Source organism: Sorex fumeus, unplaced genomic scaffold (genome assembly GCF_029834395.1).
Source record: "Sorex fumeus unplaced genomic scaffold, SorFum_2.1 ptg000094l, whole genome shotgun sequence".
In the NCBI taxonomy this organism is placed as follows: domain Eukaryota; kingdom Metazoa; phylum Chordata; class Mammalia; order Eulipotyphla; family Soricidae; genus Sorex; species Sorex fumeus.
Genome location: NW_026606151.1, coordinates 20,043,150 through 20,331,507, shown reverse-complemented (window position 1 = coordinate 20,331,507; position 288,358 = coordinate 20,043,150). Strand labels below are relative to the sequence as shown.

The 288,358-nt window shown below is 42.0% G+C and overlaps 4 protein-coding genes across 4 annotated transcripts; all 4 read right to left on the bottom strand.

The window, feature by feature from the left end:
* Positions 1–77,596: 77,596 nt before the first annotated feature.
* LOC130040143 (E3 ubiquitin-protein ligase TRIM38-like) lies at positions 77,597–196,205 on the bottom strand. Its single transcript, XM_056132159.1, has 14 exons — positions 195,795–196,205; positions 139,551–139,646; positions 137,091–137,321; positions 132,956–132,978; positions 132,741–132,853; positions 128,988–129,500; positions 123,333–123,384; positions 116,914–117,340; positions 101,558–101,653; positions 96,210–96,440; positions 85,662–85,684; positions 85,434–85,543; positions 82,304–82,527; positions 77,597–77,698 (listed from the first exon to the last, which is right to left on the bottom strand). Exons 1-14 carry the CDS (start codon positions 196,203–196,205, stop codon positions 77,597–77,599), a joined length of 2,652 nt encoding a protein of 883 aa, XP_055988134.1.
* Positions 194,470–194,838, bottom strand: LOC130040094 (dynein light chain 1, cytoplasmic-like). The gene has a single exon (XM_056132117.1). The coding sequence runs from the start codon at positions 194,836–194,838 to the stop codon at positions 194,470–194,472; it is 369 nt and encodes a 122-aa protein (XP_055988092.1).
* A 15,575-nt stretch (positions 196,206–211,780) lies between the features above and the next one.
* LOC130040142 (E3 ubiquitin-protein ligase TRIM38-like) lies at positions 211,781–238,225 on the bottom strand. The gene is made up of 6 exons (XM_056132158.1): positions 237,815–238,225; positions 224,335–224,430; positions 220,216–220,446; positions 215,520–215,542; positions 215,305–215,417; positions 211,781–212,307 (listed from the first exon to the last, which is right to left on the bottom strand). Exons 1-6 carry the CDS (start codon positions 238,223–238,225, stop codon positions 211,781–211,783), a joined length of 1,401 nt encoding a protein of 466 aa, XP_055988133.1.
* Positions 238,226–263,545: 25,320 nt separating this feature from the next.
* Positions 263,546–286,468, bottom strand: LOC130040359 (E3 ubiquitin-protein ligase TRIM38-like). The gene is made up of 7 exons (XM_056132409.1): positions 286,362–286,468; positions 281,127–281,553; positions 275,240–275,335; positions 272,715–272,945; positions 268,076–268,098; positions 267,862–267,974; positions 263,546–264,809 (listed from the first exon to the last, which is right to left on the bottom strand). The coding sequence occupies exons 2-7, from the start codon at positions 281,535–281,537 to the stop codon at positions 264,289–264,291; spliced, it is 1,395 nt and encodes a 464-aa protein (XP_055988384.1). The 5' UTR covers positions 281,538–281,553; positions 286,362–286,468; the 3' UTR covers positions 263,546–264,288.
* Between the last annotated feature and the right edge of the window lie 1,890 nt (positions 286,469–288,358).

Here is a 288,358-nt window from a genome sequence, read left to right as displayed (position 1 = left end):
GAGGATAATTATATTAATTTTACAATATATTTGTTTTTCTGTGTTTATTATTGTGCTAATAACAATGGCCAAGACCTAGAACCATCCCAAATAGCCAAGAACACATAGTGGATAAAGCACTGTTGTACACATATAATAAGAAAAGGTGAAATCCAACAGTTCATGCAACTCAACTAGAACTCCACGGTGTCATGCTGAACAAGGTGAGTTAAAGGAAAAACAAGACTGAACTGAGGAAGTAGGCCTTGTTAATATTCCATATTGTTCACCATTCTGCTCTGACTTGCATGAGAATAAGACATCTCTGTTTCCTCCAAGTGCTCAGACTCACCTGCAGCAAATTCTGTGCTGAGCCCTGATATTTCTGTTCCAGTTCCAGGGTTCTGCTCTTGAGTTCCTGTAGCTTGTCTTCCAGATATGCTACATTGTTCTGCAGTCCGCTCAGCTTCTGCTCTTTTTCTTTCTCCAGTCGACACATATATGTCTCCTCCTCCTGAAGCAGGAATGTGTGAAGATTCATAAATTCTAAGTGGATTCTTTCTTTCTCATGCTTGATTTTCTCCTATAAGGAAGAAAAGTGCTCAGAAAGTGAATACAGACTAAATATTCATGATGATTCATCCGTACACCATATGAGTCACACAGAAATAAGTGACATATACTCAGTAGAAATAAGGAAGGAACATTTGATGCAATGTGCAACATGGATGAGCCAGCTAGGTAGTGAGCAAAGTTAAGTCAGAAACAGAGGGACAGTGTCATAGAACTCTATTTATATGAGGTAAGTCATATTTATAGAAACAGTGAATACCAGAAAGTGGGAGGAAGAAGTTTGAGAACTAGGAAGAGAATTTCAGTTTGAATTATGAATGAGTTTTGCAGGTGGAGAGAGACAACAGCTACACATGAGTATGTAGAAACTTAACTGCCACAGAGTTGTCTACTCAAAAGTATAAGAAGAGTGACCTTTATGTTATGCTCTCTCTCTCTCACACACACACATATGCACATAGTTTCTCAGTTAGTGTGTCACAGACCAAAGAGTTCTCCATATTTCCCATACCAGAGTTATGCCCGGGTAGCAGATATTCAAAGGTCATCACCATTTATACATAGTTATCTGGATAAATTCCTTCTGCTTCACCAAGAAGGTGGTGTGAGGAGTATGAATAAAGTGCAGAATGGAGCTTGGCCAAGGTAAATAAAATTTGAATTATAAAAATAAATATGAGCTTTTATTTTGATATAAAGATGTGTTCCTGTGTTTCAGATAAACTTTCTGTTTAAGGAAATTCTGAAGTTACTTCTCAAATCTTATTGGAATTTGTAACTGACATATCACAACTGGATTAAGATGACCTCCTTGGCAAGTTCAAGAATCTTACCAGGGAGAGGCCCAGTTGTCAGATTCTGATCATAAATGCTAGAAATACCAACCCAGTTCAATTAACTACCCTAATGTGTGATTATGGTTAACATGAACGATCTGTCCTGTAGGACACAAGTTTTATCTGATGGGGTAGGGACCAGAATTTTAATTTCCCATTTAATTTTCTTATTTCAGAAAGTGTTCCAATGCCTCTGAAATTAATAAAAGAGTAACCTATTACTTTTTAAGTGTGAATCAAGCGTAGCTTCAATCTATATATCTATGAAATGGTTTTTTTGAACTGTGAAGATCTTCCCACCACTCAAGATGCCAGAAATGAATGCAAAAGACTTTCTTTTGAAAGATCATATGAATGCAAGTCTTTCTTTTGAAAGATCATATTGTATATTTAACAAAAAGAATAAGGATTGAGGTTTAAGACACCATGAAAGAGGCAGAAATGGTTTATTGTTCTGTGTGATTATATTCCAGACTAATACACTATATCAATATATCCATAAAAATTTTGTTTCCAATTATAGGGAGTCTTGTTAATCACTGTACTAGAGACCCAAATTCTGTAATTGTCCTTTGTATGTTCTTGTGGTAGTTCTAGTTCTCCATATGAACAGCCCCATTAAGTTGAGCTCAATGCATCTCATCAGAATGAATCTCTCTCGAAGTGTCCAGAAATACTTGGTCTCTTCTGAAAAGCTTTATATCAGGTATTGCATTGTGGAAAATGCACCAAAATGGTGCAGTTGAGATTTCAAAACACATAGATGCTTTCAAAGTTTAAGAACTTGAATCCCGTCAAGAATCTTTCCAGGTCAGATGTAATATTTCTACTACTCCAACTCAGATATTGGGAATCCTACACCATTACTATCACATGGTTGAAGTATTTGTAGTAAAAATATAAAGATGCATATAAATAAAGGAGTAAAAGGGAATGGTGCTTTCTACATTACCTTTGACAATCTAGACTATTTATTGAGTAATAAATCCTCATAGTGCTTTCACTGTGTTTTCACAAACAATACTACTAGACAAGGTCATGGAATATAGTTTGACCACAAGGAACTTCAAACTCTCACCTCCCAAATACTGATTTTCTGAGTTGTGTCTAGCTTCAGCTGCACATATTTGGATGCTGTGACTTTCAGTTTTGTCAATGTTTTCTGGATCTCTTCCTGTGGGAAAAATTGGGTGTTAGTTCATTCAGTTGGATAACTCTTCACAACATCCAACAGAAATCACAGGCTTTCAAACAATGAGAATAATGTTGAGTATTTGGTGGGTCCTTACATGCTGAGAGAAAGAATAATCAGTTCAGTAACACAGTTGATCTCCATGGCAATTTCAAAAACTAGTACGATTCTTAACATAATTTCTGTGTTTGTAGAAAACAATTCCTCATATGGGGTTCAGAAACTTGTTCAAGGGGACAACATATTCCTCAATTCCATATAGGATTAAGGAATGAAGCAGCAAGACAGTGCCCACTCTGTTAGTCCACAAAAGTTCAAGGGAGCCTTCATGCATGCCTTTACATACATGTTAATATAAACTTCTCACTGGATTTCATTCACATACATTCATTTCTAAATAGTTCACCACACCGTTAAGGCTTTATTTACTAAGTCCCCACTCAATACTTTTGGGGATAATGTGAATTTTAAAAAGTGGTGGCGCTCTTTTATTTTGAGACAGAATGATTTTCTCATGCCAACATTTGTTCACAGTAAACTAACAAAAACATTCAATTTCCAGTATTCCTTTGAGGTATGATTATATCCTCAACTATGATCATGGTCGAAGGTCTAAATTCTACTCTTGTGTCCTCATGGATCTTTTCCTCCACTCAAAACATGGCCTAGGCATTGTGTCAAGGAACCTTTCTTATCTGTGCCCTTGTCATCAGTCTTGTGTATAAGAGTCCCTTTGTTTTCTTCTCCTTTGGGGACTTTTCCACCATTAAAGGTTGCCAGGTATATGTCAATTGTTTGTTATTTTTGGCTTTTGGGGTCACACCTGGTGATGCTCCGGGGTTATCCCTGATTCTTCTCTCAGGGATAAGTCCTTGGCAGTGCATCAGGCATCTATGGCATGCTGGGGATCAAACTCCAGTTTGCCATGTGCAAGGCAAGTGCCCTAGAGTCTGTACTACAGCTCTAGCCCCCTCATTATTTTCAAATGAGGGTGAGCCTCTACCCTGAATGTTCTGGAATGATCCTGGTAGATAGCACTAACTTGAATGTAATTGGCGTGGGGGTGTGCTCTGTGTTTGGTCCCTTACTGAGGGTACTTTTTCAGGGGCGATGCTACATACTTTATTTTTTTATTTTTTAAAATTGTTTTATGTAGGAGTATTGCTATTTAATCAGCCATTGATGCATACTTTATTTTTAAAAAGGAAATGTAATTTCAAATAAATTTGGAAGACCAGACGTGAGGCCATTTCTTTTGTAAGCAAATGAACCTGGTTTGATCTTGGCTCTGCATATGGTGCAGTCAGGAGTGGTGCCGTAGCACAGTCAGGAACAAGCCCTGAACATTTTAGGTGTGGATCAAAAAAGGAAGTAAATGTTCCTTTTCAAGAAAAATTCCATGACCTGAACTTTCACCGTGAGATCTAGAAGAGATTCAATGATATCCTCTATACTCTGATATTCTACCAACACAGGAAAGGAAATAATGAGCATCCATGAACAATTTCTGAGTGCAACATACATAATACCAAAAGGAGACAAAGATGAAACCTAAAGATAATATTATAGACCAATATTATTATACATAAACCTAAAAATCCTCAACATTACCCTTGCAAAACAAATTCAATACAGTACACTGTTAGCATCAGATGTCATGACTTGAAAATATGATTTTGAACTCTAAGGACTGTTAAATATATGAAAGTGAAGAAACATACTATATCACAGCAACAAAAAGGTAAGAATCATACAACCTTTTTTTCAGTAGAAATAAAGAAATCAAATGTCAAGGGTCAACATACATTTATGAAAATAATGCTCAATTAAACAAGAATGGAAAAATTACTAGAGACTATTCCTGAACTACTGGCATTGCCACCATTCCAGATGAGACCAGTTTCTTGCTTATATCCTTGGGCCTACTATGGAAAGGGAGGCTGAACCTTCCTTTCTGCTTAGGTCCCAGTAACTGCCACATCCACCAAGTTCACTGAGTGAAAACAATATCACTGAAGGCACAAACAATACCAACTAGCTCAGGAAATCCTCAGACAGTGACTTCAGTGACACATGATGAAGATGTTTATTGAGCTCAAAGAAATGATGGCAAACATAATCAACAAAGCACAAGAAAGACTTGAAATGAGAAGACTACTGCAATCAGAAGAAATGGCAGAAATAAAGAGCATAGTAAATTAAATATATATTACTCAATAGAAGCTTTGAATAGCAGGATGACTATAGCCAGTAAAAGATAAAGAGGCTCCAAGATGAGAAGGAGGAAGTGACTAGGTTGAAAATGTTAGAAAAGAAATGAACCATACCAGTGAAGAATAGGATGAATTCAAGAAGAACAATAGAAGAATTACCAGTGTTCATAAAGAATAGGAAAGCAAATTTCATGAAAAAAAAAAGAAATTATTTATAGGAATTTCCCGGAGTTGAGGACTATAGGCACTGATTTCCCAAGGCATAAAGGTTCCCAGTGAAAATAGACTCAACTAGAAAATTACAAGAAAAATTATACTCAAAAGGATCAAATCCAAAGATAGAGAGAGAATATTGAAATCAGCAAGATCAAAACAGCAACTTTCATACATAACAAAGCCCTTATGATGTACAACAGAGTTTTCAAATGTGATGAAGAGACAGAAGAGAATGGAGGTATACAGTACAAAAACTCAATGAAATAAAAACTTCCCCAATATTACTCTATACAGCTAGATCATCATTCTGATTAGAAAGGACCATACAGAGCTTCATGGACAGGCAAGAGCTTAGGGAATTTACAACCTTGAAACCAGTTTTGTGAGAAGGTTTAAAAGAATTCTTCAGGGGTTGGAGGAATTACAGCTGGTAGGGGCTGACCTGACTTTGATCTCTGGCATTCCATAAGGTCCCCCTGAGAACTGCCAGGAGAAATTCTGAATGCAGAAACAGGAGTTACCCCTGAGCATCACCAGCTGTTGTCTCAAACTCAAGTACTTCAAAAAGATAAAAACAAGGAGCAAACATAACAAATGAGTTTAAAGACCTCCAAAAGGTATATTAATACATTGGTCTAAGAAATAATAAAAGATAAACACATAAAAATGCAAAGATGTTTCTATATACCTATAGGAAAATTTAACAAATTAACATTGATTAAGTGGACATCTTGCTCAAAGTAATTGAAAGATTCTATGCAATCTCTATTAAATTCCAATAGTGTTATTTCAAAGGTATAAAATAGCAACTGAATATTTGTAGGCATCACAAACGATCCTGAAGACCATGCTTGCGTGCGTGTGCACGCACACACACACACACACACGCACGCACACACAAACAGAAATTGAATAAATCGAAAAACCCGGAGACAAACACACACATATTGAAACCAAGCAGCTTGCTGCAGAGATGCCTCTGGGCTTTGTAATAGGCCATTTTTGCCGGGCCATTCCAGACGCGAGCAGATGCTGTCCCTCTGCCTTCCCCCTAGAAATCCCAGTGGCCACCATCTTCTAGCACTCAAAGAAGCTCTAAGTACGTGGTGGCAGTGGTGGAAAATGCCAGGCCTCATGAAACAGGGGAGGAGCTGGCCCTTCTCTTTCCTCCAACACTGATGGGACCCTGAGATAATGCCCACAAATGGCCACCTGGTACTTAAACTCCCACACAGCCATGATCTAGAGAACACACACAGAATCTTGAAACCAAGCAACTTTGTGCAGAGATCTCTCCAGACCTTAATTATTAAAATTTTAGAATTCCTAAATTATTAAAATTTTAGAATTCCTAGAGTGCGTGGCCACAGGAGCAGCCACCCAACATTATATTCTACCCGTAAGGAGCAATACGAAACAAATTGTATAGCATTGCCTTTGTTGGCAGATTCGAGTGGTGGTGGGACTGGCGTAGACATATTGAATGTAAAACAAAGTAGAGAGTATTGTGCAAATTGTCTGCCACACATTCAGGTGAAGGGTTGGAACTGGGGAGGATATTGGGGATTTTGTTGGAAAATGTGCACTGCTGAAGAGATGGATGTTTGATGATTGTGTGACCAAAGCTCAAACATGAAAGCTTTGTAACTGTATCTGATAATGAATAAATAAAAAGGGGGAATAAATAAATAAAACCAAAAACCCAGAAATAAGGCCATACATTTCTGGTTACTTGTGATAAAGGATAATACAGGCATATATAATATAGAAAGAAAAGTCTATTAAACACATACTTCTTGGGAAACTGAAGAGATTGGTCCCCAGTGTGATATGGTCATAGACAATGCTGGGGAAACTGAGTATCATTGACAAAAATGTGAAATCAGTGCTCCTCACACCATCACAAAAATTAGCTGAAAATAAGATAAAAGATCAGACATAAGACTAAAAGCCATGAAATACAAAGAGGAAGGTACATGAAGAAAATTGGAGCATGGCTTCAGCAATAATTTTGAAGAATTGATTCAATAACAAGGGAAACAAACAAACAAAACTTACATGGGAGTATATGGAAGTAAAAAACAAGTTTTACAAGGTAGAGAAAATATCAGTGAAACAAAAAGTTATCATATGTAGAGGGGAAAACTATTTATATCTCATATATCTAACAAGAAGTTAATAACCTAGCTTTGTAAAAAATCATAAAAACCCCCAAATACATTTACAAAAATAACAAAATAAGCCAAAGAAGGGAATACACATTTATCTTTCATTCTCTGTCTCATTCTCAGTCTCTCTATCTCCCTCTCTCTCTTTTTACAGAGGGCACTCATAACTTCTCAGGGCTTTCAATTGGCTCTGTGTTACATAAAGTTTCCCAAGTACGCTTTGTTTCAAATACCAAACACTTATATGGTCCCCCAAGTGTTTGGTATTTGAAACAAAGTTAGAAAGGCAAATAGATTTCTTTCTGTACTATCTATCTCTACTCCCTAAATGCAGATTACTCTAAAGAAAATATATAGATTGTCAACAGGGATAGAAAAATGCTCATTATCACTTATCATATGACTGAAAAATGCCACTCAGAACTACAGTGAGATACCTCTCAGTGATATGAGAACAGTTTATATCACATACACCAGGAACAACAATTTTGGCGATTTTCTGCAGAACATGAAGCATTCATACATTTTTTTGTCAGAGTAAAAACTGGTTTGGTCCTATGAAAATCATTACAAAGGGTCTGAAAATGCTTACATGGCCAACTAAGGCCTATGCTTACAAAATGTCACTGTTACAATATGATTTAGAATTAATTCTAGCCAAAAAATACAAAACCCTAACCCAAAGGATAAAGCCACATCTATTCAATACATTGATATTTTAAAATACGAAGATAAGAAAAAAATCAAAAGTACCCAATGATCCAATGGTTAATAAGGAAGATATAGTATATTCACACAATAGGATTCTACTCAGCTATACAGCTGAAAAGTTGAAAACATAAAATATTCCCATTTGTGGCAACTTGGATGGAGTGGAGTTTTAATTATAGACAAAATAATTCAGAAAGAAATACAAATCCCAGAGGATCTCACTCATAAATTCAATATAAAGACATTGAGTAAGAGAAAGGAAACACCAGCACTTGGATTCTGACCAAGCAGGAAGCCTTGAGGAGCTAGAGAGTGAGTTGATCAATGGACGAAGGCAGATGGATTCAGCAGTTTTTACTAAGGATACATAAAAACTCACCTTTGCAGAGAGTGAAAGAGCACACCTGAAGCATATGGTACAAGGAAAATAATTTCTTTAAAATAAATAAGTAAAAGAGGTTTCAGAGCAACATGAAACATGGTTAGGAGGCTTTCTGATCCACATACTCACCTTGTAGCCTTCGCAAACATCTTCAACAAGAGCCGTGACATGTCCTTTGTGCTGTGGTGAGTGCTCACAGAGGCAGCAGATGAGCTGACCATCATTCTCACAGAATAGGTGGAGATACTCTCCATGTTTCTCACACACACTTTCATTCTCTGTCTCTTTGATGGTTTCAGTGATATTTGCCAGGTGCTTGTTGGGCCGGATGCTATCTCTTGTAAAAGGTTCCCGACACTGGGGACAATGAAATGTCCCCAGAGATGATGTTTCAGAGGCTTGGTTCCCAATAAGACCCACTATGCACACGCGGCAGTAGCTGTGCCCACAGTCGATGCTCACAGGCTCAGTCATCAGCTCCAGGCAGATGGGGCAGGTAGCTTCCTCCCTCAACTTCTTGGCAACTGTGGCTGAGGCCATGGTTTTTTGGGAAATGCTGCAATATTGAATCAAGAGGCAGAGATGAAGCAACCAGAATTTTCCAGTGTGTCAGAAATGCACCTCACTTGAGAGAGAGCAAAAGGGAATACCCTGCCACAGAGGTGGGGTGAGGTGGAGAGGATGGGGTGGGGGTAGTGGGAGGAATGCTGGGACCATTGGTGATAGGAAATGGGCACTGGTGGAGGGATAGGTACTTGATCATTGTATGACTGAAATGCAAGCATGTCAGTTTGTAAGTCTGTAACTGTACCTCACATGATTCACTAAAATTTTTAAAAAAAAATTTGATTGAATATTGAAGAGAATATTTAGTTATATGAAAAAAGAAATGCACTTTGAGTTTCTGTGCCACTTCTGAACCTGAAATTCTTCTGAGAGAGATATGGATTAGAATTGAGAAGATTCATTTCATGTAGTTGTGTTGTAAAAGATGGTGCTCACAATCACACAGGTTCCCTTAAATGGAGTATTCTGCAGTTGACTGTCACTTTCATTGTCCTCCCATTGTTCATCGATTTGCTCTAGGGGGTCCAATAATGTCTCCATTTTGAGACTTGTTGTTACTGTGTTTGGCATATCGAATACGTCACAGGGAGCTTGCCAGGCTTTGCCGTGCGGGCAAGATAGTCTCGGTAGAGGGGCGGAGAAATTGAACCCGGGTTGGTCGGGTTGGCCACGTGCAAGGCAAACACCCTACCACTGTGCTATCGAAATGGAGTACAACTGAAATAAAAAATTTAATGTTTAGTGCCTTTATTTCATCCACATAATTGGATTTCAATTTATTATTTATTTGAGTCTGTGGTGAAACTAAAGACAGGAGAAAATATTCCTTTTAATTCTAGAGAAATTTTGCACCTGGGACTCAGAGTGAGAGGAGAGGCTTCCTCACAAAAGCTGAAGCAAAGAAGAGAAACTCACTAAGGGAGGGAGATACTCCCACTTTGTGAAAAGTTACTTCATCAGTACTGGGTTGATTTCTTTGTAATTGGTGTTGTATTGTGGTATATGAAGGATTCCTTGAGAAAAATCACATTTGTCTTTACCGGATCATTATTTCCTGGTTCCTGCTACCTTACTCCACTCTCAAAGAATAGGATGCAGATAAAAAGACTCAGGCTCAGTGGGGTTTCCTCCAGGATGACAATAAGGTCAACAGGCAACCTGAATAGCTGTGTGCCCTTCCATCAGCCTCTCTGACCTGAGGACAGAGAATTGAAAGATTTTGGAGGAGAGGGTTTCTCCTGAGAACAGAGCTCCTTGGAGACCCAGAGATGTGACTGTCTCTTCTCAGGCCAACCTGGTCTCCCAGAAGGTCAGAGGGACTGGAGCCCACACACTTACCAGAAACCTGTGTGTGGGGCAGAGAGAACAGATTGGGATGACAGTGCTCTGTGGATCCTGGTGGTTTATCCCTTTGAGTCCACCAGCGAGGATCTGAGACGGGAACCACAGGAAACAACAACGAACACAGGACTTTGCCCTTCATCCATATCATTACAGCTTTGGGGAGCTCTTTCCCCTATTCTCACTGCCCAGTGTTTGTGGGGAGGGTGTAGAAGCAGCACGAGGTAGAAAACAAATGTTTCTGTGACCTGAGACTGATGAGCTATCCCAACAACTAATGTTGCCTTTGGAACTAAAGTTACTGCCAAGGCATTTCCTTCTACTTGTGAGAATTATTTCTTTAGAGACATACATAGAGAATATCCTCACGCATCATCTACTCTCCTTTGGGCTGTGTCTGAGCCCCCTCAGACTGCCCCTCCTGGGCCTTACTCACCTCAGACACTGGAACTACTGAGATAGGGCTTGGAGTCTGGTGAGAGAGCAAACAGACAGAGGGCAGATTAAGAAAGCGAAATGCAGAAAACTCTGAACTTTGTAGCTCTCCCAACACTGAAACTTTCTCTTTCTCTCTCTCTCTCTCTCACACACACACACACACACACACACACACACACACACACACACACACACTTCCCCTCCCCCTAGTAACTCACAGACTGTACAAACTCATTTACACTTCCCAAAATCATACAATTCCCACACAAACTCTGACTCTTTAATACACACACGCACACACACACACACACACACACTCCCCCTCCCCCAATAACTCACAGACCTTACAAACTCATTTACACTTCCCAAAATCATACAATTCCCACACAAACTCTGACTCTTTAATACACACACACACACACACACACACACACACACCCTGCATACCCACGTGCATGCATCTTACTCCTGCTGTCTCCCATAGACAATGATCTGGTATTTCACTACCTTATTCACACAGTGGAGTGTTCTTATTCCTGACAGTCTCCAGGTAGCTGACAGTACCTGACTCCTCAAGAAAGAAAGTCACTCTGACTGGACTAAACTCCAAAGTGAAAGTATGTGGGGTGGAGCCTGTCTTATCAGGGTAGGGAATGTGGGAAGTTTCTGATATTTTGCCCTGAGTTTGTTCTATGAAGAGGGGACAAGGTAGGAATAATACCCTCTTTAACTGTTGAAAAGCAGGAACAGAAATTTCCCAGGAAGCAGTTTTGTATACCCGGCACAAAATCCAATCAGGAAGTCAGCTCAGACACTCACTGACTTCATATGTTTCTACCTTTGCCAATAAGCCTGTGGGGAACCTGGAAGCCTTCTTGGATCACCATATCTCTAGTCTCTCAGGTACTTAATTGTTTTCCACAGCATAGGAGGATTTGGAGAAAATGGGTGAGAGAGGGCGGGGCTCTTGGTCATGAGAACATAGTCCTACACCAGCCCCCATTCTCCCTGTCTCTGCTGTCTCTTTCCTCCTCACTGTCAGGAGCAGGACATGACTCAGCACAGGAACAGCAGAGTCAGCATCAAGACAGCTCAGGAGTTGTGTTTATTGACCCTGGACACTGACCATTGGCAGGTGTGTTAGATTGCTACAATACATTCAGCTGGATAGGTACCTTTGACCTCTGTCCAGCAGTTTGGTTCCAAAGAATGAGACACACAAGATTGCAAGATTGTTCAGGTAGCAATCTAGCCTTGACAGTCCTGAACAAAGGGCTCCTTGGCCTTTTCATTAGGTCCAGCCTCCATTTCCTTCCTCCCTCTCATCACGTACACTGTTCATGAGTTAGCATACAGTACAAAGGATAAACTGTAAGTGGAACTGTGGGCAGGGGACATGCGGAAGATAAGCAACAGCTTTGAGACTCTGGGGATGCTTGTTCCTGCTGGCAGGGCTCTCTTGCCAAGATGTCTGTGCTATGGCTCCCCCTAAATCTGTTCAAGCCTCTCCCTAGCAGGATTATCCTGCTGGGTTCCATACTTTCCCTAGAAGAACATTTCCTGCATAGACCAAAGACTTTTCCTGATTGACTTAAGCAGGAAATGTCCTGCGAGGGCCAGTGCTTTTCCTTAGTCTTGCTTAGCCCAAGATAAGGCCCATACCTTAGGATCTATGTTCATAGTGTGATTTCTCACAGGGAAGTGCTATACTTTGAGCTGCCTGGAGGCTTCCCTGGGAAATAAGAACTGGGGCCCGAGGGGTAGAAGCTGAAGGTACAGCCTATGACTGTCTGCTGGTCCAGCATCTCAGGAATGAGGCAAAACTGGGAATCAGGTTCTTTCTCTCCTACCCACCTGGTACAGAATCTTTGGTCAACTCTGCATTATTCTGGCACTCAAAGATTTTCCAGCATTTTGTTTCCCAGTTTCCCATTGTGCCAAGGCTTATCCTGGAGTAGAAGGCCACATTCAGGACAGACACCTCACAGCCTGCATAGACAAGAGGAGAGAATGAGTATTGGATTCCTCATCTGATGAAGACTCCTGGCATATGCTATCCATTTATCTGTGTAGATGTGGCTTTGGGTCCAGACCAAGTGATTCTCAGGTGTGGTCCTGTCTAAGGATCAATATAGGATATATTACATATGAATGTTCAAAAGAAAAGAAATTTCAACTCTAAGAAATAAGAATAGATTGGGGGTGGGAGTGGAGGTTTGAAAGAAAACTGAGGACATTGGTGGAGGGTAGGGGGCACTGGTGAAGGTACTGGTGCAGGAAAAATATACACCTGAAACCCAATCATCAACAACTTTGTAACTTTTTACGTCATGATGATTCAATAAAAAAATTTAAAAAAGAAAAATATAAAGAAATAACAACAAGGCTTTGTTCTGAGGTAGGTCATCTAGTTCCCTGAGCACCAAAAGGAGTGATTTCTGAGTGTTGAGTCAGGAGTAAGCGGGGCATCACCAGGTATGGCCTAATTACCCCCCTCTTCCCAAAGAAATAACAATAGCCAGAGATAAACAACAACCGCATGAATGAAGACATTCACCTATGAGTCTGGGGTGCAGGAAGCCAGACCTAGAATGAGAAGTGCCAGTCTCTGTGTCTTACAAATTTTTGCACTCAGCGCTCTTTCTGTGGGGAAAAGTCAGCCCAGAAATCCTCGGACACTATTCCTTTACAGAATCCTTCTCAACAACTGGAGTACTCTGACCCCAGTTTACAGATGAACATTCAGAACTTGCACACACTTGCAGGGTATTATTTGCATTTTCATGGATTTATTTCTAAATACTTTACTTATATTTATTAAATTTGACTTCCATCACGGCAATGTAATATTCAGAAGGTAGGAGCGATAGCACAGCGGGTAGGGCGTCTGCCTTGCACGCAGCCAACATGGCCGACCCAAGTTCGATTCCTCCGCCCCTCTCGGAGAGCCCGGCAAGCTACCGAGAGTATTCGATATGCCAGACACAGTAACAACAGAGTCTCCAATGGAGATGTTACTGGGCCCGCTCGAGCAAATCGATGATCAACGGGAGGGCCTTTACTTTACTTACTTAGAGATTGAGCTACATCTTCACTTACATAGCATATAGATAGTACATTTATGTGGGAGGAAGTTTGCAGTATGTGTTGAGAATACCGGAAGGTTTCTTTGTAGGCTATGTATGGGTTTTGATACATATTTGTGAGTACATGATGTACATGATGCACATGAGTACATGGCATGTCATCCAGTTATGTTTTCAGATGCATGCTGAGATGGATGTGTGTATGTGTCTGTGCAATGCATGCTGTGGGGTGTGAATTGCATATGGCATATTACAGTGAGAGATGTGTGATGTGAGGAGATGCAGAGGCTGTGTGTGTTGTGTATGTATAACGCATAATACACAACATGTATGGAGGTGAAGGCATGTTGATATGCAATGGTACTAGAAAGCCCAGGGGTCCATGGAAGCTCCAGTTTCCAAAGACTGTTTCTTTAGTTAAAATAAAATTGGAGGTGAAAAGCTAGACATCTGGGGTAGGGATCAGGGACATTGGATAATAGCACATTGCAATAGGGCTAGGACAAATATTTCAGATACTAAGGGAAAGAGCTCGTTACTGGGCCCGCTCGAGCTCCACAGCGGGTAGGGCGTTCGCCTTACAAGCGGCCAACATGGCCGACCCGAGTTCGATTCCTCCGCCCCTCTCGGAGAGCCCGGCAAGCTACCGAGAGTATTCGATATGCCAGACACAGTAACAACAAAGTCTCCAATGGAGACGTTACTGGGCCCGCTCGAGCAAATCGACGATCAACGGGAGGGCCTTTACTTTACTCGAGCAAGGGAAAGAGAAGAGTCAGCTCTCAGAGGCTAGAAGAAAGGACATAGGGTACTGGGCTTGAAATAAACAGCCTGGGAAAGGAGTGACCCAATACCTTCAGAAGGATGATGTGGCCAAGAATTTCTCTGAAGGAAGTCTTGATAACCTTGCAAATAGTTTGTGCCTACATCTCTCATGACACAGATAATCAAATACCTGTAATATGTCCTAATGGACTTGAGACCGAAAGAGAGAAAAATTTCTTTATTGATCCTAGAAACAGCTGGCCATAAGTCACTTAAATATTTATTTTAAAAAATCTGCTATGTGTCAAACTCTGCAACTAGCCTCCATGTAGTCATATATGCTCTCCAATCAAAAATATGTTATTTCAAGTTCAGTAAATAAAATGAATTATTTATTATGATGATACCAAAGAACATTTGACAGACAAAAGAAACAAAGAGAAGTCAGTTGAAAGCACCTGAGTTGAGGGAAAGAAAGAAGAAAAAGTGAAGATAAATAAACAGAGCTTCAAAAAGCCACGTGGGACACCGTATACAATGTGTGCTTTAGAATGGAACTCCAGGAAGTAGAAGGAGAGTGGGATCAAATGGTATCTTCCTAAACAGTCAATGGATCAGAGAATAAATCACAAATGGAAATTACTAAGACCTTGAGAGAAATGAAAATGAACCAAAACTTATGGGACTCATAACAAGCAATGCTTAGAGAGAAATGTATTGAGGCTACACAGCTTGTCCAGTCCCTTCATGAACTACCAATGTAAATAAATAGTAAATCAAGCTACCAATAGTAAATAAAGTGTTAAGTAGATTATCCATGACTCATCTATAAATAAGGCCCACTAGAATATGCTGAATTACTTTTGGGTATAGAACTCAATTTGAGTATAGAACTCAAATCGGATTTCCCCCAAAAGGCATTGCTGACAATTGTGTCTGTACTTCCACTTTTAATTTACCTAATGGAGTATCACATTTCACTCAAATGAGAGAAAGAATCTGGAGTTCTGACCTCCATCGACGGTCAAAAATCAGGGACGCTGTCTCTTTTGCCAAGGTGTCAAAAATCAGATGGGCTGGTTACGTAATGAGATTTAAAGACGACCGCTGGACTAGAGCTGTTACCCACTGGATTCCACGAGATGTCAAAAGACCGCGTGGCTGCCCACCTCCCAGATGGTCAGACTTCTTCATCAAGATCATGAATGATCGGTTTGAGGCTCTTCATGTTCCCAGAGCGAACAGATGCATAATACAATTTTCAAAATTAAATGTATCAATAGAATGTTCTGTTTCATGTTTATTGGGGGTCATTCCCTGCAATGCTCAGGGGTTACTCCTGGCTCTGCACTCAGGAATTACTCCTGATTGTGCTCAGGTGATCATATGGGGTGCCTGATCAAACCTGGGTCTTCTGCGTCTAAGACAAATGTCTGATCCACTATAGAATCGCTCCTGTCCCTAGAATTTTAACCACTGTAAGAACTGCCAGAAAGAGTCAACCACCCACTGGGTTAGCAAATTAAGTCCAAGGAGTTGGACTGATTTCCCAGAAACTTCAATCTCCATGAGAATTACTTTCTGTGCTGGATGTTCTCAGTGTTCCTTCAAATCCCTGCTGGTCTTTACCCACGTTTCCCATCTTGCTGTTACCCCGAAAGACTGACCATTGTGGACACATCACCCAGCCCCTCTTCCTTATCTCTCTCTGCTTATTTCAATTACTGGGAAGCAGAGGAGAAGGCTCTAACATTCTGGGTTGAGTGGTGTGTAGATAGCTCAGCTGCCTGTGTACTATGACTACAAAGCAACAAAGACCATATTCCCACCCATTCCATTCCCCCACCTCCACCCCAGTGCATCTGAATCAAGGATTCAGTCAGAGTCAGAACAGGTTTTATGCAAGAAATAGGGAAGTCTGGCTAGAGGTGCTCAAGTGCCTAACCTCAAGGCTTGAGGCAATGACGTCAGGGTGAGGCCCTGGAATTGTGAAGGGCAAGAGGCATTGCCTCTGAGTACATCATGATCTTGGCAGAAGCTGGTTGCAACAAAAACTTTGCTCTACATGTTCACTGTGGAAATGGTGACCATAAGTCAACCTTAGACTTGCTAAAGGCCCTCCCGTTGATCATCGATTTGCTCGAACGGGCCCAGTAACGTCTCCATTGGAGACTTTGTTGTTACTGTGTCTGGCATATCTGACTTGCTATTCTAGACAGCAAAAAACCAAAACCTCACCCCTAAATCTCAAAGCATGGTGGCACAAATTTAATGATTGAGAGGTCACCCATGTTATTGGGTGAAGATAAAAGTCCAGAAAGTTACCAAGCAAGCAGGAGCGATTTCGCTCATTTTCTCTGAGTTGAAAATTATAAACAGTGACAATTTTTACAAAGTAACAATTGTAAGCTTCAATGAATTGAGGGAAACAAAACTAAAGATCTCCAATAAAGCAAGATAACCTGTTAGACAGGGTGGGAAGTATATTGAAATTAGTGAACTTAAAAGTTCTTTGTAAGGTTCCAGCAGATGAGTGACAGATGCCAAGGAATAAATCGATGTCCTGGAAAATAAGATACAGGAACCTATCAATATAATAGAGATGAAACAAAGAATAGAAATTATGAAAGGGATATCAGAGAATTGTGGGATAATTTTAACAAGAATAAACAATTAAATAAGTCTTTGATGGGACTGGAGGGATCATACATGTGCTGGCATCACACACCACCACCTGGAGTTGATCAGGTAACCCATTTGGCTCCCCTCGAGCTCCCCAGGACTGATCCCTGAGTGCAGAGTGAGGATAAGTCCTGTGAACTGCCAAAGAAAAAAAGGAGACCTTGAGTAAAAGAAAGGCGAGGATGAGAAACATCCCACAAAATTATAGCTATACTTGTTCATCAAGCCCATATTTTCCCTTCAACACATTTACCCTCTTTCTTTCTTTCACACATCTTTTTAGTAAGTTTCAACAAAAACTACTTTGCTTCACTGAAAAGAAGAAAGAAGAAAAGAAATTATAGATGAGATGTTTCTTCTTCTGAGGACTGACTGTCCTGTCCAAATCCAATAAACTCAAAGAATTGAAAACAAATTATTTCTCTACAGAAGCTTTATAAGTTTTCCTATTCATCCATTGCTATTTAACAAATACAGATATTAAAACCATTTGTGTCAAAAGTTCTAGGACTAAACATGAAAATGTAAATTGTAGGTCTATTTAATAGAGATATTAAACATAAATGGAAAGGCAGTAATTCACATCTCAAAATTCATAGATTCAATGGCCTAGAGGCTAGTGACTGAGTGGAAATTAGATCTATTTTCAATAAAGAGTGTAGAATGCTTCTTTGAAGGGGTTCTAAGACATGAAGAACAAATGAGACACCCATAGAGAGATATGGTGAGGGATGTATGTAAGTGACAAAGACTAAGCAGGGCCAGAGATATGGGTCACGGTGGAGTACATGCCTGAAAAGTGTGGGGTCCTGAACTGAAATTTCAGCCCTGGATAGAAAGGGACAGAGAAGACCCAGATAATCCAGATCAGTGCATAAAAGTTTGAGAAGCAATAAATGTTTTCTCATGGATCTTATTCTCTATTGATGATCAAGTCAGATCCCAACTACCAGCTTCATTTTTGGTATCTTTACCTCTGATGAATTATATCTGCGTTTCCTTCCAAAGACATATCTTGATCCTCTGGACATGAAAACAAAATTTTTATCTCCTCCTGGGATCTGAAACTCCAGACTGACGGACACAGGGACTGAAAAGTTCAAGCTCTGATTGGGAAATCTTTAGCAATGTCATTTTCCCTCTTGGGATCCCCATGACATCAGATTAAGATATAGTCTGAGATCCCAAAATATTGTCTAGAATCAGATAGGTTTGATCCCCTCCTTTCTCTTTATGTGCTTCTTTTATATCCTCACTGTCTTTTTCTGGGACACAATGTAATTGCATGACCTTCACTCAAGTCCTCGTTGTAAGATCAACTCCTGGAGAAGCAGCCCTGTATCCTCCTCCTTGCCATGTATTTAAATAAAATACATACTGTGGATTGTTTTGAGAGTGGAAGTTGAGTTTTGGGAATTGGTGATGAGCGTGAATTCTGGCTTCAGTTTTCTATCATACAATTAGGTGAACCTTGAAAATGGCACAACTCTGATTTCATTTTATCATCTGTATAATAGAAAGATTGAGCCTATCTTGAGCTCTAGAGAACTTCTTCTGCCATGGAAGTATAGACTACAAGGTTACAAGAAAAGGGATGACATATTGAGTATGTCAATATGTAGGCATCCTACTTCTAGAGAAATAACAGTACTTGCCCAACAGAACATAGAGTGATTAGGGGGCAAATTTTCCAGTTACTTGTCTTGTCTTGATCTACTGTTCTGTGCAATAATGAAGAATAACTGGCTACAGCCAAGGGCAATGACCAAGGGAGTTTTTTTGAAAGTCAGGAAGTTTGTGGTACTTGTGGTGGTTTTACTTTAAAATTGAGGAAGATTGAAACGTAAAATAACCTAAGTAATAAATGGAAATAGAGAGCCAAATGAGAATGTGCAAGGAATATTGTTTAGGTAGGAGAGCTACTGTAAAGGGCTGAAGTCATGCTTTGCATGGGAGAGGCCCAGGTTCAATGTTACTCCAAGGACCTTGAGAACTGCAGCCAAAGTTTCCCCTGAACACCATTCATAGTGGATAAAAACAACAGGAGAGAGGGGGGGGGACTGGGTAGGGAAAAGTGACAGAGAGAGAGAGAGAGAGAGAGAGAGAGAGAGAGAAGGATAGACAGAGTGACAGATGGGGGTGGGATAGAGGGAAAAGAAGGAGGGAGGGAGAGAGGGAAAGAGGGTGAGAGGGAGAGAGAGGTGTCTTTATCTGACTGGAAAAAGTGAAAATGAGTGGTTCCATGGCAAAAACTGCTAACTCATGACTGCCACTGAGTCAAAGGATCTGGACAGGCTCATGCATCCTTCCTATATCCCACGTATATCACAGCTGGAAAATATCTTTCAAAGAAGATTAAAGATGGTAGAGGTGGGGAATGACTGACAGCAAGTAAAAGAAAGCTCTACTTTGCATTGTGTAAGGAAAATAGCTGTATAAACAGATTTTCAGAATTTATTATTTAACATTCACTTAACAAAGGCCCTCCCGTTGATCGTCGATTTGCTCGAGCGGGCCCAGTAACGTCTCCATTGGAGACTTTGTTGTTACTGTGTCTGGCATATCGAATACTCTCGGTAGCTTGCCGGGCTCTCCGACAAATGTTACAGATGTTTTTAAAGGAATCAAAATTGGCAACATGATATCTATGGCATAGCTGACCCTTCATCTCCAACTCTAAGAAACAGAAAATATAATCATTTTAAAGGAATGCTGTGAATGGTTCCAATCTGGATCAAAGAGTTGAATCCTAGCTCCTTGTAATTTGCAAGCTGTGTGAACTCAGTAAAGTAGCCTGAATCCCATGTTCTCAACTGAATCATAAGACAATAATTATAGGCACTTCACAGACTTATTGAATTCAAAGGACTTTGACCTGATACTTAAGATATGGTCTCAATACAGATCTTAGACACATTTCCCAAGAAAACTTTTTAATAATCCGTAAAAAGTACCCACCAACACCCCATTTGACACCTAGTGGGCTATTTTCTCCATTATTTTATCTCTTTTCTGCTCTTACTCTTATGGTCACTCTGTCCTTACTACTTGCTTGGTGACGTTCATCTTGAAAAAAGACTAAGCTAGACAAAAGAACTCTAAGACGCACTGTAAAATGACAAAAGCCAAAGAGATAGAATCTTGAAAACACCCCAATAAAAATGAAAAGTAGATATATGAAAACCACCCTAGAAATGAAATTATCTAGGATAGTGAAGAATGGTTTGACACAGCAAAAAAGTTGCACGAAACAAGCACCCCATAAGAATACTCAATCCTCTAAGTCATAAGTCAAATTTGAATGTATGAAACAAAATTGTAGAAAAACTAATAGGTCTCCTTTAAAAGGCAAAGAAAACGTACTTGAAAGAAGTAGGCAATAAAAAAATTAATGGGGGAAAGTTGTGAGAAACAATTTTTTTTGGTAATACAATACAGGGCTTGCCTTGCTTGCTTTGAAATTAAAATGGTATACAATCTCACAATTGAAGAGGAGGCCTCCAAAAATTAAGAACTGAGCTTCCATAAAATCGAGTGTTTCCAGCTCTGGGAATCTTTCCAAAGAGCACAACTATATTAAAATTTAAATATATTTGCTTTTCTGTGTTTATTATGGTGTCAATCACAATGGCCAAGATCTAGAATCATCCCAAACACCCCAAAACATATAGTGGATGAAGAATTGTCATACACATACAATATAAAAAGATGAAGTCCAACAGTTCATGCATCTCAGCTAGAACTACAGGGTGTCATGCCAAACACGCTGAGTTAAAGGGAGAAAGAGTCTGAACTGAGGAAGTAGGCCTTGTTACTCCTCCATATTGCTCACCTTTCTGCTCTTATTACCATAGGAGTAAGAGATCTCCTCTCTTTCCTCCAAAGGCTCAGATTCACCTGCAGAAAATTCTGTGCTGAGACCTGACAGACCTGATATTTCTTTTATTTTTTTCCCCTTTTGGGTCACACCCAGCAATGCTCAGAGATTACTCCTAGCTTTGCACTCAGGAATTACTCCTAGCAGTGCTCAGGGGACAATATGGAATGCCAAGATTCGAACCACAGTTGGGCACATGCAAGGCAAATGCCCTACCAACTGTGCTATTGCTCCAGCCCCCAAACCTGATATTTCTTGTCCAGTTCCAGGTTATGGCTCTTGAGTTTCTGCAGTTTGTTGTCCTGATGTGCTACACTGTGTTGCAGTGTGCTCCAGTTTTTTCTTGTCTCCAGTTTAACCAAATATGATTTCTCCTCCTGGTACAGGAGTGTGTGAAGTTCCGTAAATCCAGAATGGATTCTTTCTTTCTCCTCCTTCATTTTGTCCTATAAGGAAGAAAAGTGCCCAGAAAATGAATACAGAACAAATATTCATTAATGGGTACGTCTATACACCATATGAGTCACACAGGAACAATGGAAACATATTTAGTAGTAATAAGGAAGGAACATTTGATGCAATGTGCAACATGGATGAGTCAGCTAGGCAGTGAGCAAACAAAAGTAAATAAGAAACAGAGGGACAATATTATAGAACTCTACTTCTATGAAGTAAGTCATTTTTCATAGACAGTGAATACCAGAAAATAGGAGGAAGATGTTTGAGAACTAGGGAGAGAGTCTGAGTTTGGATGATGAATGAGTTTTGCAAGTAGATAGAGGCAATTACTGCACAAGTGTATGTACAAACTTAACTGCCTGCCATGGAGCTGTCCACTCAAAAGGATAAGAATGTCGACTTCTTTTTTTTTTTTTTTTTTTTTTTTAAATTTATTTATTGAATCACTGTGGGAAAGGTTACAAAGCTTTCAGGTTTATGTCTCAGTCATGCAAATATCAAACACATTTCCCTTTACCAATACTTATTTTTTACCATGAAAAACCCCAATAAAACCCCACCCCCCACCCCTCCCCGTCCCTGTGAAGCAGATGAATTCTAGTTAACACTCTATCTGCTTTGATTAGATTCATTGTTTCAATAAAAGATTCACCACTATTATTTAGAGTTTACCCCCCCCCCCCCCAAATCAGACATGCTGAAAAAGCATTGTGAAGTGATTTGCTTTCTACGGCTGGGTTCAAGAATTAAATGTTGGTTTTGGATTTCTGCTCTTTTACCTATTGACCCTGGAAGTATTTCTACTGAAAGTCAGATAGTTAAGAAATTGGTTTCTGTGTTCTGGAGTCGTGGCCGTGCTGGAGAGCCGCTCGCGGGGGGCAACCGGTGGCCTTGGTAGGGCGTGAAGGGCGGACCGAAACGCCCCCCTTCCCATGAGGTTTTAGTCGCCCCCACACTCCCGGCTCATACCTGCTGTCCACAAGGCTCCCATGTGGCCGCCATCTTTCTTTCCAAAGAGGAGAGGGCGAATGGGGCAACACCCTTTCCCCTCCGGCAGACTTGATGGCCTGGATCAATGCAGAGTCCGTTCACTTTTCTGCTCCAAGCTGCTGGGTTCTGCATTAAGTCCTTGTGCTTCTGGGGCCGTGGCCGTGCCGGAGAGCCGCTCGCGGGGGGCAACTGGTGACCTCGGTAGGGCATGAAGGACGGACCAGAACGCCCCTCTTCCCATGAGGTTTTAGTCGCCCCCACACCCCCGGCTCATATCTGCTGTCCACAAGGCCCCCATGTGGCCGCCATCTTTCTTTCCAGAGGGAGGAGGGCGGAAGGGAGCAACACCCTTTCCCCTCTGGGCAGAAATGATTGCCTGGATTAACGCATAGTCCTTTCACTTTTCTGCTCCAAGCTGCTGGGTTCTGCATTAAGCCCTTGTGCTTCTGGGGCTGTGGCCGTGCTGGAGAGCCGTTCGTGGGGGGCAACTGGTGACCTTGGTAGGGCGTGAAGGACGGACCGGAACGCCCCCCTTCCCATGAGGTTTTAGTCGCCCCCACACTCCTGGCTCATACCTGCTGTCCACAAGGCTCCCATGTGGCCGCCATCTTTCTTTCCAGAGAGGAGAGGGCGAATGGGGCAACACCCTTTCCCCTCCAGCAGACTTGATGGGTTGGATCAACGCATAGTCCGTTCACTTTTCTGCTCCAAGCTGCTGGGTTCTGCATTAAGTCCTTGTGCTTCTGGGGCCCTGGCCGTGCTGGAGAGCCGCTCGTGAGGGGTGACTGGTGACCTCGGTAGGGCGTGAAGGACGGACTGGAACGCCCCCCTTCCCATGAGGTTTTAGTCGCCCCCACACCCCCGGCTCATACCTGCTGTCCACAAGGCTCCCATGCGGCCGCCATCCTTCTTTCCAGAGAAGAGAGGGCGAATGGGGCAACACCCTTTCCCCTCCGGCAGACTTGATGGCCTGGATTAACGCATAGTCCTTTCACTTTTCTGCTCCAAGCTGCTGGGTTCTGCATTAAGTCCTTGTGCTTCTGGGACTGTGGCCGTGCTGGGGAGCCGCTCGTGGGGGGCAACTGGTGACCTCGGTAGGGCGTGAAGGACGGACCAGAATGCCCCTCTTCCCATGAGGTTTTAGTCGCCCCCACACCCCCGGCTCATACCTGCTGTCCACAAGGCCCCCATGTGGCCGCCATCTTTCTTTCCAGAGGGAGGAGGGCGGAAGGGAGCAACACCCTTTCCCCTCTGGGCAGAAATGATTGCCTGGATTAACGCATAGTCCTTTCACTTTTCTGCTCCAAGCTGCTGGGTTCTGCATTAAGCCCTTGTGCTTCTGGGGCTGTGGCCGTGCTGGAGAGCCGCTCGTGGGGGGCAACTGGTGACCTCGGTAGGGCGTGAAGGACGGACCGGAACGCCCCCCTTCCCATGAGGTTTTAGTCGCCCCCACACCCCCGGCTCATACCTGCTGTCCACAAGGCTCCCATGCGGCCGCCATCCTTCTTTCCAGAGAAGAGAGGGCGAATGGGGCAACACCCTTTTCCCCTCTGGGCAGAAATGATGGCCTGGGTTAACGCATCGTCCGTTCACTTTTCTGCTCCAAGCTGCTGGTTTCTGCATTAAGTCCTTGTGTTTCTGGGGCTGTGGCCATGCTCCAAACTTAACTCTGATTTTCAGGGAGAAAGATTGGGTGGTTTACTTCTCATTGATCACTTTGTATATAGAGAGATGTCGTGCGGCCGCGTAAGCGGCCGCGCGGTTTTGAGAAAAAGTCCTCGTTCCCGCATACTCGAGCTGTGTTTGTAGAGGCTTCTGGTCACCAGGGTTCCATCTGGGGGAGGCGGGATGCGGCGCCTACTCCATCTGGAACTTCCCGGTGCTCTCGGCTCTTTTTGGAACCTGTTTTTTCTTTTTTCTTTTCCTCCGGGATCCCGCACCCTCCATGTGTTCCTTCTCTTATTCTGAACCAAGAATGTCGACTTCTATGTTATGTTTACACACACACACACACACACACACACTTGGTTCCTCAGTTAGTGTGATGAGCCTGAAGAGTTCTTCATATTTGCTGCACTAGAGTTATGCCTGGGGAAGCAAACATTCAAAGGTAGAAGAGATCATCACAATTATACGTAATTGTGTATGTATCACTGTATCACTGTATCACTGTCATCCCGTTGTTCATCGATTTGCTCAAGTGGGCACCAGTAACATCTCCAGTGGTCCCAGCACTGAGATTTTATTATCCTTTCCTTACTTGTCCTTCCCAACGATGCCTTATTGGAGGCTCTTTCAGGGTCAGGGGAATGCGATCCGTTATTGTTACTGTTTTTGGCATATTGAAGATGCCATAGGGAGCTTGTCAGGCTCTGCTGAATGGGCGGGATACTCTCGGTAGCTTTTTGGGCTCTCCAAGAAGGACGAAGAATGTATATGAGAGAATACAAGCATGTTAAAACCAAACAAACGTGTACTGCTTTACGTACATTAGTGGGCTAGACTAAAAGAGGTCAAATCTCCTGTCCCCACTCCAGGCTGTCTTCACTGTGGGCCCTCAGCGGGGGACAAGTTGAGTTTCACTCCCCACCCCAAGCAGAACCCTGGTAGCTGAGAACCTCCAGAACCCAGCCACAGCCATGCTCAAGGTCACACTCCATATGTTCTGACGAGTCTCACGCATGAAGGAATCAGCAGAGGAACCCAGGTTTGCGGGACCCGGGGCTGAGATCTCCAAGCCTGCTTGGATTGGGAGTGTGTATGTATAATTATTATTATACATTATCTCTGTATAATGTATACATTATATACATTGCATATATATGTATACAATATACAATATGTATTCCTTCCACTTCACCAAAAAGCTGGTGTTAGGAAAATGAATAAAGTGCAAAATAGAGTTGACCAAAATAAATAAAATGAGTTCTAGAAATAAATGTGAGTTTTTATTTTGATATAAAAAATGTATTCTTGTGTTTCAGATAAACTTTTGGTTCAAGAAATCCCTGAACTTTCTTCTTGAACCTTATTGAAGTTTCTGAGACATCACAACTAGAGGAAAGATGACCACCCTGGCAAGCATGAGTCTCACCAGAGAGAGGCCCAGTTCACATATTCTGATCATAAATACTAGAAATACCCGTCCCAGGTTCAATAAACCACTGTAATGTGCAATTATGACTAAAAAGAATGACCTATCCTGTAGGACACAGATTTTATCTGGTAAGGGTGGGGACTAGAATTTTTATTCCAATTTTAGCTTTCTAATTTCAGAAAATGTCATGGATGTCATGGATGTCTCCCTTCTTGAACAGTAGTATAGTCCTGCTGGTTTTCCATTGGGACAGAACCTTGCATTCAGACAGGTAGCGTGTGAAGAGCCGAGCCAGTGTACTGATGAGTACTGAATGCAGGTTCTTCAGGTGTTCAGGTCTGAACTTGTCTGGGCCGGGTGCTGTTAGCTTCTTTACTGACGAAATGGTATGCCGGATTTTGGAAGGGAGAACTTTGGGAACGACATATCCATCCTGTTGAATTTGGTATGTCAGCAAGTGGACATGGCTATCGAAGAGATTTGAGTAGAAGTCATGGATAATCTTCTCCATTGCCATTCTGGAGGATGTGATAGATCCATCAGGACGTCGGAGGGCAGTCATCTTGGTCTTGTAGTTGGTGAAGGACAGGCGGGCATTACGAATACTTTTCCGGCTTCTGCCGCATCTACCAACACTTCTGCTCTTCTCTCTTTGAGGTCTTCCTTGATAGCATCTCTGCACTGCTTTGCGAGCTCAGACGTTTGCTTGCGGTTGCCTGAGGCATGTGCCAAACCACATTGGCGAATAAGCTCAAGAGTTTTCGAAGACAGGTGTTTTTTTGTGGCTATCTCTCTCGGCATTCCTCGCACAATCATGGAGGTGCTGAACCAGTCGATCGTATTCCTTGTCAATGTTGTCAACAATGGCATCTTCCCATGTTGCCGCAATAGTGCCAAAGAGCTCCCAGTTGGTGGTCGTTCTGGGAGTTCTCTTTTTAAACTTTGCAGCCCTTTCTCCCCGTTCTGTGAAGTAGAATTTTGCACGAAGGAGACGGTGGTCCGATCCCATTCAGAATTTTGGGACAACAGCGACATCGGTCAGGCAAAACCGTCGATTGAATATGATGTGATCTATTTCATTGTGGAATCTTTCACCAGGAGACTCCCATGTCCAACATTTAGATTTAGCCTTCTGGAACTGTGAGTTACCATGGATGGTCTTGGTCGACATGATGAACTCAGACAGTCTCTCACCCTGTTCATTCCATTCTAGGCCATGGGTCCCTATGTGAAGTTCTTTAGCTGATCTTCTCGGTCCTATCTTGGCATTAAAATCACCCACAATGATCTTGTAGAAGGTGTGGTCTTCTTTATAGAACTTCTCCAGCTCCATGTAGAACTTCTCAATTTCTCCTTTATCATAATTAGATGTTGGTGTGTAGACAATGAAGATAGAAACTGCCGGCAGTGAGCCACATCTATTCAAATGTAAACGTCCGATTCGGGTTGTTAGGCATTCGAATGAATCAATGCTCATGGCCAAGTTTGTGTTGACAAGGACACAGATGCCTCTGACACCTCTTTTATCGCATGTTCTGAGGAACAATTCTTCTTCAGTGTTGAAAACGGCATGATGAGATTGGTGCCTTCTTGTCTTGGTCAGACCAATGATGTCGTACTTGATCTTTCGTGCTTGTACTATCAGGTCCTTGATGGATGCATCTGATGCTAGCGTACTTGCATTGAAAGTACAGACAATCACTTTTGTTTTCCTTCATTGTGGCAGCCTAGTTAGGCCTTGAGATTTTATCAGCCTCTCCTTTCTTATGACATTGGCAACTATCACCCAATCTGCCTATTGTCTGTCATCTACAAGTTGTTCACTCGAGTCATCCTAAATAGGATTGGCAGAACACTAGATGAAGGACAACCATGCGAGCAAGCCGGGTTCTGCAAAGGATTCAGCACCATCGACCATATCCACATGATAACCAAGCTCATTGAGGTTTCTCGGGAGTTCAAGGTGCCGCTCTGTCTAACGTTCATTGATTTAAAATAGGCCTTTGATTCTGTTGAGACAGAAGCGGTCATTGAAGCCCTAGCCAATCAGGGCATTCAAGCTCAATACATCAAGATCCTCTGTGACCTGTATTGCGGATTCACTACCAGGATCTCACCATTCTACAAAGAAGTGATCGTTGATGTCAAGAGAGGGGTTCGGCAGGGTGATACCATTTCACCGAAACTCTTCAGTGCCACCCTTAAGAATATCCTGTGACGACTGGAATGGGAAGGAATGGGAGTGAAGATAGATGGTCGGCAACTACACCACCTCCGTTTTGCTGATGACATAGTTTTAATAACACCAAACATCAGCCAAGTGGCACAAATGCTGGCCGACTTCGATCATGAGTGTGGAAAGGTCGGACTACAGCTGAATCTTACGAAGACAATGTTTATGAGAAACAGCCTCGTTCCTGACGCCCCATTCGCTCTCAACGGAACGACCATCTCCGAATGCAACATCTATATGTACTTAGGTCGAGAAGTCAACATGACAAATGACGTGGCACCCGAGCTACGCAGGAGGAAGAGAGTGGCTTGGAACACCTTCAAGAGCGTTGAAGAAGTAGCTAAGAGAACGAAGAACCTCCGGCTACGGGCACATCTCTTTGATTCCACTGTTCTTCCTGCATTAACATATGCCTCAGAGACCTGGGCCCTATGCAAACAGGATGAGAACGCTATTCGGGTCTCCCAAAGAGGAATTGAAAGAGCTATGCTTGGAATATCACGTGTCACTCAAATGAGAGAAAGAATCTGGAGTTCTGACCTCCATCAACGGTCAAAAATCAGGGACGCTGTCTCCTTTGCCAAGGTGTCAAAAATCAGATGGGTTGGTCACATAATGAGATTCAGACGACCGCTGGACTAGATCTGTTACCAAGTGGATTCCACGGGATGTCAAAAGACCGCGTGGCTGCCCACCTACCAGATGGTCAGACTTCTTCATCAAGATCATGAACGATCGGTTTGAGGCTCTTCATGTTCCTAGAGCGAACAGTCGCCATTGGGCTACACTAGCATGCGACAGGGACAAATGGAGACGTTACTGGCGCCCGCTCGAGCAAATCAATGATTAACGGGAAGTCAAGTGATCAAGTGATCAATTTCAGAAAATGTTTCAATGCCTCTGAAATTAGTATAAGAATAACTTACTTATTTTTAAGTGAGAGACAAGCGTAGCCACAATATGTGTATTCAAGAAAGTTTGTTTTTCTGAATTTTGAAGATCTACCCACCACTGAAGATCACTTATCACTTATCACTTAATCCCCGTTATTCATCGATTTATTCGAGCGGGTGCCAGTAACGTCTCCATTCATCCCGGTTGCGTGCTAGCGTAGCCCAATGATATCTGTTCGTTTTAGGAACATGTAGAGCCTCAAACCGATCATTTAGGGTCTTGACAAAGAAGTCTGACCATCTTATAGGTGGGCGTCCACGTGATCTTTTGATGTCTCGTGGAATCCAATCAGTAATGGCTCTAGTCCAGCGGTTGTCTGTAAACCTCATTACGTGTCCAGCCCATCTGATTTTTGATGTCTTGGCAAATGAGACAGCGTCCCTGATTCTTGAGCGTCGACGAAGATCAGAACTCCGGATTCTATCTCTCATTTGAGTGAATCGTGATATTCCAAGCATAGTTCTTTCGATTCCTCTTTGAGAGACCCGAATAGTGTTCTCATCCTGTTTTCGTAGGGTCCAGGTCTCTGAGGCATATGTTAATGCAGGAAGAATAGTGGAATCAAAGAGATGTGTTCGTAGCTGGAGGTTCTTTGTCCTTTTAGTTATTTCTTCAATGCTCTTGAAGGCATTCCAAGCCGCTCTCTTCCTCCTGCGCAACTCAGGTGCCAGGTCATTCATCATGTTGATTTCTCGACCTAGGTATATATAACTGTTGCATTCGGAGATGGTGGTTCCGTTGAGAGCGAATGGAGTGTCAGGAACAAGGCTGTTTCTCATAAACATTGTCTTCGCAAGATTCAGCTGTAGATGCAAGAAATAAAATCAAAAGCAAATGGCTTTTTCTTTTTGGAGAGAGATAATATTGGATATTTGCACATAAATAATAATGACTGAGATTCAAGATAATATTAAAGAGGCAAAAATGGCCCACTGGTCTGTATGATGATATTCCAGACTAATACATTGTATTTATATCCATAGAAATTATCTTTCCATTCAGAGGGAGACTGGTTAATCACTGAACAAGAAACCAAAATTCTGTAGCTGTCTTTTGTATGTTCTTGTGGTAGATCTGGTCCTCCGTATCAACAGTTTCATTAATTTGAGCATCTTATCAGAATGAATCTCTTTCTAAGAATGTATCTCTAAGTGTCTATAAATACTTGATCTTTGAAGCTGAAAAACTTGAGTGTCAGGTATTGCACTGTGGAAAATCAACAAAATGTGCAGTTGGGGTTTCAAAACAGGTAGATACTTTCAAAGTTTGAGAATTTGAATTCTGTCAAGGATCTTCCCAAGGCAGCAGTAATAATACTTACACTTCTCCAACTCAGATAATGGGAATCCTAAATAATTATTTTCATAAGGTTGAAGTAATTGCAGCAAAAATATAATAGATGCATATAACTAAAGGAGTAAAGGGAAATGGTTCTTTCTATATTACTTTTAACAATCTGGGCCATTTATTGAATAATAAACCTTTATAGTGCTTTCACCGAGCAATACCTAGTATACTACAGAAGATGATGGCATATAGCCTGACCACAAGAAGTTTAAAACTCTTACCTCCCAACTACTTATTTTCCAAGTTGTGTCTTGCTTCAACTGCATATATTTGGATTCTGTGACTTTCAGTTTTGTGATTGCTTTCTGGAGCTCTTCCTGTGGGAAAAATTGGGTGTTAGTTTATTCAATTGGATAGCTCTTTACAACATCAAAAAAAATCATAGGCTTTCAGATAATTAGAATAACATTGAGTATTTGTTGAGCCCTTACATGCTGAGAGAAAGAGTAATCAGTCCAGTAACAGAGTTGATCTCTGTGGCAATCTGCAAAGCTAGTAAGATGCTTAACATAATTTCTGTGGTGTAGAAATCAATTCTTCGTATGGGGTTCGGAAACTTGTTCAAGGGGACAACAAATTCCTCAATTGCATATAGGACTAAGGAATGAGACAGCAGGGCAATGCCCACTCTGTTATTCCAACAAAGTTCAAGGTAGCCTTAATACATGCCTTTGTATGTATGTTAATTTAAACCTCTCACTGGAGTTCATGCACAGGCATTCATTTCTAAATAGTTAACCACACTTCTAAGTCTTTGTTTAAGTATATCCCTACACTAAAGTTGTGTAAATGATTAAATTTTAGAAATTGGTGGCTCTAATTTATTTTGAGACTGAATGGTCTTCTCATGTCACCATTCGTCTTCAGTAAACTAACAAAAATATTCAGTTCCCAGTACTACATTGAAGTGGGATTAACACTCAACTATAATCAAGGTTGAAGGTATAAATTCTATCTTTGTGGCTTCACTTACCTTTCCTTCCACACACACTCTGATCTGGGCATGGTGCCAAGGAACCATTCTTATCTGTGCTCTTATCATCAGTCTTGAGTATAGGAGTCCCTATCTTTTCCCTTTGGGTACTTTCCCACCATCAAAGGATACCAGGCATATATTAATTGTTTGTTTTTCTCGCTTTTGGGGTTACACTTGGAAATGCTCCAGGGTTACTCCTGGTTTTTCACTAAGGAATAACTCCTGGCAGTGCATCAGGAACCATATGGCATGCCTGGGATCAAACCCTAGTTTGCCACGTGCGAGCCAAGTGCCCTATGAGCTGTACTATGGCTCCAGACCTCTCACTATTTTCAATTGAGGGTGATCCTCTACCCTGAATGATTTGGAATGATCCTGGTAGATAGTATTAACTTGAATGTAATTGGGATGGGGGAAGCTTTCTGTTTGATGACTTGTAGAAGGTAGTTTTCCAGGGCCGATACTCCATCCTTTCTTTTTTAAAAGGAGATAGAATTTCAAATAAGTTTGGAAGACTGGAAGTGAGGCCATTTCCTTTGCAAGCAACTGAACCTGGTTTGATCCTGACTCTGCATAAAGTGCATGAGTACAGTTATAGTGATAACTAAGCACAGAGTTAGGAGCAAACCCTGAATATTTTAGGTGTAGATCAAAAATGGATGTAAAAATTCCTTTCCATAAGGTCCTCTGAGAAATGCCAGAAAAATTCTGAATGCTCAGGAGTAACCCCTAAGCACCATCAGCTGTTGCCCCAAACTAAAATATTTCAAAAAGATAAAAACAAGGAGCAAACATAACAAAGGAATTTAAAAGACTTGTGAAAGGCCTATTAATAAATAGCTCTAAGAAATAAGAGAAGATAAACACACAAAAATTGCAAAGGTGTTTCTATATATCTGTAGAAAAAAATTAACATTGATTAACTGGACATCTTGCTCAAAATAATTGAAAGATTCTCTGAAATCTCTATTAAAATTCCAATCACATTTTTCAAAGATAGAAAATAACAAATAAATTTTGTAGGACTCATAAAAGATCCTGAAGGCCATGCACATGCAAGCATGAGCACACACCACACACACACACACACACACACACAGACACACACACACTGAATAAAATCAAAAACTGAGAAAAAAGGCCATACATATCTGGTTACTTTTGACAAAGGATAATACAGGCATGTATAATGTAGATAGGAAAGTCTCATCAATACCTACTGCTGGGGAAACTGATGAGATTGGGCTCCAGGTTGGTATGGTCATAGACAATTCTGGGGAAACTGAGTATCCATTTACAAAAATGTGAAGTGACTTCTCCTCGCACCATACACAAAAATTAGCTGAAACTGTACTATGAACTTAGATATAAGAGTAAAAGGAATGAAATACAAAGAGGACTTTCCTCTTTGCTTGTTGATGACAGACAACAGGCAGATCGGGCGATGGTTGCCAATGTTCTGGTTATCCCTTCTTGTACAGTAGGACAGTCCTGCTGGTTTTCCATTGGGACAAAACCTTGCATTCAGATAGGTAGCGTGTGAAGAGCCAAGCCAGTGTATTGATGAGTACTGAATGCAGGTTCTTCAGGTGTTCAGGTCTGACCTTGTCTGGGCTGGGTGCTGTTTGCTTCTTTACAAAATTATGGAAAAAATTGTAACATGGCCCCAGCAATAACTTTAAAGATTTGACTCAATAGCCACGGAAAAAAAGATAAACAAGCAAAAATTATGTGGGTGTATATGGAAACAAAAAGAAAGCTTTACAAAGTAGAGAAAATATCACTCAATCACTTGATCACTTGATATCCCGTTACTCATCGATTTGCTTGAGCAGGCGCCAGTAACGTCTTCATTCGTCCCTGTTGCGTGCTATTGTAGCCCAATGGTGTCTTCTCGTTCTAGGAGCATGAAGAGCCTCAAACCGATCACTCAGAGTCTTGAAGAAGAAGACAGACCACCTCGTAGGTGGGCAGCCATGCGATCTTTTGATGTCCCATGGAATCTAGTTGGTAATGGCTCAGTCCAGCGATCAACTCCAAATCTCATTACGAGTCAAGCCCATTTGATTTTCGATGCCTTGGCAAATGAGACAGTGTCCCTGATTCTTGATCGTCGATGGAGGTAGAAACTCCAGATTCTTTTTCTCATTTGAGTGAAGCATGATACTCCAAGCGTAGCACTTTCGATTCCTCTTTGGGAGACCTAAATAGCATTCTCATCCTGTTTTCGTAGGGCCCAGATCTCTGAGGCATATGTTAATGCAGGAAAAACAGTGGAATCGAAGAGATGTGCCCAGAGCCAGAGGTTCTTTGTCCTCTTAGCTATTTCTTTGATGCTCTTGAAGGCGTTCCATGGTGCTCTCTTCCTCCTGCTCAATTCAGATGCCAGGTGATTTGTCATGTTGACTTGTCTCGACCTAGGTACACATAACTGTTGCATTCGGAGATGTTCGTTCCATTGAGAGCGAATGGAACATCAGGAACGAGATTGTTTTTCATAAACACTGTCTTCGTGAGATTGAGCTGTAGTTCGACCTTTCCATACTCATGGTTGAAGTTGGCCAGCATTTGTGCCGCTTGGCTAATGTTTGGTGTTATTAGAACGATGTCATTAGTGAAGCAGAGGTGGTGTAGTTGCCAACCATCTATCTTCACTCCCATTTCTTCCCATTCCAGTCATCGCATGACATTCTTGAGGGTGGCACTGAAGAGTTTCAGTGAAATGATATCACTCTGCTGAAACCCCTCTCTACATAGATGATCACTTCCATGTAGAATGGTGAGATCCTGGTGGTGAATTCGTAATACAGCTCGCGGAGGATCCTGATGTACTGTGTTTGAACACCCTGTTTGACAAGGGCTATCATGACTGCTTCAGTCTCAACAGAATCAAAGGCATTTTTTCAAACTGATGAACGTTAGACCGAGCACCATCTTGAACTCTCATGAAACCTCAATAGTCTTGCTCACAGTGTTAATATGGTCGAACATGCTAAATCCTTTTCAGAACCCGGCATTCTCGCATGGTTGTCCTTCATCTAGTGTTCTGCCACTTCTATTCAGGATGACTCAGGCGAAGAGCTTGTAGATGACAGACTACAGGCAGATCGGGCGATAGTTGCCAATGTTGTGGTTGTCCCTTCTTGTACAGTAGTACAGTCCTGCTGGTTTTCCATTGGGACAAAACCTTGCATTCAGATAGGTAGCGTGTGAAGAGCTGAGCCAGAGTATTGATGAGTACTGAATGCAGGTTCTTCAGGTGTTCAGGTATGACCTTGTCTGGGCCGGGTGCTGTTCGTTTCTTTACTGACAAAATGGCAAAGAGCCCACAGAATGGGAAAGAATATTTACCCAATACCCATATGATAAGGGATTAATATCTAAAATATACAAGACACTAGTAGAATTGTACAAGAAAAAACCTCCAACCCCATCAAAAAATGGGGAGAAGAAATGAACAGAAGTTTCCTCAAAAAAGAAATACAAATGTCCACTGTTGATGATGATGTTCAACCACACCTATGTGTAATTGCTGCCCCCACAACTCTTCATGATTTCTCTATGATTAACACAGTAAGAATGGAATAAACAGCCATGATTACCAACCAGCCTGTGGTCCCTGTTCCTTTATTGGTATCAGCTGACCTAGGGTCCCCTCGTGCACCAGGGGACCTCCAGAACACCGCACATGGTGACCAGAACAATGACACTTTTGATGTTCTTTATGTAGATGACAGTTATGGTCACCTGAGCTCCCACCAGAATGAACCAGTCAACATGCAAATAGAGGGGCAGTGTGTCCTTTCCAGTCATCCTGCCTAACCCGAGGGGAAGAGAATTCAAAGAGCTGTGTGGGTGGTCCTGCAAGCAGAGCTCCTGAGAATCAGGAGGTGACTGTGGTTTCTCCAGGTTGAAGTGATCTTTGAAAGAGGTTCAGGGTGACCAGAAGCCAAGATGTTGGGAGCTCCAGAATGTAGGAATGTGTGAAGTAATGGGGATAAGCTGATCCGTGGGACACTGGCTTCTGGTTCCCTAGACTCTACCAGGGAGGACTTCACAGGTGGAAGGAGATGGAACAGAGACAGGGAGGAGGGACTGATGTGGCCCTATGCCTAATGCCCATGAGCCCTACTGCTATAGGCACACCCGTTTCCCACATCCTCTGTTTTAAAGAATAAGGGTCTTAGAAAAGCAAAGACAGGCTGGACCAGGAAAGGCTCCTGGATTCCCCTGGGACTTTGTGGCAAAAGTGCAAAGATCAGAAGTCCGAGTCTGGGAGCTAAGCTGTGATTTCTGCTTAGACTCTGTAGGACACATAATTGTTCCTGGTTGTGATTACCCCTCCTTCTGATTGTTCAAGAGGGTATTATCCTACTTGCCTCAAACTTCCAGGTAAGCTCAGTACAAAACACACTGTTGACTTCTCACAATTTTACAGGACCCATGCCACCACAGTACTTTCATTTTGGGTTTAATTCAGTGGGAGTGAATTTCCTTATCAGACCCGAGTGAATTGCAACTACAGAGGAGACATGAGGGAATAAGCTTGTGCTGTCTGCTGTGTGGAGAAAGTAGAAATTGGCCAGGGAATGGCGGGCTCTGTGAGGCTAAGTAACTACTGGTGTGTGTGCGCGTGTGTGTGCGTGTGTGTGTGTGTGTGTGTGTCTGTGTGTGTCTTAGGGTAAGCATGAGAAGTCTGGGCATAACCCACACTTCGCTTTCTTGTTGTCTTCACCTTTTGCTTTCACTTTCAGTAGACTCCATGTCTCCTCTCAGTAGCTCAGGGATGTGAGGCCAGTGAAGTCCCCACAGTCACCTTAGGGCTCTGAGGAGGGGAAAGTCTTCTCCCCAGCTACAGGGCCCTTACCTGGGAGGTGAAACTGGCCTTTGATGAGCGTTTCTATAGGATAGTCTCCTGTCTCCAAGGGAAGAGTCCTGATGATTAGAGAGAAATTGGCTTTCTAGTAACTTCAACTGAATCCTGCTTTTTCATCTCAGCCTATTTGTTGAAGGTAACATTTGTTGTAATGCTTTATCCTTCCTTTGGGGCTGGAGCGATAGTACAGCGGTAGGGCATTTGCCTTGGACGCAGCTGGCCTGGCCGAGCTGGGTTCAATTCCCCCACCCCTCTTGGAGAGCCCAGCAAGGTACCAAGAGTATCTTGCCCGCATGGCAAAGCCGGGCAAGCTACCCGTGATGTATTCAATACGCCAAACACAGTAACAACAAGTCTCACGTTGGAGACATTACTGGACCCGCTCGAGCAAATCGATGAAAAATGGGAGGACCGTGACCAATCTTTCCTTTACTCCCCTCCTCATAAACTCTTCAGAGTGGGAATTGGGGCTCACGCCCAGCTACCAAAAGCAGCTACAGCCCAGGGGTGGGACAGTAAAGCTTCTGACCACACTCTACCACTGTCTTCCTTTTCAAGAAGAGGTTTTAATAAAGAATTTGAACAAGGAACTTTTTAGAAATGATGGGTTCCAAAATGAGCCCTTTATGAACTGGTCCCATCATGCACACTCAATCAATTTGCTTCTAAATAAATTTTTACTACAATTTTTTATTTGTTAATGCAGATACTTAAGCATTCTAGAATATAATATTTTCTTTAAAAAAAGCAGGAGTGGAGTCAAAAAGCTGTGTTTGGAGCCGGAGGTTCTTCGTTCTCTTAACAACTTCCTTGATGCTCTTGAAGGCACTCCACACTCCACTTCCCCTTGCATAGCTCTGGTGCCAGATCATTCGTCATGTTGAGTTCTCAACCTAGGTACACATAACTCCCTGCATTCGTTCTTCCTGCATTAACATACACCTCAGAGACCTGGGCCTTATGAAAACAGAATAAGAACACTATTCAGATCTCCCAAAGAAGAATCTATAGAGCTATGCTTGGAATACCACGTTTCACCCAAGTGAGAGAAGGAATCCGGAGTTCCGACTTCCGTACACGATCAAGAATCAGGGATGCTGTGCTGGACATGTAATGAGATCTGGAGACAATTGCTGGACTAGAGCTATTACCGATTGGATTCCACAGGACATCAAAAGAACGCTTGGCCACCCACCTACAAGATGGTCAGAATTCTTCAACAAGACTGAACAAAAGGTTTGAGGCTCTTTGTGTTCCTGGAGTGAGCAGATGCCATTGGGCTACACTAGCATGAGGCAGGACGAATGGAGACATTACTGGTGCCTGCTTGAGCAAATGATGAGCAACTGGATGACAAGTGATATAAGTGAAAAATAAAAGCTGTTGGGTTGGCCCAGAGAAAGACACTTTAGATTCTATATATGCAGTTCTTCTGGAGCCCAGGGATGTCTCACCTTCGAATCCCTGGAACCCACAACAAAGACTTCCCTTAGTGCTAGCTAACCAACCCTAGCCCAGGCCCCTTTTACACCAATATAAACTGTCATGCCCCATGCGACCAACTTGAACCTTGGCCACACTGAGAGAATGAAAGCTAACCAAGGCTAGGGAGAAGTGCATGCAATATATGGCATACAGCATACAGCAACATTATTCCAAAGATCATTTTCTTTTATAGTATACAGTGGGTACTCCATGGGAAAGCCAAGGGTTACAGATTGAGCGAACTACATTATCTGTTACTTTGCTTTGAAGCTGCGCATGTGGACAGTTCCTTGAACTCTCTCAGGAATGAGAATGTGGTTCCTGGCCTGGCCAAGGTCGATCAGGTGCAGCCTTCCCTTTGGCCCCCCTTTACAGGGTCAGCAGCCAGGGAATGGTGCTCCTACAGGCCCAGTTCCCGCCCCCCCCCCCCCCCCCCCCCCGCTCATTCCCTTCTCAGGGAAAACAAGCAGGGGCAACCAAGGCCAGTCTCCAACAATAAATGCTCCCTAACACAGAGGCTGGCCTGATGGTCCTTAGTCATTTCTCTAGAGGCCTGAGAGACCCACCCAGGGAGTGCTCTTTCCAACAAACCCCACAGAGGCAGGGTGGAATGGGGGAGTGGGGGGTGGGAGGGATACTGGGACCCGTGGTGGTGGAAAATGGGCACTGGTGGAGGGATGGGTGTTTGATCATTTGTACAATTGAAACCCAAGCACAAAAATTTGTAAATCTACAACTGTACCTCATGGTGTTTCACTAACAAAAATTAAAAAAAAAAGTAAATGATGGAGAATGGGCACTGGTGGAGGGATGGGTACTGGATCATTGTATAACTGAAACCCAAGCACAAAAATTTCTAAGTCTACAACTGTACCTCATGGTGTTTCACTAATAATTCTTTTTTTAAAAAGAGTTTTCGGAGATAGATTTTATTTTTTTGTGTGGCTCTCTCGGTGTTCCTCTCACAATCATGGAGGTGCTGAACCAGTCAATTGTATTCCTCGTCGATGTTGTCAACGACGGCATCTACCCATTTTTGCCGCAATAGTGCCAAAAAGCTCCCAGTTGGTGGTCATTCTGGGAGTTCTCTTCTTAAGCTTTGCAGCCCTTTTTCCCCACTCTCTGAAGTAGAATTTTGCACGAAGGAGACGGTGGTCCGATCCCGTTCAGAATATTGGGACAACAGTGACATTGGTCAGACAAAACTGTCGAATGAATATGATGTGGTCAGTTTCATTGTGAACCATCCACCGGGAGACTCCTATGTCCAACGTTTAGATTCAGCCTTCTGGAACTGTAACTTACCATGGATGGTCTTGGTCGACATGATGAACTCAGACAGTTTCTCACCATGTTCGTTCCATTCTAAGCCATGGGTCCCGATGTGGAGTTCTTTGGCTGATTTTCTTGGTCCTATCTTGGCATTAAAATCACTGACAGTGATCTTGTAGAAGGTGTAGTCTTCTTTATAGAACTTCTCCAGCTCCACGTAGAACTTCTCAATTTCTCCATCATAATTGGATGTTGGTGCGTAGACAACGAAGATAGAAACTGCTGGCAGTGAGCCACATCTATTCAAGTGTAATTGTCTAATTTGGATTGTTAAGCATTCGAATAAATCAGTGCTCATGGCCAAGTGTGTGTTGACAAGGACACCGACACCACTGACATCTCTTTTGTCTCATGTTCTGAGGAACAGTTCTTCTCCAGTGTCGAAAATGGCGTGATGTGATTGATGCCTTTTCGTCTCAGTCAGACCAATGATGTCGTACTTGATCTTTTGTGCTTGTACCATCAGGTCTTCGATGAATGCATCTGATGCCAGCGTACGTGCATTGAAAGTACAGACAGTCATTTTTGTCTTCATTTTGGCAGCCTAGTTTGGCCTTGAGATTTTATCAGCCTCTCCTTCCACATCCTTCTCAACGCTGACATGTTGGTGGCTCCTTCCGGGTCAGGGGAAATGAGACCCATTGTATTTACTGGTTTTGGCATATCGAATATATATATATATATGCATATCGAATTTATATATTTTTGGAGATCTATTCAGATTTTTCATTAAACGTTTCTTAATTTTTCTCTCCTTGCAGTTACTAAATTCTCTATTTGTAGGATTTATCTATTTCATGTTAATTTAAAATGTGTTAGCAGAAAGTATCCATACCCAATCTCCATCATTTCAACAGGCTCAGCTACACATCTCCTCTGCTTAATTCCCCCCACCCAGCCCTTGAGGATAATGTCCCAACCGACATCTGCAATGTCCCAAGGGTCCCCTCTCAGCTGTCCCCAAACCCATGTAAACTTAGCTCTATCAGCAAAACCTCTAGTTTCATTTACTTTGACCATTTTCCATTCTTTTATTAGATTGCCTGAGAGACACAAGTATGAGAGACATTTTATTTTCATTTTTTCTTCCAAATTTTATTAAAACACCATAATTACAAAGTTATTTGAAGTTGGGTTTTTGAGAGATCTTTAAAAAATTAATTTTGAACTAGGTAACACCTGCATATATAGATGATTAAAACTAAAAACTCTAGAAATACCACAAAATTTAAAATCAATGATAAATAAAAAAATTTCTTTTCAAAAACTGTATCACTTTACTTTTTGTAATAAAGCAATGGTCAGGATTCTGCTAAGAGTTTGTCCAAGAAATGCTTGCTATGGAAATCCCTCTAGTGCTGTTTGGCAGCCTAGACGCTGTCAAGTCCTCTCTGGTAATTAAGTTCTTCTGTCCTTGCTGGTTGAGAGTGAATGAGGGCAAGAACTCATATATATCCTGAGTTCATATGGTATCAAACAAGCAGAGAGACCCCAAACCTCCTGAGCTCCTGTCATTCTGCTCACTGGCCTGTCAGGTTGCTTTGGAAATTAAAAATCTGAAATAACAGAGAGGGAAGGAGAGGAGACATGTTCAGAGCAATAAATATATCTTGCTTTATTGCACATTCATTATGGCAGACTCATTATCTTTTGCATTACACTATGAATAGACATTACTTAAATGCAGGCTTTATGCATTACAAATGTTTGAAATACTATTCTAGATATGGAGAAATATCCAGGAAGTAATTAGATCCAATTTCTGTTCCCACCTGGATTTACCAACTTCTTTCTATGCCGGTTTTATTAGGAGACTTTTTTTTTTCTTGCTCATTTGAGGAAATCAGGGACAATAAAGAAAATAGATGGATCTCAAAATAAGTTTAGAGAGCACGTGAGAAGGAGGCTTTTGGGAAGGTATAGATGTGGGAATCAGTAATGGCATTGTAGAAGTACACAAGCCCAACATCACAGTGTAGAATAATCCCTACAAGTTTAGGCTGGTAGCCCAGAAGAATGACGATTGGAGGAGATGTAAAGGCTAAATTGCTATTGTGCTTTCTCAGTCACATGACCCAGAATCCAGACTGATGCACAATGTCAGTTCCCTTTGGACATTTCTCAGACAAACTTCTGCACTCCACTCAAATCTTATTTGCACATCCACTTCAAAGTATTGTCTTCCTGAGGTGAAGTGCCCACAGCCCAGAATACATGGTAAGACACGAAATCCTCCAGGAGTTTGATACACCAGTATGCTTCCATTGTAGTCACTGTTCTCTGATTGTCAGACAACGTAAATCTAGATGAGCAATATCTGGATCCAGAGTCACATTTTCTGGAAAAAAAATAAAAGATGATTTGATTTCTTAAAATTACTTTTTCTTTTTTTTTATTTTTTTGTTTTTGAGGGGAGGCCACACTAAGCAGTGCTCAGGGCTTAATACTGTCTCTGTGCTTAGGAATCACTCCTGGAAGTGTACTATTTGGATGTTGGGAATTTGTTGGTGAGTCAGGCAAGCGCTCTACCTATTACACTATTCCTCAACTCCAAAAGACTTGCTTTTTTCCCTTTGTTTTTATTGGAGTCCACACTCTATGGTGCTCAGTGCTTACTCCTGGCTCTGTGCTTTAGGGATTACTCCTGGTGGGCTGGGGATGTTGAATGTTAACCCTATGTGCTTTAGGCTTCTTCAGTGAGTTGTACTTTTTCCTTCCCCCTGAATAGCTTACAATGCTTTTACAAGCACTGCTATCTTTAACCTTTCCTTTGTGTTTTTGTCTCTCATTGTCACAATTGTCCAAGTCAGTGTTAGTTATGTAGAAGCCAAAACTTTCTAGTAATTCTGGACTTCGTATTTATAGTGAATCACTTGCTTTTCTACTTCCCCTGTTGCTTTTTTCATATTTTACTATAGTGCAATGTTCTTCGCTTAAACACAGAAAGTCTGTTAATGCTATGATCCTAATATTTGGGAGTTTATTGACTTTGAACTATGTCTACACTTGGCATCCATTACAATTGCTTGACTCAGGCTTCAATTGCCATAATTCCTAACACTCCATGAAGGGCAGTCTCTCCGCAGTACTGTGATGAACAAAGGGGGCTTGGATGGAGTGGCTACTCCAGGAATGAAATGGGACAGTCTAGAAAGCATAGAAAAACACACCTGATGCAAACCATTGTGACTTAAGAGACAGGTTTCCCAGGGAAAGGAAAAGGTGAACCTGCCTGAGATTAGTCTAGGATTTACATACAGTAAAAGCACTGTTTACCCTCAGAGTCCAGAAAACTAAGTTTTGGAACCTATATCTCTTACTGTGCTTATCCAAAAAGCTGCAAGTATTAATAAGAAGTAAGTGTAATTGTTTAATACGTACAAGTAAAGGGCAAGAGAAAAGCAATATAGATTTCTCTGGGAGACAGAGTATCTCCTTGAGTTAATCAAAGGGAATTGCTCCCACCAAAAGGCTTTAACTCTGTAAATGATCAATCACACCTATGTGCAGTCCTACAGCTCAACCCTCTCAGATGTTCTATAAGTATGCTAGCCGCTCTGCATTAAGTGGGCCATTTTGACCATCTATCCTTGGTCCTCTGTTCTTTGTCTCTCTGCTGGGGATACTGAGGAGTGATGGGGAACAATTTTCCCCAATATGCCCAGACACTTTGCCCACCAGGTCCAGGCAGACGTGGGGCAAAGGATGACGGGTGCGTGGAGAAATCACTCCAGGAGACAGCTGATGACCACTCAGTTTATTGCCAAATACACACATATTTTATACAAGGTCTAGGCTTAACAGGATGATCCAATCACATACAATTTAGCATTACTGACCTATCACTTTTCCAACTCTGCTTTGCCCTGGCCTAATCCCAATTAAGGATAGATTGCAGTTAGGTGACAATTCTTGGGGTATGATACTCAACACTGCATACTGATGATTGTAAAATGCACCCAGACACTCCGTGCTGGGTCACTATGCAGGGACAGGTCTTATATGCTATGCAGGGACAGATCTTATCAGCTTTGGTGCCTGTTGACATGCTCCACAGGAAAGGTGGTTCTAGGCCACCAAATGCAGGCCTATTGTACCCCTACACTTTCTGACAGGTGCTCAACCCCCTGCCACTGCCTCATTGACTTGCACTGTAAAGGGAAAAATATTTTTATTTATTTATTGCGGTTTACCAAGCTATAGATAACAGTTTTTGACATTCAGTGTTTAACTCCAAACCCACTACCATGTCAGCAATCTTCCTGGCATACTTTGAGATTTAGGGTGTTTTCAAAAATAAAGGTAGCCTAGATTCAAACCTAAGTTCTGTTGAAATTATCAAATTGTGCCTCAGTGTGATGAAAACAGTCATCTCTCTGTATGTCTCAGAGACTGTTGGGGAAGCCTGAGTGAACAAAATAAGAATATTTATTAAAATATCTTGTTAATGGAAAGTATTTAAAAATTTCTAGGAATAATAAAGTCATCATCCTTATCTCTTGCTTATAAAAATGAGGACTAGGACTAAGCATGAGTTCTGTGATTTCTAAAGCCAATTTTCCTCTTGAGAAATCATAGAATATTGAGGCAGAAATAAGATGGTTTCATCTCTAATTTGCAAAGACAATTTCTGGATCAGAAAAAAATGACAACTAATATCACAGATTGTGATTAAACACCCAGAATTTTCCCAGGTCCTCAAAATATGCTAGTCTCATGGGTTTTACCCAGGCCACAAACACTTGATAGTTTCATAGATTTTAGAGCTTACTCTAATTTATTATGTTAGGCACTGGTATTTAGAGAAATTAGTGAAATGTAATAAACATAGGATAATCTTTATGAAAGCAACATGATAATAGTTGAAAAATAGAGGAAAATATATAATAAACTTAAGTGTGATCCAGACTATATAATTCAATTTTCAAATTAAATGTATCAGTAGAACATCTTGTTTTATGTTTATTGGGGCCATTCCCGGCAATTCTCAGGGCTTACTCTTGACTCTGCACTTAGGAATTACTCCTGATGATGTTCAGCAAACCATACAGGTTGTTGGTGATCAAAACTGGATCTGCTGCGTAAGAAAAATGCCTAAAGCACTGTAGTGTTGCTGAAGTCCCTAGAATGTCAAGCACTGTAAGAACCACTCAGAAAGACTCAACCAGTCATTGTGCTACCAAATTAAGGTGTTGGACTGATTTCCCAGAAACTTTAACCCCTTATTGCAGAAATTCTTCCTGTGCTGGAATTCTCAGGGTTCCTTCAAATCCTGCTGGTTTTTTCTTTCGTTTTGGTGTTTATTTTTTATTTTTATTTAATTTATTTATTTATTTATTTATTTTTTATTAGTGAAACACCATGAGGTACAGTTATAGACTTACAAATTTTTGTGCTTGGGTTTCAGTTATACAAAAATCCTGCTGATTTTTACCCACTCTTCCCATCTGACTCTCTCCCCGAAAGACTGACCGCTGTGGACACATCATCTGGGCCCTCTTCCCTATCTTTTTCTGCTTATTTCAACTAACGGGAAGCAGAGGAGAAGGCCCTGGGGCACAAAGCAGTGTGGAGTATTCATGATCCTCCCATGCTGACTGGCAGGCTCTGCATTCCTCTTTCCTGTCACACTCTCCCATCCTCACAGAGCCTTCTACCTGCCACTTGAGGCCCAGGCCAATGATGGTTATCTACCCATTCCTGCCTACTTCTCATCTTTATAAATAATCCCTTAATTAAATCTCTCCAACCAGTTCTTATCATGAATCTGAGTCACAAATGAGTAGGGGTTCAGTCTATATTACCTAAATGAGTGGGAAAAATCCAAAGTGTCTGTGTGAAGAAAGTTAAAAAGCTTAAATTTTGCCAGAGATATACAATAGTGAGTAAGATGCTTGCCTGGAACTGGGCTGTCCCAGGTTTGATTTTATGTATCACATATGGTTCACTGAGCACTACCAGGAGTGATCATTGAACATAATGTCAGGGAGAAACCAAAGATACAATTAGGTGTCACTTCGTAATTTATTTTTTAAAAAGTAAATTGAATACATATATTTTTTAATTAAATGAATTGTACTATACACACTGCTTTCTTTGACCCTAAGACAATGAGCTTAAGACAAATCATTGAGAGATAAATTGAAATGTTTATGTATTCAGAATGAGAAAAGTTTTTCAATCACAATATGAACATCTGAAAAACTGAATAACAATAAAATCATACACGTGAAAGTGCAAACCAGTACTAAGGCAGAAATTTGAGGGAGGGACTTCCGAGCAGGTGCAGGGGGCCTGGTCACTCCAGGCCAACTGGACCAGCTGATCAGGGCAAGGTCCCAGGATGCCATGCTGTCTTCCCCTCAGTGTTGGCACTACCAGGACATTCTGAACACGAGGCATGCTCTCAGCCCAGTGAGCTTTTTTTCTGGTCCTTAGATTAGTTCTCAATTTTTTAAAAAATTTCTCTTTCCATAACTTTTGGCTTTTATCAGAGATTAGAGAAACATAGAAAACAATGATTAAAGAGAATTATAGAAAGAGAAAAGTCAGCTTTGGGATTAGCAAAATGTGTCATTGTGTCAAGGGCCTTACATCACTTGCAGTACATCCCATAACAATCACCTACCTTTCTCGAGTTAACTGAGAGTTAAATAAAATATTAATAAGGGATTTTGAAATCAACATATGTACATAGCTCCTTAAAACTTTTTTTACACCAATATAAAGCTCACAGACGTGGCATTCAGTATCCACCTCCAGAGAAACATCCTCTGGTATTTCCATATTAATAGCTGAGTTCCTAGAATAAGCAGAGACCAGAGATTCCTTCAGTGGCTCCATCCATCCACTTTTCAATGCCCATGCTCCTCCCCTGCCCACACTGATATGATATGGTGGCACTAACCTGCTCAAGGTGTGTTTTATATGCTGTAGAGAAACAAAACCAAAGATGAGTGTAGGAACATCTGAACTTCATGGAGAATAGCATGTGGGGCAGTTCTCTAAAGACAGTCTTTCAGGGATGTAAGGTAAGGTAACCTAAGTGTGGGAATGGAACCAAGGTTTCAGGTACAGTGTAAATTCATTCTTGTTGATACACACCAATGAGCCCCTATCTTGTTGACTTAGAACGGATTTCAAATAGGATGATTCCCACCTAAGTCCCTTGATGATGCACATTACTGTCTCCTTATCAACCTCTCAGTCAGCTGTCTTCCTTAGAGGAGGATGTGGGGCACTTTGATGTCTGAAAACACATCAAACTATGGCATTTGACAAAGGGATCAGAATGATACCCAGGGTACCGCTTGCTTTCAATAATGTGATTTCCTTAGAGTGAGTCCATATTGGACACTGCTTATCATAAAGGGTCTGAGAATAAAAATTATGAAAGAAATATCAGAGAATTGTGCGGTAGGGCATTTGCCTTGCACGCAGCAAGCCCGGCCAAGCTGGGTTTGATTCCTCCGCCCCTCTCAGAGAGCCCGGCAAGCTACCGAGAGTATCTCGCCCTGGCAAGCTATCTGTGACGTATTCAATAACGCCAAACACGGTAACAACAAGTCTCAAAAAAAAAATGAAGACGTTATGGGTCTGCTCGAGCAAATCGATGAACAATGGGAGGACAGTTCTTACAGTGCTTAACCAATTAAATGAGTCCTTGATGAACTGGAGGTATAGTATATGGGCTTGCCTTGCATACCACCACCTGGGATAGATCCTGGCATCTCTTTTGGTCCCCCAAGCTCTCCAGGAGTGATCCCTGTGTGCAGAGTCAGGATAGGCACTGAGCACTGCCAGAAGTGGCTCCAAACATAAAAGGAGACCTTGAGGAAAAGAAAGATGAGTATGAGAAATATCCCAAGAAATTATAGCTATGCTTGCTCATCAAGCCGATGTTTTCCCTTCAACATATTTACTCTCTCTCTCTTTCTCTCTCTCTCTCTCTCTCACACACACATATTTCTAGTAAGTTTCAACAAAAACTACCCTGTTTCACTGAAAAGAAGAGAGAAGAAAAAAAATGTATAGCTGAGAAGTTTCCTCTTCTGAGGACTGACCCCCACGTCCAAATCCAATATGCTCAAAGAATTAAAAACAAATTATTTCTCTACAGAAGCTTTCTTTACAGAAGTTTTCCTCATCCATTCATTGCTATTCAACAAATGCAGATATTAAAACCACTTGTGTCAAAAGTTATAGGACTAAAAATAGAAATTTAAATTTTAGGTCTATTTAATAGAGTTATTAAACGTATAAATAGGCAGCAATCCACATCTCAAAATTCATAGATTCAATGGGCCAGAAGCTAGTGACTGAATGGGAATTAGATCTATTTTAAATAAAAAGAATGCTTCTTTGAAGAGGTTCTAAGACATGAATAACGAATGAGAGAGCCATAGAGATACATGGAGAGAGATGTATGTAGTGACAAAGACTAAGCAGGGCCATACATATGGGTCACGGTAGAGTACATGCCTGAAAAGTGTGGGGTCCTGAATTCACACTTCATCCCTGGAGAGAAAGGAACAGAGAAGACCCAGAAGATCCAGGTGAGTGCATAAAAGTTTGGGAAGCAATATATGCTGTCTCAAGGATCTTATCCTTTATTGATGACAGAATCAGATACCCACTATCAGCTTCGGTTTTGGCATCTTTACCTCTGGTGTTTTATATCTGCACCTTCCTTCCAAAGATTTTTCTTAATCCTCTGGACAGAAAAACAAAACTTGTATCTCCTCATGAGATCTGAAACTCCTGACTGACAAAGGGACTTAGCAATGTCATTTTTCTCTTGGGATTCCCATGAGGTCAGACTGAGATATAGTTTGAGACCCCAAAACATTTTGTGGAATCATAGATAGGCTTTTTTTTTTCTTTACGTGCTTCTTTTGTACCTCACTGCCTTTCCCTGGGAACATGTTAAGTGAATGGCCTTCAATCAATTACTCATGGTAGGATCAACTCCAGTGGAAGCAGCCCTAAAGCATCCTCCTCACCAATATGGATGACAGGAAATAAAACACCCACTGTGAATTATTTAGTAAATTTGGGGAATTGGTTGTGAGCATGAACTCTGATTCCAATTTTCGATCATGCAAATACATGACCCTCAAAAATGGAACAACTCTGATTCAATTTCCTCATAGGTAAAATACAATTCTGGGGGGCTGGAGCGATAGCACAATGGGTAGGGCTTTTGCTTTGCACACAGCCGACCCCGCCCGCATGGCAAAGCCTGGCAAGCTACCTGTGATGTATTCATTATGCCAAAAACAGTAACAACAGGTTTCACAATGGAGATGTTACTGGTGCCCGCTCGAGCAAATTGATGAACAACCAGAGAACAGGGACAGTGATAGTGATAGGTAAAATATATGGGTTAAGCCTATCAAAAGCTCCAGAGAACTTTCCTGATATTGAATAATAGACTACAAGTTTACAAGAGAAGGAATGACATATCGAGTACATATACATAGACTTCCTGCCTCTAGAGAAATAACAGTGCTTTGCTCAATAGATCATAGAGTAATTAGAGGACAAATTTTCCAGTTACTTGTCTTTCCTTGGTCTACTGTTATGTGCAATCATGAAGAATAACTGTCTATAGCCAAGGACAATGATCAAGGGAATTTTCCTGAGATTCAGGAAAGTTGTGGCACTTGTAGTTTTACCTTAAACTTGAGTAATATTAAAAGGTAAAATAACCTAAGAAATAAAGGATAAAAAGAGAGAGCCAAGTGAGAATGTGTAAGAAATATTGATTAAATAGGAGAGCTATTGTAAAGGGCTGAAATCATTCTTTGAATGGGGGAGGGCCAAGTTCAATCCTCACATGTTCCTCTAAGGACTCTGAGAACTGCAGCAATAATGTCCCCTGAACACCATTGATTGTGGTTGAAAAAACAACAGGAGAGAGAGACAGAGACAGACAGACAGACAGATATGTATTTAAGTGTTTGGGAAAAGTGAAACTGAGTGGTTCCATGGCAAAAATTGCTAACTCATGACTGCCACTGAGCCAAAGAATTTGGACAGGCTTATGCGTCCCTCCTATATTCCACTGATATTAAAGGTGGAAAATATTTTCCAAAGATTAAAGATGGTAGAGATGGGGAGTGACTGACAACAAGTGAAAGAAAGCTCTACTTCACATTGTGTAAGGAAAATAACTCTATATAACAGATTTTCAGAACTTATTATTTAACACTAACTAAACAACTATTACAGATGTTTTAAAGGGATTCAAAATTTAACAACATTATATCAATAGCATAAGGTATTCCACACACATGAAGGTACTGGCAGAGGAACAAAGGCATGCGGGTTCCGGGGCTGAGATCTCCCAAGCCTGCTCAGATCGGGGCTGAGCATCCTCCACCCAGATCCTCTATATTCCAGTAGGCAGGGGTCACACCCACCAACTGGCCCCCTGACGCCGTGTAATCCCATCAACGGCCAAGACCCAGAGACTATAAAACCCAGATTCTGGATGTGCCTGGCTGCATTCGCCGCCGTGCGACATCTTATTATCTCATTCTTACTTTGGACAAACTGGCAAGCTACTGAATATGACCTGCCCAAATGGCAGAGTCTGGCAAACTCCCCGTGCCGTACCCAATATGCCAAATACCAGTAATAATGATGGGTCTCATTATCCTAACCCTGAAAGAGCCTTGAATATGGCACATTTTAAAAAATCTCAGGGCTAGGATGAAGGAGACGTTACTGGGGCCTGCTCGAGGCAATCGGCGAACAACAGGTTGGTCGTGATCGTGATATCAATAGCATAGCTCACAGTTTCATCTACAACTCTAGGAAACAGAAAATATATTCATTTTAAAAGAATTCTGTGAATAGGTTCAATCCAGATCAAAGAGTTGAATCTTCTCTTGTAATATGCAAGCTGTGTGAACTTAGTAAAGTCACCTGAATCCCATTTTCTCAGCTGGATCATGAGACAATAATTATAGGCACTTCTTCACAGTCTTACTTAATTCAAAGCACTTTAACCTGTCTGACACTTAAGATATGGTCTCATTTCAGATCTTAGGCACATTTGCCAAGAAAATTTTTAGCAGTCCATGAAAAATACCCATCAACACCTCATTTGGCACTTACGAGGCTATTTTCCTCTCTAATTCATCTCTTTTCTGTTCTTCACATTATGTCCTCACTACTTGCGTGGTGACAATCATATCCTGGTAAACAAAACTAACCTAGATAAAAGAACTTTAAGATACACTGTAGATTGACAAAAGCCAAAGAGAAATAGAGTCTTGAGAGCACCACAATAAAAATGAAACACACACAATCACGCACACACACACAGACACAGACACACACACACACACACACACACACACACACACATATATATATATATATATCCGAACTGGTATAGGCATGAAATTATCTAGGCTACAAAAGAATGGTTTGACACAGCAAACAAGCTGGATGAAATGAAAACCCTGTAAGAATACTCAATCCAAGTAAGTCATCAGTCAAACTTGAAGGAATGAAACAAAATTGTAAAGAGAGCGAAGCTAAAGAAGTTCCTGAATAGGGAGCTGTCATGATAGAACAGCAGGTAGGACTTTTGCCTTGCACACCCAGCCGATGTGGGTTCGATTCCCAGCATCCCATATGGTCCCCTGAGCACCACCAGAAGTAATTCCAGAGTGAGGAACCAGAAGTAACCCTTGTGCATTGCCGGGTGTGACACTCCTCCCCCCCCAAAAAAAAAGAAAAGAAAAAAGAAGTTTCTATTAAACCCAATTTATTAGAAACACTAATAGGTCTCCTTTAAAAGGCCAAAACCCCGACTTGAAAGCAGTAGACAATAAAGACATAAAATGAGGGGAAGTTGTGAGAAACAATGGCTTCTTTTGTAATACACACAGTGCTTACTTGCTTTGAAGTTAAAATGGCATACAGACAAACAACTGTAGAGGAGGCCCCTCAAAATGAAGAACTGAGCTTTCATAAATCTAGAATTTCCAGCTCTGGGTATCATTCCAAAGAGCATAACTATATTAATTTTAATATATATCTGCATTTCTGTGTTTTTTTTATGGTGTCAATCACAATGGCCAACACCTAGAATCATCCCAAATACCCAAGAACACATAGTGGATAAAGAAGTGTTGTACACATACAATAAGAAAAGGTGAAATCCAACAGTTCATGCATCTCAGCTAGAACTCCAGCATGTCATGCCGACCAAAGTGAGTTAAAGGGAGAAAGAGTCTGAACTGAGAAAGTGGGCCTCGTTAACCTTTCATATTGCTCATCATTCTGCTCTTACTAGCATGTGAATAAGACATCTCCTGTGTTTCCTCCAAGTGCTCAGACTCACCTGAAGCAAATTCTGTGCTGAGCCCTGATATTTCTTGTCCAGTTCCAAGATGCTGTTCTTGATTTCCTGTAGTTTGTTGTCCAGATGGGCTACATTGTCCTGTAATCTTCTCAATTTCTGCTCTTTTTCTTTCTCCAGTTGACACATATAAAATTCCTCCTCCTCGTGCAGGAATGTGTGAAGTTTCATAAATTCAGAATGGATTCTTCCTCCTTCACTTATATATATCTTTTATAAAAAAGAAAGTACTCAGAAAGAGAATATAAACCAAATATTCACTAATGGGTACATCCATACACAATATGAAGTCTACTTATATGACGAAAGTAATATTCATAGAGACAGTGAATACCCAAAAATTGGAAGAAGATGTTGAGGACTAGGAAGAGAGTTTCAATTTGGATGATAAATGAGTTTTGCAGGAGTATAGAGGCAATGTCTGCACAAGTGTATGTACAAAATTAACTGTCACAGAGCTGTCCATTCAAAAGGATAAGAGTGACTTTTATTTTATGCTTACACACCCACCTCCACCCCCCCCACACACAAACACATAAAAAACGTTCCTCAGGTGGTATGTTGTAGCCTAAAGAGTTCTCCATATTTCCTAGACCAGAGTTATGCCCAGGCGGCAGATATTCATTCAAAGGTAGAAGAGTTCGTCACCATTATACATAGTTATTCGGATAAATTCTTTCCACTTCACCAAGAAGGTGAATTGGACGAATAAAGTGAAGAATAGAGCTTGGCCATGGTAAATAAAATGTATCACTGTATCACTGTTATCCCATTGTTCATCAATTTACTTCAGAGGGCGCAAGCAATGTCTCCATTTGTCCCAGCCCTGAGGTTTTAGCAGCCTCTCTTTACTCATCTTTCTCAATTATTGAGGCTCTTTCAAGGTCAGGGGAATGAGACAAGTTATAATTACTGGTTTTAGCATACCGAATATGACACACGTAGCTTGCCAGGCTCTGCCTGTGTGGGTGGGATACTTTTGGTAGCTTGCTGGGCACTCTGAGAGGCTTATATATAAATTATATATATCACAGTCCTCCCATTGTTCATCGATTTGCTTGAGCAGGCCCAGTAATGTCTCCATTTTGAGACTTGTTGTTACTGTGTTTGGCATAATGAATATGTCACCGGTAGCTTGCCAGGCTCTGCCTTGCAGGCAAGATACTCTCAGTAGCTTGCCGGGCTCTCCGAGAGGGGTGGAGGAATCGAACCCGGATTGGCTGGGTTGGCTGCATGCAAGGCAAACTATAATTATATATATATATATATATATATATATATATATAGGCTGGAGGAATACGATCGAATGATTCAGCACCTCCATGATTGTGCGAGGAATGCCAAGAGAGAGATAACCACAAAAAAACGCCTTTCTTCAAACACTCTTGAACTTATTTGCCAACGTGGGTTGGCACATGCCTCAGGCAATTGCAAGTGAATGTCTGAGCTGGCAAAACAATACAGAGAAGCCATCAAGGATGACCTCAAAGACAGGAAAACAGCAGTGCTGGTAGATGCGGCAGAAGCCGGGAAAAGCATTCGTAATGCCCACCTGTCCTTCACCAACTACAAGACCAAGATGAGTGCCCTCCGACATCCTGATGGATCTATCACATCTTCCAGAAGGGCAATGGAGAATATTATTCATGACTTCTACTCAGATCTCTTTAATAGTCACGTCCACTTGCCCACATACCACATTCCACATGATGGATATGTCATTCCCTTCCGAAATCCAACATGCCATCTCGTCGGTAAAGAAACAAAGAGCACCTGGCCCACACAAGATCAGACCTGAACACCTGAAGAACTTACCATCAGTACTCATCAATACACTGGCTCGGCTCTTCACACGCTACCTGTCTGAATGCAAGTTTCCATCCCAATGGAAAACCAGCAGGACTGTACTACTATACAGGAAGGAGACATCCACAACATTGGCAACTATCTCCCAATCTGCCTATTGTCTGCCATCTACAAACTGTTCACTCGAATCATCCTGAATAGGATTAGCAGAACACTAGATGAAGGACAACCATGTGAATAAGCCGGATTCTGAAAAGGATTCAGTGCCATTGACCATATTCACATGATTACTAAGCTCATTGAGGTTTCTCAGGAGATCAAGATGCTGCTCTGTCTAACATTCATTGATTTAAAGAAGGCCTTTGATTCTGTTGAGACAGAAGTGGTCATAGAAGCCCTAGCCAATCAGGGCGTACAAACTCAATACATCAGGATCCTTCGTGAGCTCTATTACGGATTCACTACCAGGATCTCACCATTCTACAAAGAAGTAATCATCCATGTCAAGAGAGGGGTTCAGCAGGGTGATATCATTTCACCAAAACTTTTCAGTGCCACCCTCGAGAACATCATGCGATGACTGGAATGGGAAGGAATGGGAGTGAAGATAGATGGTCGGCAACTACACCACCTTCGCTTTGCTGATGACATCGTTCTAATAACACCAAACATCAGCCAAGAAGCACAAATGCTGACTGACTTCGACCGTGTGTGTGGAAAGGTCGAACTACAGCTGAATCTTACGAAGACAATGTTTATGAGAAACAGCCTCGTTCCTGACGCTCCATTCACTCTCAACGGAACCACCATCTCCGAATGCAACAGTTATATATACCTCGGTCGAGAAATCAACATGATGAATGACCTGGCACCTGAGTTGCACAGGAGGAAGAGAGCGGCTTGGAATGCCTTCAAGAGCGTTGAAGAAATAACTAAGAGGACAAAGAACCTCCAGCTATGAGCACATCTCTTGATTCCACTGTTCTTCCTGCATTAACATATGCCTCAGAGACCTGAGCCCTACGAAAACAGGATGAGAACACTATTCAGGTCTCTCAAAGAGGAATTGAAAGAGCTATGCTTGGAATATCATGATTCACTCAAATGAGAGATAGAATCCGGAGTTCTGATCTCCGTCAATGCTCAAGAATCAGGGACGCTGTCTCATTTGCCAAGGCATCAAAAATCAGATGGGCTAGACACGTAATGAGGTTTACAGACAACCGCTGGACTAGAGCCATTACTGATTAGATTCCACCGGACGTCAAAAGATCGCGTGGACGACCACCTACAAGATGGTCAGACTTCTTTGTCAAGACCCTGAATGATCGGTTTGAGGCTCTGCATGTTCCTAGAACGAAAAGATGCCATTGGGCTACGCTGGCATGCAACAGGGATGAATGGAGAAGTTAATGGCACCTGCTCGAGTAAATTGATGAATAAGGGGGGATCAAGTGATCAAGTGATATATGTATATACATTTCTCTCTATGATTTGTTGCAAATCTTGTGTACTGTCTGAACTCCATCAAACATGGTGTGGTAATTATGAACAATGGGCAGGAAGTGTCCCATGATGTGTTACGCAGCCACAAAGAACCTGGGTTCTGTGGAACTTCACTCCTAAGTGAGGCTCGGCCCGAGTGTCTGGAAAGTGGTCTGGAGCATGGCGGCACATTGAAAAAAATTAAAAAAAAAAACAGAAAAAGAGACCATACATATCTGGTCAATTGTGGTAAAGGATAATACAGGCATGTATAATATATAAAGGAAAGTCTCTTCAAAATATAATGCTGGGGGAACTGGTGAGAATGGGTGCCAAAGTGGTATGGCCATAGAAAATGCTGGGGAAACTGGAACTGGTACCATTTACAAAACGTGAAATTTACAAGACACCATTTACAAAAACGGGAAATGACTGTTCCTCACACTATACACAAAAATTAGCTGAAAATGTACTAAAATCTTAGACAAATAATTAAACCATAAAATACAAAAAGTAGGTACATGAAAAAAATTGTAACATGGCTTCAGCAATAACTTTGAATAGTTGATTCAATAACCAGGGAAACAAAGATAAACAAGCAAAAATTACATGGGAGTATATGGAAATAAAGAGAAAGCTTTACAAGGTAGAGAAAACATCAGTGAAACAAAAAGTTATCATATATAGAGGAGAAACTATATCTCACATATCTAACAAGAAGTCAATATACAAGATTTGTAAAAAATCATAAAACCCCCCAAATACCATTACCAAAAGTAACCAAAAAAGCCAAAGAAGTGAATTCACATTTCTCTCTCTTTCTCTCTCCTTTTTTCTCTCTCTTTCTTTTCTATCTCTCTCTCTCTTTTTAGAAAGGGCACTCATACATGCTCAAAGCTTTCAATTGGCTCTGTGCCCTGATTAGCTGGGGCCTTGATGATTGCTTGAGTCTCAACAGAATCAAAGGCCTTTTTTATTTATTTTTTTAATTAATTAATTTATTTTGAATACCCATCCCTCCACCAGTAACCATTTCCCACCACCATGGATCCCAGTAACCCTCCCACCACCCATCCCTCATCCCACCCTGCCTCTGTGGCAGGGCATTTCCTTTTGTTGTCTCTTTCCTATTGGGTGTTGTGGTTTGTAAAAGAGTTAAGCCTGATTTTCAGAGAGAAACATAGGATAATTTACTTTCCATTGATCACTTTACATATAAGGAGATGTCGCGTGGCCGCGTAAGTGGCCGCGCGGTTTGGAGTAAAAGTCCTGGTTCCTGTATAACCTTTCTTCTCTGTGACTGTGTGCTGTAAAGATGGCGCTGGAGGGCAGGTTGTGGGTGTGACTTCCGGAATCAGAGGTTACCTGGGAGCCTGGGGCAGTCCCGGCAGTTTGGAGTGAGAGTCCTGTTCCTGCATGCTCGAGCTGTGATGAAGGCTTTTTTTAAAATCAATGAACGTTAGACAGAGCTGCATCTTGAACTCCCGAGAAACCTCAGTGAGCTTGGTTATCATGTGGATATGGTCGATTGTGCTAAATCCTTTTTGGAAACCGGCTTGCTCGCATGGTTGTTCTTCATCTAGTGTTCTACTAATCCTATTCAGGATGACTCCAGTGAACAGCTTATAGACGACAGACAACAGGCAGATCAGGCAATAGTTGCCAATGTTGTGGATTTCTCCCTTCTTGTACAGCAGTACAGTCCTGCTGGTTTTCCATTGGAATGGAACCTTGCATTCAGACAGGTAGCATGTAAAGAGTCGAGCCAGTGTACTGATGAGTACTGATAGCAGGTTCTTCAGGTGTTTGGGTCTGACCTTGTCTGGGCCAGGTGCTGTTTGATTCTTTTTTTTTGTCTTCTTTATTTTTTATTTTTTTATATTAAAAACTTTTTTAATAGTGAGACATCATGAGGTACAGTTGCAGACTTACACATTTTTTGTGCTTGGGTTTCAATTATACAATGATCAAATATCCATCCCTCCCACCACCACGAATTCCAGTATCCCTCCTACCCCTCAACCCCGCCCCCCATCCCACCCTGCCTCTGTGGCAGGGCATTCCCTTTTGTTCTCTCTCTCTTATTGGGTGTTGTGGTTTTCAAAAGAGGCAATGTGTGACAATCATGTTTAGTCTATAGTCTACTTCTTTACCAATGAGATAGCTTGTCAGATGCAGAAGGGAGAACGTTGGGAATGACATATCCATGCTGCGGAATTTGGTATGTGGGCAGTTGGACATGGCTATCAAAGAGATCCAAGTAGAAGTCATGGGTAATCTTCTCCATTGCCCTTCTGGAAGATGTGATAGATCCATCAGGACGTCGAAGGGCAGTCATCTTGGTCTTGTAGTTGGCAAAGGACAGGCGGGAGTTGCGAATGCTTTTCCCAGCTTCTGCCACATCTGCCAGCGCTGCTGCTCTTCTCTCTTTGAGGTCTTCCTTTATTGCTTCTCTGCACTGCTTTGCAAGCTTAGACGTTCGCTTGCAGTTGCCTGAGGCTTGCACCAAGCCACGTTGGCATATGAGCTCGAGAGTGTTTGAAGACAGTTGTCTTTTTGTGGCTATCTCTCTCTTGGTGTTCCTTGCACAATCATGGAGGTGCTGAACCAGTTGATCATATTCCTTGTCAATGTTGTCAACAACGGCATCTTCCCATGTTGCACCAAAGAGCTTCCAGTTGGTGGTCGTTCTGGGAGTTCTCTTCTTAAACTTGCAACCCTTTCTCACTGCTCTGTGAAGTAGAATTTTGCACGAAGGAGATGGTGGTCTGATCCTGTTTGGAATTTTGGGACAACAGCAACATCAATCAGGCAAAACCGTTGATTGAATATGATGTGGTCAATTTCGTTGTGAATCCATCCACCAGGAGACTCCCATGTCCAACATTTAGATTTGGCCTTCTGGAATTGTGAGTTACCATGGATGGTCTTGTTTGACATGATGAACTCAGACAGTCTCTCACCCTGTTCATTCCATTCTAGGCCATGGGTCCCAATGTAGAGTTCTTCGGCTGATCTTCTCGGTCCTATCTTGGCATTAAAATCACTGACAATGATCTTGTAGAAGGTGTGGTCTTCTTTATAGAACTTCTCCAGCTCCATGTAGAACTTCTCAATTTCTCCTTCATCATAATTGGATGTTGGTGCATAGACAACGAAGATAGAAACTGCCGACAGTGAGCCATATCTATTCAAGTGTAATCGTCCGATTTGGATTGTTAGACATTTGAATGAATCAATATTTATAGCCAAGTTCTTGTTGACAAGGACACTGACACCACCGACACCTCTTTTGCCACATGTTCCGAGGAACAGTTCTTCCCCAGTGTCAAAAACGGCATGACGTGATTGATGCCTTCTCATCTCAGTCAGACCAATGATGTGATACTTGATCTTTCGCACTTGCACCATCAGGTCCTCAATGGATTCATACGATGCCAGCGTACATGCATTGAAAGTACTGACAGTTATTTTTGTCCTTCTTCGTTTTGGCAGCCTACGTCGGCCCTGAGATTTTATGAGACCCCTCCTTCCTCATCTTTCTTAACGCTGCCATATTGGTGGCTCTTTCAGGGTCAGGAGAATGGGTCCCATTGTATGTACTGGTTTTGGAATATCAAATACACCACGGGTAGCTTGCCAGGCTCTGCCATGTGGGTGGAACACTCTCGGTAGCTTGCCAGGCTCTCCAAGAGGGCTAGAGGCTTTTAGGGCGGCCTCTAAACACCCTTACATTAGGAAGGGTGTACGTTATGAAAATCATTATGAAGGGTCTGAAAATGCTTACTTGGTCAACAAAGGTCTATGTTTACAATTTGATCTAGAATTAATTCTATGTATCTATCCAAAGAATACAAAGCCCTAACTTGAAGGATAAAGCCACACCTATTCAATACTAAAAGGTAAAGGCCCTCCCGTGGATCATCGATTTGCTCGAGCGGGCCCAGTAACGTCTCCATTGGAGACTTTGTTGTTACTGTGTTTGGCATATCAAATACATAACGGGGAGCTTGCCAGGCTCTGCCATGCGGGCGAGATACTCTTGGTAGCTTGCCGGGCTCTCCAAGAGGGGTGGAGGAATCAAACTCGGGTCGGCCATGTTGGCTGCGTGCAAGGCAAACGCCCTACCGCTGTGCTAAAATACCAAGTATAAGAAAAAAACAAAAGTATCCAAGGATCAAATAGTTCATAAGGAAGATATGGTATATTAACACAATAGCACAATAGCATCCTACTCAGCTATAAAGATCAAAAGTTGAAAAGATAAAATATTTCCATTACTGACAAATTGAATGGAGTGGAGTGTAATTATCACTTGTATCACTTGTCATCTCGTTGATCTTAGATTTGCTTGAGTAGGCACCAGTAATGTCTCCATTTGTCCCTGTTGCATGCTAGTGTAGCTCAATGGCATCTGCTCACTCCAGGAACATGAAGAGCCTTAAACCTTTTGTTCAGGGTTTTGAAAAAGAAGTCTGGTCATCTTGTAGGTGGGCAGCCACGAGTCCTTTTAACATCCTGTAGAATCCAGTCAGTAACAGTTCTAGTCCAGTGATCATCTCTAAATTGCATTACGTGTCCAGCCCATCTGATTTTTGACATCTTGGCAAACGAGACAGTGTCCCTGATTCTTGAATGTTGAAGGTCGGAACTCCAGATTCCTGGTCTAACTTGAGTGAAGCATATTACTCCAAGCATAGCTCTTTCTATTCCTCTTGGGGTGATCCAAATAGCATTTTCAGACTGTTTTTTCATAGTTCCTAGGTCTCTGGGGCATATGTTAGTTCAGGAAGAATGGTGGAGTCGAAAAGATGTGCCCAGATCCAGAGGTTTTTCATCCTCTTAACAACTTCTTCGACGCCCTTGAAGGCGTTGCATGCTCTCTTCCTCCTGAGCAGCTCTGGCTCCAAGTCGTTCCTCATGTTGAGTTCTCGACCCAGGTACACATAGTTGCTGCATTTGGAGATGTTTATTCCGTTGAGAGCAAATGAAAGGTCAGAAACTAGTTTGTTTCTCATGAACATTGTCTTCCTGAGATTCATCTGCAGTCCCACCTTTCCAAACTCATGGTCAAAGCCGGCCAGCATTTGTGCCCATTGGCTGATGTTTGGTGTTATTAGAACAATGTCATCAGTGAAGTAGAGGTGATGTAGTTACTGACCATCTATCTTCACTCCCATTTCCTCCCATTCCAGTTGTTGCATGACTTTTTGAGGGTGGAACTGAATAGTTTCAGTGAAATGGTATCACCTTGTTGAACCCCTCTCTTTACATAGATGATAACTTCCTTATAGAATGGTGAGATCCTGGTGGTGAATCTGTAATACAGCTTGCGGAGGATCCTGATGTACTGATTTTGAATGACCTGTTGGGCTAGGGCTTCTATGACCGCTTCAGTCTCAACAGAATCAAAGACCTTCTTTAAATTAATGAACGCTAGACAGAGAGGCATCTTGAACTCTCTCGAAATCTCAATGAGCTTAGTCACTGTGTGAATATGATCAATAGTGCTGAATCCTTTTCAGAATCCAGCTTGCTTGCAAGGTTGTCCTTCACCTAGTGTTCTGCCTCTTCTATTCAGGATGACTCAAGTGAACAACTTGTAGAGGACAGACAACAGGCAGATAAGGTGATAGTTGCTGATGTCGTGGATGTCTCCCTTCTTGTACAACAGAATGGACCTGCTGATTTTTCATTGGGATGGAATATTGCATTCAGACAGGTAGCCTGTGAAGAGCCAAGCCAGTGTATTGATGAGTACTGGCGGCAGATTCTTCAGGTGTTCGGGTCTGACCTTTTCTGGACTGGGTGCTGTATGCTTCTTTACCAAGAAAATGGCCTGTCAAATTTCGGTAGGGAGAACGTTTGGAAGGACATAGGCATCCTTTGGAATTTGGTATGTGGGCAAGTGGACATGACTATCAAAGAGACCCAAGTAGAAGTTGTAGATAATCTTCTCCATTGCCCTTCTGGAAGATGTGATAGATCCATCAGGATGACGGATGGCAGTCACCTTGGTCTTGAGGTTGACAAAAGGACAGGTGAGCACTGTGAATACTTTTTCTGGCTTATGCCGCATTGGCCAACACTGCTACTCTTCTCTCTTTGAGGTCTTTCTTTATCACTTTTCTGCACTGCTTTGCGAGCTTGGAAGTTAGCTTGTGATTGCCTGAGTCTCGCGCCAAACCACGTTGGTGAATGAGCTCAAGAGTTTCCAAAGAGAGGTGTCTGTTTGTGGCTTTCCCACTCGCGGCATTCCTTGCGCAGTTATGGAGGTGCTGAACCAGTCAATTGTACTCCTCATCAATGTTGTCAATGATGGCATCTTCCCATGTTGCTGCAATAGCGCCAAAGAGCTCCCAGTTGGTGGTCGTTCTGGGATTTCTCTTCTTAAACTTTGCAGCCCTTTCTCCCTGCTCTGTGAAGTAGAGTTTTGCACAAAGGACACGGTGGTCTAATCCTGTTTGTAATTTTGGGACAACAGCTACATCGGTCAGGCAAAACCTTAGATTGAATATGATGTGGTCAATTTCGTTGTGGAACTGTCCACTGGGAGACTCCCATGTCTAACATTTAGATTCGGCCTTCTGGAACTGTGATTTACAATGAATGGTCTTGGTCGATATGATGAACTCAGACAGTCTCTCACACTGTTTGTTCCATTTTAGGCCATGGGTACTGATGTGGAGTTCTTCTGGCGACCCTCTTGGTCATATCTTGGTGTTAAAATCACTGACAATGACTTTTTAGAAGGTGTGGTCTTCTTTATAAAACTTCTCCAGCTCCATGTAGAACTTCTCAATTTCTTCTTTGCTGTAGTTGGATGTTGGTGCATAGACAACGAAGATACAAACTTCTGGCAGTGTGGCACATCTTTTCAAGCATAAGCATCCAAATCGGGTTGTTCGGCATTCAAATGAATCAATGCTCATGGCCAAGTTCATGTCGATGAGGACACTGACACCACCAACGCCTCTATTGTCACTTGTTCCGAGGAACAGTTCTTCTCCAGTGTTGAAAATAGCGTGATGTGATGATGCCTCCTCATCTTGGTCAGACCAATGATGTCATTCTTGATATTTTGCGCTTGCACCATCAGGTCCTCGATGGATGCTTCCAATGCTAACATATTGCGTTGAAAGTACAAACAGTCATGTTAGTCCTTCTTTGTTTTGTCAGCTTAGTTCGGCTCTGAGATTTTAACAGCCTCTTCTTTCTCATCCTTCTTAATGCTGCCATATTGGGGGCTCTTTCAGGGTCAGGGGAAAGAGGCCCACTGTTTTTTACTGTTTTTGGCATATCAAATACGCCACAGATAGCTTGCCAGGCTCTCCCGTGTGGGCGGGATACTCTCGGTAGCTTGCTGGGCTCTCCGACAGGGATAGAGGCTTTTAGGGTGGCCTCTGATCACCCTTACAGGTGTTCCCAGGGTTCACACCATATTTGAACCCCATAAAATATGGTGTGGTAATTATGAAAAAAGGGGGTAGTAAGTGTCTTATGATGTGTCGAGAAAGCAGCCTGGAGTATCGCGGCAGGTGGGTAGTGGAGGTAATAGAGGTCGGCTGATGAGATGGCACCAGCAGGGTGCGTCTTCTGGGTGTATTCCCTGGGACGCCGGAGATTGGTGGGAGCAGGCAGAGGATCTGTTTCTGGGTCCCATTGAGCCTGGGGTCCAAGGCCACAAAGTTCTGCTTTACCTGATTCTGTGGGGATTTACTCATGTGTGAAGCTCGGCCCGAGCGGTCTGGAAAGTGGTCTGGAGCATGGCGGTGGCTGGGTAGTGGAGGTCGGAGGTGTAATTATAGACATAATAATTCAGAAGAGAAATACACACCCAGATGATGTCACTCATAAATTTAGTCTAAAGAAACTGAGGAAGAGAAAGGACACACCACACATGGAGTCGGACCATTGGGGAAACCTTGAAGAGCTGGGTGGGGTGGGGGGGTTGATTAATGGATGGAAGCAGATGGAGTTCAGCATGTTTTAGTGAGGATGCTGAGACAAATCACCTTTGCAGAGAGTAACAGAGAATATCTGAAGCATATACTACAATGAAAATTATTTTTGTCAAATAAATAAGTAAAACAGGTTTCAGAGCAACATCAGATGAGGTTTTGGGGAGACTTTCAGGTTCCAACACTCACCTTGTAGCCTTTATATGCGTCTTCAATAAAAGTAGAGACATATCCCTTGTGCTTTGGTGAGAGCCCGCCTGTGAATACTTTGTGAATACTTTTCCCGGCTTCTTCCACATTGGCTAACACTGCTGCTCTTTTCTCTTTGAGGTTTTCCTTTATCACTTCTCTGCACAGCTTTGCAAGCTTAGACATTAGCAGATGAACTGACCATCATCTTCACAGAACCGGTGGAGTTGCTGTCCATGCTCCTTACACAAATTTTTGTTGTCTGTCTCCTTGATGGTTTCAATAATATTTTCCAGTTGCTTGTTGGAGCGGATATTATCACTTTTAAAACTTTTCCCACATTGAGGACAATAAAATGTCCCTGGAGATCTTTTAGAAGGTCGGTTACAAATACAGACCAGTAAGCACACGCGGCATTAGCTGTGCCCACAGTCGATTCTCCTTGGCTCAGTCATCAGCTCCAGGCAGACGGGGCAGGTAGCTTCCTCCCTCAACTTCTTGGTAACTGTAGCTGAGGCCATGGCTTTTCTGGAAATGCTGCAATATTGGATTAAGTGGAAAAGATTAAGCAATCTGAATTTTCCAGTGTATCAGAAATACATCTCAGTTGAGTTTCTGTGCCTCCTCTGAACTTGAAAAATGGAACTGGAGCTATAGTACAGTGGGTAGGGCATTTACTTGCACGAGGCCAAACCTGGTTCGATTCCTAGCGTCCCATAGGGTCCCCTGAGCACCTTCAGGAGTAATTCCTGAGTGCAGAGTCAGGAGTAACCCTTGTGCATAGCCATGTGTAACACAAAAAGCAAAAAACATAACAAAAAACAAAAAAAATCACCATCACCACCAACAACAACAAAAAAAAAAGAAGAAAAAAAGAAAAAGAAAAACATCTGAGAGATATGGATTAAAATTGAGAAGATTCATTTCATATAACTGTTTGTCAAAGATAGTGCTCACAATTACACATATTCCCCTAAAAGGAGTATAATAAAAATTGAATAACCTGCAATATTTAGTTCCTTCACTCCACAAACAGCATTTCCATTGTTTATTACTTGCTGAGTCTATGGGGACATAATAGAACAGGCTTGAATTATTTGGACCTGGAATTCAGAGAGAATGAGAGGACAGGCTTCCTGACAAAACTAAAGCAAAGGAGAGAAACTCATGCTGGGGGTAAGAATCCATGAGAAGTCAGTATTGGGTTGATTTCCTTGTATATGCTGTTAGACAGAGTAAGGAGTGATTCCTCAAGAAAAATCACATCTGCCTGCAGTGGATAATCAATTTCAAGTTCCTGCTGCCTGTCATCCATTTTCAAAGAATGAAAGTTACAGGTAAAAAACCCGGGCTCAGTAGAGCTTCCTCCAGGAGGATAATGAGGCCAACAGTCAACCAGAAGAAGCTATGTGCGCTTCCCGTCATCCTCTCAGACTCAAGGACAGAGATTTGAAAGAGGTGTGAGGAGAAGAGTTTATCATGACAGTAGAGCTCCTGGAGACCCAGAGAGGTGACTGTCGCTTCTCCAGGCCAACCTGGTCTCCCAACCTGGTACTGGAGTCCACAAACTTACCAGAAACCTGGATGTGGAACAGATAGAACAGATTGGGGTGACAGGTTTCTGTTGATCCTGGCAGTTTATCTCCTGGTGTCCTCCTGAGACCTGAGATGTGAGCACAGGACTTTGTTCAAGGAAAACAGAACTTTGCTCTTCATCCACATACTTACAGCTTGGGGAACTATAGGATGACATTGGCTTGTCATTCCTCCCTTGCCACAAGGAACTCAGGTTTATTACAGTGCTCCTGAGGCACTTCCATTCCACTGTGTTTATCTTTAAACTCTTCCCTATGCTCTCTTTCACAACCAGCTAATCAGCTTTTCCCCCTAATCAGACTCTGTTAACATGTAAAGTAAGATTCCTCAGAAATCTATAATTTTATATGTATGAGTGAAATATTGTCTTTCTCTTCTCCTTATATCTTATGAATAGTTTACTTTAAAGCAATGTCCTTTTGGTATAGATACAGGAAGACAGTTAATATTATGCTTTTGTAGCTTAGGATTTAATTGGTTTTGAATATTATTCACTTCTGGGCATCTGCTTTCTTGACTTAAGCATCAGTTGCCCTTAGTTCCTAGAACCCCAAAAGCAGGGTCCCGATGAAGGACTGAATGGACCCAGGGCAAGCTGTGAGCTACCCTGGCATCGAAATGGGCCAGGCCAAAGTACCATGACTTTTAACTATAAGTTAAGAGCTTGATCATGGAGCAGTTTTATAAGAAGATAATTTATTCTAGAAGAGTGATTTTATAAGCTTAATGTATCTCTTACTGTGTCCATACAAAATGATTAATATTATGAATTCTTATATGTTTGTTGGCCAAGGAGAGGAGAAACACACCCATGGGATTACACTCTTGGGTGGCTCATCCTGCTGAGAGGGTATCTGTCCTAGAAGCAGCTTTCCCTGAGGGAAAGAACTTTACCCCTATTGATTGTGACCACACCTTTGTGTAAGCGCCAACCCCTCATGCGTTGGGGATTTAACTAGACTTTAAGAGTGGGCTGCTGGATCCAGATCCAGAATCCAGACTCCAGAAGGAGAAGAAGAAAGGGGATCAAGATTCAGATTTCAGAGCCAGAAGGAAAATGAAGGGGGATTGAGAAGGAGAATGAAGTAGCATGGGGGAGGAAGAAGTAGGAGGAGAATCAGAGGAGAATGGAGATGGAATGGAATAAACTGCAGCTAAGACCAACCAGGCTGGCCCTTGTTTCCTTCCTTTGCCTGCCCATCGTTATCGACCTCCCCTGGGTGGGGGAAATGGCCTGAGACTACCAAATGTGGGCAGCGAGAGAGATAGACTGCTGCTTTCTGTGTTTACACAGGGAACTTTTGTCTCCTCATTGCAGAGTGTTTGTGGGAAGGGAATAGAGGCAGGATGATGTAGAAACAAAAGCTTCTGTGACCTGAGACTGATGAATTATCCCAACAATTAATGCTGCCTTTTGAGCTAAAGTTACTGCGAAGTCATTTACCTCTAAATGAATTATGAGAATTATTTCTTTAGAAGCATAGATAATATCTTCCTGCACCATTTGTTTCCCTCTGTGCTGTGTTCCAAGCTCTCCAGTCTACCCATTCTTGGCCTTACTCACCTCAGACAATGGATTGGCTGAGATAAGGCTTGGAGTCTGGTGAGAGAGAAAACAGACAGAGGAGAGATTAAGAAAACATAAACCTGAAAACTCTGAAGTTTGTAAGACTCTCATCACTGACACATGAATACAGGCAGACACAAACCCACAGACAAAACCCACAAACACAAACCCACAGTGCAAAAGAATTGGGGTGTGTATGTGAGTGTGTGATACACACACTCACATACACACCCCAATTCTTTTGCACTTCACAAACTCACACAGTCCCCACACAAACTCTGATTCTTTTCTACACACACACACACACACACACACACACACACACACACACACACCAAACACACGTGCATGCTTCTTACACTCCCAGAGAAAATGATCTGGTATTTCACTACCTTATTCACACGGCAGACAGTCCTTATTCCTGACAGTCCAGGTAGCAGACACTACCTAAGTCCTCAATAAGGAAAGTCACCCTGACTAAACTAAACTCCAAAGTGAAACTACTGTGGGGTGGAGTCTAGTCGTATCAGGGAGGAAATTTGAAAAGCTGCTGATATTTTTGCCCTGATTTTGTTCTAAGAAGAGGGGACAAGGAGGAATAATTTGTACTTTAACTGCTGAATAGAAAGAACAGGAATTTCCCAGGAAGCTATTTTGTGTTCCAAGCACAAAATCAAATCAGGAAGCATGCCCGGGTCAGCTTAGACACTCACAACCCAGAAGCCTTCTTGAGTCACCTTCTCTTTGCTCTTCAGGTACCTTGTTGTTTTCCACAGCACACGAAGATGTGGGGAAATGTGTGAGAGAGGCAGGGCTCACATCACCCCCGTCCTCTGTCAGTGTTGTCTCCTTCCTTCTCACTGCCACGAGCAGGACATAGGACTCAGCACAGAAACAACAGAGTCAGCACCAGGACAGCTTCAGAGCTGTGTGTACTGACCTGGACACTGCCCATTGACAGGTGTGATAGGTTGCTACAATAAAGTCAGTTGGATTGGTACCTTTGAACTCTGTCCAGCGTGTTGATTCCAAAGAATGAGACAGACCGAGTTGCTTGTCCAGTCAGCAAGCTAGCCTTGACAGTCCTAAACAAAGGGCTCCTTGGCCTTTCATTAGCTCCAGCCTCTATCTCCCTCCTCCTCCTTGTCACATACACCATTTATGAATTAGTATGTGGAACAAAGGATAAACTCTAAGTTCAGTTGGGGACATGGAGACACACAAAAGATAAACAATAGCTTTGAAGACTATGTGGATGCTCGTTCCTGCTGGAGGACTCTCTTGCCAAGCTGTCTGTGCTATGGCTCCCCTAGCTCTGTTCAAGCCTCTCCCTAGCAGGATTTATCCTGCTTGGTTCCATGCTTTCCCTAGAAGAATATTTTCTGCATAGGTCAAAGACTTCCTGACTGGCGTAAGCAGGAAAAATCCTTTGAGGGCCAGTGCTTTCCCCTAGTCTTGCTTAACCAAAGATAAGGCCCGGTACCTTAGGGGCTGTGTTCTTCTGGTGATTTTCATAGTGAACTGTGGTCCATTGAGCTACATGGGGGCATCCCCTGCAAATAAGAATTCAGGCAAGAGGAGTAGAAGTTGAAAATATAGCCTAGGACTGTTTGCTGTTTCAGCATCTCACATATGAGGCAAATCTGGGAATCACGTTCTTTCTCTCCTACTCACCTGGTACAGAATCTTTCTTCAACTCTGCATGGCTCTGGCTCTCAAAGATTTTCCACCTTTTTGTTTCCTAGTGTCCCACTGAGCCCTGGCTTGCCCTGGAGTAGGAGATCGCACCAGGGCAGAGACTTTACAGTCTGAGACAACCAATGCATAGACAATAGGAGAGATTGAATCTTGGCTCCCTCATCTGATGACAATTTCTGTCATATTGGATGCATTTCTCTGTGTAGATGTGGCTCTGCTCCCAGACGAGTAATTCTAAATTTGAATCTGTTTAGGATCAATGGTTGGAGGGCAGGGCTTCTGGTGCAGGGACTGGTGTGGAAAAATAAACACCTGAAATTCAATCATCAATACCTTTGTAACATTTTACTTCATGATCATTCAATAAAATAAAATTTAAAAAGAAAGAAATAACAACAGGGCTTCTATCCGAGCACCTTGTATGGTTCCCTGAGAACCACAAGGACTAATTCCTGAGTGCAGAGCAAGAAGTAAGCTCTGTGTATTACCAAGTATGGCCTAATCCCATCCCAAAGAAATCCTAATCCCAAAGAAATAACAATAGCCAGAGATAAGCAACAACCAAGACTTGGATATTTCCTGTGACAACTAGCCAATCTTACACTGTTTCATGGTGTGTGAGGGAGGATTGCTTCTTGTAGAGGAGAGGAGGGTGAAAGAAACTTTAGGAGCAATGTTACAAAAGCAATGGAGAGATCATTGCTGTGCATATGCCCTGTGAGGTAGTGGATCAGTATGGAGGAGTCTAATGCCTAAACAATTGTTGTGTATCTCCCCAACGAATGAGTGCATTCACCTATGAGTCTGGGGTGCAGGAAGCCAGACCCCAGGAAGAGAAGTGCCAATCTGTGTGTCGTAAAAATCAGCCCCAGAAATCCCTGGACCCTATTCCTGTACAGGTCCTTTCTCAACAACTGGGTACTCTGACCCCAGTTTACAGGGGAACCTTCTGAACTTGACACATTTGTAGGGTATTATATTACATTTTCCTAGGATTTATTTCTGAATATTTTACTCATTTTATTAAATTTGACGTCCGTTATGGCAATGCAACATTCACAAGTAGAGATTGAGCTATTTCTTTACTTACATAGAATAGAGGTTGTAGATTCATGTGGGAGTAAGTTTTAGCATATGTTGAGAATACTGGAAGGTTTCTTTGTAGGCTGTGTATGGTTTTTGCTACATATTTGTGAGTACGTGATGCTCGGCATGTCATCCAGCTATGTTGACAGATGCATGCTGGGATGAATGTGTGTATGGGTCTGTGCAATACATGTTATGGGGTGTGAACTGCATATGGCATATAACAGTGAGAGATGCATGGTGTGAGGAGATGCAGTGCTGTGTGTATGTTGTCTGTGTTATATTGGAGGTGATGGCATGTTGATGTGCAATGGTATCAGAAAGTCCCAGGTTCCATGGAAGCTCCAGTTTCCATAAGACTGTTTCTGTCTTTAAAATAAAATTGGAGGTGAAAAGCTAGACATTTGGGGATAGAGGTCAGGGAGATTGGATAATAGCACTTTACAAAAGGGATAGGACAAATTTTTCAGATGCTATGGGAAAGAGAAGAGTCAGCTCTCAGAGGCTGGAAGAAAGGACATAGGGTACTGGGCTTGAAATAAACAGCCTGGGAAAGGAGTGGCTTATTCCCTTCTGAAGGATGATGTGGCCAAGAATTTCTCTGAAGGAAGTCTTGGCATCCTTGCAAATAGTGTGTGCCTACATCTCTCATGATATAGATGATCAAATACCTGTAATATGTCCTGACAGACTTGAGATTTAAAGAGATCAAAATTTTTTTATTGATCCTAGGAACTGCTGGCCAAAATTCATTTAAATATTTATTTTTTAAAAATCTGCTGTGTGTCAGACAATGCAACTACCTGCCATGTAGTCATATATCACTTCACTTGATCACTTGACATCTCTTGACATCGATTTGTTCTAGTGGGCGCCAGTAACATCTTAATTCATCCCTGTTGCATGCTAGTGTAGCCCAGTGGTGTCTGATCGTTCTAGGAACACAAAGAACCTCAAACCGATTGTTCAGGGTCTTAACGAAGAAGTCTGACCATCTCGTAGGTGGGCGGCCACAAGGTTTTTTGACGTCTCGTGGAATCCAGTCGTTAATGGCTCTAGTCCAGCGGTGATCTCCAAATCTCATTATATGTCCGGCCCACCTGATTTTCGATGCCTTGGCAAACGAGACAGTGTCTCTGATTTTTGACCATAGACAGAGGTCAGAACTCCGGATTCTTTCTCTCATTTGAGTGAAACGTGATACTGCAAGCATAGCTTTTTCGATTCCTCTTTGGGAGACCTGAATAGCGTTCTTAACTTGTTTTCATAGGGCCCAGGTCTCTGAGGCATATGTTAGTGTAGGAAGAATGGTGCAGTTGAAAAGATGTGCCCGGAGCTGGAGGTTCTTCATCCTCCTAACAACTTCTTCTATGCTCTTGAAGGCATTCCAAGCTGCTCTCTTTCTCCTGCACAGATCAGGTGCCAGGTCATTTGTCATGTTTACTTCTCGACCTAGGTACACATAACTGTGCATTCGGAGATGGTCATTCCATTGAGAGAGAATTTGAGCATCAGGAATGAGACTGTTTCCCATAAACATTGTCTTCGTGAGATTCAGCTGGAGTCCGGCCTTTCCACACTCACTGTTGTGGTTCGTTAACATTTTTATGTCTTGGCTAATCTTTGGTGTTATTAGAACGATGTCATCAGCAAAACAGAGATGGTGTAGTTGCCGACCATCTATCTTCACTCCCATTCCTTTCCATTGCAGTCATCTCATGACGTTCTTGAGGGTGGCACTGAAGAGTTTCGGTGAAATGGTATCACTCTGCTGAACCCCTCTCTTTACATTGATGATCACTTCCTTGTAGAATGGTGAGATCCTGATGGTGAATCCATGTTACAGCTCATGGAAGATCCTGATGTACTGAGTTTGAACGCCCTGTTTGGCTAGGGCTTTGATGACTGCTTCAGTCTCAAAAAAATCAAAGTCCTCTTTAAACCAATGAATGTTAGACAGAGTAGTATCTTGAACTCTCTTGAAACCTCAATGAGCTTGGTCACCATGTGCATATGGTTGATCATGCTGAATCCTTTTCGGAATCCAGCTTGCTCGCATGGTTGTCTCTTGTCTTGTGTTCTGCCAATTCTATTCAGGATGTCTTGAGTGAACAACTTGTAGACGACGGACAACAGGCAGATTGGGTGATAGTTGCTGATGTTGTGGATATCTCCCTTTTTGTACAACAGAATGATCCTGCTGGTTTTCCATTGGTAAAATTTTTCATTTCCAACCTTTCATTCAGACAAGTAGCATGTGAAGACCCGAGCCAGTGTATTGATGGGTACTGTTGGCAGATTCTTTAGGTGTTCAGATCTGACCTTGTCTGGACCAGGTGCTGTATGCTTCTTTACCGATGAAGTAGCATGTTGGATTTCAGAAGGGAGAACACTGGGAATGACATACCCATCCTGCGGAATTTGGTATGTGGGCAGGTGGAGGTGGTTATCAAGAGATCCCAGTAGGAGTTGTGGATTACCTTTTCCATTGTCCTTCTGGAAGATGTGATAGATCCATAAGGTGTTGGAGGGCAGTTATCTTGGTCTTATAGTTGGTAAAGGATGGGCTGCCCGCCTGTGAATACTTTGTGAATACTTTTCCCGGCTTCTTCCACATTGGCCAACTCTGCTGCTCTTCTCTCTTTGAGGTTTTCCTTTATCACTTCTCTGCACAGCTTCTGATTGCCTAAGGCTCGTGCCAAACTACGTTGGCAAATGAGTTTGATAGTTTTTGAAGACAGGCATTTTTTTGTGACTTTCTCTCTCTGTGTTTCTCGCACAAACATGGAGGTGCTGAACCAGTCAATTGTATTCCTCATCAATGTTGTCAATGAGGGCATCATCTCATATTGCTGCAACAGTGCCAAAGAGCTCCCAGTTGGTGGACATTCTGGGAGTTCTCTTGTTAGACTTTGCAGCCTTTTCTCCCCACTCTGTGAAGTAGAATTTCACATGGTGGTCTGATCCTGTTTGGAATTTTGGGACAACAGCGACATTGATCAGGCAAAACCGTCAATTGACTATGATGTGGTCAATTTCGTTGTGGAACTGTCCAGTGGGAGACTCCCATGACCAACGTTTAGATTCAACCTTCTGAACTGCGAGTCAGGCTGGATGGTCTTGGTCAATATGATGAACTCAGACAGTCTCTCACCCTGTTCATTCCATTCTAGCCCGTGGGTCCTGATGTGGAGTTCTACTGGAGACCTTCTTGCCCTCCAACATCTTATGGATCTATCACATCTTCCAGAAGGACAATGGAGGTAATCCACAACTTCTACTGGGATCTCTTCATAACCACCTCCACCTGCCCACATACCAAATTCCGCAGGATGGGTATGTCATTCCCAGTGTTCTCCCTTCTGAAATCCAACATGCTACTTCTTTGGTAAAGAAGCATACAGCACCTGGTCCAGACAAGGTCAGACCTGAACACCTAAAGAATCTGCCACTAATACCCATCAAATCACCAAAACTGAACCTGTAGAAAGTGTGATCTATATAGAATTTCTCCAGCTCCATATAGAACTTCTCAATTTCTTCTACACTGTAGTTGGATGTTGGTGCATAGACAACAAAGATAGACACTGCCAGCAATGAGGTACATCTATTCAAACATAAACATCCAATTCGGGTTGTTAGGCATTTGAATGAATCAATGCTCATGGCCAAGTTCATGTTGATGAGGACACTGACACCACCGATACCTCTATTGTCGCATGTTCCGAGGAACAGTTCTTCTCCAGTGTTGAAAATAGCGCAATGTGATCACTGCCTTCTTGTCTTAGTCAATCCAATGATGTCGTACTTGATCTTCTGTGCTTGCACCATCAGGTTCTCAATGGATGCTTCTGATGCCAGCATACATGCATTAAAAGTGCAGACAGTCATTTTAGTTCTTCTTCATTTTGGCAGCCTAGTTTGACCTGAGATTTTAGTAGCCTCTCCTTGTTCGTGCTTCTCAATGCTACCATATTGGGATCTCTTCCAGATTAAGGATAATGAGACCCATTTTTTCCCTGTTTTTGGCATGTCAAATAGGCCATGGGTAGCTTTCCAGGCTCTGCCATGTGGGTGGCATGTTGTAACAACCTGCATGCTGACAAACACGCCTCAGACGTTGTGCATGTACCTGCTGATCACGTACAGAAAGTATGGCCATATTGACAGAGTCAATGCAAGGAGTCCAGTTCTGCACCTGCCTGCATCTCTGCGCAGAACCTGTTGGTTTGCTCTTCACTGGTTGGCTCTGTTGCCACCCACTCGCCACAATGAAGCAGTCAACTATCGAGGTCAGTGAACCTTCCTACTCCTCACTTATCTACAATAGCTGACCCCCTCCCTACTCCCCACTTATCTACTATAGTTGACCCCCTCCCTATTCCTCACTTATCTACAATAGCTGGTTCCCTCCCAATTCCTCATTCCCCTATTCCTCCCTATTCCTTACTGGTGCCCACTCGAGAAAATTGATGAGCAACGGAATGACGATTGATATAAGTGATTATTTTTTATAAACAAAACCCCCCAATGGGGGACTGTCCAGACCATCTACACTTTGATCTTGACCAATACAGCTACAAGCTCCTCACCCTTCATTACACCGAAGTTATGGGAGTCTTATTATTTTGGTTTCCATGACGAGTAAGCCACACCAGGTCATGCTGGACACAAAGCTGCTTCTTCAGTCGTAATTTCCTTCCAGATCCCTTTATCTCCTCTATCACTGTAGTGGAGAGTATGAGGCTTAGTACAGGGAAAACAAACCCTGAAACAATGTGGAGGGCAGTGGACATTCTGATAATTAAAAGTTATTTTGGTCATCATTTCCTCTGAGATACAGAAGCTTCTGAGTTTGATGTAATCCCATTTGTTTTTCTACCCCCACTGCAGGACTACTCAAGGTGACCGGGAGAGGGTGCGCTAGCAGGGAAGAGACAGAAGAATGAGAGCAAGACAATACTCTGATCAAGCTCCAAATTTATTTCTGCCAAGCTATTTTTTTTATAATTGATTACATGAGGAAGCGGGCCCAGTAACGTCTCCATTGTGAGACTGGTTGTTACTGTGTTTGGCATATCGAATACATCACGGGTAGCTTGCCAGGCTCTGCCGTGCGGGTGAGATACTCTCGGTAGCTTGCCGGGCTCTCTGAGAGGGGTGGAGGAATCGATCTCAGGTGGGCCATGTTGGCTGTGCGCAAGGCAAACGCCTTACCACTGTGCTATCGGGAGTGATAATAATATTGGTCTATAATATTATCTTTGGGCTGGAGCAATAGCCCGGCAAGCTACCGAGAGTATTTCGCCCATGCGGCAGAGTCTGGCAAGCTACCCGTGACATACTCAATATGCCAAACACAGTAACAACAAGTCTCACGATGGAGATGTTACTGGGCCCGCTCGAGCAAATCAATGAACAACGGGAGGACTGTGACTGTGACATGAGGAAGGGAGCAAAATGGGAAATTGACAAAGCATGCATATTTTCAGTAAATCAGGGTGTGAGTCCTGACAGTGGGCTCATGGCAGTTATCTCGGGCATAGCTCAAAAACTTACACAACGTATTTTAACATTTTTCCAAGAAGAAATTAGTCCCTAGATTGCATGTCAGGCTGTACTGACCTTTTGGCTCCCGGCATCTCCCCCCCCCCATTTTTTTTTAAATAGGCCATTAAGTATCCTATAGAGAGCCTTAATTTTTATTTTTAAAATAGGCAATTAAGTATCGGTAGTATAGAGGGCTTGTTCTTGCAGCTCCAGAGATGGCTCAACCCGTATCAGAGAACACAAGCTCTCCTCCATGGAAAGAAGGACATTAACCAGCGAGGGAAGTAGGGACCTATTCCTCAGTCACTATTAAGGATCCTTTTAGTGGGGAGAGGAATATTTTTCAAATCCAACCTCTATGCAGATAAGCGTGCTTCTACGAGCTCAGGACGGCCTTTGAAGGCTCCTCGTCGGTGGATACCACCTGGTTCCGCCCCCTGGAGGTGCCCATAGCATCATCGCAACTGCCCTGAGATGCAGCTGCCCTAGTTTGGGTGCAAGGAGCAAGTAGCTGCAGAAGGAGTGGGTGTACAGATCCATTCAGGCACCTCTAGCCCTTGATAAGCAAGATCCAATCGATGGTAATGAATTTGGATGGGTTTTGATGCCAGGGAGTCAATCTGGCTTTTTATAAAAGCCATAACTCTATTAAACAAAAATGGAGCCAGGGATATTACAATCAAAATACCGAAAAGGAGACCAAGCAGGGAAGCACATAAGGTAATATTCCTCCCATTCCCCCACACCCAAGGGAGGTGTCAGTGGGTCGTCTCCGCTTCTTGAGGTCTTCTTGGAGCTGTCTTATTCGATCTGAACCATGCCACTCTGGTTGATGAAGAAGCAGCATTCTTCTTGCAAACAAACAAACAAACAAACAAACAAACACAAAGGCCGCCCTGTTTGGCAGTAAGGAGTTCCAGACCTCGTCGGTTCTGCAATACAACTTGGGCAAGAGAATTTAATTGCTTTTGAACAGTCAAAATTATTTGGGATACCTCTTGGATGTCCCCTATCAGCTGATTTTGCAAGGAGTTATGTAAGGAGACAGCAGTGGTGATGCCCGCTGTGCCTGTGGTAATCCCAGTTGCCACTCCCAGGCCAAGAAGAAAAGGGATGAAGGCAAGAGACTGGGTGTACGAGTATGTTCTTTCACAAATATTGGGATGGGTTCGGATGCTGGGAGTACACTAAGTTGTGGGAAAACAAAGATAATGGTACAAATTCCAGTGAAATTTCCATACAGAAAGGGGCAAATACCTGTGTCACAAAGAAACGAGGCATTATATGAAGAGAAATACTTAAGGGCAGCATGCATTACTGGGGATTCCAGGAATTTTTTACAATCAAGGGAAAGTTTCCCAGTAGGAATACCGTTTAAATTAGACTTATTAAAGCAAGTAAGATTCTCTGGAACTGTAGATGGCATATGATGGGGAAAAATAATACAAAGGTCTATTATCATGACAGGGCTTAATTACTTCAGAGAAATTAAGGATATTATTAATCAGCAAGCTGGAAGAATGAAGGGGGGTGTCATAGGAGTAGCGCATACACAACCAGCACCCTTGAGCGTACCCAACCTGAGCATTAAGCAATTGATAGGAGTATTTCAACAATTCAAGTAAAAGGGAAAAGGTTCAAGAATGTACTGGGTTAACTTGTACAAGAGCTTGTAAAGCCTGGGATGCTGAGTCAGCTGTTCGTGAACAATCTCTGCAGGTGTAGTGGTAGGTTCCTGAATCCAGACCTTCTGAACCGTAATTAAACTCATGAGGTTCGTCCCTCTTTCATCCACTCTGATCCCTGCATATGTCTTGGAGCTCCAATGGGAATTGGAGGGATCAGAGATTCTATATTTTACTGGATTACATTGGTCCAACTCAGGAGGGGAAAGAAGCATCAAAGCACTCCCCGTAGAGCCGGTATGGTCATGAGGACAAGACCAATATGGGCAATATCCATGCTGGGCATGCAAACAGGATGATGACTGCTGGTATTCCCAGAAAATATATTTCTGGTCAGTGGAATAAGTTTTCTCCCAAGAGCCGCAGGAATCAGCTCCCCTTGTAGGGTGGCAGGCATCAAAGTACAAACCTACATGGTTATCTGCTAAGGAATCATATAGGAATTTATTAAGAAGAAAGGGTGGGTCAAATACAACTGCAAGAATCTGAAATTCCCAGTGTGTGTCTTCTTTTTTACTGTAGATTGTCTGTGTCAGTGCCATCAGGTGGGAGAAGTATGATTTTCATCTCCATCTGTGGGAAAAGAAAGGAAGCTATTCTCAGGAATTTGAATCTCCCTGGATTCTTTGGTGTTAGGATTTGAATCTCCCTGGATTCACAGGCTTAATCAACTGTTCAGGGAGCCAGCGAGCTGCGCCCTCTTGGCTGTCAAAAATACAAGCGGACCCTTGTCCCCAGATAAGCATGGGGTCTGGGCCTTTCCATTGAAAGGTAAGAGGGTCTTTCCACATGGCAAGGGCATGTTTATTTTGAGTAGATGGGTACCAGAGGCGGTCTGCTGTCGAACATCCTTGTAAATCCAAGATTAAAAAATTTAGAACAAAAAGGGCATGGCTCAAAAGGTTTCTAGGAGTGCCCAAGGTTGGGTAAATAGTTCCTTGTTTCAGTTTTTGAAGGTAGGCCTTGAAGGTTTGGTGAGCACGCTCCATTATGCCTTGGCCTTGTGGGTTGTAGGGGATGCCTGTTATGTGTTTTATTTGGAACTGATGACAGAAGGTCTGGAAATTCTTACCTACATAACCTGGGCCATTGTCAGTTTTAATTATCCTGGGTTTCCCCATAAGGGCAAGGCAGGTTAAGATATGGGCGATAACATTCTTGGAAGCCTCCCCATATTGTAATGAGGCATGGATAAAGCCTCTGCAAGTATCAATAGTTACATGAATATATTTAAGTTTCCCAAACTGATGACAGTGAGTGACATCCATTTTCCAAATAGCATTAAGTACCAATCTTTGGGAGTTTACACCCAGATGTGGTGAGAGCAACATAGTTACGCATCCAGGACACTTTTTAAATGTAGGAGTACTGCTATTTATTCAGTCACTGATTAGGCTGATTGAATTGTGCACGAACTCTGCCAGGACAATTTTTAACTATCTGCCAGGCTTGCTCCCGAGTGAGTTTATAAAGAAGCCTAAGAGTATTGGTATTCAAATGATGAAGGGCATGAGCCTGCTGAGCTTGGGTAACTGAGCCAATGAGAACTGGGAAGGTCAACTGAGTGGTGGCATCAGCTAAGGCATTCCCTGCAGCCTAAGGGCTAAAGGTCTGGGAAGATCAGAGTGAGCGCGAAGATGACCTACATAAAATGGTTGGCAAATCAATTCTTGCAACTGAGCATAAAGAGAGGAGGCTTTTGTGGAAGGTTTTCCAAGAGAGGAAGGGCAAAGGCAACATAGGAGCTGTCTGTATATAAAGTAAAGGGTACGGTGGGTAACTGCTGAAAAACTTGAACAATGACAAACAATTCAACCAATTAGGCAGAGGTATAGGTGGATTTCTTATGCTGGGGGTTGCCATTAATCACATAGGCGGCCTGGCCATTAGAGGATCTATCTGTAAAAACTGTGAAGGTACCCTGTATGGGAGTAAAGGAGGTAACTTTTGGAAAAAAAAGAGTGCATCCTAGCAAACTGTAAAAGCTTATTAGCAGGGTAATGATTATCTATTGTGCCTGTAAAGGAAAGGCAGGCAATTGACCAGTCATCTGAGGCACGTAGAAGCCAGTTTAACTGTTCTTGAGTAAAGGGGATAATCAGGGTATCAGATTCCTTCCCAAAATACTGAAGACTGTGCTCTCTCCCCAGTAGTATAAGCTTTGCCACCAATAATGGATAAGAAGTCAGGACTTTTGTTGGAGCGGAGGCAAGGTGTACCCAAAAAATCAGGGCCCCTTGCCAAAACACCCTGGTAAGTGCATGAAAGGTGGCACAGATAACAAACAGAAGGGCCTTTTATAGGAGACAAAGGCAACATTTTGGTCCCGAATGACTGAAATGACCAACTACAAGGCAGCCAGGGCAGGGGGCATAAGAGTCCTAGGGGAAGTGGGGTCAGGGTCTCCTTTAAGGATCTCAAAGAGGGGCTTAAGATCCCCGATGGTCAAACGCAAATAAGGGTGAATCCAGTTTATGTTCCCCAGCAATTTCTGGAAATCATTAAGTGTCTTCAAGTGAGTAGTCTGAAGTTGCAATTTTTGTGTGAAAAATTTGGAACCCCTTAATTCAAAACCCAAAGAAAAATACGGGTCCTTTAGCTCAATTTTATCAGGTGCAACCTGAAGGTTGGATGCAGATAGATTCAGAACAAAGTCCTTGCAGCATGCAAGGAGTTGGGAGCCATCAGGGGCTGCAAAGAGTATATCATCCATATAGTGGAGGATGTAAATAGTGGGCCAATGGCACCTTATGGGATCAACATCTTGAGCCACAAATTTTTGGCACAAGGTGGGACTATTGGCCATTCCTTGTGGTAGGACCTTCCACTGAAATCTAGGCATGGGGCCTGCAAAGTTTACAATTGGTAAGCTAAATGCAAAGCATTCCTTATCCAAGGGATGAAGGGGTATGGTAAAAAAAGCCTTGTTCCTCAGGGTTGAATACACTGACATATCCCCTCAATCATATGATCATCTAATCTTTGATAAAGGTGCAAGTAATGTGAAGTGGAGTAAGGAAAGCCTCTTTAACAAAGTGTGCTGGCAGAACTGGACGGCTACATGCAAAAAAGTGGGCTCAGAACTCTGCCTAACACCATGTACAAAAGTAAGATCAAAATGGATTAAAGACCTCAACATCAGACCAGAAACCATAAGGTACATTGAAGACAAAGTTGGCAAAACCCTCCATGACATTGAAGCTAATGGTATCTTCAAAGATGCCACGCCACTGGCTGAACAAGTGAAAACAGAGATAGATAAATGGGACTATCTTAAACCACGAAGCTTCTGCACCTCCAAAGAAACAGTGACCAAAATACAAAGACAGTCTACAGAATGGGAAAGGATATTCGCCGAATACACATCTGACAAGGGGTTTATACAAAATACTGGTTGAACTCCACAAGCAGAAAATATCCAACCCCATCAAAAAATGGGGCAATGAAATGAACAGAAACTTTCTCAAAGAAGAAATCCAAATGGCAAAAAAACACATGAGAAAATGTTCTACATCATTAATTATCAGGGAGATGCAGATCAAAACCACAATGAGATACCATCTCACACCTCAGAGACTGGCCCACATCCAAAAGAACAAAAGCAACCGATGCTGGCGCGGATGTGGCGAGAAAGGGACACTGTTTCACTGTTGGTGGGAATGTCAACTGGTTCAGCCTTTCTGGAAAACAGTATGGACGATTCTCAAAAAATTAGAAATTGAGCTCCCATTTGACCCAGCAATACCACTCCTGGGAATATATCCCAGAGAGGCAAAAATGTATAGTCGAAGTGATATCTGCACTTGTTTGTTCATTGCAGCACTCTTTACAATAGCCAGAAACTGGAAGAAACCTGAATGCCCAAGAACAGATGACTGGTTAAAGAAACTTTGGTACATCTACACAATGGAGTACTATGTAGCTGTTAGAAAAGATGAAGTCATGAAATTTATATACAAGTGGTACAACATGGAAAGTATCATGCTAAGTGAAATGAGTCAGAAAGAGAGGGATAGACATAGAAAGAGTGCATTCATCTGGGGAATATAAAGAAACAAATGAGATTAATGAGATTAATGAGATTAATACCCAAGAATAGCTGAGATCAACACCAGGAGGATTACTCCATAGCTTATAGGCCAGCCAGGCATTCTAGGGGAAAGGGCAGCTCAGATAGAGAAGGGAGCACCAAATAAAGGGTGTTTTGAGGATCCTCCCAGGAGGGGAGATGCATGTTGAAAGTAGACTATGGAGTGAACATGTTTGCCACTCAAAGCCTCTTTTGAAGACCACAACATCCAAAAGGAGAGAGAGAACACAAGGGATTGCCCTGCCACAGAGGCAGGGTGAGATGGGAGGGATGGGGGTGCGAGGGATATTATCCATGGTGGTGGAAAATGGGCACTGGTAGAGGGATGAGTATTTGATCATTGTATAATCGAAACCCAAGCACAAAAAATTGTAAATCTACAACTGTACCTCATGGTGTTTCACTAAAAATAAAAAAAAAAATTAAAAAAAAGCCTTGTTCCTGACATTCCATTCACTCTCAACAGAACGACCATCTCCGAATGCAACAGTTATGTGTACCTAGGTCGAGAGGTCAACATGATGAATGACCTGGCACCTGAGTTGCACAGGAGGAAGAGAGCGGCTTGGAACACCTTCAATAGCATCGAAGAAATAGCTAAGAGGACAAAGAACCTCCGCCCCAGGCATATCTCTTTGATTCCACTGTTCTTTCTGCATTAACATATGCCTCAGAGACCTGGGTCCTACGAAAATAGGATGAGAACTCTATTCAGGTCTCCCAAAGAGGAATTGAAAGAGCTATGCTTGGAATCTCACGTTTCACTCAAAGGAGAGAAAGAATCCGGGGTTCGGACCTCCGTCGATGATCAAGAATCAGGAACGCTGTCTCGTTTGCCAAGGTGTCGAAAATCAGATGGGCTGGACACGTAATGAGATTTGGAGACGACTGCTGGACTAGAGCCGTTACCGACTGGGTTCCACGAAACGTCAAAAAACCTTGTGGCCGCTCACCTATAAGATGGTCAGACTTCTTCTTCAAGACCCTGAATGATCAGTTTTAAGCTCTTTCTGTTCCTAGAATGGACAGACACCATTGGGCTACACTAGCACGCCACAGGGATCAATGGAGATGTTACTGGTGCCAGCTCAAGGAAATTGATGATTAACAGGAAGTCAAGTGATCAAGTGATCATTATCTTTTGTGTTACAGTATGAATATACATTACTTAAATGCATTTTATTTGTTTATTTATTCATTTATTTTAATTGAATCACCACAAGATACAGTTACAAGGCTTTCCTGTTTGAGTTTTTGTCATACAATTATAAAATACCCATCCCTTCATCAGTGCACATTTTCCACTACCAAAATCCCCAGCATCCCTACATAACAACCCTTCCCCTTTATGTGTGGCAGACAATTTCCACAGTACTCTCGACTTTGATTACTTTCAATATTTCAACACCAGTCCCACCATTTTTATTTGAAATTTTTTCACCATCGCTTGAACCTGCCAAAATGGCAATGGTAGACAATTTGTTTTGTATACTTGTTATGATTTCTCGTGTCCATGCACTCCTGGAATTCTAAAATTTTAATAATTAGGATCTGGAAGATTTCTGCAGCAAGCTGCTCAGTTCTGAGATTTGTTTGTGTGTCTCTGGATCATGACCATTAAGGAGCTTTATAAGTAGCCCGGGGCAGTTCGTGGGTGTCATCTCATGATCCTATCAGGGTTGGGGGATTAGAGGGACTGGCTCCTCCCCTGTTCTGTGAGGCCTGGTGTTTGCTATTACTGCTCCCACATACATGGGCTTCTCATTGGATTCTGGAGGATGGCGGCCACTGGAATTCCTAGGGGACAAGTGGAGGGACCTCACCTGCTCCTGTCTGGAGTAGCACAGTGAAAACGGCCTGTTGCAAAGTCTGGAGGCATCTCTGCAGTGAGCTGCGCAGCTCTGAGATTTGTTTTTGAGTCTCCTTGAATGCAGTTATATTCATTACAAATATTTAAGGTAATATTTTAGGTACTGGAAAATACCCATGAAGAAATTAGGTCCAATTTCTGTTCCCACCTACATTTACCAACTACTTCCCAGGCCGGTCTAACTAAAATGAGACTTTTCTTTTCTTTTCTTTTCTTTTCTTTTTTTCTTTTCTCTTCTTTTCTTTCCTTCCTTTCTTTCTCTCTCTCTTTTTTTAGGAAATCAGGAACAAGGAAGAAAACATAGACACATGGAAAAAAGGTCTGAGAGGTTGAGAGAAGGAGGTCTTGGGGAAGGTATAAATGTGAGAACCAGTAGTGGCATTGTAAAAGGACAGACGGCCAGCATCGTAGTCTAGAAAAATTCCTAATACTTCAGGCCTCTCCCTCAGTGTAAAGGGAGTGGCATTAGACGTTAGGGCTAAGCCCATCTTGTTCCATTTCAGTTTGATAATCCAGAATCCAGACCCAGACTTCCTTGTGTTCCTTGGCACATTTTCCAGACAAACTCCTAGACCACACTCGTTTCCTTTTAGCACATCCACTTCAAAGTAATGTCTTCCTGAGGTGAAGCGCTCTTGGCCCAGGATCCAGGGTGCGACAATAAATTCTTTAGCAAATTGAGAAGTCATAAAAGAACCAAAGTCAAGTTTTTCAACATTACACATTCTTCTCTGGTTTTCAGAAAGATCTAATCCTGGATGAGCAGTATCTGGATCCAGAGTCACATTGACTGGTAAAAAGAAAAGAAAAAGACCTGTTTCTTTTAAATTTTTTCATTTGGAGGTGGGGGGATGTAGGGTGCACACCAGGCAGTGCCCAGGGCATACTACTATCCCTGTGCTCAGAAATCACTTCTGGAGGTGTACTATATGGGATGCTTGGGATTTGGTGGTAGTCTAGGAATTTTTCTAGACTATGATGCTGGCCATGTGTGCCAGGCAGGCATCCTACCTATTATAGTTTAGTTACAGCTTGATAAAAACTTGGTTTAATTTGTTTATTTTCTGTTTGTTTTGGGGTCACACCCAGCAATGTTCAGGGCTTACTCCTGGCTCTGCACTCAGGGATCTCTTATATGGGTTGGGGGGAGGGGCATATGACAGGATGATCTGTAGTTTACCAAGTTATTGATAACAGAGTTTCAGGCATTCAGTGTTCTAACTGCAAACTCACCACCACCGTTAGTATTCCTCCAGACATGTTTTGATACTTAGAGTCTTTTTAAAAAATAAAGCTAGCCTATATTCAAACTTAAGTTCTGTTCTTACTATTCATGAGTCATTTTGCAGAGACTTTGGGAAAGATGGAGTGAACTAAGGAATAATATTTATTAAAATGTCTGATTAATGGGAAGTGTCTGAGAATTCCTAGTAATAATATGATTATCATTCTTATCCCTAGGTTATAAAATTTCTATCTTCTAGAAATAACCACAATTTACATGGTTTCTATAGTATCCAAAGTTCATTTTCCTCCATGAGAAATCATAGAAAATTGAGGCAGAAATAAAACTATTTCTTCTCCGATTAACAATTATGAAATCTGTATCAGAAAGGTAAAAAAAGACAACTAATATCATAAAACGCGATTAAAGACCTAGAATTTTATTGTCACAAACTTATGCTAGTTCCATGGATTTATGAGCTCTAATTTCTTATATTAGATGATAGTATCACTGTATCACTGACACTGTATCATTGTCTTCCCATTGTTCATCGATTTGCTAGAGCGAACTACAGTTATGTCTCCATTCATCCCTGTTGCATGCTAGTGTAGCCCAATGGCATCTGCTCGCACCAGGAACATGAAGAGCCTGAGATTTTAGTAGCCTCTCTTTACTTGTCCTTCCCAACACTGCCGGTATTGGGGGCTCTTTCAGGGTCACGGGAATGAGACCCACTATTGTTACTGTTTTTGGCATATGGAATACGTCACGGGTAGCTTGCCACGCTCTCTGAGAAGAAAAACTGCCTAGATAATATTACTCTATAGAAATTAGTAAAGTGTGAAAGAACTAGGGTCAATATACATGAAAACTACCTGATCATAGTTGAATAAAACAGGAAAATAGGTGATAAACATAATTGGGATCCTGAATGTGTAATAAAATTTTCAAAACTAAATGTATCAATAGAATGTTTTGTTTTTTTGTTTCTGGGGGGCCACATCAGGGATGCTCAAGGGTTTCTCCTGACTCTGCACTAGGAATTAGTCAGGGCAGTGCTGAGGGGACCATATGTGTTACCGGGGACCAAACTCTATGCTAGGTCAAACACCTACTCCCTGTACTATTGCTCAGGCCCATAGAATGTTAACCATTTAGTAACCGCTCAGAAAGAGTCAGTCACTCACTGGGTGACCAAGTTAAGTAGTACAAGAAGTTGAACCGATTTCCAAGCAACTTCAATCCCCTATGCAGAAATACTTCTAGATGTTCTCAGTGTTCCTTCAAATCCCTGCTGGTTTTCCTCCACTTTTCCTATCTGGCTGTCTCTCTGAAAGACTGACTGCTGTGGACACATCACCCGGGCCCTCTTCCCTATCACTCTGTTTATTTCAACCAACAGGAAGCAGAGGAGAAGGCCCTGGGGCACAAAGCAACTGAGCAACAGTGTGAAGTACACATGGCCCTCCCATGCTGACTGGCAGGCTCTGCATTCCTCTCCTCTGTCACACTCCCACCCCCACAGCGCCCTCTACCTGCCATTTGAGGCCCAGGCCAATGATGGTTGTCTACCCGTTCCTGCCTTGGGTGCTGGACTATTCCTTGTTCTCTACCCTAGTTCTCGTATTTATAAATAATCCCTTAATTAAATCGTGACAGAGAGATACAATAAGGCACCTTCCTCAACTGGGATGTCCCAGGTTTGATTCCCTGTATTACGTATGGTTCGCTGAGCACTACCAGGTGTGGTCATTGAACATAAAACTAGGAATAAGTCAAAGGCGCAGTCAGGAGTGGCCCCCAAGATCCAAATAAACAAATATAATTTAAAAAATTCTAAATAAATCTGTATCACATACACTACTTTGTTTGGCCCTGGTACAATGAGCTTAGAAACAAATTCTTAAAAGAGTAATTTAAAAAAATCTTTTAAATATTCAGAAATAGAAGAGTTTTAATATTATAATGTGAACAGATGTAAAACTGAACAATACTAAAATCATACACGTAAAAGTGCACACCAGTACTAAGGCAGAATTTGGGGTGAGCGACCTGCAAGCAGGTGCAGGGGGCCCGTTCACTCCAGGCCAACTGGACCAGCTGATCAGGCCAAGGCCCCAGGATGCCATGAAGGGGAGCTTCAGTGTTGACACAATCTGGGCATTCTGAACATGGAGCATGCTCTCAGCACACTGAACTTTCTCTATGGTCCTTAGATTAGGTTTAATTGTACAGCCAAATTTTTGTTTACACTTTCTCTTTCCATAATTTTTGGGTTATATAAGAGATTACAGAAGCATAGAGAATAATGATTAAAGAGAAAGAGAAAACTCAGCTTTGGGATTAGTAAAACGTGTTGCAGGGCCAAGGTCCTTGCATCACTTACACCACATTTTATAATAATCACCTACCTTTCTCACATTACACTGAGTTATGTAAAATATTAACAAGGGATTCTTAAATCAACATACCTTGATAGCACTTTAATATTTTTCTCATGTTAAAGTAATCAGAGACATTACACACAGTATTCAGCTCCAAAGAAACGTCCTTTGGTGTTTCCATATTGATAGTTGAGTTCCTAGAATAAGTGGATACCTGAGAAGTTTTATACAGTAGTTTTCCTATTCATGTCTCTCTGCTCCCCACAACTCTCCCCACATGCCCCTCAGCCCAGAATGTCTGCCTGAGGCACTCACCTGCTCAAGGTGTCTTTTATATCCTGTAGAGAAACAAAGACCAGAAGTGAGTGCAGGTGTATATGAACTTCATGGCGAATAGAATGCAGAGAAATTCTTTATAGACACTCCTTCCAGGGATGTAAGGTAAGTGACTCCAAGGGTGGGAATGGAACCAAGGTTTCATCTGTACAGTGTAAGTTCATTACCGTTGAGGCACACCACTGGTGAACTAACCATGGACACTGATGAATTTTTTTAAAATGTAGAAATACTGCTATTTATTCAGCCATTGATTAAGCTGATTGAATTGGGTATAAACTCCACATTACTTTTTTAAATTAAAAAATTATTAATTGATTATCCGTGAGATAGACCATTACAAAACTGTTTATAATTGGGTTTCAATCATGCAATGATCCAACACCCATCCTTCCACCAGTGTATATTTCCCACCACCAACCCCAACACCCTACTCCCACAGCCCCAGTCTTCCTCTATGGGAGACACTTCTTTTCTTGCTCTCTATTTCCTTTTCCTTTTGTACATTATGATTTGCAATACAGGTGCTAAGAGGTCGTGGTGTTTGTTCAGGGCATTCAGTATTTTTATCAGACAGTAAGACTGGAGTAGCTTTTCAATTTGGTGGCCGTTTTGGGGTGTGGGTGTGACTGCCGAGGCTTCCAGAAGTAAAGTTAGGTGGGGGAAGGTAGTCCATCCTGACCCTGAGAAAGCCTGGAGATTTTAGCCACAAAACCCTCATACCGAATTTTCAGCAGATTATATCTTGTTGGGGTCCAGCCAAAGGCACAGCTGCAATTCTGGGTGTTGGGAAGCCTGAAGGCACCATCAGGCTGACAATGAAATTGTCCCTCAGATACCTGTGGTAGCATGATACCACCAACATTTTAATAGGATGATTTCAACCTGAGTTCCTTGGGGATGCACATGGCAACCTGTTTATCAATCTCTCAGTCACCTGTCTTCTTTACTGAGTCCTGTAGGGAACTTTGGTGTTTGAAAACACATCAACCTATGGCTATTGAGAAAGGGGTCAGAAAGATGTCCAGGGTACCGCTTCCCTTCGATAATGTGATTTCCTTAAAGTGAGTCTATATTGGACACTGCTTATCATAAAGGATCTGAATCCTGAGTCCATGTAGAGTCCCTGTGACTGAGATGCTTAGGTGTTGATAGCAGGCCCATCTCAATTCATTCTCTATCAGTAAGCAGAATAGTAGCAGTGAGTATGAAGGTCTAAACCACACAGGTCACAATGGTAAAGCAATGCAGAAGCCCAGCAAGCTTACTTTTTGAAGAGGCTAGTCCAGAAGACACCAACAGTATTGAAGTGCTAGACAACCTCTCTGACAAGGAACTTAGAACGAACCTACCGAAGATGCTTAGGGAGCTAAAAGAAACAACAGAAAACAATGCCAATAAAAGATAAGAGGATTTGAAGGTAGAAATGAGGAAAATACAAATAAAGTTAGAAACGGAAATGTCATACCTGAAAATCCAGGTAGGCGAATTGAAAAACTCAGTGGATGGCCTCAACAACAGAGTAACAGCTGCTGAGGACAGAATCAGTGAGCTTTAAGATGAAGTCCAGAGATTCTCCAGAAAAGAGTGAAAATGGAAAAGAGACTCACAATTCAGGAACAGATGGCAAGAGAAGATCGTGATAAAGTCAAGGAGTAACGTAAGAATTATTGGAGTCCCAGAGGAACAGGAAGAAAACCCTGATGAAGAAGAAACCGTCAAAGACATCATTGCGACGACATTTCCAGAGCTGAAGAAAACATTCGACCACATTCAGGAGGCCCGAAGGGTACCAGCTAGAAGAAATTCGGATAAAAATACCCCAAGACACATCCTGGTCAAAATGAACAAAACCTTAGATAGAGACAAAATTCTGAAAGCAGCAATTAAAGAAAGAAATTTTCTATAAAGGAGCGTCGTTAAGATTCACAGATCATTTGTCTGATGAAACCCTCATGGCTCCAAGACAGTGGTGGGATATAGTGAAAAACTCAATGAAATAAATGCCTCACCAAAAAATACTTTACCCAGCGAGACTCTCCTTCATAACAGAAGGAACAACACACAGTTTCACAGAAAAACAATAGCTCAGAAACTTCCTAGTCTCAAAACCATGGTTACAAGAACAATTAAATGGGCTACTTTAAGACAAGACAGGCCCCTCAAATACACCAAATTTCAACAGGAAAATGGGACAAAAGCCCATAACAATAATCTCTCTTAACGTCAATGGGCTAAACGCACCAATTAAAAGACACAGAGTGGCAGGATGGATTAAAAAATTGAACCCAACATTCTGCTGCCTGCAAGAAACACATCTCAATAGTCAGAGCAAACACAGGATCAAAGTCAAAGGCTGGCAAACAACTCCCATAAAAAAACTGTGGTAGCCATCGTAGTGTCAGACAACATTGACTTCAGACTGAAGAAGGTCATAAGAGACAGTGAAGGCCATTTCTTATTGATCAAGGGATCTGTACAACAGGAAAAACTTACAATACTAAATGTATATGCACCTAATGAGGGACCAGCAATGTACTTAAAACAACTACTCATAGACTTGGAGAAAGAAATTGATAGCAACACAATAATAGTGGGAGACTTCAACACCACTTTATCACCTCTTAATAGATCAACCAGACTCAATCTTAGCAAGGACATACTTCTTCTGAGAAAAAAATGGAAAAAGGGACTTAGTAGATATATACAGGACACTTTGTCCTCAAAAAGATGAATACACATTCTTCTCAAGTGTGCATGGAACATTCTCCAAGATAGACCACGTCCTGAGTCACAAAACATACCTCCATAAAATTAAGAGAATAGAGACTATATCAACAATCTTCTCAGACCATAATGCGCTGAAATTAGAAATAAATCACACACACAAAAAGAAAACTAAATCAAACACCTGGAAACTAAACAGTTCTCTGTTGGACAACGAGTGGCTTAGAAAGGAAATCAAAGAGGAAATCAAAAGATTCCTGGAAACGAACGAAAATGAGGACAGAGTTACCAAAACTTATGAGACACAGCAAAAGCTGTGTTAAAGAGGAAAGTTTATAGCTTTAAAAGCATTACCCAGAAAGGAGGAGTGAGCCCACATAAGTAACCTAACCTCACAGCTTAAGCGCTAGGAGAATGACCAACAAAAGGACCCCAATCCAAACAGGAGGAAAGAAATAAAACTCAAAGTAGAGATTTTGGAGATGTAAACCCATAAAACAATCCAAAAGATCAATGAAATCAAGAGCTGGTTCTTTGAGAAAATAAACAAGATCGATAAATCTCTAGCAAAACTCACAAAGAAAGGGAGAGAGAAAACCCTAATAAACCGAATTAGAAATGAAAATGGGGTCATTACAACAGAAACTACAGAAAGTCAAAGGATCCTCAGGGAGTAGCTTATGAAACTTTATGCCACGGAACACGAAAACCTCTAGGAAATGTATAAATTCCTATATTCCTATAGCCTCCCAAGGCTGAATCAAGAAGACTGGAATACCTGAACAGACCTATCACCACCAAGGAAATTGAAACGGTAATCAAAAGTCTCCCCAAGCACAAAAGTCCTTGCCCAGATGGATTAACTAGTGAATTCTTCTAAATCTTTAAAGAAGACTTACTCCCAATCCTCTTTAAGCTTTTCCACAAAATTGAAATCTCAAAAACACTTCCGAACGGTTTCTATAAAGCAAATATAACCCGGATACCAAAAGTAGACAGAGCTACCATAAGGAAAGAGAATTACAGGCTGATATCCCTGATGAACACAGATGCAAAGATCTTCAACAAACTATTAGTAAATAGAATCCAACAACTCATCAAAAGGATCATACACCATGACTAAGTGGGATTCATCCCGGGGATGCAAGGATGGTTTAACATTCGGAAATTAATAAAAATAATTCATCATATTAACAAAATAAAAGATAAAAGCATATAATCATATCAATAGATGCAGAGAAAGCATTTGATAATATCCAGCACCCGTTTATGATGAAAACCCTCGCCAAAATGGGTACAGAGGGGACTTTCCTCAATATAGTTAAAGCCATCTACCACAAGTCTACAGCAAGCATCATCCTCAATGGGGAAAAACTGAGAGCCTTCCCTCTAAGATCAGGGATGAGACAAGGATGCCGACTTTCTCCACTGCTGGTCAATATAGTACTGGAAGTACTTGCAATGGCAATCAGGCAAGAAAAAGATATTAAGGGAATCCAGGTAGGAAAGGAAGAAATCAAGCTCTCACTATTGCAGATGATATGATACTATACTTAAAGAACCCGAAAACCTCTACCAAGAAACTCCTAGAAACAATAGACTTGTATAGTAAAGTTGCAGGATATAAAATCAATACACAAGGGTCCATGGCATTCCTATATGCAAATAGTGAGAGAGAAGAAAGTGACATGAAAGAAACAATCCCATTCACAATTGTGCCCCAGAAAATCAAGTACCTAGGAACCAGCTTAACTAAGGAAGTAAAGGACCTGTACAAAGAAAACTACAAAACGCTACTTCAGTTAATAAAAGAGGACACGAGGAGATGGAAAGATATCCCCTGCTCATGGATCAGGAGAATTAACATTGTTAAAATGGCAATGCTTCCCAAAGCAACAAATTCAATGCTATCCCTATAACGATACCCATGACTTTCTTCAAAGAAATTGAGCAAACACTCCTGAAATTCATATGGAACAATAAGCACCCACGAATAGCTAAAGCAATTCTTGGGAAAAAGAAAATGGGAGGAATCAGCCTCCCTAAATTCAAACTGTACTACAAAGTAGTAATAATTAAATCAGCATGGTACTGGAAAAAAGGCAGAGCTGCAGACCAATGGAACAGGGTCGAATATAGTGACATCTACCCCCAAAAATATGATCATCTAATCTTTGACAAGGGAGCAAGAAATGTGAAGTGGAGCAAAGAAAGCCTCTTTAACAAATTGTACTGGCAAAATTGGATGGCTACATGCAAAAAAGTGGGCTCAGAACTCTGCCTAAGACCATGTACAAAAGTAAGATCAAAATGTATTAAAGACCTCAACATCAGACCGGAATCCATAAGTTACATTGAAGACAAAGTTGGCAAAACCCTCCATGACATCGAAGCTAATGGAATCTTCAAAGATGTCACACCACTGGTCAAGCAAGAGAAAACAGAGATAGACAAACGGGACTATCTTAAACTAAGAATATTCTGCATCTCAAAAGAAACAGTGACCAAAATACAAAGACAGTCTACAGAATGGGAAATGATATTTGCCCAATACCCATCCAACAATGTACTGGTTGAACTCCACAAGAAGAAAACATCCAACCCCATCAAAAATGGGGCTACAAAATGAACAGAAACTTTCTCAAATAAGATATCCGAAAGGCAAAAAGTCACAGGAGAAAGTGCTCTACATCATTAATCATCAGGGATACGCAGATATAAACAACAATGAGATATCATCTCACACCACAAAGACTGCCCACATCCAAAAGAACAAAAGCAACCGGTGTTGACGCGGATGTGGAGAGAAAGGGACCCTCCTTCACTGCTGGTGGGAATGCCGACTGGTTAAGCCCTTGTGGAAAACAGTATGGACGATTCTCCAAAAATTAGAAATTGAGCTCCCATTTGACCCAGCAATACCACTCCTCGGAATATATTCCAGAGAGGCCAAAAAGTATAGTCGAAGTGACTTCTGCACTTGTTTGTTCATTGCAGCACTGTTTACAATAGCCAGAATCTGGAAAAAACCTGAGTTCTGAGAACAGATGACTGGTTAAAGAAACTTTGGTACATCTACACAGTGGAGTACTATGTATGCATTAGAAAAGATGAAGTCATGAAATTTACATATAAGTGGTACTATATGGAAAGCATCATGCTAATCAAAATGAGTCAGAAAGAGAGGGACAGACATAGAAAGGTTGCATTCACCTGGGGAACATAAAGTAACAAAATAGGAGACTAACACCCAAGAATAGCTGAGATAAGTACCAGGAGGTTCACACCATGGCTTGGAGACCAGCCGCACACAGTAGGGGAAAAGGCAGCTCAGATAGAGAAGGGAGCACCAAATAAATGGTGTTGGGCGAATCCTCCCAGGATGCGAATTGCGTGCTGAAAGTATACTATCGACTGAATATGATTTCCACTCAATGCCTCTTTTTCAAGCCACAGCACCCAAAAGGAGAGAGAGAACAAAAGGGAATGCCCTGCCACAGAGGCAGGGTGGGATGGGGGAGGAAGGGCGGTGGGAGGGTTACTGGAATCAATGGTGGTGGAAAATGGGCACTGGTGGAGGGATGAGTACTCGAACATTGTATAATTGAAACCCAAGCACAAAAATTTGTAAGTCTAAAACTGTACCTCATGGTGTTTCACTAATAAAAATTAAAAAAAGAACAAAAAATTATGGAAGAATCATCAGAGACTTTGGGAGAATTTTAGCAAGAACACCTAACTAAATGAGTCATTGATGAGACTGGAGTGATAGTACCTGGACAGGTGCTTGCCTTGCAACCCACCACCTTGGGTAGATAACTGGCACCCCATTTGTCCTCTGAGCTATCCAGGAGTGATCCTTGAGTACAGATCAGGAGTAACCCCTGTGCTCTAACAGATGTGGCACCCCCAAAAGGAGATCTTGAGGAAAAGAAAAGTGTAAAATGAAAACGTTTCAAGAAATTATAGCTATGCTTGCTCCTCAAGCCCATGTTTTCCCTTGAACACATTTACCCTCTTTCTCTCCTCTCACATCTTTCTAATAAGTTTCAGTGAAAAACTACCTTGCTTTACCTAAAAGAAAAAAGGAAAGAAATTATAGCTGAGAAGTTTCCTATTCTGAGGACTGACTCCCATTTTCAAATCCAAGATGCTCAAAGAATTAAAAAATTATTTCTCTACAAAATTTTTATTATTTTTCCCCATTCATTGCTATTCAACAAAAATAGATATTAAACCCCCCTGTGCCAAGAATTCTAGGACTAAAGGTACAAATACAAAATATTAGGTCTATTTGACAGAGAGATATTAAACATATAGATAGGCAGCAATCCACACAATAAAATTAAGAGATCAATGGACCAGAGGCTAGCAACTGAGTGGAAATTAGACCTATTTTAAATAAGAAGCTTACAGCATGCTTCTTTGAAGAGGTTCTAAGATATGAAGAACAATGAGACCACAATAGAGAGATGTATGCAAGTGACAAAGATAGGCAGCGCCAGTGATATGGGTCACAGTAGAGTACATGCCTGAAAAGGGTGGGGTCCTGTATTCAAACTTCAGCACTGGAGAGAGAGGGACATAGAAGACCCAGATGACCGAGGGGAGTGCATAAAAGGTGAGAAGCAATATATGGTGTCTCAAGGATCTTATTCTCTATTGATCCCCACTACCAGCTTCAGTTTTTACATTTTTACCTCTGATGTATTATATCTTCATTTTCCTTCCAAAGATTTCTTTTGAGCCATTGGACACAAAAACAAAATGTGTATCTCCTCATGGGATCTGAAATTCCTAACTGACTGACACATGGACTGAAAAGTCCAAACTCTCAGTGGCGAATCATTAGCACTGTCATTGTTTCAGTTGGAATTCCCATGAGATCAGATGAGATATAGTCTGAGGTCCCAAAACATTGTCTGGAATCATAGATAGGCTTTGTCCTTTTCTTTTTCTTTACCTGCTTCTTTTGTACCCTCACTGCCTTTCCCTGGGACACATTTTAAGTGAATGGCCTTCAATCATTTCCTCATTGTAGGATCAACTCCTGCAGAAGCAGACAGAATGCATTCTTCTCACGAATAAGGATTTTTGGAAATGAAACACCTACTATGAATTATTTTATGGGGGCAGTTGAGTTTTGAGAAATGGTTATGAGCATGAACTCTGGTTCCAATTTCCTACCATATAATTATGTGACCCTCAAAAATGGCACAACCCTGATTTCATTTGCTCATCTGTAAAATAGACAGACTGAGCCTATTATGAGCTCCAGAGAACTTTCATGACATTGCATATTAGACTACAAGGTTACAAAAGAAGGAATGAGAATATTGAGTAAAGTTACATAAGCATCCTATTTCTAGAGAAATAACAGTACTCTGCCCAACAGAACATAGAGTGATTAGTGGCAAATTTTCCAGTTAGTGGTCTTTCCTTGGTCTATTGTTCTGTGAAATAATGAAGAATAACTGGCTATAGCCAAGGACAATGACCAAGGGAGTTTTTTTGAAAGTCAGGAAGGTTGTGGTACTTGTGATGGTTTTACCTTAAACTTGAGTAAGATCAAAAGGTGAAATAAACTAAGCAATAAAGGAAAATAGAGAGCCAATTGAGAATGTGCAAGAAATATTGATCAGGTAGTAGAGCTATTATAAAGGGCTGACGTCATGCTTTGCATGGAGGAGGGCCAGGTTCAATCCCCACATGTTCCTCCAATGACTCTGAGAATTGCAGCAATAATGTCCCCTAAAAAAGCATTGTCATTGATTTTGAATGAATATACAATCAGAGAGAGAGAGAAAGAGAGAGAAAAGAGAGAGATGGAGAGAGAGCTACAAACAGACAGAAGACAGACAGATGCATTCTGATTGTGAAAAGTGAAACTGAGGGTTCCATGGCAAAAACTTCTAACTCATGACTGCCACTGAATCAAAGGATCTGAACAGGCTTATGCATCCCTCGTATATTTCACTGGTATCAGAGCTGGAAATTATTTTCCAAAGATTAAAAATGGTAGAGGTGGGGAGTGACTGACAACAAGTGAAAGAAATCTTTGCTTTGCAATGTGTAAGGAAAATAACTCTATATAACAGATTTTCAGAACTTTTTTTTGTACATTAACTTAACAACTCTTGCAGATGTTTTAATAGTATTCAAAATTAGCCACATGGTATCAATGGCATAACTGACACTTTCATCTCCAACTCTAGGAAATAGAAAATATATTCATTTTAAAGGAATGATGTGAATGGTTTTAATCCAGGTCAAATACTTGAATCCTACCCTCTTGTACCTTGCAAGCTGTGTGAACTCAGTAAGTCGCCCGAATCCCATTTTCTTAACTGAATTATGAGACAATAATTATAGGCACTCTTCACAGAATTATTTAATTAAAAGCACTTTGACTTGTCTGGCAGTTAAGACATGCTCTCAGTACAGATCTTAGACACATTTGCCAAAAAAACTTTTTAGCAGTCCACAAAAATACCTATCACCTCCCCGTTTGGCACCAACTGACCAACTGGGCTATTTTCCCCACTCATTCATTTCTTTTCTACTCTTAATCTTATGTCCTCACTACTTGTTGGGTCACCCTCATGTCCTGGAAAACAAAACTAAACTAGATAAAAGAACTCTAAGACACACTGTAGAATGACAAAGCCAAAGAGATAGAAATAGAATCTTGAGAGCACCACAATTAAAGTTAAACATATATACATGTAATCTTTATATATATATTTTATATATATATTTGTATTTACTCGAGCAAATACAAATATATATATATATAAATATACATTTATATATATATATAAAGAAACTGCCATAGAAATTAAATTATCTAGGCTAGTAAAGAATGATTTGATACAGCAAACAAGTTGGATGACACTAAAACCCCATAAGAATTCTCAACTGAATCATCAGTCAAACTTGAAGGAAGGAAACAAAATTGTAAAGAAGGAAAATTCTAAAGAGGTTCCTGACAATTAAACCAAACTCATTTGAAACACTAACAGGATTCATTTAAAAGGCAAAAATCCAGATTTGAAAGCAGTAGACAATAACATAAAATGAGGAAAAGTTTTGAGAAACAATGGCGTCTTCTGTAATACACCTGGTGCTTGCTTGCTGTGAAGTTAAAATAGGATACAGACACATAATTGAAGAGAAGACCCCCCAAAATGGAGTACTGAGCTTCCATAAGATCTAGAATTTCTAGCTCTGAGGATCATTCCAAAGAGCACAACTACAGCAGAAAGGGTGTTTGCCTTGCATGCAGCTGGCCTGGGCTGACTTCGGTTCAATTTCTCCACCCCTCTCGGAGAGCCTGGCAAGCTACCGATTGAGTATCATGCCTGTATTGCAAAGACTGGCAAGCTACCTGTGACGTATTTGATATGCCAAAAACAGTAACAACAAGTTTTACAAAAGAGACGTTACTGGTTCTCGCTCAAGCAAATCGATGAACAACCAGAGGACAGTGCTATAGTGCTTTGTTTTTCTGTATTTATTATGGTGCTAATCACAATGGCCAGACCTAGAATCATTCCAAATATCCAGTAACACATAGTGGATAAAGAACTGTTGTACATGTACAATAAGAAAAGGTGAAATCCAACAGTTCATGAAACTCAGCTAGAACTCCAGGGTGTTATGCTGAACAAGGTGAGTTAAAGGGAGAAAGAATCTAAACTGAGGAAGTAGGCCTTGTTAATCTTCCCTATTGATCACTTGTTCTGCTCTAACTAGCCTGGGAATAAGACATCTCTGTTTCCTCCAAGTGCTCAGACTCACCTGCAGCAACTTCTGTGCTGAGTCCTGACATTTCTTGTCCAGTTCCAGGATGCAGTTCCTGAGTTCCTGTAGTTTGTTGTCCAGATGGGCTACATTTTCCTGCAGGCTGCTCAGCTTCTGTTCTTTTTCTTTCTTCAGTTGACACATATATAATTCCTCCTCCTCATGCAGGAATGTGTGAAGAATGCTAAATTCATAACGAATTCTATCTTCTTCATGCTTTATTTTTTCCTATATGGAAGAAAATTACTCAGAATGTGAATACAGACTAAATGTTTATCAATGATACATCCATACACAATAAGAGTCACACAGAAATAAGCAAAATATATTCCATAGTAATAAGGAAGGAACATTTGATACAATGCACAACATGGATGAGTCAGCTAGGCAGTCAGCAAAGCAAAGGAGGTCAGAAATAGAGAGACAATATTATAATCATATTCATAGAGACAGTGAATACAAGAAAATAGGAGGAAGATGTTTGAGGACTAGGAAGAGAGAGAGTTTCAGTTTTGATAATGAATGAGTTTTGCAGGTGTATAAAGGTAATGACTGAACAAGGGTATGGACAAAATTAACTGCCACAGAGCTGTCCACTCAAAAGTATACAAAAAGTGACTTTTATGTTATACTTGCTAAAACACACACACACACACACACACACACCACAAAGTTCCTCAGTTAATGTGCCATAGCCTAAAGAGTTCTCCATATTTCCTAGACCAGAGTTATGCCTGGGTGGCAGATATTAAAGGAGAAGAGGTCGTCACAATTATACATAGTTATCTAAATAAATGCCTTCCGCTTCACCAAGAAGGTGCTGTAAGGAGTATGAAATTTGGCCAAGGTAAATAAAAGGTGTGTTATAAAATAAATGCAAACTTTAATTTTGATATAAATATGTGTTCCTGTGTTTCAGATAAACTTTCTGTTCAAGAAAATTCTGAAGTTTCTACATGAATCTTACTGAAGTTTTTAACTGACACATCACAACTGGATTAAGATGACCTTCCTGGTGAGGTCATGAATCTCACTCATCAGGGAGAAGCCCAGTTGGCAGATTCTGATCATCACTTGTATCACTTGTTATTGCGTTGCTCATCTATTTGCTTGAGGGACAGCCAGTAATGTATTCATTCGTACCTGTCATGTGCTAATGTTCCCCAGTGGCATCTGCTTGCTCCAGGAATATGAAGAGCCTCAAACCGTTTGTTCAGGATCTTGACAAAGAAGTCTGACCATCTCGTAGGTGGGTAGCCAGGCATTCTTTTGACATGCTGTGGAATCCAGTTGGTAACAGCTCTAGTCCAGTGGATGTCTTCAAATGATATTGCATGTCCAGCCCATCTGATTTTCAATGACTTGGCAAACGAGACAGCGCCCCTGATTCTTGATCGTCCCCAGAGGTTGGAACACCAGATTCCTTATCTCACTTGAGTGAAGCGTGATACTCAAAACATAGCTCTTTTGATTTTTCTTTGGGAGACCTGAATAGCATTCTCACCCTGTTTTCATAGGACCCAGGTCTCTGAGGCATATGTTAGTGCAGGAAGAACAGTGGAGTTGAAAAGATGTGCCCAGAGCCGGAAGTTCTTTATTCTCTTAACAACTTCTTTGATGCTCTTAAGGCATTTCACACTGCTCTCTTCCTCCTGTGCAGTTCTGGCACCAAGTCGTTCCTCATGTTGAATTCACAACCCAGGTACACATAACTGCTGCATTTGGAGATGTTCATTCCATAGAGAGCAAATAGAACGTCAGGAACTAGTTCATTTCTCATGAACACTGTCTTGGTGAGATTCAGCTGCAGTTTGAACTTTCCAAACTCATGGTCAAAGTCGGCCAGCATTCGTGTCTCTTGGCTAATGTTTGGTGTTATTAGAACGGTGTCATTAGCGAAGCAGAGGAGGTGTAGTTGCCGACCGTCTATCTTCACTCCCATTCCTTCCCATTCCAGTCGTTTCATGACTTTTTCCAGGGTGACATTGAAGAGTTTTGGTGAGATGGTATCACCCCACCAAACCCCTCCCTTTACTTCGATGATCACTTCTTATAGAATGGTGATATCCTGGTGGTGAATCCGTAATACAGCTCATGGTAGATACTGATGTACTGAGTTTGAATGTCCTGGTTGGCTAGGGATTCGATGACTGCTTCAGTCTCAACAGAATCATAGGCCTTCTTTAAATCAATGAACGTTAGAGTGGCATCTTGAACTCTCACAAAACCTCAATGACATTGGTCACCATGTGGATATGGGCTATTGTGCTGAATCCTTTTCGGAAGCCTGCTTGCTCACATTGTTGTCCCTTGTCTAGTATTCTGCCAATCCTATTCAGGATGACTCTAGTGAACAACTTTTAGACGATGGACAACAGGCAGATAGGGCGATAGTTGCCGATGTCATGGATCTATCCTTTCTTGTATAATAGATCAGTCCTGCTCGTTTTCCACTGGGACCGAACCTTGCATTCAGACAGGTAGCGTGTGAAGAGCTGAGTCAGTGAAGAGCTGATGGGCACTGGTGGCAGATTCTTCAGGTGTTGGGATCTGACCTTCTCTGGACCCGGTGCTGTACATTTCTTTACCAAAGAGATGGCATGTCTGATTTCGGAAGGGAGAATGTTGGGAACGACATATCCATCCTGTGGAATTTGGTATGTGGGCAGGAGGACATAGCTATCAAAGAGATCTGAGTAGAAGTCATGGATAATCTTCTCCATTGCCCTTCTGGAAGATGTGATAGATCCATCAGTATGTTAGAGGGCAGTCATCTTGGTCTTATAGTTGGCAAAGGACAGACAGTCATTGCGAATACTTTTCCCGGATTCTATTGCATTGGCCAACACTACTGCTCTTCTCTCTTTGAGGTCTTCTTTATTGCTTTTCTGGATAGCTTTGCGAGCTCAGATGTTAGCTTATGATTGTCTAAACCACATTGGCGAATGAGCTTGAGAGTTTCCGAAGACAGGCGTCTTTCTGTGGCTTTCTCATTCGCAGCATTCCTTGCACAGTTATGAAGGTACTGAACCAGTTGATCAGATTCCTTGTAGATGTTGTCAATGACAGCATCTTCCCATATTGCTGCAATAGTGCCAAAAAGCTCCCAGTTGGTGGTCATTTGAGAGTTCTCTTCTTAAACTTTGTTTCCCTTTCTCTCCGCTCTGTGAATTGGAATTTTGCATGAAGGAGATGGTGGACTGATCCAGTTCAGAATTTGGGTACAATAGAGACATTGGTTAGGCAAAACCATCAATTGAATATAATGTGGTCAGTTTCATTGTGGAACTGTCCACCGGGAGACTCCCATATCCAACGTTTAGATTAGGCCTTCTGGAGCTGTGAGTTATCATGGATGGTCTTGGTTAACATGACAAACTCAGACAGTCTCTCACCCTGTTTGTTCTATTCTAGGCCGTGGGTCCCAATGTGGAGTTCTTTGGGTGACCTTTTCAGTCGTATCTTGGCATTAAAATTACCGAAAGTGACCTTGTAGACAGCGTGGTCTTCTTTATAGAACTTCTCCAGCTCCATGTAGAACTGCTCAATTTCTTCTTTGTTGTAATTAGATGCTGGTGCATAGACAATGAAGATAGAAACTGCCAGCAATGAACCACATCTATTCAAACGTAAGCATCCTAGTAGGGTTGTTAGGCATTTGAACAAATCGATGCTTATGGCCAATTTCATATTGATGAAGACACTGACACCACTGATGCCTCTACTGTCACATGTTCCAAGGAACAGTTCTTCTCTAGTGTCTAAAATACCGTGATGTGATTGATGTTATCTATTCTTGGTCAGTCCAATGACGTTGCACTTGATCTTCTGAGCTTGCACCATTAGGTCCTCAATGGATGCTTCTGATGCCAGCATAAGCGCGTTGAAGATACAGATAGTCATTTTAATCCTTCTTCATTTTGGCATCCTAGCTCTGCCCTGAGATTTCCTTCTCAATGCTGCTCTATTGGGAACTCTTTCAGGTTCTGGGGAATGACGCCCATTATTGTTACTGTTTTTGCCATATTGAACATACCACAGGTAGCTTTGTGACTCTGCTCTTTGGGTGGGATACTCTCAGTAGCTTGCCGAGCTCTCCGAAAGGGACAGAGTCCTTTAGGGTGACCTCCAATCGTTCTTATAGGTGCTCCCAGTCTAGTGAATGCAAGCGTTTGGTTGACTGGCATGTTGTAATGGTCTGCATGCTGACAAACACGCACCTGTCTGGGTCTCTGGGCAGCACATCTTGGTTCACTTTTATCCAGTTGGCACCATTGCCACCCCTGTCACGATGAAGTGATGAACCATGGAGGGAATTCTGATCATAAATACTAGAAATACCAACCCCAGTTCAATTAACCACCCTAGTGTGTGATTATGGCTAAAATGATTGATCTGTCCTGTACGACACAAGTTTTATTTGGTATGGTGGGGACTAGAACTTTAATTTTTTGTTTGATTTTCTCACTTCAGAAAGTGTTCCAATGTCTCCGAAATTAATAGAAGAGTAACCTATTTGTTTTTAAGTGGGAATCAAGCCTACCTTCAACCTATGTATTTATAAAATGTTTTTTTTTGAGCTGTGAAGATCTTCCCACAACTCAAGATGCCAGTAATGAAAGCAAAAGGCTTTCTTTTGAAAGATCATATTGTGTATTTGACATAGAGAATAAGGATTGAGTTTTAAGACACCATGGAAGAGGCAAAAATGGCTTACTGGTCTGTGTGATAATATTCCAGACTAATACATTATATAAAATATATATATATATATAAATTATGTTTCCATTGATAGGAACTCTGGCTAATCACTGTACTAGAGACTCAAATTTTGTAATTGTCTTTTTTTGTCTGTTTTTGTAGTAGTTCTGGTCCTCCATATGAACAGTCTCATGAAGTTGAGCTCAATGCATCTCATCAGAATGAATCTCTAAGTGTCCAGAAATAGTTGGTCTGTTCTGAAACACTTGAGTGTCAGGTATTGCATTGTGGAAAATGCACCAAAATGGTGCAGTTGAGGTTTCAAAACCAATAGGTACTTTCAAAGGTTGAGAATTTGAATCCCATCAAGAATCTTTCCAGGTCAGATGTAATATTCCTACTTCTCCAACTCAGATATTAGGAATCCTACATAATTACTATCACAAGGTAGAAGTATTTTCAGTAAAAATATACTAGATGCATAGAACTAAAGGAGTAAAGAGAAATGGTTCTTTCTACATCACTTTTAACAATCTGGACCATTTATTGAGTAATAAACCCTTATAGTGCTTTCACCAAGCAATAACTACTACTAGACAAGGTGATGGCATACAGTTTGACCACAAGAAGTTTCAAATTCTCACCTCCCAACTACTTATTTTCTGAGTTGTGTCTTTCTTCAGCTGCTTATATTTGGATTCTGTGATTTTCAACTTTGCTACTGCTTCCTGGAGCTTTTCCTGTGGGGAAAATTGGGTGTTATTTTATTCAATTGGATAACTCTTCACAACATCAGCAGAAATCACAGGCTTTCAGACAATTAGAATAACGTTAAGTACTTGTTGAGGCCTTACATGCTGGGAGAAAGAGTAATCAGTCCAGCAATACATTTGATCTACGTGGCAATCTGCAAAATTAGTAAGATGCTTAACAAAATTTCTGTGTTGTAGAAATCAAGTCTTTGTACTGGCTTCAGAAACCTGTTCAAGGGGGAAAAACATATTCCTCCATCCCATATAAGATTAAAGAATGAGGCGGCAGGATAGTACCCACTCTGTTATTCTACAAAAGTTAAGGCAGACTTCATACATGCCTTTGCATGAGTTTTAATCTAAACCTCTCACTGGAGTTTAATTCACAGACATTTATTTCTAAATATTTAACAACCCCTGTAAGTCTTTATTTCACTATGTCCCTACCCTATGCTTATGGAAATAATATGAATTTTAGAAATTGGTGGCTCTATTTTATTTTGAGAGAAAATGGTTTTCTCATGTCAGCATTGGTCCTCAGTAAACTAACAAAAACATTCAGTTCCCAGTACTCCTTTGAGATATGATTAATACTCTCAACTGTGATCAATGTTAAAGGTTTAAATTATACTCTTGTGTCCTTACCTATCTTTATCCCCATACACACCCTGGTCTGGTGCCAAAGAACCTTTATTATCTATGCCCTTGTCATCATTCTTGAGTGTAGAAGTCCCTATCTTTTCTCCTCCCTTTGAAAGCTGTGCTCCATCAAAAGATACCAGATATCTATCAATTGTTTATTGGTTTGGTTTTGTCTTTTGGGGGTCAAACCTGGAGATGCTCTAGGGTTACTCCTGGTTCTTTACTTGGAAAGAACTCCTGGCAGTGCATCAGGATCCATATTATATGTCAGGAATGAAACCCTCATTTGCCATGTGGAAGGCTAGTGCCCTAAAAGCTGTATTATGACTCCAGCTCCTTCATGATTTTCCAATGAGCATGATATTCTACCCTTGTGTAAACACAAAAAGGGACAGTTTCGGATGTCAACACAAAGAGGGCATGGCATGGCCTATCTCTCCCGCTCCCACGTTCGGTAGTTTTAGGACATTTCCCCACTCCAGGGAGGTCGATAGCTATGGGAAGGCGAAGGAAGGAAACGAGGGCCAGGCTGGTTGGTCTTAGTAGCAATATATTACAAGGAAGTTTATCCCATAAGAGAAATTTATGTCATGGAGGGCCCAGGTTCTCTCAAGCACATGTTCCCCAGATTCTCTCAGTCTGTGTTCCCCATTCTCTCAGACCTGCCTCTCCAGTTCTCTCAGTCCCCCTAGAGAGCCCTGAAATGTCCTTATATATCATGGTACCTCTAAAGGGCGTGGGCTGGAGCAATAGCACAGCGGGTAGGGCGTCTGCCTTGCACGCAGCCAACATGGCCGACCCGAGTTCGATTCCTCCGCCCCTCTCGGAGAGCCCGGCAAGCTACCGAGAGTATTCGATATGCCAGACACAGTAACAACAAAGTCTCCAATGGAGACGTTACTGGGCCCACTCGAGCAAATCGACGATCAACGGGAGGGCCTTTACTTTACTTTTACTTTTACTAAAGGGCTTAATACAGTTATTGGGTGTTATTTTATTCAATTGGATAACTCTTCACAACATCAGCAGAAATCACAGGCTTTCAACAAAATATACATTAATAACAAAATATACATTGTTTCTTTATATCTGTAGGCCAGTAATTTTGGCCTCCTGAAAGAAGATACAAAACGCAAACTGAAACCTTTCACAAGCATTTTCACAAGTTATAAGCACTTGGATTTGCATCCCAAAGACCAGTCTGCTAGAGCTTGGAATGTACAACCAAAAGAAAAGATTCTGAGCTTTGCATCCCAAAGACTAGCCTGGGAGAGCCTGGAATCTATATCTCAAAGATCAGGCCTGAATAGCACCTGAGATCTGCATATCTAAGATCAGCTAGGTTTCTGTGAGAAAAGGAAAACCTGGGTGTGTTTCTCCTTTCCTTGTTCAGCCAACATATAAGCATACATAATATAAATCATTTTGTATGGACACATTAAGAAATACCTTAAGCTTATAGAATTGGTCTCCTAGGGCCATCTCGATCTCAGAACTACAGTGCTTAGGCCAGATAGTTTTTCCTATCCTTAGCTGGGTCCTAGCCTCGTCGTTACTTTTGAATCATGACAGCATTTGCCTATGATCAAACTCCTAATTTATATTTAAGAATAGTGACACCTTGACCTGGCCCATTTCGATGCCAGGGTAGCACATAACTTACCGCTTCCTGGTTCCATCCAGTCACTCGTCAGGACCCTGCTTTTGGGGGAACTAGGAAGTGAGGGCAACTGAGGCTTAAGTTGAGAAAGCAGATGCCAGGAATGAATAATATTCAAAGCCAATTAAATCCTAAATTACAAAGCATAATATTAACTGTCTTCCTCTATCTATGCAAAAAGGACATTGCATTAAAATAAACAATTCAAAAGACATAAGGAGAGGAGAAAGGCAATATTAACTTACAAATTCAGTGTCCTAGAAGGATCTGACCTTACAAATTAACAGATTCTGATTATGCGAAAAGCTGAGTAACCGGTTGGGGAAGAGAGCACAAAGAAGTGGTTACAGATAAACAAAGTAATGGGAATGATTCGGGAGCACTGTGATGGGTGCAACCTGATAAACCTAAGCACCTTGTATTCCAACAATCCTGAATTGTCTGGATTGATCTCCGTATATAGTACTAACTTTAACAAAATTGGGCGGGGGGCAGTGGTGCTCTGTTTGGTCCCTTACTGCAGGTAGATTTCCAGGGGCAATACTACATCATTTCTTTTTTTTTTTTAAAGGATCTGGAATTTCTAATAAGCTTGGAAGGCCAGAAGTGAGGCTATTTCCTTTGTAAGTCACTGAACCTGGTTTCATCCTGGGTTTGCATACATTGTATGAGTACAGTCAGGAGTGATGCCTAAGCACAGAGCCAGGAGAAAGTCTTGAACGTTATATGTGCAAATCGAAAATGGATATTAAAAATTTCATTTCAAATAAAATTCCATGACCAGAACTTTAAGTGGTGAGATCTAGAGAAGATTCAGTGATATCCTATCACTTGATCACTTGATCACTTGACATCCGTTACTAATCGATTTGCTTGAGTGCGCACCAGTAACATCTCCATTCCTCCCTGTCGCGTGCTAGTGTAGCCCAATGGCGTCTGCTCATTCTAGGAACACGAAGAGCCTGAAACCGATTGCTCAGGGTCTTGATGAAGAAGTCTGACCATCTCATAGTTGGAAGGCCACGCGGTCTTTTGACATACCCTGGAATCCAGTAGGTAACAGCTCTAGTCCAGCAGTCATATCCAAATCTCATTATGTGTCCAGCCCATTTGATTTTCCATACCTTGGCAAACAAGACAGCGTCCCTGATTCTTGACCGTTAATGGAGGTCGGAACTCTGGATTCTTTCTCTCATTTGAGTGAAGTGTGACACTCCAAGCATAGCTCTTTCGATTTCTCTTGGGAGACCCGAATAGCGTTTTCATCCTGTTTTCTTAGGGCCCACGTCTCTGAGGCATATGTTAATGCAGGAAGAACAGTGGAATTGAAGAGATGTGCCTGGAGCTGGAGGTTCTTCATCCTCTTAGCTATTTCTTCAACGCTCTTGAAGATGTTCCAAACCGCTCTCTTCCTCCTGTGCAATTCAGGTGCCAGGTCATTCGTCATCTTGACTTTTCGATCTAGGTACACATAACTGTTGCATTCAGAGATGGTCGTTCTGTTGAGAGCGAATGGAGCGTCAGGAAAGAGGTTGTTTCTCATGAACATTGTCTTCGTAAGATTCAGCTGTAATCTGACCTTTCCACACTCACAGTCGAAGTCAGTCAGCATTTGTGCTGCTTGGCTAATGTTTGGCGTTGTTAGAACGATGTCATCAGCAAAGCAGAGGTGGTGTAGTTGTCGACCGTCTATTTTCACTCCCATTTCTTCCCATTCCAGTGGTCACATGTCGTTCTCGAGGGTGGCACTGAAGAGTTTCAGTGAAATGGTATCACCCTGCTGAACCCCCCTCTTGACATCAATGATCACATCTTTGTAGAATGGTGAGATCCTGGTAGTGAATCTGTAATACAGCTCACAGAGGATCCTGATGTATTGAGTTTTAATGCCCTGTTTGGCTAGGGCTTTGATGACCACTTCCGTCTCAACAGAATCAAAGGCCTTCTTTAAATCAATGAACGTTAGACAAAGCGGCATCTTGAACTCCCGAGAAACCTCAATGAGCTTGGTTATCCTGTGGATATGGTCGATGGTGCTGAATCCTTTGTGGAATCTGGCTTGCTTGCATGGCTGACCTTCATCTAGTGTTCTGCCAATCCTATTTAGGATGACTTAACAGCTTGTAGATGGCAGAAAACAGGCAGATCAGGCGATAATTGCCAATGTTGTGGATGTCTCCCTTCTTGTACAGTAGTACAGTTCTGCTGGTTTTCCATTGGGATGGAACCTTGCATTCAGACAGGTAGTGTGTGAAGAGCTGAGCCAGCATATTGATGAGTACTGATGACAGGTTCTTCAGGTGTTCAGGTCTGACCTTGTCTGGGCCCGGTGCTTTACCGACAAAATGGCGTGTCGGATTTCGGAAGGGAGAATGTTGGGAACGACATATTCATCCTTTGGAATTTGGTATGTGGGCAGATGGACATGACTATCCAACAAATCCGAGTAGAAGTTATGGATAATCTTCTCTATTGCCCTTCTGAAAGATGTGATAGATCCATCAGGACGTTGGAGGGCAGTCAACTTCGTCTTGTAGTTGGTGAAGTTCAGGAGGGCATTGCGAATGCTTTTCCTGGCTGCTGCCATATCTATCAGCACTACTGCTCTTCTCTCTTTGAGGTCTTCCTTTATCACTTCTCTGCACTGCTTTGCGAGCTCCAACATTAGCTTTTGATTGCCTGAGGCATGCGCCAAGCCATGTTGGCAAATAAGCTCAAGAGTTTTCGAAGACAAGCTTTTTTTTGTGTGTGTGTCTATCTCTCTCTTGGCGTTCCTTGCACAATCATAGAGGTGCTGGACCAGTCGCTCATATTCCTCGTCAAAGTTCCAATATCCTATACCCTCTGAAATTCTACCAATATTTTAAAGGAAATACTGAGCTTTTATGCACAATTTCTGAGTGCAACACTACCTAATACCAAAAAGAGATAAGGATGAAACCTAAAGATAATATTCACTATCACTGTCACTGTCCTCCCGTTGTTCATCGATTTTCTCGAGCGGGCCCAGTAACGTCTCCATTGTGAGACTTTGTTGTTACTGTGTTTGGCATATCGAATATGTCATAGGAGCTTGTCAGGCTTCGGATTAGCTTGCTGGGCTCTCCGAGAGGGATGAAAAATGTACATAAGAGAATACAAACAAGAGAAGATAAACACACAAAAAATGCGAAAGTGTTTCTATAGATATGTAGGAAAAATTAACATTGATTGACTGGACATCTTGCTCAAAATAATTCAAAGATTCTCTACAATCTTTATTAAAATTCCAATCATGTTTTTCAAAGATAGAAAATTACAACTGAAATTTGTAGGACTCACAAAGATCCAGAAGGTCATGCGCACACACACACACACACACACACACACACATACAAATTGATAAAACCAAAAACCAGAAAAAGGGCTATCTTATCTGGTTACTTGTGAAAAAGGATAATACAGGCACGTATAATGTAGAAAGGAAAGTCTCTTCAACACATACTGCTGGGGAAACTGATGAGATCGGGCACATTCAGGGTGGTATGATCATAGACAGTGCTGGGGAAACTGCGTATCTATTTACAAAAACATGAAATGACTGTTTCTCACACCACACACCAAAATTAGCTGAAAATATACTAAAAACTTAAACATAAAACTTCTATCACTATCACTGTCCTCCCATTGTTCATCAATTTGCTCACGCGGACCCAGTAACATTGTGAGACTTGTTACTTTGTTTGGCATATCAAATACGCCATGGGATAGGAAAGATGTTGGGGAATTTATAGGCTTGAAACCAGATTTGAGAGAAGTTTTTTTTTCTTTTTTTTCTGGGCCACTCCCGGTGTTGCACAGGGGTTACACCTGTCTTTGCACTTAGGAATTACTCCTGGCAATTCCTCGGGGAACCATATGGGATGTTGGGAATGGAATTCTGGTCGGCCCGAGTAAGGCAAGTTCCCTACCCACTGTATTATCGCTCCAGCCCCAAGTTTTGAGAGAAGTTTTAAAAGAATTCTCTAAGCCTACCTCATGAGCAGGGGGAGAAGATAGCTGGAAATGAAAAGGGATTACTTAATCAATGATGGGTGGAGGGATCGTTTGGGTTAGGAGATGTGTGCTGAAAGTAGATAAAGGACCAAATGTGATAACTTCTCAGTATCTATAATGCAAACCATAGTGCTCAAACATAGAGTATGAGGAAATTGTCTGCTATAGAAGCAGGGGGAGGGTTGAGATAGGGGGGAGGTGTTGATACTGGGGACATTGGTGGTGGAAAATATGCACTGGTGGAGGGTTGGGTGTTCAATCATTGTACAACTGAAACTCAAACCTGAAAGTTTTGAAACTGTATCTTACAGTAGTACTGTAGCACTGTCCTCCTGTTGTTCATTGATTTGTTTGAGCGGGCACCAGTAACATCTCCATTGTGAGACTAGTCGTTACTGTTTTTGGCATATCAAATACGTCACGGGTAGCTTGCCAGACTTTGCCGTGTGTGGGGGATACTCTTGGTAGCTTGCCAGGCTCTCCGAGAGGGTAGGAGGAATCGAATTCTGGTTAGCTGCATGCAAGGCAAATGCTCTACCCGGTATGCTATTGCTCTGGCCCAGTGATTCAATAAAAATGAAATAAAATAAAATAATTCTTTAGGGGTTGGAGGGATTACAGCTGGTAGGGTACTTGTCTTTGTGAGGAACAGGTCTAGATAGCCTTTTCAGATCCTCTTAACAGGTACCCGCATTGCAAAACAACTTGTTTTTCTGCCCCCTGAGCAAGGAATTCGGATACAGGTGCCTGAGTTGCAAGTCTTGAGAAAGGGGAGAAGAGGTCAGACCAGATAACCAGATGTCTCTCACAAGACCCATGTCACGAGACCCATGACTGCCCTAAAAAACGAGGACATTCCTAAGCACTGACGCAAATGCTGATCTTTAAACTATAGGCTAAGGAGTGATGTACTCTTAAATGGATTGGTTAGGAAAGTATTTGTTGTTACAAATCTATTGGCTATGAAACGCGCGGGCTCTGCTGTAACGGCAGGTGAGGGCCTATATAACATCTCCTTTGGAGAAGCTTGGGGTCTTGCCCATCCTGCCGGACCTGCATGTCTGTGTAGGCGACTTGACCCTGGCTAGCCAGTCTTGCAATAAACCCAGCTTGCTGTTTGAAGTCTCTAGAGTCTCTTTTTTGTTAAAGGGAGATCATGATCCGCATCCTAACAGTCCTATGCATACTGACCTCTTTTTGATCTCTGGCATCCCATAAAATCCCCTGAGAACTGCCAGGAGAAATCTGAATGCAGAACAAGCAATAATTCCTGATTATTACCAGCTGTTGCCCCAAACTCAATTATTGCAAAAAGATAAAAGCAAGCAGAAAACATAACAAAGGAGTTTAAAGACCTGCCAAAGATCTATTAATATATTGATCTAAGAAATAAGAGAAGATAATCCCTGTCACTGTCATCCCCTTGTTTATCAATTTGCTCGAGCAGGTGCGAGAAACGTCTCCATTTGTCCCAGCCCTGAGATTTTAGCAGCCTCTCCTTACTCATCCTTCCCAATGGTACCATATTGGAGGCTCTTTCAGGGCCAGGGGAATGAAACCCGTTATTGTTATTGTTTTTGGCATATTGAATACCCCAAGGGGAGCTTGCCAGGCTTTGCCGTGCGGGCAGGATTAGCTTGCTGGGCTCTCCGAGAGGGATGAAAAATGTACATAAGAGAATACAAACAAGAGAAGATAAACACACAAAAAATGCTAAAGTGTTTCTATAGATATGTAGGAAAAAATGACATTGATTGACTGGACATCTTGTTCAAAATAATTCAAAGATTCTCTGCAATCTATTAAAATTCCAATCATGTTTTTCAAAGATAGAAAATTACAACTGAAATTTGTAGGACTCACAAAGATCCAGAAGGTCATGCACACACACACACACACACACACACACACACACACACACACAAATTGATAAAACCAAAAACCTGGAAAAGGGCTATCTTATCTGGTTACTTGTGAAAAAGGATAATACAGGCACGTATAATGTAGAAAGGAAAGTCTCTTCAACACATACTGCTGGGGAAACTGATGAGATCGGGCACATTCAGGGTGGTATGATCATAGACAGTGCTGGGGAAACTGCGTATCTATTTACAAAAACATGAAATGACTGTTTCTCACACCATACACCAAAATTAGCTGAAAATATACTAAAAACTTAAACATAAAACTTCTGTCACTATCACTGTCCTCCCATTGTTCATCAATTTGCTCACGCAGACCCAGTAACATTGTGAGACTTGTTACTGTGTTTGGCATATCAAATACGCCACGGGTAGCTTGCCAGGCTTTGCAGTGCTGGCGAGATACTCTGGGTAGTTTGCCAGGCTATCCGAGAGGGGTGGAGGAATCGAACTCAGGTCGGCCATGTTGGAGGCTTGCAAGGCAAATGCCCTACCCGCTGTGCTATTGCTCCAGCCCCAGACATAAAACTTAAAGCTATAAAATACAAAGAGGAAAATAAGTAAAAAAAGTTGTAACCTGGCTTCTGTAGTAACTGTGAAGAGTTGATTAATAACTAGAGAAACAAAGATAGACAAGCAAAAATTACACGGGAGTTTATGGAATTAAAAAGAAAGTTTCATGAGGTAGAGAAAATATCAGTGAAACAAAAAGTTATCATATGTAGAGGGGGAGACTCTTTATATCTCATATACTTAACAAGAAGTTAATAACCAATGTTTGTAAAAACAATCATAACCCCCCCCAAATACTGTTACCAAAAATAACAAAAAAGAACAAAGATGTGAATATACATTTCTCTCTCCTTCTCTCTCTTTCTTTTCTATCTCTTTCTCTCATTTTACAGAAGACACTCATAAGTGCTCAGAGCTCTCAATTGGCTCTGTGCTGAGGAATGATTTCTGGTGGTACTTGGGGAACAATATAGGGTGTCTGGTATTTGAATTAAAGTTAGAAAGTCAAAAGCCTTTCTCTCTGGTCCCTAAACATATATTACTCTAAATAAAACATATAGACTGTCAAGAGGCATACAAAAGTGCTCATTATCACTTACTGTTGGAGTACAAGGATCTTAGGTTTATCAGGTTGCACCCATCACAGCGCTCCCGCATCATCCTCATTACTTTGTTTGTCTGTAACTACTTCTTTGTGCTCTCTTCCCAAACCAATTTGTAAGGTCGGACACTGAACTTGTACTGTAGGTTAATATTGCCTTTCTCCCCTCCTTATGTCTTTTTAATAGTTTACTTTAATGCAATGTCCTTTTTGTATAGATACAGGAAGACAATTAATATTATGCTTTGTAACTTAGGATTTAATGGGCTTTGAATATTATTCATTCCTGGGCATCTGCTTTCTCAACTTAAGCCTCAGTTGCCCTCACTTTCTAGCACCCCCCCAAAGCAGGGTCCCGACGAGGGACTGGATGGAACCAGGGCAAGCTGGTAAGTTATGTGCTACCCTGGCATCGAGATGGGCCAGGCCAAGGTGCCATGATTCTTAACTATAGGTTAATAGTTTGATCATAGACAAATGCTGTCATGATCCAAAAGTAACGACTAGACTAGGACCGTGCTAGGAATAGGAAAGATTATCTGGCCTGAGCACTGAAGTCTGAGATTGAGATGGCCCTAGGAGAACAATTCTATAAGCTTAAAGTATTTCTTACCTTGTTCATACAAAATGATTTATATTATGTATGCTTATATGTTGGTTGGTCAAGGAGAGGAGAAACACACCCAGGGAATTCTGTTCTAGGGTGGGTTGATCTGCTAAATGAGAATCTGTCCTAGAAGCAGCTTTCCCGTGGGTCCTGACTAGCTTGGATGAGACTGAGCATTTCTCCCCTTCAAACTGCCTTCAGTAAATAATTTCAGTATATTGGAAGAGGCAGTTTCCCTTTTCTCTCAGTGATCTCAGGTGCTAGTCAGGCCTGATCTTTGGGATGTAGATTTCAGGCTCTAGCCAGGCTAGTCTTTGGGGTGCAAAGCTCAGATACTTGTCTTTGGGATGTAGATTCCAAGCTCTAGCAGACTGGTCTTTGGGATGCAAATCCATGTGCTTGTAGCTTGTGAAAGTGCTTGTGAAAGGTTTCAGTCTTGGTTTTGTATCTTCTTTCCCTAGGCCAAAATTACTGGCATGCAGATGTAAAGAAACAATGTATGTTTTTCTGCCTCAATGTTCTTTCTGTAATTCCTTTTGATGACATCACTGTCTTGCGCCCTTTAGAGGTACCATGATCTATATAAGGGAGTTTTCAGGGCTCTCGAGGGGAACACATGCTTTAGAGAACCTGAGGTGATGTTCTGAGAGAACCAAAGAGACAGGTCTGAGAGAATGGGGACAGATGCTGAGAGAACAGAGAGCACATGCTTGAGAGATCCTGGGGCCTCTATGACGTAAACTTCTTCCATGTAATAAACTGCTACTAAGACCAACCAGCCTGGCTCTCATTTCCTTCCTTAGCCTGACTATCGCCATCAACCTCCCTGGAGTGGAGAAACGACCTGAGACTACCGAACGTGGAAGGCGGGAGAGATAGGCCGAGGCTGTCCCTTTGCCCGTCCTTTTTGTGTGTGTTTACACAACTTACTATATGACTGAAAATGTAAATGAGAACTACAGTGAGAAGCCAGTAAGTGCTAAGAGAACAGTTTATATCACATACACCAGGAACAAGAATTTTGGTGATTTTCTGTAGAATATGAGGTATTCATGCATATTTTTGTCAGAGTACAAACTGATTTGATTCTATGATAACCATTATGAAGGGTCTGCAAATGCTTATTGGCCAACTAACTTCTATGCTTACAATCTGTCACTGTCACTGTCACTGTCCTCCACTGATTGTTCATCGATTTGCTCGAGCGGTTCCAGTAATGTCTCCATTGTGACAATTGTTACTATGTTTGGCATATCGAATATGTCATGGGTAGCTTGGCAGGCTTTGCCATGCAGGCGAGATACCTCGGTGGCTTGCCAGGCTCTCCAAGAGGGGCGGAGGAACCAAACTTAGGTCAGCCATGTTGACTGCATGCAAGGCAAACACCCTACCTGCTGTGCTATCGCTTCAGCTCCATGCTTACAATATGATCTAGAATTAATTCTGTGTATCTACCATTCTGTGTATCTATCTATCACCTCCAATACCTCCACTACCAGCCGCCGCCTTGCTCCAGGATGCTTTCTGGACCACATGGCTGCGAAGCGGCATGCAACACATTAAGACACTTAATACCCATCTTCCAGGATTGCCGCACCATATTTGATAGATTCTGATATGGTTTGAACTATGGGAACACCTACAAGGGTGATTAGAGGCCACCCCAAAAGCCTCTATCCCTCTTGGAGAGCCTGGCAAGCTACTGAGAGTATTCCACTTGCACGGCAGAACCTGGCAAGCTATCCATTGTGTATTCAATATGCCAAAACCAGTAAATAAAATGGGTCTCATTCCTCTGACCCTGAAAGAGCCACAAACACGACAGCATTGAGAAGGATGTGGAAGGAGAGGCTGATAAAATCTCAAGACCAAACTAGGCTGCCAAAACGAAGAAAGACAAAAACGACTGTCTGTACTTTAAATGCACGTATGCTGGCATCAGATGCATCCATCGAGGACCTGATGGTACAAATGCGAAAGTTCAAGTATGACATCATTGGTCTGACCGGGACGAGAAGACATCAATAACATCAAGCCGTTTTCGACACTGGAGAGGAACTGTTCTTCAGATCTTGTGTAAAAAGAGGCGTCAGTGGTGTTGGTGTCCTTGTCAACACTAACTTGACCATGAGCATTGATTCATTTGAATGCCTAACAACCCGAATCGGATGATTATACTTGAATAGATGTGGCTCACTGCCGGCAGTTTCTATCTTTGTTGTCTACTCACCAGCATCTAATTATGAGGAAGGAGAAATTGAGAAGTTCTACATGGAGCTGGAGAAGTTCTATAAAGACGACCACATCTTCTACAAGATCATTGTGGGTGATTTCAATACCAAGATAGAACCAAGAAGATCAGCTGAAGAACTCCACATTAGAACCCATGGACTAGAATGGAATGAACAGGGTGAGAGACTGAGTTCATTATGTCTACCAAGACCATCCATGGTAACTCTCAGTTTCAGAAGGCCGAATCTAAAGGTTGGACATGGGAGTCTCCCAGTGGACGGTTCCACAACAAAATTGACCACATATTCAATCAACGGTTTTGTCTGACCGATATCACTGTTGTCCCAAATTTCTGAAACTCTTGAGCTTATTTGCCAACATGGCTTGGCACATGCCTCAGACAACCGCAGGCAAACATCCGAGCTTGCAAAGCAGTGCAGAGAAGCAATAAAGGAAAAACTCAAAGAGAGAAGAGCAGCAGAGCTGGTAGATGTGGCAGAAGCTGGGAAAAGTATTTGCAATGCCCAGCTGTCCTTCGCCAACTAGAAGACCAACATGACTGCCCTCCTATGTCCTGATGGATCTATCACATCTTCCAGAATGGCAATGAAGAATATTATCCATGACTTCTACTCAGATCTCTTTGATAGCCACATCTATCTGCCCACATACCAAATTGCGCAGGATGGATATGTCGTTTCCAATATTCTCCCTTCCGAAATCTGACACTCCGTTTTGTCGGTAAAGAAAGGAACAGCATCTGGCCCAGACAAGGTCAGACCTGAACACCTGAAGAACCTGCCATCAGTACTCATCAATACATTGGCTCGTTACCTGTCTGAATGCAAGGTTCCATCCCAATGAAAAACCAGCAGGATTGTACTACTGTACTACTGTACAAGAAGGGAGACATCCACGACATTGGCAACTACCGCCTGATCTGCCTGTTGTCTGTCATCTACAAGCTGTTCACTAGAGTCATCCTAAATAGGATTGGCAGAACACTAGATGAAGGACAGCCATGTGAACAAGCCAGGTTCCACAAAGGATTCAGTACCATTGACCATATCCACATGATAACCACTCTCATTGAGGTTTCTATGGAGTTCAAGATGCCGCTCTGTTTAACGTTCATTGATTAAAGAAGGCCTTTGATTCTGTTGAGATGGAAGCAGTCATTGAAGCTCTAGCCAATCAAGGCATTCAAACTCAATACATCAGGATCTCCATGAGCTGTATTATAGATTCACTACTAGGTTATCACCATTTCACTGAAACTCTTCAATGGCACCCTAGAGAACGACATGCGACGACTGGAATGGGAAGGAATGAGAGTGAAGATAGATGGTCGGCAACTACACCACCTCCGCTTTGCTGATGACATCGTTCTAATAACACCAAACATTAGCCAAGCAGCACAAATGCTGGCCGACTTCGACCATGAGTGTGGAAAGGTCAGACTACAGCTGAATCTCACAAAGACAATGTTCATGAGAAACAGTCTCGTTCCTGATATCCCATTATCTCTCAATGGAACGTCCATCTCCGAATGCAACAGTTATGTGTACCTAGATCGAGAAGTCAAGATGACGAATGACCTGGCACCTGAGTTGCTCAGGAGGAAGAGAGCGGCTTGGAAAGGCTACAAGAACGTAGAAGAAATAGTGAAGAGGACGAAGAACCTCTGGCTCCAGGCACATCTTTTTGATTCCACTGTTCTTCCTGCATTAACATACGCCTCAAGGCCCATGTTGGGCCTTACAAAAACAGGATGAGAATGCTATTCAGGTCTCCCAAAGAGGAATCAAAAGAGCTATGCTTGGAGTATCATGTTTCATGCAAATTAGAGAAAGAACCCGGAGTTCCAGCCACTGTCAATGGTCAAGAATCACAGACACTGTCTCATTTGCCAAGGCATTGATAATCAGATGGGCTGGTCACGTAATGAGATTTGGAGACGACTGCTGGACTAAAGTCATTACCGACTGGATTCCACAGGCTGTCAAAAGACCATGTGGTCGCCCACCTATGAGATGGTCAGACTTTTTCGTCAAGACCCTGAATGATCGGTTTGAGGATCTTCACGTTGCTAGAATGAGCAGAAGCCATTGGGCTACACTAGCACGCGACAGGGATGAATGGAGATGTTACTGGCACCCACTCTAGTAAATCGATGAGTAACGGGATGTCAAGTGATCAAGTGATCTATCCAAAGAAGGGTTGGAGTGATATCACACCAGGTAGAGTGTTTGCCTTGCATGCAGCTGACCTGGGCTCAATTCCTCCATCCTGTTTGAAGAGCCCGAATAGCTACCAAGAGTATCCCATCTTCACCGCAGACCCTGACAAGCACCCCGTGGCATGTTATATATGCCAAAAATAGTAACAAGTCTCACAATAGAGACATTACTGGTGCCCACTCGAGCAAATTGATGAACAACCGGAGATCAGTGCTATAGTGCTACAATCAAAAGAATACAAAGCCCTTACTTGAAGGATAAAGCCACACCTATTCAATATATTGCTACTTAAAATACCAAGGATAAGAAAAACCAAAAGTACCCAATGATCAAATATTTCATAAGGAAGATATGGTATATTCACACAATAGGATCCTACTCAGATATAAAGCTAAAAAACTGAAAGATGAAATATTTCCATTTGTGACAACTTGGATGGAGTGGAGGTGTAGTTATAGACATAATAATTCAGAAGAGAAATATATACCCAGATGATGTCACTCATAAACTCAGTGTAAAGAAGCGGAATAAGGGAAAGGACACACCACACATGGAGCTGGACCAAGGGGGAATCCTTGAGGAAATGGGGGGGGGGAAGTTGATCAATAGATGGAGGCAGATGGAGTTGAGCAATTTTTCAGGGTATATTGTGCCCATTCACCTTTGCAGTGAGTAACAGAGCGCATCTGAAGCATATACTGCAATGAAAATAATTTCTGTCAAATAAATAAGTAAAACAGTCTTCAGAGCAACATCAAATGAAGTTTTAAGGAGGCTTTCAGGGCCCCACACTCACCTTGTAGCTCTGACATGCAACTTCAACAAGAGCAGTGACATGTCCTTTGTGCTGTGGTGACCGCTCACAGCACCAGCAGATGAGCTGACCATCATCTTCACAGAACAGGTGGAACTGCTCTCCATGTTTCTCACACAAACTTTCATAGTCTGTCTCCTTGATGGTTTCAATGATATTTCCCAGCTGCTTGTTGGGCTGAATGCTATCACTTTTAAAAGGTTTCCTACACTGAGGACAATGAAATGTCCTCGAAGATGATGTTTCAGAGGTTTGGTTCTCAGTAAAACTCACTATGCACATGCGGCAGTAGTTGTGCCCACAGCTGATTGTCACAGCCTCAGTCATCATATCCAGGCAGATAGGGCATTTAACTTCCTCCAACAACTTCTTGGTAACTGTAGCTGAGGCCATGGCTTTTGCAGAAATGCTGTAATATTGGATCAAGTGGTAGAGATTATGCAATCAAAATTTCCCAGTGTATCAGAAATACACCTCAGTTGAGTTTCTGCACCTCCTCTGACCTTGAAAAACATCTGAGAGATATGAATTAAAATTGAGAAAATTCATTTCATGTAACTGTGCTGTCAAAGAGAGTGCTCAGAATCACAATATTGCCTTAAATGGAGTATAATAATAATTGAATGAACTGCAGCATTTAGTTCCTTCATTCTACTAATAGAATTTCAGTTGTTTATTATTTCCTGAGTCTGTGGGTGATATAATAGAACAGTCAAATATTGCACTTTTTCCAAGAAAAAGTGGGCTTGAAATTCAGAGAGAATGAGAGGACAGGCTTCCTGATAAAACTAAAGCAAAGGAGAGAAACTCATGCAGGGAGAGTAACAATCCCATTCTACGAGAAGTTGCTTCATCAGCATTGGGTTGATTTTCTTGTATCTGCTATTGGAATTAGATAGGAAGAATTCCTTGAGAAAAATCACATCTGTCTGCACTGAGTAATCAATTCCAAGTTCCTGCTACCTGTCTCCCTCTTTAAAAGACTAAAAGATACAGGTATAAAACCCAGGCTAAGTAGAGCTTCCTCCAGGAGGATAATGAAGCCTACAGTCAACCTGAAGAAGCTGTGTGCCCTTTCCGTCAGCCTCTCTGACCTGAGATCAGAGTTAAAAGAGGTGGGAGAGGAAGGTCTCATCCTGAGATCAGAGCTCCTGAAGACCCAGATAGGTGACTGTCACTTCTCAGGCCAACCTGGTCTCCCAGAAGTCAGAGGGACTGGAGCCCACAAACTTACCAGAAACCTGGATGTGGGGCAGAGAGAACAGATTGGGACGACAGGCCTCTGTGGATCCTGGTGGTTTATCTCCTGGTGTCCAGCAGTTAGAACCTGAGATGGGAGCACAGGACTTTGTTCAAGGAACACAGGACTTTGCTCTTCATCCACATGGTTACAGCTAGGGGAACCTTTGTCCCCTATTCTCAATGCAGAGTGTTTGTGGGGAGGGAATAGAGACAGGATGAGGTAGAAAACAAACACTTCTGTGACCTGAGACTGATGAGCTATTCCAACAACTAATGCTGCCTTTTGTACTAAAGTTACTGTGAATGCATTTCTCTCAAAATAAGCTATGAAAATTATTTCTTTAGAGGCATAGAGAATATCTTCCTGCACCATTTATTCCCCTTTGTGCTATGTTCCAATCTCTCCAGGCTTCCCCTCCTGGGCCTTGCTCACCACAGACACTTGATCTGCTGAGACATGGCTTGGGTCTGGTGAGTGAGAAAACAGATAGAAGGGAAACTAAGAAAGCAAAATCCAGAAAAGTAGTTTTTAAGGCACTGATAACTGAGACATTCAGAGAGGCAGACACACCCCCACAAACTATCAAACACATACTCACACACACACAGAACTAATTCACAGATGCTGCAAATTGATTTGCACTTAACAAACTCACACAGTCCCCACACAAATTCTGACTCTTTCCTTCACATATACACACATACACACACAACACACCACAACCCATGTGCATGCTTCTTATTCTCCCATAACAATGATCTGATATTTCACTACCTTATTCACAGAGCAGACAGTCCTTATTTCTTACAGTCTCCAGGTAGCTGTCACTATCTGAGTCCTCAGTAAAGAGAGTCACTCTGACTGAATCAAACTCCTAAGTGAAACTAATGTGAGGTGGAGCCCAGTCCTATCAGGGAGGAAATGTGAGAAGTTGCTGATGTGGTTTTTTTATTTATTTATTTTGGGGGGAAATTATTATTATTATTTTAATTTTTATTAGTGAAACACGATGAGTTACAGTTGCTGATGTTTTGCCCTGAGTTTGTTCTAAGAAGAGGGACAAGGTAGGAATAATACCCTCTTTAACAGCTTAAAAGAAGGAACAGGAATTTCGTAGGAAGCTGTTTTGTGTGCCCAGCAGAAAATCAAATCAGGAAGCCTGTACAGGGCAGCTCAGACACTCACTGACTTCAGATGTTTCTACCTTTTCAACCAAGCCTGTAGGAATCTAGCAGCCTTTCTGGGTCAACCATCTCTCAGCTCTTCCAGGTGCTTCACTGTTTTCCACAGCACAGGAGGATGAGGGGAAAGGGTGAAAGAATAGCAGGACTCTTGGGCATGAGAACACACCATCCCCATCCTCCTTGTCTCTGCTGTCTCCTTCCTCCTCACTGTCCCTAGCAGAACACAGGACTCAGCGCAGGAAAGCAGAGTCAATACCAGGACACCTCTAGAGCTGAATATACTGACTCTGGATACTGCCCATTGTTGGGTGTGGTAGATTGTCTCAATAATGTTAATTGGATTGGTACCTTTGACCTCTGTCCAGCAGGTTGGTTCCAAAGAATGAGACACACCTAGTTGCTTGTTCAGGCAGCAAGTTAGCCTTGACACTACCGAACAAAGGGCTCCTTGGTCTTTTATTATGTCCACCCACCATTTCCCTCCTCCCTCTCATCACATACACTGTTCATGAGTGAGTACGTGGAACAAAGGATAAACTGTAAGTGCAGCTGTGGGTATGGGGACATGCAGGAGATAAGCAATAGCTTTGAGACTATGGGGATGCTAATTCCTGCTGTCAGGGCTTTCTTGTCAAGCTGTCTGTGCTATGGCTCCCCCTAAGTCTTTTCAAACCTTTCCCAGTAGGATTAATCCTGCTGGGCTCTACACTCTTCCTAGAAGAATATTTCCTGCGTAGGTCAAAGACTTTTCCTGATTGGCTTAAGCAGGAAATGTCCTGTGAGGGCCAGTGCTTTCCCTTAGTCTTGTTAACCCAAGATAAGGCCCATACCTTAGGGGCTGTATTCTTAGGGTGATTTCTCACAGGGAAGTGCTGTCCTTTGAGCTGCTTGGGGCCTCCCCTAGAAATAAGAACTGGGGTCAGAGGGGTAGAAGCTGAAGGTACAGCCTAGGACTGTCTGCTGGTCCAGTATCTCATGTGTGAGGCAAAACTAGGAATTAGGTTCTCTCCCACTCACCTAGTACAGAATCTTTCTTAAAGTCTGCATTCTTTTGGTGCTCAAACATTTTTCACCATTTTGTTTCCCAGTGTCCCATTGTGTTATGACTTGTCCTGGAGTAGGAAGTCACACCCAGGACAGACACTTCACAACCTGGGGCATAGACAATAGAGAATGATACTTGGGTCCTTAATCTGATGATGATTTCTGGCATATTCCATGCGTTTCTCTGTGTAGATTTAGCTCTGGGTCCTGATCGAGTGATTCTCAAATGTGGTCCTGTCTAAGGATCATTATGGAATAGCATATGAGTGTCAAAAAGAAAAGAAATATCAACTATAAGAAATACCAATAGATCGGAGGGGTGGGGAGTTGGAAGGAAACTGGACATTGGTGGAGGGTAGAGGGCACTGGTCAGCGGACTGGTGCAGGAAAAATATACGCCTGAAGCCCAATCAACAATACCTTTGTAACTTTTTACTTCATGGTGATTCAATAAAATTAAATATAAAAAAAAGAAAAAATAAAGAAATAACAACGGGGTTTTGATCTGAGAACCTGCTATGGTTCCCTGACCACCACAAGGAGTAATTCCGAGTGCAGATCCAGGAGAAAGCTCTGAGCATCACCAGATATGACCCAATCCACTGTAACCCCACAGTTAAAGAAATAATTTTAGGATATCATTGGTTTGTCCTTTCTCACTTGCCACGAGGAGCTTAGGTTTATGGGATTACACCCAACACAGTGCTCCCGAGTTACTCCCATTCCTCTGTGCTTGTCCATAACGTCTCTATGCTCTCTTCCCTAACCAGCTAATAAGCTTTTCCCCTAATCAGATTCTGTTAACTTGTAAGGTTAGATCCTTCTAGGACACTGAACTTGTATCGTAAGTTAATATTGCCTTTCTCCTCTCCTTATATCTTTTGCGTAGTTTACTTTAAAGCAATGTCCTTTTTGTGTGGACAAGGGAAGACAGTTAATATTATGGTTTTGTAACTTCGGACCAAATTGTCTTTGAACAATACAAACTCGGAGCCATTTGCTTCCTTGACTTAAGTCTCAGTTGCCCTTAGTTCCTAGCACCACAAAAGCAGACTCCCAGTGAAGGACTGAATGGATCCAGGACAACCTGTGAGCTACCCTGGCATTGAAATGGGCCAGACGAAAGTGCCACAATACTTAAACTATAAAAGTTAAGAGCATGGTCATGGACAAATGCTGTCATGATCCAAAAGTAATGATGAGATTAGGATCCTGCTAGGGATAGAAAGACTAATCTGGCCTGAGCACGGTAGTCTGAGATCGAGATGACCCAAGAGAGCAATTCTACAAGCTTAATGTATCTCTTACTGTGTTTATACAACAAACAAACACAGTCCTCTCGTTGTTCATTGATTTGCTCAAGCGGTCCCAGTAACGTCTCCATCGTAAGACTTGTTGTTACTGTGTTTGGCATATTGAATATGTCACGGGTAGCTTGCCAGGCTTTGCCGTGCAGGCGAGATACTCTCGGTAGCTTGCTGTGCTCTCTGAGAGGGGTGGAGGAATCGAACCTGGCTAGCCTGGGCTGGCTGCATGCAAGGCAAATGCCCTACCTCTGTGCTATTGCTCCAGCCCATATACATACAAAATGATTAATATTATGAATGTTTATATGTTTGTTGGACAAGGGGAGGAGAAATATACCGATGGGATTCCGCTCTTGGGTGGGTCATCCTGCTGAATGAGAATCTGTCCTAGAAGCAGCTTTCCTTGAGAGAAGGATTTTACCCCTATTGATTGTAACCACACCTATGTGTAAGCCCCTGCCCCTCATGTTTGGGTATTTAACTAGGTTCTAAGAGGGGCCTGAAAAATCAGAAGAAGGAGAATGAGAGAGGCAGAGACAGGAGGATATTGAAGTAGGATTGAGAAGGAGAATGAAAAAACTGCAGCTGACACCAACTAGCCTGGTCCTCGTTCCTTCCTTCGCCTGCCCATCGCCATCGACCTCCCCAAGTGGGGAAAGCCGCCCAAGACTAACAAACATGGGCCTCAAAGAGAGATAGAGCTCTGCGCCACTGCCCCTTAGTACATATACGATAATGATAGCCAGAGATAAACAACAACCTCATTAAGGACTTTTCCTGTGCCAACTAGCCAATCTTACACTGTTTCCTGGTGGGTGAGGAGGGCTGCTTCATGAAAAGGAGAGGAGGGTGAAAATGAACCTTAGGAGCAACACTGTGGAGAGTCCATTGTTCTGTGCGTGCCTATGAAGTAGTGGGTCAGTATGGAAGAGTCTAATACTAACCAATTGTGGGTCATCTTCCTAATGAATGAAGGCATTCACCTATGAGTCTGGGGTGCAGGAAGCCAGATCCTAGGAAGAGAAATGCCAGTGACTGTGTCTAACAAATTTCTACACTCAGAGTTCCCTGTGTGGGGAAAAATCAGTCTCAGAAATTTCTGGACACTATTCCTTTGCAGGTTCCTTCTCAACAACTGGGGTACTCTGACTCCAGTTTAAAGGGAAACTCCCAAACTTGCACACACTTGGAGGGTATTATATTACATCTTCATGGAAAGCATTTCTGAATATTTTACTTATATTTATTAAATTTGACTTCCATCATGGCAATGCAATATTCACAAGGTAGATATTTGGCTGTATCTTCACTTATAGCATATAGATAGTTATGTGGGAGGAATTTTGTAGCATTGTGTTGAGAATACTGAAAGGTTTCTTTGTAGACTATATATGGTTTTTGATACATATTTGTGAGTATGTGATGCACAGCATGTCATCCAGCTAAGTTGTCAGATGCATACTAAGATGGAAGTGTATGCGTCTGTACAATGCACGTTGTGGGATGTGAATTGCACATGGCATCTATTAGTGAGAGATGTGTGGCATGAGGAGATGCAGTGGCTGTGTGTGTGTTGTGTATGTGTTCTGTTGGAGATGAGGGCATGTTGACATGCAATGGTACCAGAAATCCATGGGGTTCATGGAAGCTCCAACTTCCATAAGACTGTTTCTGTCTTAAAATAAAATTGGAGGTGAAAAGCTGGACATCCGGGATAGAGAACAGGGACATTAGATAATAACACATTACAAAAGGGATAGGACAAAGTTTTCAGATGCTATGGGAAAGAGAAGAGTCAGCTCTCAGAGGCTGGAAGAAAGGACATAGGAAAGTGGGCTTGAAATAAACAGCCTGGGAAAGGAGTGGCCTAATCCCTTCAGAAGGATGACGTGGCTAAGAATTTCTCTGAAGGAAGTCTTGGCAACCTTGCAAATAATTTGTGCTTACTTCTCTCTGAGACTGAAAGAGAGCAAAATCTCTTTTTTGATGCCAGGAACAGCTGTCCATGAGTCAAATAAATACTTATTTTAAAAAATATGCTGTGTGTCAGACTATACAACTCGCTGTCATGTAGTCATATATGCTCTCCCACAAAAATTATGTTATTTCAAGTTCAGTAAATAAAATGATTTATTTTGATGACACTAAAGGATATTTGACAGACAAAAGAAACCAAGAGAAGTCAGTTAAAATCACCTGTGTTGAGGAACAGAAAGAAGAAAAAGTGAAGAGAAATGAACAGAGCTTCAAAGCTGTATGCTGTCTACTTTACAATGGAACTCCAGAAAGTAGAAGGAAAGTGAAATCAAATGGCATCTTCGTAAAAAGTCAGCGGATCAGGGAATAAATCACAAATGGAAATTACTAAGACCTTGAGAGAAATGAAAATGAACTAAAACTTATAGGACTCATAACAAGCAATGCTTAGAATGAAATGTATTGAGGAGACACAGCCAAAGAGAAAGGCAGACTCTTGAAAGCACCAAGATCAAAACAGGAATTTGCATATAAAGTAAATTCCACAAGACTCACAGCAGATCTATTACATGAGATTCTAGGAGACAAAAGAGAATGGTACCATATGGTAAAATGAATGCCTCATCAAGAATACTATATTCAGCTCAATTATCATTCAGATTTTCTCTCCCCACAGTTACTATATTGTGTATTTTTAGGATTTATTTATTTCATGTTAATTAAAGCTGCTCTATTAGCAGAGAGCCTCCATGCCCAACCTGCACCATTTCAACAGGCCCAGATCCATGTCTCCTCTGTTTAATTCTCTCCACCCAGCCCTTAAGAATAACTGAAATCTGCAATGCCCCAAGGGTCCCCTCCCAGAGGCCCCCAATCCCCTATAAAATCAGTTGTATCAAAAAACCCTCCAGTTTCATTTACTTTGACCTTTTTTCTTTTATTAGATTGCTTTAGAGAGACACATGTGAGATTATTTTCACTTTTTTCTTTCAAATTTTAATTTTATTACAACACCATAATTACAAAGTTATTTATAGTTGAATTTTTGAGAGACCTTTTAAAAAATCAATTATAGAAGAGGTAACACGATAATTAAACCAAAACTCCAGAAATACCACAAAATTTTAAATCAATGATAAATCTTAAAAAATTCTTTTCAAAACTGTATCATCTTACTTTTTTTCTAGTAAAGCAATGGTCAGAGTTCTGCTGAGGGTTTGTTCAGCAAATGCTTTCTATGGAAATCCCTCTAGTGCTATTTGTCAGCCTAGGGGCTGTCAAGTCCTCTCTAGTAATTAAATTCTGTCCTTGCTGGTTGAGAGTGAATGGGGGCAAGAACTCATATATATCTACACTTTGGATGATGGGTAAAGGTAGATAACTTAAAAAATTAGAGCAATTGTATTTAAATCTTGGAGTTTACAGTACTGTTAACACTTTCCATGAGTATCTCCAACACTACACTCAGCACCAGAGAACCCGCTTCCCTTCCCCAGTGCCAAGGACCCATCTCTGCCCCATGGTAACTCAGTTCTGTTGACAAGATCTTTACTTCTGATGATTCTGACCATTTGTTGTTCCCTTATTATGTTTCTTTCCTATTTATTTTTTAAAATAATGTAGGAGTACTGCTGTTTGTTCAGCCATTGATTTAGCTGATTGAATTGGGCATGAACTCCAAATTACTTTTTTTTTTAAACTATCACCGTGAGATAGAGTTATAAAGTTTTCACGTTTGAGATTCAGCCATACATTGATGAAATACCAATTCTTCCACCAGTGCACATTTTCCATCACCCACATCCCAGTCCTTTCCCTGCTTCTATGGCAGACAATTTCCCCAATACAGTCTATCTAATTTGGGGCATTATGTTTTGCTCGAAATTTCCCACCACCATTCAAGCCTACCTACCAGGACAGATGCTAGATAATTTATTTTCGTTGCTCGTTTCGAATATCATGAGAGCTTGCAAGGCTGCGATTGTAAATGTAAATTTCTAGATTGTAAATGGTTGGGTTTCAGAGACATCTCTGTATGGCACTAATCCATTTTGGGATTCAACTGGGAATTTCTGGGCCAGGGCTATTGGTGTGCTATGATGGCACTGGAGGCAAATTGTGGGCATGGCAGCCAGTTTGCTGGGTGGGCGGGGACCTGGGGAGGAACAGCCCAGGTCCTCTGCCACCATGCAGCCTGGAGATTTAGTCCTGGAACCCACATATCTGGCAGGGGGGCAGGGGATTGCTTGTGGAAGCTCTTGGTTGTCGGGATTCCATCTGGAGTAGGTGGCGAGAGCACACCTGCTCCATCTGGGGTGGCCCTGTGAAATTGGCTTAGTATGGGGCATAGAAAGATCTCTAGCACTGTGGTATCTTCTGGGAGTTGGTGCTGTGTCTCTGGAACTGGGCTGTTAGTGCGCTAAGATAGCACCCTGAGGCAAATTGTGGGTGTGACAGCTAGTCTGCTGGGTGCGCGGGGACCTGGGGAGGGACAGCCCAGGTTCTTCACCACCATGTGCCCTAGAGATTCAGTCCTGGAACCCGCATACAGGGGCCTTGCTTGTGGAAGCTCTTGATTGCCAGGATTCCATCTGGAGTAGGTGAGGAGACTGCACCTGCTCCATCTGGGTGTCCTGGTGAAATTGGTTCAGTATGGGGCCCAGAGAGATCTCTGGAACTATGGTGTCCTCCAGGACTTACCCCTGTGTCTCTGGGTCAGGCCTGTTGGTGCACTAAGATCCACATTACAAAATTTTCCACGGATTGTATCTTGGTGAGGTCCATCCTGAGACAGTGGAGTCAGGCAGAGGTTGTGGTGGTGATTTTGGATTGTGGAAGCAAGTGGCTGCTGGGGGCTCTGTTTGAGTGAGCACAGGTCAACCCACCCCCCTCCAATTTACTCTAGTCTGTTTAGTCATCCATGGGTCTGAGCTTTTCTGCAGCTTTTGATCTCTTTTGAGATTTATTTAGTGGTCTCTGAAGCAAGGCCAGCAGTAGAGTTTACAGGGTGGTGCTGGAGTTGGTTCATGGGGGTGACTGCCAGTGCTTCCATGTGTATTGGAAAGTGGGAGGAGGTATCCCACCCCAACTCTGAGAAAACCTGGAGATTTCAGTCACAAAAACCGCATACCAGAATTTTTAGCAGATTGTATCTTGATGAGGTCTGTCCTGAGACGAGAGTCAGGCTGAGGATATGGCGGCAATTTTGGATTGTGGAAGAAAGCAGCTCCTTGGGGCTCTTCTTGGGTGGGCCACCAGGGCAACCTTCCCCCCTCCAATTTACTCCAGTCTATTAATCCATGTGTGGGTCTGAGATTAACTGTGGCTTTGGATGTCTTTCGAGATTTATCTATGGGTCTCTGAAATAAGGCCAATAAATGAGCTTGTATAGCTGAACCGGAAGTGGTTTGTGGGTGTGGCTCCCACATAACTAACTTTTGGCCATTTAGTATCTTGGTAAACTTGGTCCCAAGTTGTTGGGGTCTGGTCCTAGGCACAGTGTCAATTTTGGGCTATCAGGAAGCCTGAAGGCACCATCAGGCTGCTGATGAACTCACCCGGTAGGTACAGGTTGACCTGCTGGCAGCACCATAACCCATTCTTCCTTAATGTACCTGTTTTTTTTTTTCCTCAAATATCTTCAGCTCAAACTATTTCTTATGCCAAAGCAGCTTCTGGGAGGGTGGTATCCTCTGTTACCATTCAGTTGCTTGTCCAACCCAATCTCCATCAGCTTGCCAGGAGCCCCTCTGGTTCTGTGCGGCATCTGACACTTTGGCTTCATGCACCCACAGCCAAAAGCAACTCTTTGCTTCATTTCCCCTCATCCCAGAGGGTTGAGCTCTCAAGGCTTATGAGTCAGAAATGTCCATTTTTATATAACTGTATATTTTCCTAAGGCTTTGTGACATTCTCTAGTCATAGTGTTGTTCCTGCTTTCACTCACTTGACCAGGAGCTCTCATCAGTCAACTCAGGCAGGATCAAAAAGAAAGTCTGACATGGAAGGCAATAGGTCGGAGATCTCACAAGACACAATAGGAGGGACAGAGAGAAGTGAAATGGAGAAATAAGGGAAGTTTATTGGGGGGGGGTGCTTCCAAGGGCCCCTGCCAGTCACTGGTGATGCTGGGGTAGAGTTGTGCCCTGGGAAAGGCTAAGTGGGATTTTATCTTGTCTTGGTTAGGAAAAGGGAACAATGGTCAGTGGGATTGGTGCATCTGGTTTATCCTTCTGTCACTGGTGAGATCCATGTGAGGAAGCATGGAATGCAGCCTGGGAGCACCTGGGGGCAGGTGGGCCAGAGTCCTGACTTCCGTGCTGAGGCTGAGGGATCTTTGACTCCCGGAATGTTGCTATTCCATCAGATGATCACTATTTCATCCTGAACAGTGCCATTTGGTCCAAACAAACTTAACAGAATGTACTTTTGAAAACAAATATATTTGGTTTTCAAAATAGTTGAAATCAAAGCCATTTTGAAACTAAGATAGTTCAGGCCTCTTTGTTTGGTATATGAGTACCTAATAAAAACTTTTCACAATTCTGTGAATAATAACTGCTATGAAAATTTAAATTCTTTCAGGATTTGTGCTGTTATCACAGTGTGGAAATAGCAAATTCTTCTCCAGTGCTGAAACACCATCCAAATCCAGTTTTACTCTGGACCTGTCTCTATGTGAAGCATCTCACTCTAAGTCAGTTGTGACATTTCCCTCACCCTTCAATGGGCAGGACCCTCTAAGTTGGTTACTGTCTGCACATATTCTCTCAGTTAGGGCTGCAGCTCAGATTATTCACCAATGGTCAAAAGAGTCACAGCCCTTTTCATTCTTTTGCTGGTATAATTTCAGCTTTCCTTATTCCCTCCCTGTCAGTTCATGTGGTACCAAACAGAGAGAACCCGAACCTTCTGAGCTCCTGTCATCCTGCTCACTGGCCTGTCAGGGTGTCTTGGAAATTAAAGATCTGAAATCACAGAGAGGGCAGGAGAGGATACACTTTCTGCAAAACATGCAATGCAATCACTTTATCTTGCATTACTTCACTATAGAGCAGACACATTATCTGCACTATAATAGATATATTATTCTATCATATAGACTAATAGCAGACTCATTATCTTTTGTGTTACTGCCTGAATATACATTACTTGAACACAGTTTTTATGCATCATAAATATTGAGGTAATAGTCTAGGTATGGAGAAATAGCCAGAAAGAAATAAGGTTCAATTTTTTTGATTTACCAAGTACTTCCTAAGCTGGTTTAACTAGAAGGTGACTTTTCTTTTTTCTACTTACTTGAGGAAGTTTGGGACAAAGAAAAAAATGGATAAGCCTCAAAATAAGGTCTGAGAGCATGAGAAAATGAGGCTTTTGGGAAAGTGTAGATGTGGGAACCAGTAGTGGCATTGTAGAAAGATATGAGCCCAGCCTCACAGTCTAGAATAATACCTACAACTTCAGGCTGGTCCCTCAGAGGAAGGGCAGTTGGGGGAGAAGTAAGGGCTAAGTTATCTTTGTTCTTTCTCAGTCTGATGGCCCAGAATCCAGACTGAGGCTCTCGTCCTGTGTCAATGTCTCTTGGTACATTTTCCAGACAAACTCCTACACCCCACTCAGTTCCTTCTCGCACATCCACTTCAAAGTAATGTCTTCCTGAGGTGAAGCGCTCACATCCCAGGATACAGGGTAAGACACGAAATCCTCCAGAAGTTTGAGACTTCAGGAAGAACCCACAGTAATCCACTTTATTCTGATTGTCAAACTGATGTAATTTTTGATAAGTGGTATCTGGATTCAGAGTCATATTGTCTGAAAAAAAATAGATTTTATTTTTAAAATTGTTTTTGAGAGGCGGCCACACCAAAAAAGCAGTGCTCAGGGCTTACTACTGTCTCTGTGCTTAGGAATCACTCCTGGATTTGGGGTGCTGGAGATTTGGTGATGGGGAAGGCCATTACTTCATCTACTGTACTATGATCCATCTCCAAAAGACTTGCTCTTATTTGCTTTGTGTTGTTATTGTTTGGAGGTCACACTCAGTGGTATTCAGGGCTTCCTCCAGGCTCTGGGCTTATGGATCACTCCTGGTGGACTGATGGGTGCTCTACCCTCCACCATTGTTCCACCAGACTTGTTTTTTAAGGGAAAAATACTTTTTATTTATTTGTTGCAATTTACCAAACTATTGATGACAGTTTTTGGCATTCAATGTTTAAGTCCAAATCCACTACCATGTCAGTATCTCTCCTGACCTGTTTTGATAGTCTTTTTTAAAATTAAAGGTAGCCTAATTCAAACGTAAATTCTCTTCTAATTATTTAAGAATCATTTTTTGAGTCTATAGTTTGCTGGCCATAGTCATCTCTGTGACATTCACAGAGAATGGGGAAGATTGAGTGAACTAAAGAATATTATTCATTAGGGGCTGGAGTGATAGCACAGCGGGTAGGGCATTTGCCTTGCACGTGGCCAAACCGGGGTTTGATTCCCAGCATCCCATCTGGTCCCCCAGCGCCACCAGGAGTAATACCTGAGTGCCTGAACCAGGAGTAACCCCTGTGCGTCACTGGGTGTGACCCAAAAAGCAAACAAAATAATTATTTATTAAAATATCTGATTAACAGTAAGTATCTAAGAGTTTCTAGGAATATTATTACCACCATCCTTACTGCTATCTTATAAAGACGTGGAATAGAGTTAACCAGAATTTACATGGATTCTGTCATTTCCAAAGCCCATTTTCTTCTTGAAAAATCGTGGAATATTGAAGCATAAATAAGACTATTCCATCTTTAATGACTACAAAATCTGTATCAGAAAGAAAAATAGACAACTAATATGATATATTGTAATTAAAGATGTAGAATTTTCTCAGATCAAAAAAACCCCCATTCTAATCTCATGTCTATCACCCAGGTCACAAAAAACATTCTAGTTCCATGGATTTTAGAGCTTACTCTATTTTCTTATATTAGATAACAGTATTCCATAAAATTAGTAAAATGTAATAAATCTAGGGGCAATATATATATGAAAATGAAATGATCATTTAAAAAATGGAAAAAACAGGAATATGGATATATATTTATACCGATTATATAATACAAATTTCAAAATTCAATATATCAATAGTATGTTTTGTTTTATTTTTTTTGGTGGCCACACCTGGCAATGCTCAGGGGTGACTCCCGGATCTGCACTGAGGAATTTCTCTTGGTGGTGCTCAGGGGACAAAATGGAGTGCTGACGATCAAACCCGAATCTGCCTCATGAAGACAAAGGCTCAACCCACTGTATTATGGCTCTGCCCCCTAGAATGTTAATCATTCTTAGAAGCACTCAAAAAGAATCAACCACTCACTGGGTTACCAAGTTAAGTAGTACAAGGATTTGGACTGATTTCCCAGTAACTTCAATCCCCTCTGCAGAAATACTTCCTGTGCTGGGTGTTCAGTGTTCCTTTGAACATTTGAAGGAACAAATCCTTGCTGGTCTTTATCACTTTTCCCATCTGGCTCTCTCCCTGAAAGACTGACCACTATGGACACATCACCTGGGACCTCTTCCCTATCTCTCTCTGTTTAATTCAACGAATGGGAAGCAGAGGAGAAGGCCCTGGGGCACAAAGCAACTGAGTAGCAGTGTGAAGTAGACATTGCCCTCCCATGCTGACTGGCAGGCTCTGCATTCCGCTCCCCATCACACTCCCCATCCTCACAGTGCCCTCCACCTGCCACTTGAGGCCCAGGCAATGATGGCTGCCTACCCATTCCTGCCTTGGGTGCTGGATATTCCTTGTTCTCTACCTTACTTCTCATCTTTATAAATAATCCCTTAATTAAATCCCTCTAGCCAGTTCTTATCATGAGTTTGACTCACAAATGAGTTAGATTTTAGTTGATATTGCCTAAACGATTGGGAAAAATCCAAAGTGTCAATGTGAAGAAAGTTAAAAAATTGAAATATGCCAGAGAGATACAATAGTGACGAGGGTGCTTCTCTCCAATTGGGCTGCCCCAGATTCGGTTCCCTGTACGTCATATGATTTTGTGAGCACCACAGGAGTTATCACTGAACATAAAGTTTGGGATTAGTCAAAGACACAGTCAGGTGTCTCTTTATAATTTATTTATTTATATTTTAATTTTAATTGTTTTGCTTTTGGGGTCACACCTTGCAATGCTCAGGGTTTTTTCTGGCTCTGCACTTAGGAATCATTCCTGGTAGTGGTCAAGGTACTATATGGGATTCTGGGAATTGAACCAGGGTTGGTTGCATGCAAGGCAAATACCTTACCTGCTGAACTATTGTTCCACCACTATAATTTATTCTTTAAAAACCCAAATAAACAAATATACTAAAAAATAAAACAAATTGTACCATACAAATTTCTCTCTTGACCTCCAAGCTTAGAGACAAATCCTTGACAGTAATGAAAAATAATTTAAATATTCAGAAATAGAAGTTTTAAATCATAATATTCACTGTCACTGTCACTGTCCTCCCATTGTTCATCGATTTGCTTGAGCAGCATCATAATATTAACAGCTGTAAAATTCAACAACATTAAAATCATACACATGAAAAGTGTAGACCAGTGTTAAAGCAGAATTTTGCGGGAGGAACTCCAAGCTGGTGCAGGGGGCCCGGTCACTCCAGGCCAACTGGACCAGCGGATTAGGGCAAGGCTCCAGGATGCCAGGCTGTCTTCCCTTCAGTGCTGGCACTACCGGGACATTCTGAACATGAGGCATGCTCTCAGCCCAGTGAGCTTTCTCTCTGGTTCTTAGCTTGTGTTTCATTTAATAGCTCCCAATTTTTAAAAACTTTTTCTAGAACTGTGGGGTTTTATAAGAGATTAGAGAAACATAGAAAACAATGATTAAAGAGAACTATAGAAAGACAAAACTCAGCTTTGGCATCAATAAATGTGTTACTGGGTTAAGGTCCTTACATCACTTGCAGCACATTCCATAATAATCATCTATCTTTCTCACATGACATTGGGAGTTAAATAAAATATTAACTGGAATTCTTAAATCAACATACCTTGAAAGTGCTTTAACATTTTTTTCAGGGTAAAGTTAAGCTCAGAGACATTGCACACAGTATGCAGCTCCAAAGAAACATCTTCCGGTGTTTCCAGATTGGTATCTGAGACCCTAGAATAAATAGCAAAAAAGAGGTTTCTTCAGTGGCTCCTTCCCTTCATGTCTCTGTGCCCATGATCCTTCCCTGCCCATTCTGTTGGCATGGACACTCACCTGCTCAAGGTGTTTTTTATATCCTGTAGAGAAACAAAGACCAAAGGTGAGTGCAGGAATATCTGACCTTCATGGTATTCAGTTCTCTATATGCAGTTCTCTATAAACACTCCTTCCAGGAAGCAAGATAAGGGATCCCAAGGGCGGGAATGGAGTCAAGGTCTCACACATACAAGGGTAAATTCATTCCTGTTGAGGCACACCACTGAACCCCTAACATAGACAGTGATGGACTTCTAATAGGATAATTCCATCCTGAGTCCCTTGGGGATGCACATGACTACTTGTTTATCAAACTCTGCTGATTTCCTCACTGAGGTTGTGGTGAGCTTTGCTGTTTGAAAACATATCAGCCTCTGGCTGTTGGGAAAGGGATCAGAAGGATGCCTAGGGCAACAGCTTGCTTTCAATGATGTGATTTCCTTAAAGTGAGTCCATACAGGACACTGCTCACCATAAAGGGTCTGAGTTCTGAGTCCATGCAGAGTCCCTGTGACTGAGATGCTTAGGTGTTGATAGCAGGTGCCACATGATGATGGACCAGTCATACTATAATCCTAAACTATGGCTTAACCTCTAGTTCTTTTACAGAACTTAAAAAAAATACAAGAATCAATGGAGTTAAGATGGAGCAGGCCCTGTGAACCAGAAAGAATGTAAAACATAACGAAACACAGACATGAACAGAAGATTCTATGTGTAATCCACAAAGGCACACATAGAAGTAACCAGCAAATAGCTCTGGGCAAGTTTCCATTCCATCCAGGACAGTAATGAGCTCAAGATATGTGGCCCAAGGATGGAAGTGGGAGAAGTTGATCCAATCAGGGTCAGGGGAAAAAATTAGTGAATCTGAGCATGACAGGGTCTCAGGCCAATATTTGTAGTGGGGCATACAGCTGTGGCCCCAGGCAGATAGGACACCCACCAACATTCTGGGTTTAGGAGGTATTCAGACATGTCAGTTGCCTGTGTGAGATGATTACAAAGACCACATCCACACCACCAATCCCTCACCACCCTCACCCTCGCCACACACACACACACACACACACACACACACACACGTGCGCGCGCACGCGCACACACATACACATTGTGCATCTGATGCAAGGATTCAGTCAGACTCAGAGCGCATTTGAAGCAAAAAATAAGGAAGCTTGGTTCAGATGTGTACAAAAGCCTAAACTCAAAAAACTGAGACAATAGGATCAGGATGAGGCACTGGAATGGTGAAGGGCAAGAGGCATTGCTGTTGACTACAGCCAAATCTTGGCAGTGGCTTGTTACAACACAAACGTAGCCCCACAGTTTCCCTGAGTAATGGTGGACATGAATGAAACTTAGGTTTGCTATTCTACCTGCTCAAAAACAGAACCTCACCCCTAACTCTAAGAGCCCAGGAGATACAATAAAGAAGAGGAGGAAGCCCACTCGGATTAATGAGTGAAGACAAAAGTCCAGAAAATTCCCAAGCAACCATAAGTTTATATGCTCGTTTTCTGAGTTGAGAACTTCAAAGTGACAATTGTAAAGTTTAATGAATTAAGGGAAACAGCAGAAAAGGTCTCCAACAAAGCAAAATAAAGTGTTAGACAGACAGGGAGGGAACTGAACTGAAGTAAGTGAACTTAAGAATTCACTGGAAGGTTCCAGCAACTGAGTGACAAATGCCAAGGAACAAATCAAATAAGAAAATAAGAGTTAGGAAACATCAATTTAGTAGAACAAGAAAAACAGAATAAAAATTATGAATGGGATATCAGAGCACTGTGGGATAATTTTAACAGGAACAACAATCAAATTCAAGGAGACCTTCATGGGGCTGGAGTGATAGTGTTTGCCTTGCACACCACCTACCCTGGTTGGATCCCTGGCATGCCAGGCGTGATCCCTGAAAACACAGACAGAAGGAAGCTCTGAGAACTGCCAATTGTGGCCCCCAAACAAACAGAAAAAACAATAAAAGAGTCTTTGAGGAAAAGGAAAGTGAGAATGAGGAACAAGTGTTTCAAGAAATTATAGCTTTCTCTTGCTCATCAAGGCCATGTTCTACCTTGAACACATTGAACACATGTTGCTTATTGTCTCTATTTTTTCTTTGCTTCCATGTTCTCTCTTCAACACATTTATTCTCTTTCTCTCCTCTCACATTTTTCTAGTAAGTTTCAGTGAAAACTACCTTGCTTCACAAAAAAAAAAAACCCAAAAAATAAAAACAAAGAAATTATACCTGAGAACTTTCCCATTCTGAGGACTGACTCTCATAATCAAAGCCAAGATCTAAATCTGGAGAGATTTCTGTCAAAACATGCTGGGTTCCGAGATTTGTTCCTGAGTCTCTTGGGTCATGGCCGTTAAGCAGCTTGATCAGGAGCCAGAAAGGCCGTTCCTGGGTGGCAACTCAGGGTCTCGTTGGGGTGGGGAAGAAAGGACCAGCTTCACCCCTATCCCGTGAGGCTACGTGTGTCTTGTTACTGTGGGTCAAAACCTGACTGTCCAATGGCCTCTGGAGGTTGGTGGCCACTGGGTTGCCAGGGGGAACAGGTCAAGGCACAAAACCTATTTTCACCTAAGGTAGCCCAGTGCCTTTAACCTACTGCAGGGATTGGACGCATTTCTGCCAAAAGCCGCTGGGTTCTGCAATTTGTTTCTGAGTCTCTGGGATCATCACCGTTAACGGCTGTGACAAGAGCCAGAAAGGCCATTCTTTGGCGGCAACTTGGGGTCTTGTTGGGATGGGAGGGAAAGGCTGGCTCCACTCCCATCTTGTGAGGCCCAGTGTGTCTTGTCACTGTGGGCCCAAACCTGACTGTCCAATAGCCTTTGTTGGATGGCAGCCACCGAGCCTCCAAGGGGGAGCAGGTGGAGGGACAGCACCCTTCCCCCCCTGTGGTGGCTCAGTGACAGTAACCTACTGCACAGTCCAGACGCATTTCTGCCAAAAGCTGCTGGGTTTTGAGATTTGTTTCTGAGTCTCTGGGATCATGGCCGTTAAGTAGTTTGATCAGGAGCCAGAGAGGCCGTTTGTGGGCAGCAACCCTGGGTCTCGTTGGGACAGGGAGGAAAGGGCTGGCTCCACCCCCATCCCGTGAGGCCCCATGTGTCTCGTCACTGTGGGCCCAAACCTGACTGTCCAGTAACTCTGGAGGATGGTGGCCACTGGGTCGCCAGGGGTAACAGGCCAAGGCACAAAACCTATTCCCACCTGGGGTGGCCCAGAGCCTGTAACCTACTGCAGGGACTGGACGCATTTCTGCCAAAAGCCATTGGTTTCAAGATTTGTTTCTGAATCTCTGGGATCATAGCCGTTAAGCAATTTGGTCAGGAACCAGAGAGGCCATGCCTCCAATTATATAGCTGAGCTGGAGTTGGTTCGTGGGTGTGTCTCCAACATACCTAACTTTTGGCAGTTTACTTTCTTGGTAAACTTGGTCCCAAGTTTTTGGGCTCTGGCCAAATGCACAGCAGCAGTTTTGGGGTATCTGGAAGTTTGAAGGTGCCATCAGACTGCTGGTGCACTAGCCTCACAGGTACAGATTGACCTGCTGGTGGCACCATACCCCCGACCCCGATCTTTTTTAAAAGGGAAAGAAACCCTACTTGGAAGCAGCAGATAATGAAAACATAAAATGGGGGAAAGGTGAAACAACAGTGTCTTTTGTGATATACACTGGGCTTCCTTGCTTTGAAATTAAAAGGGACCACAGGCTCACAATTTCAGAGGAGATCATTAAAAGTTAAGAATTGAGGTTACATATAACCCAGAGTTTCCAGTTTTCGAAAACATTCCAAACACAACTGCTAATGTATAGCACAACTACATTAATTTTTAAAAATACTTGCTTTTCTGTGTTTATTATAGTGCTATAGACAATGGCCAAGGTCTTGAATCATTCCAAATACCCAAGAACACCTCAGTGGTTAAAGAAATTAGTGTGCACATACAATGAGATACTACTCAACTATAAAAAAAAGATGAAACCTGGTGTTATGCTGAACAAGGTGAGTTAAAGGGAGAAGGAGTCTGAACTGAGGAAGTAGGCCTTGCTAATCTTCCGTATTGCTCACATTCTGCTCTAACTTGCATGGGAATAAGATATCTCCTCTGTTTCCTCAAAGTGTTCAGACTCACCTGCAGCAAATGCTGTGCTGAGCCCTGACATTTCTTGTCCAGTTCCAGGATGCCGTTTTTCAGTTCCTGCAGTTTGTTTTCCAGATGAGCTACATTGTTCTGCAGTCTGCTCAGCTTCTGCTCTTGTTCTTTCTCTAGCCTACACATATAAAATTCCTCCTCCTGGTTCAGAAAGTTGTGAAGACTTTTAAATTCAGAATGGATTCTTTCTTTCTCATGCTTAATTTTCACCTTCAAGGAAAAAAGGGCTCAGAAAGTGCATACAGACCAAATGGCCATTAATGGGTACATCCATACACAATATGAGTCACACAGAAACTATTGAAACATACTCAGTAGTAAAAAGGAAGGTTCATCTGTTACATGGTACAACTGGGAAGAGTTAACTAGGCAGTGAGCAGAGTGAAGTCAGAAACAGGGAGACGGTATTATAGACTCTACTTTTGAGATAAGTCATATTCATAAAGACAGAGAATATCAGAAAATAGAGGAAAGAAATAATGAGGAATTATAGTTCAGTAGGAAGAGAGTTTTATTTTGGATGGTGAGTTTTACATGTGGATGGAGGCAAAGGTTGCACGAGTGTGTACAAAATTAAACTGCGACAAAACTGTCCATTCAAAAATAAGAATAGTGGCTTTTTATATTATGCACACACACACACACACACACACACACACACACACACACACACACACACACGGTTTCTCAGGGTGACAAAGCCTGAAGAGTGTTCCATGTTTCCTGCACTAGAGTTATTCCTGGGAGAAAGACATTCAAAGGTAGAAGACGTCATAATTAATTATAGTTATCTGTTTAAATTCCTCTTCAAGAAGCTGGTGTAAGGAGTATGAAAAAAGTGCAAAATACAGCTTGGCCAAGGTAAATAAAACATGATCATAAGAACAAATAAAACTTTTCATTTTTATTTAAGGATGTTTTCCTCTGTTTCAGGTAAACTCTCAGTTCAAGAGACTTCTGAAGTTTCTTCTTGAATCTTATTGAAGTTCATAACTGAGACATCACAACTGGAGTAAAGATGACCACCCTGGTAAGTTCATGAGTCTTACCTGGGAGAGGCCCAGTTGGCAGATTCTGATCATAAATACTAGAAATACCAACCCAGGGTTTAGTTAATTGACCTAATGTGTGAAAATGACAGAAACTAAATAATCTATCCTGTAGGACACAGGTTTTATTTGGTGAGAGTGGGGACTAGAATTTTAACTTCCACTTTAGCTTTCTTATTTCAGTCATTGTTCTAATTTCTGTGAAATCAATAAAAGAGTCACTTATTTATCTTGATGTGGTAGATAGTTGTAGCTTAAATCTTTGTATTCATGAAGGGTTTCAAGGGCTTTCTTTCCTCCTTTCTTTCTTTCTTTCTTTCTTTCTTTCTTTCTTTCTTTCTTTCTTTCTCTTTCTTGTGAAGATCTTCCCACCACTCAAGAGCCCAGAATTGAAAGCAAAGGGCTATCTTTTGAGGGATCCCAGTAACGGTCCTCCCGTTGTTCATCGATTTATTAGAGCGGGCCAAGTAACATTGTGAGACTTGTTACTGTGTTTGGCATATCAAATACGTCACGGGTAGCTTGCTAATCTTTGCCGTGAGGGCAAAATACTCTCAGTAGCTTGCCCGGCTCTAGGAGAAGGGTGGAGGAATAGAACTCAATTTGGCCATGTTGGCTGCGTGCAAGGCAAACACCCTACCCGCTAGGCTATCGCTCCAGCCCTTGAGAGATCATATTTGATATTTACAAATAAAAGATAAGGTCAGGGGTTTAAGACCCTATGAAATAAACAAGATGGCTCACGGGTCTGTGTGATAGGATCTGTGTGATAGTACTTCAGACTAATGTGCTATGTATCAATATATATCAATATATCCATAAAGAAATCTGTTTCCTTTAGTATGCAGTCTGGTTAATTACTGACCTAGAGACCCATATTCTGTGGTTGTCTTTTATATGCTCTTATGGTAGATCCAGTCCTCCACTTTAACAGCTTCATTAAGTTAAGTTCAATGCAACTCATCAGAATGAATCTCTTTCTAAGCTTCTACAACTAGTTGGTCTCTGAAGCTTGAAAGCTTGAATGTCAGATACTGCAGTGTGGTAAATGAACCAAACTGGTACACTTGAGGCTTCAAGACAAGAATATACTTTCAAACTTTGAGAATCTGAACCCCTTCAAGGATCTTCCTAGGTCGGCTGTAATATTTATGCTTCCCCAGCTCCTACATTGGGAATTCTAAATAATTACTATTAAAAGGTTAAAATATTTGCAGTAAAATTACAATAGATGTATATAGTTAAAAGAGTAAAGGGAAATGATACTTATTAGATTACTTTTGACAATCTAGGTCATTTATTGAGCAACAAACCCTTATAGTGCTTTTACTGAGTATTACCTAATACTAGACAAGCTGATGTAATATAGTTTGATTACATAAATTCTTACCTCCCAATTATTTATTTTCTGTGTTCTGTCTAGCTTTAACAGCATATATCTTGATCTTGTGTCCTCCAGTTTTGTCACTGCTTTCTGGAGCTGTTTCTAGAGGAAAATTGATGTAATGAAATTTTATGATATTAGATAACTCTTCACAAATCTGATGAAAATCATAGCCCTTCAGACAATTCGAATAACATTGAGTATCTGTTGAGGCCTTACATGTGGAGATAAAGCATGTGGACAGTTATCAATCCAATAACACAGTTGATCCCCTTGGCAATCTGTAAAATTAGTGAGATTTTTAGCTAATTATTTCTGTGTTGTTGAAATCAATTCTTTGTACGGGCGTAAGTAACTTCTCCAAAGGGACAACATATTCCTCGATTTTGTATAAGATTGAAGAATGAGGTAGCAAGACTCTATCCACTCCTTTATTCCGTCACAGTTCAAGTCAGCCTTCACACAAGCCTTTAAATTTTTGTGAATCTATACCTTTCATTGGACTTACTCTATTCACAGACATTCATTTCTAATAGTTAACAACCTCTCTAAGTATTTATTTAAATATACCCTTACCCTGTAATATGAATTTTAGAAATTGATGAATAAATTATTTTGAGGTAGAATGGTCTCATGTCAATATTTGTCCTTAGTTAACCAACAAAAAACATTACATTCTCAGTCCTCCTCTGAGTTATGATTAATACTCTCAACTGTTATCAAGGTTCAAAGCCTAAATTCTCCTCCTGTATTTTCACATCTTTCCCTCCACACACACTTTGGCATGGGCATGGTGCCAAGTGTTAGATATTAACCTTAACTGTTTTAGACTTCATCAGTGAATTGTCCATTTTCCTCTCCCCAGAGACACTTACTGTTCATGCTAGCATCCCTAATTTAGTTAAAGTTTATCTTTAACTTTTCCTTTGTGTTTTACCTCTCATTGTCACAGTTCTCCAAATCAGTATTGAATACATAAGCAAAATCTTTTTGGTAATTCTGGACTGTGTATTTTTACTGCTTTGTATTTGAAATGCTGTGTATTTGCACCTTCTTTTCTATTTCCCCGATAGTCTTTTTATACTTTACCATAGAGAAAGATTAAAACAGGAACTTCCATACAAAGGTAGGCTCATAAGATTTACAACAGATTTTTCAAAAGAGCCAAGAGAATGGATAGATTTAATACAAAAATTCAATGACATGAAAACTTTCCCAAGAGTACTGTATCAAACTAGATTATCATTCAGATTAGAAAAAATCATACAGAGCTTCACGGACAGGCAAGAGTTTAGGGAATTTATAGCCTTGCAACCAGTTTTTGAACAAGCTATAAAAGAATTCTTTACAGGCTGGAGCGATAGCATGGTGGGTAGGGCATATGCATTGCATGCAGCTGACACGGATTCGATTCCCAGCACCCCATAAGGCCCCCGAGCACCGTCAAGAGTAATTCCTGAGTGCAACGAGCCAGGAGTAACCCCTGTGCATCGCTGGGTGTGACCCAAAAAGAAAAAAAAAAAGAATTCTTTAGGGGTCACAGAAATTACAGCTGGTATTTATAGAGAAAATAACATTGTTAAACTGGCCATCTTGCTTAAAATAATTCAAAGATTTTATGCAATCTCTTTTAAAATTCCAATTGCGTTTTTCAAAGGTAGAAAATAAAAACTGAAATTGGTAGGAATCACAAAAGATCCTGACTAGCCAAAAGAATTTTAAGGAAAGATAAGATAGAAAATATGTGTTCCCCACCTAAAACAATACTATATTAACAGGGTGATTAAGATGATACACTATTGGAACAAAAAAGCCAGACACATGATATACACACACATAGCACTGTAGCACTGTCCTCCTGTTGTTCATTGATTTTACTCAAACGGGCACCAGTAACATCTCCATTGTGAGACTTGTTACTGTTTTGGGCATTTCGAATATGCTGTGGGTAGCTTGCCAGGCTCTGCCATGCAGGCAGGATATTCTCGGTAGCTTGCCAGGCTCTCTGAGAGGGATGGAAGAATCGAATCCGGGTTGGCCACGTGCAAGACAAATGCCCTACCTGCTGTGCTATCATTCCAACCCCATACACATAAATGGAATAAAACCAAGAATCCAGAAATAAGGCCATACATATCTGGTCACTTGTGATAAGGAATAATACAAACATGTAAAATGGAGAAAGAAAAATCTCTTCACAAAATAATGATGGGGAAACTGGATATCCATTTACAAAAACCAGAAATGACTGCTTCTCAAACCATGCGCAAAAATCAGATGAAAATTTACTAAAAACTTAGACATAAGTCTTAAAGCCATAAAATACAAAGAAAAAAGTGCACAAAAATATTCTAACATGGCTTCAGCAATAACTTTGAAGAGTTGATTTCAATAACTGGGAAAACAAAGAAAACAAGCAAATATTATTTGGGAGTACATAGAATTAAAGAGAAACTTTTACAGAAAATATCAGTGACACAAGAAGTTATCCTATATACAGGCAGAAACGATTTGTACCTCATATCTATCAACAGGTTAATGGGGTTGGAGCGATAGTACAGTGGGTAGGACATTTGCCTTTCATGCGGCTGACCCAGGTTCGATTCCCAGCATCCCATATGGTTCCCAGGAATAATTCCTGAGTGCAAAGCCAGGAGTAACCCCGTCCATCGTCGCGTGTGACCCAAAATGCAAAAAAAAAAATGAGGTCAATAAATGAGGTTTGTAAAGAAATTTTAAAAAAATTATTTCAAATACCACTACCAAGAACAACAACAAAAGAGCAAAAGAAGTGAATACAGCTCTCTCTATCTCTCTCTGTCTTTCTTTCTCTATTTCTCTCTTTTTTTGTACAGGACACTCATAAGTGCTCAGGGGGTTTTCTTCTGACTCTGTGTTCAGGAATCACTTCTGGTGATACTTGGAGAATCATCTAAGGTGTTTGGAATTTGAACGAAAGTTGGAAAGGCAAATGCCTTTCTTCTTGTACTATCTCTCTGGTCCCAAAATGTCAGTTACTCTAAAGAAAACATGAAGACTGTTAACTGGCATAAGAAATGCTCATTATCACTTAACATGTGGCTGAAAAATGAAACTCAGTATTTCAATGAAAAACCACTCAGTACTATAAGGAAGTTTATATCACATACACCAGAAAAAATAATTTTGGTGATTTTCTGTACAACATGAAGCACTTATACATTTTTGTAGGAGTGGAAACTGGTCTGGTCCGTGTGAAAATCATTATGAAGGTTCTGAAAACGGTCTCTTTGCCAACTAAGACCTATGCATAAAATATGATCTAGAATTCATTCTAGGTATCTATTCAAAGAATATGAAGTCCTAACTCAAAAGATAGAGCCACATCTATGTTCATTATATTGCTACTTAAAATAACCAAGATAAGAAAACAACACAAGTGCCCAGTGATAAAATGGTTTATAAGGAGGAAATGGCATAATGACATAATAGGATCCTACTCAGTAATAAAGCTGAAAAATTGAAAAGATAAAATATTCACATTTGTGACAACTTTGCTAGAGTTGCAGAGTAACTGTAAACAAAATAAATCAGAAAGAGAAATACAACTCCCAGATGAGCTCACTTATAAATTCAATATAAAAAAAAGAACAAGGGAAAGGAAACACCAGCACTTGGAGTCTGACCAAAGAGGGAAGCCTTGAGGAGAGAGAGGAGGGAGTTGATCAGTGGATGGCGCCAGATGGAGTTCAGCAGAGGTTGCAGTGACAAGTCACTTTTGCAGAGAGTGACAGAGCACATCTGAAGCATATACTACAATGAAAATAATTTCTGTCAGCGATAGCACAGCGGGTAGGGCGTTCGCCTTACACGCGGCCAACATGGCCGACCCGAGTTCGATTCCTCCGCCCCTCTCGGAGAGCCCGGCAAGCTACCGAGAGTATTCGATATGCCAGACACAGTAACAACAAATAAGGAAAACAGTTTTCAGAGCAACTGCAGATGAGGTCTTTAGGAGGCTTTCTGGCCACTACACTCACCCTGTAATGTTGGCGTGCATCTTCAAGGGGAGCAGTGTCATGTCCTTTGTGCTCTGGTGACTGCTTACAGAGCCTGCAGATGAGCTGACCATCATCTTCACAGAACAGGTGGAGCTGCTCTCCATGTTTCTCACACAAACTTTCGTACTGGGAGGGTGCGGCTCCCATTCTGTGAAAAGTCACTAAATCAGTATTGGGTTGATTTCTTTGTTAGTTTTTTTTTCATTCTCCATTTTTCTTTTCTTTTTTAAATTTTTTCCCCAACAATATTTGATTACATTTAGTGTTTGAACACCAATCTCACTACCATTATACTTTCCCAACACAATATTTCAGGTGTTTCCATCCTGAACTCCAACCCCCGCCCCAAAGCAGATCCAAAATTATTTATTTAATACTGTCTGTTACAAAAAACCGCTGGAAATGCTACAAAAAATGCTATATATAGTGCTGTAGTTTATTATGAAAAACCGCTGGAAATGCTATATAAAGTTTCCTTAGAGGAAAGAGTGTGAAAATTGTTGTGTTTCACCCAGGGGCCATTAAGTCCTTCTATAGGAGATCACTAATATGTTAAAGCTTGAGCCTTGTGTGCTTATCTATCTATTTGTGAAAAAAATATTTCCCTGTAAAATTGGTTGCCTCCTACTTTAAACCCCATCAAATGTGGTGCAGTACTCTTGGAGTATATGTGGTATGAGTATGAGGTCCAGGAATACGTTCACTTGCGACTTAGGCTTGCCCCAAACATGTAGAGAACAGCTGTAAGCATGGTGGCAGTCTGGAGGTTTTCTGGGGCTTGATCTGGGTCCCTTGGGTCGGGGAGGGGTCTCACCCATCCCCCTCGGGGTGCCCCTTGTGAAACACCCTGGAGTGGGGTCTGGCAGCATGGTTATGGTGTGCGTCGTGTTATGCTCCCTTCCAGGAGAGAAGGACATGCAACTCTGGATTGTGGCTCATGACTAGATTATCTGGTGCCAGCCTGATTTGGTTTATGGGTGCAACAGCTGAGTTTCAGGAAGCAAGGAGATACTGGGCTGGTTTCTTCATAACTAAACTGCAATTAGATGTTTGGAGGTTGCCTTGAGAAAAATTATGTCTTCACTGATGCTGTGCAAATATTCATTCAGTCAGAAGCTCCAAGACAAAGAATGCAAGAGAAATTATTTTTCATGGAGGGCCAGGATTCACTCAGATCCGGTGACAAAGGTAGAGCTTCCTGACATCTCCTTTTACTTACCATCCTATTGCACACACCTCTAAAGGGCTCAATACAGGATAACATTGGTTTTTCCTTTCTCCCTTGCCACAGGGAGCATAAATTTATCGGGTCACACCTATCACAGTACTCCTGAGTCACTCCCATTCCTTTGTGTGCTTATCTGTAACTTCTCTGTGCTCTCTTCCCCAACCGGTCTATTACCCTTTCCCCCTAATCAGACTCTGTTAACCTGTAAGGTCATATCCTTCTAAGGACACTGGACTTGTATTGTAAGTTAAATATTGCCTTTCTACTCTCCTTATGTCCTTTTGCATAGTTTACTTTAAAGCAATGTCCTTTTTGTATAGACACAGGAAGACAGTTAATATTATGCTTTGTAATTTGGGAGTTAATTGAGTCCTAATAATATTCACTCCCGGGCAACTGCTTTCTTTTTTTTAATCTATAAATTTATTTTATTTTTAAATTTTTTTGTTATATTTATTTATTGAATCACAGTGGGAAAAGTTACAAAGCTTTCAGGTTTAAGTCTCTGTCATGCAGTGATCAAACACCTTCCCTTCATCAGTAATTATTTTTCACCACCAAGAACCCCAATATACCCCCCTCCCACCCTTCCCAATGCCTGTGAGGCAGATGATTTCTACTTAACTCTCTCTATATTTTGATTACATTCATTATTTCTACAAAAGATGCACCATTATTGTTTAGAATTTCCCCCAACAAACAGAACTGCTGAAAAGGCATTGTGAAATAATTTGTTTTCTATTGCTGGTTATGAAAACCATATGATATTGCGGGGTCGCAATAGTGGCCACGTGATTTTGGATTTCTGATGTTTTACTAATTAAGTCTGGAGGGATTTCTGCCAAGAGCCAGATAATTACGAGATTGGTTTCTGTGCGTCTGGTGCTATGACCGCGCCAGAGAGCCACTTGTGGAGGGCAACTCGTGGCCTTGTTAGGGTGTGAAGGACGATCCGGTTATGCCCCCCCATCCCGTGAGGCTGCAGTTGCTCTGTTACTGCCAGCTCATACCTGGCTTTCCAATAAGCTCTGAGGCGGTGGTCACCTTGCTGCCCAGGGTGGGAAGGTGGCGGAAGGGAGAGACACCCTTTCCCTCCAGGGGAGGCATGGTGCTGTAGTTTAATGCATAGTCCATTCACTTTTCTGCCACAAGCTGTCAGGCTCTGGATTAGTTCCATGTGCCTCTGGTGCCATGGCCATACCGGAGAGGCACTCGTGGGGGGCAATTCATGGCCTCGGTAGGGCGTGAAGACCAGGCATCTGCTTTCTTGACTTAAGGCTCAGTTGCCCTTAGTTCCTAGCACCCAAAAAGCAGGGTCTTCACGAAGGACTGAATGGACCCAGGGCAAGCTGTGAGCTACTCTGGCATCGAAATGGGCTAGGCCAAAGCACCACAATACTTAAATATAGAAGTTAAGAGCATGGTCATGGACAAATGCTGTCATGATCCAAAAAGTAATGGTGAGATTAGGACGCTGCTAGGGTTAGGTAAGACTAATCTGGCCTGAGCACTGTAGTTTGAGATCTATAGCAGAGAGTCCCAGGAGAGCAATTCTATAAGCTTAATGTATCTCTTACTGTATCCATACAAAATGACTAATGTTATGAAAGTGTGTTTGTTGGACTAAGGCAAGGAGAAGCACACTCATAATTTGAATTTCAGTCTTGCTGGATGAGAATCTGTCCCAGAAGAAGCTTCACCTGAGGGAAGGACTTTATCTCTGTGATTGTATGACCACACCTATGTGTAAGCCCCAACTCCTCATGCTTTGGGATTTAACTAGGCTACAAGAGTGGGCTGGGGGAGGCAGAAGAAGAATAAAGAAGCATAGGGGAGGAAGAAGCAGGAGGAGAATCAGAGAAGAATGGAGATGATATTGGAATAAACTACAACTGACACCAACCATCCTGGATCTCAGTTCCTTCCTTCACCTGCCCATCGCCATCAGCTTCCACAGGGTAGGGGAAGTGGCAGAGACAACCGAACACTGGCAGCATGGAAGATACAGTGCTGTGGTCCTTTAGCGAATACACAGATGATTGGAGGTTGCCTCGAGAAAAATTATGACTGCACTGATTTGAGAATATTTGTTCAGTCAGAGACACTGAGACAAGGAATGCGAGAGAAATTATTTTTCATGGAGGACCCGAATTCGCTCAGATCCTGGGACAAAGGTAGAACTTCCTGACATCTCCTCTTACTTACCATCCTACTGTACACATCTCTAAAGGACTCAATACAGTGCCACCATCAAAAAAGAAGTTACTGGAAGAACATTGAGGCATTAAGGCAAACATTGTTTCCTTATGTCTCCAAGCCAGCTAGTTTCAGCCTCCTGGTGAAAAAAATGCAAAGCAAGAGCTTTCAGGTGCCAAGAGCACCTGGGGTTTACATATCAAAGACTAGCTGGGTCTGAGACCTGTGGGAAGAGGAAGACTGACTCTTTTATTATATGGAGGAATTAGGCTATTTACTGAAGGCAGCTTAAAGAAAAAGATGTTCAGCCTTATTCAAAGCAGTCCGGACTTAAGAGTCATCGCTCACCCATTTTCATGGGTTCCAGTGGTCCTGCCCGTGTGTGGGTCAGTCTCCACAGGCCTTACTCACCTCAGATACTGGATCTGCTGAGATACAGCTTGAGTCTGGTGAGTGAGAAAACAGATAGAAGGGAAACTAAGAAAGCAAAATCCAGAAAACTTTGACCTTTGTAAGACATGCAGACAGTCACACCCCCACAAACTTACACACACACACACACACACACACACACACACTCAAACACAGGTCACTGACTCACAGTTCCTACAAACTTATTTGCACTTCACAAACACACAAATACCCACCCATTCCCCCACCCCACCCTCCCACACACATACACAGCATACCAGAAACATGCTTCTTACCCTACCACAAACAATGATCTGAATTTTTACTACCTATACACACAGCAGACAGTCCTTATTTCTGACAGTCACCAGGCCGCTGACACTTCCTGAGTCCTCAATAAAGAAAGTCACTCTGACTGAATTAAACTCCAAAGTGAAACTACATTGCTTTGTCCTTTCTTCTCCCTCAGAAAACTTAGGTTTATTGAGTTGCTCCCAACATAGTGCTCCCAAAGGTACACCCATTTCCAGTGGGCACTCCCAATCCTCTGTGTTTATTTATATCCTTTCCTTTCTGCTCTTCTTCCCCTATCTGTTAATCACAAATATCTCTAAATCAGACCCTTTAACCTGTTGATCACAATTTCTGAGGGCTCTGGATTTTGTTTTTGTAAGTGAAATATTGATTTTCTCTTTAATTTATGTCCTTTGCATAGCTTATTTTACTGCAATGTCCTTTTTGTATAGACATAGGAAAAGAGTTAATGCTATGCTTTTGTAACATGGTAGTTAATTGACTCAGAATAATATTTACCTCTGGGCATCTGTCATTTTTACTCGACTTAAGCCTCAGTTGCCCTTAACTCCTAACACCCCACAAAGGGGTCACGCCAAGGAACTTGGATGGACCAAGGGTAAGCTGTAAACTACCTTGGCTTAAGAACCATAAAAGTGTAATAAGAGCATAAATTCAGAGCACAGTCATGGAACAAACTCTCACATGACTCTAAAACACTAACTGAATCAAGGACCCTTAGGAAAAACTAAGGCCTAAGGATTGTAGTCTGGGTTTACAGAGATATCTCCAGGGGACCATCTTTTAAGCTTAATATATCTCTTACTGTGTTCAAAAAAATGGCTAGAAATATTATTCAGAAGTAAATTTACTATGATTGTTTCGATAAATTATTAGCAAAGAAAAGGAGAAAGCAATACACTCTAAGATGGAATTCCACCCTTGTGTGGATCTCCTAGTAGGAATCTAGAGTTAGAGTGCTGAAGGAAGGGTTTTACATCTGTCCATTGTTTATGATGATGTTCAATCACACCTAACTATAATTGCCAGCTCCCAACCCTTTATGATTTCTGTATAATTAACACAGCGAAGCGAGACTTGAATAAACGACCATGGTTGCCAACCAGCCTGTGAGCCCTGTTCCTTTATCCATCTTGAGCCAGCCAGGGGGATGCTGATAAACCCTAAATGCACCAGGAGCCCCCCAGGTCACTATGGAACTGTGGCCCGGAACAAAGACACTTTTGATGGTCTTTATGTAGATGACAGAGATGGTCACCTGAGCTCCCACCAGAATGAACCAGTCAACAAGGCAACCAGAGGGACAGTGTGTCCTTTCCAGCCATCCTGCATGACCTGAAGGGAAGAGAATTCAAAGAGCTGTGGGGTGGTTCTGTGAGCAAAGTCCTGAGAATTAGGATGTGACTATGGCTTCTCCAGGCTGGCGTTTTCTTTGAAAGAGGTTCAGGGTGACCAGAAGCCAGAATGTTGGCAGTTTGAGGATGCATTAAGGGGTGAAGCAATGGGAAAGGCCTGGTCTGGAGTCCTCCTTAGAGTCCACCAGGGAGGACCTCACAGGCAGAGACAGGGGAGTGGGGTCAGTAGCTAGACTATGTCCCACTTCCACAGTGGCAGCTGCTTTTGGAAGCTGGGCATGTGCCCCAATCCCACTACAGAGAGATGGTGGGGAGGGAAATGAAGGAAGGATAAAGCTTTACAGCAAACATTCCCTTCAACAGATGGTGCTGAGATGAAAAACTGGGATTCAACTGAAGTTCCTAGAAAGGCAATTTCTCTCTAATCATGAGTCTTCCCTTGGAGACTGGAGGGTCTCCTGTACGAATTTTCATCAAAGGCCAAAGGGGCACTGTGGCCTGTAGAAGCCCACCCCCTCCTCTGAGCCCCCAGAGTGACTGGAGCCTTCACTGGCTTCACATCACTGCCCTGATGAGAGGAGACATGAAAGTCACCTGAAAGTGGAAGCAAATGGGAAGAGAACAAGAAAGCAAAGTCCAGACCCTGCCCAGATGTTTCTCTCTCTCCCCCTCCCCCCCCCCCTCTCTCTCACACACACACACACACACACACACACACACACACATATAAAGCAGAATCTGGTCTGGACTGTCAGTACCTTCTCCACACAGCAGACAGCACAAGCTTGTTCCCTGATGTCTCCTCTAGCTGTGGTTGACTCAGCCCTTGACAAGGAAGTTCATTCCCACTGGGGGGTGGAGCCCTGTAGGATTGGGGCAGGAAATGAGAGAAGTTGCCAGTGTGTTTCCTACTGAGCTTGCCCTCAAGTTAGGGGACAGGTGCTTGTCTTTGCTCTTCTAGGTCCCTGTTGTTTGAAGCAGCCCAGGAGGATGTGGGAATGCGGGTGTGGCCAGGACAGGGCTCTGGGCATCAGGTACAAGCCCACCCCAACCCCTCCCCCTGTCTCTGCTCTGTCTCCTTCCTCCTCACTGTCCCTCTGCAGGACTCAATGCTCAGGACAGCACGGGAACCACTGATGGCCAGAAGGAGTGTTGTCATCTGTGAGCCACCACTCTGTGCTGTGGGGGAAAGGCTGTGGGTCCGCTGTGGGGCCTTTGGTGTCTCAGCTACAGTGAGGGTAGCACTGTAGCACTGTCCTCCCCTTGTTCATCAATTTGCTCGAGCGGGCACCAGTAACACCTCACAACAAATTGTGAGACTTGTTGTTACTGTTTTTGGCATATCAAATACACCACGGGTAGCTTCCCAGGTTCTGCCTGGTACAGTGGGGGGGTTCACACCCCATAGTACTCTGAGACGACTCTGGTGGTGCTATATGTAGAGCCAGGGATTGGATTGGTGTCAGCCACATACGGGCTCAGAGCCTTGACCCCTGTACTCTCTCGCTTAGGTCTTTATTCTTTGTTTTAAAAAAGTATTCATGGTGTTTCTTTAGTGCCTGAGACAGCAGATCTTCTCACCAACAGTGAATGCAGATTCCTCTGTCACCACAGCCCACAAAGAGTTCGCACCCCCCCCCCCCCCCCGTCTTTTTGATATGTGATGCTCTCACTGGTGGGAGATGGTATAGTATCGTTGTTTTGATTTGCATTTTGATAAAAGGTGACAATGAACACCCCCTTTTTTAAAAATAATGTAGGAACACTGCTATTTATTCAACTATTGATTAAGCTGATTGAATTGAGCATGAACTCCACACATCTTTTTTAAAGTGTGCTAACTGACCAGCACTGAGGGAAATGTCTATTTCTCTTCTTTCCCCATTTTTGATGGGATCATTATTTTTTGTCCTTGACCTTTGTGAGCTCTTTATCTATAGGACTCTGTACTCAGGGATCATTCCTGATAGGCTTGGGTAATTATATGGGGTGCTGAACTCCGAACCTGGGTTGGGGAACCAGAGAGGTAGTATAGTGGGTAGGATGCTTGCCTTGCACATGGTCAACCAAAGTTTGATCCCATCACCCCATATGATTTCCTGATCCTCATTTGAGTAAGGCCTTTGAAAAATAAACAAACTAACAAAATCCCGGGGTTGTCAGCATGCAAGATATGGGTTTGCTTGTTTTTTTTCTTATATCAGTGCCTTATAAATCTTTGATATTAACCCCTAATAAGTTTTTATATTCCATGTGCTGTCCTTGTATCCTGGTCACGCTTCCTCTGAAGTGCAGAAGCTTCTTAGTTTAATGTAGTCTCATTGATTTATCTTTGTTTCCACTTGCTTGGTCAATGGTGTTTGATCCTTTAAGATGTCTTTAGCTTCAATGTCATAGAGAGTTTTGCCTATGTTTTCCTCTATGTGCCTTTTGGATTCAGGTCTGATATTAGGTCTTTAATCCATTTTGATTTGACTTTTGTACATGTTCTTAGAATAAGGTCTAACAGATTTTTTTTTCTCATGTAGCTGCTGAGTTTTCTCAGCACCACTTGTTGAAGAGGATTTCCTTGCTCCACTTAATATTTCTTGGTCCTTTACCAAAAATAAAATGATCATATATGTGAGGTATGTGTCAGTATATTCAACTCAATTCCATTGATCTGGGGGCCTGTCATCATTCCAATACCTATCACTATCATTATCACTATAACTATCACCCTGTTGTTCATCGATTTGCTGGAGCCGGCACCAGTAACATCTCCATTTGTCCCTGTCATGTGCTAGTGTAGCCCTATGGCATATTGGAGGCTCGTTCAGGGTCAGGGGAATGAGGACCATCATCGTTACTTTTTTTTTTGCATATTGAGTATGCCACAGGTAGCTTGCCAGGCTCTGCTGTGCGGGGGGGGTGGGGGATACTTTCAGTAGCTTGCCAGGCTTTCTGAGAGGGATGGAGGCTTTTGGGGAAGCCTCTAATCACCTTTACAGGTGTTCCCCGTCAGGCATATATGTGGGCAGGATACTCTCGATAGCCTGCTGGGTTCTCTGAGAGCGAGAATAAGGGGTCCTGTGGCTGCATTTGCGGAGCTTGGTTTTGTAGTCCCTGGATCTTGGTTGTTGATAGGGTTACACGGCAGTTGGTGGGTGTAACTGTCTAACTACTGGAAGATGGGGGATCTGGATGGAGAAGACCCAGTCCCGAACCGAGCAGTCTTGGAGATCTCAGCCCTGGGTCCCGCACACCTGGGTTCCTCTGTGGGTTTCTTCATGCGTGAGGCTCGTCCTAGCATGTGGAGAGTGGTCTCAGCATTCCAATACTATGCTGTTTTAATTGCTACCTCTTTGTAATACATTTTGAAGTTGGGGAAGGTGATGCCTCCCCTTTTTTCCCCCCAAATTCCCTTAGGTATTCATGGGGTTGGCCTGGAGAGATAGCACATAGGGTAGGGTGTTTGCCTTGCACGTGGCCCACCAGGGTTCAATTTCTCTGTCCCTCTTGGAGAGCTCAGCAAGCTACCGAGAATTATCCCGCCCGCACAGCAGAACTTAGCAAGCTACCGTGGCATATTCAATATGCCAAAAACAGAAACAACAAGTCTCACAGTGGAGATGTTACTGGTGTCCACTCTAGTAAATCAATGAACAATGGGAGGACAGTGTTACAGTGCAGTGCTATTCATGAGTTTAATTTTTCCATATGAATTTTATGAGCATTTTATTTGAAAATTCCCTGGGTATCCTAATAAGTCCAGACCGCATAAAATCTGTATAATTCTTTGAAGAGTATTGATATTTTGGTGATGCTAACCTCCCAATCCATGAGCAGGGATATACCTCTATTCCTTCATGTCATCTTTTATTTCTTGAAGAAGTGTTTTGTAGATTTCTTTGTATAAGTCTTTCAGCTCCTTAGTTCAGCTGATTCTGAAGGACTTGATTTTTATATATTAATTTGTATATATTAATTCTGTAACTTGCTACTTTATAAATCTATTGTTTCTTGGAGTTTAATTTAATTTTTTGGGCTATAATATCCAGAGCTTTATTTAACATCTTAGCTTTAAAAATATACATCACTGTCACTGTCCTCCCGTTGTTCATCAATTTGCTCGAGCGGGCCCAGTAGGGTATTTGCCTTGCATGCGGCCGGCCCCGATGAGCCTGGTTCAATTTCTCCGCTCTTCTCGGAGAGCCCGGTAAGCTACCGAGAGTATCTCGCCTGCACAGCAAAGCCTGGAAATGTATTCGATATCCAAAGACAGTAACAACAAGTCTCAAAATGGAGACGCTACTGGGCCCGCTCGAGCAAAAATATACATATATTGAGTCAATTAAGAGATTTAGTGGTTTGGAGAAAGAGTTATACTGGGAAAAAGCCACCAGATGGCAAACTGGAGCACTGCAAGTAGCAGTATTGTCTACAAGGTCTCTTATTGATTTGATTAATTAATTTAATTAATTAATTTTTGGCATTTTGGGTCACAGCCGGTAGTGCCCAGGAGATCACTCCTGTTGGTGTTTAGTGGGCGATCTGTGATGCTAGGGATCAAACCTTGATGACCACATATAAGGCAAACGCCCAACCTGCTATGCTAGCTCTGTAGCCCCAAGAAGAGGTTTTATTTAAAAAAGGATTTTCCACAATTTATCTAAACACAGTGGTTTACAGAGTTGTTTATGATATATTTCTACAGGCATTCAATATTTCAACACTAATTTCACCACCACAGTCACTTTCCCTCCACCACTGTCTCCGTTTCCAAGGAAAGGTTTTACAAGAGGACTTGAACAAGGAACATTTTGTTTTTTTAATTTTATTGAATAACTGTGAAATAGTTACAAGTTTTCATGTCTGGTTACAATCACACAATGATCAAACACCCATCCCTCTACCCGTGCACGTCCCCACCACCAATATCCCTGGTATATCCCCACTTTCCCACCCTCTCTCTGCCTCCACGGCAGACATGATTCCCCATCATCTCTCTCTACTTTTGGCCACTATGGTTTGCAATACAGACCCTCTGAGAGATTAACATATTTGGTACTTTATCTAATTTCTGCACACATCTCCCATCCTGACCAATTCATCCAGCCATTTTTTTCTTAGAGATCCCTTCTCTATTCCAGCTGCCTTCTCTCCTTTGCTCATGAAGCAGGCTTCCAGATATGGAGCAATCTATCTATCCCAAGTATCTACTATCCTTAGGTGTCAGTCTCATGTTATGTGAGTCATGTTATTTGTGCACCACAAATGAGTGCAGTCCTTCTATGTCTGTCCCTCTCTTTCTGACTCATTTCACTTAGCATGATACTCTCCATGCCTATCCATTTATAAGCAAATTTCCTGACTTCATCTCTCCTAACAACTGCATAGTATTCTATTGTGTAGATGTACCAAAATTTCTTTAATCAGTAATCTGTCCTAGGGCACTCTGGTTGTTTCCAGAATTTGGCTATTGTGAACAGTGCTGCAATGAACATATAGGTACAGATGTCATTTCTACTGTGCTTATTTTGCATCCTCAGGGTATATTCCCAGAAGTGGTATTGTGAGGTCATATGGAAGCTCAATTTCTAGTTTTTGAAGGACTGTCCATATTGTTTTCCAGAAAGGCTGGACTAGTAGGCATTCCCACCAACAGTGAAAGAGTGTTTCTTTTTCCCCACATCCACTCCAGCACTGGTTGCTTTTATTCTTTTGAATGTTTGCCAGTCTCTGTGGTGTGAGATGATATCTTATTGATGTTTTGATTTGCATCTCCATGATGGCTAGCGATTTTTTCATGTGCATTTTGGTCATTTGTATTTCTTTTTTGAGGAAATTTCTGTTCATTTCTTCTCCCCATTTTTGGATGGGGTTGGAGGTTTTTTCTTGTACAATTCTACTAGTGTCTTGTATATCCTGGATATTAATCCCTTATAAGATGGGTATTGGGTAAATATTCTTTCCCATTCTGTGGGCTCTTCTGTATTTTGGTCACTGTTTCTTTTGAAGTGCAGAACTATCTTAGTTTTATGTAGTCCCATTTGTTTATGTTTAATTCCACATGCATGGTCAGTGCTGTTTCATCCTTAAAGATGTTTTTAGCTTCAATGTCGTGGAGAGGTCTGCCTACATTTTCCTCTATATAGATTATAGATTCATGTCTGATAGTGCGGTTTTTAATCCACTTTGATCTGACTTTTGTGCCTGGCATTTGACAAAGGTGAGTTTTTTTTTTTTTTTTTGCAGGTAGCTATCCAGTTTTCCTGGCACCACTTGTTGAAGAGCCTTTCTTGAACAAGGAACTTTTATTAAGAAAGGATGAGTTCCAGAATGAGGGCCTTATGAACTGGTCCCCTTAGGCACAGCCTCTTATCTGCAAATCAAACAAAGTAAGATCTAGGATTTTGAGTGAAAAGGTAAACTGAGGCCCAACTCCCTCCTCCATCTTCTGAGCAGGTCACCTCCAAATCTCCTGAACCTCTGCTTGCTCTTCCAACACCTCCAGGTGAAGTTGACCTCCTGGAGGATACCCTGTGGTGCTTTTTATTCAAAAGCAGATTTCCCTCCTTTAGAGGTGGAGGGGGCTATTTACATAAATAAGCCCTCAGCAGAGCAGAAACACAAAAACACAATGGGGAAGACTTGTAGAAGCCCAGAAGCTCAATGAGTGAAAATAGTGACATGAAATGGTCTGCCAGTGCCAACCAGCTCTGAAAACATCAGGAAGTGATTTTAGTGACTTCCTGTAAAGATGTTTAATGAGCACAGGGAAACAATGGCACAGGTAGTCAGCAAAGCACAAGAAAGTAAGAGAACAGAAATGAAGAGTATGGTAGGTCATATACACAATACAATCCAGAGTCTGAACAGCAGAATAACAGCAACTGAGGAAAACATCACAGAGTCCTGGGTTGAGATACAGAAAATCTCTAGAAAACAATAGAAGATAGAAAAAAAATTTCAAGGGAAACAAACAGTACATCAGACAACTATGGTATGAAGTCAAGAGAGGAAACAAAAAAAGAATCCTCAGAATTCCTAAAGAACAGGAACACAAATTTGAAGGGGAAAAACACTATTTCAAGAAATCATAGCTAAGAATTCCTAGAGTTGAAGAGGGGAGTGCAAGCACCAAGAGCCAAGAGACCAGAAGAATCCAGTGAAAATAGACTCAAATAGAAAAACTCTAAGACATTATCATCAGAATGACCAAAGCCAAAGAGAAAGGCAAAATATTGAAAGCTGCAAGATCAAAACAGGAATTTACATACAAAGGAAAGCCCATAAGACTCACGGCAGATCTATTAACTGAGACTCTAGGAGCCAGAAGAGAATGGTGCTTAAAGAATACTCTATCCGGTTACATTAGTACTCAGATTTGAAGGAATGATCCAGAGCTTCACTGACAGGCAATAGCCTATGGAACAGTTTTGCAAGAAATGTTAAAGGAGCACTGGCAGCGGACAAGGGTTTGCTCCCTTATGGTCCCACAAGCACCACAGGAGTGATTCCTGAATGCCGAGCAGGAGTAACCCATGAGCATCGTGGAGTGTGACCCTCCCCCCAAAAAGGATTTTATAATATTTAATAATGCATTAATGTTTCATTTCTAATGTTCTTTGTCTATTCATAGAATAGACAAAGAACATTATATCACAGAATTTGTGGGTACCATAGAAATTTTTACTCAAGTTTTAATTTATTAGTGCAGATAATTCAACACCCTAGAATATAATGTTTTCTAACATAAAGCTGTTGGGTTGGCCCAGAGAAAGACACTTTGAGTCATGCATGTGCATATCAGTTCTGCTGCAGCCCTGGGATGTCTCATTCTGCATCCCTGAAACTCACAACAAAAGATTACCTGACTGACCTTGGTGCTAGCTAACCAAATGTGGCCCAGGATTCCTTTACATCAATATAAAACCTCCCTAAAACAGAGGGTGGACTGATGATCCTTTCTTTTCCTTTCCTTTCCTTTCCTTTCCTTTCCTTTCCTTTCCTTTCCTTTCCTTTCCTTTCCTTTCCTTTCCTTTCCTCTTTTCTTTTCTTTTCTTTTCTTTTCTTTTCTTTTCTTTTCTTTTCTTTTCTTTTCTTCTTTTTGCTTTTCTTTCTTTTCTTTTTCTTTTCTTTCTCTTTCTCTCTTTTTCTTTCCTTCTCTCTTTCTTTTTCTTTCTTTCTTTCTTTCTTTCTTTCTTTCTTTCTTTCTTTCTTTCTTTCTTTCGGCTAACAATTCATTTGTTCTTTCTCCCTTGCTACAAGGAGCTTAGGTTTATCAGGTTACAACCATCACAGTGCTACCAAGTTACTTCCATTCCTTTGAATATCTGTAACCACTTTTATGCTCTCCACCCCAACCATTTACTCAGCTTTTCACCTAATCAGAATCTGTTAATTCGTAAGGTCAGATCTTTCTAGGACACTGAACTTGTAAGTTTATATTGCCTCTCTTGCCTCATTCAAACAGGTACCCGCCTGGCGCAAGGGCCCTTCCCGGGCCTGCGCAGCTAACTAGATCTCCCCTGAGAATAGCCTGTTTTCACCCTTGGTCTGTGGGGGATGGGAATTGAGGAACACCACGAGGAAACAAAGCTGAAGCACTCTGGGAACTCTCTCCTCATTCAAACAGATACCGCCCGGCACAAGGGCCCCTTTCCGGGGCCACGGCTGCTAGTGCGGCCATGAGTTATTCTCCCACTACATATCCCATTGGAACCATAAGTTACCCTCTTAGATGGAACTTTCACTAGGTTAGCTTAAGTACCAGAAACACATTAGGCATAATTCATTAAGCCCATCTCAATTTATTCTGTATCTCAAGCAGAATAGTAACAGTGAGCATGAAGGTCTAAACCACACTGGTCACAAAGCAATGATAAAGCCCACCGAGCTTTCTTATTGAAGAGGCTAGCCCAGAAGACACCACAGTATTGAAGTGCTAGACAACCTCTCTGACAAGGAATTCAGAAGGGAGCTACTGAGGATGCTTAGGGAGCTAAAAGAAACAATGGAAAGCAATGCCAATAAAAGACAAGAGGATTTGAAGGTAGAAATGAGGCAAATGAAAACAGAAATATCAGACCTGAAAAATCTGGTAGGCAAATTGAAAAACTCAGTGGAAGGCCTCAGCAGCAGAGTAACAGCTGCTGAGGACAGAAACAGTGAGCTCGAAAATGAAGTCCAGAGGCTCTCCATAAAAGAGCAGAAAACAAAAAAGAAACTCATAATTCAGGAACAGATGGCAAGAGAAGATCGTGTGAAGCCAAGAGAGTAACATAAGAATTATTGGAGTCCCAGAGGGACAGGAAGAAAACTCTGATTGTGGGAAGCCAAGAGCCCTCTCATAGACCCTAGCCGTGGTTCCCATGTTAGGAACTGCTTGGGACAGACATTGGTGACAGTCTCCCAGGGCTTCCTGACCTCAGCGGATGCCTGATCTATAGCCACATAACATCAGGCTGACAGTTATCTAATCTGGCCTTATCTATAGTAACCTCCAGGATGCATCTACTGCCCTAAGGCCCTTTGATATACAAATGTAAAGCTCAAGATGCACCTACTGCCATAAGACCCTTTGATGTACAAATGTTTGCCTTGAATGTTAGGTAAAGCTCTTGTTGCTGACCTTACCATGTATGGTTATATTGCTTCTGCTTGTGACTGGGATATCCCAGACTCTATATAAACAGCCTGTATGCCTCAATAAAGCCTGTCCCCTTTTCTCTCTGTTTCTAAACTGTACTCTGTCTCTTGTGTCTCGTGTTCATTCGGTTGGTCCCTCATTGCACCATTGGATCAATCCTCGGGCCACCTCCGCAGGCTGAAGAGTGGTTATCGGGGCCCCCTGAACCTGATGAAGAAGAAACTGTCAAAGATATCATTGCTACGACGTTTTCAGAGCTGAAGAAAACATGTGACCACATTCAGGAAGCCTGAAGGGTACCAGCTAGATGAAGTCCGGATAAAAATACCCCAAGACATATCCTGATCTGTGTAAACTCACAGAAAGGGGGCGCAGCACACAGCGGTGGTGGCTCTATCTCTCCCGCCGCCCGCGTTTGGTAGTCTCACCCTTCTCCCACCCGGGGAGGTTGGTGGCGATGGTCAGGCGGAGGAAGGAAACGAGGTCCAGGCTGGTTGGTATTAGTAGCAGTTTATTTCATTCCTCTCTCCATCTACACCAGTCTCTCTTGTCTGTCTCTGCTTCTGTCTCTGCTCCCCTCTGCCCAATCTACAGTCTCATTATATCTCTCTCCAAGAGGAATTGGGGGAACAATTACACATAGGTGTGGTCACAATCAATAGGGGTAGAGCTCTTAGCCTCAGGAAAAGTAGCTCCTAAGACAGAACCTTTCTCAGCAGGAGGATCCACCCTAGAGCGAAATCCCAAGGGTGTGTTGCTCTTCTCCTTGTCCGACAAGCATATAAGCATATATAATATAAATCATTTTGTATGGAAACAGTAAGAAATATCTTAAACTTACAGAATTGCTCTCCTAGGGCCATATCGATCTCAGACTACAGTGCTCAGGCCAGATAGTCTTTCCCACCCCTAGCAGCATCCTAGTCTCGTCGTTACTTTTGGATCATGACAGCATTTGTCTATGATCAAACTCTTAACTTATAGTTAAGAATCATGGCACTTTGGCCTGGCCCATTCCGCTGCCAGGATAGCTCACTGCTTGCCCTGGGTCCATTCAGTCCCTCGTCGGGACCCTGCTTTTGGGGTGTTAGGAACTAAGGGCAACTGAGGCTTAAGTCGAGAAAGCAGATGCCTGGGAATGAATAATATTCAAAGCCAATCAAATCCTAAGTTATAAAGCATAATGTTAATGGTCTTCCTGTATCTATACAAAAAGGATATTACTTTAAGGTAAACTGTTCATAAGGCATAAGGAGAGGAGAAAGGCAATATTTCACTCATACATATAAAATCATAGATTTCTGGGAAACTGATCTTACAAATTAACAAAGTCTGATTAAGGGGAAAGCTGAGCATAGGGAAGACTGTTTACAGATAAACACAATGGAAATGGAAGTGCTTCAGGAGCACCGTGATGGGTGTAACCAGATTGATGGGTGTAACCAGATAAACCTAAGTTTCTTGTGGAAGAAGGACAAAGCAATGTTATCTTACACTGATCAAAATGACCAAAACCTTAGATAGAGACAAAATTCTGAAAGCAGCAAGATCAAAGAAAGAAATTTCCTACAAAGGAGGATCCTTAAGATTCACAGCTGATTTGTCTGATGAAACCCTCATGGCCCAAAAACAGTGGTGGGATATAGTGAAAAAACTCAATGAAATAAATGCCTCACCAAAAATACTTTACCGAGAGAGACTCTCATTCATAACAGAAGGAACAACACACAATTTCACAGACAAACAACAGCTCAGAAACTTCATAGACTCAAAACCATGGTTACAGAACAGCTAAATGGGCTACTTTAAGACAAGACAGGCCCTCAAATAAACCAAATTTCAACAGAAAAATGTGACAAAACCCATAACAATAATCTCTCTCAATGTCAATGGGCTAAACGCACCAATTAAAAGACACAGAGTGGCAGGATGGATTAGAAAATTGAACCCAACATTCTGCTGCCTCCAAGAAACACATCTCAGTAGTCAAAGTAAACACAGGCTCAGAGTCAAAGGCTGGAAAACAATCCTACAGACAAACAGCTCCCATGAAAAAGCTGGGGTAGCCATCCTAGTATCAGATCACATTGATTTCAGAGTGAAGAAGGTCACAAGAGACAGTGAAGGCCATTTATTATTGATCAAGGGATCTGTACAACAGGAAGAACTTATAATACTAAATGTATATGCACTTAATGATGGACCAGCAAAATACTTAAAACAACTACTCATAGACTTGGAGAAAGACATTGATAGCAACACAATACTACTGGGAGACTTCAACACCACTTTGTAACATTTTGATAGATCAACCAGACTCAAGCTTAGCAAGGACATACTTCATCTGAGGGAAAAATTGAAGAAAGGGACATAGTCTATATATACAGGACACATCATCCTTAAAAAGCTGAATATATATTCTTCTCAAGCATGCATGGAACATTCTCCAAGATAGACAACATGCTGAGCCACAAAACATACCTAAATAAATTTAAGAGATAGAGATTGTGTCAACAATCTTCTCAGACCATAATGTGCTGAAATTAGAAGTAAATCACACACAAAAACAGTAAACTAAATCAAACACCTGGAAATTAAACAATTCACTATTGGACAATGAGTGGCTTAGAAAGGAAATCAAAGAGGAAATCAAAAGATTCCTAGAAAAGAATGAAAATGAGGACACGAGTTACCAAAACTTATGGGACACAGCAAAAGCTGTGTTAAGAGGAAAGTTTATAGCTCTACAAGCATTCCTCAGGAAGGAGGAGCGAGCTCACATAAATAACCTAACCTCACAGCTTAAGAGCTTGGAGAAGGACCAACAAAAGGAGCACAACCAAAACAGGAGGAAGGAAATAATAAAACTCAGAGCAGAGGTTAACGAGATGGTAACCCAAAAAACAATCCGAAATATCAATGAAACCAGGAGCTGGTTCTTCGAGAAAATAAACAAGATCAATAAGCCTCTAGTAAAACTCACAAAGAAAGGGAGAGAGAAAACCTTAATAAACTGAATCAGAAATGAAAAGGAGGTCATTACAACAGAAACTACAGAAATTCAAAGGATCCTCAGGGAGTACTTTGAGAAGCTTTATGCCACGGAACATCAAAAGCTCGAGGAATGGATAAATTCCTAGATTTCTGTAGACTGCCAAGGCTGAACCAATAAGACCAGAAATACCTGAACAGACCTATCACCATCGAGGAAATTGAAACGGTAATAAAAAGTCTCCCTAAGTACAAAAGTCCTGGACAAGATGGATTCACTAGTGAATTCTTCCAAATCTTTAAAGAGGGCTTACTCCCAATCCTCTTTAAGCTTTTCCACGAAATTGAAATATCAAAAACACTTCCGAACAGTTTCTATGAAGCAAATATCACCCTGATACCAAAAGCAGACAGGAATACCACAAGGAAAGAGAATTACAGGCCGATATGCCTGATGAACACAGATGCAAAGATCCTCAACAAACTTTTAGCAAATAGAATCCAACGACTCATCAAAAGGATCATACACCATGACCAAGTAGGATTCATCCCAGGGATGCAAGGGTGGTTTAACATTCGGAAATCAATCAACATAATTTATCATATAAACAAAAGAAAAGATAAAAATCATATGATCATATCAATAGATGCAGAGAAAGCATTTGACAAGATCCAGCACCAGTTTATGATGAAAATCCTTGCTAAAATGGGTATAGAGGAGACTTTCCTCAGTATAGTTAAAGCCATCTACCACAAGCCTACAGAAAGAATCATCCTCAATGGGGAAAAACTGAGAGCCTTCCCTCTAAGATCAGGGAAGAGACAAGGTTGCCTACTCTCTCCACTGCTGTTCAATATAGTACTGGAAGTACTTGCAGTAGCGGTTAGGCAAGAAAATGATATTAAGGCCATTCAGGTAGGAAAGGAAGAAATCAAGCTCTTACTATTTGCAGATGATATGATACCATATCTAGAACCCTATAACTTCTACCAAAAAACTCTTAGAAACAATAGACTTGTATAGTAAAGTTGCAGGCTATAAAATCAATACCCAAAAGTCTATGGCTTTCCTATATGCAAACAGTGAGAGAGAAGAATGTGACGTGAAAAAAAAATCCCGTTCACAATTTTACCCCCGAAAATCAAGTGCCTAGGAATCAACTTAACTAAGGAAGTCAAGGACCTGTACAAAGAAAACTACAAAATACTACTTCAGGAAATAAAAGAGGACATGAGAAAATGGAAAGATATCCCCTGCTCATGGATCGGAAGATTTAACATTGTCAAAATGACAATTCTTCTCAAAGCATTGCACAAAATCAATGCAATCCCTATAACGATACCCATGATGTTCTTCAAAGAAATGGAGCAAACACTCCTGAAATTCATATGGAACAATAAGCCCCCACGAATAGCTAAAGCAATTCTTGGGAAAAAGAAAATGGGAGGAATCAACCTCCCTAACTTAAAACTCTACTACAAAGCAGTAATAATTAAAGCAGCATAGTACTGGAACAAAGGCAGAGCTGCAAACCAATGGAACAGGGTTGAATATACTGACATCTCCCCTCAAACATATGATCTTCTATTCTTTGATAAAGGAGCCAGAAATGTGAAGTGAAGTAAGGAAAGCCTGTTTAACAAATTGTGCTGGCAAAACTGGACAGCAACATGCAAAAAATGGGCTCAGATCTCTGCATAATACCATGTACAAAAGTGAGTTCAAAATGGATTAAAGTCCTCAACATCAGACCAGAATCCATAAGGTACATTGAAGACAAAGTTGGCAACTCTCCATGACATTGAAGCTAACGGTATCTTCAAAGATATCATGCCACTTGCCGAGCAACTGAAAACAGAGATAGACAAATAGGACTATCTTAAACTAAGAATCTTCTTCACCTCAAAAGAAACAATAACCAAAATACAAAGACAGTCTAAAGAATGGGAAAGGATATTCTCCCAAAATACATCCAACAAGGGGTTGATATCAAGGATATACAAAGTACTGGTAGAATTCCACAAAAAGAAAACATTCAATCCCATAAAAAATGGGGCGAAGAAATGAACAGAATCTTTCTCAAAGAAGAAATAGAAATGGCAAAAAGGCACCTGAGAAAATGCTCTACATCATTACTCATCAGAGATATGCAGATCAAAATCACAATGAGATATCATCTCACACCACAGAGATTGGTCCACATCGAAAAGGAAAAAAGCAACCAGTGCTGGCACAGATGTGGCAAGAAAGGAACCCTCCTTCACTGCTGGTGGGAATGCAGACTGGTTCAGCCCTTGTGGAAAACAGTATGGACGATTCTCCAAAAATTAGAAATTGAGCTCCCATTTGACCCAGCAATACCACTCCTGGGAATAAATTCCAGAGAGGCAAAAAAGTATAGTCGAAGTGACATCTGCACTTGTTTGTTCATTGCAGCACTCTTTACAGTAGCCAGAATCTAGAAAAAACCTGAGTGCCTGAGAACAGACGACTGGTTAAAGAAACTTTGGTTCATCTACACAATGGAGTATTATGTAGCTGTTAGAAAAGATGAAGTCATGAAATTTACATACAAGTGGTACAACATGGAAAGTATCATGCTAAGCAAAATGAGTCAGAAAGAGAGGGATAGACATAGAAAGATTGCATTCATTTGGGGAACATAAAGTAACAAAATAGGAGACTAACACCCAAGAATAGCTGAGATAAGAACTAGGAGGTTCACTCCATGGCTTGGAGGCCATTCGCACACACTAGGGCAAAAGGTAGCTCAGATAGAGAAGGGAGCACCAAATAAATGGTGTTGGGAGGATCCTCCCAGGATGGGAGCTGCATGCTGAAAGTAGACTATAGACTGAACATGATTTCCACTCAATGCCTTTTTTGCAAACCACAGCACCCAAAAGGAGAGAGAGAACAAAAGCAAATGCCCTGCCACAGAGGCAGGGTAGGATGATGGGGATGGGGTGTGGAGGGATACTGGGATCAGTGGTGGTGGAAAATGGGCACTGGTGGAGTGATGGGTACTTAATCATTGTATAATTGAAGCCCAAGCACAAAAATTCGTAAGTCTACAATGTACTTCATGGTTTGTCACTCATAAAAATTAAATTAAAAAAATGCCTTTCTCCTATCCTTATGTCTTTTGAATAATTTACTTTAATGCAATGTCACTTTTATATAGTTACAGGGAGACAGTTAATATTATGCTTTGTAACTCAGTATTTAATTGACTTTGAATATTATTCATTCCCGGACACCTGCTTTCTCAACTTAAGTCTCAGTTGCCCTCACTTCCTAGCGCCTCCAAAAGCAGGGTCCCGATGAGGGACTGGATGGAACCAGAGCAAGTGGTAAACTACGTGCTACCCTGGCATTGAGATGGGCCAGGCCAAAGTGCCACGATTCTTAACTATAATTTAGGAGTTTGATCATAGACAAATGCTGTCATGATCCAAAAGTAACGACGAGACTAGGCCCTGCTAGGGATAGGAAAGACTATCTGACCTGAGCACTGTAGTTGAAATCGAGATGGCCCTAGGAGAGCAATTCTATAAGCTTAAAGTATTTCTTACTGTGTCCATACAAAATTATTTATATTGTGTATGCTTATATGTTTGTTGGACAAGGAAAGGAGAACACACCCAGGGGATTCCTTTCTAGGGTGGATCAATGTGCTAAATGAGAATCTGTCCTAGAAGCGGCTTTCCTGAGGGAAAGAGCTCTACTCCTATTGATTGTGACCACACCTATGTAATTGTTACCCCAAACTGTTGGGGCTGGACTGAGCTGTAGGGTGAGCCCACGTAGACTGCACCGCACAGGGGCAGGAACATAGGGACCCATGAAAATAGGCAAGATTTATCATGTGTCCTGACTAGTTTGGATGAGGCTGAACATTTTCCCCCTTCAAGTTGCCTTCAGTAAATAATTTCAGTATATTTTAAGGGATGGTTTTCCTTTTCTCACAGAAACCTGGCTTGTCTTTGACATGCAGATCTCAGGTGCTAGCCAGGCCTGATCTTTGGGATGTAGATTTCAGGCTCTAGCCAGACTAGTTGTTGGGATGCAAAGTTCAGATACTTGTCTTAGGGATGTAGATTTCAAGCTCTAGCCAACTAGTCTTTGGGATTTAAATCCAAGTGCTTATAGCCCAAGAAAGGTTTCAGGTTTTGTTTTGTATCTTCTTTCTGGAGGCCAAAATCACTGACCTGCAGATGCAAAGAAACAATATATGTTTTGTTGCCTCAATGTTCTTTCCGTAACTCCTTTTGATGATGTCACTGCATCGCGCCCTTTAGAGGTACCACGATCAATGAAAGGGGATTTCCGGATTCTCTATCGGGGTCACAGGTCTGAGAGAACCTGGGTCCTCCATGACATAAATTTCTTTCACGTTTCTTATCTCAATGCTTCCGACTGAATGAAAGTTCACACAACACCAACCACTCATGCTGGGGGATATAATGAGACTGTAAGATTTGGCTTGTTAGTACATAGATCGAAGTCTCCCTTTAACGACAAAGAGACTCCAGAGACTGTAAACAGCAAGCAGAGTTTACTGTCAGACTGGCTAGCCAGGGCCAAGCCGCCTATGCAGACATACAGGTCCAGCAGGTTGGGCAAGACCCCAAGCTTCTCCGAAGGAGATCTTATATAGGCCTTCACCCGCCTTTACAGCAGAGCCCGCACATTTTATAGCCAATAGATTTGCAACAACACATACTTTCCTAACCAATCTATTTAAAAGTACATCACTCCTTACCCTATAGTTTAAAGGTCAGCATTTGCATCAGCACTTAGGAAAGTCCTGGTTTTTAAGGCAGTCCTGTGTCTTGTGACATTGGTCTTGTGAGAGACATCTGGTTATCTGGTCTGTCCCCCCTCACCCCCCCACCCCCGTTCTCGTGACTTGCCACTCGAGGCACCTGTACCTGTATCCGAGTTCCTTGCTCAGGGGCAGAAAAACAAGTTATTTTGGAATGCGGATTCCTGTAAAGAGGATCTGAAAAGGCTATCTAGACCTGTTCCTCACAGGCTGGGGGAGGCAGAGGAGAGACAGGAGTGAATGGAGAGAGGATTGGAATAAACTGCAACTAAGACAAACCAGCCTGGCCCTCATTTTCTTCCTTCGCCTGTTCATCGCCATCGACCTCCCTGGAGTGGGCGAAATGGCCTGAGACTACCGAATGCAGGTGGTGGGAGAGATAGCGCACTGCTGTCTTTTTGTGATTATACACTTTCTTTCTTTTTTTCACAACTCCATGCCAGACCTTTAAAAAGCTTATATTCTTATTTTAGGATAAAACATGCCTTTATATTTTTAAAGACCTATTCAAATTTTTCATTAAAAATTTCTTAATATGGGGGCTGGAGTGATAGCACAGCAGGTACAGCATTTGTCTTGCATGCGGCTGACCCTGGTTCGATTCCCAGCATCCCATATGGTTCCCCAAGCACTGCCAGGAGTTACTTCTGTGCATCGCTGGGTGTGACCCCAAAAGCAAAAATAAATAAACCAATAATAAAATAAAATAAAAATTTCTTAATTTTTCTCAACTCACAGGTATTCAATTCTGTACTTTTAGGATTTAGCTATTACGTGCTAATTTAAAATGTGTTATCACAGAGCCTCCAACCCAACCTCCACCATTTCAGCAGACTCAGCTCCACATCTTCTCTGTTTAATGCTCCCCACTAACTTGTGGAAATAATTTCCCAACTACATCTGCAATGTCCCAAGGACCCCCTCCCAGTCACACCCAACAGTATGTAATCTTAGTTCTATTTAAAAAAAAACAGTTTCAGTTACTATGATCATTTTTTATTTTTGACTTTTGGGGGGGTCACACCTGGTAGTGCTCAGGAATAAATTCTGGCTGTGCTCTCAGACCATATGGGATGCGAGGATGGAACCCAGTTTGACCACGTGTAAGGCAGATGCCACTGGACTATCACTCCAGTCCCCTTTGATCATTTTTGTTCTCTTACTATATTTGTTTACAATCCACATATGATAGAGATCTTACTTTATTTTTAGTTTTTTTTAGTTTTCTGTGTTAATTTTTTAAAAAAAATTATTTATTGAATGACCCAGAGAAAAGTTACAAAGCTCTCAGGTTTAAGTCTTGGTCATACAATGATAAAACACCCATCTCTTCACCAGTGCACATTTTTCACCACCAAGAACCCCAATATACCACCCTTCATACCCCTCTCAATGCCTGTGAGGCAGATGATCTCTACTTAACTCTCTCTCTCTACTTTGATTACATTCATTATTTCGACAAAGGATGCACCATTATTATTTGGAATTTCCTCCCAACAATCAGAACTGCTGAAAAGGCATTGTGAAATAATTTGCTTTCTATTGCCGGTTATGCAGACCATATGATGTCGCGACACTCAATTTTGGATTTCTGATATTTTACTAATTAAGTCTGGAGGGATTTCTGCCAAAAGCCGGATAATTACAAGATTGGTTTGTGTGCCTCTGGGGCTATGGACGTGCTGCTTGGGGGGGGGGGGCAACTTGTGGCCTCAGTAGGGTGTGAAGGACATGCTGGTCCCACCACCCATCCCATGAGGCTTCCGTTGCCCCATCACCGTCTGCTCATACCTGACTGTCCAATAAGCTCTGAGGTGGTGGCCACTGTGCTGCCGAGGAGGGAAAAAGGCACAAGAGACAGACATCCTTTCCCTCCTGGGGGGTTGGGTGGGGGAACTCGGTGCCATAGTTTAACGCATAGTCCATTCACATTTCTGCCGCAAGCTGCTGAGTTCTGAATTAGGTCTGTGTGCCTCTAGGGCCATGGCCTTGCCAGAGAGCTGCTCATGGGGGGCAACTCATGGCCTCGGTAGGGCATGAAGATAGATTTTTCTTGAAAAATTTATTTTATTAAAACACCATGAATTACAAAATTATTCATAGTTGGATTTTTGAGAGATCTTTTAAAAAAATTAATTGTGGAAGTGCTGACACCTACACACATATAGATGATTAAAACTAAACTCCAGAGATCTCACAAAATTGTAAATCAATGATAAATTTAAAAAAATTTCAAAAATGGTTTCAATTTACTTTTTCTAGTAAAGCAATGTTTAGGGTTCTGCTAAGGGTTTGTTCAGCAGATGCTTGCTATGACAATCCTTCTACTGCTGCTTGTCAGCCTAGAGACTGTTGAGTCCTCTCTGGTAATTAAGTTCTGTCCTTGCTGGTTGAGAGTGAATGGGGTAAAGAACTCATATATATTTATACTTTGGGAGATGGGGAAAGTTGATAACTTAAAAAAATTAAACCAATTATATTGAAGTCCTGGAGTTTACAGTACTGTCAACATGGGCATCTCCAACACTACTCTCAGTACCAGAGAACCCACTTCCCTCCACCAGTGCTAAGGACCCATCCCTGCCCCCTGGTAGCTCAGATTTGTTGACAGAATCTTCAATTATGATGACTTTGGCCATTTGTTTTTCCCTTATTATGTTTCATTTTCTTGTTTGAGCATTGGTAGCACTGTAGCACTATCCTCCTGTTGTTCATCGATTTGCTTGAGCGGGCACCAGTAACGTCTCTATTGTGAGACTTGTTATTATTTTTGGCATATCAAGTATGCCAGGGGAGCTTGCCAAGCACTGCCGTGTGGGCGGGATACTCTCAGTAGCTTGCCGGGCTCTCCCAGAGGGACAGAGGTATCAAACCCGGGTCGACCGTGTGCAAGGCAAATGCCCTCCTCACTGTGCTATCACTCCTGCCCACATGGCAGAGCCTGGCAAGCTCTCCAGGATGCCAGGCTGTCTCCCCTTCAGTGTTGGCACTAGCCGGACATTCTGAACACGAGACTTGCTTTCAACCCATTGAGCTTTCTCTCTGGTCCTTAGATTAGTCCTCAATTTTTAAAAATCTTTCTCTTTCCATACTTTTTGGCTTTTATAAGAGATTAGAGAAACATAGAACACAATGAGTAAAGAGAATCATTGAAAGAGAAAAGTCAGCTTTGAACGGCTCCAATTCCAACAGGTACAGCCCGCCCCCAAGGGCCTGGGTTCCTCTCTGGGCACGCGCAGCTAGAAACAGCCCCGACACAGCCGGTTTTCAACCCCTGAGCCGCGTGGGACGGGCACAGAGGCCCAGCTCTGGGCAACAAAGCTGAACGGCTCCAATTCCAACAGGTACAGCCTGCCCCCAAGGGCCTGGGTTCCTCTCTGGGCAAGCACAGCTAGAAACAGCCCCGACACAGCCGGTTTTCAACCCCTGAGCCGCGTGGGACGGGCACAGAGGCCCAGCTCTGGGCAACAAAGCTGAACGGCTCCAATTCCAACAGGTACAGCCCGCCCCCAAGGGCCTGGGTTCCTCTCTGGGCACGCGCAGCTAGAAACAGCCCCGAGACAGCCGGTTTTCAACCCCTGAGCCACGTGGGACGGGCACAGAGGCCCAGCTCTGGGCAACAAAGCTGAACGGCTCCAATTCCAACAGGTACAGCCCGCCCCCAAGGGCCTGGGTTCCTCTCTGGGCAAGCGCAGCTAGAAACAGCCCCGACACAGCCGGTTTTCAACCCCTGAGCCGCGTGGGACGGGCACAGAGGCCCAGCTCTGGGCAACAAAGCTGAACGGCTCCAATTCCAAACAGGAGACATTCCCAACTCCTCGCCCAGTGCCAGGGACTCTTTCCGGAGCCGCGGCCACTAACGCGGCCGCGAAATATTTTCCCACTACATATGCCATAGGAACCATAAGCTAACTTCTTAGATGGAAACTTCTCTATTTTAGCTCAGCCACTAGAAATACAGTTGCCAATAACTCATAAGCCTATCTTAACTCACACTGCATATCAAGCAGAATAGTAACACTGAACGTGAAGGACTAAACCACACCTCTCACAATGGTAAAGCAACGCAAAAGCCCACCAAACATTCATATTGAAGAGTCTAGCCCAGATGACACCAACAGTACTGTAGTGTTAGACAACCTCTCTGACAAGGAATTCAGAAGGGAGCTACTTAGGATGCTTAGGGAATTAAAAGAAACAATGGAAACCAATGCCAATAGAAGACAAGAGGATCTGAAGGCAGAAATGAGGAAAATGCAATCAGAAATGTCAGACCTGAAAAATCTCGTAGGCGAATTGAAAAGCTCAGTGGAAGGCCTCAGCAGCAGAGTAACAGCGGCTGAGAACAGAATCAGTGAGCTCGAAGATGAAGTTCAGAGACTCTCCCGAAAAGAGCAGAAAATGGAAAAGAGACTCACAATTCGGGAACAGATGGCAAGAGAAGATCGTGATGAAGCCAAGAGGGGTAACACAAGAATTATTGGAGTCCCAGAGGGACAGGAAGAAAACCTCGATGAAGAAGAAACTGTCAAAGACATCATTGCTACAACATTTCCAGAGCTGAAGAAAACTTGTGACCACATTCAGGAGGCCCGAAGGGTACCAGCTAGAAGAAATCCGAATAAAAATACCCCAAGACACATTCTGATCAAAATGACCAAAACCTTAGACAGAGACAAAATTCTGAAAGCAGCAAGATTGAAGAAAGAAATCTCTTACAAAGGAGCATCCTTAAAATTCACAGCTGATTTTTCTGATGAAACCCTCATGGCCCGAAAACAGTGGTGGGACATAGTAAAAAAACTCAATGAAATAAATGCCTCCCCCAAAATACTTTTCCCAGCAAGACTCTCATTCATAATAGAAGGAACAACACACAGTTTCACAGACAAACAACAGCTCAGGAACTTCATAGACTCAAAACCATGGTTACAAGAACAACTAAATGGGCTACTTTAAGGCAAGAAGGTAAAGGTAAAGGTAAAGGCCCTCCCGTTGATCGTCGATTTGCTCGAGCGGGCCCAGTAACGTCTCCACTGGAGACTTTGTTGTTACTGTGTCTGGCATATCGAATACTCTCGGTAGCTTGCTGGGCTCTCCGAGAGGGGCGGAGGAATCGAACTCGGGTCGGCCATGTTGGCCACGTGTAAGACGAACGCCCTACCCGTAGGGCGCTCGCCTTACAAGCGGCCTACATGGCCGACCCGAGTTCGATTCCTCCGCCCCTCTCGGAGAGCCCAGCAAGCTACCGAGAGTATTGGATATGCCAGACACAGTAAGGCAAGAAAGGCCCCTCAAATACACCCAATTTTAACATAACAATGGGACAAAATCCCATAACAATAATCTCTCTCAATGTCAATGGGCTAAACGCACCAATTAAAAGACATAGAGTGGCAGGATGGATTAGAAAATTGAACCCAACATTCTGCTGCCTGCAAGAAACGCATCTCAATAGTCAAAGCAAACACAGACTCAGAGTCAAAGGCTGGAAAACAATCCTACAGGCAAACAGCTCCCATAAAAAAGCTGGGGTAGCCATCCTTATATCAGACCACATCGATTTCAGAGTGAGGAAGGTCATAAGAGACAGTGAAGGCCATTTCTTATTGATCAGAGGATCTGTACAACAGGAAGAACTTACAATAATAAATGTATATGCACCTAATGAGAGACCAGCAAAGTACTTAAAACAACTACTCATAGATTTGGAAAAAGACATCAATAGCAACACAATACTAGTGGGAGACTTCAACACTGCTTTGTCACCTCTTGATAGATCAACCAGACTCAAGCTTAGCAAGGACATACTTCATTTGAGGGAAACAATGGAAGAAAGGGACTTAGTAGATATATACAGGACACTTCATCCACAAAAAGCTGAATACACATTCTTCTCAAGCGTACATGGAACATTCTCCAAGATAGACCACATGCTGAGCCACAAAACATGCCTCCATAAAATTAAGAAGGTAGAGATTGTATCAACAATCTTCTCAGACCATAATGCGCTGAAATTAGAAGTAAATCACACACAAAAACAGAAAACTAAATCAAACACCTGGAAATTAAACAGTGCACGATTGAACAACGAGTGGATTAGACAGGAAATCAAAGAGGAAATCAAAAGATTCCTAGAAACGAATGAAAATGAGAACACAAGTTACCAAAACTTATGGGACACAGCAAAGGCTGTGTTAAGAGGAAAGTTTATAGCTCTACAAACATTCCTCAGGAAGGAGGAGCGAGCACACATAAGTAACCTAACCTCACAGCTTAAGAGCTTGGAGAAGGACCAAAAAAAGGAGCACAACCCGAACAGGAGAAAGGAAATAATAAAACTCAGAGCAGAGATTAACGAGATGGAAACCCAAAAAACAATCCGAAAGATCAATGAAACCAAGAGCTGGTTCTTTGAGAAAATTAACAAGATCGATAAGCCTCTAGCAAAACTCACAAAGAAAGGGAGAGAGAAAACCCTAATAAACCGAATCAGAAATGAAAAGGGGGTCATTACAACAGAAACCACAGAAATTCAGAGGATCCTCAGGGAGTACTTTGAGAAGCTTTATGCCACGGAACATCAAAACCTCGAGGAAATGGATAAATTCCTAGACTCCTACAGACTCCCAAGGCTGAACCAAGAAGACCTGGAATACCTGAACAGACCTATCACCATCAAGGAAATTGAAATGGTAATAAAAAGTCTCCCCAAGCACAAAAGTCCTGGCCCGGATGGATTCACTAGTGAATTCTTCCAAACCTTTAAAGAGGACTTACTCCCAATACTCTTTAAGCTTTTCCACGAAATTGAAATATCAAAAACACTTCCAAACAGTTTCTACGAAGCAAATATCACACTGATACCAAAAGCAGACAGAGATACCACAAAGAAAGAGAATTACAGGCCGATATCCCTGATGAACACAGATGCAAAGATCCTCAACAAACTACTAGCAAATAGAATCCAACTACTCATCAAAAAGATCATACACCATGACCAAGTAGGATTCATCCCAGGGATGCAAGGATGGTTCAACATTCGGAAATCAATCAACATAATCCACCATATCAACAAAAGAAAAGATAAAAAGCATATGATCATATCAATAGATGCAGAGAAAGCATTTGATAAGATCCAGCACCCCTTTATGATGAAAACCCTAGCCAAAATGGGTATAGAGGGGACCTTCCTCAACATAATTAAAGCCATCTACCACAAGCCTACAGCAAGCATCATCCTCAATGGGGAAAAACTGAGAGCCTTCCCTCTAAGATCAGGGACGAGACAGGGATGCCCACTCTCTCCACTGCTGTTCAATATAGTACTGGAAGTACTTGCAATAGCGATTAGGCAGGAAAAAGATATTAAGGGCATTCAGGTAGGAAAGGAAGAAATCAAGCTCTCACTATTCGCAGATGATATGATACTCTACTTAGAGAACCCAATAACTTCCACCAAAAAACTCTTAGAAACAATAGACTCGTATAGTAAAGTTGCAGGTTATAAAATCAATACCCAAAAGTCCATGGCTTTCCTATACGCAAACAGTGAGAGAGAAGAAAGCAACATGAAAAAAACAATCCCATTCACAATTGTGCCCCAGAAAATCAAGTACCTAGGAATCAGCTTAACTAAGGAAGTAAAGGACCTGTACAAAGAAAACTACAAAACGCTACTTCAGGAAATAAAAGAGGACATGAGGAAATGGAAAGATATCCCCTGCTCATGGGTCGGGAGACTTAACATTGTCAAAATGGCAATACTACCGAAAGCATTGTATAAATTCAATGCAATCCCTATAAGGATACCCATGACATTCTTCAAAGAAATGGAGCAAACACTCTTGAAATTTATATGGAACAATAAGCCCCCACGAATAGCTAAAGCAATTCTTGGGAAAAAGAAAATGGGAGGAATCAACCTCCCGAACTTCAAACTGTACTACAAAGCAGTAATAATTAAAACAGCATGGTACTGGAACAAAGGCAGAACTGCAGACCAATGGAACAGGGTTGAATACACTGACATCTCTCCTCAATCATATGCTCATCTAATCTTTGATAAAGGTGCAAGTAATGTGAAGTGGAGTAAGGAAAGCCTCTTTAATAAATTGTGTTGGCATCACTGGATGGCTACATGCAAAAAAATAGGCTCAGAACTCTGCCTAACACCATGTACAAAAGTAAGATCAAAATGGATTAAAGACCTCAACATCAGACCAGAAACCATAAGGTACATTGAAGATAAAGTTGGCAAAACCCTCCATGACATTGAAGCTAATGGTATCTTCAAAGATGCCACGCCACTGGCCGAGCAAGTGAAAACAGAGATAGATAAATGGGACTATCTTAAACTAAGAAGCTTCTGCACCTCCAAAGAAACAGTGACCAAAATACAAAGACAGTCTACAGAATGGGAAAGGATATTCACCGAATACACATCTGACAAGGGGTTGATATCCAGGATATACAAAATACTGGTTAAACTCCACAAGAAGAAAACATCCAACCCCATCCAAAAATGGGGCAATGAAATGAACAGAAACTTTCTCAAAGAAGAAATCCGAATGGCAAAAAAGCACATGAGAAAATGCTCTACATCATTAATCATCAGGGAGATGCAGATCAAAACCACAATGAGATACCATCTCACACCTCAGAGACTGGCCCAAATTCAAAAGAACAAAAGCAACCGATGCTGGCGTGGATGTGGCGAGAAAGGGACACTCCTTCACTGTTGGTGGGAATGTCCACTGGTTCAGCCCTTCTGGAAAACAGTATGGACGATTCTCAAAAAATTAGAAATTGAGCTCCCATTTGACCCAGCAATACCACTCTTGGGAATATATCCCAGAGAGGCAAAAATGTATAGTCGAAGTGACATCTGCACTTGTTTGTTCATTGCAGCCCTCTTTACAATAGCCAGAAACTGGAAGAAACCTGAATGCCCAAGAACAGATGACTGGTTAAAGAAACTTTGGTACATCTACACAATGGAGTACTATGTAGCTCTTAGAAAAGATGAAGTCATGAAATTTACATACAAGTGGTACAATATGGAAAGTATCATGCTAAGCGAAATGAGTCAGAAAGAGAGGGATAGACATAGAAAGATTGCATTCATCTGGGGGATATAAAGTAACAAAGTATGAGATTAATACCCAAGAATAGCTGAGATCAGCACCAGGAGGATTACTCCATAACTTAGAGGCCAGCCGGGTATCCTAGAGGAAAGGGCTATTCAGATAGAGAAGGGAGCACCAAATAAAGGATGTTTGGAGGATCCTCCCAGGAGGGGAGATGCATGTCGAAAGTAGACTATGGACTGAACATGTTTGCCACTCAATGCCTCTTTTGCAGACCACAACACCCAAAAGGAGAGAGAGAACACAGGGGATTGCCCTGCCACAGAGACGGGGGGATGGGGGGATGGGGGTGGGAGGGATATTATCCATGGTGGTGGAAAATGGGCACTGGTGGAGGGATGGGTATCTGATCATTGTATAATTGAAACCAAAGCACAAAAAATTGTAAATCTACAACTTTAAAAAAAATAAAATAAAATAAAGGAGAAAAAAAAAAAAAAGGAAAAGTCAGCTTTGGGATTAGTAAAATGTGTTACTGGGTCAAGGTCCTTACATCACTTGCAGCACATTCCATAACAATCACCTGTGTTTCTCACATTATACTGAGAGTAAAATATAATATTCACAAAGATTATCAAATCAACATACCTTGATATCATTTTAAAATATTTTCCCACAATGAAGTAAATTGGAGAGATAGTACACAGTACGCACCTCTAAAGAAACATCCCCTGGCGTTTCCATATTGATAGCTAAGTTCCTAGGATAAACAGAGGCCAGAGATTCCTTCAGTGGCTCCTTCCATCCATGTCTTTATGTCCATGCCCCTCCCCTGCCCACAATGATGATATGGGGTATTCACCTTCTCAAGGTGGCTTTTTATATCCTTTAGAGAAACAAAAGCAAAGGTGAGTGTAGGAACATCTGAACTTCATGGAGTATGGCATACGGGGCAGTTCTCTATAAATAATCTTCCAGGGATGTAAGGTAAGGGACCCGAAGGGAGGGAATGGAAGCAAGGTTTCAGGTACATTGTAAATTCATTCTTGTTCAGACACCCGTGAGCCCCTATCTGTTGACATCGATGGATTTCTAGCAGGATGATTTCCACCGGAGTCCCTTGGGGATGCACATTACTGCCTCCTTATCAACCTCTCAGTCAGCTGTTTTCCTTACTGGAGCCTGTGGGGAACTTTGTTGTCTTTGTCAAATGCCATCGATTTTGTCAAATCAATCGATGGCATTTGACAAAGGGCTCAGAAGGATGCCCAGGATACCACTAGATTTCAATGGTGTGATTTCCTTAGGTTGAGTCCGTATTGGACACTGTTTTTCATAAAGGGTCTGAGTTCTGAGTCCAAGCAGAATATCTGTGGCTGAGATGCTTAGGTGCTGAAAGCAGGTACCACATGATGGCGCAATATAATTGTAAATATATTGTTGTAATATAATTGTAAACAATGATATAACCTCCAGTTCTGTTATGGAACTAGATAAACGTCCAGGCAGCAGATGAACAAGATAGAAGACAAAGGTGTCCTGTGAATCAGACTAGGGCAAAATTTAATGAAACAGAAGTATGACCAAAGATTTTATGTCTGATCCACAGTGGAAGTGCTTAGCAGCATACAGTAAATGACTCTGGGCATGTTTTCGTGTGAGGCACTTCAGAACAGTAATGAACTCAAGAGATGAGGCCCAAGGATGGAAGAGATGAAGTTGACTTACCAGTCACACCCAGGAGGAACAAAACAGTGGGCAGGAAATTCTCCCACATGTTTATGCATCAGTTTCATCACAAGGCTGAGAGGAGAAATGGATCTGGGCATGACAGGGTCTCAGGCCATTATTTGTAGTGGAGTGTACAGCTGTGGTTCCAGGCAGATGGGGCATCACCAACGTTCTGGGCTAAGTTGTGTGCAGACAGCTCAGCTGCCTGTGTACCATGACTGCAAAGCAACAAAAATCATATTCCTGCCCCTCCCATTCCCCCCACTCACAACCTCAGTAAATCTGCATCAAGGATTTTGTGAGACTCACAGCAAGTTTTATGCAAGAAACAAGGAAGCCTGGCTCAGATGTGCACAAGCATGTAAACTCAAGGTTTGAGGCAGCAGCGTCAGGTGAGGCCCTGGAATTTTGAAGGACAAGAGGAATTGCCTCTTAGTACAGCACGGTTTTGACATGTGGATGGTTGCAACACAAACCTTGCTACAGAAGATTCCTGTGGAAATGGTGGATTTAAGTGAATCTTTGACGTGCTATTTTAGAAAGCAAAACACCAGTACCTCACCCCTAAATCTAACTGCATGGGCACACAAATTAAGATTGAGAGCTCACCCAAATCATTGGGTGAAGACAAAAGCCTGGAATGTTCCCAAGCAAGCACAAGCTTTTTGTTCATTTTCTCTGAATTGAAAACTGAAAGTAACAATTGTAAGCTTCAATGAATTAAGGAAAACAAAAGCAAATATTCCCAATAAAGCAAGATAAACTATTAGAGTGGGAAATATATTGAAATAAGTGAACTTAAAAGTTCATTGGACGGTTCCAGAAGGTGAGTGGCAGATGCCAAGGAACAAATAAATGACCAGGAAAGTAAGATACAGGAACACATCAGTAGAGAAGAAACAAAGAATAAAAATTATGTAAGGGATATCAGAGAATTGTGGGATCATTTTAAACAAGAATAACCAATTAAATGAGTCCTTGATGGGACTGAAGGGATAGTACATGAGCTTGCCTTGCACACCACCACCTGGGGTAGATCCTAGCACCCCATTTAGTCCCCCAAGCTCTCCAGGAGTGATCCCTGAATGCCGCTTTAGGAGTATTGAGCACTATCAGATGTGGTCCCCAAACGAAAAAGGAGGCCTTGAGGAAAATAATGGTGAGAACGGGAAACATTCTCCAAATTATAGCTATTCTTGCTCATGAAGCCCATGTTTTCCTTTGAACACATTTACCCTCTTTCTCTCCTCTCACATCTTTCTAGTAAGTTTCAGTGAGAAACTACCTTGTTTCACTGAAAAGGAAAAAAGAAGAAAAGAGATTATATCTGAGAAGTTTCCTATTCTGAGGACTGACTTCCATCTCCAAATCCAAGATGCTCAAAGAATTTAAAACAAATTATTTCTCTGCAGCTTTATGATTTCCCCCATCCATTCATTGCTATTCAACAAATATAGGTATTTAACCCCCTGTATCAAGAATTATATGACTAAAGATAAAAATGTAAATTTTAGCTGTATTTAATAGAGAAATATTAAACGTATAAATAGGCAGTAATCCACACAACAAAATTAAGAGATTAAATAGACCTGAGGCTAATGACTGAGTGGAAATTGAACATATTTAAATAAGAGTACAGAATGCTTCTTTGTAGAGGTTCTAAGACATGAAGAACAAATGAGACAGCCATAGAGATATGGAGAGGGATGTATGTAAGTGACAAAGACTAAGCAGGGTCAGAGATATGGGTCATAATAGATTACATGCCTGAAGAGTATGGTTTTCTGAATTCAAACTTTAGCACTGGAGAGAAAGGAACATAGAAGACTCAGATGATCCAGACGAGCGCATAAAAGTTTGAGAAGCAATATACTCTCTATCAAGGATCTTATTCTCTATTGATGATCGAATCAGATCTCCACAACCAGCTTCAGTTTTGACATCTTTACCTCTGATGAATTATATCTGCATTTTCCTTCCAAAGATTTCTCTTGACCCTCTGGGTATGAAAACAAAATTTGTATCTCCTCATGGGATCTGAAACTCCTAAGATACTGATACAGGGACTGAGAAGTCCAAGCTCTGAGTGGGGAATCCTAAGCAATGTCATTTTTCCTCTTGGGATCCCCATGAGATCAGACTGAGATATAGTCTAATATCCCAAAACATTGTCTGGAATCAAAGATAGGTGTGACCCCCCACCCTTTTTCTTTACCTGCTTCTTTTATACCCTCACTGTGTTCCTCTGGGACACTTTTTAATTGCATGGTCTTCACTCAATTCCTCCACAGGAATTGATCCTACAATTCCTCATTGTAAGATCAACTCTTATAAAGCAGCCCTAAACCATCCTCCTGACCAATTTGGATGACTGGAATTAAAACGCCTTCTGGAATTATTTTGTGAGTGACAGCTGAGTTTTGGGAATTAGTGATGAGTATGAATTCTGGTTCCAGTTTTGTATCATATAATTATGTTACCCTCAAAAATGGCACAATTCTGAGTTCATTTGCTCATCTGTAAATAGCTTGAGCCAGTCCAGAGCTCCAGATAACTTTTCATGACATAGAATAATAGACTGCAAGTTTACAAGAGAAGGAATAAAATATTGAGTACATTTATGTAGGCATTCTACCTCTAGAGAAATAACAGTGCTGTGCCCAATAGAACACAGAGTGATTAGGGGGAAAATTTTCCAGTTAGTGGTCTTTCCTTGGTTTACTATTATGTGAAATAATGAAGAATAATTGGCGTATAGCCAAAGGCAATGACCAAGCGAGTTTTTTTTTTTTTGAAAGTCAGCAAGGTTGTGGTACTTGTGGTGGTTTTACCTTAAAGTTGAGTAGATCAAAAGGTAAAATAATCGAAGCAATAAAGGAAAATGAGAATGTGCAAGAAATATTGATCAGGGGGTAGAGGTATTGTAAAAGGCTGAAGTCATGCTTTGCATTGGGGAGGGACAGGTTCAATCCCTACATGTTCCTCCAACGACCCTGAGAACTGAGCAATAATATCCCCTGAACAACACTGATTGTGGATAAAAAACAGAAGAGAGACAAATAGAGATAGACAGAGTGAGACAGACAGACAGATAGACAGATAGATAAAGATGCATTTTTCCTCAGAAAATTGAGTAGTAAAAGTGAAATTGAGTGGTTCCATGGCAAAAACTGCTAACTCAATACTGCCACTGAGCCAAAGGATCTGCACATGCTTATGTATCCCTTGTATATTCCACTGATACCAGAGCTGTAAAATACTTTCCAAAGATTAAAGATGATAGAGTTGGGGAGTGACTGACAACAAGTAAAAGAAAGCTCTACTTTACATTGTGTAAGGAAAATAACTAGATAACAGATGTTCAGAACTTAATGTTTAACATTAACAACTCTTACAGATGTTTTAAAATGAATGAAAATTAACAAGATTATATCAATGGCATAGATGACAGTTTCATATCCTACTCCAGGAAACAGAAAATATATTCATTTTATTTATTTATTTATATTTATTTTTTATGTAGGGCTGGAGCGATAGCACAGCGGGTAGGGCGTTCGCCTTACAAGCGGCCAACATGGTCGACCCGAGTTCGATTCCTCCGCCCCTCTCGGAGAGCCCGGCAAGCTACCGAGAGTATTCGATATGCCAGACACAGTAACAACAAAGTCTCCAATGGAGACGTTACTGGGCCCGCTCGAGCAAATCGATGATCAACGGGAGGGCCTTTACCTTACCTTTACCTTATGTAGGAGTACTGCTACTTATTCAACCACTGATTAGGCTGATTGAATTGGGCATCAACTCCACCTTACTTTATTTTTTTTTATTTTTTAAATTTTATTTATTGAATCACAATGAGAGCAGTTACAAAGCTTTCGGGTTTAAGTCTCGGTCATGCAATGAAACACCTGTACCTTCACCAGTGCCCATTCTCCACCACCAAAAACCCCAGTATGTCCCCATCCCACACCCTCCCTCTACCTGTGGGGCAGATGATTTCCACATTACTCTTTCTCTACTTTGATTACATTCAATATTTTGACACCAGACCCACCATTATTATTTGGGATTTTACCCCAACACTCAGATCTGCTGAAAAGGCAACAGTAGACAATTTGTTTTCTATTGCTGGTTATGAATAACATATGATGTCATGTGGCTGCAGTAGTGGCCACACAATTTTGAAATTCTGAAATTTTAACAATTAAATCTGGAGGGATTTCTGCCAAAGCCTGTTGGGTTCCGAGATTTGTTCCTGAGTCTCTGAAATCATGGCCATTAAGGAGCTTGATCAGGAGCTAGAGAGGCCATTCACTTAATCACTTAATCACTTAACTTCCCGTTAGTCATTGATTTGCTCAAGCGGGCACCAGTAATGTCTCCATTTGTCCCTGTCACGTGCTAGTGCAGCCCAATGGCATCTGTTCGCTCTGGGAACATGAAGAGCCTCAAACCGATTGTTCATGATCTTGACGAAGAAGTCTGACCATCTGGTAGGTGGGCGGCCACGCGGTCTTTTGACATCCCGTGAAATCCAGTCCGTAACAGCTCTAGTCCAGCGGTCGTCTTTAAATCTCATTATGTGACCAGCCCATCTGATTTTTGACACCTTGGCAAATGAGACAGCATCCCTGATTCTTGATCGTCGACGGATGTCGGAACTCCGGATTTTTTCTCTCATTTGAGTGAAACGTGATATTCCAAGCATAGCTCTTTCTATTCTTCTTTGGGAGACCTGAATAGCATTCTCATCCTGTTTGCGTAGGGCCCAGGTCTCTGAGGCATATGTTAATGCAGGAAGAACAGTGGAATCAAAGAGATGTGCCCAGAGCAGGAGGTTCTTCGTCCTCTTAGCTATTTCTTCGACGTTCTTGAAGTCGTTCCAAGTCGCTCTCTTCCTCCTGCGTAGCTCGGGTGCCAGGTCATTTGTCATGTTGACTTCTCGACCTAGGTACACATAGCTGTTGCATTCGGAGATGGTCGTTCCGTTGAGAGCGAATGGGGCGTCAGGAACGAGGCTGTTTCTCATAAACATTGTTTTCGTAAGATTCAGCTGTAGTCCTACCTTTCCACACTCACGGTCAAAGTCGGCCAGCATTTGTGCCGCTTGACTGATGTTTGGTGTTATTTAAACAATGTCATCAGCAAAGCGGAGATGGTGTAATTGCCGACCATCTATCTTCACTCCCATTCCTTCCCATTCCAATTGTCGCATGATGTTCTCGAGGGTGGCACTGAAGAGTTTCAGTGAAATGGTATCACTCTTCCGAACCCCTTTCTTGACATCAACGGTCACTTCTTTGTAGAATGGTGAGATCCTGGTAGTGAATCCGCAATACAGCTCAGGGAGAGGATCTTGATGTATTGGGCTTGAATGCCCTGATTGGCTAGGGCTTCAATGACCGCTTCTGTCTCAACAGAATCAAAGGAGAGGATTCCTCTCCTCTCCTCTCCTCTCTCTTTAAAGAAGAGAGGCCATTCATGGGCGGTAAATCGGGGTCTCGTTGAGACGGGGAGGAAAGAGTCAGCTCCACCCACATCCCAAGAGGCCTCACACGTCTTGTCACTGAGGGCCCAAACCTGACTGTCAATGACCCAGGGAGGATGGCGGCCACCGAACCACCAAGGGGGAGCAGGCAGAGGGACAGCACCCTTTCTCCCCTGGTGTGGCCCGGTGACAGTAACATATTGCGGGGTCCAGACACATTTCTACCAAAAGCCACTAGGTTCCGAGATTTGTTTCTGAGTCTCCGGGATCATGGCCATTAAGCAGCTTGATCAGGAGCCAGAGAGGCTGTTCGTGGGCAGTGATTAGAGATCTCCTTGGGGTGGGGAGGAAAGGGCAGGATCCATCCTCATCCCGTGAGGCCCTGCATGTCTCATCACTGTGGGCCCAAACCTGACTGTTTGTGGCCTCTGGCAGATGGCGACCACTGGGCTGCCAAGGAGAAGCAGACCAAGGCACGAAACCTATTCCCACCTGGGGTGGCCTGGCAACAGTAACTACTGTGGGGTCCTGACGCATTTCTGCCAAAAACCACTGGGTTTTGAGATTTGTTTCTGAGTTTCTGGGATCATGGCCATTAAGTGGCTTGATCAGGAGCCAGATATGTTCCCCAGGAAACTTTTTAGCAGTCCATAAAAATACCCATTAACACCCCATTTGGCATCTATGGCACCATTTTCCCCTCATTCATCTCTTTTCTACTTTTTACTTTTTTCTTTTCGGGTCACACTGGGCGATGCACAGGGATTACTCCTGGCTTTGCACTCAAGAATTACTCCTGGTAGTGCTCTAGGGACCATATGGGATGCTGGAAATCGAAACCAGGTTGGTCATGTGCAAGGCAAATGCCCTACCTGCTGTACTATAGCTCCAGCCCCTCCAGCCCTTCTTTTCTACTCTTCATCTTATATCCTCACTACGTGCTTGGTGATCTTCATGTCCTGGAAAACAAAACTAGCTAGATAAAAGAACTCTAAGACACACTATAAAATGACAAAAGCCAAAGAGATAGATTCTTGAGAGCACACAATCAAAATAAAACATTATATATATATATATATATATATATATAAAGAAACTGCTATAGAAATGAAATTATCTAGGCTAGTAAAGAACTGTTTGACAAAGTAAACAAGTTGGATGGAACGAGAACCCCGTAAGAATACTCAATCCCACTAAGTCATCAGCCAAACCTAAAGGAATGAGAAAAAATTGTAAAGAAAGCAAAGTTAAAGAAGTTCCTGATGTTAGAGTCTGGAGTCGACCACCACTCAAGGACAGAGAACAGAGCCAATAATGCAAATCACATAGCGAGGTTTATTGTTCCAGCTATCTGGGGTCCAAGTACCCACCTAGTGGAGCGGGTTTCAACAAGGACCCCAAGCACTAAATTAAGCAAGTTCTTTTACTTTCATTTCAGCAAGTAAGCATATATATTTTGTTGTTGTTGTTGTTGTTGTTATTGTTTTGTCCCACAAGATCCAGCCCACTCCCTGACAGTTATATTCCAGAGACCTAATCTCATTCCAGGGATGTAATCTTTGACAAAAGCATCTGGTTTTTCTGCTGTTCTTGTTCCTGGAAGAGGCCTAAGTCACTCAGCAGGACACAAAGCCTGTCATGGTAGTTCCCTGGCTAAGTGAGTCCTAACACTGACTACTTAACCGAACCTATCAGAAACACTAACTGGACTTCTTTAAAAGGCAAAACACCCTACTTGAAAGTAGTAGACAATAAAAACATAAAATGGGGGAAAGTTATGAGAAACAGTGGCATTTTTTGTAATACACACAGTGTTTGCTTGCTTTGAAGTTAAAATGGTATGCAGACATACAATTGTATGTACCTAAAGCAGCACACATGTGTTTGGTTTTAAAATACTTGCTTGCATTCTATTATATGCATTCTCCATCCCTCTCAGAGAGCCCTGCAAGCTACCTCCCCTGCACAGTAGAGCCTGGAAAGCTCCCTGTGGCATAATCGATATACAAAAACAGTAACGATAATAGTCTCATTCTCCTGGTCCTGAAAGAGCCTCCAATATGACACCGTTGGGAAGGATGAATAAGGAGATGCTGCTAAAATCTTAGGGCTGGGACGAATGGAGACATTACCAGCACCTACTTGAGCAGATCGATGAACAATGGGATGACAGTGATATAGGGTTCATTCAAAAGACCATAATTATATTAATTTTAAAATATATCTGCTTTTCTTTGTTTATTATGGCATCAATCACAATGGCCAAGACCCAGAATCATCCCAAATACACAAGAACTCATAGTGGATCAAGAACTGTTGTACACGTACAATAAGAAAAGGTGAAATCCAACAGTTCATGCATCTCAACTAGAACTTCATGGTATCATGTTGAACAAGGTAAGTTAAAGGGAGAAAGAGTTGGAATGAGAAAGTAGGCCTTGTAAATCTTCCATATTACTCACCATTCAGCTCTGACTAGCATGGGAATAAGACATCTCTGTTTCCTCCAAGTACTCAGACTCACCTGCAGCAAATTCTGTGCTGAGCCCTGACATTTCTTGTCCAGTTCCAGGATGTGGTTCCTGAGTTCCTGTAGCTTGTTGTCCTTGTCCTGCAGTCTGCTCAGCTTCTGCATCTGGTGCAGGAATGTGTGAAGATTCCTAAATTCAGAATGGATTCTTACTTCCTCATGCTTTATTTTCTCCTATAAGGAAGAAAAGTGCTCATAAAGTGAATACAGACTAAATGTTCATTAACGATACATCCATATACAATATGAGTCACACAGAAACAACTGAAATATATTCTATAGTAATAAGGAAGGAACATTTGATACAACGTGTAACATGGGTGAGTCAGCTAGGCAGTGAGCAAAGCAAACAGAAGGACAATGTTATAGAACTCTACTTATATAGGGTAAGTCATATTCATAGAGACAGTGAATACCAGAAAATAGGGTGAAGATGTTTGAGAACTAGGAATAGAATTTGAGTTTGGATGATGAGTGAGTTTTGCAGGTGGATAGAAGCAATGGCTGCACAAGTGTATGTACAAACTTAACTGCTATGGTACTGTCCACTGAAAAGGATAAGAACAGTGACTTTTATGTTATGCTTACATGCACAGATAGACAACACACACAGTTCCTTAGAAAGTGTGTCATAGACTAAAGGGTTCTCCATATTTCCTAGACCAGAATTATGTCCTGGTGGCAGATATTCAAAAGTGGAAGTGGTCGTCAAAATTATATCTAGTAATCTGGATAAATTCCTTCTGCTTCATTGAGAATGTGGTGTAAGGAGTTCAAATAAAGTGCAGAATATAGTTTGGCCAAGGTAAATAAAATGTGACTTATAAAAATAAATATGAGCTTTTACTTTAATATAAAATATATTCATGTGTTTCAGATAAACTTTCAGTTTAAAGAAATTCTGAAGTTTCTTCTTAAATCTTATTGAATTTTGTAACTGAGACATCACTGGATTAATGACCACCTGGCCAGTTCATAAGTCGCTCTAGGGAGAGGCCCAGTTGGCAGATTCTGATCATAAATACTAGAAATATCAATTCCTGGTCCAATTAACCACCCTAATCTTTGATTATGGCTAAAACAAATGACCTATTTTGTAGGACACAGATTTTATTTGATGTTGTGGGGACCAGAATTTTAATTTCCCATCTATCTTTCTCATTTCAGAAAGTGTTCCAATGTCTCTGAAAGTAATAAAAGAGTAACTTAATTATTTTTAAGTGGGAGTCAATCCATGTACTTATGAAAGGTTTTGTTGTTTTGAATTATGAAGATCTTCCCACCACTCAAGATGCCAGAAATGAAGTAAAAGACTTTCTTTTGAGAGAGCATATTGAATATTTGCACATAAAGTATAAGGATTGTGGCTTAAGACACCACGAAAGAGGCAAAAATGACCCCCTGTCTGTGTGATAATATTATAATCTAATATACTATATCTATATATCCATAAAAATTATATTTCCATTCATAGGGAGTTTGGTTAATCACTGTCCTAGAGATCCAAACTCCATAGTTGTCGTTTCTATGTCTTGTGGTAGTTCTGGTGCTCCATATTAACAGCCTCATGAAGTTGAGCTCAATTCATCTCATCAGAATTAATCTCAAAGTGTCCAGAAATAGTTGGTCTCTTTAGCTAAAAAACTTGATTGTCAGGTACTGCACCTTGGAATATGCACCAAAATGGTGCAGTTGAGGTTTCAAAACAGGTAGGTACTTTCAAAGTTTGAGAATTTGAATACCATCAGGGATCCAGTTCAGCTGTAGTATTTATACTTTTCCAACTCAGACACTTGGAATCCTAAATAATTACTATCAAAAGGTTGAAGTATTTGCAGCAAAAATATAATAGATATAACTAAAAGCCATGGGTCCAGATGTGGAGTTCTTTGGGCGACCTTCTCGGTCCTATCTTGGTATTAAAATCACCGACAATAATCTTGTAGAAGGTGTGGTCTTCTTTATAGAACTTTTCCAGCTCCATGTAGAACTTCTTAATTTCTTCTTTATCATAGTTGGATGTTGGTGCATAGACAACGAAGATAGAAGCTGCCATCAGTGAGCCACATCTATTCAAGTGTAAGCATCTGATTCGGGTTGTTAGGCATTCAAATGAATTAATGCTCATGACTAAGTTCCTGTTGACAAGGACACCAACACCACCAATGCCTCTATTATTGCATGTTCCTAGGAACAGTTCTTCTCCAGTGTTGAAAATAGAATGATGTGATCAACGCATGATGCCTTCTCATCCCGGTCAGACCAATGATGACATACTTGATCTTCTGAGCTTGCACCATCAGGTCCTTGATGGATGCTTCCCATGCTAGTGTACATGCGTTGAGAGTACAGACAGTCATTTTAGTCCTACTTCATTTTAGCAGTTTAGTTTGGCCCTGAGATTTTATTAGTCTCTCCTTACTCATCCTTCTTAACGCTGCTGTATTGGGGGCTCTTTCAGGGTCAGGGGAATGAAGCTCTTTGTTCTTACTGTTTTTGCCACATAAAATAAGCCACAGATAGCTTGCCAGGCTCTGCCATGTGGGCAGGATACCCTTGGTAGCTTGCCGGGCTCTCCGAGAGGGATGGAGTTTTTTGGGGCAGCCCTGATTGCCCTTATAGGTGTTCTTATGGTTCATATCATATTTGAACCCTACCAAATATGGTGCAGTAATTATGGAAAAAGGGGTTAGGAAGTGTCTTATGAAAGCTGCCTGGAGCATGGACGGTGGTTGGGTAGTGGAGGTGGGCTGATGAGGAATTTATCTGGCACTGGTAGGGTGGGCTTTATGGGTGTGACCCCTGGGTCGCTGGAGATTGGGGGAAGCAGGCAGAGAATCTCTGTTTCTGGGTTCCATTGGGCCTGGAGTCCAAGGTCACAAAGATCCACCTTACCTGGTTCTGGGGAACTTTACTCATACGTGAGGCTCATTTTGAGCATCTGGAAAGTGGCCTGGAACGTGGGTGGTGGTTGGGGTTCCACATCGGGAACCATGACCTAGAATGGAAGAAACAGGGTGAGAGACAGTCCGAGTTCATCATGTTGAACAAGACCATCCATGGTAACTCACAGTTCCAGAAGGCCAAACCTAAACGTTGGACATGGGCGTTTCCTGGTGGACAGTTCCACAATGAAATGGACCACATCATATTCAATTGGTGGTTTTGCCTGAGCAATGTCACTGTTGTCCCAAAATTCCAAATGGAATCAGACCACCATCTCTTCGTGAAAAATTCTACTTCACAGAGAGGGGAGAAAGGGCTAAAAGTTTAAGAAGAGGAGTCCCAGAATGACCACCAACTGGGAGATCTTTGGCACTGTTGTGGAAACATGGGAGATGTCACCACTGACAACATCAACGAAGAGTATGATTGACTGGTTCAGCACCTCCATGACTGCATGAGAAATGCCGAGTGGGAAAGCCACAAACAGACGCCTGTCTTCTGAAACTCTAGAGCTCATTCGCCAATGTGGTTCAGCACGGGCCTCAAGGAAACACAAGCTAGCGTATGAGCTCGAGAAGCTGTGCAGAGAAGCGATAAAGGAAGACCTCAAAGAGAGAAGAGCAGCAGTGTTGGCCAATGTGGCAGAAGCCGGGAAAAGTATTTGCAATGCCCGCCTGTCCTTCGCCAACTATGAGACCAAGATGACTGCCCTCTGACATCCTGATGGATCTATCACACCTTCCAGAAGGGCAATGGAGAAGATTATCCACGACTTCTACTCAGATCTCTTCAATAGCCATGTCCACCTGCCCACATACCAATTCGGCAGGATGAATATGTTGTTCCCAACATTCTTCCTTCCAAAACCCAACACGTCATTTCATTGGTAAAGAAGTGTACAGCACCTGGTCCAAACAAAGTCAGACCCAAACACCTGAAGAATCTGCCACCAGTGCTTGTCAATACACTGGACTTGCTCTTCACACGCTACCTGTCTGAATGCAAGGTTCCATCCCAGTGGAAAACCAGCAGGATCGTTCTGTTGTACAAGAAGAGAGACATCCATGACATCGGCAACTATCGCCCAATCTGCCTGTTGTCCGTCGTCTACAAGTTGTTCACTTGAGTCCTCCTGAATAGAATAGGCAGAACACTAGACAAAGGACAACCATACAAGCAATCAGGGTCCCTAAAAGGATTCAGCACTATCAACCATATCCACACGATAACCAAACTCATTGAGGTTTCTTGGGACTTCAAGATGCCGCTCTGTCTAACATTCATTGATTTAAAGAAGGCCTTTGATTCTGTTGAGATGGAAGTGGTCAGTGAAGCCCTAGCCAAACAGAGCATTCAGACTCAGTACATCAGGATCCTCTGTGAGCTGCACTATAGAGTCACTGCCAGGATCTCACCATCCTACAAGGAAGTGATCATCAATGTAAAGAGAGGGGTTTGACAGGGTGATACTATTTCACAGAAATTCTTCAGTGCCACCCTTGAGAACATCATGCGATAACTAAAATGGGAAGAAATGAGAGTGAAGATAAACAGTCGACAACTATACCAACTCTGCTTTGTTGATGACATCCTTCTAATAACACCAAACATTAGCCAAGTGGCACAAATGCTGACTAACTTCGACTGTGAGTGGAAAGATCGGACTGCAGCTGAATCTCACGAAGACAATGTTTATCAAAAATGGACTAGTTCCTGACTTTCCATTTGCTCTCATTGGAACGAACATCTTTGCATGCAACAGTTATGTGTACCTAGGTCGAGAACTCAACATGACGAACGATCTGGCACCTGAGTTGTGCAGGAGGAAGAGAGTGGCATGGAACGCCTTCAAGAGGGTTGAAGAAATAGCCAAGAGGATGAAGAACTTCCGTCTCTGCACACCTCTTCGACTTCACTGTTCCTCCTGCATTAACATACGCCTCAAAAGTCTGGAGATGACTGCTGGACTAGAACCGTTACTGACTGGATTCCACGGGACGTCAAAAGATAGCATGGCCACCCATCTACAAGATGGTCAGACTTCTTTGTCAAAACCCTGAACGAATGCTTTGAGGTTCTTTGTTTTCCTGAAGCAAGCACATGCCATTGGACCACACTGGCATGTGACAGGGATGGACGGAGACATTACTGGCGCCCCCCCCCCCCGGAGCAAATCAATGATCAATGGGATGACAAGTGATACAAGTGATATAACTGAAGGAGTAAGGGAAATGGTGTTTTCTACATTATTTTTAACAATCTGGACAATTTATTGAGTAATATACCCCATATGCTTTCACAAGCAATACCTGCTACTAGACAAGGTGATGGCACATAATTTGACCACAAGAAGCTTCAAACTCTCACCTCCCAACTACTTATTTTCCGAGTTGTGTCCAGCTTCAGCTGCTTATATTTGAATTTTTTTCTTTTAGTTTTGTGAATGCTTTCCAGATGTGTTCCTAATAGAAAAATTGGGTGTTAGTTTATTCAATTGGATAACTCTTCACAACATCCAACAGAAATTATAGGCTTTCAGACAATTAGAATAATGTTGAGTATTTGGTGAGCCCTTACATGATGAGAGAAAGAGTAATCAGTCCAGTAACACAATTGATATCTATGGAAATCTGCAAAACTAGTAAGATGCTTAACATAATTTCTGTGTTTTAGAAAACAACTCTTTTTATGGGGTTCAGAAATTTGTTCAAGAGGACAGCAGATTCCTCAATTGCACATAGGGTTAAGGAATGAAGCAGCAGGACAGTGCCCACTCTGTTATTCCAACAAAGTTCAAGGCAATCTTCATACATGTCTTTGCATGTATGTTAATTTAAACCTCTCACTGGAGTTCATTCACAGGCATTCATTTCTAAATAGGTAACTACCCCTCTAAGTCTTTATTTAACTATGCCCCCATTCTATATTTGTGGGAATAATATGAATTTTAGAAAGTGTTGGCTCTATTTTATTTTGAGACAGAATAGTCTTCTAATGTCAACATTTGTCCAGAAACATTCAGTTCCCAGTACTCCTTTAAACTATGATTAATACCCTCAACTGTGATCATGGTTGAAGGTCTAAATTCTACTCTTGTGTTTTCACCTATCTTTCCCTCCACTCATACCATGGCAGGGGCATGGTACCAAGGAAACTTTCTTATCTGTGCCCTTGTCATCAGTCTTGAGTATAGGAGTTCTTTCTTTTCTCCCCCATTTGAGGACTTTTCCACCATCAAGGGATACCAGGCAAATGTTAATTGTTTTTTTTTTTTTGACCTTTGGGGTCACGCCTGGCGATGCTCTGGGCTTACTCCGGTTTCTTCTCTCAGAAGTAAGTCCTGGCAGTGTATCGGGAATCATATGGCATGCCGGAGATCAAACCCCTGTTTGTCTCATGCAAGACTAGTTGCCTATAGGTTGTATTATGACTCCAGCCCTCTCACTATTTTCCGATGAGAATTCTACCCTGAATGTTCTGTAATGACCCCAATAGATAGTACTAACTTGAATGTAATTGGGCTGCAGGGTGCTCTCTATTTTGGTCCCTTACTGAAGGTAGTTTTCCAGGGGTGATACCACATCTTTTCTTCTTTAAAATGAGATGCAATTTCTAATAAATTTGGAAAGTCAGAAGTGAGGCTATTTCCTTTGTAAGCAAGTGAACCTGAAATGATCCACACTCTGCGTAAGGTGCTTGAGTACATTCAGGACTGATGCCTCAGCACAGAGCCAGGAGCAAACCCTGAACATTTTAGGTGCAGTTTGAAAGTGGAAGTAAAAATTCCTTTCCGAGGAAAATTCCATGACCAGAACTTTCACTGGTGAGATCTAGAGAAGATTCAAAGATATCCTATACCCTCTGAAATTGTACCAGTATAGGCAGGAAATAATAAACTTCCATACACAATTTCTTCTTTTTTTCAGGTTTTCTCACCTTTTCTATTTTTTCTTTTTATTTTTGTTGAATCACTGTGAGATACATTTACAAAGCTTCCATGTTTGAGTTTCAATCATACAATGATCAAACACCCATCTATCCACCAGTGCACATTTTCCACCACTAATGTTCCCAGTAGACTTCTGCTTTTCAATTCTTCCCCTGCCTCCATGGCAGACACTTTCCCCCACATGCAGAATTTCTGAGTGAAGCCATACTTAATACCAACAGGAGGCAAGGATGAAACCTGTTGGTAATATAATAGACCATTATTATTATACATATACCTAAAAATCCTCAAAAATACTTAGCAAAGCTAATTCAATAGTGTTCACTGTTACCATCTGATATTGTGATTTGTCAGTCTGATTTTGGATCCCAAGGTCTTTTATATATATGAAACTGAAGAAATATACTATATCCCAGAAACCAAAAGATAACTAAACATCTTTTTTTCAGTAGAAGTGAAAAAATCAAATGACAAGTGTCAAGATTCTTTTATGAAAATAATGCTCAATTAAAAAATAATAGAGAAATTGCTAGAGACTACCACTGAACTTCTACTGGAATTGCCACCATTCCAGGTGAGACCAATCTCTTGCTTATAACCTTGGGCTTACTATGGAAAGGGAGCAGAACCTTCTATTCTGCCTATGTCCCAGTAGCCTCAACACCCAAGTTCACTGAATAAAAACAATATCACTGAAGGCACAAACAACAGCAACCAGCTCAGGAAATCCTCAGACAGTGACTTTGTTGACACATGATGAAGATGTTTAATGAGCTCAAAGAAATGATGACAAACATAATCAACAAAGCACAAGAAAGACTTGAAATTAGAAGATTACTGCAATCAGAAGAAAAGGAAGAAATAAAGAGCATGGTAAATTAGATATACAGACACACTAGAAGCTTTGAGCGGCAGAATAACTCCATATAGCAAAAAATAAGGAAGCTCCAAGATGAGAAGCAAGAAACAGCTAGGTTGAAAATAGTAGAAAAGAAATGAACCATATCAGGGAAGTATAGGACAAGTTAAAAGGAATACTAGTAGAATCACCAGTGTCCCTGAAAAACGGAAAAGCAAATTTCATGAAGAAAAAATAGTTAAGCAAATTATCTATAGGAATTTTCAGGAGTTGAGGAATATGGGCACTGAGAATCCAAGGCATGAAGGTTCTCGGAAAAATAGACTTAACAAGGAAAACTTCAAGACAAATTATACTTAAAAGGATAAATTCCAAAGATAGAGATAGAATATTGAAAGCAGCAAGATCAAAACAGTAACTTCCATAGATAGGAAAGTCCATGTGATGTACAACAGAGTTCTCAAATATGACCAAAAGACAAGAAAGAATGGAGGTACACGGTACAAAAACTCAATGAAATGAAAACTTCCCCAGGAGTACTCTCTCCAGCTGGATTATCATTCAGATTATAAGGAACCGTACAGAGCTTCATGGACAGGCAAGAGCTTAGGGAATTTACAACCATGAAACCAATTTTGAGAGAACTTTTGAAAGAATTCTTTAGGGGTTGGAGGAATTACAGCAGGTAGGGGGCTGATCTAATTTTGATCTCTGGCATTCCATAAGGTCTCCTGAGAACTGCTAAGAGAATTTCTGAATGCAGAACCAGGAGTAAACCCTGAGCATCACCAGCTGTTTTCCAAAACTCAAATATTTAAAAAAAAATAAAAACAAGGAGCAAACATAACAAAGGAGTTTGAAGATATGTCAAAGATCTATTAATACATTGATCTAAGAAATAAAAGAAGATGAACAACCAAAAAATGCAAAGGTGTTTCTATATATCTGTAGAAAAAAATAACACTGATTAACTGGGCATCTTGCTCAAAGTAATTGAAAGATTTTCTGCAATTTCTATTAAAGTTCCAATAGAATTATTTTTCACACTTCTCCAACAGATTTATTTTTGAAAGGAATGATCTTTTAGAAGAAAAAAAACATGGAAAGAGAGGTGTGGACTAGAAAATAAACACAAATGTAAACTGAGTTGCTGATTGTTTCATAACCACAACAAGTTGGTACAGAGAATAAGCCCTGTACAAAACAGCACGACAAAGGTTCAGAGATTGAGGTGTTCCCTTAGACAAGGCTGATGATTTCAGTCTCCGGTTATTTGAGATTTAGGCTACAGTCCTCGTTTTGGATGGATCACTGGGTGCCGCACAGTTCAGGCTCTAACCATGCTTGAACAGCATAATGGTCATCTGGCCCAGCTCGAAGAGTATGTAGTGATTTTTTTTGTACGTCACGTAACTACTGAAGTTCCTCCCCACGATGCAGTGCCAGCGGGGATTGTACTTCTTGTCAAACTCCTTTTTAATGTGGGCCGCGATATCCACCAACATGCTGTACTTCTCCAGCGCCTGAGTCGCACACTTCACCGAGTGCTGTTGCATCTCCTCGGACATATCCGCGTTTTTGATCACTGCCTTTTGGTCGCACGTGGTTACTGGGGAGCGGGGGCTGCAATGGTCTCTTGGGGGAGGAGATGGTGAAGCTTCGTAGGGGCGAGTGGCACCTTCACTCCCGAAGCCGTGGTGCATCTCTCCAATGGCATTTTTCTAAGGTAGAAAATAAGAACTGAAATTTGTCGAACTCACAAAAGATCCTGAAGGCCATACAAATGCGTGCATGTGCACACGCAACACACACACGCACGCACACACACACACACACACACCACATTGAATAAAATAAAAAACCCAGAAAAAGACCATACATATCTGGTTACTTATCATAAAGGATAATACAGGCATGTATTATGTAGAAAGGAAACTCTCTTCAACACATACTGCTGAGGAAACTGGCAAGATTGGTTGCCAGGGTGGTAAGGCCAAAGACAATGCTAGGGAAACTGTGTATCCATTTATAAAAATGTGAAATGAACGACTGCTCCTCGCACCATACACAAAATTTAGCTGAAAATGTACTAAAAAATTAGACATAAGACTTAAGCCATAAAATACAAAGAGGAAAGTATGTGAAAAAATTGCAGCATGGCTTCAATAATTTTGAAGAGTTGACTCAATAACTAGGGAAACAAAGATAAACAAGCAAAAATTGCTTGGGAATATATGGAAATAAAATGAAAGTTTTATAAGGTAGAAAAAATATCAGTGAAACAAAGTTATCATATGTAGAGGGGCTGGAGGATAGCACAGTGGTAGGAGATTTGCCTTGCACACGGCCAACACATCCAACCCGATTTCAATTCCTCCGCCCCTCTTAGAGAGCCCAGCAAGCTACCGAGAATATCTCACCCGCACTGCAAAGCCTGGCAAGCAAGGTTCTTTCAGGGTTAGGAGAATGAGACCCATCATTGTTACTGGTATTTGGCATATAGGGCACACCACGGGGAGTTTGCCAGACTCTGCCGTGTGGGCAGGTTACATTCAGTAGACTACAACGAAAATGTTTTTTGTCAAATAAATAAGTAAAGCTGATTTCAGAGCAACTGTAGATGAGGTTTTTAGGAGGCTTTCAGTCCCCCACCACTCACCTTGTAGCCTTGACATGCATCTTCAACAAGAGCAGTGACATGTCCTTTGTGCTGTGGTGACCGCTCACAACGCCAGCAGATGAGCTGACCATCATCTTTACAGTACAAGTTGAGCTGCTCTCCATGCTCCTTACACAAACTTTCGTGGTCTGTCTCCTTTATGGTTTCAATGATATTTCCCAGCTGCTTGTTGGGCCGGATGCTATCACTTTTAAAAGGTTTTCTACACTGAGGACAATGAAATGTCCTCAGTGATGATGTATGAGATGTTTGGCTCCCAATAAGTTCCACTATGCACAGGTGGCAGTAGTTGTGCCCACAGTCAATGCTCACGGGCTCAGTCATCAGCTCCAGGCAGATGGGGCAGGTAGCTTCCTCCCTCAACTTCTTGGTAACTGTAGCTGAGGCCATGGCTTTTCCGGAAATTCTGTGGTATTGGATCAAGTGGCAGAGATTAAGCAATCAGAATTTTCCAGTGTGCCAGAAATACAACTAAGTTGAGTTTTTGTACCTCCTCTGAACTTGAAAAACATCTGAGAGATATAGATTAAAATGAGAAGGTTCATTTTATGTAACTGTGTTGTCAAAGATAGTGTTCCCAACCATGCATATTCCCTTAGATAGAGTGTAATAAAAATTGAATAAACTGCAATATTTATTTCCTTCATTAGACAAACAATGTTTCAGTTGTTTATTATTTGCTGTGCTGTGGTGAAATAATAGACCAGTCAAATATTGCACTTTTTTTCATGAATTATTTGGACCTGAAATTCAGAGAGAATGAGAGAAGCACAGGCTTCCTGACAAAACTAAAGCAAAGGAGAGACACTCATGCTGGGGTTGAGAATCCCATTCTATTAGAAGTTACTTCATCAGTATTGGGTTGATTTCCTTGTATCTGCTATTGGAATTAGGTAGGAAGGATTCCTTGAGAAAAATCACATCTGTCTGCACTGAGTAGGAAAAATTCTAAGTTCTTGCTACAGTCTCCCACGTTCAAAGAGTAAAAGGTAGAGGTAAAAATACCCTTAATAGAGCTTCTTCTGGGAGGAAAATAAGGCCAACAGTCAACCTGAAGAAGCTGTGTGCCCTCCAGTCATCTTCTATGAACTGAGGACAGAGTTGAAAGAGGTGAAAGGGGAAGGAATTATCCTGAGAGCAGAGCTCCTGGAGACCCAGAGAGGTGACTGTCCCTTCTCAGGCCAACCTGTCTCCCAGAAGGTTAGAAGGACTAGAGTCAACAAACTTACCAGAAATCTGGATGTGGGACAGAGAACAGATTGGAACAAAAGGCCTCTGTGGATCCTGGTGGTTTATCTCCTGGTGTCCAGCAGTGAGGACCTGAGATGGAAACACAGGACTTTGTTCAAGAAACACAGAGTTTTGCTCTTCATCCATGTCCTTATGACTTGGGGAATCCCTGTCCCCTATTCTCACTGTTGAATATTTTTGGGGATGGAGTAGATGCAAGTTGAGGTAGAAAAGAAATGCTTCTATGTTCTAAGACTGATGAATTATCCCAATAACTAATGCTGCTGCTTTTCGAACTAAAGTTACTACAAAGGCATTTCCCTCAAAATAAAAAAAAAAGTAAAAAAGTAAGTAAAGGCCCTCCCGTTGTTCATCGATTTGCTCGAGCGGGCCCAGTAACGTCTCCATTGGAGACTTTGTTGTTACTGTGTTTGGCATATTGAAAATGTCACGGGGAGCTTGCCAGGCTCTGCTGTGTGGGCGAGATACTCTCGGTAGCTTGCCAGGCTCTCCGAGAGGGGCAGAGGAATTGAACTCAGGTTGGCCATGTTGGCTGCGTGCAAGGCAAACGCCCTACTGCTGTGCTATCGCTCCAGCCTCAAAATAAGCTATGAGAATTATTTCTTTAGAGGCATAGAGAATATCTTACTGCACAATTTATTCCCCTTTGTGTGTGTTCCAATATATTCAGGGTTCCCCGCCTGGGCCTTACTCACCTCAGACTCTGGATCTGCTGAGATATGTCTTGGAGTCTGTAAGAGAAAAAAACAGACAGAGGGGAGACTAAGAAAATAAAATCTAGAAAACTTTAAGGTTTGTAAGGCTCTCATCACTGACACATGCAGACAGACACCCACCCCCCACAAACTATCAGACAAATATACTCACATCCCTCTAACTCACAGATCCTACAAACTCATTTGCATTTCACAAACTCACACAGTCCCCACACAAACTCTGACTCTTTACTATAAACACACAACACACACACACACACACACACACACACACACACCCCAAACATACCGCATACCCACATTCATGCTTCTTTCACTACCATAGACAAAGATCTAGAATTTTCAATACCTTTTCTACAGAGCAGACAGTCCTTATTCCTGACAGTCTCCAGGAAGTTGAAACTATCAGTCCTCTATAAAGAAAGTCACTCTGACTAAACTAAACTCCAAAGTGATACTACCTGGGGTGGAGCCCTGTCTGATCAAGGAGGAAGTGTAAGGCTTTGCTACTATTTTGCCCTGAGTTTGTTCTAAGAAGAGGGGACAAGGTAAGAATAATACCCTCTTTAACTTCTGAAAAGAAGGAAGAGGAATTTACCAGAAAGTTGTTTTATGAACCCCCCAAAAATCAAGCACAAAATCAAATCAGGAAGTCTGCTGACCAGCTCAGAAATCACTGACTCCAGATGTTTCTGGCTTTGCTACCAAGTCTATAGGAACCCAGAATCCTTCCTGGGTCACCATCTCTCAGCTCTTCCAGGTGCTTAATAGTTTTCTACAGGAAAATATGGGGAAATGGGTGAGAGAGTAGCAGTTCTCTGGGGCATGAGAAAACAGGCCCACACCAGCTCCCCATCCTCCCTTTCTCTGCAGTCTCCTTTCTCCTCACTGTCCCAAGCAGGACACAGGACTCAGTGCAGGAACAGCAGAGTCAGAACCAGGACAGCTCAGGAGCCGTGTGTACTGACCCTGGACACTGTCCCATTGGGAGGGGTGGTAGATTGCCACAATAAAATCAATTGGATTGGTACCTTTGACCTCTGTCCCTCAGTTTGGCTCCAAAAAATGAGACAGATCTAGTTGTTTGTCCAGGCAGCAAGTTAGCCTTGAGAGTCCCAAACAAAAGGCTCCTTGGCCTTTTCATTAGTCCAGCCTCCATTTCCCTCCTCCTTCTCATCACATACACCATTCATGAGTTAGTATGTGGGGCAAAGGATAAACTGTAAGTGCAGCTGTAGGCATGGGGACACGCAGGAGATAAGCAACAGCTTTGAGATTGTGGGGATGCTCGATCCTGCTGGCAGGCTCTCTTGTCAATATGTTTATGCTATGACTCACCGTAAATGTGTTCAAGCCTCTTCCTAGCAGGAATTATCCTGCTGAATTCCATACTTTCCCAGAATAATATTTCCTGCTTAGGTCAAAGAATTCTTTACTGGCTTAAGCAAAAAATATCCTTCGAGGGCTAGTGCCCTCCCTTAGTCTTGCTTAACTCAAGATAAACCCCATATTTTAGGGCTGTGTTCTTCTGGTGATTTCTCACAGGGAAGGGCTGTCCATTGAGCTACATGGGGGCCTCCCTTGGAAATAAGAATTGGGGCCAGAGGGGTAGAAGCTGAAAGTACAGCCTAGGATTTTCTGCTGGTACAGCAAAACTGGGAATTAGATTCTTTCTCTCTCACTCACCTGCTAAAGAACATTTCTTCAACTCTGCATTGTTCTGGATCTCAGAGATTTTCCACTAGTTTGTTCTAGAATAGAAGGTCGCACCAGGACAGACACTTCACAGCCTGAGACTATCAATGCATAGAGAATAAGAGGGAATGATTCTTGGCTACCTAATCTGATGATGACTCCTGGCATATCCCATGCATTTCTCTGTGTTTATGGATATAGGTCTGATGTAGTTGTCTTTAATCCATTTTTGATTGAATTTTGTGCATGGTGTTAGGAAGGGGTCTGAATTCTTTTTTTTTTTTTGTCTACTGAGTGGCAATCATGTTTGGTTTATAGTCTACTTTCAGCATGCTTGTCCCATCCTGGGAGGATCCTCCCAACACCCTTTATTTGTTGCTCCCTTCTCTATCTGAGCTCCTTTTTCCCCTAGCATGTGTGGCTGGCCTCCAAGCCATGGATTGCTTCCCTTTTCACTCATTTGATCAGGTCCTGTCATCAGCCAAGTTAAGTAGGATAAAAAAAATTGACATGGATAATACATTTCTAAATATACCCATGCCTTTGTTTGAGATGTGAATTCTAATTTAAAAATCTCAAGAATTTTATTAACAATAGCTATTATGAAGATTTAAAATTGTTTCCACATAGGCATTGCTACCACAGTGTGAATATAACAACTTTTTTCTTTTTTCAGTACTAAAGCAACATCTAAATGCAATTTTACCTTGATTTCCCTGTTGGAAGCCTCTCACTGTAAATCAGTTGTGACTCTTCCTGCCTCCTTCACTGGGCAGTCCTGGGGGCAGGACTCACCAGGTTGGTCACTGTCTGCACTTACTCTCTTACCCTGGACTGCAGCTCAAATTAGTAACCAGCAGGTCAGTGGTTGGAAGAATCACTGTCCTTTTTGTTGGATTATAGTCTTAAGCATTTAAAAAAGTAACATTAGTTTTGTCCTTTATCCTCCTGCAGGGAGCTTAGCTTTATTGAGTTAAACCCAAGATAGTGCTCCTGAGGCGCAGCCATGCTCATGGGGGCACTCCCGCTGCTCTGTGTTTATCTTTGGGCTCTCCTTTGTGTTCCTCTTCACCTAATTGTTCATCACAAAAGTGTCTAAATCAGACTCTGTAACCTGCAGGTCAAATCTTCTGAGGGTTCTAGATTTTGTATCTGTAAGTAAAATATTGCATTTCTCTTTTATGTCTTTTGCATAGTTTATTTCAGTCCAATACCCTTTTTGTATAGACACAGTAAAACATTAATACTGTGTTTTTCTAATATGGAATTCACTTGATTCCCAATAGTATTTACTCTTGAGCATCTGTCATATATACTTGACTTAAGCCTCAGTGAAACTTACTTCTTAACACCCCATGAAGGGGTCACGCTGAGGTACTTGGATGGATCCAGGGTAAGTCATAAGCTACTTTGGCTTCTTAGGGAAAGCCTTTGAAGGGAATGTCTAAAGCACTATAAAAAGTGAATTACATTAAAGCGTGATCATGGAATAAACTCTGATATGACCCCCAAAGAAGTAACTGAATAAGGACCCTGTTGGGCTTAGGAGAAACTAATGTGGCCTAGAATATATAGCAAGATGTCCACAGGAAAAGCTACCCTGTAAGCTTATAATATCTCTCACTATATTTATACAAATGACCAGATACATTATGAAGAGGTAAATTTAATATGATTGTTTCAACAGATTGCTAGCAAAGGAAAGGAAAGAGCACTACACCTTTTGATGGAATTCTGCCCTTACCTTAGATTAATCTCCTAGTAGGAATCTAGAGTAATGGAGTCCCTAGATGAGATTCTGTCCTTGGTTGAATCTCCTAGAAGTTCCCATTAAGGAAGGGTTTTACCCCTGTTCATTGTTTATGATGATGTTCAACCACACCTATGTATAATTGCTACCTTCACGATTTCTCTATAATTAACACAGTAAGACTGGAATAAACAACCATGATTACCAACCAGCCTGTGGCCCCTGTTCTTTCATTGGTGTTTGACTGGCCCAGGGGACAGTGATCAGCACCATAATGCACCACAACAGGGGACACCCAGTCATTGCACATGGTAAACTGGAACAATGACACTTCTTATATTTTTTATGTAGATGACAGAAATAGTCACCTAAGCTACCACCAGAATGAATCAGTAACATGGCAATCAGAGGGACAGTGTGCCCTTTTCTGTCATCCTGCTTGAGCCAAGGGGAAGAGAATTCCATGAACTCTGGGGCAGGTCCTACTAGCAGAACTCCTGGAGAATCAGGAGGTGACTATGGCTTTTCAGTGTTGAAGTGTTATTTGAAATAGGTTCAGTTTGACATGATGCCAGGATGTTGGCAGCTCCAGGATGTAGTAAGGTGTGAAGTAATGGGGAAGGATTGATCTTTGGGCCACTGGCTGCTGGTTCCCTAGAATCTATCAGGGAGGACTTCACAGGAGGAAGGAGACAGAGCAGAGACAGGGAAGAGGGGCTGATGTGGCCCTATCCCTGATGCCCATGAGCCCTCTTGCTATTGGCATACCCATTTCCCCACATCCTCCCGGGCTGTTTCAAACAATAAGGAACTTAGAAAAGCAAAGACAGTCTGGACCAGGAAGTCTCCTGGATTCCCTGGGAATTTGTGGCAAAAGTGCAAAAATCTGAAGTCAGAATCTGGGAGCTGAGCTGTGATTCCTTCTTAGATTCTGCACTGAGGACACATAATGGTCCCTGGTTATGATTTACCTCTTCTGATGTCCAAGGGGGTATTGACCTACCTGGTCTAACTTTCAGGAAGCTCAGTACAGAACACACTGTCAACTGGTCACATTTCCTACCCAATCCTACAGGACCCCGCCTCTCACGGTACTCTTACTTCTGAGTTTTTTTCAGTGGGAGTGAACTTCCTTGTCAAACTAAATGAATAGCAGCTAGAGAGAACATCAGGGAATAGACTTGTGCTGTTTGCTCCGGGGTGAAGGTAGTGACTGTCCAGGCCATGGTGGGCTCTATGAGGCTAAGTGACTACTGGTGTGTGTGTGTATGTGTGTGTGTGTGTGTGTGTGTGTGTGTGTGTGTCTGAGGGGAAGCATAGAGAAGCAAAGGCAGAGCCATGACAGGCTCCTAAAGAAGTCAGAAGAAGGTAGGCCTAAGCTTCACTTCCAGAATTCCTGGAATTGAGCACAGATATCTGGAATTGAGTCATGATTTCCCAAAGTGAGATCGTCATGGTGAGGTAAAATAAGGATTACCAATCAGATACAGCTAGGGAAGTCCCTCTATATAATCCTTATGTAACTCTTATATAACTCCAACTTATAACCAATCAGCTAAGTACACATAGGGAGAAGCCCCTCAGAAGGTGGTCAGAAGGATGGTCTCTGGAAAGTCCCTATCATATAATGTTATTATATAAAAACCCCTCACTTTTGAGATTGGGGCAGCTCATTCTGAGAAAGTTGCCACTGTGTTAGTGAGCTGGACGAGGGCCCTAGCAAGAGCTAGCCAATAAAGACCCTTTTATTATTGCATAGCAACGTGTGTTCATGTGATTCTTCTGGAGAGGTCCTGGCCTGGTTTAACACATGACACATCTGGGCAGGGTCTGGATTTTGCTTTCTTGTTCTCTTTACCTTTTGCTTTCACTTTCAGGAGACTCCATGTCTCCTCTCAGCAGCTCAGGGATATAGGCTAGTGAAGGCCCCACAGCCACTCTGGAGCTCAAAGGAAGGGAAGGGCTTCTCCCCAGCCTATAGGGCCCCTACTTGGAAGGAAGAAACTGCCTTTGATGAAAGTTCCTACAAGAGATTCTCCTGTCTCCAAGGGAAGAGTCCTGATGATTAGAGTTAAATTGCCTTTCTAGTAAGTTCAGTTGATTCCTGCTTTTTCATCTCAGCCTGTTTGTTGAAGGGAACGTTTGTTGTAATGCTTTATCCTTTCTTTACTCCTCTCCTCATAAACTCTTCAGAGCGAGAATTGGGACACATGCTCAGCTACCAAAAGAATCTGCAGCCCTTGGGGTGGAACAGTAGAGCTCCTGACCACATTCCACATCTGCCTTTAGAACAAGGAACTCTAGAAAGGATGGGTTCCAAAATGAGCCCTTCATAAATTGGTCCCCTCAAGCACTCTCTTATCTGTAAATATAAGCAATATAACAATGTAAGATTTGGACTTTTGAGTGGAAAGGTAAACTGAGGCCCAAGCTTCTCCTCCATCTTTTCAGAAGGTTACCTCCAAATCTCCTGAACTTCTGATTGCTCTTCGAACAACTCCAGGTGAAATTAACCTCCTGGCTAACACCCTATCCCCTCTTAAATTTTTTTTTTTATTAATTCAAAGTGAGGTAGACCATTAAAAACCTGTTGATGATTCAGTTTCAGTCACACAGTGTTCCGACACCCACGCCTCTACCTGAGTACATTTCCCAGCACACCTGTCCCCCTCTTTTTTTTTGCTTTTTGAGTCACACCTGGTGATGCGCAGGGACCTGGGCCCTTTTGGATCCAGAAGCATACTTCCCTTCTTCTCAGAAAGTGTGGGATAACTACATATATTTTCCCTCAGCACAACAGCACAATGGGGAAGACTTGAGCACCCAAGCTCAGTTGAAATGTAGGAAACCTATAGAAAACAATAGAAGATGGGGGGGGGGTGTTTCAAAGGAAACAAACAGCAGATCAGAAAACTGTCACTGTCACTGTCACTGTTGTTCATCGATTGGCTCGAGCAGGACCAGTAACGTCTCCATTGTGACACTTGTTACTGTGTTTGGCATATTGAATACGTCACAGGTAGCTTTCCAGGTTTTGCAGTGCAGGCGAGATACTCTCGGTAGCCTGCCGGGCTCTCTGAGAGGGGAAGAGGAATCAAACCTGGGTCAGCCAGTTCAGGAAACTGTGGAATGAAATAATGAAAACATAAAGAATTGTCAGAGTTCCTGAAAGCAGAAAGGCAAATTTGAGGAAAAAATATCATCAGTTAAAGAAACCATAACTAATAATTTTCCAGAGTTGAAGAGGGTTGAGTGCAGGCCCTGAGATCCAAGAGTCCAGAAGGGTTCCAATGAAAATAGACCCAAATGGAAAAAACTCAAAAGACAATATAATCAGAATGACAAAAGCCAAAGAAAAAAGGCAGAATATTGAAAGCAGAAAGATCAAAATAGGAATTTGCCTACAAAGGAAAGCCCATAAGACTCACAGCAGATCTACCACATGAGAGTCTCGGAGACAGAAGAGAATGGTGTCATGTGGTAAAATGAATGCCTCATCAAGAATACTCTATTCAGCTCGATTATTGCTCAGATTTGAAGGAGTGATACAGAGATTCACTGACAGACAATAGCCCATGAAACAGTTTTTGCAGAAATGTTAAAGGACCACTCACAGCTGACAAGAGTCTGAGCATCCCATATTGTCCTCCAAGCACCACCAGGAGTGATTCCTGAATGCAGAGCCAGGAGACACCCCTGAGCATCACTGGGAGTGCCCCCAAACTCCTCAAAATAATTTCATCATATTTCATGATGAATTAATATTTCATTTATATCAAATATTCTATCTCTATTTATGTGTTTGTATGAGGATTGCTCAGACAAAATGGCGACTGGGACAAAATGAAGATGGGCTGACGAGACACAACATGCCTGGACCAGAGATCACTGTGACCCCAGCATGGAAAGACAGGACTTAGGACCCACCTGGCACCAAGAGGCCACCAGGCTGCATTTCCTGCTTCCTCACCATCAACTCCGTGCAGATATTGGGAGCCAGACCAAGTGCACTGATTCCACTAGTCTTCACCCTCTTTTCTTGTCCAAGACAATTTAACAATCCCCCTTAGTCTCTCCCAGGGTGCATCTCTACCCCAGCCAGACCCAAGGTTCTAAGATTCTACCCGGGAGCACACCCCAATAAACTTCTCCTATTTTCACTTTATTCAACTCTGTCTGTCTGGCTGCATAGGACAGGGTTCCCAAATCTATCAATTTGTATCTACAGAAATTTTCACTACAATTTTTAATTTGTTAATGCAGATACTTAAGCACTCTAGAACATAATGTTTTCTACAAAAGCTTTTGGGTTGGCCCAGAGAAAGACACTTTGGAACCTACAATTGCTGTTTCTCTACAGCCCCATGGCTGTCTCATCTCTGAGTCCCAGGAACCCACAACCAAAGACTTCCCTTGGTGCTAACTAACCAGCCCTATCCCAAGGCTCCTTTACATCAATATAAACCTTCCCTAACACAGAGGCTGGCCTGATAGTCCCCATTAGTCTCTCTAGAGGCCTGAGAGATCCACCTGCGAAGGGCTCTCTTTCCAACAAACCCCATTTCAGCCAAGTTCTCCTCTTGGACTCTATTTCTTATTTTTCTCAACCTCTCCCGACCTTTCTATAGCTTATATTCTCTTTTCTGGATAAAACACATTTTTATATTTTTGTAGACCTATTCGGATTTTTCATTAAAAGTTTCTTAATTCTTTCCCCCTCACAGTGTGTTTGTAGGATTTATCTATTTGATGTTAATTAAAAATGTATTAGCAGAGAGCCTCCATACCCTACCTCCACCATTTCAACAGGCTCAGCTCCACATGTCCTCTGCTTATTTCTCCCCCACCAGCCGATGAGAATAATGTCCCAACTGACACCTGTAATGTCCCTAGGGCCCCCTCCAAGATGCTCCCAACCCATGTAAACTCAGCTCTATTAACAAAACCTCCAGTTTCACTTACTTTGAGCATTTTTGGTTTTTTATTAGAGGACTTTAGATTCGACACATGAGATACAGATTATTTTATTTTCATCCAAATTTTAATTTTATTAAAATTTCATTGTCACAAAGTTATTCATAGATGGGTTTTTGAGAGAACTTAAAAAATTTAATTGTGGAAGAGGTAACACCTACACACATACATAGCATCAAAACTGAAACCCCAGAAATACCACAAAATCTTAAGTCAATGATAAATACAAAAAATTCTTTTCAAAATTGTATCATTTTACTATTTCTAGTACAGCAATCGAGAAATGAAAGAGAAATCGAGACGTTCTACATGGAGCTAGAGAAGTTCTATAAAGAAGACCACACCTTCTACAAGATCATTGTGGGTGATTTTAATGCAAGATAGGACCGAGAAGATCAGCTTAAGAACTTCACATCGGGACCCATGGCCTAGAATGGAACGAACAGGGTGAGAGACTGTCTGAGTTCATCATGTCGACCAAGACCATCCATGGTAACTCACAGTTCCAGAAGGCAGAATCTAAACGTTGGACATGGGAGTCTCCCGGTAGACGATTCCACAACCATATAGACCACATCATATTCAATCGATGGTTTTGCCTGACTGATGTTGCTGTTGTCCCAAAATTTCGAACGAGATCGGACCACCGTCTCCTTTGTGTAAAATTCTACTTCACAGAGCTGGGAGAAAGGGCTGCAAAGTTCAAAAAGAGAACTCCCAGAATGACCACCAACTGGGAACTCTTTGGTACTATTGCAGCAACATGGGAAGATGCCATTGTTGACAACATTGACGTGGAATACGATCGACTGGTTCAGCACCTCCATGAATGTGCGAGGAACGCCAAGAGAGAGATAGCCACAAAAAATCACCTATCTTTGAAAACTCTTGAGCTAATTCGCCAGCGTGGTTTGGCGCATGCCTCAGGCAACAGCAAGCTAACGTCTGAGCTCGCAAAGCAGCACAGAGATGCGATCAAGGAAGACCTCAAAGAGAGAAGAGCAGAAGTACTGGTAGATGCGGCAGAAGCCGGGAAAAGTATTCATAACGCCCGCCTGTCCTTTGCCAACTACAAGACCAAGATGACTGCTCTCCGACATCCTGATGGATCCATCACATCCTCCAGAACCGCAATGGAGAAGATTATCCATGACGTCTACTCAAATCTCTTCGATAGCCATGTCCACTTGCCGACATACCAAATTCCACAGGATGGATATGTCGTTCCCAACGTTCTCCCTTCCGAAATCTGACATGCCATTTTGTTGGTAAAGAAACAAACAGCACCCAGCCCAGACAAGGTCAGACCTGAACACCTGAAGAACCTGCCATCAGTACTCATCAATACACTGGCTCGGCTCTTCACTCGCTACCTGTCTGAATGCAAGGTTCTGTCCCAATGGAAAACCAGCAGGACCATACTACTGTTCAAGAAGGGAGACATCCATGACATTGGCAACTATCGCCCGATCTGCCTATTGTCTGTCATCTACAAGTTGTTCACTGGACTCATCCTAAATAGGATTGGCAGAACACCAGATGAAGGACAACCATGTGAGCAAGCCGGGTTCCGCAAAGGATTCAGCACCATCGACCATATCCACATGATAACGAAGCTCATTGAGGTTTCTCGGGAGTTCAAGATGCCGCTCTGTTTAACGTTCATTGATTTAAAGAAGGCCTTTGATTCTGTTGAGACGGAAGCGGTCATTGAAGCCCTAGCCAATCAGGGCATTCAAGCCCAATACATCAGGATCCTCCGTGAGCTGTATTGTGGATTCACTACCAGGATCTTACCATTCTACAAAGAAGTGATCATTGATGTCAAAAGAGGGGTGCGGCAGGGTGATACCATTTCACCGAAACTCTTCAGTGCCCCCCTCGAGAACATCATGCCACGACCGGAATGGGAAGGAATGGGAGTGAAGATAGATGGTCGGCAACTACACCACCTCTGCTTTGCTGATGACATTGTTTTAATAACACCAAACATCAGCCAAGCCGCACAAATGCTGGCCGACTTTGACCATGAGTGTGCAAAGTTAGGACTACAGCTGAATCTTACGAAGACAATGTTTATGAGAAACAGCCTCGTTCCTGACGCCCCATTCGCTCTCAATAGAACGAACATCTCCGAATGCAACAGCTATGTGTACCTAGGTCGAGAGGTCAACATGACAAATGACCTGGCACCCAAGCTGCGCAGGAGGAAGAGAGCAGCTTGGAATGCCTTCAAGAACGTCGAAGAAATAGCTAAGAGGACGACGAACCTCCGGCTCCGCCACATCTCTTTGATTCCACTGTTATTCCTGCATTAACATATGCCTCAGAGATCTGGGCCCTACGCAAACAAGATGAGAACTCTATTCAGGTCTCCCAAAGAAAAATAGAAAGAGCTATGCTTGGAATATCACGTTTCACTCGAATGAGAGAAAGAATCCGGAGTTCTGACCTCCGTCGACAATCAAGAATCAGGGACGCTGTCTCATTTGCCAAGGTGTCAAAAATCAGATGGGCTGGTCACGTAATGAGATTTAAAGACGACTGCTGGACTAGAGCTGTTACTGACTGGATTCCACGGGATGTCAAAAGACCGTGTGGCCGCCCACCTACCAGATGGTCAGACTTCTTCATCAAGATCATGAAGATCAGTTTGAGGCCCTTCATGTTCCCGGAGCGAACAGATGCCATTGGGCTACACTAGCACGCGACAGGGACAAATGGAGACGTTACTGGCGCCTGCTCGAGCAAATCGCCGACTAACGGGAAGTTAAGTGATTAAGTGATTAAGTACAGCAATGGTCAGAGTTCTTCTAAGGGTTTGTTCAGCAAATGCTTGCTATGGAAATCCCTCCAGTGCTCTTGAGTCCTCTCTGGTAAATTCTGTCCTGGTAATTTAGAGTAAATGGGAACAAGAACTCACATATTTCTACCCTTTGGAAGATAGGGAAAAAGTATATAACTTAAAACAAATTAAACCAATTGTATTGAAGTCCTGGAGTTTACAGTACTGTTAACACTTTTCACAGGTATCTCCAACACTACACTCAGAACCAGAGAACCCGCCTCCCTCCCCCAGTGACAAAGAACCCATCCCTGTCTCATGGTAGCACAGTTCTGTTAACAAAATCTTCACTTCTGATGACTTTGACCATTTGATGTTCCCTTATTATGTTTCATTATTATGTACCTGTTTTTTTCAAATGCCTCCAGATAAAATATTTCTTATGCCAAAGCAGTTTCTGGGAAGGTGGTATGCTCTGTTACCCTTCAGTTACTCTCCTACCTAGTCTCCATCAGCTTGTCAGGAGACACACTGGTTCTCTGGGGCATCTGATACTCTGGATTTATGCACCGACAGCCAAAAGCAATTTTTTGCTTTATTCTCCCTCATTCCAGAGTGATGAGCTCAGAGGACTTATAAGTCAGAAATGTCCACATTTATATCAACTGTATATTTTTTCTAAGGCTGTCACTTTGTGATATTTTCTAGTCATAGTTATTCCTGCTTTCACTCACTCGCACCTGATCATCTCAGGCAGGATCAAAAAGAAAGTTTGATGTGGAAGGTGATAGGTCAGAAACCTCATAAGGCACAGGAGCAACAGAGACGAGTAAAGTGAAGAAATAAAGGAAGTTTATTGGGGTGAGCTTCCAGGTGACCCCTACTGGTCCCTATTTAGGCTCAGGTAGAGTTGTGTCCTGGGAAAGGCAAAGTGTGATTTTATCTTGTCTTGGGTGGGAAAAGGGAGCAGGGGACAGTGGGATTGGTGCATCTGGTCTGGCCTTCTGTCACCCATGGGGTCCATGTGAGGGAGCATGGAATACAGCTTGGGAGCACCTGGGGTCAGGTGGGCCAGCGTCCTGACTTCCCTGCTGAGGCTGAGGGGTCTCTGACTCCCAGAATGTTGTTATCCCATCAGCTGATCGCTATTTGATCTTGAGCAGTGCCATTTGGTCTGAACAAACCTTTGAGAATGTACGTTGGCAAACAAATCTATTTGGCTTTCAAAATAGTGGAAAACAAAGCTATTTTAAAACAAAATAGTTCAGGTCTCTTTGCTTGGTATATAAGTCCTAAGTAAAACTTTCAACAATTCTGCCAACACTAACTGTTATGAAAATTTAAAATTATTCAGGATTGGTGCTACTAGCTTAGTGTGGAAAAACCAACTTCTTTTTCATAAGTGAAGCACCACCCAAATCAACTTTTACTCTTGATATTCTCTGTATGTGACACATCTCACTCTGAGTCAATTGTGATTTTTCCCTCACTCTTCACTGGACAGGACCCTCTAGGTTGGTCACTGTGCACTTATTCTCTCATTCAGGGCTGCACCAGCATGCCAATGGTCAAGAGCCACTGTGTTTTCCATGCTTTTGCTGATATAATTGCAGCTTTCTTTATTCCCTCCCCCTGAGTTCACATGTTACCAAACAAGCAGAGAGAACCCGAACCTCCTGAGCACTTGTCATCCTGCTCACTGTCCTTTCAGGTTGTCCTGGAAATTAAAGATCTCTAATCATGGAGAGGAAAGGAGAGGAGATACTCTTCAAGACATGCAATGAAGTAACAATATCTTGCTTTATTCCACAATAGTGCAGACTCATTTTCTTTTGTGTTACAGTCTGAATATACTTTTCTTGAATGTAGTTTATTTTTATTGAGTCACCATGAAATACAGGTAAAACGTTTTCATGTTTGAGTTTTGGTCATACAATGATCACATACCCATCTCTTTGCAAGTGCACATTTTCCACCACCAAAATCCCCAGTGTCCCCTCCCCCATACACACACCCCATCGCCATGTCCAAACCCTTCCCCTGCCTGTGTGGCAGACAATTTCCACAACACTCTCTCTCCACTTTGATTACATTCAATGTTTTGACATCAGCCCAACCATTATTATTTGGAATTTTCCCACCACCACTCGAATCTGCCAAAAAGCCAATGCTAGACAATTTGTTTTGTATTGCTTGTTATGAATAGCATGAGATGTCTCGTAATTGTGCACTCCTGGAATTCTAAAATTTTAATTAGGGTCTGGAGAGATCTCTACAGCGAGCTGCTTGGTTCTGAGATTCATTTGCGTGTCTCTGAATCATGGCCACTAAGGAGCTTAATATACAGCCAGGGGCAGCTCGTGGGCATCATCTCAGTGTCCCATAGGGGTGGGGGATGTGGACATGGGAGGGACCAGCTTCTCCCCTGTCTCGTGAGGCCTGGCATTTTATGTCACTGCTCCTGTGAACATGAGTTTCTCATTGGGTTCTCTAAGGTGGTGACCACCAGGATTCCTGGGGGGCAAGTGCAGGGACAGCACCTGCTCCCTTCTGGAGTAGCCCAGTGAAAGTGGCCTTCTGCAAACTCTGGAGGTATCTCTGAAGCAAGATGCTGCGTTCTGAGATTCATTCTTGTCTCTCTTTGAATGCAGTTTTATGCATTACAAATGTTTAAGGTGATATTTTAGGTATGGGGAAACAGCCAGGAAGAAATTAGTTCAAATTTCTGTTCCCACCTAGATTTACCAACTACTTCCCATGCTGGTTTAACTAATATGATACTTTTCTTTTTTTCTTACTCATTTGAGGAAATCAGGAACAAAGAAGAACGCTCATGAACCTGGAAATAAGGCCTGAGAGCATGAGAGAAGGAGGCCTTTGGGAACGTGTAGATGTGGGAACCAGTAGTAGCATTGTAGAAGGACACAAGTCCAGCATCACAGTCTAGAATAATCCCTACTACTTCAAGTTTGTTCCTCAACAGAAGGGGAGTGACATTAGTAGAAAGGGCCAAACTCCTCTTGTTCTTTCTCAGTTTGATAATCCAGAATCCAGACCTTGGCTTCCGCGTGTCCCTTGGCACATTGTCCAGACAAACACCTACACCCCACTCGGTTCCTTCTCGCACATCCACTTCAAAGTAATGTCTTCCTGAGGTGAACCTTTCATGGCCCAGGATAGAGGGTAAAGCAGTAAATCCTCCAGGAGTTTGAGGCCTCTGTAAAAATCTACACATAAGTTCTCCAATGTTATGCACTCTTCTCTGATTATCAGACAGATCTAATTCTTGATGAGCAGTATCTGGATCCAGAGTCACATTCACTGAGAAAAATAAAAGTAAAAAACACTTTCTTAAAAATTTTTTAATTTGTAGGCACAGGGTGGGGTGTAGGGTGTACACCAGGCAGTGCTCAGAGCATACTACTGTCCCTGTGGTCAGAAATCACTCCTGGTGTGTACTATGTGGGATGTCAGGGATTTGGTTTTGTGCAAGGCAGGCATTCTACCTATTGTAGTATAGTTCCAGCTGAAACAACTTGTTTTAATTTGTTTAATTTTTGTTTGTGGACTATACCCAGCAATTTTCAGTGCTTACTCCTGGCTCTGCACTCAGGGATCACTCATATGGCTTGGCGGGGGTGGGGGGATGGGGGAGAGGGGAAGGCGGAGGGGCATATGACAGGATGCTCTGCAGTTTACCAAGCTATTGAAAACAGAGTTTTAGACATTCAGTGTTCTAATTGCAAACCCACTACCATTTTCACCATTGCTCCTGACATGTTTTGATACTTAGAGTCTTTTAAAAAATAAACTAGCCTATGTTGAAAACCTAAGTTCCCTTCTTATTTTACATAAGTCATTTTAAGTCTCTAAAATATCAATCTCTTTGTATGTTGCAGAGATTATTGGGAAACACTGAGGGAACTAAGGTATAATATTTATTTAAATGTCTGATTAATGGGAAGTACCTGAGAATTTCTAATAATAATATGATCATCAACCTTATCTCTAGGTTGTAACATTTCTATCATCTAGAATTAACTGGAATTTAATGGTTTCTGTTGTTTTCAAAGTTGAGTTTCCTCTATGGGAAATCATGGAATAGTGAGGCAGAAATAAAACTATTCCTTCTCCAACTAACAAATACAAAATCTGTCTAAGAAAGGTAAAAAATACAACTAATATCATAGAATATGATTAAAGACCTAGAATTTTAGTAGGTCACAAATACATGGTAGTCCCATGGATTTTAAGCATGAGCTCTAATTTCTTATATTAGGAATATTACCTTATAGAAATTAATAAAATTTAAAAGAACTAGGGTCAATGTACATAAAAACTACCTGATCATAGTTGAATAAAACAGGAGAAGAGATGATAAACGTAAGTGGGATCCTGAATGTGTAATAAAATTTTCAAAATTAAATGTATCAATAGAATGTTTTGTTTCTTGTTTCTGGGGGGTCACATCAGCGATGATCAGGAGTTTCTCCTGGCTCTGCACTCAGGAATTAATCCTGTTGGTGCTAAGGGAATCATATGGGATAACAGGGACCATACTCTATGCTAGGTCAGTGCCCTACTCCCTGTACTATTGTCAGGCCCATAGAATGTTAACCATTTAGTAACCACTCAGAAAGAGTCAACCAAACACTGGGTTACCAAGTTAAGTCGTACAAGGACTTGGACTGATTTTCAGGTAACTTCAGTCCCCTCTGCGGAAACACTTTCTGTGCTGTATGTTCTCATTCTTCCTTCAAATCCTTGCTGGTCTTTCCCCATTTTCCCATCTAGCTCTCTTCCTGAAAGACTGACTGACCTCTGATCTCTGATCACTAGAGTCCTCTTCTCTCTCTCTCTCTCTTTCTCTCTCTCTCTCTCTCTCTCTCTCTCTCTCTCTCTCTCTCCCCTTATTTCAACTAATGGGAAGCAGAGGAGAAGGCACCCTGGGGCACAAAGCAACTGAGCAGTAGTGTGAAGTACACATGGCCCTCCCATGCTGACTGGCAGACTCTGAATTCCTCTCTCTTGTCACACTCTTCCATCCTCACAGCGTCCTCTACCTGCCACTTGAGGCCCAGGCAATGATGGTTGTCTACCCATTCCTGCCTTGGGTTTTGGACTATTCCTTGTTCTCTACCCTTCTTCTCATCTTTATAAATAATCCCTTAATTAAACCTCTACAACCAGTTCTTATCATGATTCTGACTCACTAATGAGTTGAGTTCCAGTTGATATTACCAAAACTTGGGAAAAATCCAAAGTATCAATGTGAAGAAAGTTAAAAATTTTAAATAGTGCCAGAGAGATACAATAGTGAGTAAGATACTTGCCCCAAAGTGTGCTGTCTTGGGTTCCATTATTTGTACCATATATGGTTCACTAGGCACTACCAGGAGTGATCATTGAACATAAAGCCAGGGAGAAGCCAAAGGGACACTCAGATGTCACTTCCTAATTTATTTTTTTAAACCCAAATGAATGCATATTTTAAAAATTTTTTTAATAAATTGTACCATACACAATTATTTCTTTGACTATAACACAGTGAGCTTAAAGACCAAATCATTGAGAGATGAATTTAAATTTTTATTATTCAGAAAGAGAAGAGTTTTCAATCATAATATTAACATCTGGGGGCTGGAGAGATAGCACAGAGGATAGGCCGTTTGCCTTGCACGTGGCTGAACCGGGTTCAATTCCCAGAATCTTATATGGTCCCCTGAACACTGCCAGGAGTAACTCCTGAGTGCAGAGCCAGGAGTTAGCCCTGTGCATCGCCAGGTGTGACCCAAAAAGCAAAAAAAAAAAGCATAATATTAACATCTGTAAAATTGAATAACAATAAAATCATAACGTGAAAGTGCACACTACTGTTGAGGCAGAATTTTGGGGGAGGATCTCCCAAGCAGGAGGCCCAGTCACTCCAAGTCAGCTGGATCAGCTGATCAGGGCAAGGCCCCAGGATGCCAGGCTGTCTCCCCTTCAGTGTTGCCACTACCGGGACATTCTGAACACAAGGCATGCTCTCAGCCCAGTGAGCTTTCTCTCTGGTCCTTAGATTAGTTCTCAATTTTTTAAAAAATATCTTTCTCTTTCCATAACTTTTGGCTTTTACAAGAGGTTAGTGAAACATAGAAAAACAATGACTAAAGAGAATTTTAGAAAGAGAAAGCTCAGCTTTGGGATTAGTAAAATGTGTTACTGGGTCAAGGTTCTTACATCACTTGCAGCACATTCCATAATAAGCACCTACTTTTCTTGCATTACACTGAGAGTTAAATAAAACTTTAACAAGGGATTCTTAAGTCAGCATACCTTGATAGCGCTTTAACATTTTTCTGACATTAAAGTAAAGCTCAGAAACATTGCACACATTATGCACCTCCAAAGAAACATCCTTTGGCGTGTCCATATTGATAGGTGAGTTCCTAGAAAAAAGCAGAGACCATAGATTCCTTCAGTGGCTCCTTCTATCCATGTCTCTATGCCCATGCCCCTCCCTGCCCATAGTGATGATATGGGGCACTCACCTGCCCAAGGTGTGTTTTATATCCTGTAGAGAAACAAAAGCAAAGGTGAGTGTAGGAACATCTGAACTTCATGGAGAATGGCATGTCGGGAAGTTCTCTATAAGCAATCTTTGAGAGATATAAGGTAAGGGGCCTTATGGGTGGTAATGGAAGTAAGGTTTCAGGTACAGTGTAAGTTGGTTACTGTTGAGACACTCCCCTGAGTCCCTACCTATAGACACTGAATGGATTTTGAATAGGATGATTCCCACCTGAGTCCCTTGGTGATGCACATTACCACCTCTTTATCAACCTCTCAGTCAGCTGTTTTCCTTACAGCAGACTGTGAGAACCTTTTGTGTCTGAAAACATATCAACCTATGGCATTTGACAAAGGATCAGAAGGATGCTGAGGGCACCGCTTGCTTTCAATGATGTTATCTCCTTAGATTAAGTCCTTATTGGACACTGCTTATCATAAAAGATCTGAGTTCTGAGTCCATGCAGAGTCCCTGACTGAAATGCTTACGTGTTGGTAGCATGTACCACGTGATGGCACAACAGTCATATAATCATAAATTATGATATAAACTTCACTTCTGTTATGGAACTAGACAAACCTCCAGGCAGAAAATGAGACAAGATGCAGGAGAAAGGTGTCTGGTGAATCAGACAAGTGCAAAATTTAATAAAACACAGACTTGACAAAAAGTTTGCATGTGTGATCCACAGTGGAAATTCATAGCAGCAAAAAGAAAAATGGCTTTGGGCATGCTTTCATGTGAGGAACTTCAGAACAGTAACGAGCTCAAGAGACGTGGCCCAAGAATGGAAGTAGATGAAACTACTTACCAGTCAGTACCTGGGAGAACAGAACAGTGAGCAGAAAATTTCCCCACATGTTTATGCATTAATTTCTTCATAAAGCTGAGAGGACAGATGCATTTGGGCATGACAGGGTCTCAGGCCAATATTTGTAGTGGAGTGTACAGTTGCGACCCCAGGGAGATTGGGCACCACCAACATTCTGGACAGAATGGTGTGCAGACAGCTCAGCTCCTTGTGTACTCTGACTATAAATCAACAAAGACCATATTCCCCCCACCCTTGTACCCCACCTACACTTTCAGTACTTCTGAATCAAGGATTCAGTCAGACTCAGAACAAGTTTTATGCAAGAAATAAAGGAGGCCTGGCTCAGAGGTGCACAGTGCCTAACTCAAGGCTTGAGGCAACAGCGTCAGGGTGAGGCCCTGGAATTGTGAAGGGCCAGAGGCATTGCCTCTGAGTACATCACGGTCTTGGCAGTGGCTAGTTGTAACATAAACTTCACCCCACAGCTTTCCTGTGAAAATAGTGCATGTAAGTCAATCTTAGACTTGCTGTTCTAGACAGCAAAAAAACAGAACCTCTACCCTAAATCTCACAGTATCACAACACAAATTATGAAGATTGAGAGCCCACTCAAATCACTGGGTAAAGATAAAAGCCCGGAAAGTTCCCAAGCAAGCAGGAGCTATTTTGCTCATTTTCTCTGAGTTGAAAATTGTAAATGGTGACGATTTTCTCAAAGTAAGAATTGTAAGCATCAATGAATTAAGGAAAACAAAATCAAAGATCTCCAATAAAGTAAGATAACATTAGACAGGGTGCAAACTGTATTGTAATAAGTGAACTTAAAAGTTCATTGGAAGGTTCCAGGAGATGAGTGACAGATTCCTAGAAAAAAATCAATGTTATGGAAAATAAGATATAGGAACCCATCAACAAAGTAGAGAAGAAACAAAGAATAAATGTTATGAAAGGATATCAGAGAATTGTGGGATAACTTTCACAAGAATAACCAATTAAATGAATCCTTGATGGGACTAGAGGCATAGTACATGTGCTTGCCTTGTACACTACCACCTGGGATAGATCCTGGCAACCCATTTTGTCCCCAGAGCTCTCCAGGAGTGATCCCTGAATGTTGAGTCAGGATTATCCCTGAGCACTGCCAGATATGGCCCTTCAAACAAACAAACAACAAAAAAAGGAGACCTTGAGGAAAAGAAAGGTGAGGATGAGAAACATCCCAAGAAGTTATAACTATGCTTGCTCATCAAGCCCATGTTTTCTCTTCAACACATTTATCCCCCCTCCTCTCTCTCTCTCTATCTCTGTCTCTCTCTCTCTCACACACACACAACTTTCTAGTTAGTTTCACTGAAAAACTGTCTTGCTTCACTGAAAAGAAAGTAGAGAAGAAATTATAGCTAAGAAGTTTCCTCTTCTAAGGAATGACCCCCATGTCCAAATCCAATATGCTCTAATAATTGAAAACAAATCATTTCTCTACGAAAGTTTTTTTATTTCCCGCCATCCATTTATTGCTACTCAACAAATATAGATGTTAAAACCACTTGGATCAAGAATTCTAAGACTAAAGATAAAATGTAAATTTTAGATCTATTAAATGTATAAATAGATAGGCAGTCATCCACACAACAAAATTAATAGATTAAATGAGCCAGAAGCTAGGGACTGAGTGGAAATTAGACCTATTTAAATAAAAAGAGTACAGAATTCTTCTTTGTAGAAGTTCAAAGACATGAACAAATGAGACAGCAGTAGAGAGATATGGAGAGAGATGTATGTAACCAACAAAGACTAAGCAGGGCCAGAGATGTGGGTCACGGTAGAGTACATGCCTGAAAAGTGTGGGGTCCTGAATTCAAACTTCAACACTGGAGAGAAAGGGACATAGAGACCCAGATGATCCAGGTGAATACCTAAAATTTTGAGAACCAATATATGCTGTCTCAAGAATCTTATTCTCTATTGATGACCAAATCAGATACCCATTACCAACTTCAGTTTTGGCATCTTTAGCTCTGATATATTATATCTGAATTTTCCTTCCAAAGATTTCTCTTGACCCTCTGGATAGAAAAACAAAATGTATATCTCCTCATGGGATCTGAAAATCCTAACTGACTGACACAGGGACTGAGAAGTCCAAGCTCTGAGTGGGGAATGCTCAGCAGTGTCACTTTTGATCTTGGGATCCCCATGAAAGCTGATTCAGATATAATCTCATATTCCAAAACACTGTTTGGAATCAAAGATAGGAGTGATACTATACTTTTTCTTTACATGCTTCTTTTGTACCCTTACTGCCTTTCCCTGGTACACATTTTAAGTGCATGGCCTTCACTCAATCCCTCACTTATATGTTCATTGCTGCACTATTCACAATAGCCAAAATCTGGAAAAAAACTAAGTGCCCGAAAACAGATGATTGGTTAAAGAAACTTTGGTACATCTACACAATGGAGTACTATGTAGCTGTTAGAAAAGATGAAATCATGAAATTTACATACAGTGGTACTGCATGGAAAGTATCATGCTAAGCGAAATGAGTCAGAAAGAGAGGGACAGACATAGAAAGATTGCATTCATCTGGGGAATATAAAGTAACAAATTGGGAGACTAACATCCAAGAATAGCCGAGATAAGTACCAGGAAGTTCACTCTATGGCTTGGAGGCCAGCCACACATGCTGGGGGAAAAGGCAGCTCAGATAGAGAAGGGAGCACTAAGTAAAGGGTATTGGGAGGATCCTCCCAGGATGAGAGATACATGCTGAAAACAGACTATAGACTGAACACGATTTCCACTCAATGCCTCTTTTGCAAACCACAACACCCCAAAGGAGAGAGAGAACAAAAGGGAATGCCCTGTTGGATGGGGTGGTGTGGGATGGTGGGGTGGGGTTGGGTTGGAGGGATAGTGGGAGCAACGGAGGTGGGGAATGGGCACTGGTGGAGTGATGGGTACTTGATCATTGTATAACTGAAACCCAAGCACAAAATTTTTAAGTCTACAACTGTACCTCATGGTGTTTCACTAATAAAAATAAAAAAAGAAGTTTCTGACTATTAAACAAACTTATTAGAAACATTAACAGGACTCCTTTAAAAGGCAAAAAACCTACTTGAAAGCAGTAAAGTAAGTAAAGTAAAGGCCCTCCCGTTGATCGTCAATTCGCTCGAGTGGGCCCAGTAACGTCTCCATTGGAGACTTTGTTGTTACTGTGTCTGGCATATCGAATACTCTCGGTAGCTTGCCGGGCTCTCTGAGAGGGGTGGAGGAATCGAACTCGGGTCGGCCATGTTGGCCGCTTGTAAGGCGAACGCCCTACCCGCTGTGCTATCGCAGTAGACAAGAAAAACATAAAATGGGCAAAAGTTATGAGAACCAATAGTGGCGTCTTTTCTAACACACACAGTGCTTGCTTGCTTTGAAGTTAAAATAGGGTACAGACAGAGCCACACTTGTAGAGCAATACCCAAAATGAAGAAATGAACTTCCATAAAATCTTTACTTCCATCTCTGGGGATCATTTCAAAGAGCATAACTATATTAATTTTAAAATATATTTGCTTTTCTTTGTTTATCATGGTGTGAATCACAATGGCAAAGACCTGTAATCATCCTAAATACCCAAGACCACATGGTGGATAAAGAACTGTTGTACAAAAAGAAAAGGTGAAATCCAACAGTTCATGCAACTCAGCTAGAAGTATAGGGTGTCAGGCTGAATAAGGTGAGTTAAAGGGAGAAAGTCTGAACTAAGGAAGTCGGCCTTATTAATCCTCCTACTTGCTCACCATCCTGCTCTTTTTAGCATGGTAATAAAACATCTCCTCTGTTTCCTCAAAGTACTCAAACTCACCTGCAGCAAATTCTGTGCTGATTCATGATATTCTTTGTCCAATTCCAGGATGCTGTTCCTGAGTTCTTGTAGCTTGTTGTCCAGATATGCTACATTGTCCTGCAGACTCTTCAGCTTCTGCTCTTTTTCTTTCTTCAGTTGACACATATAAAACTCCTCCTCCAGGTGCAGGAATGTGCGAAGACTTGTAAATGTAGAATGGATTCTTTCTTCCTCATGTTTTATTTTCTCCTGTAAGGTGAAAAGTGCTCAGAAAGAGAATACAGACTAAATGTTCATTATTGGGTAAATACATATACAATATGAGTCACACAGACATAACTGAAATATATTGAATAGTAATATAATACACCTCCATGATTGTGTGAGGAATGCCAAGAGAGAGATAGCCACACACAAAAAAAACCTGTCTTCGAAAACTCTTGAGCTTATTCGCCAACATGGTTTGGCGCATGCCTCAGCTAACTGCAAGCAAACGTCCGAGCTCGCAAAGCAGTGCAGACATGCAATCAAGGAAGACCTCAAAGAGAGAAGAGCAGAAGTGCTGGTAGATGCGGCAGAAGCTGGGAAAAGTATTCATAATGCCCACCTGTCTTTGGCCAACTACAAGACCAAGATGACTGCCCTCTGATGCCCTGATGGATCTATCACATGTTCCAGAAGGACAATGGAGAAGATTATCCATGACTTCTACTCAAATCTCTTCGATAGCCATGTCCACTTGCCAACATACCAAATTCCACAGGATGAATATGTTGTTCCCAATGTTCTCCCTTGCGAAATCCGACATGCCATTTCGTCAGTAAAGAAATGAACAGCACCCGGGCCAGACAAGGTCAGACCTGAACACCTGAAGAACTTGCCATCAGTACTCATCAATACACTGGCTCGGCTCTTCACATGCTACCTGTCTGAATGCAAGGTTCCATCCCAAGGGAAAACCAGCAGGACTGTACTACTATACAAGAAGGGAGACATCCACAACATTGGCAACTATCGCCCAATCTGCCTATTGTCTGTCATCTACAAACTGTTCACTCGAGTCATCCTGAATAGGATTAGCAGAACACTAGATGAAAGACAACCATGTGAACAAGCCGGATTCCAAAAAGGATTCAGTACCATCGACCATATCCACATGATTACTAAGCTCATTGAGGTTTCTCAGGAGTTCAAGATGCCGCTCTGTCTAACATTCATTGATTTAAAGAAGGCCTTTGATTCTGTTGAGATGGAAGCAGTCATTGAAGCCCTAGCCAATCAGGGCATTCAAACTCAATACATCAGAATCCTCCATGAGCTGTATTGCGGATTCACTACCAGGATCTCACCATTCTACAAAGAAGTAATCATTGATGTCAAGAGAGGGGTTCAGCAGGGTGATACCATTTCATTGAAACTCTTCAGTGCCACCCTTGAGAACATCATGCTATGACTGGAATGGGAAGGAATGGGAGTGAAGATAGATGGTCGGCAACTACACCACCTCCGCTTTGCTGATGACATTGTTTTAATAACACCAAACATTAGCCAAGCAGCACAAATGCCCGCCGACTTCAACCATGAGTGTGGAAAGGTCGGACTACAGCTGAATCTTACGAAGACAATGTTTATGAGAAACAATCTCGTTCCTGACGCTCCATTCCTTCTCAATGGAACGACCATCTCCGAATGCAACAGTTATGTGTACTTAGGTTGAGAAGTCAACATGACAAATGACCTGGTACCTGAGCTGCACAGGAGGAAGAGAGCAGCTTGTAAAGCCTTCAAAGCATTGAAGAAATAGCTAAGAGGTTGAAGAACCTCCGACTCCAGGCACATCCCTTTGATTCCACTGTTCTTCCCACATTAACATATTCCTCAGAGACCTGGGCCCTACACAGGGTGAGAATGCTATTCGGGTCTCCCAAAGAGGAACTGAAAGAGTTATGCTTGGAGTATTACGTTTCACTCAAATGAGAGAAAGAATCCGGAGTTTTGGCCTCCATCGATGATCAAGAATTATGGACACTGTCTCGTTTGCCAAAGCGTCAAAAATCAGATGGGCTGGTCATGTAATGAGATTTAGAGACGACTGCTGGACTAGAGCTGTTACAGACTGGATTCCACAGGATGTCAAAAGACTACATGGCCACCCACCTACCAGATGGTCAGACTTCTTCATCAAGATCATGAATGATCGGTTTGAGGTTCTTTGTATTCCTAGAATGAACAGACGCCATTGGGCTACACCAGCAAGTGCACAGGGAGAAATGGAGATGTTACTGGTGCCTGCTCGAGCAAATCAACCATGAATGGGAAGTCAAGTGATCAAGTGTCAATAAGGAAGGAATATTTGACGCAATGTGCAACATGAATGAGTCAGCTAGGCAGTGAGCAAATCAAGGTAAGTAAGAAACATAAGGTCAGTATTATAGAACTCTACTTATATGAGGTAAGTCATATTCACAGAGACAGTGAATACCAGAAAATAGGAAAAAGATGTTTAAGGACTAGGAAGAGAGTTTGAGTTTGGATGATGAATGAGATTTGCAGGTGGATAGAGGCATGGCTGCACAAGCCTATGCACAAATTTAACTGTCACGGAGCTGTTCATTCAAAAGAATAAGAAAAGTGACTTTTATGTTATGCTCACACCCCCTTCCACACACACACACACACACACACACACACACACACAGTTCCTCAGTTAGGGTGTCATAGCCTGAAGAGTTCTCCATATTTCCTAGACCATAATTATGCTCGGGTGGCAGATATTCAAAGGTTGAAGAGGTTGTCATCATTATACATAGTTATTTGAATAAATTCCTTCTGCTTCACCAAGAAGGTGGTGTAAGGAGTACGAATAAAGTGCAGAATAGAGCTTGGCCAAAGTAAATAAAATGTGAATTATAAAGATGAGGTTTTATTTTGATATAAAAATGTGTTCCTTTGTTTCTGATAAGCTTTCTGTTCAAGAAAATTCTGAGGATTCTTCTTAAATAATATTGAAATTTGTAACTGAGACATCACAACTGGAGTAAAGATGACCACCTGGGTGAGTTCATGAGTCTCACCAGGGAGAGGCCCAGTTGGCAGTTTCTGATCATAAATACTAGAAATACCAATCCCAGGTTCAATTAAACACCCTTATGTGTGATTATGAATATAGCAAAATGATCCAATCTGTGGGATACAAATTTTACTTGGTGCAATGGGGACAAGAACTTTAATTTTCCATTTACCTTTCTCATTTCAGAATGTCATCCAATGTCTCTGAAATTAATAAAAGTTATTTATTTTTAAGTGGGAGTCGAGCATAGCTTCAATCCATGTAATTATGAAAGTCTTTTTTTTCTTTTTTGAATTGTGAAGATCTTCCCACCACTCAAATTGCCAGAAATAAAAGCAAAAGACTTTTTTTTTGAGAGATCATATCATATATTTGCACATAAAGGATAAGGACTGAGGTATAAGAGACCAGAAAAGGGGCCAAAATGGCTTACTGGTCTGTGTAATAATATTTTAGTTTAATACACTATATCAATATATCCATAAAATATTTTGTTTCCATTCATAGAGACTCTGGGTAATCACTGTACTAGAGACTTTTTTCTATTTGTCTGTAATTGTCTTTTCTATGTTCTTGTGGTAGTTCTGGTCCTCCGTATTAACAGTCTTATGAAGTTGAGCTCAATGCATCTCATCAGAATGAATCTCTCTCTAAGTGTCCAGAAATAGTTGGTCTCTTTAGCTGAAAAACTTGAGTATCAGATACTGCGTTGTGAAAAATGCACCAAATTAGTGCAGTTGATGTTTCAAAACTGGTAGGGACTTTCAAAGTTTGAGAATTTGAATTCCGTTCAAGGATCTTTCCAGGTGAGCTGTAACATTTATGCTTTCCCATCTCAGATAGTGGGGGATCCTACATAATTAATATCACAAGGTTGAAGCACTTGCAGCAAAAATATAATAGATGCATATCACTAAAGGAGTAAAGGGAAATGGTATTTTCTACATTACTTTTAACAATCTGAAGCATTTATTGAACAATAAATTCTCATAGTGCTTTCACCAAGCAATACATACTATTAGACAAGGTGATCGCATATACTTTAACCACAAGAAGTTTCAACTCACCTCCCAACTACTTATTTTCTGAGTTGTGTCTTGCTTCAGCCGCATATATTTGGATTCTTTGACTTTCAATTTTGTCACTGCTTTCCGGATCTGTTCCTGTGGGGAAAATTGGGTTTAGTTTATTCAAATAGATAACTCTTTACAACATCCAAAAGAAATCACAGGCTTTCGGACAATTAGAATAACGTTGAGTATTTGGTGAGCCCTTACATTCTGAGAGAAAGAGTAATCAGTCCAGTAACACAGTTGATCTCCATGGCAATCTACAAAACTAGGAGATGCTTAACATACTTTCTGTGTTGCAGAAATACATTCTTTGTATGGGTTCAGAAATTTGTTCAAGGGGGACAACATATTCCTCAATTCCATATAGGATTAAGGAATGAGGCAGCCGGACAGTGCCTACTCTGTTATTCCACCAAAGTTCAAGGCAGCCTTCATACATGCCTTTGCATATATGTTAATCTTAGCCTCTCACTGGAGTTCATTCACAGGCATTCATTTCTAAATAGTTAATTACCCCTCTAAGTCTATATTTACTATGTCACCACTCTACATTTGTGGGAATTACATGAATTTTAGAAATTTGTGGCCCTATTTTATTTTGAGACAGAATGGTCTTTTCATGGCAACATTTGTCCTCAGTAAACTAACAAAAACATTCAGTTTCTAGTAGTCCTTTGTGCTATAATTTATACCCTCAACTGTGATCCAGGTTAAAGGTCTAAATTCTACTTTTGTGTCTTCACCTATCTTTCCCTTCACTCAAATCATGGCCTCGGCATGGGGCCGGGGAACCTTTCTTATCTGTGTCCTTGTCATCAGTCTTGACTATAGGAGTCCCTATTTTTTCTCCACACTTTGAGGACTTTTCCATCATCAAAGGATACCAGGCAGGTGTCAATTATTTGTTGTTTTGGCTTTTGGGGTCATGCCTGGTGATGCTCCAGGTTTACTCCTGGTTCTTCACTGAGGAATAACTCCTATCAGTGCATCAGGAACCATATGGCATATCGGGCATCAAACCCCTGTTTGTCTCATGCAAGGCAAGTGCTTGAAAGGCTGTATTATGGCCCCAGCCCCTTCACTATTTTCCAATGAGGGCGATACTCTACCCTGAAATTTCTGGAATGATCCCGGTAGATAGTACTAACTTGAATGTAATTGAGCTGAGGGGTGCTGTCTGTTTGGTCCTTTACTGAAGGTAGTTTTCCAGGGTTGATAATACATCTTTTATTTTTTGAAGGAGATGGAATTTCAAATAAGTTTGGAAGGCCAGAATTGAGGCGATTTCCTTTGTAAGCAACTGAACCTGGTTTGATCATGGCTCTGCATATAGAGCTTGAGTAAAGTCAGGAGTAATGCCTAAGCACAGAGCCAGGAGCAAGCCCTTGAACATTTTAGGTGCAGATAAAAATGGAAGCAAAAATTCCTTTCCAAGGAAAATACCATGACCAGAACTTTCACAAGTGAGATACAGAAAAGATTCAATAATATCCTATACCCTCTGAAATTTTACCAATAGAGACAAGGAATAATGGGATTTCTTGCACAATTTGAGTGAAACAATACCTAATAATGAAAAGAGACAAAGATGAAACCTAAAGATATTATAGACCAATATTACTATACATATACCTAAAAATTCTTAACAATACCTTAGAAAATCAATTCAATAGAGTACACTGTTAGCATCATATATTATGTCTTGTCAGTCTGATTTTGGATTCCAAGGACTGTTCAATATATGAAAGTGAAGAAACATCCCCTATTACAGCAACCAAAAGATAATCATACAATATTTTCCAGTAGAAATAAAAAATCAAATGATAAGGGCAACATACTTTTATAAAAACAATGTTTAGTTAGACAGTAATAGGAAAAATTACTAGAGAATGCTCCTGAGCTTCTACTGGTATTGCCACCATTCCAGGTAAGACCAGTCTCTTGCTTATATCCTTTGACCTACTATGGAAAGGGAGGCAGAACTTTCCCTTCTGCCTAGGTCCCAGTAGGCTCAACACCCACCAACTTCACTGAGTGTAAAATATATCATTGATGGCACAAACAACGCCAACCAGTTCAGGAAAACCTCAGAGAGTGAGTTTAGTGAGACACGATGAAGATGTTTAATGAGCTCAAAGAAATTAGGGCAAACATAATCAACAAAGTGCAAGAAAGACTTGAATTGAGACTACTGCAATCAGACGAAACAGCAGAAATAAAGAGCATGGTAAATTAAATATACATATGCAATAAAAGCCTTGAACAGCAGAATAAAGGCAGCTAGTAAAAGATAAAGAAACTACAAGATGAGAAGGAGGAAACTGCTACGTTGGAAATAGTAGAAAAGAAATGAACCATACCAGGGAAGTACAGGATGAGTCCAGGAAGAACAATAGAAGAATCACCAGTGTTTCTGAAGAATAGGAAAGCAAATTTCATGAAGGAAAAAATAGTTAAAAAATCATCTATAGGGATTTCCCAGAGTTGAGAAATATAGGCACTAGATCCCAAGGCATGAAGGTTCCCAGCACAAATAGACTCAACTAGGAAAACTACAAGACAAATTATGCTCAAAAGGATAAAATCCAAAAATAGACAGACTATTGAAATCAGCAAGAGCAAAACAGGAACTTCCATAGATAGGAAAGCCCATATGATGTACAACAGAGTTTTCAAAGGTGACCAAGAGACAGAAGAGATTGGAGGTATACAGTACAAAAAATCAATGAAATAAAAACATCCCCAGGAGTGCTCTATCCAGCTAGATTATCATTCATATTAGAAGGAACCATACAGAGCTTCATGGACAGGCAAGAGCATAAGGAATTTACAACCTTGAAACCAGTTTTGAGAGAAGTTTTAAAAGAATTCTTTAGGAATTGGAGGAGTTATAGCTGGTAGGGGGATGACCTGATTTTGATCTGTGGTATCCCATAAGTTCCCCTGAGAACTGCCAGGAGAAATCTGAATGAAGAACCAGGAGTGACCCCTGAGCATCACCAACTGTTGCCCGAAACTCAAATATTTCAAAAGGACAAAAACACGGAGCAAACATAGCAAAGGAGTTTCAAGACTTGAAAAGGCCTTTTTTATACATTGATCTAAGAAATAATAGAAGACAAACACATAAAAAATGAAAAGATGGTTCTATATATCTGTACAAAAAAACAACAAATTAACATTAACTGTACATCTTGCTCAAAGTAATTGAAAGTTTCTTTGCAATCTCCATTAAAAATTCCGATCGCATTTTTCAAAGATAGAAAATAACAACTGAAAATTTGTATGAATCACAAAACATCCTGAAGGTACTTCCACAGAGAGCACCAGACCAACTAATCGCTGCCTTCCACAAACAGGTACCTGCCCTGGTGCCCACTCCCCATCCCAATTCAGCACTCCCAAAAGCCAATCACCACTGGGACCCCGGACTGGGGTACCTGTCTCCACTTCCGCAGCGAGCACCAGCCCAACTAGTCGCTGCCCTCCCCAAACAGCCCAGGTCTGTGAACTAGCATCTAGCATCTGGACTGGCGGGGGCGGGGGACGTGGGGGGGAGGGAAGGAGGCTTGGCCACCACTGTAGGGGCATAGCCTCCTCAAAGTGGGCATGGCCTCCTCAAAGTGGGCATGGCCTCCTCAAAAGTGGGCGTGGCCGTTTCTGGGATGTTCGCAGTTATATTTTTCTCTCCCAGCATTCTGGACTTTTATCCCAGCCTTTATCACCTAAATCTGTGTAAAAATTCTGGCTACCTCAACTACAATACAACAATAATCCACTGGGCTACTCCAATTCTAACAAAAGACCAGTACGCAAAGAAGCTGTACAAGCCTAATTTTAAAAGAGCAACTCCTCCAAAGCTTCACTAGATACCCGTCATAAGCCAAAGAAAAATGCCTGAGAGGATGGTCAGACTCTAGAAAGGGAGAATGGTGACCACTATCCACTGAACTTAACCAGAATTCTTTCACATGATAAGAGAGAACAGTACAAGTGAATTTCAGGGTTTGACCACCAGACAATCAAAACATCGTGAAGAAACAGTGCAAATCTCCACTACAAGGAGAAGACTAAGAAAAGATTCCTGAATTCTCAACCGGGGTTATTCACAAATATGCTCTCTCCGATAAAGAATTCTGAGATAAAATGTAGAGGATGTTTAAGGTTCTACTCAAAGAACCAATGGAGGAGATATCCAGAAAACTAAAAGAAGAAATGAAAGAAACAATAGAAGAGATAGTCGAGAAAATACAGGAAGAAATGAGAGCAGAAATAAAAAAAAGCTACAAAAACAGTGTCACAAATAAAGGATTCGGTAGAAGAAATTAAAAACTCTGTAAGTGCCCTTAGCAGTAGGATGAATAGAGTGGAAGACAGGATCAGTGAGCTTGAAGATGGGGAACAGAAATCCCACAGGGAAAAACAAGCAATGGGAAAAGATCTCAAAATAGCTCTAAGGAGAATCAGAGACCTAGGGAATGATGCCAAGAGGAACAACATTAGAATCGTTGGAGTACCAGAAGGACAGGGAGGCAACCCCAGGAAAAAGCCACAGTCAAAGAAATCATTGCGTAAAAGTTCCCAGAGTTAAAGAATGCAGACATCCAGATCCAAGGAGCCAGAAAGGTGCCAGCTAAAAGAGACCATAATAAAAACACTCCAAGGCATATCATAGTCAGAACAATGGATGCTGTGGACAGAGACACAATACTCCAAGCAGAAAGGTCAAAGAAGGAAATCACATACAAAGGATCACCCCTTAGATTTACAGCAGACCTATCAGAGGGAACCCTCCAACCCTGAAGGCAATGGTGGGATATAGTGAAAAAACTCAATGAAATGAACGCCTCACCAAGAATACTTTATCCAGCTAAACTTTCACTCAAATTTGATGGAACGATATACCATTTTGTAGATAAACAACAGATCAGGAACTTCATAGATTCAAAACCAAATCTAAAAGAAGGATTAAAGGGGCTCCTGTAAGATAAGAAGGAAAACACTTATAAACACAACCAATCCCTACAGAAAGATGGCACAAAACCCCATGACAATAATCTCTCTCAATCTCAATGGTATAAATGCACCAATCAAGAGACACAGAGTGGCAAAATGGATCCAGAAACAGAAACCAACATTCTGCTGTCTATAAGAAACTCATCTGAAAAATCAGAGGAAACACAGACTTAAAGTTTAAGGATAGAAAACAATCCTGCAAGTCAACAGCTCCCTCAAAAATGCTAGGGTGGCCATACAAGTATCCGACAATGTAAGTTTCAGGTTAAAAAATATTAGAAGGTACAGCCAAGGCCATTTTCTATTTATCAAGGGATACATACAACAGGAAGAAATCACACTCTTAAATGTATAAGCACCTAATGAGGGACCAGGTAAATATTTAAAACAACTGCTAACAGATTTTAAGGAGGATATTACTATAATATAATGGTAGTTGGAGACTTCAACATCGCCTTATCACCTCTGGATAAATCAACAGGAACAAAATTCAACAAGGAAACTTTGGCTTTGAAGGAAGAAATAGAAGACAGGAGCCTAATAGACCTATACATGGCTTTACACCCCAAAAAGAAAGAATGCATATTCTTCTCCAGTGCACATGGAACATTCTCCAAAATAGGCCACATACTAAGCCACAAAACATACCTCCATAGAATCATGAAGATAGAAGTAGTATCAAGAATCTTTTCAGCCCATGATGTGCTCAAGATAGAAGCGATTCACACAAAGACATCAAAAAACAAATCAAACACCTGGAAATTAAACAACTCAATGTTGAACAACGAGTGGGTCAAGAAGGAACTCAAAGACAAAATCAAAAGATACCTGGAAACAAATGAGAATGAAGACACGAGCTACCAGAACCTATGGGACACAGCTATAGCCTTGCTAAGAGAAAAATTTATAGTGTTGCAAGCATGCCTAAGGAAAGAAGAAGGGGCCTAGATAGATAACCTAACCACACAGCTCAAGATTTTAGAAAAAGACAAACAAAAGGAACCCAAAATTGGCCGAAGGAAAGAAATAATAAAACTTAGAGCAGAAATTAATGACATGGAAACCAAAGAAACAATCCAAAAGTTCAATGAAACCAAGAGCTGGTTCTTAGAGCAAATAAATCACAAACAAATCACAAATCATCCTGTTATTCGTCGATTGCCTCGAGCAGGCCCCAGTAACGTCTCCTTCATCCTAGCCCTGAGATTATATTCAAGGCTCTTTAGGAGAATGAGACCCATCATTGTTACTGGTATTTGGCATATTGGGTACGCCACGGGGAGTTTGCCAGACTCTGCCATGTGGGCAGGCTACATTTGGTAGCCTGCCAGTTTGTCCAAAGTAGGAATGAGATAATAAGATGTCATAATAAAATGTTCCGGGAGCTGGTTGTTTATAGTCTCAGAGTCTTGGCCGTTGATGGGATTACATGGCGCCAGGGGGCCAGTTGGTGGGTGTGACCCCCACCTACTGGAATTTGGAGGATCTGGGTGGAGGATGCTCGGCCCCAATTTGAGTAGGCTTGGAGGTCTCGACCCTGGAACCCGCATGGCTTTGTCCCTCTGCCAGTACCTTCATGTGTGCGGAGAGTGGTCTCAGCTTGGTGGTGGCTGGTCCTGGAGGTCTTCAGCTGCCGGAGCCCTGGTCGGGGCGGGGAGGAAAGCTCAACCCGCTCCCCTCCAAGGGGCCCCAGAGAGCAAATAAATAAGATTGATAAACCACTAGCAAGACTCACAAAGAAAGAAAGAGAGAGAACACTAATAAACTGAATCAGAATTGAAAATTGGGACATTACAACAGAAACTAATGAAATTCAAAAGATCATCAGAGACTACTTTGAGAGTCTGTATGCTAAGAAACAAGAGAACCTAGAAGAAGTGGATAAATTACTGGACTCTTATAATCTCCAAGGATTGAACCATGAAGACTTGGGATACCTGAATAGACCCATTCATATCAAGGAAATTGAAGTGGTAATCAAAAGACTTCCAAAAAACAAAATCCCAGGCCCAGAAGGGTTGACTAGTGAATTCTTCCAAACATTCAAAGAAGACCTTTTGCCAGTTCTCCTCAAGCTTTTACAGGAAATTGAAAAAACAGGAACTCTCCCAAACAGCTTCTATGAGGCACATATCTCCCTAATGCCTAAAACAAACAAAGACACTACCAATAAAGAAAACTATAGGCCAATATCCCTGATGAACACAGATGCGAAGACCCTCTACAAAATATTAGCAAATAGAATCCAACAACATCAAAAAAATCATACACCACGACCAAGTGGGATTCATCCTGGGGATGCAAGGATCATGTAACATTCGGAAATCAATCAACATAATCCATCATATCAACAAAAGTAAAAATAAAAACCATATGATCATATCAATAGATGCAGAGAAAGCTTTTGACAAAATCCAGCACCCATTTATGATGAAAACTCTCACCAAAATGGGTTTTGAAGGAACTTTCCTCAAGATAGTCAAAGCCATCTACAACAAACCCACGGCAAGTATTATCCTCAATGGGTAAAAACTAAGGGCCTTTCCTCTAAGATCAAGGACAAGACAAGGATGCCCACTATCACCACTTCTATTTAACATAGTACTAGAAGTACTTGCAATAGTGATTGGGCAAAAAAAAGAAAGATATTAAAGGTATCCAGATAGGAAAGGAAAAAATCAAGCTCTCACTATTTGCAGATGATATGATACTATATCTCGAGAATCCTAAATCCTCTACCAAAAAACTTCTAGAAACAATAGTCTTGAACAGTAAAGTCGCAGGCTATAAAATCAACACCCAAAAATCCATGGCCTTCCTATATGCAAATAATGAGAGAGAGGAAAGCAACATGAAAAAAATAATCCTGTTCACAATTGTGCCCCAGAAAATCAAATACCTCAGAATCAGCCTAACTAAAGTGGTAGAGGATCTCTACACTGAAAACTACAAAATGCTATTCCATGAAATAAAAGAGGATACAAAGAAATGGAAAAATATCCCCTGCTCATGGATAAGAAGAATCAACATCGTCAAAATGGCAATATTCCTGAAAGCATTATATAGATTCAATGCGATCCCTATAAGGATACACATGAAATTCTTCAAAGAAATAGATCACGCACTCCTGAAATTCATATGGAACAACAAACGCACACAAATAGCTAAAGCAATTCTTGGGAAAAAGACATGGGGAGGTATTACCCTCCCTAATCGCAAACTCTACTACAAAGCGGTAATAACTAAAACAGCATATTACTGGAACAAATCCAGGGCCACAGACCAATGGAACAGGGTGGAATATCCTTAAACACAACCCCAAATGTATGAACATCTAATCTTTGATAAGGGAGCAGGAAATGTAAAGTGGAACAAGAAAAACCTCTTCTACAAATGGTGCTGAAATAAATGGACAACCACATGCAAAAAAATGGGCTTAGACCTTGACCTAACACCATGCATAAAACTCAGATCAAAATGGATTAAAGATCTCAACATCAGGCCAAAATCCATAAGATACATTGAAGACAAGGTCGGCAAAACCCTCCAGGATATTGAGGCTAGTGGTATCTTCAAAGATGACAAACCACTGACCAACCAAGTGGAAACAGAGATAAACAAATGGAACTATCTTAAATTAAGAAGCTTCTGCACATCAAAAGATACAATAACGAGGGGGTATGGTGCTGCCAGCAGGTCAATCTGTACCTGTGAGGCAAGTGTATCAGCAGCCTGATAGCATCTTCAGATTTCCAGGTACCCCAAAATTGCTTCTGTGCCTTTGGCCACACCCCAAAACCTGGGGCAAACTTTACCAAGAAAGTTAGTGGCCAAAAGTTAGGTATGTGGGAGACACACCCACAAACCACCTCTGGCTTAGCTATATAATTGGAGGCATGGCCTCTTTGGTTCCTAAATGAACTACTTAATGGCCATGATCCCAGAGACTCAGAAACGAATCTCAGAACGCAAAGACTTTTGGCAGAAATGCATCCTGTTCCTGAAGTAGGTTACTGGGGCTGGGCCACTCCAGGTGGAATAGGTTTCGTGCCTTGGCCTGTTCCCCTTGGTGGCCTGGTGATCACAGTCCTCCAGAGGCCACTGAACAGTCAGGTTTGGGTTTGCAGTGACGAGACACACGGGGACATCAACAGGTGGGGGTGGAACCAGCCCTTTTCTCTCCATCCCAGCAAGACCCCAAGTTGCTGCCTACAAATGACCTCTCTGGCTCTTGATCAAGATGATTAACGGCCATGATCCCAGAGACTCAGAAACAAATCTCGAAACCCAGTGGCTTTTGGCAGAAATGCATCTGGACCACATGCAATATGGCCGCCACCTCAGAACTTATTGGAAAGCCAGGTATGAGCCGGCAGTGATGGGGCAACTGCAGTCCTCATGGGAAAGGGGATGGTATCGGCTCGTCCTTCATGCCCTACCAAGGTCACAAGTTGCCCCCCACAAGTGGCTCTCCTGCATGGTCATGGCTCCAGAGGCAAAAGGACTTAATCCTGAGCCCAGCAGCTTGCGGCAGAAAAGTGAATGGACCATGCATTAAACTATAGCACCAAGCCTCCCTGGGAGGGAAAGGTTGTTGTTCCCTTCCAACCCCCCACCCCCCCAGCAGCAAGGTGGTCGCTGCCTCAGAGCTTATTGGAAAGCCAGGTATGAGCCAGCAGTGATCAGGCAACTGCAGTTTCATGAGAAGGGGGGGGCGGTACCAGCTTGTCGTTCACGCCCTACCGAGGTCATGAGTTGCCCTCCACGAGCGGCTCTCAAGCACGACCATGGCTCCAGAGGCAAAATGACTTAGTCCAGAGCCTGGCAGCTTGTGGCAGAAAAGTGAATGGACCATGCGTTAAACTACGGTGCCATGCCTCCCCAGGAGGGATAGGGTGTTGCTCCCTTCTGTCTTCTCCTCCCTGAAAACAAGGTGGCTGCCGCCTCAGAGCTTATAGGAAAGCCAGATATGAGCTGGCAGTGATGGGGCAACTGCAGTTTCATGGGAAGATGGGCAGTACCGGCTCATCCTTCGCCCTCTACCGAGGTCCTGAGTTGCCCCTCACGAGTGGCTCTCCAGCACAGCCATTACACCAGACGCACAGAAACCAATCTCATAATTATCTGGCTCTTTGCAGAAATCCAAAATTGTGCTGCCACAATAGCGGCCATATAACATTATATGATTCTCATAACCAGCTTTAGTAAACAAAGTATTTCACAATGCCTTTTCAGCAGTTCTGATTGTTGGGGGGGGGGTGGATTCTAAACAGTAGTGGTGCATCTTTTGTCAAAATAATGAATGTAATCAATGTAGGAAGAGTAAAGTGGAAATTATCTGCCTCACAGGCATTGGGAGAAGTGTGAGGGGGGTATTTTGGGGTTCTTGGTGGTGAAAAATGAGTACTGGTGAAGGGAGAGGTGTTTGATCATTGTATGACCGAGACTTAAACCTGAAAGCTTAGTAACTTCTCCCACAGTGATTCAATAAATAAATATAAGACTAAAAATAAATAAATAAATAAATACATAAATAAAACTATGAAATAAAAAGAAAAGTAAGGTGGCGTTCATGCCCTATTCAATCAGCTAATCAGTGGCTGAATAAATAGCTATACTCCTACATAAAAATGTTTTCATGAGGTCTATTTTTTGCCAATTTTTTTAAATTAAAGAACTGTGATTAAAAAAAACAAATTGAACTTCCATTTGACGCAGCAATACCACTCCTAGGAATATATCCCAGAGAGGCAAAAAAGTACAGTCGAAATGACATCTGCACTTCTATGTTCACTGCTGCACTATTCACAATAGCCAAAATCTGGAAAAAACCCGAGTGCCCACGAACAGATGACTGGTTAAAGAAACTTTGGTACATCTACACAATGGAGTACTATGCAGCTGTTAGAAAAGATGAAATCATGAAATTTACATCCAAGTGGTACTACATGGAAAGTACCATGCTAAGCAAAATTAGTCAGAAAGAGAGGGACATATATAGAAAGATTGCATTCATTTGGGGAATATAAAGTAATAAATTGGGAGACTAACACCTAAGAATAGCAGAGATAAGTACCGGGAGGTTTCCTCCTTGGCTGGAGGCCAGCCACACATGCTGAGGGAGAAGGCAGCTAAGATAGAGAGGGGAGCACCAAGTAAAGGATGTTGGGAGGACCCTCCCAGGATGATAGATGCATGCTGAAAATTGAATATAGATCGAACATGATAGCCACTCAATGACTCTTTTGCAAACCACAGCACCCAAAAGGAGATAAAGATCAAAAGGGAATGCCCAGTCACAGGGTTCGGGTGGGATGGCGGGGTGGGGCTTGGGAGGGATGCTGGGAGCATTGGAGGTGGGGAATGGGCACCAGTGGAAGGATGGGTACTCAATCATTGTATAATGAAACTCGAGCACAAAATTTTGTAAATCTACAACTGTATCTCATGGTGTTTCACTAATAAAAAATTTTTAAAAAAAGATTTTGAAGGTCACAAGCTCACGTGCACGGATGCACACACATGCATACAGAGAAACTGAATAAAACCAAAAACCCAGAAAAAAGACCATACATATCTGGTTACTTCCGATAAAGGATAATACAGGAATTTATAATGTAGAAAGTAAGGTCTCTTCAACAAAGAGTGCTGGGGAAACTGACGAGATCGGGCACCAGGGTGGTATGGGCATAGACAATGCTGTGAAAACTGAGTACCCATTAACAAAATTGTGAAATGACTGCTCCTCACACCTTACACAAAAACTAGTAGAAAATGTACTAAAATCTTAGACATGAGACTAAAAGCCATGAATTACAAGAAGAAAAATACAGAAAATAAATGCAGCATGGTTTCAGCAATAACTTTGAAGAGTTGATTCAATAGTCAGGGAAACAAAGATAAACAAGCAAAAGTTACACAGGATTATATGGAAATAAAAAGAATGTTTTGTTAGATAGAGAAAATACCAGTGAAACAAAAAGTTATCATATGAAGAGGGGGAAACAATTTATATGTTACATATCTAAAGAGAAGTTAATAATCTAGCTTTGTAAAAAAATCAAAAACTCCTAAATACCATTTCCAAAAATAACAAAACAAGCCAAAGAAGTGAATACACATTTCTCTCTCTTTCTCTCTCATTCTCTGTCTTTCTATTTCTCTTTCTTTCTCTCTTTTTATAGAGGGTACTCATAAGTGCTCAGGGCTGTGCTCAGGAATCACTTCTGGTAATACTTGGGGAACTATATAAGGTATCTGATATTTGAACCAAAGTTAGAAAGCTTATGCCTTTCTTCCTATACCATCTCTATGGTCCCCAAATGCAGATTACTCTCAAGAAAAAATATAGACTGAAACAGGCATAGAAAAATGCTCATTATTACTTATCATATGACTGAAAAATGCAAATCAGAAGAAACCACTCAGTGATATGAGAACAGTCTATACCACATACACCAGGAACAAAACTTTTGATGAATTTCTGTAGAATATGAGCAGGTATACAATTTTTGGGGGGGTAAAAACTCATTCGGTCTTATGAAATTCATTACAAAGGGACTGAAAATGCTTTCCTGGCCAACTAATGTCTATGCTTACAATAGCACTGTAGCACTGTCCTTCTGTTGTTCATCGATTTGCTCGAGTGGGCACTAGTGACATCTCCATTGTGAGACTTCTTGTTACTGTTTTTGGTATATCAAATATGCCATAGGGAGCTTGCCAGACTCTGCTGTGCGGGTGGGATAGTCTCAGTAGCTTGCCAGGCTCTCCGAGAGGGACGGAGGAATCAAACTCGGGTTAGCTGCGTGCAAGGAAAACGCCCTACCCGCTGTGATCTAGAATTAATACTAGAATTAATTCTATGTATCTGGCCAAAGAATACAGAGCCCTCACTCAAAGGATAAAGTCACACACACTGCTATTTAAAATACTAAGTATAAAAACAAGAAATCACAAGTAATGAAAAAAAATCACAAGTAAAATCACAAGTACCCAATAATCCAATGGTTCATAAGGAAGATATGGTTTATTCATACAACAGGATCCTATTCAGTTATAAATCTAAAAAGTTGAAAATATAAAATACTCCCATTTTTGACAATTTGGATGGAGTGGAGGTGTAATTATAAACAAAATAATTCAGAAAGAAATACTAAGAATCACACTCACAAATTCAATATAAAGAAACTGAGTAAGGGAAAGGAAACATTAGCACATGGATTCTGACCAAATGAGAAGCCTTGAGGAGCTAGAAGAGGGAGTTGATCAATGGATGGAGGCAGATGAATTCAGCATTTTTAGTGAGGATGCCATGACAACTCACCTTGGCTGTGAGTGAATGACCACACCTGTAGCATATAGTACAAGGAAAATAATTTCTGTCAAATAAATAAGTAAAAGAGGCTTCAGAGCAACATGAAACATGGTTGGGAAGCTTTCTGGCCCACATACTCACCCTGTAACCTTGGCATGCATCTTCAACAAGAGCAGTCACATGTCCTTTGTGCTGTGGTGAGTGCTCACAGTGCAAGCAGATGAACTGACCACCATCTTTACAGAACAGGTGGAGCTGCCCTTCATATTTCTCACACAACCTTTCGTGCTCTGTCTCCTTGATGGTTTCAATGATATTTGTCAGATGCTTGTTGGGCCAGATGCTATCACTTTTAAAAGGTTCCCGACACTGGGGACAATGAAATGTCCCTGGAGATGATGTTTCAGAGCTTCTGTTCTCAGTAAAGCCCACTATGCACACAAGGCAGTAGCTGTGCCCACAGTTGATGTTCACAGGCTCAGTCATCAGCTCCAGGCAGATGGGGCAGGTAACTTCCTCCCTCAACTTCTTGGTAATTGTAGCTGAGGCCATCGCTTTTCCAATAATGCTGCAATATTGTATCAAGAGGCAGAGATGAAACAACCAGAATTTTCCAGTGTGTAAGAAATGTACCTCACTTGAGTTTCTGTGCCTTCTCTAAACCTGAAATCAGTCTGAGATATGGATTAGGATTGAGAAGATTCATTTCATGTCGCTGTGTTTTGAAAGATGATGCTTACAATCACAATGGTCCCTTAAGTGGAGTATAATTAAAATTAAATAAATGTTAATATTTAGTGCCTTCATTCCATGCACATAATTGCATCTCAATTTATTATTTACTTGAGTCTGTAAAGTCCAGAGAAAAATTCCTTTTCATTCTAGAAATATTTTGCTCCTGGGAATCAGAGTGACAGAAGGACAGGCTTCCTCACAAAAGCTGAAGCAAAGAAGGGAAACTCAAAAGGGATGGAGACACTCCCATTTTGTGAATAGTTACTTCATCAGTACTGGGTTGATGTCTTTGTAACTGGTGTTGGAATTGTGCTGTATGAAGGATTCCTTGAAAAAAAATCACATATGCCTTCACTGGATCATTAATTCCTGGTTCTTGCTACCTTACACCACTCTCAAAGAATAAGATGCAGCAAAAAGACCCAGGCTCAGTAGAGCTTCTTCCAGGATGATAATAAGGTGAACAGTTAATCTGAAGAAGCTGTGTGCCCTTCCCGCCAGCCTCTCTAACCTATGGACAGAGAATTGAAAAAGGTGGGAGGGGAAGGGGTTATCCTGAGAGCAGAGCTCCTGGAGACCCAGAAAGGTGACTGTCACTTCTCCAGACCAACCTGGTCTCCCAGAAGGTCAGAGGGACTGGAGCCCACAAATTTACCAGAAACCTGGATGTGGGGCAGAGAGAGCAGATTGGGATGACAGGCCTCTGTGGATCCTGGCATTTTGTCCCCTTGTGTCCACCAGTGAGGACCTGAGATGGGTATCACAGGGAACCACAAGGAACACGGGACTTTGCCCTTCCTCCACATCATTATAGCTTTGGGGAGCTCTTTCCCTTATTCTCACTGCCAAGTGTTTGTGGGGAGGGAGTAGAGGCAGCATGAGGTAGAAACTGTCGGGGTCCTGGCCAGTTGACCCCGACACTCTGGAGTATGATCCCCCTGGTCGCAGGACGTACTCCCTATAGAAGGGATTGGGAAGGGGGAAGCCTCTGCCCTGGCCCTCTGCATGCTCATGGACTCCCGCAGCCACCAAGAAAGAACTACGCAGAGGGGGGAAAGCTGGTGGTCAAGCAGCAACCCATTTATTAGCTCTCACACAGGGGTTTTTGTACATACATTTCAGGGGGCAATCCACATGGTATCACATTTACCTTGTCAGGCTCAATATAGATTATGGCTTACATTGCCTGCTCTCAGGGCCAGGTGTATTAGCTCAGGCAGATGGTAATAGTTACACCCCTCATCCTCAACCAGAGTGCCTACACATGTGGAGTTCTGAAGCAAGCCCCTGGGCCCCTGTAAACAGGACCACCTCTTTCTTTCAGGTGCAGGGGATTTAATCAAAGTCTCAGGCCAGCTACTGAGTTCCCAACAAGAACTGCGTCTGTGACCTGAGACTGATGAGCTATCCCAGCAACTGATGCTGCCTTTGGAACTAAAGTTACTGCCAAAGCATTTCCTTCTACTTGTGAGAATTATTTCTTTAGAGGCATAGAGAATGTCTTCCTGCATCATTTAGTCCCTTCAGGACTGTGCTCTGAATCCCCCAGAATCCCCACCTGGGCCTTACTCACCTCAGACACTGGAACTGGTACAATATGGCTTGGAGTCTGGTGAGAGAGAAAACAGACAGAAGGAAGACTAAGAATGCAAAATCCAAAAAAATCTGAACTTTGTAGATGTCCCAACACTGAGACATGCAGACAGACAGACACATCTCCACACACATTCTCACACAAACAAACACACTCCCCCCACTAACTCACAGACCCTACAAACTCATTTGCACTTCAAAAACTCCATACAATCTCCACACAAACTCTCTCTCTCATACACACACACACACACACACACACACACTGCATACCCACGTGTATGATTCTCACACTCCCATAGACAATAATCTGGTATTTCGCTACCTTATTCATACAGCAGAGTCCTTATTTCTGCAGTCTCCAGGTAGCTGACACTACCTGAGTCTTCAGTAAAGAAAGTCACTCTGACTGAATGAAACTCAAAAGTGAAAGTACTGTGGGGTGGAGCCCTGTCCTAGCTGGGTAAGAAATGTGAGAAGTTGCTGATGTTTTGCCCTGAGTGTGTTCTAAGAAGAGGGACAAGGTAGGAAAAATACCCTCTACCTGCTGAAAAGAAGGAACAGGAATTTCCCAGGCAGCTGTTTTGTGTACCTAGATAAAAATCAAATCAGGAAGCCTGCACAGTCAGTCAGACACTCACTGACTTCAGATGTTTCTAACTTTGCCACTAAGTCTGTGGGGAACCTTGAAGCCTTCCTGGGTCACCATTTCTCAGATCTTCCAGGCTCTTAATTGTTTTCCACAGCATAGGAGGATGCGAGGAAATGGGTGAGAGAGTAGCAGGGCTGGTGGGCGTGAGAACACAGGCCCACACCAGCCCCCATCCTCCCTGTTTCTGCTGTCTCCTTCCTCCTCACTGTCTTGAGCAGGGTACAGGACTCAGTGCAGGAAGAGCAGAGTCAGCCACAGGACAGCTCCAGAGTCATGTGTGTACTGACCCTGAACCCTGCCCATTGGCGAGGTGTTAGATTGCCACAATAAAGTCAATTGGATTGGTATCTTTGACCTCTGTCCAGCAGGTTGGTTCCAGAGAATGAGACACACCTAGTTGCTTGTCCTGGCAGCAAGCTAGCCTTGACATTCTTGAACAAAGGGCTCCTTGGCCTTTTATTAGGTCCAGTCTTCACTTGCCTCTTCCCTCTCATCACATACGCCATCCATGAGTTAGTAGGTGGAACAAAGGATAAACTGTAAGTACAGCTGTGGGCATGGGGACACGCAGGAGATGAGCAACAGCTTTGAGATTATGGGGATGCTCATTCCTTCTGGCAGGGCTCTCTTGTCAAGCTGTCTGTGCTATGGCTCCCCATAAACCTGTTCAAACCTCTTCCTAGTAGGACTAATACTGCTTGGTTCCATACTTTACCTAGAAGAATATTTCCTGCTTAGGTCAAAGACTTTTCCTGGTGGGCTTAAGCAGAAAATGTCCTGCGAGGGCCAGTGCTTTCCCTTAGTCTTGTTAACCCAAGATAAGGCCCATACCTTAGCAGCTATGTTCTTTGGGTGATTTTTCACAGAGAATTGCTATTCTTTGAGCTGCCTGGGGACTTCCCCCGGGACTTAGAACTTGGGTCAGAGGGGTAGAAACTGAAAGTACAGCCTAGGACTGTCTGCTGGTCCAGCATCTCAGGTATGAGGTAAAACTGGGAATCAGGTTCTTTCTCTCCAACCCATCTGGTACAGAATTTTTCTTCAACTCTATATTGTTCTGGCTCTTAAAGATTTTCCACCATTTTGCTTCCCAGTGTCCCTCTGTGCCCTGGCTTGTCCTGGAGTAGGAGGTCCCACCCAGGACAGACACTTCATAGCCTGTGACAACCAAGGCATAGACAATAAGACAGAATGAGTCTTGGTTCTGTAATCTGATGATGACTCCTGCCATATCCCTTGCATTTCTCTGTGTAGATTTGCTCTGGGCCCAGACTGAGTGATTTTCAAAGTTGGTCCCGTCTAAGGATCAATATAGAATATACTGCATATGAGTGTCAAAAAAAAAAGAAATTTCAACTCTAAGAAATAATAGATCAGGGGGTTGGGAGTTTGGAAGGAGACTGAGGACATTGGTGGAAGGTAAGGGGCACTGGTGAAGGGACTGGTGCAGGATTAAATATATACCTGAAACAAAATCATCAATACCTTTGTAACTTTTTACTTCATGATCACTCAATGAAATAAAATTTTAAAAAAGAAAATAAATAAATAACAGGACTTCAATCCAAGGCAGCTCATGTGGTTCTCTGAGCACCAGAAGGAGTAATTTCTGAGTGCCAAGCCAGGAGTAAGCTGAGCACCACCAGGAATGGCCCAATCGCCACTCCCCTCCAAAGAAAAAATAATATCCAGCGATAAACAACAACCATTTAAAGGATATTTCATGTGTCAACTACCAATATTACAGTTTCCTGGTGTGTGAAGGAGGGATGCTTCTTAAAGAGGAGAGGACGGTGAAAATAAACCTTAGTAGCAACGTCCCTCAAAACTATGGAGAGATCATTGCTGTGTGTGCTCTGTGATGTAGTGGGTCAGTACACTTAATCACTTAACTTCCCATTAGTCGTTGATTTGCTCAAGCGGGCGCCAGTAATGTCTCCATTTGTCCCTGTCGCGTGCTAGTGTAGCCCAATGGCATCTATTCGCTCTGGGAACATGAAGAGCCTCAAACCTATCGTTCATGATCTTGATGAAGAAGTCTGACCATCTGGTAGATGGGCGGCCACGTGGTCTTTTGACATCCCGTGGAATCCAGTCGGTAACAGCTCTAGTCCAGCAGTCATCTTTAAATCTCATTACGTGACCAGCCCATCTGATTTTTGACACCTTGGCAAATGAGACAGCGTCCCTGATTCTTGATCGTCGAAGGAGGTCGGAACTCCGGATTCTTTCTCTCATTTGAGTGAAACGTGATATTCCAAGCATAGCTCTTTCAATTCCTCTTTGGGAGACCTGAATAGCGTTCTCATCCTGTTTGCGTAGGGCCCAGGTCTCTGAGGCATATGTTAATGCAGGAAGAACAGTGGAATCAAAGAGATGTGCCCGGAGCCAGAGGTTCTTCGTCCTCTTAGTTATTTCTTTGACGTTCTTGAAGGCGTTCCAAGCCACTCTCTTCCTCCTGCGCAGCTCGGGTGCCAGGTCATTTGTCATGTTGACTTCTCGACCTAGGTACACATAGCTGTTGCATTCGGAGATGGTCGTTCCGTTGAGAGTGAATGGGGTGTCAGGAACGAGGCTGTTTCTCATAAACATTGTCTTCGTAAGATTCAGTTGTAGTCCTACCTTTCCACACTCACGGTCAAAGTCGGCCAGCATTTGTGCTGCTTGGCAGATGTTTGGTGTTATTAAAACAATGTCATCAGCAAAGCGGAGGTGGTGTAGTTGCCGACCATCTATCTTCACTCCCATTCCTTCCCATTCCAGTCGTCGCATGATGTTCTTGAGGGTGGCACTGAAGAGTTTCGGTGAAATGGTATCACCCAGCCGAACCCCTCTCTTGACATCAATGATTACTTCTTTGTAGAATGGTGAGATCCTGGTAGTGAATCCGCAATACAGCTCACAGAGGATCTTGATGTATTGGGCTTGAATGCCCTGATTGGCTAGGGCTTCAATGACCGCTTCTCCCTCAACAGAATCAAAGGCCTTTTTTAAATCAATGAATGTTAAACAGAGCGGCATCTTGAACTCCTGAGAAACCTCAATGAGTTTGGTTATCGTGTGGATATGGTCAATGGTGCTGAATCCTTTGTGGAATCCGGCTTGCTCACATGGTTGTCCTTCATCTAGTGTTCTGCCAATCCTATTTAGGATGACTTGAGTGAACAACTTGTAGATGACAGACAATAGGCAGGTCGGGCGATAGTTGCCAATGTCATGGATGTCTCCCTTCCTTAACAGTAGTACGGTCCTGCTGGTTTTCCACTGGGACAGAACCTTGCATTCAGACAGGTAGCGTGTGAAGAGCCGAGCCAGTGTATTAATGAGTACTGACTGCAGGTTCTTCAGGTGTTCAGGTCTGACCTTGTCTGGGTCGGGTGCTGTTTGTTTCTTTACCAATGAAATGGCGTGTCGGATTTCGGAAGGGAGAGCGTTGGGAACGACATATCCATCCTGTGGATTTTGGTATGTTGGCAAGTGGACATGGTTATCGAAGAGATTTGAGTAGAAGTCATGGATAATCTTCTCCACTGCCGTTCTGGAGGATGTGATGGATCCATCAGGACGTCGGTGGGCAGTCAACTTGGTCTTCTAGTTGGCAAAGGACAGGCGGGCGTTACAAATACTTTTCCCGGCTTCTGCCGCATCTACCAGCACTTCTGCTCTTCTCTCTTTGAGGTCTTCCTTGATCGCATCTCTGCACTGCTTTGCGAGCTCAGACGTTAGCTTGCGGTTGCCTGAGGCATGCGCCAAACCACGCTGGCGAATAAGCTCAAGAGTTTTCGAAGACAGGTGATTTTTTGTGGCTATCTCTCTCTTGGCGTTCCTCGCACATTCATGGAGGTGCTGTACCAGTCGATCGTATTCCTCGTCAATGTTGTCAACAATGGCATCTTCCCATGTTGCCGCAATAATGCCAAAGAGCTCCCAGTTGGTGGTCGTTCTGGGAGTTCTCTTTTTAAACTTTGCTGCCCTTTCTCCCCGTTCTGTGAAGTGGAATTTTGCACGAAGGAGATGGTGGTCCGATCCCGTTCGGAATTTTGGGACAACAGCGACATCGGTCAGGTAAAACCGTCGATTGAATATGATGTGGGTCTATTTCGTTGTGGAATCGTCCACTGGGAGACTCCCATGTCCAACGTGGGTCAGTACAAAAGAGTCTAATACTAAAGAATTTTAGGTGCATCTCCCCAATGAATGAGAGCATCCACTTATGAGCCTGTGATGCAGGAAGCCAGATCCAAGTGCCAATCTCTGTGTCTTACACATTTTTCACTCAGCATTCCCTCTGTGGGGAAAAATCAGCACAGAAATCCCGGACATTAATCCTTTATAGGTTCCTTCTCAACAACTGGAGTGCTCTGATCCCAATTTACAGGTGAAACTTCCGAACTCGCACACAGTTGGAGGGTATTATATTGCATTTACATGCGATTTATTTCTGAATATTTTACTCATATTTATTAAATTTGACTTCCACCATGGCAATGCAATATTCACAAGGTAGAGATTTAGCTGTATCTCCACTTACATAGCATATAGGTAGTAGAGTTATGTGGGAGTAATTTTGTAGCATTGTGTTGAGAATACTGGAAGGTTTCATTGTAGGCTATGCATGGTTTTTGATACATATTTGTGTGTACATGATGCACAGCATGTCATCCATATATGTTGGCAGATGTATGCTGGGATGGATATTTGTATGGGTCAGTGCAATGCATGCTGTGGGGTGTGAATTGCATATGGTACCTATTAGTGAGATGGTATCTATTAGTGAGAGTTGTGGTGTGAGGAGATGCAGTGGCTGTGTGTGTTGTGTATGTGTTATTTTTTGAGGTAAGGGCATGTGACATGCAATGGTACCAGAAAATGCTGGGGTTCATGGAAGTTCCAGTTTCCATAAGTTCATTTCTGTTTTTAAAATAAAATTGGAGGTGAAAAACTAGACATCCGGGGATAGAGGTCAGGGAGATTTTATAGTAGCACATTACAAAAGGCATAGTCAGGAAAAAATTTTCAGATGCTAAGGGAAAGAGAAAAGTCAGCTCTCAGAAGCTGGAAGAAAGGACATAGGGTACTGGGCTTGAAATGAACAGCCCCCCCCCCCCCCAAAAAAAATGAACAGCCCAGGGCAGGAGTGGCCTAATCCCTTCAATAGAATGATTTGGCCAAGAATTTCTCTGAAGGAAGTCTTGGCATCCTTGCAAATAATTTGTGCCTAGATCTCTCATGACATAGTTGATCAGATAACTGTAATATGTCCAAATGGGTATGAGACTGAAGGACAGCAAAATTTCTTTATTGATCTCAGAAATAGCTGGCCATCACTCTCATTGTCCCTGTCGTCCTGTTGTTCATCAGTTTGCTCTAGGGGTCCCAATAACGTCTCCATTGTGAGACTTGTTGTTACTGTGTTTGGCATATCGAATACATCATCAGTAGCTTGCCAAGCTTTGACGTTGGGAGAGATACTCTCAGTAGCTTGTCAGGCTCTCTGAGAGGGGCAGAGGACTCAAACCCAGGTCTCCCAGGTTGGCTGCGTGCAAGGCAAAAGCCCTATCCACTGTGCTATCGCTCCATCTAGTATCTGGTTCCCTCCGAAGTTTCCCTCAGGAGAGCTGGCACTCTTGCACGACCACCCACACAATATTTTATCTGGTAAAGCAAATGATTAGAGGTCTTGGGGTCGTAACAGCTGGCCATAAGTCACTTAAATATTTATTTATTTATTTATTTATTTATTTATGTAGGAGTACTGCTATTTGGGCTAGAGAGATAGCACAGCGGTAGGGCGTTTGCTTTACAAGCGGCCAACATGGCCAACCCGAGTTTGATTCCTCTGCCCCTCTTGGAGAGCTCGGCAAGCTACCGAGAGTATCTCGCCCTCACGGTAGAACCTGGCAAGCTACCCGTGATGTATTCGATATGCCAAACACAGTAACAACAAGTCTCATGATGGAGATATTACTGGGCCCGCTTGAGCAAATCGATGAACAACGGGAAAACTGTGACTGTGACTGCTATTTATTCAGCCACTGACTAGGCTGAATGAATTGTGCATGAACTCCACCTTACTTTTTTTCCCCATTTTTTATAATTTTATTTATTGAATCACTGTGAGAGCAGTTACAAAGCTTTTGGGTTTTAAGTCTTGGTCATGAAACACCCATACCTTCACCAGTGCCCATTATCCACCACCAAAATCCTCAGTATATCTCCCTCCCCTATCCTCCCCCTACCTGTTGGGTAGATGATTTTCAAATTGCTCTCTCTATACTTTGATTACATTCAACATTTCGACACAACACCCACTATTATTATTTGGGATTTTACCCCAAAACTCAGATCTGCACAGTAGACAATTTGTTTTTTATTGTTGGTTATGAATAAAATATGATGTTGGGTGGCTGCAGTAGTGGCTGCGCTATTTTGAAATTCCGAAATTTAAACAATTAAATCTGGAGGGATTTCTTGCCAAAACTTGTTGGGTTTCGAGATTTGTTCCTAAATCTCTGCGATCATGGCTATTAAGCAGCTTGATCACAAGCCAGAGAGGCCGTTCGTGGGCAGCGACTCAGGGTCCTATTGAGGTGGGGAGGAAAGGGCCGGCTCCAACCCGATCCCATGAGGCCCCATGTCTCTTGTCACTGCGGGCCCAAACCTGACTGTCCAATGGCCTCTGACGGATGGTGACCACTGAGCCGCCAAGGGGGAGCAGGCTGAGGGACAGAACCCTTTCCCCCCTGGGGTGGCCCGCCAACAGTAACCTACTGCAGAGACCGGACACAGTTCTGCCAAAATCTGTTGGGTTTTGAGATTTGTTTCTGAGTCTCTGGGATCTTGGCAGTTAAGCAGCTTGATTAGGAGCCAGAGAGGCCATTCGTTGGGAAGCAGAGAAAAGGGCCAGCTCCACCACCGTCCCATGAGGCCCTGGGTGTCTCATCACTGAAGGCCCAAACATGACTATCCAGTGGCCTCTGGAGGATGGCGGCCACCAGGCCGCTGGGGGAACAGGCCAAGGCATGAAACATATTCCCATCCAGGCTGGCCCAGCACTGGTAGCCTACTGCAGGGACCGGACACATTTCTGCCAAAAGCTGTTGGATTTTGAGATTTGTTTCTCAGTGTCTGACATCATGGCCATTAAGCAGTTCAATCAGGAACCAGAGAGGCCATGCCTCCAATTATATAGCTAAGCTGGAGGTGGTTTGTGGGTGTGTCTCCCACATACCTAACTTTTGGCCATTTCCTTTTTGGTAAACTTTGCCCCAAGTTTTTTGGGTCTGGCCTAAGGCACAGCAGCAATTTTGGGGTATCTGGAAATCTGAAGGCACCATGAGGCTGCTGATGCACTCACCTCACAGGTACAGATTGATCTGCTGGCGGCACCATACCCCCAATAAGTATTTATTTTTTTAAAACTCTGCTGTGTGTCAAGACTGTACAACTAGCTGCCATGTAGTCATATATGCTCCCCTGCAAAATGTGTGTTATTTCAGTTCAGTAAATAAAATGATTTATTTTGATGACACCAAAGAACATTTGACAAACAAAAGAAACCAAGAGAAGTCAGTTGAATCACCTGAGCTGAGGAACAGAAAGAAGAACAAGTGAAGAGAAATGAAGAGCATTTTAAGCCACATGGAACACCTCGACACCTCTTGTGCTATCTGCTTTAGAATGGAACTCCAGGAAATAGAAGGAGATTGATATCAAACGGCATCTTCCTAAACATTCAGTGGATCAAGGAATAAATCACAAATGAAAATTACTAAGACCTTGAGAGAAATGAAAATGAACTAAAACTTATGGAACTTATGACAAGCAGCGCTTAGAATGAACTATATCGAGGAATCACAGCTTTTCCAGTCCCTTCATGAATGAAGTTACTTTCTGTAAAATCCCTACTCGCAGGCTGTGGAAACCCCTCTGCCGGGTAGCTGTGTAATCTCTGATTGGGGATTCCATGTTAAGTGAATTTCATGGACTCTCTGGGCGGCTCTCTCTTGCTGCCTGCATTTGGTTCTCTCGAGCCGCCTCCCCACCCAAGAAGGCTGTTGCCTTGGACAGTCAAAGGAAAAAGGAGGGCCAAGCTGGATGCTGATTAGTTGCCATTTATTCAATCTCTTCTCACTCCCAGCTCTCCTCAACCTTATCCTTTAACTCTTTGTCTCCTGCAACCTTCTATCCTCTTCTCTCTCTGTGTCTATCTCTCTGTAACTGTCCCTCTTTTTGCCCCAGCCGCTCTTTTTCTTTTCTCTCACCACATCTCCCCAACCATGCCTTCCCACAGGAAGTGTGGTCAAAATGTTTTTCCAGTCTTCCCAACCATCTGAGGCCCACATGGGCAAAACAGTCCTTAAGGTGTGTTTCTCCTCTCCTTAGACCAGCAACTTAAGCAGCACCTTTAATTCTACTTCCTAATATTTACCATTCTGTATGGACACAGTAATGGACACTTTTAGTCATGTAGGGTGACTCTCCTGGGGACATCTCATCACAGACTCAGACTACAGTGCTCAGGCTGGATCAATCATTCCTAACCCTAGCAGAGTCCAAATCTAATTATTACTTTTTAGATCATGACAGAATTTGTCCATGACCATGCTCTTACCTTATAGTTAAGCATTATGGCACTTTGGCCAGGTCCATTTGAATGCCAGGGTAGCTAGCTCACCGATTGCCCTGGGTTCATCCAGTCCCTTGTCAGGACCCTGTTTTGGGGGATCTCAGAACTAAGGGCAACTGAGGCTTAATTCGAGAGGACAGATGTCCAGGAGGTAATACTATCTGGAGTCAATCAACTCCCAAGCCACAGGCTTGCCTTTTTAACTGTCTTCCTGTGTCCATACAAAAGGCAATCACTGTGGAATACCTAACCATGCAAAGAACATTAAGGAGAAGAAAAACAGAATATTTACATGTCAGAGTCTGATTAGGAGACAAAGGTAATTGACAGGTTGGGGGGTAATCAACAAATACAAGCTCTCACATCCAGAAATGCAGGGCAAACCAATATCTTACATTACCAAGAATAAATCAAGTATTTTCTATATTCTCCATGGTTCATCTTTTAAATAATGCCTGCTAAAATATATTGAATTTCCTGTGCAGAACTAAAATCTGATTTACACACAAAAAAGGCATTACTGAAACAATGATCTCTTTCACTTTTAATGTACCTAATGGTATATTTCTAATAAACCTGACTTTTATTATTTTTTATAAACAAAATCCCCCAAAGGGTGACTGTCCAGACCTCTCCACGTTGCTCTTGATCAAGAGAGCTGCAAGTTCACCACCTTTCCATTACACTGAAGCTATGGGAGTCTGATCATCTCGGTCTCCATGACGGTAAGCCAGACCAGGTCCTACTGGACACAGCTGCTTCTTCAGTCTTAATTTCCTTCCAAGAACCCCTTTTTCTCCTCTATCACTTTAATGGAGAGTATGAGGCATAGTGTAGGGGAGAGAATTCCTGAACCCATGTGGAGGGCAGTGGACACTCTGATAGAGCGTAGGGTATCTTTTTATTCTGGCCATTGTTTTCTTTGAGGACAGAAGTTTCTGAGTTTGATGTAATCCCATTTGTTTGCATTGCTTCTGCTTGCTGGGCAGTTGGCATTGAGTCCTTAAAGTTAACGTTAGCTTCAAAGTCATGGGCTTTTTCCCCTATTTTCACCAATTTAATTTATGGATATAGGTTTGATATAGAGGTCTTTAATGCATTTTTGATTTGACTTTTGTGCATGGTGTTAGGAAGGGGAGGAAGGGTTCTGATTTTTTTTGGTCTGTGACTGACTGCGTTTCCATTACTACTCATTGAGGAGAGTTTCCTTGCTTAACTTCATGTTTTTTGCTTCTTCATGAATATTAATTTTCCATATGCCTGAGGATTTCCCTCTGGATTCTTTTTTTTCCTTAAATTTTTATTAGTGAAACACCATGAGGTACAGATGTAGACTTACAAATTTTTGTGCTTGGGTTTCAGTTATACAATAATCGAATACCCATCCCTCCACCAGTGCCCGTTCTCCACCACCACCAGTCCCGTATCCCTCCCACACCCCTTCCCCTCATCCCATCCTACCTCTGTGGCAGGGCATTACATTTTGTTATCTCTCTCCTTTTGAGTGCTGTGGTTTGCAAAAGAGACATTGAATAGCAATCTTGTTTGGACTATAGTCTACTCTCATCATGCATTTCCCATCCTGAGAGGAACCTACCAACACCCTTTATTTGGTGCTCCCTTCTCTATCTGAGCTGCCTTTTCCCCTAGTGTGTGCGGCTGTCCTCAAAGCCATGGAGCAATCCTCCTGGTACTTATCTTGGCTATTCTTGGGTGTTAGTCTCCTATTTTGTTACTTTATGTTCCCCAGATGAATGCAATATTTCTATGTCTATTCCTCTCTTTCTGACTCATTTCACTTAGCATGATACTTTCCATGTAGTACCACTTGTATGTAAATTTCATGACTTCATCCTTTCTGACAGCTACATAGTATTCCATTGTGTAGATGTACCAAAGCTTCTTTAACCAGTCATCTGTTCTCGGGCACTCAGGTTTTTTCCAGATTCTAGCTACTGTAAACGGTGCTGCAATGAACAGACAACTGCAGATGTCACTTCGACTATACATTTTTGCCTCTCCGGGGTATATTCCAAGGAGTGGAATTGCTGGGTCAAATGGGAGCTCAATTTCTAGTTTTTTGAGAATCGTCCATACTGTTTTTCAAAAAGGCTGAACCAGTCAGCATTCCCACCAGCACTGAAGGAGGGTCCCTTTCTACCACATCTGCGCCAGCATTGGTTGCTTTTGTTCTTTTGGATGTGAGCCAGTCTCTGTGGTGTGAAATGATATCTCATTGTTGTTTTGATCTGCGTCTCCCTGATGATTAATGATGTAGAGCATTTTCTCGTGTGTCTTTTAGCCATTCAGTTTTCATCTTTGAGGAAGTTTCTGTTCATTTCATCACCCCATTTTCTGATAGGGTTGGGTGTTTTCTTCTTGTGGAGTTCAGCCAGTACTTTGTATATCCTTGATATCAACCCCTTGTCGGATGTGTATTTGGCGAATATCCTTTCCCAATTTGTGGACTGTCTTTGTATTTTGGTCGCTGTTTCCTTTGAGGTGCAGAAGCTTCTTAGTTTAAGATAGTTCCATTTGTCTATCTCTGTTTTCACTTGCTTAGCCAGTGGTGTGACATCTTTGAGGACACCATTAGCTTCAATGTCATGGAGGGTTTTGCCGACTTTGTCTTCAATGTACCTTATGGATTCTGGTCTGATGTTGAGGTCTTTATTCCATTTTGATCTTACGTTTGTATGTGGTGTTAAGCAGAGATCTGAGCCCATTTTTTGCATGTACACGTTCAGTTTTGCCAGCACCATTTGTTAAAAAGGCTTTCCTTACTCCACTTCACATTTCTTGCTCTTTTATCAAAGATTAGGTGATCATATGTTTGGGGGGAGATGTCAGTATTTCAACTTTGTTCCATTGGTCTGCTGTTCTGCTTTTGTTCCAGTACCATGCTGTTTTAATTATTACTGCTTTGCAGTAGAGTTTGAAGTTAGGGAGGTTGATTCCTCCCGTTTTCTTTTTCCCAAGAATTGCTTTAGCTATTTGTGGGTGCTTATTGTTCCATATAAATTTCAGGAGTGTTTGCTACATTTCTTTGAAGAATGTCATGGGTATTCTAATAGGGATCACATTGAATTTGTACAGTGCTTTGGGAAGTATTGCCATTTTGACAATGTTAAATCTCCTGATCCATGAACAGGGGATATTTTTCCATTTCCTTGTGTCCTCTTTTATTTCCTGAAGCAGCGTTTTGTAGTTTTTTTGTACAGGTCCTTTACTTCTTTAGTTAAGCTAATTCCTAGGTAGTTGAATTTCTGGGGCACAGTTGTGAACGGGATTGTTTTCTTCATGTCATTTTCTTCTCTCACTATTTGCATATAGGAAATCCATGGACTTTGGGGTATTGATTTTATAGCCTGCAACTTTACTATACATATCTATTGTTTCTAGGAGTTTTTTGGTAGAGGTTTTAGGGTTTTCTAAGTATAGTATCATATCATCTGCGAATAGTGAGAGCTTGAGTTCTTCCTTTCCTACTTGGATGCCCTTAATATCTTTTTCTTGTCTAATCGCTATTGCAAGTGCTTCCAGTACTATATTGAACAGTAGTGGAGAGAGTGGGCATCCTTGTCTCATTCCTGATCTTAAGGGGAAGGCTCTTAGTTTTTTCCCATTGACCCTCTGGATTCTTATTTCTATTAAATTGATCTGAGAGTTTGTCCTTATTCCCTTACCACACTGTTTCAACTACCACAGCTTTATAGAACTGTATGACATTGAGTAAAATGAGGAACTCCATTTTTTCTTGTCCTACGATTGCTTTGGCTATTGGGGGAGGAATTTGTAGCATTTTCTAAGTATAGTGTTCTCCCATTTTCACTCATCTGATCAGGTCCTGTCATCAGCCAAGTTAAGTAGGATAAAAAGTTTTTTGACTTGAAAAATACTTTTCTAAATATACCCACGCCCTTGTTTGATATGTGAATTCTAATTTAAAAATCTCAAGAATTCTATTAACAATATCTATTATGAAGATTTAAAATTGTTTCCACATAGGCATTGCTATCACAGTGTGGATATAACAACTTTTTTCTTTTTTCAATACTAAAGCAACATCCAAATGCAGTTTTACCTTGATCTCCGTATTGGAAGCCTCTCACCTTAAATCAGTTGTGACTCTTCCTTCACCCTTCACCGTGCAGTCTGAGAACAGGACTCACAGGTTGGTCACTGTCTGCACTTACTCTCCTATCCTGGATGGCAGCTCAGAGTTAGTAATCAGCAGGTCAGTGGTTGGAAGAAGCATTGTCCTTTTCATTGGATTATAGTCCTAAGCATTTTAAGAAGTAACATTGGTATATCCTTTCTCCTCCTGCAGGAGTCATAGGTTTATTGAGTTACTCCCACCACAGTGCTCCTGAGGCACAGTCATGCTCATTGGAGCACTCCCAATCTTCTGTGTTTATCTTTGACCCCTCCTTTTTGTTCCTCTTACCCTAACTGTTCATCACATATGTCTCTAAATCAGATCCTGTAACCTGTAGGTCAAATCTTTTGAGGACTCTGGATTTTGTATCTTTAAGTAAAATATTACATTTCTCTTTTATGCCCTTTGCACAGTTTTTCAGTGCAATGTCCTTTTTTGTACAGACCCAGCAAAACAGTGAATGCTATGCTTTTGTAACACCCAATTCAATTGATTCCCAGTAATATTTACTCTTGGGCATTTTTCATATATACTTGATTTAAGCCTCAATGGACCTTAGTTCCTAACACCCCACAAAGGGGTCATGCCGAGGGACTTGGATGGACCCAGGGTAAGTCATAAGCTACCCTGGCTTCTTAGGGAAAGCCTTTGAATGGCTAAGCACCACAAAAAGTGTAATACATTAAGAGCAACGTCATGGAATAAACTCTGATATGACCCCCAAGGAAGTAACTGAATAACGATCCTGTTGGGATTAGGAAAAACTAATGTGGCCTGAGGATATAAAGCAAGATGTCCACAGGAAAAGTCACCCTTTAAGCTTACTATATCTCTCACTGTGTGAACCAGAAATATTATGAAGAAGTAATTTTAATATGATTGTTTCAACGGACTGCTAGCAAAGGAAAGGAGAGAGCAATATACCCTTTGATGGAATTATGCCCTTAGATTCATCTCCTAGTAGGAATCTAGACTGCCGGAGTCCCTAGAAGAGATTCTGTTCTTGGTTGAATATCCTAAAAGAAATTTACCTGAATGAAGGGCTTTCCATCTGTGCATTGTTTATCATGATGTTCAACCACACCTATTTGTCATTGCTATCCCACAACCCTTCCTGATTTCTCTATAATTAACGCAGTGAGACTGGAATAAACAGCCATGATTTATAACCAGCCTGTGTCCCCCTTTCCTTCATCAGTCTCTGACTGCCCCAGGTCATAGTGATCAGCCCCATAATGCACTACACCAGGGGACCCCCAGATCACTGCACATTGTGATCTGGATCAATACCACTTTTTTCCCTTTTTCAAAAAATTTTATTTTAAAAGTATAACAGATTTTATTTGGAAGTTTGAAGGAGAGATGGGGGAGAGAAATTTCTCAAGAGCAAACATGAGCTCCACCATAGTGGAGAGGGAGCCCCAATACACGTCCCTATGTTAAAGTATCAAGTTAGAAAAGTACATGTCTCAAGAAGGGAGATGTGGGCAACACATGTTCAACAACAGCACCTGGGTTCAGGTAACATGTGCCAAGAGTCATTGCTGAGTGTAGAGCCAGGAGCAACTCTAAGTATCAGGACATGTGGTTCAAAAACCAAGAACAAAGAACAAAACAAAAACTGTTCAATATATTATCCACCAGAGAAAAGTAAATTCAAACCACAGCAAAGGCTACTTCATAACTATTAGAACAGATTAAAAAAATGATGACTTGGAAAAAACAGGAATGTTCCTACATTTAAGTGGTTGAAATGTAAAATGATGCAACTGCTCTGGAAAATAAGCTGTTAGTTCCCCCAAAAGATCAAACAGGCCAGAGAGAGAACTTACAGAGATATTAAAAGACAATTGGTTCGCACGCAGCCAACCCTGGTTCAATCCCTAGAACTGCATATGGTTCTCTGAGCACTACCAGGAGTGATCCTTATGCAGAGTCAGATATAAGCCCCACATGCTACCAGGTGTGGCCCAAAGCCCACACAAAAAATTAAAAGTTACCATGTAAACCTGAAATTATATCTCTTAGACTGTTGGGTTTGGAACCGTATCTGGCTGTACTCAGGGATTAGTCCTGAAGGGCTAAAGGGATCAAATGAAGTGTCAGGGATCAAGTCTGGGGTGAACACCTCAAGACGAGCACTCCACCCACTGTACTATTGCCCCAGGTTTTCTTGCTTTAGGTCATTTTGCGATCACTTTGTAAATTTTGCTATTAGTTGTCACATCTTTTCCCAGCCACTGATGGACACTTGAGTTATTCCCTTAACTAAGCTATTGCAAAGTGCTGCAGTCCACTCTGGGATGGGATAGGGGTGTGGCTTGGAGGCTGAGCACCCCTAGCAGAGGGTGTGCCCAGGCATCCTGTGTGAAGGTGGCTGGGCCTGGCACTGCACAAAGGACTGGAGCGCCAAGTGACAGGTTTGTATATGGAGGTCCCCAAGATCACACAAAAGAAAGGCGATTTCTTTTCTGAGAAAAGTCCCTTGGGGTGCCTGCAGGGAGAACCCTGCTCATGAGGTTTCATCCTTGAGAGAAAGTCTGTCCCTAATGTCCTCCCATGCCTCAGACACAGCTGGACAGTGGCATCCCTGCACAGTCCCATCCACGGGAGCTCAGAAGCTCCAGCCCTCATCAGCTGTCATCTTTGTCCCCTGACTCATCTGCAGACTCGGGCACTCTCTGGCAACTCCTCTTTCTCGCCCATCTGCTGGAACCATCCCAATTCTGCATCCTACATGTAATGGACAGTCACCTTGAATTCCACCATCTCATACCCGAAAAAAGCTTCAGGACAAGGGCCTGCTCAGGGGTTAGTCATCCTGCCTGACCCCAGGGAAGAGAACTCAAAGAGCTGTGGGGGTGGTCCTGAACAGAGCTCCTGAAGAATCAGGGGATGACTATGGCTTCTCCAGGCTGAAGTGTTCTTTGAACGAGGTTCAAGGTGACCGGAACCAGACTAGCTCCAGGATCTAGTACAGTGTGAAGTTATGGGGAAGGGCTGATCTCTGGAAAACTGTCTGCTGGTCCCCTAGACTCTATCAGGGAGGACTTCACAGGTGGAAGGAGACAGAGCAGAGGCAGAGAGGGGCCGAGTGGGCCTATGCCTGATGCCCACAAGGCCCTGGCCTTTGGTGAAAGTTCTTACAGGAGATTCTCCTGTCTCCAAGGGAAGAGTCCTGATGATTAGAGAGGAATTGCCTTTCTAGTAACTCCAGTTAAATCCTGCTTTTTCATCTCAGACTGTTTGTTAAAGGGAACGTTTGTTGTAATGCTTTATCCTTTCTTTATTCCCCTCTTCATAAACTTTTCACAGTAGGAATTGGGGCACACACCCAGGTACCAAAAGTATCTGCAGCCCTGAGGGTGGGTCAGTAAAGCTCCTGACCACACTCCACCACTGTCTTCATTCCAAAGAAGAGACTTTTAAAGAGAACTTCTGGCTGGAGAGATAGCACAGTGGGTAGGGCGTTTGCCTTGCACATAGCTGACCCAGGTTCAATTCCCAGCATCCCATATGTCCCCTGAGCACCGTCAGGAGTAACTCCTGAGTGCAGAGCCAGGAGTTACCCCTGTGCATCGCTGGGTGTGACCCAAAAAAGCCAAAAAAAAAAAAAAAAGAAAAGAGAGAGAGAACTTCAATAGGGAACTCTTTAGAAAGAATGGGTTGCAAAATTAGCCCTTCACTAACTAGTGCCTCAGGCACATTGTCTTATCTGAAAATCTAATCAATCTAACCAAGTAAAAGTGGGGCATTTAAATGAAATGGTAAACTAAGGCCCAACCTTCTCCTCATCTTCTCATCTCATAATGAATTAATATTTCATTTATGTCAAATGTGGAAGAGGTAATACTTCCACACATATAGATTATTAAAATTAAAATTCCAAAAATATCACAAAATTTTAAATCAATGATAAATTTAAAAAATTATTTTCAAAACTGTGTCTTTTTTTTCTAGTAAAACAATGATCAGGGTTCTGTAAAGGGTTTGTTCAGCAAACGCTTGCTAAGGAAATCACTCTAGTGCTGTTTGTCAGCCTAAGAGCTGTCAGAGTCCTCTTTGGTAATTAAGTTCTTTCCTTGCTGGTTGGGAGTGAATGGGGGCAAGAGCTCATATATCTACACTTTGGGAGGTGGGGAAAGGTAGATAACTTAAAAAAAAATTATACCCATTGTATTGAGGTCCTGGAGTTTACAGTACTGTTAACACTTTCCATGGGTATCGCCAACACTACACTCAGCAGGAGAGAACCCACTCCTCCACCAGTGCCAAGGATCCATCCCTGCCCCATGGTAGCTCAGTTCTGTTGAAAATATCTTCATATCTTCACCTCTGATGACTTTGACCATTTGTTGTTCATGTTTCTTTCCTATTGTGCCTGGTTTTCCTCAAATATCTCTAGCCAAACTATTTCTTATGCCAAAGCAGCTTCCAGGATGGTGGTATCCTCTGTTATGCTTCAGTTGCTGGTCCAACCCAGTCTCCATCAGTTTGCCAGGGACCCTCTGGTTCCCTGGGGCATCTGACACTCTGGCTTCATCCACCCACATCCAAGAGAAACTCTTTGCTTCATTCCCCCTCCTCCCAGAGAGATAAGTTCACAGGTCTTATGAGTCAGAAATGTCCATTTTTATATCAACTGTATATTTTCCTAAGACAATAGTGTTGTTCCTGCTTTCATTCACTTGACCAGGGGCTCTCATCACTGAGCTCAGGCAAGACCAAAAAGAAAGCTGACATGGAAGGCGATAGGTTGGAGACCTCACAAGGCACAATATGAGGGACAGAGAGAAGTGAAGTGGAGAAATAAGGGAAGTTTATCGGGTTTCTTTCCAGATGGCCCCTACTGGTTCCCTTGTGAGACTCAGGTAGAGTTGTGCCCTAGGAAAGGCTAAGTGGGATTTTATCTTGTCTTTGGCGGGAAAAGGGAGCAGGGGTCAGTGGGACTGGTGCATCTGGTCCGACCTTCTGACATCTGTGGGATCCATGTGAGGAAGCATGAAATGCAGCCCGAGAGCATCTGGGGACAGGTGGGCAGAGTCCTGACTTCCGTGCTGAGGCCGAGGGATCTCTGCTATCCCATCAGATGATCGCTATTTGTCCTGAGAAGTGCCATTTGTTCGCCACAAACCTCACAGAATGTGCTTTTGAAAACAAATCTATTTGGTTTTCTAAATAGTTGTAAACAAAGATATTTTGAAAAAAAATAGTTCAGACCTCCCTGTTTGGTATATGAGTTCTAATAAAAACGTTCAACAATTCTGCTAGCAGTAACTGTTATCACTTAATCACTTAATCACTTAACTTCCCATGAGTCGTCGATTTGCTCAAGCGGGCACCAGTAACGTCTCCATTTGTCCCTGTCGCATGCTAGTGTAGCCCAATGGCATCTATTCGCTCAGGGAATATGAAGAGCCTCAAACCGATCGTTCATGATCTTGATGAAGAAATCTGACCATCTGGTGGGTGGGCGGCCACGCAGTCTTTTGACATCCCGTGGAATCCAGTCGGTAACAGCTCTAGTCCAGCGGTCATCTTTAAATCTCATTATGTGACCAGCCCATCTGATTTTTGACACCTTGGCAAACGAGACAGCGTCCCTGATTCTTGATCGTTGATGGATGTCAGAACTCCGGATTCTTTCTCTCATTTGAGTGAAACGTGGTATTCCAAGCATAGCTCTTTAAATTCTTCTTTGGGATATCTGAATAGCGTTCTCATCCTGTTTGCATAGGGCCCAGGTCTCTGAGGTAAATGTTAATGCAGGAAGAACAGTGGAATCAAAGAGATGTGCCCAGAGCCAGAGGCTCTTCGTCCTCTTAGCTATTTCTTCGACATTCTTGAAGGCGTTACAAGCCGCTCTCTTCCTCCTGCGCAGCTCAGGTGCCAGGTAATTTGCCATGTTGACTTCTCGACCCAGGTATGCATAGCTGTTGCACTCGGAGATGGTCGTTCCGTTGACAGCGAATGGGGCATCAGGAATGAGGCTGTTTCTCATAAACATTGTCTTCGTAAGAATCAGCTGTAGTCCTACCTTTCCACACTCACGGTCAAAGTTGGCCAGCATTTGTGCCGCTTGGCTGATATTTGGTGTTATTAAAACAATGTCATCAGCAAAGCGGAGGTGGTGTAGTTGCCGACCATCTATCTTCACTCCCATTCCTTCCCATTCCAGTCGTCGCATGATGTTCTCGATGATGGCACTAAAGAGTTTCAGTGAAATGGTATCACCCTGCTGAACCCCTCTCTTGACATCAATGATTACTTCTTTGTAGAATGGTGAGATCCTGGTAGTGAATCCGCAATACAGCTCACGGAGGATCTTGATGTATTGGGCTTGAATGCCCTAAATGGCTAGGGCTTCAATGACCACTTCTCTCTCAACAGAATCAAAGGCCTTCTTTAAATCAATGAACGTTAAACAGAGCGGCATCTTGAACTCCCGAGAAACCTCAATGAGCTTGGTTATCGTGTGGGTATGGTCAATGGTGCTGAATCCTATGTGGAACCCGGCTTGCTCACATGGTTGTCCTTCATCTAGTGTTCTGCCAATCCTATTCAGGATGACTCGAGTGAAAAACTTGTAGATGACAGACAATAGGCAGATCGGGTGATAGTTGCCAATGTCATGGATGTCTCCATTCTTGAACAGTAGTATGGTCCTGCTGGTTTTCCATTGGGATGGAACCTTGCATTCAGACAGGTAGCGTGTGGAGAGCCGAGCCAGTGTATTGATGAGTACTGACGGCAGGTTCTTCAGGTGTTCAGGTCTGACCTTGTCTGGGCCAGGTGCTGTTTACTGACGAAATGGCGTGTCGAATTTTGGAAGGGAGAACATTGGGAACGACATATCCATCCTGTGGAATTTGGTATGTCGGCAGGTGGACATGGCTATCAAAGAGATTTGAGTAGAAGTCATGGATAATCTTCTCCATTGCCGTTCTGGAGGATGTGATGGATCCATCAGGACATCGGAGGGCAGTCATTTTGGTCTTGTAGTTGGTGAAGGACAGGCGGGCGTTACGAATACTTTTCCCGGCTTCTGCCGCTTCTACCAGCACTTCTGTTCTTCTCTCTTTGAGGTGTTCCTTGATCGCATCTCTGCACTGCTTTGCTTCACCTGACCCTGAAGGCTTCACCGACATGGCAACACTGAGAAGGATGAGAAAGGAGAGGCCGATAAAATCTCAAGGCCAAACTAGTCTGTCACAATGAAGGAAGATAAAAATGATCGTCTGTACTTTCAATGCAGGTACGCTAGCATCAGATGCATCCATCGAGGACCTGATGGTACAAGCACGAATCATCAAGTACAACATCATTAGTCTGACCGAGACAAGAAGGCACGAATCTCACCATGTCGTTTTCAACACTGGAGAAGAATTGTTCCTCGGAACATGCGATAAAAGAGGTGTCACAGGCGTCGGTGGCCTTGTCAACACAAACTTGGCCATGAGCATTGATTCATTTGAATGCTTAACAACCTGAATCAGACTTTTACATCTGAATAGATGTGGCTCACTGCTGGCAGTTTCTATCTTCGTTGTCTATGCACCAACATCTCATTATGTTGAAAGAGAAATCGAGAAGTTCCACATGGAGCTGAAGAAGTTCTATAACGAAGACAACACCTTCTACAAGATCATTGTGGGTGATTTTAATGCCAAGATAGGACCGAGAAGATCAGCTGAAGAACTTCACATCGGGACCCATGGCCTAGAATGGAACAAACAGGGTGAGAGACTGTCTGAGTTCATCATGTCAACCAGGACCATCCATGGTAACTCACAGTTCCAGAAGGCAGAATCTAAATGTTGGACAAGGGAGTCTCCCGGTGGACGATTCCACAATGAAATAGACCACATCATATTCAATTGACGGTTTTGCCTGACCAATGTCGCTGTTGTCCTAAAATTCCGAACGGGATCGGACCACCGTCTCCTTCATGCAAAATTCTACTTCACAGAACGGGGAGAAAGGGCTGCAAAGTTTAAAAAGATAACTCCCAGAACAACCACCAACTGGGAGCTCTTTGGCACTATTGCGGCAACATGAGAAGATGCCATTGTTGACAACATTGAAAAGGAATACAATCGACTGGTTCAGCACCTCCATGAATGTGCAAGGAATGCCAAGAGAGAGATAGCCACAAAAAAAAAACGCCTTTCTTCGAAAACTCTTGAGCTTATTCGCAGGCATGGTTTGGCGTATGCCTCAGGCAACCGCAAGCTAATGTCCGAGCTCGCAAAGCAGTGCAGAGAGGCAATCAAGGAAGACCTGAAAGGGTAACTGTTATAAAAATTTTTAATTATTTCAGGATTGGTACTGCTAGCTCAGTGTGCTCCAATCTGCCTGTTGTCTGTTGTCTATAAGCTGTTCACTCTAGTCATCCTGAATAGGATAGGCAGAACACTAGATGAAGGACAATCATGCGAGCAAGCTGGGTTCTGAAAAGGATTCTGCATGATCAATCATATCCACACCATAACCAAGCTCATTGAGTTTTCTCAGGAGTTCAAGATGCTGCTCTGTCTAACACTCATTGATTTAAAGAAGGCCTTTGAGTCTGTTGAGACTGAAGCAGTCATTGAAACCCTACCCAAACAGAGTGTTCAAACTCAATACATCAGGATCCTCCATGAGTTGTATTACGGATTCACTACCAGGATCTCACCATTCTACAAGGAAGTGATCATCCATGTCAAGAGAGGAGTTTGGCAGGGTGATACCATTTCACTGAAACTCTTCAGTGCTACCCTCGAGAATGTCATGTGATGACTGGAATGAGAAGGAATGGGAGTGAAGTTAGACGGTTGAAAACTACACCACCTCCACTTCGCTGGTGACATCAATCATTCTAATAACACCAAACATTAGCCAAGTGGCACAAATACTGACCGACTTCCACTGTGAGTGTGGAAAGGTCATACTCCGCTGAATCTCAAGAAAACAATGTTCATGAGAAACGGACTCATTCTTGACATTCCATTCACTCTCAATGGAACAAACATCTCCGAATGCAACAGTTATGTATACTTAGATCAAGAACTCAACATGACGAATGACATGGCACCTGAGTTGTGCAGGAGGAAGAGAGCAGCATGGAATGCCTTCAAGAGTGTCGAAGAAATAACTAAGAGGATGAAGAACCTCTGGCTCCAGGCACATATCTTTGATTCCACTGTTCTTCCTGCATTAACATATCCCTAGGAGACCTGGGCCCTATGAAAACAGGATGAGAATGCTATCAGGTCTCCCAAAGAGGAATCGAAAGAGCTATGCTTGGAGTATTACACTTCACTCAAGTGACAGAAAGTATGTAAAGTTTTGACCTCCATCGACGATCAAAAATCAGGGATGCTGTCTCATTTGCCAAGGTGTTGAAAATCAGATGAGCTAGACACATAATGAGATTTGGAGATGACTGGACGGCCGCTGGAGTAGAGCCGTTACCAACGGGATTCCACAGGACATCAAAAGATCACATGGCCGCCCACCTACGAGGTGGTCAGACTTCTTCATGAAGACCCTGAACAATTGGTTTGAGGCTCTTCATGTTCTTGGTGCGAGCAGACTCCATTGGACTACACTAGTATGTGACAGGGACGAGTGGAGATGTTACTGGCGTCCGCTCAAGCAAATCAATGAGTATCGGGATGTCAAGTGATGAAGTGATCAAGCTCACTGTGGAAATATCAACTTCTTTTCCAGTACTGAAGCCCCATCCAAATCCAGTTCTACTCTGGATCTTGTCTCTATGTGAAGTATATCACTCTTAATCAGTTGTGACGTTTCCTTCACTTCACTGGACAGGATCCTGTAGGTTTGTCTCTGCTTGCTCTTAATCTCTCATTCAGGGGTGCGGCTCAGATTACTTACCAACATGCCAATGGGCAGAAGAGTCATTTTCTTGCTTTTGCTGATATAATTGCAGCTTCCATTATTCCCTCCCACTGAGTTCATATGGTACCAAACAAGCAGAGAGGACGTGAACCTCCTGAGCTCCTGTCATTCTGCTCACTGGACTGTCAGGTTGTCTTGGAAATTAAAGATATGAAATCATGGAGAGGGAAGGAAAAGAGATACTCTACACAAAATATGCAAAGTAATAAAAAAGTTCTTGCTTTATTCCACTATAGTACAGATGCATTATCTTTCCTGTTACAGTCTGAATATACATTACTTCTTTTATATTCAACTCCAATATTCAACTTCTTTTCCAGTACTGAAGTACTTTCCAAATCAGTTTTACTCTCAATTTTCTCATTTCACTCTAAGTCAATTTTGATTTTCCTTCACCATTCATTGGACAGGATTGTCTAGGTTGGCCACTGTCTGCACTTACTCTCTCATTCAGGGCTACAGCTCAGAGTATTCACCAACGTGCCAATGGGCAGAAGAGTCACCGCCCTCTTTATGCTTTTTCTGATATAATTGCAGCTTCCCTTGCTCCCTCCCCATGAGTTCCTATGGTATACCAAACAAGCAGAGAGAACCTGAACCCCCTTAGCTTCTGTCATCCTGCTCACTGGTCTGTCAGTTTGTCTTGGAAATTAAAGATCTGAAATCATGGAAAGCAAAGGAGAGGAGAAACTCTATACAAAATATGCAAAGCAATTTTAAAAAATCTTGCTTTTTCCATTGCAGTGCAGATTCATTATCATTTGTGTTACCTTCTGATTATCTATTACTTCAATGCAAGTTTTATGCATTCCAAATGTTTGAGATAATATTGTAGATATGGTGAAACAGCCAGTTAGAAATTAGATCCAATTTTTGTTTCCACCTGGATTTACCAACTAATTTCTATGCTGGTTTAACTAGAAAGATACTTTCCTTTTTTCTTACTTATTTGAGGAAATCAAGGACAATGAAGAAAATGGATAAACCTCAAAATAAGGTCTGAGAGCATGAGAGAAGGAGGCTGTGGGGAAGGTGTAGAGGTGGGAATGACTAGTGGCATTGTAGAAGGACACAAGCCCAGCCTCACAGTCTAGAATAATCCCTACAATTTGAGGCTGGTCCCTCAGAGGAAGGGAAATTTGGGGAGAAGTAAGGACTAAACAGCTCTTGTCCTTTCTCAGTCTGATGGCCCAGAATCCAGACTGAGGTTCTCGTACAATGTCAATGTCCCTTGGTACATTTTCCAGACAAACTCCTACACCCCACTCAACTCCTACTTGCACATCCACTTCAAAGTAATGTCTTCCTGAGGTGAAGCACTCACGGCCCAGGATACAGGATAAGACACTAAATCCTCCAGGATTTTGATACATCAGTATGCTTCCTTTGTAAGCCACTGTTCTCCGATTGTCAGACAGACATAAATCTGGATGAGCAGTTTTGGGATCCAGAGTCACATTGTCTGGAAAAAAAATAATAAAAGACTTGATTTTATTTTTTAGATTTCCTCCTTCCTTCCTTCCTTCCTTCCTTCCTTCCTTCCTTCCTTCCTTCCTTCCTTCCTTCCTCCCTCCCTCCCTCCCTCCCTCCCTCCCTCCCTCCTTCCTTCCTTCCTTCTTTCCCTCCCTCCCTCCCTCCCTCCCTCCCTCCCTCCCTCCCTCCCTCCTTCCTTCTTTCTTTCTTTTTTTTGGGGGGGGGGGCGGTAGCCACACCAGGCAGTTCTCAGGCTTCCTACTGTTTCTGTGCTTAGGAATCACTCTGGCAGTGTACTATTTGGGATGCTGGGGATCGGGTGGGGTACCAGGCAAGTGCTCTAATTATTATACTATTCCCTAGCTCCAAAAGACTTACTTTTTTTGTTTGTTTTTATTTGGAGGCGACACTCAGTGGTGCTCAGGGCTTACTCCAGGCTCTGCGCTTTAGGGATCTCTCCTGGTGGGCTGGGGGTGTTGGATATTAACCCTAAGTGCTTTAGGCTTCTTCAGCGAATTGCACTTTTTCTCCTCCCAGAGAAGCTTACAGTGCTTTTACGAGCACCCCCTAATCCCCCGATTTTATTTTTAACTTTCTTTTGTGTTTTATCTTTCATTGTCACAATTGCCCAAGCCAGTCTTGGTTACTTAGAAGCCAAAACTTTCTGGTAATTCTGTACTTTGTGTTTATAGTGAATTACTTGCTTTTCTATTTCTCTATATCCTTTTCATATTCTACTATAGAGCAATGTTCTTTGCTTAAACACAGAAAGACTGTTAACTACACTCCTAATATTTGGGAGTTGATTGACTTGAAATATATCTACTCCTGGCATCCATCATAGCTACTTGACTCAGGCTTCAGTTGCCATAATTCCTAACATCCCATCAAGGGAGGTCCTGCCATGGGACTGGGAGGGATTCGAGGTGAGTTTCAAAGCTTCCCCGGCATTGAAATGGGACAATCTAGAAAGCATAGAAACATCGTCTTGATGAAAGTCATTATGACTTATGAGACAGGGCCCCCATGGGGAAGGACAAGCTAAACCAACCCGAGGACTTAGTCTGGGATTTGCAGTAAAATCTCCACTTGCCCTCATAGACTAGAGAAATAATTTGTGGAACATATATCACTTACTGTGTTTATCCAAAAAACTTCAAGTATTAATAAGAAGAAAATTTAATTTTTTAATATGTACAAGTAAAGTGAAAGAGAAAAGTAATAGATTTCCCTGGGAGACAGGGTGTCTTCCTGAGTTAATCCCAAGAGAATTTCCTCTTTCTAAATGTTTTACCTCTGTAAATAATCACACCTATGTGCAGTCCTATAGCTCAACCCCCTTGAGATCTTCTGTAAGTATGCTAGCAGCTCTGTTTGAAATGGGCCGTTTTTTAATTTTTTTTTTTTTTTTTGCTTTTTTGGGTCACACCCAGGAATGCTCAGGGATTCCTCCTGGCTCTGCACACAGGAGTTAGACCTGGTGGTGCTCGGGGTACTGTATGGGATTCAGGGGAGCATGCAAGGCAAATGCCCTATCTGCTCTACTATGCTCTGGCCCCTAAATAGGCCATTTTGACCATCTATCCCTGGTCCTCTGTCTCTCTGTCTCTCTGCTGGGGGGGGTGGTGGGGAGGCAGTTCTCAGACACCAAATGCATGTGACTCACAACCCCACACTTTCTGAACTCAAGGGGAAACCTTATGAAGGGCGCTCTACACAACACTCCCCCACCGCCTGCCACTGCCTTATTAGACTTGTTTTTTAAAGGAAAAAAACTTTTTATTTATTCATTGCAATTTGCCAAGCTATTGATAACAGTTTTTGGCATTCAATGTTTAACTCCAAACCCACCATCATGTCAGAGTTCCTCTTGGCATGTTTTGAGACTTAGGGTCTTTTTAAAAATATAGGCAGCCTAGATTCAAACCTAAGTTCTGTTCTTCTTATCTATGAATCATTTTGAGTCTCAGTTTGCTGAAAATAGTATCTCTAATATTCTCCACAACCAGTTCTTATTATGAGTCTGACTCAGAAATGAGCTGATTTTCAGTTCCTCTTACTTAAACTATTGGGAAAAATCCAGTGTCAATGTGAAGAAAGTTAAAAACCTTAAATAGTGCCAGAGAGATACAATAGTGAGTAAGATGCTTGCCTTGAACTAGCCTGCCTCAGGTTCGATTCGCTGTACCAGGAGTGGTCATTGAACATAAAGGCACAGTCAGATGCCACTTCATAATTTATTTTTAAAAAACTCAAATGAATACATATAATTTTTTACAAACTAAATAAATTGCACCATACATAGTTTTTCTTGATCCTAATGCAATGAGCTTAAAGACAAATCATTGAGAGATAAATTTAACTTTTTATATATTCAGAAATAGAAGAGTTTTTCAATCATAATATGAGCATCTGTAAGATTTAATAACAAAAAATCATACATGTGAAAGTGCACAATAGGGCTAAGGCAGAATATTGGCGAAGGGACTCCCAGGTGCAGGGGACCCAGTCACTCCAGCTAATTGGACCAGCTGATCACCGCAAAGCCCCAGGATGCCAGGATGCCTTCTCTCTCTGGTCCTTAGATTAGGTTTGATTTAATAATCCCTCATTTAAAAATTTTTCTCTTTTCATAACTTTTGGTTTTTATAAGAGACTAGAGAAACATAGAAAACAATGATTAAAGAAAATTTTCACTATCACTATCACCCCATTGTTCATTGATTTGCTCGAGTGGGCATCAATAACATCTCCATTCGTCCCTGTCACTTGCTAGTGTAGCCCGATGGCATATTGGGTCTCTTTCAGGGTCAGGGGAATGAGGACCATCAATGTTACTGTTTTTGGCATATCGAGTATGCTACGAGTAGAATTATAGAGAATTACAGAAAGAGAAAACTCAGCCTTTGGATTTCAAAACATGTTACTGGGTCAAGATCTTACATCACTTGCACCCCGGTGAATAATAATCACCTACCTTTCTTGCATTACACTGAGAGTTAAAATTAAAATATTACTAAGGGATTCTAAAATGAACATACCTTGATAGTGCTTTAAAACTCTTCTCACATTTAAGTAAAGTGCAGGGACATTGCATACAGTATGCATCTCCAAAGAAACATCCTCTGGTGTTTCCACATAGATAGCTGACTTCCTAGAATAAGCAGAGACCAGAGATTCCTTCAGTGTTTCCTTCCATCTGTGTCTCTATGCCCAGCCCTTCTCCTGCCCACACTAATGATATGGGGCACTCACCTGCTCAAGGTGTCCTTTATATCCTGTAGAGAAACAAAGGCAAAGGTGAATGTAGGAACATCTGAACTTCATGGAGAATGGCATGCGGGGCAGTTCTCTATAAACACTCCTTCCATTAATATAAGGTAAGGGACCCCAAGGATGGGAACGGAACCAAGGCTTTAGGTACTGTGTAAGTTCATTCCTGTTGAGGCACCACTGAGAGCCTATCTGTCGACATTGATGAATTTCTAATAGGTTGAGTCCCACCCGAGTCCCTTGGTGATGCATATTACTGCCTCTTTATCAATCTCTCAGCCAGACGGAGGCTGTGGGGAGATTTAGTGTCTGAAAGATTATCTTCCTTGCAGGAAGCTGTGGGGAGATTTAGTGTCTGAAAGCACGTCAACCTATGGCTATTGGGAAAGGGATCAGAAGGATGCCCGGGGTACCACTTGCTTTCAATTATGTGATTTCTTAGATTGAGTCCATATCGGACACTGCTTATCATAAGGGGTCTGAGTTCTGAGTGCATGCCAAATCTCTGTGACTGAGATGAGTTAGGTATTGATGGCATGTATCACATGATGGTGAAACAGTCATATAATCACAAATCATGGCATAACTTCAATTCTGTTGTGATACTAGACAAACCTCCAGGCATTGGAGGAGCCAAGATGGGGTGGAAAGTTGTCCTCTGAATCAGACTAGTGCAAAATTTAATGAAGCACAGACATGACCAAAATATTGCATGTGTAATCTACAGTGGAATTGCATAGCAGCAACCAGTAAATGGCTCTGGGCGTGTTTTTGTGTGAGGAACTTCAGAAGGGTAATGAGCTCAAGAGATGAGGCCCAAGGATAGAAGAGGGTGAAGATGACTTACCAGTCAGGACCAGGGGGAACAAAAAAGTGGACAGGACATTATCCCACATGTTCATGAATTAATTTCTTCACAAGGCCGAGAGGAGAAATGATTTGGACATTATAGGAGCTCAGGCCAATATTTATAGTGGAGCATACAGCTGCAGTCCCAGGCAGATGGGGCACCACCAGGCTGAGTTGTGTGCAGACAGCTCAGCTGCCTGTGTACTGTGACTACAAAGCAACAAAGATCATATTCCCTTTCCTCCCATCCTCCCATCTCCACGCCCAATAATACATCTGATGCAAGGAATCAGTCAGGCTCAGAGCAGATTTTACACAAGAAATAAGGAAGCCTGGCTCAGAGGTGCACAAGTGCCTTAACTCAAAGCTTTAGGGCAAGGATTCATGGGGAGGCCCTGGAATTGTGAAGGGCAAGAGGCATTGCCTCTGAGTACAGCACTGTCTTGGCAGAGACTGGTTGTAACACAAACTTTGCCCCACAGGTCTCCTGTGGAAATGATGGATGTAAGTCAACCTTAGACTTGCTATTCTAAACAGCAAAACAGCAGACCTCACCCCTAAATCTCACAGCATGGCAACACAACTAAGAAGGTTGAGAGCCCACACAATTTACTGGGTGAAGACAAAACTCTGGAAAGTTCCCAAGCAACCAGGAACCTTTTTGCTCATTTTCTCTGAGTTGAAAATTGTAGATGGCAACAATTTTCTCCAAGGAACAATTTTAAGCTTCAGTGAATTAAGAGAAACAAAAGAAAAGATCTCCAATAAAGCAAGATAACCTATTAGACAGGGTGGGAAGTGTACTGAAGTAGGTAAACTTAAAAGTTCATCAGGGGGGCTGAAGCGATAGCACAGCGGGTAGGTCGTTTGCCCAGCACACGGCCAACCCGGGTTCGATTCCCAGCATCCCATATGGTTTCCTGAGCACCGCCAGGAGTAATTCCTGAGTGCAGAGCCAGGAGTGACCCCTGTGCATTGCCGGGTGTGACCCAAAAAGAAAAAAAATGTTCATAGGAAGGTTCCAGCAGATGAGTGACAGACGCCTCATGGCATCTGAATGACTCCTAAATGACTGACATAGGGACTGAGAAGTCCAAGCTCTGAGTGGGGAATCCTTAGCAACGTCATTTTTTTTTCTCTTGGGATCCCTATGAGATCAGGCTGAGATATAGTCTGAGATCCCAAAACATTTTCCTGAATCATAGATAGGCTTGATTCTTTCCTTTTTCTTTACCTGATTCTTTCATAACCTCATTACCTTCCCCTGGGACACATTTTAAGTGCATGGCCTTCACTCAATTCCTCATTGTAAGATCAACTCTTGGAGAAGCAGCCCCTAAACATCATCCTCACCAATGTGGATGATTGGAAACTAAACACCTATTGTGAATTATTTTTGTGAGAGGCAGTCGAGTTTTTTAGGAACTGACGATGAGTGTGAACTCTGGTTCCAGTTCTGTATTATATAATTATGTTATCCTTGAAAATGGCACAACTCTGATTTCATTTTCTTATCTGTAAAATAGACACACTGAGCCTATCATGAGTTCCAGAGAACTTTTTCTGACATAGGATAATAGACTGCAAGGCTACAAGAAAAGGGATGACATACTGAGTACATGTACGTAGGTGTCCTACTTCTAGAGAAATAACAGTGCAATGCTCAATTGAACATAGAATGATTAGCAGGAAAATTTTCTAGTTAGTGGTCTTTCCTTGGTCTACCGTTATGTGCAATAATGAAGAATAACTGGCTATTGTCAAGGGCAATGACCAAGGGAGTTTTCCTGAAAGCCAGGAAGGTTCTGGCACTAGTGATATTTTTACCTTAAACTTGAGTAAGACCAAAAGATAAAGTAACCTAAGCAATAAGAAAATGAGAGAGCCAAATGAGAATGTGCAAGAAATATTTATCAGGTAGTATTGTAAAGGGCTGAAGTCATGCTTTGCATGAGGAAGGGCCAATTTCACTCTACATGTTCCTCCAAGGACCCTGAGAAATGCAGTAATAATATCCATTGATTGTGGATTAAAAAACAACAGGAGAGAGAGAAGAGAGAGAGAGAGAGAGGGACAAAGGCAGAAACAGAGAGACAGAGAGAGTCAGAAAGACAGAAACAGAGAGTGACAAAGAGACAGAGAGTGATATGCCTTTATCTTACTGGTAAAGTGAAACTGTGTGTTTCCATAGCAAAAACTGCTAACTCATGGCTGACACTGAGTCAAAGAATTTGCACAGGCTTATGTATCTTCCTATATCCCACCTTTGTCAGACCTGGAAAATATCTTTCAAAGATTACAGATGACGATGTGGGGAGTGACTGACAACAAATAAAAGAAAGCTCTACTTTGCATTGTGTAAGGAAAATAACTCTATATAATAGATTTTCAGAACTTATTATTTAACATTAGCGTAACAATGCTTACAGATGTATTAAAAGAATTCAAAATTAGCAACATGATATCAATGGCATAGCTGACCCTTCCTCTTCAACTCTAGGAAACAGAAAATATATTCGTTTTAAAGGAATGCAGTGAATGGTTCCAATCTAAATCAGACTTGAATCCTCGCTTCTTGTACCTTTAAGCTGTGTAAACTAGTAAAGTCGCCCAAATTACATTTTCTTAGCTGAATCATGAGACAATAATTATAGGCACTTCGTCACAGATTTATTGAATTCAAAGCACTTTGGCCTGTCTGACACTTAATATATGTTCTCAATACAGATCTTAGACACATTCACCAAGAGAACTTTTTAGCAGTCCATAAAAATACCCATCAACACCCCATTTGGCACTTACTGGGTTACTTTCCCCACTAGTTCATCTCTTTTCTACTCTAATCTTATGGTCAACTCTGTCCTCACTACTTGCCTGGTGACCTTCATCTCCGGGAAAACAAAACATATTTAGATAAAAGAACTCTAAAACACACTGTAGAATGACAAAAGCCAAAGAGATAGAAATAAAATCTTGATAGCACCACAATAAAAATTTTTAAAAAATGTAAAGAAAATGCCATAGTAATGAAACTACCTAAGCTAGTACAGAATGGTTTGACACAGCAAACAAGTAGGATGAAATGAACACCTCATAAGAATACTCAATCCAACTAAGTTAACAGTCAAATTTGAAAGAGTGACACAAAATTGTAAAGAAAGTAAAGCTAAAGAAGTTCTTGACTGTTAAACCAAACTTATTAGAAACACTAAAAGGACTCCTTTAAAAGGCAAAAAAACCCGACTTGAAAGCAATAGAGTACAAAAACATAAAATGGGGGAAAGTTGTGAGAAACAATGGCATCTTTTCTAATACATACAGTACTTGTTTGCTTTGAAGTTAAAATAGGACACAGACTCACACTTGTAGAGGAGACAACCCAAAATGAAAAACTGAGTTTCCATAAAACCTAGAGTTGTTAGTTCTGGGGATCATTCCAAAGAGCATAACTCTATTAATTTTAAAATGTATCTGCTTTTCTGTGTTTATTATGGTGTAAATCACAATGGCCAATACCTGGAATCATCCCAAATATCCAAGAACACATAGTGGATAAAGAACTGCTATACACATACAATAAGAAAAGGTGAAATCCAACAGTTCATTCATCTCAGCTAGAACTCCAGGGTGTCATGATAAACAAGGTGAGTCAAAGGGAGGAGTCTGAACTGAGGAAGTAGGCCTTGTTAATCCTCCCTATTGCTCACCATTCTGCTCTGACTAGCCCTTGAATAAGACATGTCCTCTGTCTCCTCCAAGTGCTCAGACTCACCTGCAGCAAATTCTGTGCTGAGCTCTGAGATTTCTTGTCCAGTTCCTGGATGTGATTCTCAAGTTCCTGTAGTTTGTCATCCAGATGGGCTAAAATGTCTTGCAGTTTGCTCAGCTTCTGCTCTTTTTCTTTCTTCAGTCGACACATATATAACTCCTCCTCCTGGTTCAGGAATGTGTGAAGACTTTTAAATTCAGAATGGATTCTTTCTTTCTCATGATTTATTTTCTCCTATAAGAAAGAAAAGTATTCAGAATGTGAAAACAGATTAATGTTCATTAACAATACATCCATACACAATATAAATCACATGGAAACAAGCGAAATATATTTAGTAGTATTAAGGAAGGAACATTTGCCGCAATGTGCAACATGGATCAGCTAGCTAGGTAGTGAGCGAAGCAAAGTCAACCAGAAACAGAGGGTCAATATTATAGAACTCTACTTATGTGAGTTAAGTGATATTCATAGAGACAGTGAATACCAGAAAATAGGAGGAAGATGTTTGAAGACTAGGAAGAGACAGAGTTTCAGTTTTGATGATGAATGAGTTTTGCAGGTGGATAAATGTAATAGCTGCACAAGCGTTGTGTACAAACTTAAATGCCACGGAGCTGTCCACTCAAAAGGAAAAGAAAAGTGACTTTTATGTTATGCTCGCTACACACACACGTGCACGTGCACACACACACACACACACACACACAGTTCCTCAGTTACTGTGTCGTAGCCTAAAGAGTTCTCCACATTTCCTAGACCAGAGTTATGCTCGGGTGGCAGATATTCAAAGGTTGAAGACGTTCTCACCATTATACACAGTTATCTGCATAAATTCCTCCCACTTCACCAAGAAGGCGGTGTAAAAAGTACAAATAAAGTTCAGAATAGAGTTTGGCCAAGGTAAATAAAATGTGAGTTATAAAAATAAATATGAGTTTTTCTTTTCATACAAAGATGTGTTCCTGTCTTTCAGACAAACTTTCTTTTCAAGAAAATTCTGAAGTTTCTTCTTGGATCTTATTAAGGTTTGTAACTGAGAATCACAACTGAAGTAAAGATGACCACCCTGGCAAATTCATGAGTCTCACCAGGGAGAGGTCCAATTGCAGATTCTGATCATAAATACTAGAAATACCAACTCTGGCTTCAATTAAACACCCTAATGTGTGATTATGAATATAACAAAATGATATAAACTGTAGAATACAAGTTTTATTTGGTGCAGTGGGGACCAGAACTTGAATTTCCCATTTACCTTTCTCATTTCAGAAAGTCATTTACTGTTTCTGAAATTAATAAAAGAGTAGCTTATTTATTATTAAGTAGAAGTCAAGAGTAGCTTCAATCCATGTATTTATAAAAGGAGTATTTTTTTAAATCGTGAAGATCTTCTCAAGACTCAAGACGCAAGAAATGAAAGCAAAAGGCTTTCTTTTGAGAGATCATATTGGACATTTGCACATAAAAATAATGACTGACTGTGACCTCTTAATATCTGTATTGCAAATCATAAAGCCCAAAATGAGAGAGAGAGAGAGAGAGAGAGAGAGAGAGAGAGAGAGAGAGAGAGAGAGAGAGAGAAGGATTGTACCTGCCACAAAGGCAGGGAGTGGGGAAGGGTGGGGGTGGTGGGTGGGACACTGGGAACAATGGTGGTGGAAAAATGTGCACTGGTGAAGGGATGAGTACTTGAGCATTGTTTGACTGACATGCAATCATGCAAGTTTGTAACTGTATCTCATGGTGATCCAATAAAATTTCTTAAAAAATAAAAAATAATGGCTGTGATTTAAGACACCATAAAAGAGGCAAAAATGGCTTACTTGTCCATGTGATAATATTTTAGTCTAATATACTATATCAATGTGATAATGTGATAATATTTTAGTCTAATATACTATATCAATATCAATTAAAAATTATGTTTTCATCCATAGGGACTCTGCTTAATCACTGTACTAGAGACTCAAATTCTGTAATTGTCTGTTCTAAGTTCTTGTGGTAGTTCTGGTCCTCCATATTAACAGCCTCAGGAAGTTGAGCTCAATGCATCTCATCAGAATGAATCTATCTCTAAGTGTCCAGAAATAGTTGTTCTCTTTAGCTGAAAAACTTGAGTGTCAGGTGCTGCACTGTGCAGTTCAGGTTTTAAAACAGGTAAGTACTTTCAAAGTTTGAGAATTTGAATTCCGTCAAGGATCTTTCAAGGTCAGCTATAATATTTCTTCTCTCCAACTCAGATATTAGAAATCCTACATAATTTCTTTCACGAGGGTGAATTATTTGCAGTAAAAATGTAATAGACGCATATAACTAAAGGGGTAAAGGGGAATGGTACTTCCTACATTAATTTTAACAATTTGGACCAATTATTGAGTAATAAAGCCTCAGTGCTTTCGCCAAACAATACCTACTACTAGACTGTATATACTATTACTATACTACTGTATGTAGCATTACTGTACTACTGACTGTACTACTATTGATGGCATATAGTATGACCACAAGAAGCTTCAAACTCTCACCTTCCAGCTAGTTATTTTCAGAGTTGTGTCTTTCCTCAGCTGAATATATTTCATGCGTGTTACGCTCAGTTTTCTGACTGCTTTCCAGAGCTGTTCCTGTGGAAAAATTGGGTGTTAGTTTTTCAATTGGATAACTCTTCACAACATCCAACAGAAATCACAGGTTTTCAGACAAGTAGAATAACGTTGAGTATTTGGCGAGTTCTTACATGCTGAGAAAAAAAGTAACTAGTCCAGTAACACAGTTGATCTCTGTGGCAATCTGAAAAACTAATAAGATGCTTAACATAATTTCTCTGTTGAAGAAATCAATTCTTCGTATGGGGTTCAGAAACTTGTTCAAGAAAACAACATATTCCTCACTTCCACATAAGATTATGAAATGAGGCAGCAGGACAGTGTCCACTCTATTATTCCACCAAAGTTCAAGGCAGTCTTCATACATGCCTTTGCATATATGCTAATCTAAACCTCTCACTAGGGTTCATTCCCAGACATTCATTTCTAAAGAGTTAACCACCCCTATAAGTCTTTAGTCAACTATGCCCCCAGCCTATACTTCTGGGAATAATATGAATTTTAGAAATTGGTGGCTCTATCTTATTTTGAGAGAGAATGGTTTTCTCATGTCAATATTTGTCCCAAACTAACAAAAACATTCAGTTCCTAATACTCCTCTGAGGTATGATTAATACTCTCTCTAAGTGTCCAGAAATAGTTGGTCCCTTTAGCTGAAAAACTTGAGTGTCAGGAGCTGCACTGTGGAAAATACACCAAAATGGTGCAGTTCAAGTTTTAAAATAGGTAAGGACTTTCAAAGTTTGAGAATTGGAATTCCGTCAAGAATCTTTCAAGGTCAGCTATAATATTTCTTCTTCTCCAACTCATATATTAGGGATCCTACATAATTTCTTTCACGAGGTTGAAGTATTTGCAGTAAAAAAACTGTGACCCAGGTTGAATGTCTAAATTCTACTCTTGTGTCTTCACCTATCTTTCCCTCCACTCACACCATGGTCTCTGCATGGTGCCGGGGAAACTTTCTTATCTGTGCCCTTGTCATAAGTCTTGAGTCTATGAGTCCCTAGCTTTTCTCCTCCCTTTGAGGACTTTTCTACCATCAAAGGATACGAGGCAGATGTCAATTGTTTGTTGTTTTGACTTTTGGGGTCACACCTGGCGATGATCCAGGGTTACTCCCAGTTCTTCACTCAAGAATAACTTCTGTCAGTGCTTCAGGAACAATATGGCAAGGTGGTCATCAAATCCCAGTTTGCCTCATGCAAGACAAGTGCCCTAAAGGCTGTATTATGGCTCCAGCCCCTTCGCTATTTTCCAATGAGGGTGATTCTCTACTCTGAATGTTCTGGAATGATCCCAGTAGATAATATTAACTCAAATGTAATTGGGTTGTTTGGTCCCTTACTGAAGGTAGTTTTCCAGGGTTGATACTAAGTCCTTTCTTTTTTTTTAAAGGAAATGGAATTTCTAATAAGTTTGGAAGGCCAAAGTGAGGCCATTTCTTTATTTAAGCAACTGAACCTGGTTTGATTCTGGCTATGAATACAGTGCATGAGTACAGTCAGGAGTGTTGCCTAAGCACAGAGCCAGGAGCAAGCCCTGAACATTTTAGTTGCAGATCGAAAAATGGAAGTAAAAATTCTTTTCCAAGGAAAATTCTATGACCAGGTGAGATCTAGAAACGATTCAACAATATCCTATACCCTTTGAAATTCTATCAGTATAGGCAAGTAAATAATGAGCTTTCATTCATCATTTCTGAGAGCAACAATACCTTATACCAAAAGGAATCAAGAATGAAACCTAGGGCTGGAGCGATAGCACAGAAGGTAGGGCATTTTCCTTGCACACAGTCTACCTGGGTTCGATTCCCAGCATCCCATATGGTCCCCTGAGCACCTCCAGGAGTAATTCCTGACTTCATGAGCCAGGAGTAAACCCTGTGCATTGCCAGTGTGATCCAAAAAGGAAAAAAAGAATAAAACATTCTAAAGATAACATTAAAGACCATTATTATTACACATATACCTAAAAATCCTCAGCAACACCTTAGCGAAACCAATTCAATACAGATCAATGTTAGCATCATATATTATGATGTGTCAGTCTGATTTTGGATTCCAAGGACTGTTAAATATATTAAAATGAAGAAGCGTTCTCTATCAAAGCATCAAAAAGATAAGAATCATACATTTCTTCATTAGAAATAAAGAAATAAAAAATGGCATGTTTCCAAATACTTTTTTGACAACATGTTCAATTAAACAATAATAGAAAAATGACTAGAGGCGGCTGCTCCTGAATTTCTACTGGCATTGCCACCATTCCAGGTGTGACCAGTCTTTTGCTTATATTCTTGAACCTACTCTGGAAAGGGAGGCAGAACCTTCCCTTCTGCCTAGGTCCCAGTAGCCTCCACACCCACTAAGTTCACTAAGTGAGAACAATATCACTGAAGGCACAAACAACACCAACCAGCTCAGGAAATCCTTAGACAGTGACTTTAATGACACATGATGATGTTTAATGAGCTCAAAGAAATGATGATAAGGATAATCAACAAAGCACAAGAAAGACTTGAAATGAGAAGACAACTGAAATCAGAACAAGCAGCACCTATTTATGATGAAAACTGTCACCAAAATGGGAACTGAAGGAACTTTTCTCACTAGAGTCAAAGCCATCTACTACAAGCCCCATGGCAAGCACTATTCTCAATGGGGAAAAACTAAAAATCTTTGAGATTCGGACAAAACAATGATGCCCACTCTTGCCACTATTATTCAATATACTACTGGAAGTACTTACAATAGCAGTAAAGCAATAAAAATATATTAAGGGCACCCAGATAGGAAAGGAAGAAATCAAGCTCTCACTATTTGCAGATGGCATGATACTATTCTTAGAGAACACTAAAACCTCTATCAAGAAACTCCTAGAAACTATAAACTTGTATAGTAAAGTTGCAGGCTATACAATCAATACCTAAAACTCCATGGCTTTCCTATATACAAATAATGAGAGAGGAGAAAGTGATATGAAAACAACAGTCCCATTCACAGTCGTGCCTCAGAAAATCAAGTACCTCAGAGTCAGCTTGTCTAAGGTGGTAAAAGACCTTTACAAAGAAAACTACAAAACTGTACTTCAAGAAATGAAAAATGACATGAGGAAATGGAAACACATCCTTGCTCATGGATTGGGAGAATTAACATTGTCCATTGTGAAAATACTTCCCAAAGCATTATATAGATTTAATGGGATCCCTATAAGGATACTCATGACATTCTCCAAAGAAATTAATCAAACACTCCTGAAATTCATATGGAACAATAAACCCCCGCAAATACCAAAGGCAATTCTTGGGGATAAAAGATGGGAGGCATCACCTTCACCAACCTCAAACTCTACTACAATGCAGTAATATTTTAAAAGTCAAGGTATTGGAACAAAGACAGATCCACAGACCAATGGAATAGGGTTGAATATCCTTACACACACTCTCAAATATATGATCATTTAATCTTTGATAAGGGAGCAAGAAACATAAAGTGTAGCAAGGAAAACCCCTTTAACAAATGGTGCTGGCAAAACCAGACTGCTACATGAAAAAAAAACTGGGCTCAGACCTCTACTCAACACCATGCACAAAAGTCAGATCAAAATGGATTAAAGACCTCAACATCAGACCAAAATCCATAGGTACATTGAAGAAAATGTCGGCAAAACCCTCCACGACATTGAAGCAAAAGATATCTTCAAAGATGAAATGCAACTGACCCAACAAGTGGAAGCAGAGATTAAAATATATATTTGCATATATATATAACTATCTTAAACTAAGAAGCTTATGCACCTCAAAGGAAAAAAAAAACAAAAACAAAAAAACTAAAACAGTGATGAGTATACAAAGACAGTCTAAGGAGTAGGAAAGGATATTCACCCAATACCCTTCTGCTAAGGGGTTGCTATCAAGGATATACAAGGCATTGGTTGAACTCTACAAGGAAAAATAATCCAAAACCATAAGAAAATGGGATGAGGAAATGAACAGAAACTTTCTAAAAGAAGAAATTTAAATGGCCAAAGACACATGAAAAATATTCTTCATCACTAATAATCAGAGATGCAGATCAAAACAACAATGATATACTATCTCACACCACAGAGAATGGCACACATCCAAAAGAACAAAAGCAAGCAGCGTTGGGGTGGATGTGGGAAGAAAGGGACTCTCCTCCATTGTTGGTGGGAATGTCGACTGGTCCAGTCTTTTTGGAAAACAATATGGACGTTTTGTTTTGGAAAAGTAGAAAATTAAATTCTCATTTGACCCAGCAATGCCACTTCTGAGAATATGATCTGAGGGCCCAAAAACGCACAGCAGAAACACTATCTGCACTCCTGTGTTCATTGCAGCATTACTCACCATAGCCAGTATCTGGAAACAACCTGAGTACCCAAGAACAGATTAATGGACAAAGAAACTATGGCACATTTACACAATGGAATACTATGCAGTTCTTAGGAAAAATAAAGTCATGAAATTTGCTTATAATTAGATGGACATGGAGAGTGCCATTCTGAGTGAAATAAGGCAGAAGGAAGGGGACAAATACAGAATGACAGCATTCATTTGTTTTATATATGTATATGTCCATATATAATATATTAGAAGAATATATATTTATTAGAAGAATATATATTATGTCTATATATAGAAGAAGAATATCCAGAGCCAGGAAAAACAGGTGCTAGGAGGACTGGTTAATGGTTGGAACAAACAACAAATGTGTATGGGACTGATAATAAGTAAGATAGGGAAGAGACCGCTATGACAATAATAGCTGGGAATGATCACGCTGGACAAGATCTGAGGGTTAAAAGTAGGTAAGGGATATTCTTGATAACTTTTCAGCATCAATATTGGAAACCACAATGACTAAAAGGAGAGAGAGAATGAGAGAGAGAGAGAGGGAGAAGAAAATCACCTGTCGGAGAGGCAGGCAGGGAATGTGAGGTGGGGCTGGTGGGAGGGAACCTGGGGTCACTGGTGCTGGGACATGTACACTGTTGGAGGGATGGGTGTTGGAATACTCTCTGACTGAAATCCAATCATGAACAGCTTTGTAATGCTCTAAAAATTATTTTAAGAAATGAATTAAACAATCACGATCATGCCCATCCTGTTGTTCGTCGATTGCCTCGAGCAGGCCCTAGTAACGTCTCCTTCATCCTAGCCCTGAGATTTTTTAAAAAGTGCCATATTCAAGGCTCTTTCAGGGTTAGGAGAATGAGACCCATCATTGTTACTGGTATTTGGCATATTGGGTACGCCACAGGGAGTTTGACAGACTCTGCTGTGTAAGCAGATTACATTCGGTAGCCTGCCAGGTTGTCCAAAATAAGAATGAGATAATAAGATGTCGCGCGACCATGAATTAACTTAAAAAAAATTAAACAATAAATAAATAAATAAATAATTTCCCATTTGTGACAACGTGGATGGAGTGGAGGTGTTATTATAGAAAAAATAACTCAGAAGAGAAATACAAATCTCAGATAATATCACTCATAAATTGAACATAAAGAAATTGAGTAAGAAAAAGGAAACCCCAGCACTTGGATTTTGACCAAGGGGGAAGCCTTGAAGAGATGGGGAGAGGGGAGTTGATCAATGGATGGAGGAAGATTAAGCTCAGCATTTTTTAGTGAGATTGTTGTGACAACTCACCTATGCAGCGAGTGAAAGTACATTGAAACATATACAACAATGAAAATAATTTCTGTCAAATGAATAAGTAAAACAGGTTTCGGAGCAATAGCAGATGAGATTTTTAAGAGATTTTCTGGCATCCACACTCACCCTGTAATGTTGGCATGCATATTCAACAAGAGCAGTGACATGTCCTTTGTGCTGTGGTGACCGCTCACAGCATAAGCAGATGAACTGACCATCATCTTCACAGAACAGGTGGAGCTGCTCTCCATGCTTCTCACACAACCTTTCATGCTCTGTGTCCTTGATGGTTTCAATGATATTTTCCAACTGCTTGTTGGGCCGGAGACTATCCCTTTTAAAAGATTTCTGACACTGGGGACAATGAAATGTCCCTGGAGATGATGTTTCAGAGCTTCGGTTCCCAGAAAGGCCCAATATGCAAATGCGGCAGTAACTGTGCCCACAGTCTATGCTCACGGGCTCAGTCATCAGCTTCAGGCAGATGGAGCAGGTAGCTTCCTCCCTGAACTTCTTGGTAAATATAGCTGAGGCCATGGCTTTTCAGGAAATTCTGCAATATTGGATCAAGAGATAGGGATAAATCAGTCAGAAATTTCTAGTCTCTGAGAAATGCACTCCACTAGAGTTTCTGGGTCTCCTTCGAGTTTGAAATCTCTCTGAGAGATATGGATTAGGATTGAGAAGATTCGGGTTTTTTTGGAGCTGTGTTGTGAATGACTATATCACAATTAGACTTGAACCCTTAAACTGAGTATAATTAAAATGAAATAAAATTTCATGTTTAGCACTTTCAATCTAATTGCATTATTGCATTTCAGTTGTTTATTAATTGCTTGAGTCTGTGGTGAAATGAGACCAGATCAAAGATTCCATTTCATTTGTAGAAATATTTTGGACATGGGAGTCAGAGAGAGTGAGAAAAGAACACACTTCCTCTCAAAGGTTGAACAAAGGAGAGAAACTCCTTTCCTGTGGGGCAGATGATTTCCACATTACTCTCTCTCTACTTTGATTACATTTAATATTTTGACACCAGACCCACCATATCATTTGGGATTTTACCGCAACACTCAGATCTGTGAAAAGGCAACAGTAGACAATTTGTTTTCTATTGCTGGTTATGAATAACATATGATGTCACATGGCTGCAGTAGTAGCCACCTGATTTTGAAATTCTGAAATTTTAACAATTAAAACTGAAGGGATTTCCCAGGCCATCATGTCTGCCCGGAGGGGAAAGGGTGTTGCCCCATTCGCCCTCTCTTCTCTGGAAAGAAGGATGGTGGCCGCATGGGAGCCTTGTGGACAGCAGGTATGAGCTGGGGGTGTGGGGGCGACTAAAACCTCATGGGAAGGGGGGCGTTCCGATCCGTCCCTCATGCCCTACCGAGGTCACCAGGTGCCGCCCACGAGCGGCTCTCTAGCACGGCCACAGCCCCAGAAACACAAGGACTTAATGCAGAACTCAGCAGCTTGGAGCAGAAAAGTGAAAGGACTATGCATTAATCCAGGCCATCATGTCTGCCCGGAGGGGAAAGGGTTTTGCCCCATTTGCTCTCTCTTCTCTGGAAAGAAGGATGGCGGCCCCATGGGAGCCTTGTGGACAGCAGGTATGAGCCGGGGGTGTGGGGGCGACTAAAACCTCATGGGAAGGGGGGCGTTCCGGTCCGTCCTTCACGCCCTACCGAGGCCACCAGTTGCCCCCCATGAGCGGCTCTCCAGCACGGCCACAGCCCCAGAAACACAAGGACTTAATGCAGAACCCAGCAGCTTGGAGCAGAAAAGTGAAAGGACTATGCGTTAATCCAGGCCATCATGTCTGCCCGGAGGGGAAAGGGTGTTGCTCCCTTCTGCCCTCCTCCCTCTGGAAAGAAAGATGGCGGCCACATGGGAGCCTTGTGGACAGCAGGTATGAGCCGGGGGTGTGGGGGCGACTAAAACCTCATGGGAAGGGGGGCGTTCCGGTCCGTCCTTCACGCCCTACCGAGGTCACCATTTGCCCCCCGCGAGCGGCTCTCCAGCACAGCCATGGCCCCAGAAGCACAAGGATTTAATGCAGAACCCAGCAGCTTGGAGCAGAAAAGTGAACGGACTATGCATTAATCCAGGCCATCATGTCTGTCTGGAGGGGAAAGGGTGTTGCCCCATTCGACCTCTCCTCTCTGGAAAGAAAGATGGCGGCCGCATGGGAGCCTTGTGGACAGCAGGTATGAGCCGGGGGTGTGGGGCGACTAAAACCTCATGGGAAGGGGGGCATTTCCGTCCGCCCTTCACGCCCTACCGAGGCCACCAGTTGCCCCCCATGAGCGGCTCTCCAGCACGGCCATGACTCCAGAGCACAGAAACCAATTTCTTAACTATCTGACTTTCAGTAGAAATACTTCCAGGGTCAGTAAGTAAAAGAGCAGAAATCCAAAACCAATATTTAATTCTTGAACCCAGCTGTAGAAAGCAAATCACTTCACAATGCTTTTTCAGCATGTCTGATTTTTGGGGGGCGGGAGTAAACTCTAAATAATAGTGGTGAATCTTTTAATGAAACAATGAATCTAATGAAAGCAGATAGAGTGTTAACTAGAATTCATCTGCCTCACAGGGACTGGGAGGGGTGAGGGGTGGGGTCTAATTGGGGTTCTTCATGGTAAAAAATAAGTATTGGTAAAGGGAAATGTGTTTGATATTTGCATGACTGAGACCTAAACCTGAAAGCTTTGTAACCTTTCCCACAGTGATTCAATAAATAGATAAATTTAAAAAAAAAAAGAAAACTAAAACTGGAGGGATTTCTTCCATAACCTGCTGGGTTTTGAGATTTGTTCCTGAGTCTCTGGGATCATGGCCGTTAAGCAGCTTGATCAGCAGTCAGAAAGGCCATTTGTGGGTGGCGACTCAGAGTCTTGTTGGGACAGGGAGGAAGGGGCCAGCTCCACCCAATCCCATGAGGCCCTGCGTGTCTTATCACTGATGGCCCAAACCTGACTGTCCAATGGCCTCTGGCGAATGGCAGCCACTGAGCTGCCAAGGGGAGCAGGAGGAGGACAGCACCCTTTCCCCCCTGGGTCCCCCGACGACAGTAACCTACTGTGGGATCTGGACACATTTCTGCCAAAGTCGTTGCGTTTTGACATTTGATTCTGAGTCTCTGGGAACATGGCCGTTAAGCAGCTTGATCAGGAGCCAGTTCAGCCGTTCGTGGAGGCGACTCGAAGTCTCGTTGGGATGAAGAGGAAAAGGCCTGTTCCCCCCCCATCCTGTGAGGCCCCACGTGTCTCGTCACTGCAGGCCCAAACCTGACTGCCCAGTGGCCTCTGGAGGATAGTGGCCACTGGGCCGTCAGGGGGAACAGGCCAAGGAACGAAACCTATTCCCACCTGGGGTGGCCTAGAGCCTACAACCCACTGCGGGGACTGCACACATTTCTGCCAAAAACTGTTGGGTTTCGAGATTTGTTTCTGAGTCTCTGGGATCATGGCTGTTAAGCAGTTCAATCAGGAACCAGAGAAGCCATGCCTCCAATTATATAGCTGAGCCAGAGGTGGTTTGTGGGTGTGTCTCCCACATACTTAACTTTTGGTTGTTTGCTTTCTTGGTAAACTTTGCCTCAAGTTTTGGGGTCTGGCCAAAGGCACAGCAGCAATTTTGGGGTATCTGGAAGTCTCAAGGCGCCATCAGGCTGCTGATGCACTTGCCTCACAGGTATAGATTGACCTGCTGGTGGAACCATACCCCCCTGGGAATTTTTATTTTTCTTTTGCCTGTGACTGATTAGCTTTTCCACCACCCTTGGTTGAAGAGACTCGACCTGCCCCACATCATATTTTTTGTTTCTTTATTGAATATTAATTAATCATTCCAGATGCCTGAGGATCTTTCTCTGGATTCTTAATTCTATTAAATTGAGATGAAGTCTGTCCTTATTCCAGCAACACACTCTTTTATTCACTGCAACTTTAAAGAAAGTATGAAATTGGAGAAAGTGACTCACCCTCTTAATTTCTTTCCTAGTATTGTTTTGGCTATTGGGAGGACTTTGTGGCATTTTCTAGTTATAGTGTTGCTCCTCTTTCACTCATTCAATCAGGTCCTGACATCAGCCCAATCAAACAAGAGGAAGAAATATCACCAGTGGAAAGTACATTTCAAAATATGTGCACAATTGTTTGTTATGTGAATTCCAATAAAAACTATCAAAAATCCTGTTAACAGAAGCTATTATGAAGACTTAAATTGTTTCATAATAGGCGGCTAGCACAAGGTGGATATAACAACTTTTTTTCAGTATTGAAGTACAATATCCAAATTCAGTTTTGTCTTGATCTCGTCACTAGAAGACACTCACAGTAAATCAATTGTGACTCTTCCTTCCCCCTTCTCTGGTCAGTCCTGGGGCAGGACTCACCAGATTAGTCTCTGTCTGCAATTACTCTCTCACCAAGGCTGCATCTCAGATTAGCGACCAACTGTCAGTGGTTAGAAGAGTCAAGTTCTTTTGTTGTTTTTTATGTAAAGGATAGAAATAGCTATCTGAACTCCCACAGGATAAACACATAAGCAGAAAACCAGAGGGACATTGTGTCTTTTTATGGCTCACTCTTCCTGATCTGAGGGAACGAGAATTCAAAGAGCTGTGGGATGAGGGGGTGGTCATGAGAGCAGAGGTCATGGAGAGTCAGGAGGTGACTCTGGCTCCTCCAGAGGTTCAAGGTGCCCGGAAACCATGATGTTGTTGCCAAGCCCAGTATGTATTAAGTTGCAAAGCAATAGGGAAGGCCTGCTGTGTGAGTTGCTGGCTGCTAGTCCCCTAGGATCCACCAGGGAGGAGCTACAGGCAGAGACAGGGAAGCAAGGTCAGGAGCTGGATTATGCCTTGCCCCCCAAGGCTGCAGCTGCTTTTGGAACTGGGCATGTGCTCCAATTCCCATGTCAGAGACTTGGTGGGAAGGAGAGTAAAGGAAGGATGAAGCATAACAACAAATATTACTAGAAATATTACTAGATAATTTCTCTCTAATCATAGGGCTCTTCCCTTGGAGACAGGAGAATCTCCTGTAGAAACTTTCATCAAAGGCCAGTTACTTCCTCTGAGGGGAGCTGTGGTCTGGGGAGAAGACCCTCCCCTCCTCTGAGCCCTGAGAGGAGACTATGGGGCCTTCACTGGCCTCCCATTCCTGAGATGCTGTGAAGAGACATGGAGTCTCCTGAAAGTGAAAGCAAAAGGTGAAGAAAGGTCAAGAGAGCAAAGTCTGAACCACACGTAGATGTTACACACACACACACAAACACACACACACACACACACACACACACACACACACACACACACACACACACAGCAGAATCAGCCTGGACTGTCAGTACCTTCTTCACACAGCAAACGGTACAAGCTTGTTCCCCGATGTCTCCTCTGAAGCTGCGATTCACTCTGGCCTGGCAAGGAAGTTAACTGCCACTGAATTAAACCCAGAATCGAAACCACTGTTGAGCGGCAGAGGGGGCGGAGCCCTGTAGGTTTGGAACAGGAAATGAGAGAAGATGCCAGTGTGTTTCCAACTGAGCTTGCCCTCAAGTTAGGGGACAGGTACTTGAAGATCCTCTCGAACAATAAAAGGGAGGACAAGTCATAACCAGGAAACTGTTCTGTGTCCTCAGTCCGAGTCTAAGCAGGAAGCAGAAGCCTCCCAGGCTCTGACTTCAGGTATTGGCACTTTTGCCACAAAGGCCCAGCGGAATCCAGAAGTCTTCCTGGTCAGCTTGTCTTTGCTCTTCTTGATCCCTGATTGTTTGAAGCAGCCCAGGAGGATGTGGGGAAGTAGGTGTGGCCAGGACAGGGCTCTGGGCATCAGGCACAGGCCCACCCTAGCCCTTCTCCCTGTCTCTGCTCTCCCTCCTTCCTCCTCACTTTCCTTCTGCAGGACTCAGTGTTCAGGACAGCACAGGAAGCACAGGAACCACTGATGGCCAGAGTGAGTGCTGTCAGCTGGGAGCCATCACATTGTCACTACATTGTGTATTTGTAGGACTTATCTATTTTTTGTTGATTTAAAATGTAGTAAGCAGAGAGTCTCCACACCCAATATGCACTATTTCAACAGGCTTAGCTACATATCTTCTCTGCTTAATTCCCAGCCTGTGAGAATAACGTCCCAACTGACATCTGCAATATCCTAAGGGTCCCATCCCAGCTACCCCCAACCCCATGTAAACTCAGCTCTAGCAACAAAACCTCCAATTTCATTAACGGTGACCATATCTGTTTTTTATTAGATTGCTTTAGAAAGACAAATATGAGAGACATTTTAATTTTATTTTTTCTTCCAAATTAAAATTTTATAAAACACCATAATTGCAAAGTTATTCGGAGTTGAGTTTTAGCGAGATCTTTTAAAAAAATAATTGTGGAAGAGGTAACACCTGCGCACATATAGATGATTAAAACTAAAACTCCAGAAATACCACACAATTTTATTTTTTAATTTTTTTTCATTTTTTATAATTTTATTTATTGAATCACCATGAGAGCAGTTATAAGGGTCTAAGTCTCAGTTATACAATGAAACACCCGTACCTTCACCAGTGCCCATTCTCCACTACCAAAATCCCCAGTATACCCGCATCGCAAAACCTCCCCCTACTTGTGTGGCAGATGATTTCCACGTTACTCTCTCTCTACTTTGATCACATTCAATATTTCAACAACAGACCCACCATTATTATTTAAGATTTTACGCCAACACTCAGATCTGCTGAAAAGGCAACAGTAGACAATTTGTGTTCTTTTGCTGGTTAGAAGTAACATATGATGTCGTGTGGATGCAGTAGTGCTATGTGATTTTGAAATTCCAAAATTTTAACACTTAAATCTGGAGGGATTTCTGCCAAAAGCCACTGAGTTTTGAGATTTGTTCCTGAGTACCTGGGATCATGGCCATTGACCAGCTTGATCAGGAGCCACAGTGGCCGTTCATGGGCGATGTCTTGGGGTCTCGTTGGGGTAAGGAGGACAGACCCGGCTCTACCCCCATCCCGTGAGGCCCAACAAGTTTTGTCACTGCGGGCCCAAGCCTGACTGTCCAATGTCCAACCTCCGGAGGATGATGGCCACTGAGCTGCCAGGGGGAAGCTGGCGGAGGGACAGCACCCTTCCTCCCTGGGGTGGCCTGGCAACAGTAACCTGCTGTGTGGTCTGAATGCATTTCAGCCAAAAGCTGCTGGGTTTTGAGGTTTGTTTCTGAGTCTCTGGGATCATGGCCTTTAAGCAGCTTGATCAGGAGCCAGAGAGACCTTTCGTGGGTGATGACTTGGGGTCTCATTGGGATGGAGAGGACAGGAACGACTCCCCCCCCATCCCATGAGGT

Excerpts from the sequence above, each read along its gene's own strand:
- LOC130040094 (XM_056132117.1), bottom strand. The coding sequence starts at position 194,838 with ATGCACCACGGCTTCGGGAGTGAAGGTGCCACTCGCCCCTACGAAGCT.
- LOC130040143 (XM_056132159.1), bottom strand. The coding sequence starts at position 196,205 with ATGGCCTCAGCTACAGTTACCAAGAAGTTGAGGGAGGAAGCTACCTGC. Across the intron at positions 129,501-132,740 it reads AATGTTAAAGCACTTTCAAG|ACAATATGACTCTGAATCCA; the intron begins GTATGTTGATTT and ends ATTTTTTTTCAG. Across the intron at positions 85,544-85,661 it reads ATAAAAGACACCTTGAGCAG|GAACTCAACTATCAATATGG; the intron begins GTGAGTGCCTCA and ends CACTTATTCTAG.
- LOC130040142 (XM_056132158.1), bottom strand. The coding sequence starts at position 238,225 with ATGGCCTCAGCTACAATTACCAAGAAGTTGAGGGAGGAAGTTACCTGC. Across the intron at positions 215,543-220,215 it reads CAGCACAGAATTTGCTGCAG|GATATAAAACACACCTTGGG; the intron begins GTGAGTTTGAGT and ends GTTTCTCTACAG. Across the intron at positions 215,418-215,519 it reads ATAAAACACACCTTGGGCAG|GAACTCACCTATCAATATGG; the intron begins GTGAGTGCCCCA and ends GCTTTTTTCTAG.
- LOC130040359 (XM_056132409.1), bottom strand. The coding sequence starts at position 281,537 with ATGGCCTCAGCTATATTTACCAAGAAGTTCAGGGAGGAAGCTACCTGC. Across the intron at positions 275,336-281,126 it reads ATGCATGCCAACATTACAGG|GAACAGCTCTGGAAAGCAGT; the intron begins GTGAGTGTGGAT and ends ATTTTTCCACAG. Across the intron at positions 268,099-272,714 it reads CAGCACAGAATTTGCTGCAG|GATATAAAGGACACCTTGAG; the intron begins GTGAGTCTGAGC and ends GTTTCTCTACAG.